The sequence below is a fragment of the Somniosus microcephalus genome, chromosome 12, assembly GCF_052327205.1.
Source record: "Somniosus microcephalus isolate GS21.2 chromosome 12, FLI_Smic_1.0, whole genome shotgun sequence".
NCBI lineage: Eukaryota > Metazoa > Chordata > Chondrichthyes > Squaliformes > Somniosidae > Somniosus > Somniosus microcephalus.
Genome location: NC_140998.1, coordinates 72,312,399 through 72,600,756, shown reverse-complemented (window position 1 = coordinate 72,600,756; position 288,358 = coordinate 72,312,399). Strand labels below are relative to the sequence as shown.

The following is a 288,358-nucleotide window of genomic DNA, read 5'->3' as shown; positions in this document are numbered from 1 at the left end:
ACCGGAGAGACTGGAGAGACCGGAGAGACCGGAGAGACCGGAGAGACTGGAGAGACCGGAGAGACCGGAGAGACCGGAGAGACCGGAGAGACTGGAGAGACTGGAGAGACCGGAGAGACTGGAGAGACCGGAGAGACTGGAGAGACCGGAGAGACCGGAGAGACTGGAGAGACCGGAGAGACCAGAGAGACCGGAGAGACCGGAGAGACCGGAGAGACTGGAGAGACTGGAGAGACCGGAGAGTCTGGAGAGACTGGAGAGTCTGGAGAGACCGGAGAGACTGGAGAGACCGGAGAGACCGGAGAGACCGGAGAGACTGGAGAGACCGGAGAGACCGGAGAGACCGGAGAGACCGGAGAGACTGGAGAGACTGGAGAGACCGGAGAGACTGGAGAGACTGGAGAGACCGGAGAGTCTGGAGAGACTGGAGAGTCCAGAGAGACCGGAGAGACCGGAGAGACAGGAGAGACTGGAGAGACCGGAGAGTCTGGAGAGACTGGAGAGACTGGAGAGTCCGGAGAGATTGGAGAGACCAGAGAGACCGGAGAGACCGGAGAGACTGGAGAGACCGGAGAGTCTGGAGATTCTGGAGAGACTTGAGAGACTGGAGAGACCGGAGAGTCTGGAGAGACTGGAGAGTCTGGAGAGACCGGAGAGACCGGAGAGACTGGAGAGACCGGAGAGTCTGGAGAGACTGGAGAGACTGGAGAGTCCGGAGAGATTGGAGAGACCAGAGAGACCGGAGAGACCGGAGAGACTGGAGAGACCGGAGAGTCTGGAGAGTCTGGAGGGACTGGAGAGTCTGGAGAGTCTGGAGATTCTGGAGAGACTTGAGAGACTGGAGAGACCGGAGAGTCTGGAGAGACTGGAGAGTCTGGAGAGACCGGAGAGACTGGAGAGACCGGAGAGACTGGAGAGACCGGAGAGACCGGAGAGACCGGAGAGACTGGAGAGACCGGAGAGACTGGAGAGACCGGAGAGTCTGGAGAGACTGGAGAGTCCAGAGAGACCGGAGAGACCGGAGAGACAGGAGAGACTGGAGAGACCGGAGAGTCTGGAGAGACTGGAGAGACTGGAGAGTCCGGAGAGATTGGAGAGACCAGAGAGACCGGAGAGACCGGAGAGACTGGAGAGACCGGAGAGTCTGGAGAGTCTGGAGAGTCTGGAGAGACTGGAGAGTCTGGAGAGTCTGGAGATTCTGGAGAGACTTGAGAGACTGGAGGGACCGGAGAGTCTGGAGAGACTGGAGAGTCTGGAGAGACCGGAGAGACTGGAGAGACCGGAGAGACTGGAGAGACCAGAGAGACTGGAGAGACCGGAGAGACTGGAGAGTCTGGAGAGACCGGAGAGTCTGGAGAGACTGGAGAGTCCGGAGAGTCTGGAGAGTCCAGAGAGACCGGAGAGACCGGAGAGACAGGAGAGACTGGAGAGTCTGGAGAGACCGGAGAGTCTGGAGAGACTGGAGAGTCCAGAGAGACCGGAGAGACCGGAGAGACAGGAGAGACTGGAGAGAACGGAGAGTCTGGAGAGACTGGAGAGACTGGAGAGTCCGGAGAGATTGGAGAGACCAGAGAGACCGGAGAGACCGGAGAGACCGGAGAGACCAGAGAGACCGGAGAGACCGGAGAGACTGGAGAGACCGGAGAGTCTGGAGAGTCTGGAGAGACTGGAGAGTCTGGAGAGTCTGGAGGGACTGGAGAGTCTGGAGAGTCTGGAGATTCTGGAGAGACTTGAGAGACTGGAGAGACCGGAGAGTCTGGAGAGACTGGAGAGTCTGGAGAGACCGGAGAGACTGGAGAGACCGGAGAGACCGGAGAGACTGGAGAGACTGGAGAGACCGGAGAGACCGGAGAGACTGGAGAGACCGGAGAGACCGGAGAGACTGGAGAGACTGGAGAGACCGGAGAGACTGGAGAGACTGGAGAGACCGGAGAGTCTGGAGAGACTGGAGAGACTGGAGAGTCCGGTGAGATTGGAGAGACCAGAGAGACCGGAGAGACCGGAGAGACTGGAGAGACCGGAGAGTCTGGAGAGTCTGGAGGGACTGGAGAGTCTGGAGAGTCTGGAGATTCTGGAGAGACTTGAGAGACTGGAGAGACCGGAGAGTCTGGAGAGACTGGAGAGTCTGGAGAGACCGGAGAGACTGGAGAGACTGGAGAGACCGGAGAGACCGGAGAGTCTGGAGAGACTGGAGCGACTGGAGAGTCCGGAGAGATTGGAGAGACCAGAGAGACCGGAGAGACCGGAGAGACCGGAGAGACCGGAGAGTCTGGAGAGTCTGGAGGGACTGGAGAGTCTGGAGAGTCTGGAGATTCTGGAGAGACTTGAGAGACTGGAGAGACCGGAGAGTCTGGAGAGACTGGAGAGTCTGGAGAGACCGGAGAGACTGGAGAGACCGGAGAGACCGGAGAGACTGGAGAGACCGGAGAGACCGGAGAGACTGGAGAGACCGGAGAGACTGGAGAGACCAGAGAGACCGTAGAGACCGGAGAGACTGGAGAGACCGGAGAGTCTGGAGAGTCTGGAACGACTGGAGAGTCTGGAGAGTCTGGAGATTCTGGAGAGACTTGAGAGACTGGAGAGACCGGAGAGTCTGGAGAGACTGGAGAGTCTGGAGAGACCGGAGAGACTGGAGAGACCGGAGAGACCGGAGAGACCGGAGAGACCGGAGAGACCGGAGAGACTGGAGAGACCGGAGAGTCTGGAGAGACTGGAGAGTCTGGAGAGACCGGAGAGACTGGAGAGACCGGAGAGACTGGAGAGACTGGAGAGACCGGAGAGTCTGGAGAGACTGGAGAGTCTGGAGAGACCGGAGAGACTGGAGAGACTGGAGAGACCGGAGAGACCGGAGAGACCGGAGAGACCGGAGAGACTGGAGAGACTGGAGAGACCGGAGAGACTGGAGAGACCGGAGAGACCGGAGAGACTGGAGAGACTGGAGAGACCGGAGAGACCGGAGAGACTGGAGAGACCGGAGAGACCGGAGAGACCGGAGAGACTGGAGAGACCGGAGAGACTGGAGAGACTGGAGAGACCGGAGAGTCTGGGGAGACTGGAGAGTCTGGAGAGACCTGAGAGACTGGAGAGACCGGAGAGACCGGAGAGACCGGAGAGACTGGAGAGACCGGAGAGACCGGAGAGACCGGAGAGACTGGAGAGACTGGAGAGACCGGAGAGACTGGAGAGACTGGAGAGACCGGAGAGTCTGGAGAGACTGGAGAGTCCAGAGAGACCGGAGAGACCGGAGAGACAGGAGAGACTGGAGAGACCGGAGAGTCTGGAGAGACTGGAGAGACTGGAGAGTCCGGAGAGATTGGAGAGACCAGAGAGACCGGAGAGACCGGAGAGACTGGAGAGACCGGAGAGTCTGGAGATTCTGGAGAGACTTGAGAGACTGGAGAGACCGGAGAGTCTGGAGAGACTGGAGAGTCTGGAGAGACCGGAGAGACCGGAGAGACTGGAGAGACCGGAGAGTCTGGAGAGACTGGAGAGACTGGAGAGTCCGGAGAGATTGGAGAGACCAGAGAGACCGGAGAGACCGGAGAGACTGGAGAGACCGGAGAGTCTGGAGAGTCTGGAGGGACTGGAGAGTCTGGAGAGTCTGGAGATTCTGGAGAGACTTGAGAGACTGGAGAGACCGGAGAGTCTGGAGAGACTGGAGAGTCTGGAGAGACCGGAGAGACTGGAGAGAACCGGAGAGACTGGAGAGACCGGAGAGACCGGAGAGACCGGAGAGACTGGAGAGACCGGAGAGACTGGAGAGACCGGAGAGTCTGGAGAGACTGGAGAGTCCAGAGAGACCGGAGAGACCGGAGAGACAGGAGAGACTGGAGAGACCGGAGAGTCTGGAGAGACTGGAGAGACTGGAGAGTCCGGAGAGATTGGAGAGACCAGAGAGACCGGAGAGACCGGAGAGACTGGAGAGACCGGAGAGTCTGGAGAGTCTGGAGAGTCTGGAGAGACTGGAGAGTCTGGAGAGTCTGGAGATTCTGGAGAGACTTGAGAGACTGGAGGGACCGGAGAGTCTGGAGAGACTGGAGAGTCTGGAGAGGCCGGAGAGACTGGAGAGACCGGAGAGACCGGAGAGACCGGAGAGACTGGAGAGTCTGGAGGGACCGGAGAGTCTGGAGAGACTGGAGAGTCCGGAGAGTCTGGAGAGTCCAGAGAGACCGGAGAGACCGGAGAGACAGGAGAGACTGGAGAGTCTGGAGAGACCGGAGAGTCTGGAGAGACTGGAGAGTCCAGAGAGACCGGAGAGACCGGAGAGACAGGAGAGACTGGAGAGAACGGAGAGTCTGGAGAGACTGGAGAGACTGGAGAGTCCGGAGAGATTGGAGAGACCAGAGAGACCGGAGAGACCGGAGAGACCGGAGAGACCAGAGAGACCAGAGAGACCGGAGAGACCGGAGAGACTGGAGAGACCGGAGAGTCTGGAGAGTCTGGAGAGACTGGAGAGTCTGGAGAGTCTGGAGGGACTGGAGAGTCTGGAGAGTCTGGAGATTCTGGAGAGACTTGAGAGACTGGAGAGACCGGAGAGTCTGGAGAGACTGGAGAGTCTGGAGAGACCGGAGAGACTGGAGAGACCGGAGAGACCGGAGAGACTGGAGAGACTGGAGAGACCGGAGAGACCGGAGAGACTGGAGAGACCGGAGAGACCGGAGAGACTGGAGAGACTGGAGAGACCGGAGAGACTGGAGAGACTGGAGAGACCGGAGAGTCTGGAGAGACTGGAGAGTCCAGAGAGACCGGAGAGACCGGAGAGACAGGAGAGACTGGAGAGACCGGAGAGTCTGGAGAGACTGGAGAGACTGGAGAGTCCGGAGAGATTGGAGAGACCAGAGAGACCGGAGAGACCGGAGAGACTGGAGAGACCGGAGAGTCTGGAGATTCTGGAGAGACTTGAGAGACTGGAGAGACCGGAGAGTCTGGAGAGACTGGAGAGTCTGGAGAGACCGGAGAGACCGGAGAGACTGGAGAGACCGGAGAGTCTGGAGAGACTGGAGAGACTGGAGAGTCCGGAGAGATTGGAGAGACCAGAGAGACCGGAGAGACCGGAGAGACTGGAGAGACCGGAGAGTCTGGAGAGTCTGGAGGGACTGGAGAGTCTGGAGAGTCTGGAGATTCTGGAGAGACTTGAGAGACTGGAGAGACCGGAGAGTCTGGAGAGACTGGAGAGTCTGGAGAGACCAGAGAGTCTGGAGAGACCGGAGAGATTGGAGAGACCGGAGAGACTGGAGAGACCGGAGAGACTGGAGAGTCTGGAGAGACCGGAGAGTCTGGAGAGACTGGAGAGTCCGGAGAGTCTGGAGAGTCCAGAGAGACCGGAGAGACCGGAGAGACAGGAGAGACTGGAGAGTCTGGAGAGACCGGAGAGTCTGGAGAGACTGGAGAGTCCAGAGAGACCGGAGAGACCGGAGAGACAGGAGAGACTGGAGAGAACGGAGAGTCTGGAGAGACTGGAGAGACTGGAGAGCCCGGAGAGATTGGAGAGACCAGAGAGACCGGAGAGACCGGAGAGACTGGAGAGACCGGAGAGTCTGGAGAGTCTGGAGAGACTGGAGAGTCTGGAGAGTCTGGAGATTCTGGAGAGACTTGAGAGACTGGAGAGACCGGAGAGTCTGGAGAGACTGGAGAGTCTGGAGAGACCGGAGAGACTGGAGAGACCGGAGAGACTGGAGAGACCGGAGAGACTGGAGAGTCTGGAGAGACCTGAGAGTCTGGAGAGACTGGAGAGTCCGGAGAGTCTGGAGAGTCCAGAGAGACCGGAGAGACCGGAGAGAGAGGAGAGACTGGAGAGACCGGAGAGTCTGGAGAGACTGGAGAGACTGGAGAGTCCGGAGAGATTGGAGAGACCAGAGAGACCGGAGAGTCTGGAGAGACCGGAGAGTCTGGAGAGACTGGAGAGTCCGGAGAGACCGGAGAGTCCGGAGAGTATGGAGAGACTGGAGAGACCGGAGAGTCCGGAGAGACCGGAGAGACCGGAGAGACCGGAGAGTCTGCAGAGACCGGAGAGTCCGGAGAGACCGGAGAGACTGGAGAGACCGGAGAGTCTGGAGAGACCGGAGAGACCGGAGAGACCGGAGAGACCGGTGAGTCCGGAGAGTCCGGAGAGTATGGAGAGACTGGAGAGTCCGGAGAGACCGGAGAGACCGGAGAGTCTGGAGAGACCGGAGAGACTGGAGAGACCGGAGAGACCGGAGAGACCGGAGAGTCCGGAGAGTCTGGAGAGACCGGAGAGACCGGAGAGACCGGAGAGTCCGGAGAGTCCGGAGGGTCCGGAGCGACTGGAGAGACTGGAGAGACCAGAGAGACCGGAGAGACTGGAGAGTCCGGAGAGTCCGGAGAGTATGGAGAGACTGGAGAGTCCGGAGAGACCGGAGAGACCGGAGAGACCGGAGAGTCCGGAGAGTATGGAGAGACTGGAGAGTCCGGAGAGACCGGAGAGACCGGAGAGACCGGAGAGTCTGGAGAGACCGGAGAGACCGGAGAGACCGGAGAGACCGGAGAGTCCGGAGAGACCGGAGAGAGCGGAGAGACCGGAGAGTCCGGAGAGTATGGAGAGACTGGAGAGTCCGGAGAGACCGGAGAGACCGGAGAGACCGGAGAGTCTGGAGAGACCGGAGAGACCGGAGAGTCCGGAGAGACCGGAGAGACCGGAGAGTCCGGAGAGTCCGGAGAGACCGGAGAGTCCGGAGAGACCGGAGAGACCGGAGAGTCCGGAGAGACCGGAGAGACCGGAGAGTCCGGAGAGACCGGAGAGACCGGAGAGACCGGAGAGTCCGGAGAGACCGGAGAGTCCGGAGTGTCCGGAGAGTCCGGAGAGACCGGAGAGTCCGGAGAGACCGGAGAGACCGGAGAGACCGGAGAGTCCGGAGAGACCGGAGAGTCTGGAGAGACCGGAGAGACCGGAGAGTCCGGAGAGACCGGAGAGACCGGAGAGACCGGAGAGACCGGAGAGTCCGGAGAGTCCGGAGAGACCGGAGAGACCGGAGAGACCGGAGAGTCCGGAGAGACCGGAGAGTCTGGAGAGACCGGAGAGACCGGAGAGACCGGAGGGACCGGAGAGTCCGGAGAGTCCGGAGAGACCGGAGAGACCGGAGAGACCGGAGAGTCCGGAGAGTCCGGAGAGACCGGAGAGACCGGAGAGACCGGAGAGTCCGGAGAGTCCGGAGAGACTGGAGAGACCGGAGAGACCGGAGAATCTGGAGAGACTGGAGAGACCGGAGAGACCGGAGAGACCGGAGAGTCTGGAGAGAACGGAGAGTCTGGAGAGACCGGAGAGTCTGGAGAGACCGGAGAGACCGGAGAGTCTGGGGAGACCGGAGAGTCTGGAGAGACCGGAGAGACTGGAGAGACTGGAGAGACTGGAGAGACCGGAGAGACCGGAGAGACTGGAGAGACTGGAGAGTCTGGAGAGACCGGAGAGTCTGGAGAGACCGGAGAGTCTGGAGAGTCTGGAGAGACCGGCGAGACCGGAGAGTCTGGAGAGACTGGAGAGACCGGAGAGTCTGGAGAGTCTGGAGAGTCTGGACAGTCTGGAGAGACCGGAGAGTCCGGAGAGACCGGAGAGACCGGAGAGACCGGAGAGACCGGAGAGTCCGGAGAGTCCGGAGAGACTGGAGAGTCTGGAGAGACCGGAGAGTCTGGAGAGACCGGAGAGTCTGGAGAGACCGGAGAGTCTGGAGAGTCTGGAGAGTCTGGACAGTCTGGAGAGACCGGAGAGACCGGAGAGACTTGAGAGACTGGAGAGTCTGGAGAGACTGGAGAGACCGGAGAGACCGGAGAGGCTGGAGAGACCGGAGTGACTGGAGAGTTTGGAGAGACTGGAGAGACTGGAGAGACTGGAGAGACCGGAGAGACCGGAGAGTCTGGAGAGCCTGGAGAGTCTGGAGAGACCGGAGAGTCTGGAGAGACCAGAGAGACTGGAGAGACTGGAGAGACTGGAGAGACCGGAGAGACCGGAGAGTCTGCAGAGACGGGAGAGACCGGAGAGACTGGAGAGTCTGGAGAGACTGGAGAGTCTGGAGAGACCGGAGAGGCTGGTGAGACCGGAGAGACTGGAGAGAGCGGAGAGTCTGGAGAGACTGGAGAGTCTGGAGAGTCTGGAGGCTCTGGAGAGACTGGAGAGACTGGAGAGACTGGGGCGACTGGAGAGACCGGAGAGACCGGAGCGTCTGGAGAGACTGGAGAGTCTGGAGAGACTGGAGAGACTGGAGAGACCGGAGAGAACGGAGAGTCTGGAGAGACCGGAGAGACCGGAGAGTCTGGAGAGACCGGAGAGACCGGAGAGACCGGAGAGTCTGGAGAGACCGGAGAGACCGGAGAGCCCGGAGAGTCTGGAGAGACCGGAGAGACCGGAGAGACCGGAGAGTCCGGAGAGACCGGAGAGACCGGAGTGACCGGAGAGACCGGAGAGTCCGGAGAGACTGTAGAGTCTGGAGAGACCGGAGAGTCTGGAGAGACCGGAGAGACCGGAGAGACCGGAGAGTCCGGAGAGGCTGGAGAGCCTGGAGAGATCAGAGAGTCTGGAGAGACCGGAGAGACCGGAGAGCCCGGAGAGTCTGGAGAGACCGGAGAGACCGGAGAGACCGGAGAGTCCGGAGAGACCGGAGAGACCGGAGTGACCAGAGAGACCGGAGAGACCGGAGAGTCCGGAGAGACTGTAGAGTCTGGAGAGACCGGAGAGTCTGGAGAGACCGGAGAGACCGGAGAGACCGGAGAGTCCGTAGAGGCTGGAGAGCCTGGAGAGACCGGAGAGTCTGGAGAGACCGGAGAGTCTGGAGAGTCTGGAGAGACCGGAGAGTCTGGAGAGTCTGGAGAGACTGGAGAGTCTGGAGAGTCTGGAGGGACTGGAGAGTCTGGAGAGTCTGGAGATTCTGGAGAGACTTGAGAGACTGGAGAGACCGGAGAGTCTGGAGAGACTGGAGAGTCTGGAGAGACCGGAGAGACTGGAGAGACCGGAGAGACCGGAGAGACTGGAGAGACTGGAGAGACCGGAGAGACCGGAGAGACTGGAGAGACCGGAGAGACCGGAGAGACTGGAGAGACTGGAGAGACCGGAGAGACTGGAGAGACTGGAGAGACCGGAGAGTCTGGAGAGACTGGAGAGACTGGAGAGTCCGGTGAGATTGGAGAGACCAGAGAGACCGGAGAGACCGGAGAGACTGGAGAGACCGGAGAGTCTGGAGAGTCTGGAGGGACTGGAGAGTCTGGAGAGTCTGGAGATTCTGGAGAGACTTGAGAGACTGGAGAGACCGGAGAGTCTGGAGAGACTGGAGAGTCTGGAGAGACCGGAGAGACTGGAGAGACTGGAGAGACCGGAGAGACCGGAGAGTCTGGAGAGACTGGAGCGACTGGAGAGTCCGGAGAGATTGGAGAGACCAGAGAGACCGGAGAGACCGGAGAGACCGGAGAGACCGGAGAGTCTGGAGAGTCTGGAGGGACTGGAGAGTCTGGAGAGTCTGGAGATTCTGGAGAGACTTGAGAGACTGGAGAGACCGGAGAGTCTGGAGAGACTGGAGAGTCTGGAGAGACCGGAGAGACTGGAGAGACCGGAGAGACCGGAGAGACCGGAGAGACCGGAGAGACCGGAGAGACTGGAGAGACCGGAGAGACTGGAGAGACCAGAGAGACCGTAGAGACCGGAGAGACTGGAGAGACCGGAGAGTCTGGAGAGTCTGGAACGACTGGAGAGTCTGGAGAGTCTGGAGATTCTGGAGAGACTTGAGAGACTGGAGAGACCGGAGAGTCTGGAGAGACTGGAGAGTCTGGAGAGACCGGAGAGACTGGAGAGACCGGAGAGACCGGAGAGACCGGAGAGACCGGAGAGACCGGAGAGACTGGAGAGACCGGAGAGTCTGGAGAGACTGGAGAGTCTGGAGAGACCGGAGAGACTGGAGAGACCGGAGAGACTGGAGAGACTGGAGAGACCGGAGAGTCTGGAGAGACTGGAGAGTCTGGAGAGACCGGAGAGACTGGAGAGACTGGAGAGACCGGAGAGACCGGAGAGACCGGAGAGACTGGAGAGACTGGAGAGACCGGAGAGACTGGAGAGACCGGAGAGACCGGAGAGACCGGAGAGACCGGAGAGACCGGAGAGACTGGAGAGACCGGAGAGACCGGAGAGACCGGAGAGACTGGAGAGACCGGAGAGACTGGAGAGACTGGAGAGACCGGAGAGTCTGGGGAGACTGGAGAGTCTGGAGAGACCTGAGAGACTGGAGAGACCGGAGAGACCGGAGAGACCGGAGAGACTGGAGAGACCGGAGAGACCGGAGAGACCGGAGAGACCGGAGAGACTGGAGAGACCGGAGAGACTGGAGAGACTGGAGAGACCGGAGAGTCTGGAGAGACTGGAGAGTCCAGAGAGACCGGAGAGACCGGAGAGACAGGAGAGACTGGAGAGACCGGAGAGTCTGGAGAGACTGGAGAGACTGGAGAGTCCGGAGAGATTGGAGAGACCAGAGAGACCGGAGAGACCGGAGAGACTGGAGAGACCGGAGAGTCTGGAGATTCTGGAGAGACTTGAGAGACTGGAGAGACCGGAGAGTCTGGAGAGACTGGAGAGTCTGGAGAGACCGGAGAGACCGGAGAGACTGGAGAGACCGGAGAGTCTGGAGAGACTGGAGAGACTGGAGAGTCCGGAGAGATTGGAGAGACCAGAGAGACCGGAGAGACCGGAGAGACTGGAGAGACCGGAGAGTCTGGAGAGTCTGGAGGGACTGGAGAGTCTGGAGAGTCTGGAGATTCTGGAGAGACTTGAGAGACTGGAGAGACCGGAGAGTCTGGAGAGACTGGAGAGTCTGGAGAGACCGGAGAGACTGGAGAGACCGGAGAGACTGGAGAGACCGGAGAGACCGGAGAGACCGGAGAGACTGGAGAGACCGGAGAGACTGGAGAGACCGGAGAGTCTGGAGAGACTGGAGAGTCCAGAGAGACCGGAGAGACCGGAGAGACAGGAGAGACTGGAGAGACCGGAGAGTCTGGAGAGACTGGAGAGACTGGAGAGTCCGGAGAGATTGGAGAGACCAGAGAGACCGGAGAGACCGGAGAGACTGGAGAGACCGGAGAGTCTGGAGAGTCTGGAGAGTCTGGAGAGACTGGAGAGTCTGGAGAGTCTGGAGATTCTGGAGAGACTTGAGAGACTGGAGGGACCGGAGAGTCTGGAGAGACTGGAGAGTCTGGAGAGGCCGGAGAGACTGGAGAGACCGGAGAGACCGGAGAGACCGGAGAGACTGGAGAGTCTGGAGGGACCGGAGAGTCTGGAGAGACTGGAGAGTCCGGAGAGTCTGGAGAGTCCAGAGAGACCGGAGAGACCGGAGAGACAGGAGAGACTGGAGAGTCTGGAGAGACCGGAGAGTCTGGAGAGACTGGAGAGTCCAGAGAGACCGGAGAGACCGGAGAGACAGGAGAGACTGGAGAGAACGGAGAGTCTGGAGAGACTGGAGAGACTGGAGAGTCCGGAGAGATTGGAGAGACCAGAGAGACCGGAGAGACCGGAGAGACCGGAGAGACCAGAGAGACCAGAGAGACCGGAGAGACCGGAGAGACTGGAGAGACCGGAGAGTCTGGAGAGTCTGGAGAGACTGGAGAGTCTGGAGAGTCTGGAGGGACTGGAGAGTCTGGAGAGTCTGGAGATTCTGGAGAGACTTGAGAGACTGGAGAGACCGGAGAGTCTGGAGAGACTGGAGAGTCTGGAGAGACCGGAGAGACTGGAGAGACCGGAGAGACCGGAGAGACTGGAGAGACTGGAGAGACCGGAGAGACCGGAGAGACTGGAGAGACCAGAGAGACCGGAGAGACTGGAGAGACTGGAGAGACCGGAGAGACTGGAGAGACTGGAGAGACCGGAGAGTCTGGAGAGACTGGAGAGTCCAGAGAGACCGGAGAGACCGGAGAGACAGGAGAGACTGGAGAGACCGGAGAGTCTGGAGAGACTGGAGAGACTGGAGAGTCCGGAGAGATTGGAGAGACCAGAGAGACCGGAGAGACCGGAGAGACTGGAGAGACCGGAGAGTCTGGAGATTCTGGAGAGACTTGAGAGACTGGAGAGACCGGAGAGTCTGGAGAGACTGGAGAGTCTGGAGAGACCGGAGAGACCGGAGAGACTGGAGAGACCGGAGAGTCTGGAGAGACTGGAGAGACTGGAGAGTCCGGAGAGATTGGAGAGACCAGAGAGAGCGGAGAGACCGGAGAGACTGGAGAGACCGGAGAGTCTGGAGAGTCTGGAGGGACTGGAGAGTCTGGAGAGTCTGGAGATTCTGGAGAGACTTGAGAGACTGGAGAGACCGGAGAGTCTGGAGAGACTGGAGAGTCTGGAGAGACCAGAGAGTCTGGAGAGACCGGAGAGACTGGAGAGACCGGAGAGACTGGAGAGACCGGAGAGACTGGAGAGTCTGGAGAGACCGGAGAGTCTGGAGAGACTGGAGAGTCCGGAGAGTCTGGAGAGTCCAGAGAGACCGGAGAGACCGGAGAGACAGGAGAGACTGGAGAGTCTGGAGAGACCGGAGAGTCTGGAGAGACTGGAGAGTCCAGAGAGACCGGAGAGACCGGAGAGACAGGAGAGACTGGAGAGAACGGAGAGTCTGGAGAGACTGGAGAGACTGGAGAGTCCGGAGAGATTGGAGAGACCAGAGAGACCGGAGAGACCGGAGAGACTGGAGAGACCGGAGAGTCTGGAGAGTCTGGAGAGACTGGAGAGTCTGGAGAGTCTGGAGATTCTGGAGAGACTTGAGAGACTGGAGAGACCGGAGAGTCTGGAGAGACTGGAGAGTCTGGAGAGACCGGAGAGACTGGAGAGACCGGAGAGACTGGAGAGACCGGAGAGACTGGAGAGTCTGGAGAGACCTGAGAGTCTGGAGAGACTGGAGAGTCCGGAGAGTCTGGAGAGTCCAGAGAGACCGGAGAGACCGGAGAGACAGGAGAGACTGGAGAGACCGGAGAGTCTGGAGAGACTGGAGAGACTGGAGAGTCCGGAGAGATTGGAGAGACCAGAGAGACCGGAGAGTCTGGAGAGACCGGAGAGTCTGGAGAGACTGGAGAGTCCGGAGAGACCGGAGAGTCCGGAGAGTATGGAGAGACTGGAGAGACCGGAGAGTCCGGAGAGACCGGAGAGACCGGAGAGACCGGAGAGTCTGCAGAGACCGGAGAGTCCGGAGAGACCGGAGAGACCGGAGAGACCGGAGAGTCTGGAGAGACCGGAGAGACCGGAGAGACCGGAGAGACCGGTGAGTCCGGAGAGTCCGGAGAGTATGGAGAGACTGGAGAGTCCGGAGAGACCGGAGAGACCGGAGAGTCTGGAGAGACCGGAGAGACAGGAGAGACCGGAGAGACTGGAGAGACCGGAGAGTCTGGAGAGTCTGGAGAGACCGGAGAGACCGGAGAGACCGGAGAGTCCGGAGGGTCCGGAGCGACTGGAGAGACTGGAGAGACCAGAGAGACCGGAGAGACTGGAGAGTCCGGAGAGTCCGGAGAGTATGGAGAGACTGGAGAGTCCGGAGAGACCGGAGAGACCGGAGAGACCGGAGAGTCCGGAGAGTATGGAGAGACTGGAGAGTCCGGAGAGACCGGAGAGACCGGAGAGACCGGAGAGTCTGGAGAGACCGGAGAGACCGGAGAGACCGGAGAGACCGGAGAGTCCGGAGAGACCGGAGAGAGCGGAGAGACCGGAGAGTCCGGAGAGTATGGAGAGACTGGAGAGTCCGGAGAGACCGGAGAGACCGGAGAGACCGGAGAGTCTGGAGAGACCGGAGAGAACGGAGAGTCCGGAGAGACCGGAGAGACCGGAGAGTCCGGAGAGTCCGGAGAGACCGGAGAGTCCGGAGAGACCGGAGAGACCGGAGAATCCGGAGAGACCGGAGAGACCGGAGAGTCCGGAGAGACCGGAGAGACCGGAGAGACCGGAGAGTCCGGAGTGTCCGGAGAGTCCGGAGAGACCGGAGAGTCCGGAGAGACCGGAGAGACCGGAGAGACCGGAGAGTCCGGAGAGACCGGAGAGTCTGGAGAGACCGGAGAGACCGGAGAGTCCGGAGAGACCGGAGAGACCGGAGAGACCGGAGAGTCCGGAGAGACCGGAGAGTCTGGAGAGACCGGAGAGACCGGAGAGACCGGAGAGACCGGAGAGTCCGGAGAGTCCGGAGAGACCGGAGAGACCGGAGAGACCGGAGAGTCCGGAGAGTCTGGAGAGACCGGAGAGACCGGAGAGACCGGAGAGTCCGGAGAGTCCGGAGAGACTGGAGAGACCGGAGAGACCGGAGAATCTGGAGAGACTGGAGAGACAGGAGAGACCGGAGAGACCGGAGAGTCTGGAGAGAACGGAGAGTCTGGAGAGACCGGAGAGTCTGGAGAGACCGGAGAGACCGGAGAGTCTGGGGAGACCGGAGAGTCTGGAGAGACCGGAGAGACTGGAGAGACTGGAGAGACTGGAGAGACCAGAGAGACCGGAGAGACTGGAGAGACTGGAGAGTCTGGAGAGACCGGAGAGTCTGGAGAGACCGGAGAGTCTGGAGAGTCTGGAGAGACCGGCGAGACCGGAGAGTCTGGAGAGACTGGAGAGACCGGAGAGTCTGGAGAGTCTGGAGAGTCTGGACAGTCTGGAGAGACCGGAGAGTCCGGAGAGACCGGAGAGACCGGAGAGACCGGAGAGACCGGAGAGTCCGGAGAGACTGGAGAGTCTGGAGAGACCGGAGAGTCTGGAGAGACCGGAGAGTCTGGAGAGACCGGAGAGTCTGGAGAGTCTGGAGAGTCTGGACAGTCTGGAGAGACCGGAGAGACCGGAGAGACTTGAGAGACTGGAGAGTCTGGAGAGACTGGAGAGACCGGAGAGACCGGAGAGGCTGGAGAGACCGGAGTGACTGGAGAGTTTGGAGAGACTGGAGAGACTGGAGAGACTGGAGAGACCGGAGAGACCGGAGAGTCTGGAGAGCCTGGAGAGTCTGGAGAGACCGGAGAGTCTGGAGAGACCAGAGAGACTGGAGAGTCTGGAGAGACTGGAGAGACTGGAGAGACTGGAGAGACCGGAGAGACCGGAGAGTCTGCAGAGACGGGAGAGACCGGAGAGACTGGAGAGTCTGGAGAGACTGGAGAGTCTGGAGAGACCGGAGAGGCTGGTGAGACCGGAGAGACTGGAGAGAGCGGAGAGTCTGGAGAGTCTGGAGAGACTGGAGAGTCTGGAGAGTCTGGAGGCTCTGGAGAGACTGGAGAGACTGGAGAGACTGGGGCGACTGGAGAGACCGGAGAGATCGGAGCGTCTGGAGAGACTGGAGAGTCTGGAGAGACTGGAGAGACTGGAGAGACCGGAGAGAACGGAGAGTCTGGAGAGACCGGAGAGACCGGAGAGTCTGGAGAGACCGGAGAGACCGGAGAGACCGGAGAGTCTGGAGAGACCGGAGAGACCGGAGAGCCCGGAGAGTCTGGAGAGACCGGAGAGACCGGAGAGACCGGAGAGTCCGGAGAGACCGGAGAGACCGGAGTGACCGGAGAGACCGGAGAGTCCGGAGAGACTGTAGAGTCTGGAGAGACCGGAGAGTCTGGAGAGACCGGAGAGACCGGAGAGACCGGAGAGTCCGGAGAGGCTGGAGAGCCTGGAGAGATCAGAGAGTCTGGAGAGACCGGAGAGACCGGAGAGCCCGGAGAGTCTGGAGAGACCGGAGAGACCGGAGAGACCGGAGAGTCCGGAGAGACCGGAGAGACCGGAGTGACCAGAGAGACCGGAGAGACCGGAGAGTCCGGAGAGACTGTAGAGTCTGGAGAGACCGGAGAGTCTGGAGAGACCGGAGAGACCGGAGAGACCGGAGAGTCCGTAGAGGCTGGAGAGCCTGGAGAGACCGGAGAGTCTGGAGAGACCGGAGAGTCTGGAGAGTCTGGAGAGACCGGAGAGTCTGGAGAGTCTGGAGAGACCGGAGAGACCGGAGAGACCGGAGAGACTGGAGAGACCGGAGAGTCTGGAGAGTCTGGACAGTCTGGAGAGACCGGATAGACCGGAGAGACCGGAAAGTCTGGAGAGACCGGAGAGTCTGGAGAGACTGGAGAGACAGGAGAGACCGGAGAAACCGGAGAGACCGGATAGACCGGAGAGTCTGGAGAGACTGGAGAGACTGGAGAGACTGGAGAGACCGGAGAGACCGGAGAGTCTGGAGAGACTGGAGAGTCTGGAGAGACCGGAGAGACCGGCGAGACCGGAGAGTCCGGAGAGACCGGAGAGACCGGAGAGACCGGAGAGTCCGGAGAGACCGGAGAGACCGGAGAGACCGGAGAGACCGGATAGACCGGAGAGTCTGGAGAGACCGGAGAGACCGGAGAGTCTGGAGAGACTGGAGAGTCTGGAGAGACTGGAGAGACCGGAGAGACCGGTGAGACCGGAGAGACCGGAGAGTCTGGAGAGACCGGAGAGACCGGAGAGTCCGGAGAGACCGGAGAGACCGGAGAGTCCGGAGAGACCGGAGAGACAGGAGAGACCGGAGAGACCGGAGAGACCGGATAGACCGGAGAGTCTGGAGAGTCTGGAGAGACTGGAGAGTCTGGAGAGAAGGGAGAGACCGGAGAGACCGGCGAGACCGGAGAGTCCGGAGAGACCGGAGAGACCGGAGAGACCGGAGAGTCCGGAGAGACCGGAGAGACCGGAGAGACCGGAGAGTCTGGAGAGACCGGAGAGACCGGAGAGTCCGGAGAGACCGGAGAGACCGGAGAGACAGGAGAGACCGGAGAGACCGGAGAGACCGGATAGACCGGAGAGTCTGGAGAGACCGGAGAGACTGGAGAGACTGGAGAGACTGGAGAGACCGGCGAGACCGGAGAGTCTGGAGAGACTGGAGAGTCTGGAGAGACTGGAGAGACCGGAGAGACCGGCGAGACCGGAGAGTCCGGAGAGACCGGAGAGACCGGAGAGACCGGAGAGTCCGGAGAGACCGGAGAGACTGGAGAGACCGGAGAGACCGGAGAGTCTGGAGAGACTGGAGAGTCTGGAGAGACTGGAGAGACCGGAGAGACCGGCGAGACCGGAGAGACCGGAGAGACCGGAGAGACCGGAGAGACCGGAGAGACCGCAGAGTCTGGAGAGACCGGAGAGACCGGAGAGCCTGGAGAGCCCGGAGAGTCTGGAGAGACCGGAGAGACCGGAGAGACCGGAGAGTCTGGAGAGACCGGAGAGACCGGAGAGACCGGAGAGACCGGAGAGTCCGGAGAGTCTGGAGAGACCGGAGAGTCTGGAGAGACCGGAGAGTCTGGAGAGTCTGGAGAGACCGGAGAGTCTGGAGAGTCTGGAGAGACCGGAGAGACTGGAGAGACCGGAGAGACTGGAGAGACCGGAGAGTCCGGAGAGTCTGGAGAGACCGGAGAGACCGGTGAGACCGGAGAGACCGGAGAGTCCGGAGAGTCTGGAGAGACCAGAGAGACCGGAGAGTCTGGAGAGACTGGAGAGACCGGAGAGTCTGGAGAGTCTGGACAGTCTGGAGAGACCGGAGAGACCGGAGAGACTGGAGAGACCGGAGAGACCGGAGAGTCCGGAGAGACCGGAGAGACCGGAGAGACCGGAGATACCGGAGAGTCCGGAGAGACCGGAGAGTCTGGAGAGACCGGAGAGTCTGGAGAGACCGGAGTGTCTGGAGAGACCGGAGAGTCTGGAGAGTCTGGAGAGACCGGAGAGTCTGGAGAGTCTGGAGAGACCAGAGAGACTGGAGAGTCCGGAGAGACTGGAGAGACCGGAGAGTCTGGAGAGTCTGGACAGTCTGGAGAGACCGGAGAGACCAGAGAGACTGGAGAGACTGGAGAGTCTGGAGAGACTGGAGAGACCGGAGAGACCGGAGAGACTGGAGAGACCAGAGAGACTGGAGAGTCTGGAGAGACTGGAGAGACTGGAGAGACCGGAGAGACCGGAGAGTCTGGAGAGCCTGGAGAGTCTGGAGAGACCGGAGAGTCTGGAGAGACCAGAGAGACTGGAGAGTCTGGAGAGACTGGAGAGACTGGAGAGACCGGAGAGACCGGAGAGTCTGGAGAGCCTGGAGAGCCTGGAGAGACCGGAGAGTCTGGAGAGACCAGAGAGACTGGAGAGTCTGGAGAGACTGGAGAGTCTGGAGAGACTGGAGAGATTGGAGAGACCGGAGAGACCGGAGAGTCTGCAGAGACGGGAGAGACCGGAGAGACCGGAGAGTCTGGAGAGACTGGAGAGTCTGGAGAGACCGGAGAGGCCGGTGAGACCGGAGAGACTGGAGAGAGTGGAGAGAGCGGAGAGTCTGGAGAGTCTGGAGAGTCTGGAGAGACTGGAGAGTCTGGAGAGTCTGGAGGTTCTGGAGAGACTGGAGAGACTGGAGAGACTGGAGAGACTGGGGAGACTGGAGAGACTGGAGAGTCTGGAGAGACCGGAGAGGCTGGTGAGACCGGAGAGACTGGAGAGAGTGGAGAGAGCGGAGAGTCTGGAGAGTCTGGAGAGTCTGGAGAGACTGGAGAGTCTGGAGAGTCTGGAGGTTCTGGAGAGACTGGAGAGACTGGAGAGACTGGTGAGACTGGAGAGACCGGAGAGACCGGAGAGTCTGGAGAGACTGGAGAGTCTGGAGAGACTGGAGAGACTGGAGAGACAGGAGAGAACGGAGAGTCTGGAGAGACCGGAGAGACCGGAGAGACCGCAGAGACCGGAGAGACCGGAGAGACCGGAGAGACCGGAGAGTCCGGAGAGTCCGGAGAGACTGTAGAGACCGGAGAGTCCGGAGAGACCGGAGAGCCCGGAGAGTCTGGAGAGACTGTAGAGACCAGAGTGACCGGAGAGACCGGAGAGACCGGAGAGTCCGGAGAGACTGTAGAGACCGGAGAGTCCGGAGAGACCGGAGAGTCTGGAGAGACTGGAGAGACCGGAGAGACCGGAGAGACTGGAGAGACCGGAGAGACTGGTGAGTCTGGAGAGACTGGAGAGACTGGAGAGACTGGAGAGACTGGAGAGACCGGAGAGAACGGAGAGTCTGGAGAGACCGGAGAGACCGGAGAGACCGGAGAGTCTGGAGAGACCGGAGAGACCGGAGAGATCGGAGAGTCTGGAGAGACCGGAGAGCCCGGAGAGACCGGAGAGACCGGAGAGACCGGAGAGTCCGGAGAGACCGGAGAGACCAGAGTGACCGGAGAGACCGGAGAGACCGGAGAGTCCGGAGAGACTGTAGAGACCGGAGAGTCTGGAGAGACCGGAGAGTCTGGAGAGACTGGAGAGACCGGAGAGACCGGAGAGACCGGAGAGACCGGAGAGACTGGTGAGTCTGGAGAGACTGGAGAGACTGGAGAGACCGGAGAGACCGGAGAGACCGGAGAGTCTGGAGAGACCGGAGAGACCGGACAGACCGGAGAGTCTGGAGAGACCGGAGAGTCTGGAGAGACCGGAGAGACCGGAGAGTCCGGAGAGACCGGAGAGACCAGAGTGACCGGAGAGACCGGAGAGACCGGAGAGTCCGGAGAGACTGTAGAGACCGGAGAGTCTGGAGAGACCGGAGAGTCTGGAGAGACTGGAGAGACCGGAGAGACCGGAGAGACTGGAGAGACCGGAGAGACTGGTGAGTCTGGAGAGACTGGAGAGACTGGAGAGACTGGAGAGACTGGAGAGACCGGAGAGACCGGAGAGACCGGAGAGTCTGGAGAGACCGGAGAGACCGCAGAGACCGGAGAGACCGGAGAGACCGGAGAGTCCGGAGAGACTGTAGAGACCGGAGAGTCTGGAGAGACCGGAGAGTCTGGAGAGACTGGAGAGACCAGAGAGACCGGAGAGACTGGAGAGACCAGAGAGACTGGTGAGTCTGGAGAGACTGGAGAGACTGGAGAGACTGGAGAGACCGGAGAGTCTGGAGAGACTGGAGAGTCCAGAGAGACCGGAGAGACCGGAGAGACAGGAGAGACTGGAGAGAGCGGAGAGTCTGGAGAGACTGGAGAGACTGGAGAGTCCGGAGAGATTGGAGAGACCAGAGAGACCGGAGAGACTGGAGAGACCGGAGAGTCTGGAGAGTCTGGAGAGACTGGAGAGTCTGGAGAGTCTGGAGATTCTGGAGAGACTTGAGAGACTGGAGAGACCGGAGAGTCTGGAGAGACTGGAGAGTCTGGAGAGACCGGAGAGACTGGAGAGACCGGAGAGACTGGAGAGACCGGAGAGACTGGAGAGACCGGAGAGTCTGGAGAGTCTGGAGAGACTGGAGAGTCTGGAGAGTCTGGAGATTCTGGAGAGACTTGAGAGACTGGAGAGACTTGAGAGACTGGAGAGACCGGAGAGTCTGGGGAGACTGGAGAGCCTGGAGAGACCGGAGAGACCGGAGAGACTGGAGAGACCGGAGAGTCTGGAGAGACCGGAGAGTCTGGAGAGACTGGAGAGTCCGGAGAGTCTGGAGAGTCCAGAGAGACCGGAGAGACCGGAGAGACAGGAGAGACTGGAGAGACCGGAGAGTCTGGAGAGACTGGAGAGACTGGAGAGTCCGGAGAGATTGGAGAGACCAGAGAGACCGGAGAGACTGGAGAGACCGGAGAGTCTGGAGAGACTGGAGAGTCCGGAGAGACCGGAGAGTCCGGAGAGTATGGAGAGACTGGAGAGACCGGAGAGACCGGAGAGACCGGAGAGACTGGAGAGTCTGGAGAGACCGGAGAGACCGGAGAGACCGGAGAGACCGGAGAGTCCGGAGAGTCCGGAGAGTATGGAGAGACTGGAGAAACTGGAGAGTCCGGAGAGACCGGAGAGACCGGAGAGACCGGAGAGACTGGAGAGTCCGGAGAGTCTGGAGAGACCGGAGAGACCGGAGAGTCTGGAGAGACCGGAGAGACCGGATAGACCGGAGAGTCCGGAAAGTATGGAGAGACTGGAGAGACTGGAGAGTCCGGAGAGACCGGAGAGTCTGGAGAGACCGGAGAGACCGGAGAGACCGGAGAGACCGGAGAGTCCGGAGAGTCTGGAGAGACCGGAGAGAACGGAGAGACCGGAGAGTCCGGAGAGTCCGGAGAGTATGGAGAGACTGGAGAGACTGGAGAGTCCGGAGAGACCGGAGAGACCGGAGAGTCTGGAGAGACCGGAGAGACTGGAGAGACCGGAGAGACCGGAGAGACTGGAGAGTCCGGAGAGTCTGGAGAGACCGGAGAGACCGGAGAGACCGGAGTGTCCGGAAAGTATGGAGAGACTGGAGAGACTGGAGAGTCCGGAGAGACCGGAGAGACCGGAGAGACCGGAGAGTGTGGAGAGACCGGAGAGACAGGAGAGACCGGAGAGACCGGAGAGACTGGAGAGTCCGGAGAGTCCGGAGAGAATGGAGAGACTGGAGAGACTGGAGAGTCCGGAGAGACCAGAGAGACCGGAGAGTCTGGAGAGACCGGAGAGACCGGAGAGACCGGAGAGACCGGAGAGTCCGGAGAGTCCGGAGAGACCGGAGAGACCGGAGAGACCGGAGAGTCCGGAGAGTCCGGAGAGACCGGAGAGACCGGAGAGTCCGGAGAGTACGGAGAGTCCGGAGAGACCGGAGAGACCGGAGAGTCCGGAGAGTCCGGAGAGACCGGAGAGTCCGGAGACACCGGAGAGTCTGGAGAGACCGGAGAGACCGGAGAGACCGGAGAGTCTGGAGAGACCGGAGAGTCTGGAGAGACCGGAGAGACTGGAGAGACCGGAGAGTCTGGAGAGTCTGGAGAGACTGGAGAGTCTGGAGAGTCTGGAGATTCTGGAGAGACTTGAGAGACTGGAGAGACTTGAGAGACTGGAGAGACCGGAGAGTCTGGAGAGACTGGAGAGCCTGGAGAGACCGGAGAGACCGGAGAGACTGGAGAGACCGGAGAGTCTGGAGAGACCGGAGAGTCTGGAGAGACTGGAGAGTCCGGAGAGTCTGGAGAGTCCAGAGAGACCGGAGAGACCGGAGAGACAGGAGAGACTGGAGAGACCGGAGAGTCTGGAGAGACTGGAGAGACTGGAGAGTCCGGAGAGATTGGAGAGACCAGAGAGACCGGAGAGACTGGAGAGACCGGAGAGTCTGGAGAGACTGGAGAGTCCGGAGAGACCGGAGAGTCCGGAGAGTATGGAGAGACTGGAGAGACCGGAGAGACCGGAGAGACCGGAGAGACCGGAGAGTCTGGAGAGACCGGAGAGACCGGAGAGACCGGAGAGACCGGAGAGTCCGGAGAGTCCGGAGAGTATGGAGAGACTGGAGAGACTGGAGAGTCCGGAGAGACCGGAGAGACCGGAGAGACCGGAGAGACTGGAGAGTCCGGAGAGTCTGGAGAGACCGGAGAGACCGGAGAGTCTGGAGAGACCGGAGAGACCGGAGAGACCGGAGAGTCCGGAAAGTATGGAGAGACTGGAGAGACTGGAGAGTCCGGAGAGACCGGAGAGTCTGGAGAGACCGGAGAGACCGGAGAGACCGGAGAGACCGGAGAGTCCGGAGAGTCTGGAGAGACCGGAGAGAACGGAGAGACCGGAGAGTCCGGCGAGTCCGGAGAGTATGGAGAGACTGGAGAGACTGGAGAGTCCGGAGAGACCGGAGAGACCGGAGAGTCTGGAGAGACCGGAGAGACTGGAGAGACCGGAGAGACCGGAGAGACTGGAGAGTCCGGAGAGTCTGGAGAGACCGGAGAGACCGGAGAGACCGGAGAGTCCGGAAAGTATGGAGAGACTGGAGAGACTGGAGAGTCCGGAGAGACCGGAGAGACCGGAGAGACCGGAGAGTCTGGAGAGACCGGAGACACTGGAGAGACCGGAGAGACTGGAGAGTCCGGAGAGTCCGGAGAGAATGGAGAGACTGGAGAGACTGGAGAGTCCGGAGAGACCGGAGAGACCGGAGAGTCTGGAGAGACCGGAGAGACCGGAGAGACCGGAGAGACCGGAGAGTCCGGAGAGTCCGGAGAGACCGGAGAGACCGGAGAGACCGGAGAGTCCGGAGAGTCCGGAGAGACCGGAGAGACCGGAGAGTCCGGAGAGTACGGAGAGTCCGGAGAGACCGGAGAGACCGGAGAGTCCGGAGAGTCCGGAGAGACCGGAGAGTCCGGAGAGACCGGAGAGTCTGGAGAGACCGGAGAGTCTGGAGAGACCGGAGAGACCGGAGAGACCGGAGAGTCTGGAGAGACCGGAGAGTCTGGAGAGACCGGAGAGACCGGAGAGACCGGAGAGACCGGAGAGTCTGGAGAGACCGGAGAGTCTGGAGAGACCGGAGAGACCGGAGAGACCGGAGAGACCGGAGAGACTGGAGAGACTGGAGAGACCGGAGAGTCCCGAGAGACTGGAGAGTCCGGAGAGACTGGAGAGACCGGAGAGACCGGAGAGACCGGAGAGTCTGGAGAGAACGGAGAGTCTGGAGAGACCGGAGAGTCTGGAGAGACCGGAGAGACCGGAGAGACCGGAGAGACCGGAGCGTCTGGAGAGACCGGAGAGTCTGGAGAGACCGGAGAGACTGGAGAGACTGGAGAGACTGGAGAGACCGGAGAGACCGGAGAGACTGGAGAGACTGGAGAGTCTGGAGAGACCGGAGAGTCTGGAGAGACCGGAGAGTCTGGAGAGTCTGGAGAGACCGGCGAGACCGGAGAGTCTGGAGAGACCGGAGAGTCTGGAGAGACCGGAGAGCCTGGAGAGTCTGGAGAGACCGGAGAGATTGCAGAGACCGGAGAGACTGGAGAGACCGGAGAGTCTGGAGAGTCTGGACAGTCTGGAGAGACCGGAGAGTCCGGAGAGACCGGAGAGACCGGAGAGACCGGAGAGACCGGAGAGTCCGGAGCGACTGGAGTGTCTGGAGAGACCGGAGAGTCTGGAGAGACCGGAGAGTCTGGAGAGACCGGAGAGTCTGGAGAGTCTGGAGAGTCTGGACAGTCTGGAGAGACCGGAGAGACCGGAGAGACCGGAGAGACTTGAGAGACTGGAGAGTCTGGAGAGACTGGAGAGACCGGAGAGACTGGAGAGACCGGAGTGACTGGAGAGTCTGGAGAGACTGGAGAGACTGGAGAGCCTGGAGAGTCTGGAGAGACCAGAGAGTCTGGAGAGACCAGAGAGACTGGAGAGTCTGGAGAGACTGGAGAGTCTGGAGAGACTGGAGAGACTGGAGAGACCGGAGAGACCGGAGAGTCTGCAGAGACCGGACAGACTGGAGAGTCTGGAGAGACTGGAGAGTCTGGAGAGACCGGAGAGGCTGGTGAGACCGGAGAGACTGGAGAGAGCGGAGAGTCTGGAGAGTCTGGAGAGACTGGAGAGTCTGGAGAGTCTGGAGGTTCTGGAGAGACTGGAGAGACTGGAGAGACTGGAGAGACTGGGGCGACTGGAGAGACCGGAGAGACCGGAGAGTCTGGAGAGACTGGAGAGTCTGGAGAGACTGGAGAGACTGGAGAGACCTGAGAGAACGGAGAGTCTGGAGAGACCGGAGAGACCGGAGAGCCCGGAGAGTCTGGAGAGACCGGAGAGACCGGAGAGTCCGGAGAGACCGGAGAGACCGGAGTGACCGGAGAGACCGGAGAGACCGGAGAGTCCGGAGAGACTGTAGAGTCTGGAGAGACCGGAGAGTCTGGAGAGACCGGAGAGACCGGAGAGTCCGGAGAGGCTGGAGAGCCTGGAGAGACCGGAGAGTCTGGAGAGACCGGAGAGTCTGGAGAGTCTGGAGAGACCGGAGAGTCTGGAGAGTCTGGAGAGACCGGAGAGACTGGAGAGACCGGAGAGACTGGAGAGACCGGAGATTCTGGAGAGTCTGGACAGTCTGGAGAGACCGGAGAGACCGGAGAGACCGGAGAGACCGGAGAGTCTGGAGAGACCGGAGAGTCTGGAGAGAATGGAGAGACAGGAGAGACCGGAGAGACCGGAGAGACCGGAGAGACCGGATAGACCGGAGAGTCTGGAGAGACTGGAGAGACTGGAGAGACTGGAGAGACCGGAGAGACCGGAGAGACCGGAGAGTCTGGAGAGACTGGAGAGACTGGAGAGACCGGCGAGACCGGCGAGACCGGAGAGTCCGGAGAGACCGGAGAGACCGGAGAGACCGGAGAGACCGGAGAGTCTGGAGAGACCGGAGAGACCGGAGAGCCCGGAGAGTCTGGAGAGACCGGAGAGACCGGAGAGACCGGAGAGTCCGGAGAGACAGGAGAGACCGGAGAGACCGGAGAGACCGGAGAGTCCGGAGAGACTGGAGAGTCTGGAGAGACCGGAGAGTCTGGAGAGACCGGAGAGTCTGGAGAGTCTGGACAGACCGGAGAGTCTGGAGAGTCTGGAGAGACCGGAGAGACTGGAGAGACCGGAGAGACTGGAGAGACCGGAGAGTCTGGAGAGTCTGGACAGTCTGGAGAGACCGGAGAGACCGGAGAGACTGGAGAGTCTGGAGAGACTGGAGAGACCGGAGAGACCGGAGAGACCGGAGAGTCCGGAGAGACCGGAGAGACCGGAGAGACCGGAGAGTCCGGAGAGACCGGAGAGTCTGGAGAGACTGGAGAGTCTGGAGAGACCGGAGAGTCTGGAGAGACTGGAGAGACCGGAGAGTCTGGAGAGTCTGGAGAGACCAGAGAGTCCGGAGAGACTGGAGAGTCTGGAGAGACCGGAGAGTCTGGAGAGACCGGAGAGTCTGGAGAGACCGGAGAGTCTGGAGAGACTGGAGAGACCGGAGAGTCTGGAGAGTCTGGAGAGACAAGAGAGTCTGGAGAGTCTGGAGAGACCGGAGAGACTGGAGAGACCGGAGAGACTGGAGAGACCGGAGAGTCTGGAGAGTCTGGACAGTCTGGAGAGACCGGAGAGACCGGAGAGACCGGAGAGACCGGAGAGTCTGGAGAGACTGGAGAGACCAGAGAGACCGCAGAGACCGGAGAGTCCGGAGAGTCCGGAGAGTCCGGAGAGACCGGAGAGACCGGAGAGACCGGAGAGACCGGAAAGACTGGAGAGACCGGAGAGTCTGGAGAGACCGGAGATTCTGGAGAGACCGGAGAGTCTGGAGAGACTGGAGAGACTGGAGAGACCGGAGAGTCTGGAGAGCCTGGAGAGACCGGAGAGACTGGAGAGACCGGAGAGACTGGAGAGACCGGAGAGTCTGGAGAGTCTGGACAGTCTGGAGAGACCGGAGAGACCAGAGAGACCGGAGAGACTGGAGAGACTGGAGAGTCTGGAGCGACTGGAGAGACCGGAGAGACCGGAGAGACTGGAGAGACCGGAGAGACTGGAGAGTCTGGAGAGACTGGAGAGACTGGAGAGACCGGAGAGACCGGAGAGTTTGGAGAGCCTGGAGAGTCTGGAGAGACCGGAGAGTCTGGAGAGACCAGAGAGACTGGAGAGTCTGGAGAGACTGGAGAGACCGGAGAGACCGGAGAGTCTGCAGAGATGGGAGAGACCGGAGAGAGCGGAGAGTCTGGAGAGACTGGAGAGTCTGGAGAGACCGGAGAGGCTGGTGAGACCAGAGAGACTGGAGAGAGTGGAGAGAGCGGAGAGTCTGGAGAGTCTGGAGAGTCTGGAGAGACTGGAGAGTCTGGAGGTTCTGGAGAGACTGGAGAGACTGGAGAGACTGGGGAGACTGGAGAGACTGGAGAGTCTGGAGAGACCGGAGAGGCTGGTGAGACCGGAGAGACTGGAGAGAGTGGAGAGAGCGGAGAGTCTGGAGAGTCTGGAGAGACTGGAGAGTCTGGAGAGTCTGGAGGTTCTGGAGAGACTGGAGAGACTGGAGAGACTGGTGAGACTGGAGAGACCGGAGAGACCGGAGAGTCTGGAGAGACTGGAGAGTCTGGAGAGACTGGAGAGACTGGAGAGACTGGGAGAACGGAGAGTCTGGAGAGACCGGAGAGACCGGAGAGACCGGTGAGTCTGGAGAGACCGGAGAGACCGGAGAGACCGGAGAGTCTGGAGAGACCGGAGAGACCGGAGAGCCCGGAGAGTCTGGAGAGACCGGAGAGACCGGAGAGACCGGAGAGTCCGGAGAGACCGGAGTGACCGGAGAGACCGGAGAGACCGGAGAGTCCGGAGAGACTGTAGAGTCTGGAGACACCGGAGAGTCTGGAGAGACCGGAGAGTCTGGAGAGTCTGGAGACACCGGAGAGTCTGGACAGTCCGGAGAGACCGGAGAGACCGGAGACACCGTAGAGACTGGCGAGACCGGAGAGACCAGAGAGACCGGAGAGACCAGAGAGTCTGGAGAGACCGGAGAGTCTGGAGAGACTGGAGAGACCGGAGAGACCGGAGAGACCGGAGAGTCTGGAGAGACCGGAGAGTCTGGAGAGACTGGAGAGACCGGAGAGACCGGAGAGACTGGAGAGACCGGAGAGACTGGTGAGTCTGGAGAGACTGGAGAGACTGGAGAGACTGGAGAGACCGGAGAGACCGGAGAGTCTGGAGAGACCGGAGAGTCTGGAGAGAACGGAGAGACCGGAGAGACCGGAGAGTCTGGAGAGACGGGAGAGACCGGAGAGACCGGAGAGTCTGGAGAGACCAGAGAGACTGGAGAGTCTGGAGAGACTGGAGAGTCTGGAGAGACTGGAGAGACTGGAGAGACAGGAGAGACCGGAGAGTCTGCAGAGACGGGAGAGACCGGAGACACCGGAGAGTCTGGAGAGACTGGAGAGTCTGGAGAGACCGGAGAGGCTGGAGAGACCGGAGAGACTGGAGAGACTGGAGAGACCGGAGAGTCTGGAGAGTCTGGAGAGACTGGAGAGTCTGGAGAGTCTGGAGGTTCTGGAGAGACTGGAGAGACTGGAGAGACCGGAGATTCTGGAGAGACTGGAGAGTCTGGAGAGACCGGAGAGACCGGAGAGACCGGAGAGACTGGAGAGACCGGAGAGACCGGAGAGTCTGGAGAGACTGGAGAGTCTGGAGAGCTTGGAGAGTCCGGAGAGTCCGGGGAGTCTGGAGAGTCCGGAGAGACCGGAGAGACCGGAGAGACCGGAGAGACTGGAGAGACCGGAGAGTCTGGAGAGACTGGAGAGACTGGAGAGACCGGAGAGACTGGAGAGACTGGAGAGACTGGAGAGACTGGAGAGTCCGGAGAGACTGGAGAGCCTGGAGAGACCGGAGAGACTGGAGAGACTGGAGAGTCCGGAGAGACCGGAGAGACCGGAGAGTCTGGAGAGACTGGAGAGTCCGGAGAGTCCAGAGAGACTAGAGAGACCGGAGAGACCAGAGAGACCGGAGAGACCGGAGAGACCGGAGAGTCCGGAGAGTCCGGAGAGTCCGGAGAGACCGGAGAGACCAGAGAGTCTGGAGAGACCGGAGAGACCGGAGCGTCTGGAGAGTCTGGAGAGACCGGAGAGACCGGAGAGACCAGAGAGTCCGGAGAGACCGGAGCGTCTGGAGAGTCTGGAGAGACCGGAGAGACCGGAGAGTCCGGAGAGTCCGAAGAGACCGGAGAGACCGGAGAGTCCAGAGAGACCGGAGAGACCGGAGAGACCGGAGAGTCCGGAGAGTCCGAAGAGACCGGAGAGACCGGAGAGTCCAGAGAGACCGGAGAGACCGGAGAGACCGGAGAGACCGGAGAGTCCGGAGAGACCGGAGAGACCGGAGAGTCCGGAGAGTCCAGAGAGTCCAGAGAGTCCGGAGAGACCGGAGAGACCGGAGAGACCGGAGAGTTCGCAGAGACCGGAGAGTCCGCAGAGACCGGAGGGAGCGGAGAGACCGGAGAGACCGGAGAGACCGGAGAGTCCGGAGAGTCCGGAGAGTCCGAAGAGACCGGAGAGACCGGAGAGTCCGGAGAGACCGCAGAGACTGGAGGGACTGGAGAGGCTGGAGAGACCGGAGAGTCTGGAGAGACCGGAGAGACCGGAGAGACCGGAGAGCCTGGAGAGACTGGAGAGACTGGAGATACCGGAGAGTCTGGAGAGACCGGAGAGACCGGAGAGACCGGAGAGACCGGAGAGTCTGGAGAGACCGGAGAGTCTGGAGAGACCGGAGAGACCGGAGAGACCGGAGAGTCTGGAGAGACCGGAGAGACCGGAGAGACCGGAGAGTCCGGAGAGATCGGAGAGTCCGGAGAGACCGGAGGGACCTGAGAGACCGGAGAGACCGGAGAGTCCGGAGAGACCGGAGAGACTGGAGAGTCTGGAGAATCTGGAGAGACTGCAGAGACCGGAGAGACCGGAGAAACAGGAGAGACCAGAGAGTCTGGAGAGACCGGAGAGACCGGAGGGACCGGAGAGTCCGGAGAGTCCGGAGAGACCGGAGAGACCGGAGAGACCGGAGAGTATGGAGAGTCTGGAGAGACTGGTGACTCTGGAGAGACCGGAGAGACCGGAGATACTGGAGAGACCAGAGAGTCTGGAGAGACCGGAGAGACCGGAGAGACCGGAGAGTCCGGAGAGTCCGGAGAGTCTGGAGAGACCGGAGAGACCGGAGAGACCGGAGAGTATGGAGAGTCTGGAGAGACTGGTGACTCTGGAGAGACCGGAGAGACCGAAGATACTGGAGAGACTGAAGAGTCTGGAGAGACTGGAGAGACCGGCGAGTCTGGAGAGACCGGAGAGACCGGAGAGACCGGAGAGTCCGTAGAGACTGGAGAGTCTGGAGAGACTGGTGACTCTGGAGAGACCGGCGAGACCGGAGATACTGGAGAGACTGGAGAGTCTGGAGAGACTGGAGAGACCGGCGAGACTGGAGAGACCGGAGAGACCACAGAGTCTGGAGAGACCGGAGAGACCGGAGAGACTGGAGAGACTGGAGAGGCCGGAGAGTCTGGAGAGTCTGGAGAGACTGGAGAGGCTGGAGAGAATGGAGAGTCTGGAGAGACCGGAGAGTCTGGAGAGACTGGAGAGTCTGGAGAGACCGGAGAGACTGGAGAGACCGGAGAGTCTGGAGACACTGGAGAGACCGGAGAGACTGGAGAGACCGGAGAGACCGGAGAGACCGGAGAGTCTGGAGAGACCGGAGAGACTGGAGAGTCCGGAGAGACTGGAGAGTCCGGAGAGACTGGAGAGTCCGGAGAGACCGGAGAGTCTGGAGAGACCGGAGAGACTGGAGAGTCTGGAGAGACCGGAGAGACCGGAGAGACTGGAGAGACCGGAGAGTCTGGAGAGACCGGAGAGACTGGAGAGTCTGGAGAGACCGGAGAGTCTGGAGAGACCGGAGAGACTGGGGAGACCCTAGAGACCGGAGAGACCGGAGAGACCGGAGTGACTGGAGTGACCAGAGAGACCGGAGAGTCCGTAGAGACTGGAGAGTCTGGAGAGACCGCAGAGACCGGAGAGACTGGAGAGGCCGGAGAGTCTGGAGAGTCTGGAGAGACTGGAGAGGCTGGAGAGAATGGAGAGTCTGGAGAGACCGGAGAGTCTGGAGAGACTGGAGAGTCTGGAGAGACTGGAGAGACTGGAGAGACTGGAGAGACTGGAGAGACCAGAGAGACCGGAGAGACTGGAGAGACCGGAGAGACTGGAGAGACCGGAGAGTCTGGAGACACTGGAGAGACCGGAGAGACTGGAGAGACCGGAGAGACCGGAGAGTCTGGAGAGACCGGAGAGACTGGAGAGTCTGGAGAGACTGGAGAGTCCGGAGAGACCGGAGAGTCTGGAGAGACCGGAGAGACTGGAGAGTCTGGAGAGACCGGAGAGACTGGAGAGACTGGAGAGACCGGAGAGTCTGGAGAGACCGGAGAGACTGGAGAGTCTGGAGAGACCGGAGAGTCTGGAGAGACCGGAGAGACTGGGGAGACCCTAGAGACCGGAGAGACCGGAGAGACCGGAGTGACTGGAGTGACCGGAGAGTCTGGAGAGACCGGAGAGACCGGAGAGACCGGAGAGGCTGGAGAGACTGGAGAGACCGGAGAGTCCGGAGAGACCGGAGAGACCGGAGAGACCGGAGAGTCTGGAGAGACCGGAGAGACCGGAGAGACCGGAGAGTCTGGAGAGACTGGAGAGTCCGGAGAGTCCGGAGAGACTGGAGAGACCGGAGAGACCGGAGAGTCCGGAGAGTCCGGAGAGACCGGAGAGACCGGAGAGACCGGAGAGACCGGAGACCCTCGAGAGACTGGAGAGACTGGAGAGTCCGGAGAGACCGGAGAGACCAGAGAGTCTGGAGAGACCGGAGAGACCGGAGAGTCTGGAGAGTCTGGAGAGACCGGAGAGACCGGAGAGACCGGAGAGACCAGAGAGTCTGGAGAGACCGGAGAGACTGGAGAGTCCGGAGAGACCGGAGAGACCGGAGAGTCCGGAGAGTCCGAAGAGACCGGAGAGACCGGAGACTCCGGAGAGACCGGAGAGACCGGAGAGACCGGAGAGTCCGCAGAGACCGGAGAGTCCGCAGAGACTGGAGGGACTGGAGAGACTGGAGGGACTGGAGAGACTGGAGAGACCGGAGAGACCAGAGAGACCGGAGAGTCTGGAGAGTCTGGAGAGGCCGGAGAGTCTGGAGAGACCGGAGAGACCGGAGAGACCGGAGAGTCCGGAGAGACCGGAGAGACCGGAGAGTCCGGAGAGTCCGAAGAGACCGGAGAGACCGGAGAGTCCGGTGAGACCGGAGAGACCGGAGAGACTGGAGAGTCCGCAGAGACCGGAGAGTCCGGAGAGACCGGAGAGACCGGAGAGTCCGGAGAGTCCGAAGAGACCGGAGAGACCGGAGAGTCCGGAGAGACCGGAGAGACTGGAGAGACCGGAGAGACCGGAGAGACTGGAGAGCCTGGAGAGACCGGAGAGACTGGAGAGACTGGAGAGTCCGGAGAGACCGGAGAGACCGGAGAGTCTGGAGAGACTGGAGAGTCCGGAGAGTCCGGAGAGACTAGAGAGACCGGAGAGACCAGAGAGACCGGAGAGACCGGAGAGACCGGAGAGTCCGGAGAGTCCGGAGAGTCTGGAGAGACCGGAGAGACCAGAGAGTCTGGAGAGACCGGAGAGACCGGAGCGTCTGGAGAGTCTGGAGAGACCGGAGAGACCGGAGAGACCAGAGAGTCCGGAGAGACCGGAGCGTCTGGAGAGTCTGGAGAGACCGGAGAGACCGGAGAGTCCGGAGAGTCCGAAGAGACCGGAGAGACCGGAGAGTCCAGAGAGACCGCAGAGACCGGAGAGACCGGAGAGTCCGGAGAGTCCGAAGAGACCGGAGAGACCGGAGAGTTCAGAGAGACCGGAGAGACCGGAGAGACCGGAGAGTCCGGAGAGTCCAGAGAGTCCAGAGAGTCCAGAGAGACCGGAGAGACCGGAGAGACCGGAGAGACCGGAGAGTCCGCAGAGACCGGAGAGTCCGCAGAGACCGGAGGGACCGGAGAGACCGGAGAGACCGGAGAGACCGGAGAGACCGGAGAGTCCGGAGAGTCCGAAGAGACCGGAGAGACCGGAGAGTCCGGAGAGACCGGAGAGACCGGAGAGACCGGAGAGTCCGCAGAGCCCGGAGAGTCCGCAGAGACTGGAGGGACTGGAGAGGCTGGAGAGACCGGAGAGTCTGGAGAGACCGGAGAGACCGGAGAGACCGGAGAGCCCGGAGAGACTGGAGAGACTGGAGATACCGGAGAGTCTGGAGAGACCGGAGAGACCGGAGAGACCGGAGAGACCGGAGAGTCTGGAGAGACCGGAGAGACCGGAGAGACCGGAGAGTCTGGAGAGACCGGAGAGACCGGAGAGACCGGAGAGTCCGGAGAGATCGGAGAGTCCAGAGAGACCGGAGAGACCTGAGAGACCGGAGAGACCGGAGAGTCCGGAGAGACCGGAGAGACTGGAGAGTCTGGAGAATCTGGAGAGACTGCAGAGACCGGAGAGACCGGAGAAACAGGAGAGACCAGAGAGTCTGGAGAGACCGGAGAGACCGGAGGGACCGGAGAGTCCGGAGAGTCCGGAGAGACCGGAGAGACCGGAGAGACCGGAGAGTATGGAGAGTCTGGAGAGACTGGTGACTCTGGAGAGACCGGAGATACTGGAGAGACCAGAGAGTCTGGAGAGACCAGAGAGACCGGAGAGACCGGAGAGTCCGGAGAGTCCGGAGAGTCTGGAGAGACCGGAGAGACCGGAGAGTATGGAGAGTCTGGAGAGACTGGTGACTCTGGAGAGACCGGAGAGACCGAAGATACTGGAGAGACTGGAGAGTCTGGAGAGACTGGAGAGACCGGCGAGTCTGGAGAGACCGGAGAGACCGGAGAGACCGGAGAGTCCGTAGAGACTGGAGAGTCTGGAGAGACTGGTGACTCTGGAGAGACCGGCGAGACCGGAGATACTGGAGAGACTGGAGAGTCTGGAGAGACTGGAGAGACCGGCGAGACTGGAGAGACCGGAGAGACCACAGAGTCTGGAGAGACCGGAGAGACCGGAGAGACTGGAGAGGCCGGAGAGCCTGGAGAGTCTGGAGAGACTGGAGAGGCTGGAGAGAATGGAGAGTCTGGAGAGACCGGAGAGTCTGGAGAGACTGGAGAGTCTGGAGAGACCGGAGAGACTGGAGAGACCGGAGAGTCTGGAGACACCGGAGAGACTGGAGAGACCGGAGAGACCAGAGAGACCGGAGAGTCTGGAGAGACCAGAGAGACTGGAGAGTCCGGAGAGACTGGAGAGTCCGGAGAGACTGGAGAGTCCGGAGAGACCGGAGAGTCTGGAGAGACCGGAGAGACTGGAGAGTCTGGAGAGACCGGAGAGACTGGAGAGACTGGAGAGACCGGAGAGTCTGGAGAGACCGGAGAGACTGGAGAGTCTGGAGAGACCGGAGAGTCTGGAGAGACCGGAGAGACTGGGGAGACCCTAGAGACCGGAGAGACCGGAGAGACCGGAGTGACTGGAGTGACTGGAGTGACCGGAGAGACCGGAGAGTCCGTAGAGACTGGAGAGTCTGGAGAGACCGCAGAGACCGGAGAGACTGGAGAGGCCGGAGTGTCTGGAGAGTCTGGAGAGACTGGAGAGGCTGGAGAGAATGGAGAGTCTGGAGAGACCGGAGAGTCTGGAGAGACTGGAGAGTCTGGAGAGACTGGAGAGACTGGAGAGACTGGAGAGTCCGGAGAGACCGGAGAGACTGGAGAGACCGGAGAGACTGGAGAGACCGGAGAGTCTGGAGACACTGGAGAGACCGGAGAGACTGGAGAGACCGGAGAGACCGGAGAGTCTGGAGAGACCGGAGAGACTGGAGAGTCCGGAGAGACTGGAGAGTCCGGAGAGACCGGAGAGTCTGGAGAGACCGGAGAGACTGGAGAGTCTGGAGAGACCGGAGAGACTGGAGAGACTGGAGAGACCGGAGAGTCTGGAGAGACCGGAGAGACTGGAGAGTCTGGAGAGACCGGAGAGTCTGGAGAGACCGGAGAGACTGGGGAGACCCTAGAGACCGGAGAGACCGGAGAGACCGGAGTGACTGGAGTGACCGGAGAGTCTGGAGAGACCGGAGAGACCGGAGAGACCGGAGAGGCTGGAGAGACTGGAGAGACCGGAGAGTCCGGAGAGACCGGAGAGACCGGAGAGACCGGAGAGTCTGGAGAGACCGGAGAGACCGGAGAGACCGGAGAGTCTGGAGAGTCCGGAGAGTCCGGAGAGACTGGAGAGACCGGAGAGACCAGAGAGACCGGAGAGACCGGAGAGACCGGAGAGTCCGGAGAGTCCAGAGAGACCGGAGAGACCAGAGAGACCGGAGAGACCGGAGACCCTCGAGAGACTGGAGAGACTGGAGAGTCCGGAGAGACCGGAGAGACCAGAGAGTCTGGAGAGACCGGAGAGACCGGAGAGTCTGGAGAGTCTGGAGAGACCGGAGAGACCGGAGAGACCGGAGAGACCAGAGAGTCTGGAGAGACCGGAGAGACCGGAGAGTCCGGAGAGACCGGAGAGACCGGAGAGTCCGGAGAGTCCGAAGAGACCGGAGAGACCGGAGAGTCCGGAGAGACCGGAGAGACCGGAGAGTCCGCAGAGACCGGAGAGTCCGCAGAGACTGGAGGGACTGGAGAGACTGGAGGGACTGGAGAGACTGGAGAGACCGGAGAGACCAGAGAGACCAGAGAGACTGGAGAGTCTGGAGAGACCGGAGAGTCTGGAGAGACCGGAGAGACCGGAGAGACCGGAGAGTCCGGAGAGACCGGAGAGACCGGAGAGTCCGGAGAGTCCGAAGAGACCGGAGAGACCGGAGAGTCTGGAGAGACCGGAGAGACCGGAGAGACCGGAGAGTCCGCAGAGACCAGAGAGTCCGGAGAGACCGGAGAGACCGGAGAGTCCGGAGAGTCTGAAGAGACCGGAGAGACCGGAGAGTCCGGAGAGACCGGAGAGACCGGAGAGACCGGAGAGTCCGCAGAGACCGGAGAGTCCACAGAGACTGGAGGGACTGGAGAGACTGGAGGGACTGGAGAGACTGGAGAGACCGGAGAGACCAGAGAGACCGGAGAGACCGGAGAGTCTGGAGAGTCTGGAGAGACCGGAGAGTCCGCAGAGACTGGAGAGACCGGAGAGTCCGGAGAGAACGGAGAGACCGGAGAGACCGGAGAGACCGGAGAGTCCGCAGAGACCGGAGAGTCCGCAGAGACTGGAGGGACTGGAGAGACTGGAGGGACTGGAGAGACTGGAGAGACCGGAGAGACTAGAGAGACCGGAGAGACCAGAGAGACCGGAGAGACCGGAGAGACCGGAGAGTCCGGAGAGTCCGGAGAGTCTGGAGAGACCGGAGAGACCAGAGAGTCTGGAGAGACCGGAGAGACCGGAGCGTCTGGAGAGTCTGGAGAGACCGGAGAGACCGGAGAGACCAGAGAGTCCGGAGAGACCGGAGCGTCTGGAGAGTCTGGAGAGACCGGAGAGACCGGAGAGTCCGGAGAGTCCGAAGAGACCGGAGAGACCGGAGAGTCCAGAGAGACCGCAGAGACCGGAGAGACCGGAGAGTCCGGAGAGTCCGAAGAGACCGGAGAGACCGGAGAGTTCAGAGAGACCGGAGAGACCGGAGAGACCGGAGAGTCCGGAGAGTCCAGAGAGTCCAGAGAGTCCAGAGAGACCGGAGAGACCGGAGAGACCGGAGAGACCGGAGAGTCCGCAGAGACCGGAGAGTCCGCAGAGACCGGAGGGACCGGAGAGACCGGAGAGACCGGAGAGACCGGAGAGACCGGAGAGTCCGGAGAGTCCGAAGAGACCGGAGAGACCGGAGAGTCCGGAGAGACCGGAGAGACCGGAGAGACCGGAGAGTCCGCAGAGCCCGGAGAGTCCGCAGAGACTGGAGGGACTGGAGAGGCTGGAGAGACCGGAGAGTCTGGAGAGACCGGAGAGACCGGAGAGACCGGAGAGCCCGGAGAGACTGGAGAGACTGGAGATACCGGAGAGTCTGGAGAGACCGGAGAGACCGGAGAGACCGGAGAGACCGGAGAGTCTGGAGAGACCGGAGAGACCGGAGAGACCGGAGAGTCTGGAGAGACCGGAGAGACCGGAGAGTCCGGAGAGATCGGAGAGTCCGGAGAGACCGGAGAGACCTGAGAGACCAGAGAGACCGGAGAGTCCGGAGAGACCGGAGAGACTGGAGAGTCTGGAGAATCTGGAGAGACTGCAGAGACCGGAGAGACCGGAGAAACAGGAGAGACCAGAGAGTCTGGAGAGACCGGAGAGACCGGAGGGACCGGAGAGTCCGGAGAGTCCGGAGAGACCGGAGAGACCGGAGAGACCGGAGAGTATGGAGAGTCTGGAGAGACTGGTGACTCTGGAGAGACCGGAGATACTGGAGAGACCAGAGAGTCTGGAGAGACCAGAGAGACCGGAGAGACCGGAGAGTCCGGAGAGTCCGGAGAGTCTGGAGAGACCGGAGAGACCGGAGAGTATGGAGAGTCTGGAGAGACTGGTGACTCTGGAGAGACCGGAGAGACCGAAGATACTGGAGAGACTGGAGAGTCTGGAGAGACTGGAGAGACCGGCGAGTCTGGAGAGACCGGAGAGACCGGAGAGACCGGAGAGTCCGTAGAGACTGGAGGGTCTGGAGAGACTGGTGACTCTGGAGAGACCGGCGAGACCGGAGATACTGGAGAGACTGGAGAGTCTGGAGAGACTGGAGAGACCGGCGAGACTGGAGAGACCGGAGAGACCACAGAGTCTGGAGAGACCGGAGAGACCGGAGAGACTGGAGAGGCCGGAGAGTCTGGAGAGTCTGGAGAGACTGGAGAGGCTGGAGAGAATGGAGAGTCTGGAGAGACCGGAGAGTCTGGAGAGACTGGAGAGTCTGGAGAGACCGGAGAGACTGGAGAGACCGGAGAGTCTGGAGACACCGGAGAGACTGGAGAGACCGGAGAGACCAGAGAGACCGGAGAGTCTGGAGAGACCAGAGAGACTGGAGAGTCCGGAGAGACTGGAGAGTCCGGAGAGACTGGAGAGTCCGGAGAGACCGGAGAGTCTGGAGAGACCGGAGAGACTGGAGAGTCTGGAGAGACCGGAGAGACTGGAGAGACTGGAGAGACCGGAGAGTCTGGAGAGACCGGAGAGACTGGAGAGTCTGGAGAGACCGGAGAGTCTGGAGAGACCGGAGAGACTGGGGAGACCCTAGAGACCGGAGAGACCGGAGAGACCGGAGTGACTGGAGTGACTGGAGTGACCGGAGAGACCGGAGAGTCCGTAGAGACTGGAGAGTCTGGAGAGACCGCAGAGACCGGAGAGACTGGAGAGGCCGGAGTGTCTGGAGAGTCTGGAGAGACTGGAGAGGCTGGAGAGAATGGAGAGTCTGGAGAGACCGGAGAGTCTGGAGAGACTGGAGAGTCTGGAGAGACTGGAGAGACTGGAGAGACTGGAGAGTCCGGAGAGACCGGAGAGACTGGAGAGACCGGAGAGACTGGAGAGACCGGAGAGTCTGGAGACACTGGAGAGACCGGAGAGACTGGAGAGACCGGAGAGACCGGAGAGTCTGGAGAGACCGGAGAGACTGGAGAGTCCGGAGAGACTGGAGAGTCCGGAGAGACCGGAGAGTCTGGAGAGACCGGAGAGACTGGAGAGTCTGGAGAGACCGGAGAGACTGGAGAGACTGGAGAGACCGGAGAGTCTGGAGAGACCGGAGAGACTGGAGAGTCTGGAGAGACCGGAGAGTCTGGAGAGACCGGAGAGACTGGGGAGACCCTAGAGACCGGAGAGACCGGAGAGACCGGAGTGACTGGAGTGACCGGAGAGTCTGGAGAGACCGGAGAGACCGGAGAGACCGGAGAGGCTGGAGAGACTGGAGAGACCGGAGAGTCCGGAGAGACCGGAGAGACCGGAGAGACCGGAGAGTCTGGAGAGACCGGAGAGACCGGAGAGACCGGAGAGTCTGGAGAGACTGGAGAGTCCGGAGAGTCCGGAGAGACTGGAGAGACCGGAGAGACCAGAGAGACCGGAGAGACTGGAGAGACCGGAGAGTCCGGAGAGTCCAGAGAGACCGGAGAGACCAGAGAGACCGGAGAGACCGGAGACCCTCGAGAGACTGGAGAGACTGGAGAGTCCGGAGAGACCGGAGAGACCAGAGAGTCTGGAGAGACCGGAGAGACCGGAGAGTCTGGAGAGTCTGGAGAGACCGGAGAGACCGGAGAGACCGGAGAGACCAGAGAGTCTGGAGAGACCGGAGAGACCGGAGAGTCCGGAGAGACCGGAGAGACCGGAGAGTCCGGAGAGTCCGAAGAGACCGGAGAGACCGGAGAGTCCGGAGAGACCGGAGAGACCGGAGAGTCCGCAGAGACCGGAGAGTCCGCAGAGACTGGAGGGACTGGAGAGACTGGAGGGACTGGAGAGACTGGAGAGACCGGAGAGACCAGAGAGACCAGAGAGACTGGAGAGTCTGGAGAGACCGGAGAGTCTGGAGAGACCGGAGAGACCGGAGAGACCGGAGAGTCCGGAGAGACCGGAGAGACCGGAGAGTCCGGAGAGTCCGAAGAGACCAGAGAGACCGGAGAGTCTGGAGAGACCGGAGAGACCGGAGAGACCGGAGAGTCCGCAGAGACCAGAGAGTCCGGAGAGACCGGAGAGACCGGAGAGTCCGGAGAGTCTGAAGAGACCGGAGAGACCGGAGAGTCCGGAGAGACCGGAGAGACCGGAGAGACCGGAGAGTCCGGAGAGACCGGAGAGACCGGAGAGTCCGCAGAGACCGGAGAGTCCGCAGAGACTGGAGGGACTGGAGAGACTGGAGGGACTGGAGAGACTGGAGAGACCGGAGAGACCAGAGAGACCAGAGAGACTGGAGAGTCTGGAGAGACCGGAGAGTCTGGAGAGGCCGGAGAGACCGGAGAGACCGGAGAGTCCGGAGAGACCGGAGAGACCGGAGAGTCCGGAGAGTCCGAAGAGACCAGAGAGACCGGAGAGTCTGGAGAGACCGGAGAGACCGGAGAGACCGGAGAGTCCGCAGAGACCAGAGAGTCCGGAGAGACCGGAGAGACCGGAGAGTCCGGAGAGTCTGAAGAGACCGGAGAGACCGGAGAGTCCGGAGAGACCGGAGAGACCGGAGAGACCGGAGAGTCCGCAGAGACCGGAGAGTCCACAGAGACTGGAGGGACTGGAGAGACTGGAGGGACTGGAGAGACTGGAGAGACCGGAGAGACCAGAGAGACCGGAGAGACCGGAGAGTCTGGAGAGTCTGGAGAGACCGGAGAGTCCGCAGAGACTGGAGAGACCGGAGAGTCCGGAGAGAACGGAGAGACCGGAGAGACCGGAGAGACCGGAGAGTCCGCAGAGACCGGAGAGTCCGCAGAGACTGGAGGGACTGGAGAGACTGGAGGGACTGGAGAGACTGGAGAGACCGGAGAGACCGGAGAGACCGGAGAGTCTGGAGAGTCTGGAGAGACCGGAGAGTCTGGAGAGACCGGAGAGACCGGAGAGACCGGAGAGCCTGGAGAGACTGGAGAGACTGGAGATACCGGAGAGTCTGGAGAGACCGGAGAGACCGGAGAGACCAGAGAGTCTGGAGAGACCGGAGAGTCTGGAGAGACCGGAGAGACCGGAGAGTCTGGAGAGACCGGAGAGACCGGAGAGACCGGAGAGTCCGGAGAGATCGGAGAGTCCGGAGAGACCGGAGAGACCTGAGAGACCGGAGAGACCGGAGAGTCCGGAGAGACCGGAGAGACTGGAGAGTCTGGAGAATCTGGAGAGACTGCAGAGACCGGAGAGACCGGCGAAACAGGATAGACCAGAGAGTCTGGAGAGACCGGAGAGACCGGAGAGACCGGAGAGTCCGGAGAGTCCGGAGAGTCCGGAGAGACCGGAGAGACCGGAGAGTATGGAGAGTCTGGAGAGACTGGTGACTCTGGAGAGACCGGAGAGACCGGAGATACTGTAAAGACCAGAGAGTCTGGAGTGACCGGAGAGACCGGAGAGACCGGAGAGTCCGGAGAGTCTGGAGAGACCGGAGAGACCGGAGAGTATGGAGAGTCTGGAGAGACTGGTGACTCTGGAGAGACCGGAGAGACCGGAGAGACCGGAGAGTCTGGAGAGACCGGAGAGACCGGAGAGACCGGAGAGTCTGGAGAGACTGGAGAGTCCGGAGAGTCCGGAGAGACTGGAGAGACCGGAGAGACCAGAGAGACCGGAGAGACCGGAGAGACCGGAGAGACCGGAGAGTCCGGAGAGTCTGGAGAGACCGGAGAGACCGGAGAGACCGGAGAGTCCGTAGAGACTGGAGAGTCTGGAGAGACTGGTGACTCTGGAGAGACCGGAGAGACCGGAGATACTGGAGAGACTGGAGAGTCTGGAGAGACTGGAGAGACCGGCGAGACTGGAGAGACCGGAGAGACTGGAGAGTCTGGAGAGACTGGAGAGACCGGCGAGACTGGAGAGACCGGAGAGACTGGAGAGACCAGAGAGACCGGAGAGACTGGAGAGTCTGGAGAGACCGGAGAGACTGGAGAGTCCGGAGAGACTGGAGAGTCTGGAGAGTCCGGAGAGTCTGGAGAGACCGGAGAGACTGGAGAGTCTGGAGAGACCGGAGAGACTGGAGAGACTGGAGAGACCGGAGAGTCTGGAGAGACCGGAGAGACTGGAGAGTCTGGAGAGACCGGAGAGTCTGGAGAGACCGGAGAGACTGGGGAGACCCTAGAGACCGGAGAGACCGGAGAGACCGGAGTGACTGGAGTGACCGGAGAGTCTGGAGAGACCGGAGAGACCGGAGAGACCGGAGAGGCTGGAGAGACTGGAGAGACCGGAGAGTCCGGAGAGACCGGAGAGACCGGAGAGACCGGAGAGTCTGGAGAGACCGGAGAGACCGGAGAGACCGGAGAGTCTGGAGAGACTGGAGAGTCCGGAGAGTCCGGAGAGACTGGAGAGACCGGAGAGATAAGAGAGACCGGAGAGACCGGAGAGACCGGAGAGTCCGGAGAGTCCGGAGAGACCGGAGAGACCGGAGACCCTCGAGAGACTGGAGTGACTGGAGAGTCCGGAGAGTCTGGAGAGACCGGAGAGACCAGAGAGACCAGAGAGTCCGGAGAGACCGGAGAGACCGGAGAGTCTGGAGAGTCTGGAGAGACCGGAGAGACCGGAGAGACCAGAGAGTCTGGAGAGACCGGAGAGACCGGAGAGACCGGAGAGTCCGGAGAGACCGGAGAGACCGGAGAGTCCGGAGAGTCCGAAGAGACCGGAGAGACCAGAGAGACCGGAGAGACCGGAGAGTCCGAAGAGACCGGAGAGACCAGAGAGACCGGAGAGTCCGCAGAGACCGGAGAGTCCGCAGAGACTGGAGGGACTGGAGAGACTGGAGGGACTTGAGAGACTGGAGGGACTGGAGAGACTGGAGAGACCGGAGAGACCAGAGAGACCGGAGAGTCTGGAGAGTCTGGAGAGACCGGAGAGTCTGGAGAGACCGGAGAGACCGGAGAGACCGGAGAGTCCGGAGAGACCGGAGAGACCGGAGAGTCCGGAGAGTCCGAAGACACCGGAGAGACCGGAGAGTCCGGAGAGACCGGAGAGACCGGAGAGACCGGAGAGTCCGCAGAGACCGGAGAGTCCGGAGAGACCGGAGAGACCGGAGAGTCCGGAGAGTCCGAAGAGACCGGAGAGACCGGAGACTCCGGAGAGACCGGAGAGACCGGAGAGACCGGAGAGTCCGCAGAGACCGGAGAGTCCGCAGAGACTGGAGGGACTGGAGAGACTGGAGGGACTGGAGAGACTGGAGAGACCGGAGAGACCAGAGAGACCGGAGAGACCGGAGAGTCTGGAGAGTCTGGAGAGACCGGAGAGTCCGCAGAGACTGGAGAGACCGGAGAGTCCGGAGAGACCGGAGAGACCGGAGAGACCGGAGAGACCGGAGAGTCCGCAGAGACCGGAGAGTCCGCAGAGACGGGAGGGACTGGAGAGACTGGAGGGACTGGCGAGACTGGAGAGACCGGAGAGACCGGAGAGACCGGAGAGTCTGGAGAGTCTGGAGAGACCGGAGAGTCTGGAGAGACCGGAGAGACCGGAGAGACCGGAGAGCCTGGAGAGACTGGAGAGACTGGAGATACCGGAGAGTCTGGAGAGACCGGAGAGACCGGAGAGACCGGAGAGTCTGGAGAGACCGGAGAGTCTGGAGAGACCGGAGAGACCGGAGAGTCTGGAGAGACCGGAGAGACCGGAGAGACCGGAGAGTCCGGAGAGATCGGAGAGTCCGGAGAGACCGGAGAGACCTGAGAGACTGGAGAGACCGGAGAGTCCGGAGAGACCGGAGAGACTGGAGAGTGTGGAGAATCTGGAGAGACTGCAGAGACCGGAGAGACCGGCGAAACAGGATAGACCAGAGAGTCTGGAGAGACCGGAGAGACCGGAGAGACCGGAGAGACCGGAGAGTCCGGAGAGACCGGAGAGACCGGAGAGACCGGAGAGTATGGAGAGTCTGGAGAGACTGGTGACTCTGGAGAGACCGGAGAGACCGGAGATACTGGAGAGACCAGAGAGTCTGGAGTGACCGGAGAGACCGGAGAGACCGGAGAGTCTGGAGAGTCTGGAGAGACCGGAGAGACCGGAGAGACCGGAGAGTATGGAGAGTCTGGAGAGACTGGTGACTCTGGAGAGACCGGAGAGACCGGAGAGACCGGAGAGTCTGGAGAGACCGGAGAGACCGGAGAGACCGGAGAGTCTGGAGAGACTGGAGAGTCCGGAGAGTCCGGAGAGACTGGAGAGACCGGAGAGACCAGAGAGACCGGAGAGACCGGAGAGACCGGAGAGACTGGAGAGTCCGGAGAGTCTGGAGAGACCGGAGAGACCGGAGAGACCGGAGAGTCCGTAGAGACTGGAGAGTCTGGAGAGACTGGTGACTCTGGAGAGACCGGAGAGACCGGAGATACTGGAGAGACTGGAGAGTCTGGAGAGACTGGAGAGACCGGCGAGACTGGAGAGACCGGAGAGACTGGAGAGTCTGGAGAGACTGGAGAGACCGGCGAGACTGGAGAGACCGGAGAGACTGGAGAGACCGGAGAGACCGGAGAGACCGGAGAGTCTGGAGAGACCGGAGAGACTGGAGCGTCCGGAGAGACTGGAGAGTCCGGAGAGACCGGAGAGTCTGGAGAGACCGGAGAGACAGGAGAGTCTGGAGAGACCGGAGAGACTGGAGAGACTGGAGAGACCGGAGAGTCTGGAGAGACCGGAGAGACTGGAGAGTCTGGAGAGACCGGAGAGTCTGGAGAGACCGGAGAGACTGGGGAGACCCTAGAGACCGGAGAGACCGGAGAGACCGGAGTGACTGGAGTGACCGGAGAGTCTGGAGAGACCGGAGAGACCGGAGAGACCGGAGAGGCTGGAGAGACCGGAGAGTCCGGAGAGACCGGAGAGACCGGAGAGACCGGAGAGTCTGGAGAGACCGGAGAGACCGGAGAGACCGGAGAGTCTGGAGAGACTGGAGAGCCGGAGGGTCCGGAGAGACTGGAGAGACCGGAGAGATAAGAGAGACCGGAGAGACCGGAGAGACCAGAGAGTCCGGAGAGTCCGGAGAGACCAGAGAGACCGGAGAGACCGGAGACCCTCGAGAGACTGGAGAGACTGGAGAGTCCGGAGAGTCTGGAGAGACCAGAGAGACCAGAGAGACCAGAGAGTCCAGAGAGACCGGAGAGACCGGAGAGTCTGGAGAGTCTGGAGAGACCGGAGAGACCGGAGAGACCGGAGAGACCAGAGAGTCTGGAGAGACCGGAGAGACCGGAGAGACCGGAGAGTCCGGAGAGACCGGAGAGACCGGAGAGTCCGGAGAGTCCGAAGAGACCGGAGAGACCGGAGAGACCGGAGAGTCCGAAGAGACCGGAGAGACCGGAGAGACCGGAGAGACCGGAGAGTCCGCAGAGACCGGAGAGTCCGCAGAGACTGGAGGGACTGGAGAGACTGGAGGGACTGGAGAGACTGGAGAGACCGGAGAGACCGGAGAGACCGGAGAGTCTGGAGAGTCTGGAGAGACCGGAGAGTCTGGAGAGACCGGAGAGACCAGAGAGACCAGAGAGACTGGAGAGACTGGAGATACCGGAGAGTCTGGAGAGACCGGAGAGACCGGAGAGACCGGAGAGTCTGGAGAGACCGGAGAGTCTGGAGAGACCGGAGAGACCGGAGAGACCGGAGAGTCTGGAGAGACCGGAGAGTCTGGAGAGACCGGAGAGACCGGAGAGACCGGAGAGTCTGGAGAGACCGGAGAGACCGGAGAGACCGGAGAGACCGGAGAGTCCGGAGAGATCGGAGAGTCCGGAGAGACCGGAGAGACCTGAGAGACCGGAGAGACCGGAGAGTCCGGAGAGACCGGAGAGACTGGAGAGTCTGGAGAATCTGGAGAGACTGCAGAGACCGGAGAGACCGGCGAAACAGGAGAGACCAGAGAGTCTGGAGAGACCGGAGAGACCGGAGAGTCCGGAGAGATCGGAGAGTCCGGAGAGACCGGAGAGACCTGAGAGACCGGAGAGACCGGAGAGTCCGGAGAGACCGGAGAGACTGGAGAGTCTGGAGAATCTGGAGAGACTGCAGAGACCGGAGAGACCGGCGAAACAGGAGAGACCAGAGAGTCTGGAGAGACCGGAGAGACCGGAGAGTCCGGAGAGACCGGAGAGACCGGAGAGACCGGAGAGTATTGAGAGTCTGGAGAGACTGGTGACTCTGGAGAGACCGGAGAGACCGGAGATACTGGAGAGACCAGAGAGTCTGGAGAGACCGGAGAGTCCGGAGAGTCTGGAGAGACCGGAGAGACCGGAGAGACCGGAGAGTATGGAGAGTCTGGAGAGACTGGTGACTCTGGAGAGACCGGAGAGACCGGAGATACTGGAGAGACTGGAGAGTCTGGAGAGACTGGAGAGACCGGCGAGACTGGAGAGACCGGAGAGACCACAGAGTCTGGAGAGACCGGAGTGACCGGAGAGACTGGAGAGACTGGAGAGGCCGGAGAGTCTGGAGAGTCTGGAGAGACTGGAGAGGCTGGAGAGAATGGAGAGTCTGGAGAGACCGGAGAGTCTGGAGAGACTGGAGAGTCTGGAGAGACTGGAGAGACTGGAGAGACTGGAGAGACCGGAGAGACCGGAGAGACTGGAGAGACCGGAGAGACTGGAGAGACTGGAGAGACCGGAGAGTCTGGAGACACTGGAGAGACCGGAGAGACTGGAGAGACCGGAGAGACCGGAGAGACCGGAGAGTCTGGAGAGACCGGAGAGACTGGAGAGTCCGGAGAGACTGGAGAGTCCGGAGAGACTGGAGAGTCCGGAGAGACCGGAGAGTCTGGAGAGACCGTAGAGACTGGAGAGTCTGGAGAGACCGGAGAGACTGGAGAGACTGGAGAGACCGGAGAGACCGGAGAGACTGGAGAGTCTGGAGAGACCGGAGAGACTGGGGAGACCCGAGAGACCGGAGAGACCGGAGAGACCGGAGTGACTGGAGTGACCGGAGAGTCTGGAGAGACCGGAGAGACCGGAGAGACCGGAGAGACCGGAGAGGCCGGAGAGACTGGAGAGACCGGAAAGTCCGGAGAGACCGGAGAGACCGGAGAGACCGGAGAGTCTGGAGAGACCGGATAGACCGGAGAGATCGGAGAGTCCGGAGAGACCGGACAGACCTGAGAGACCGGAGAGACCGGAGAGCCCGGAGAGACCGGAGAGACCGGAGACACCGGAGAGACTGGAGAGTCTGGAGAATCTGGAGAGACTGCAGAGACCGGAGAGACCGGAGAGACCGGAGAGACCGGAGAGACCGGAGAGTATGGAGAGTCTGGAGAGTCTGGAGAGACCGGAGAGACCGGAGACACCGGAGAGACCGGAGAGGCTGGAGAGACTGGAGAGACCGGAAAGTCCAGAGAGACCGGAGAGACCGGAGAGACCGGAGAGTCTGGAGAGACCAGAGAGACCGGAGAGACCGGAGAGACCGGGGAGTCCGGAGAGACCGGAGAGACCGGAGAGTCTGGAGAGACCGGAGAGATCGGAGAGACCGGAGAGACCGGAGAGTCTGGAGAGTCTGGAGAGACTGGAGAGACCGGAGAGTCTGGAGAGACCTGAGAGAACGGAGAGACCGGAGAGTCCAGAGAGACCGGAGAGACTGGAGAGTCTGGAGAATCTGGAGAGACTGCAGAGACCGGAGAGACCGGAGAAACAGGAGAGACCAGAGAGTCTGGAGAGACCGGAGAGACCGGAGAGTCCGGAGAGACCGGAGAGACTGGAGAGTCTGGAGAATCTGGAGAGACTGCAGAGACCGGAGAGACCGGAGAAACAGGAGAGACCAGAGAGTCTGGAGAGACCGGAGAGACCGGAGAGTCCGGAGAGACCGGAGAGACCGGAGAGACCAGAGAGTATGGAGAGTCTGGAGAGACCGGAGAGACCGGAGAGTCTGGAGAGTCTGGAGAGACCGGAGAGACCGGAGAGACCGGAGAGTCTGGAGAAACTGGAGAGTCTGGAGAGACCGGAGAGACCGGAGAGGACGGAGAGAACGGAGAGTCTGAAGAGTCCGGAGAGACTGGAGAGACTGAAGAGACCGGAGAGTGTGGAGAGTCTGGAGAGTGCGGAGAGACCGGAGAGACCGGAGAGTCCGGAGACTCCGGAGAGTTTGGAGAGACTGGAGAGACTGGAGAGACTGGAGAGTATGGAGAGTCTGGAGAGACCGGAGAGACCGGAGAGACCGGAGAGTCTGGAGAGACCGGAGAGACCGGAGTGACCGGAGATACTGGAGAACCGGAGAGACCGGAGAGACCGGAGAGTCTGGAGAGACCGGAGAGTCTGGAGAGACCGGAGAGACGGGAGAGACCGGAGAGTCTGGAGGGACCGGAAAGACCGGAGAGACCGGAGAGTCTGGAGAGACCGGAGAGACCGGAGAGACCGGAAAGACCGGAGAGTCCAGAGAGACCGGAGAGACAGGAGAGACCGGAGAGACCGGAGAGTCCGGAGAGACCGGAGAGTCCGGAGAGACCGGAGAGACCGGAGAGACCGGAGAGACCGGAGAGTCCGGAGAGTCCGGAGAGTCCGGAGAGACCGGGGAGACCGGAGAGACCGGAGAGACCGGAGAGACCGGAGAGACCGGAGAGTCTGGCGAGTCTGGAGAGACCGGGGAGACCGGAGAGACCGGAGAGTCCGGAGAGACTGGAGAGACCGGAGAGTCTGGAGAGTCCAGAGAGTCTGGAGAGACCGGGGAGACCGGAGAGACCGGAGAGTCTGGAGAGACTGGAGAGTCCGGAGAGACCGGAGAGTCTGGAGAGACCGGAGAGACCGGAATGACTGGAGAGACCGGAGAGTCTGGAGAAACTGGAGAGACCGGAGAGACCGGAGAGACCGGAGAGACTGGAGAGACTGGAGAGAACGGAGAGACTGGAGAGACTGGAGAGATCGGAGAGTCCGGAGAGACTGGGGAGACTGGATAGACCAGAGAGACCGGAGAGACCGGAGAGTCTGGAGAGACTGGAGAGACCAGAGAGTCTGGAGAGACCGGAGAGACTGGAGAGACCAGAGAGACCGGAGAGACCAGAGAGACCGGAGAGACTGGAGAGACCGGAGAGTCTGGAGAGACTGGAGAGACCAGGGAGACCGGAGAGACCGGAGAGACTGGAGAGACTGGAGAGATCAGAGCATCTGGAGAGAGGGGAGAGACTGGAGAGACTGGGGAGACCGGAGGGAGCGGAGAGACCGGAGAGACTGGAGAGACCGGAGAGACTGGAGAGACCGGAGAGTCTGGAGAGACCGGAGAGACCGGAGAGTCTGGAGAGACTGGAGAGACCGGAGAGACCGGAGAGACCGGAGAGTCTGGAGAGACTGGAGAGACCGGAGAGACCGGAGAGACTGGAGAGTCTGGAAATACCGGAGAGCCTGGAGAGCCTGGAGAGTCCGGAGAGGCCGGAGAGACCGGAGGGACCGGAGAGACCGGAGAGACTGGAGAGACCGGAGAGTCCGGAGAGACCGGGGAGACTGGAGAGACCGGAGAGTCTGGAGAGACTGGAGAGCCTGGAGATTCTGGAGAGTCTAGAGAGTCTGGAGAGACCGGAGAGACCGGAGAGACCGGAGAGTCTGGAGAGTCTGGAGAGTCCGGAGAGACGGGAGAGACGGGAGAGGCCGGAGAGACCGGAGAGACCGGAGAGTCTGGAGAGTCTGGAGAGACTGGAGAGACCGGAGAGTCTGGAGAGACCGGAGAGATCGGAGAGACCGGAGAGTCCGGAGAGTCTGGAGAGACCGGAGAGACCGGAGAGACCGGAGAGTCTGGAGAGTCTGGAGAGACTGGAGAGACCGGAGAGCCTGGAGAGACCGGAGAGACCGGAGAGTCTGGAGAGTCTGGAGAGACTGGAGAGTCTGGAGAGACCGGAGAGACCGGAGAGACCGGAGAGTCTGGAGAGTCTGGAGAGTCCGGAGAGACGGGAGAGACGGGAGAGGCCGGAGAGACCGGAGAGACCGGAGAGTCTGGAGAGTCTGGAGAGACTGGAGAGACCGGAGAGTCTGGAGAGACCGGAGAGATCGGAGAGACCGGAGAGTCCGGAGAGTCTGGAGAGACCGGAGAGACCGGAGAGACCGGAGAGTCTGGAGAGTCTGGAGAGACTGGAGAGACCGGAGAGCCTGGAGAGACCGGAGAGACCGGAGAGTCTGGAGAGTCTGGAGAGACTGGAGAGTCTGGAGAGACCGGAGAGACTGGAGAGACCGGAGAGTCTGGAGAGTCCGGAGAGACTGGAGAGACCGGAGAGTCTGGAGAGACCGGAGAGATCGGAGAGACCAGAGAGTCTGGAGAGTCCGGAGAGACTGGAGAGACCGGAGAGTCTGGAGAGTCTGGAGAGACCGGAGAGACCGGAGAGACCGGAGAGTCTGGAGAGTCTGGAGAGACTGGAGAGACCGGAGAGCCTGGAGAGACCGGAGAGACCGGAGAGTCTGGAGAGTCTGGAGAGACTGGAGAGTCTGGAGAGACCGGAGAGACTGGAGAGACCGGAGAGACCGGAGAGACCGGAGAGTCTGGAGAGACTAGAGAGACTAGAGAGACCGGAGAGACCGGAGAGACCGGAGAGACCGGAGAGTCCGGAGAGACCGGAGAGACCGGAGAGCCCGGAGAGACCGGAGAGTCCGGAGAGACCGGAGGGGCTGGAGAGACTGGAGAGACCGGAGAGACCGGAGAGACCGGAGAGCCCGGAGAGACCGGAGAGTCTGGAGAGACTGGAGGGACTGGAGAGACTGGAGAGACCGGAGAGACCGGAGAGTCTGGAGAGTCTGGAGAGACCGGAGAGTCTGGAGAGACCGGAGAGACCGGAGAGACTGGAGAGTCTGGAGAGACTGGAGAGACTGGACATATTGGAGAGTCTGGAAAGACCGGAGAGACCGGAGAGACCGGAGAGTCTGGAGAGACCGGAGAGTCTGGAGAGACCGGAGAGACCGGAGAGACCGGAGAGTCTGGAGAGACCGGAGAGACCGGAGAGACCGGAGAGTCCGGAGAGATCGGAGAGTCTGGAAAGACCGGAGAGACCGGAGAGACCAGAGAGTCTGGAGAGATCGGAGAGTCCGGAGAGACCAGAGAGACCTGAGAGACAGGAGAGACCGGAGAGTCCGGAGAGACCGGAGAGACTGGAGAGTCTGGAGAATCTGGAGAGACTGCAGAGACCGGAGAGACCGGAGAGACCGGAGAAACAGGAGAGACCAGAGAGTCTGGAGAGACCGGAGAGACCGGAGAGTCCGGAGAGTCCGGAGAGACCGGAGAGACCGGAGAGTATGGAGAGTCTGGAGAGACCGGAGAGACCAGAGAGTCTGGAGATTCTGGAGAGACCGGAGAGACCGGAGAGACCGGAGAGTCTGGAGAAACTGGAGAGTCTGGAGAGACCGGAGAGACCGGAGAGAATGGAGAGAACGGAGAGTCTGGAGAGTCCGGAGAGACTGGAGAGACTGGAGAGACCGGAGAGTATGGAGAGTCTGGAGAGAGCGGAGAGACCGGAGAGACCGGAGAGTCCGGAGAGTTTGGAGAGACTGGAGAGACTGGAGAGACTGGAGAGTATGGAGAGTCTGGAGAGACCGGAGAGACCAGAGAGACCGGAGAGTCTGGAGAGACCGGAGAGAGCGGAGTGACCGGAGAGACTGGAGAACCGGAGAGACCGGAGAGACCGGAGAATCTGGAGAGACCGGAGAGTCTGGAGAGACCGGAGAGACCGGAGAGACCGGAGAGTCTGGAGAGACCGGAAAGACCGGAGAGACCGGAGAGACCGGAGAGTCTGGAGAGACCGGAGAGACAGGAGAGACCGGAGAGACCGGAGAGTCCGGAGAGTCCGGAGAGACCGGAGAGACCGGAGAGACCGGAGAGTCCGGAGAGACCGGAGAGACCGGAGAGACCGGAGAGTCCAGAGAGTCCAGAGAGTCCAGAGAGTCCGGAGTGACCGGAGAGACCGGAGAGACCGGAGAGTCTGGAGAGTCCGGAGAGTCTGGAGAGACCGGGGAGACCGGAGAGACTGGAGAGACCGGAGAGTTTGGAGAGTCCGGAGAGTCCGGAGAGACTGGAGAGACTGGAGAGACTGGAGAGACCGGAGAGTCTGGAGAGTCCGGAGAGTCTGGAGAGACCGGGGAGACCGGAGAGACTGGAGAGACCGGAGAGTCTGGAGAGTCCGGAGAGTCTGGAGAGTCCGGAGAGTCTGGAGAGACCGGGGAGACCGGAGAGACCGGAGAGACCGGAGAGTCTGGAGAGACTGGAGAGTCTGGAGAGACCGGGGTGACCGGAGAGTCCGGAGAGACCGGAGAGTCTGGAGAGACTGGAGACTCTGGAGAGACTGGAGAGACCGGAGATACTGGAGAGACCGGAGAGTCTGGAGAAACTGGAGAGACCGGCGAGACTGGAGAGACCGGAGAGACTGGAGAGTTTGCAGAGACCGGAGAGACCGGAGAGACTGGAGAGACCGGAGAGTCTGGAGAGACCGGAGAGTCTGCAGAGACTGGAGAGACTGGAGAGGCTGGAGAGAATGGAGAGTCTGGAGAGACCGGAGAGTCTGGAGAGTCTGGAGAGACTGGAGAGGCTGGAGAGAATGGAGAGTCTGGAGAGACCGGAGAGTCTGGAGAGACTGGAGAGACTGGAGAAACTGGAGAGACTGGAGAGTCTGGAGAGTCTGGAGAGACTGGAGATGCTGGAGAGAACGAAGAGTCTGGAGAGACCGGAGAGTCTGGAGAGACTGGAGAGACTGGAGAGACCGGAGAGTCTGGAGAGACCGGAGAGACCGGAGAGACTGGAGAGACTGGAGAGACTGGAGAGAACGGAGAGTCTGGAGAGACCGGAGAGACTGGAGAGACTGGAGAGACTGGAGAGACTGGAGAGACCGGAGAGTCTGGAGAGACCGGAGAGACTGGAGAGTCTGGAGAGTCTGGAGAGACTGGAGAGGCTGGAGAGAACGAAGAGTCTGGAGAGACCGGAGGGTCTGGAGAGACTGGAGAGACTGGAGAGACCGGAGAGTCTGGAGAGACCGGAGAGACCGGAGAGACTGGAGAGACTGGAGAGACTGGAGAGAACGGAGAGTCTGGAGAGACCGGAGAGACTGGAGAGACTGGAGAGACTGGAGAGACTGGAGAGACCGGAGAGACTGGAGAGACCAGAGAGACCGGAGAGACTGGAGAGACCGGAGAGATGGAGAGACCGGAGAGTCTGGAGACACTGGAGAGACCGGAGAGACTGGAGAGACCGGAGAGACCGGAGAGACCGGAGAGTCTGGAGAGACCGGAGAGACTGGAGAGTCCGGAGAGACTGGAGAGTCCGGAGAGACCGGAGAGTCTGGAGAGACCGGAGAGACTGGAGAGTCTGGAGAGACTGGAGAGACTGGAGAGAATGGAGAGACCGGAGAGTCTGGAGAGACCGGAGAGACTGGAGAGTCTGGAGAGACCGGAGAGTCTGGAGAGACCGGAGAGACTGGAGAGACCCTAGAGACCGGAGAGACCGGAGAGACTGGAGAGTCTGGAGAGACTGGAGAGACTGGAGAGACTGGAGAGACCGGAGAGTCTGGAGAGACCGGAGAGACCGGAGAGACCGGAGAGACCGGAGAGACAGGAGAGTCCGGAGAGACTGGAGAGACCGGAGAGACCGGAGAGACCGGAGAGTCTGGAGAGACCGGAGAGACCGGAGAGTCTGGAGAGACCGGAGAGACCGGAGAGACCGGAGAGACCGGAGAGTCCGGAGAGACCGGAGAGACAGGAGAGTCCGGAGAGACCGGAGAGACCGGAGAGACGGGAGAGTCTGGAGAGACCGGAGAGACCGGAGAAACCGGAGAGACCGGAGAGTCTGGAGAGACCGGAGAGACCGGAGAGACCGGAGAGACCGGAGAGTCTGGAGAGACCGGAGAGACCGGAGAGATCGGAGAGACCGGAGAGTCCGGAGAGTCCGGAGAGACCGGAGAGACCGGGGAGACCGGAGAGTCTGGAGAGCCTGGAGAGACTGGAGAGTCTGGAGAGACTGGAGAGACCGGAGAGTCTGGAGAGACCGGAGAGACCAGAGAGACCGCAGAGACCGGAGAGACCGGAGAGTCTGCAGAGACTGGAGGGACTGGAGAGACTGGAGAGACCGGAGAGGCCAGAGAGATCGGAGAGAGCGGATGGTCTGGAGAGACCGGAGAGACCGGAGAGATCGGAGAGACCGGAGAGTCCAGAGAGTCTGGAAAGACCGGAGAGTCCAGAGAGTCTGGAGAGACCGGAGAGACCGGAGAGACAGGAGAGACCGGAGAGACTGGAGAGACTGGAGAGACCGGAGAGTCTGGAGGGACCGGAGAGACTGGAGAGTCTGGAGAGTCTGGAGAGACTGGAGAGGCTGGAGAGAACGAAGAGTCTGGAGAGACCGGAGGGTCTGGAGAGACTGGAGAGACTGGAGAGACCGGAGAGTCTGGAGAGACCGGAGAGACCGGAGAGACTGGAGAGACTGGAGAGACTGGAGAGAACGGAGAGTCTGGAGAGACCGGAGAGACCGGAGAGACTGGAGAGACTGGAGAGACCGGAGAGACTGGAGAGAACAGAGAGACCGGAGAGACTGGAGAGACCGGAGAGACTGGAGAGACCGGAGAGTCTGGAGACACTGGAGAGACCGGAGAGACTGGAGAGACCGGAGAGACCGGAGAGACCGGAGAGTCTGGAGAGACCGGAGAGACTGGAGAGTCCGGAGAGACTGGAGAGTCCGGAGAGACCGGAGAGTCTGGAGAGACCGGAGAGACTGGAGAGTCTGGAGAGACTGGAGAGACTGGAGAGACTGGAGAGTCTGGAGAGACCGGAGAGACTGGAGAGTCTGGAGAGACCGGAGAGTCTGGAGAGACCGGAGAGACTGGAGAGACCCTAGAGACCGGAGAGAGCGGAGAGACCGGAGAGACCGGAGAGACCGGAGAGACAGGAGAGTCCGGAGGGACTGGAGAGACCGGAGAGACCGGAGAGACCGGAGAGTCTGGAGAGACCGGAGAGACCGGAGAGTCTGGAGAGACCGGAGAGACCGGAGAGACCGGAGAGACCGGAGAGACCGGAGAGTCCGGAGAGACCGGAGAGACAGGAGAGTCCGGAGAGACCGGAGAGACCGGAGAGACCGGAGAGACGGGAGAGTCTGGAGAGACCGGAGAGACCAGAGAAACCGGAGAGACCGGAGAGTCTGGAGAGACCGGAGAGACCGGAGAGACCGGAGAGTCTGGAGAGATCGGAGAGACCGGAGAGTCCGGAGAGTCCGGAGAGACCGGAGAGACCGGGGAGACCGGAGACTCTGGAGAGACTGGAGAGACTGGAGAGTCTGGAGAGACTGGAGAGACCGGAGAGTCTGGAGAGACCGGAGAGACCAGAGAGACCGCAGAGACCGGAGAGACCGGAGAGTCTGCAGAGACTGGAGGGACTGGAGAGACTGGAGAGACCGGAGAGGCCAGAGAGATCGGAGAGACCGGAGGGTCTGGAGAGACCGGAGAGACCGGAGAGATCGGAGAGACCGGAGAGTCCAGAGAGTCTGGAAAGACCGGAGAATCCAGAGAGTCTGGAGAGACCGGAGAGACCGGAGAGACAGGAGAGACCGGAGAGTCTATAGAGACTGGAGAGACTGAAGAGTCTGGAGAGAGCAGAGAGACCGGAGAGACCGGAGAGACCGGAGAGACCGGAGAGTCTGGAGAGACTGGAGAGACCGGAGAGTCTGGAGAGACCGGAGAGACCGGAGAGACCGGAGAGGCCGGAGAGACCGGAGAGTCTGGAGTGACTGGAGGGTCTGGAGAGACTGGAGAGACCGGAGAGACCGAAGTGACCGGAGAGACCGGAGAGATCGGAGAGTCCGGAGAGTCCGGAGAGACCGGAGAGACCGGAGAGTCCGGAGAGACCGGAGAGACCGGAGAGACCGGAGAGACCGGAGAGTCCGCAGAGACCGGAGAGTCCGCAGAGACTGGAGGGACTGGAGAGACTGGAGAGACCGGAGAGACCGGAGAGACCGGAGAGTCTGGAGAGTCTGGAGAGACCGGAGAGTCTGGAGAGACCGGAGAGACCGGAGAGACCGGAGGGTCTGGAGAGACTAGAGATACCGGAGAGTCTGGAGAGACCGGAGAGACCGGAGAGACCGGAGAGTCTGGAGGGACCGGAGAGTCTGGAGAGACCGGAGAGACCGGAGAGACCGGAGAGTCTGGAGAGACCGGAGAGACCGGAGAGACCGGAGAGTCCGGAGAGACCGGAGAGTCGGAGAGACCGGAGAGACCTGAGAGTCTGGAGAGACCGGAGAGTCCGGAGAGACCGGAGAGACTGGAGAGTCTGGAGAATCTGGAGAGACTGGAGAGACCGGAGAGACCGGAGAAACAGGAGAGACCGGAGAGTCTGGGGAGACCGGAGAGACCGGAGAGACTGGAGAGTCCAGAGAGTCCGGAGAGACCGGAGAGACCAGAGAGTATGGAGAGTCTGGAGAGACCGGAGAGACAGGAGTGACCGGAGAGACCGGAGAGTCTGGAGAGTCTGGAGAGACCAGAGAGACCGGAGAGACCGGAGAACCGGAGAGACCAGAGAGACCGGAGAGTCTGGAGAGACCAGAGAGTCTGGAGAGACGGGAGAGACCGGAGAGACCGGAGAGTCTGGAGAGACCGGAAAGACCGGAGAGACCGGAGAGACCGGAGAGTCTGGGGAGAACGGAGAGACCGGAGAGACCGGAGAGACCGGAGAGTCCAGAGAGACCGGAGAGACAGGAGAGACCGGAGAGACCGGCGAGACCGGAGAGTCCGGAGAGTCCGGAGAGACCGGAGAGACCGGAGAGACCAGAGAGACCGGAGAGTCCAGAGAGACCGGAGAGACCGGAGAGTCCAGAGAGACCGGAGAGACCGGAGAGTCCGGAGAGTCCGGAGAGTCCGGAGACACCGGAGAGTCTGGAGAGTCTGGAGAGTCTGGAGAGTCTGGAGAGTCTGGAGAGACTGCAGAGACTGGAGAGACCGGAGAGACCGGAGAGTCTGGAGAGTCTGGAGAGACCAGAGAGACCGGAGAGTCCAGAGAGACCGGAGAGACCGGAGAGTCCGGAGAGTCCGGAGACACCGGAGAGACCGGAGAGTCTGGAGAGTCTGGAGAGTCTGGAGAGTCTGGAGAGACTGGAGAGACTGGAGAGACCGGAGAGACCGGAGAGTCTGGAGAGTCTGGAGAGACCGGAGAGTCTGGAGAGACCGGAGAGACCGGAGAGACTGGAGAGACCGGAGAGTCCGGAGAGACCGGAGAGTCTGGAGAGACTGGAGACTCTGGAGAGACTGGAGAGACCGGAGATACTGGAGAGACCGGAGAGTCTGGAGAGACTGGAGAGACCGGCGAGACTGGAGAGACCGGAGAGACCGGAGAGACCGGAGAGTCTGGAGAGTCTGGAGAGACTGCAGAGGCTGGAGAGAACGGAGAGTCTGGAGAGACCGGAGAGTCTGGAGCGACTGGAGAGACCGGAGAGACCGGAGAGACCGGAGAGTCTGGAGAGACCGGAGAGTCTGGAGAGACTGGAGAGACCGGAGAGACCGGAGAGACCGGAGACACTGGAGAGCCCGGAGAGACCGGAGAGACCGGAGAGACTGGAGAGAACGGAGAGTCTGGAGAGACCGGAGAGACTGGAGAGACTGGAGAGACTGGAGAGGCTGGAGAGACCGGAGAGACCGGAGAGACTGGAGAGGCGGGAGAGACTGGAGAGACCGGAGAGTCTGGAGACACTGGAGAGACTGGAGAGTCCGGAGAGACTGGAGAGTCCGGAGAGACCGGAGAGTCTGGAGAGACCGGAGAGACTGGAGAGTCTGGAGAGACCGCAGAGACTGGAGAGACTGGAGAGACCGGAGAGTCTGGAGAGACCGGAGAGTCTGGAGAGACCGGAGAGACTGGAGAGACCGGAGAGTCTGGAGACACTGGAGAGACCGGAGAGACTGGAGAGACCGGAGAGACCGGAGAGACCGGAGAGACCGGAGAATCTGGAGAGACCGGAGAGACTGGAGAGACTGGAGAGATAGGAGAGACTGGAGAGGCCGGAGAGACTCTACAGTCCGGAGAGACCGGAGAGTCTGGAGAGACCGGAGAGACTGGAGAGTCTGGAGAGACCGGAGAGACTGGAGAGACTGGAAAGACCGGAGAGTCTGGAGAGACCAGAGAGACTGGAGAGTCTGGAGAGACCGGAGAGTCTGGAGAGGCCGGAGAGACTGGAGAGACCCTAGAGACCGGAGAGACCGGAGAGACCGGAAAGACCGGAGTGACTGGAGAGACCGGAGAGTCTGGAGAGATTGGAGAGACTGGAGAGACCGGAGAGACCGGAGAGACCGGAGAGACTGGAGAGACCGGAGAGTCCGGAGAGACCGGAGAGTCTGGAGAGACCGGAGAGACCGGAGAGTCCGGAGAGACTGGAGAGTCCGGAGAGACCGGAGAGTCTGGAGAGACCGGAGAGACCGGAGTGACTGGAGAGTCCGGAGAGTCTGGAGAGACTGGAGAGACCGGAGAGACCGGAGAGACCAGAGAGACTGGAGAGACCGGAGAGTCCAGAGAGACTGGGGAGACTGGAGAGACCGGAGAGACCGGAGAGTCTGGAGAGACCGGAGAGACCGGAGAGTCTGGAGAGACCGGAGAGACTGGAGAGACCGGAGAGACCGGAGAGACCAGAGAGACCGGAGAGTCTGGAGAGACTGGAGAGACCGGGGAGACCGGAGAGACCGGAGAGACCGGAGAGACTGGAGAGACTGGAGAGATCAGAGCATCTGGAGAGACTGGAGAGACTGGGGAGACCGGAGGGAGCGGAGAGCCCGGAGAGACTGGAGAGACCGGAGAGTCTGGAGAGACCGGAGAGACCGGAGAGTCTGGAGAGACCGGAGAGACAGGAGAGTCTGGAGAGAACGGAGAGTCTGGAGAGACCGGAGAGTCTGGAGAGACTGGAGGGAAAGGAGAGACTGGAGAGACCGGAGAGTATGGAGAGACCAGAGAGTCTGGAGAGACCGGAGAGACTGGAGAGACTGGAGAGACTGGAGAGACTGGAGAGACCGGAGAGACCGGAGAGACCGGAGAGAACGGAGAGTGTGGAGAGACCGGAGAGACTGGAGAGACTGGAGAGACTGGAGAGGCTGGAGAGACCGGAGAGACTGGAGAGACCGGAGAGACTGGAGAGGCCGGAGAGACTGGAGAGTCTGGAGAGACTGGAGAGACCGGAGAGTCTGGAGAGACCGGAGAGACCGGAGAGACCGGAGAGTCTGGAGAGACCGGAGAGTCTGGAGAGACCGGAGAGTCTGGAGAGACCGGGGAGACCGGAGAGACCGGAGAGTCTGGAGAGTCTGGAGAGTCTGGAGAGTCTGGAGAGACTGGAGAGACCGGAGAGTCTGGAGAGACCGGAGAGACTGGCGAGACCGGAGAGTCTGGAGAGACTGGAGTGTCTGGAGAGACCGGAGAGACTGGAGGGACCGGAGAGACCGGAGAGACCAGAGAGTCTGGAGAGACTGGAGAGACCGGAGAGACCGGAGAGACCGGAGAGTCCGGAGAGACGGGAGAGGCTGGAGAGACTGGAGACACCGGAGAGTCTGGAGTGACGGGAGAGACTGGAGAGACTGGAGAGACCGGAGAGACCGGAGAGTCTGGAGAGACCGGAGAGTCTGGAGAGACCGGAGAGACCGGAGAGTCTGGAGAGACCGGAGAGACCGGAGAGTCCGGAGAGACCGGAGAGACCGGAGAGTCCGGAGAGACCGGAGAGACTGGAGGGACCGGAGAGACCGGAGAGACTGGAGGGACCGGAGAGACCGGAGAGACCAGAGAGTCTGGAGAGACTGGAGAGACCGGAGAGACTGGAGAGACCGGAGAGACCGGAGAGTCCGGAGAGATGGGAGAGACTGGAGAGACTGGAGAGACCGGAGAGTCTGGAGAGACGGGAGAGACTGGAGAGACTGGAGAGACCGGAGAGTCTGGAGAGACCGGAGAGTCTGGAGAGACCGGAGAGACCGGAGAGTCTGGAGAGACGGGAGAGACCGGAGAGACCGGAGAGTCTGGAGAGACCGGAGAGACCAGAGAGTCCGGAGAGACCGGAGAGACTGGAGGGACCGGAGAGACCGGAGAGACCAGAGAGTCTGGAGAGACTGGAGAGACCGGAGAGACCGGAGAGACCGGAGAGTCCGGAGAGACGGGAGAGACTGGAGAGACCGGAGAGTCTGGAGAGACGGGAGAGACTGGAGAGACTGGAGAGACCGGAGAGTCTGGAGAGACCGGAGAGTCTGGAGAGACCGGAGAGACCGGAGAGTCTGGAGAGACTGGAGAGACCGGAGAGACCGGAGAGTCTGGAGAGACCGGAGAGACCGGAGAGTCCGGAGAGACCGGAGAGACCGGAGAGAATGGAGAGTCTGGAGAGTCTGGAGAGACTGGAGAGACCGAAGAGACCGGAGAGACCGGAGAGTCCGGAGAGACCGGAGAGACTGGAGAGTCTGGAGAGTCTGGAGAGACTGGAGAGACCGAAGAGACCGGAGAGACCGGAGAGACTGGTGAGACTGGAGAGACCAGAGTGTCCGGAGAGACCGGAGAGACCGGAGAGTCCGGAGAGTCCGGAGAGACCGGAGAGACCGGAGAGACCAGAGAGTCTGGAGAGACCGGAGAGACCGGAGAGTCTGGAGAGACCGGAGAGACTGGTGAGACTGGAGAGACCAGAGTGTCCGGAGAGACTGCAGAGACTGGAGAGTCTGGAGAGTCTAGAGAGACTGGAGAGACCGGAGAGACCAGAGAGTCTGGAGAGACCGGAGAGACCGGAGAGACCGGAGAGTCTGGAGAGACCGGAGAGAGCGGAGAGACGGAGAGACCGGAGAGACCGGAGGGTCCGGAGTGACCGGAGAGACCGGAGAGACCGGAGAGTCCGGAGAGTCCGGAGAGACCGGAGAGACCGGAGAGTCCGGAGAGTCCGGAGAGACCGGAGAGACCGGAGAGACCGGAGAATCAGGAGAGACCGGAGAGACCGGAGAGACCGGAGAGTCCGGAGAGACCGGAGAGAGCGGAGAGACCGGAGATACCGGAGAGACCGGAGAGACCGGAGGGTCTGGAGAGACCGGAGAGTCTGGAGAGTCTGGAGAGACTGGAGAGTCTGGAGAGACCGGAGAGACCGGAGAGACCGGAGAGACTGGAGAGACTGGACAGACCGGAGAGTCTGGAGAGACCGGAGAGTCTGGAGAGACCGAAGAGTCTGGAGAGACTGGAGAGACTGGAGAGTCTGGAGAGAGCGGAGAGTCTGGAGAGACTGGAGAGTCTGGAGAGACTGGAGAGACTGGAGAGTCTGGAGAGACCAGAGAGTCTGGAGAGACCGGAGAGTCTGGAGAGACTGGAGAGACTGGAGAGTCTGGAGAGGCCGGAGAGTCTGGAGAGACTGGAGAGTCTGGAGAGCCTGGAGAGACCGGAGAGACCGGAGAGACTGGAGAGTCTGGAGAGACCGGAGAGACTGGAGAGACTGGAGAGTCTGGAGAGACTGGAGAGTCTGGAGAGACCGGAAAATCTGGAGAGACCGGAGAGACCGGAGAGTCTGGAGAGACCGGAGAGACCGGAGAGACCGGAGAGACCGGAGAGTCTGGAGAGACTGGAGAGACTGGAGAGTCTGGAGAGACCGGAGATTCTGGAGAGACCGGAAAGTCTGGAGAGACCGGAGAGACCGGAGAGTCTGGGGAGACTGGAGAGTCTGGAGAGACCGGAGAGACCGGAGAGTCTGGAGAGACCGGAGAGACCAGAGAGACTGGAGAGTCTGGAGAGACTGGAGAGTCTGGAGAGACCGGAGTGACCGGAGAGTCTGGTTAGACCGGAGAGACCGGAGAGACCGGAGAGACCGGAGAGTCTGGAGAGACCGGAGAGTCTGGAGAGACCGGAGAGACCGGAGAGTCTGGAGAGACCAGAGAGACCGGAGAGACCGGAGAGACCGGAGAGTCTGGAGAGACCGGAGAGACCGGAGAGTCTGGAGATACTGGAGAGACCGGAGAGACCGGAGAGGCCGGAGAGACCGGAGAGTCCGGAGAGACTGGAGAGACTGGAGAGTCTGGAGAGACTGGAGAGACTGGAGAGGCCGGAGAGTCTGGAGAGACCGGAGAGTCTGGAGAGACTGGAGAGACCAGAGAGTCTGGAGAGACCGGAGAGATCGGAGAGTCTGGAGAGACCGCAGAGACCAGAGAGACCGGAGAGTCCGGAGAGACTGGAGAGTCTGGAGAGACCGGAGAGACCGGAGAGTCTGGAGAGACCGGAGAGGCCGGAGAGACCGGAGAGTCTGGAGAGACCGGAGAGACCGGAGAGCCTGGAGAGACACTAGAGACCGGAGAGACCGGAGAGTCTGAGAGACCGGAGAGACCGGAGAGGCCGGAGAGTCTGGAGAGACTGGAGAGACCGGAGAGACCGGAGAGGCCGGAGAGACCGGAGAGTCCGGAGAGACTGGAGAGACTGGAGAGACCGGAGAGTCTGGAGAGACTGGAGAGTCTGGAGAGACTGGAGAGACCGGAGAGACCGGAGAGACCGGAGAGTCTGGAGAGATCGGAGAGTCTGGAGAGACCGGAGAGGCCGGAGAGACCGGAGAGTCTGGAGAGACCGGAGAGACCGGAGAGACCGGAGAGACCGGAGAGTCTGGAGAGATCGGAGAGTCTGGAGAGACCGGAGAGACCGGAGAGACCGGAGAGGCCGGAGAGACCGGAGAGGCCGGAGAGACCGGAGAGTCCGGAGAGACCGGAGAGTCTGGAGAGACGGGAGAGACTGGAGAGACTGGAGAGACCGGAGAGTCTGGAGAGACCGGAGAGTCTGGAGAGACCGGAGAGACCGGAGAGTCTGGAGAGACGGGAGAGACCGGAGAGACCGGAGAGTCTGGAGAGACCGGAGAGACCAGAGAGTCCGGAGAGACCGGAGAGACTGGAGGGACCGGAGAGACCGGAGAGACCAGAGAGTCTGGAGAGACTGGAGAGACCGGAGAGACCGGAGAGACCGGAGAGTCCGGAGAGACGGGAGAGACTGGAGAGACCGGAGAGTCTGGAGAGACGGGAGAGACTGGAGAGACTGGAGAGACCGGAGAGTCTGGAGAGACCGGAGAGTCTGGAGAGACCGGAGAGACCGGAGAGTCTGGAGAGACTGGAGAGACCGGAGAGACCGGAGAGTCTGGAGAGACCGGAGAGACCGGAGAGTCCGGAGAGACCGGAGAGACCGGAGAGAATGGAGAGTCTGGAGAGTCTGGAGAGACTGGAGAGACCGAAGAGACCGGAGAGACCGGAGAGTCCGGAGAGACCGGAGAGACTGGAGAGTCTGGAGAGTCTGGAGAGACTGGAGAGACCGAAGAGACCGGAGAGACCGGAGAGACTGGTGAGACTGGAGAGACCAGAGTGTCCGGAGAGACCGGAGAGACCGGAGAGTCCGGAGAGTCCGGAGAGACCGGAGAGACCGGAGAGACCAGAGAGTCTGGAGAGACCGGAGAGACCGGAGAGTCTGGAGAGACCGGAGAGACTGGTGAGACTGGAGAGACCAGAGTGTCCGGAGAGACTGCAGAGACTGGAGAGTCTGGAGAGTCTAGAGAGACTGGAGAGACCGGAGAGACCAGAGAGTCTGGAGAGACCGGAGAGACCGGAGAGACCGGAGAGTCTGGAGAGACCGGAGAGAGCGGAGAGACGGAGAGACCGGAGAGACCGGAGGGTCCGGAGTGACCGGAGAGACCGGAGAGACCGGAGAGTCCGGAGAGTCCGGAGAGACCGGAGAGACCGGAGAGTCCGGAGAGTCCGGAGAGACCGGAGAGACCGGAGAGACCGGAGAATCAGGAGAGACCGGAGAGACCGGAGAGACCGGAGAGTCCGGAGAGACCGGAGAGAGCGGAGAGACCGGAGATACCGGAGAGACCGGAGAGACCGGAGGGTCTGGAGAGACCGGAGAGTCTGGAGAGTCTGGAGAGACTGGAGAGTCTGGAGAGACCGGAGAGACCGGAGAGACCGGAGAGACTGGAGAGACTGGACAGACCGGAGAGTCTGGAGAGACCGGAGAGTCTGGAGAGACCGAAGAGTCTGGAGAGACTGGAGAGACTGGAGAGTCTGGAGAGAGCGGAGAGTCTGGAGAGACTGGAGAGTCTGGAGAGACTGGAGAGACTGGAGAGTCTGGAGAGACCAGAGAGTCTGGAGAGACCGGAGAGTCTGGAGAGACTGGAGAGACTGGAGAGTCTGGAGAGGCCGGAGAGTCTGGAGAGACTGGAGAGTCTGGAGAGCCTGGAGAGACCGGAGAGACCGGAGAGACTGGAGAGTCTGGAGAGACCGGAGAGACTGGAGAGACTGGAGAGTCTGGAGAGACTGGAGAGTCTGGAGAGACCGGAAAATCTGGAGAGACCGGAGAGACCGGAGAGTCTGGAGAGACCGGAGAGACCGGAGAGACCGGAGAGACCGGAGAGTCTGGAGAGACTGGAGAGACTGGAGAGTCTGGAGAGACCGGAGATTCTGGAGAGACCGGAAAGTCTGGAGAGACCGGAGAGACCGGAGAGTCTGGGGAGACTGGAGAGTCTGGAGAGACCGGAGAGACCGGAGAGTCTGGAGAGACCGGAGAGACCAGAGAGACTGGAGAGTCTGGAGAGACTGGAGAGTCTGGAGAGACCGGAGTGACCGGAGAGTCTGGTTAGACCGGAGAGACCGGAGAGACCGGAGAGACCGGAGAGTCTGGAGAGACCGGAGAGTCTGGAGAGACCGGAGAGACCGGAGAGTCTGGAGAGACCAGAGAGACCGGAGAGACCGGAGAGACCGGAGAGTCTGGAGAGACCGGAGAGACCGGAGAGTCTGGAGATACTGGAGAGACCGGAGAGACCGGAGAGGCCGGAGAGACCGGAGAGTCCGGAGAGACTGGAGAGACTGGAGAGTCTGGAGAGACTGGAGAGACTGGAGAGGCCGGAGAGTCTGGAGAGACCGGAGAGTCTGGAGAGACTGGAGAGACCAGAGAGTCTGGAGAGACCGGAGAGATCGGAGAGTCTGGAGAGACCGCAGAGACCAGAGAGACCGGAGAGTCCGGAGAGACTGGAGAGTCTGGAGAGACCGGAGAGACCGGAGAGTCTGGAGAGACCGGAGAGGCCGGAGAGACCGGAGAGTCTGGAGAGACCGGAGAGACCGGAGAGCCTGGAGAGACACTAGAGACCGGAGAGACCGGAGAGTCTGAGAGACCGGAGAGACCGGAGAGGCCGGAGAGTCTGGAGAGACTGGAGAGACCGGAGAGACCGGAGAGGCCGGAGAGACCGGAGAGTCCGGAGAGACTGGAGAGACTGGAGAGACCGGAGAGTCTGGAGAGACTGGAGAGTCTGGAGAGACTGGAGAGACCGGAGAGACCGGAGAGACCGGAGAGTCTGGAGAGATCGGAGAGTCTGGAGAGACCGGAGAGGCCGGAGAGACCGGAGAGTCTGGAGAGACCGGAGAGACCGGAGAGACCGGAGAGACCGGAGAGTCTGGAGAGATCGGAGAGTCTGGAGAGACCGGAGAGACCGGAGAGACCGGAGAGGCCGGAGAGACCGGAGAGGCCGGAGAGACCGGAGAGTCCGGAGAGACCGGAGAGACCGGAGAGACCGGATAGTCTGGAGAGACCGGAGAGACCGGAGAGTCCGGAGAGACTGGAGAGTCTGGAGAGACTGGAGAGACTGGAGAGACTGGAGAGACCGGAGAGTCTGGAGAGTCCGGAGAGACTGGAGAGACTGGAGAGACCGGAGAGACCGGAGAGTCTGGAGAGACCGGAGAGACCGGAGAGTCTGGAGAGACCGGAGAGACCGGAGAGACCGGAGAGACCGGAGAGTCCAGAGAGACTGGAGAGACTGGAGAGACCGGAGAGACCGGAGAGTCCGGAGAGACTGGAGAGACTGGAGAGACCGGAGAGACCGGAGAGTCTGCAGAGACCGGAGAGACCGGAGAGTCAGGAGAGACCGGAGAGACCGGAGAGACCGGAGAGTCCGGAGAGACCGGAGAGACCGGAGAGTCCGGAGAGACTGGAGAGACCGGAGAGACCGGAGAGATCGGAGAGTCTGGTGAGACCGGAGGGACCGGAGAGTCCGGAGAGACCGGAGAGTCCGGAGAGACCGGAGAGACCGGAGAGACCGGAGAGACCGGAGAGTCTGGTGAGACCGGAGCGACCGGAGCGTCTGGAGAGACCGGAGAGCCTGGAGAGACTGGAGAGACCGGAGAGTCTGGAGAGACCGGAGAGTCTGGAGAGACCGGAGAGACTGGAGAGACCGGAGAGTCTGGAGAGACCGGAGAGACCGGAGAATCTGGAGAGACCGGAGAGTCTGGAGAGACTGGAGAGTCTGGAGAGACCGGAGAGACCAGAGAGTCTGGAGAGACCGGAGAGACCGGAGATACCGGAGAGTCTGGAGAGACCGGAGAGTCTGGAGAGACCGGAGAGACCGGAGTGTCTGGAGAGACCGGAGAGACCGGAGAGACCGGAGAGACCGGAGAGTCTGGAGAGACCGGAGAGACCGGAGAGTCTGGAGAGACGGGAGAGACCGCAGAGATCGGAGAGGCCGGAGAGACTGGAGAGTCCGGAGAGACTGGAGAGACTGGAGAGTCTGGAGAGACTGGAGAGACTGGAGAGACCGGAGAGTCTGGAGAGACCGGAGAGTCTGGAGAGACTGGAGAGACCGGAGAGCCTGGAGAGATCGGAGAGACCGGAGAGTCTGGAGAGACCGGAGAGACCGGGGAGACCGGATAGACCAGAGAGTCTGGAGAGACCGGAGAGTCTGGAGAGACCGGAGAGACCGGAGAGCCCGGAGAGTCTGGAGAGACCGGAGAGACTGGAGAGACCGGAGAGACCGGAGAGGCCGGAGAGACCGGAGAGTCCGGAGAGACTGGAGAGACTGGAGAGTCTGGAGAGACTGGAGAGACCGAAGAGTCTGGAGAGAACGGAGAGACCGGAGAGTCTGGAGAGACCGGAGAGACCAGAGAGACCGGAGACTCCGGAGAGTCTGGAGAGACCGGAGAGACCGGAGAGTCTGGAGAGACCGGAGAGACCGGAGAGACCGGAGACTCCGGAGAGTCTGGAGAGACCGGAGAGTCTGGAGAGACCAGAGAGACCGGAGAGACCGGAGAGACCGGAGAGTCTGGAGACACCGCAGAGACCGGAGAGTCTGCAGAGACTGGGGAGACCGGAGCGACCGGAGAGGCCGGAGAGACCGGAGAGTCCGGAGTGACTGGGGAGACTGGAGAGTCTGGAGAGACTGGAGAGACTGGAGAGACCGGAGAGTCTGGAGAGACCGGATAGTCTGGAGAGAATGGAGAGACCGGAGAGACCGGAGAGACCAGAGAGTCTGGAGAGACCGGGGAGACCAGAGCGACCGGAGAGACCGGAGAGACCGGAGAGTCTGGAGAGACTGGAGAGACCGGAGAGTCTGGAGAGATTGGAGAGACTGGAGAGACTGGAGAGACCGGAGAGACCGGAGAGACTGGAGAGACCAGAGAGTCTGGAGAGACCGGGGAGACCAGAGCGACCGGAGAGACCGGAGAGACCGGAGAGTCTGGAGAGACTGGAGAGACGGGACAGTCTGGAGAGATTGGAGAGACTGGAGAGACTGGAGAGACCGGAGAGACCGGAGAGACTGGAGAGTCTAGAGAGACTGGAGAGACTGGAGAGACTGGAGAGACCGGAGCGACCGGAGAGTCCGGAGAGTCTGGAGAGACCGGAGAGACCAGAGAGTCCGGAGAGACCGGAGAGACCGGAGAGACCAAAGAGTCCGGAGAGTCCGGAGAGACCGGAGAGACCGGAGAGTCTGGAGAGACTGGAGAGACTGGAGAGACTGGAGAGACCGGAGAGACTGGAGAGACCGGAGAGTCTGGAGAGATCGGAGAGACCAGAGAGTCTGGAGAGACCGGAGAGACCGGAGAGACCGGGGAGACCGGAGAGACCAGAGAGTCTGGAGAGACCGGAGAGTCTGGAGAGACCGGAGAGACTGGAGAGACTGGACAGACCGGAGAGTCTGGAGAGACCGGAGAGTCTGGAGAGACCGAAGAGTCTGGAGAGACTGGAGAGACTGGAGAGTCTGGAGAGAGCGGAGAGTCTGGAGAGACTGGAGAGTCTGGAGAGACTGGAGAGACTGGAGAGTCTGGAGAGACCGGAGAGTCTGGAGAGACCGGAGAGTCTGGAGAGACTGGAGAGGCTGGAGAGTCTGGAGAGGCCGGAGAGTCTGGAGAGACTGGAGAGTCTGGAGAGCCTGGAGAGACCGGAGAGACCGGAGAGACTGGAGAGTCTGGAGAGACCGGAGAGACTGGAGAGTCTGGAGAGATTGGAGAGACTGGAGAGACTGGAGAGACCGGAGAGACCGGAGAGACTGGAGAGACTGGAGAGACCGGAGCGACCGGAGAGTCCGGAGAGTCTGGAGAGACCGGAGAGACCAGAGAGTCCGGAGAGACCGGAGAGACCGGAGAGACCAAAGAGTCCGGAGAGTCCGGAGAGACCGGAGAGACCGGAGAGTCTGGAGAGTCTGGAGAGACTGGAGAGACTGGAGAGACTGGAGAGACCGGAGAGTCTGGAGAGACTGGAGAGACCGGAGAGTCTGGAGAGATCGGAGAGACCAGAGAGTCTGGAGAGACCGGAGAGACCGGGGAGACCGGAGAGACCAGAGAGTCTGGAGAGACCGCAGAGTCTGGAGAGACCGGAGAGACTGGAGAGACTGGACAGACCGGAGAGTCTGGAGAGACCGGAGAGTCTGGAGAGACCGAAGAGTCTGGAGAGACTGGAGAGGCTGGAGAGTCTGGAGAGAGCGGAGAGTCTGGAGAGACTGGAGAGTCTGGAGAGACCGGAGAGACTGGAGAGTCTGGAGAGACCGGAGAGTCTGGAGAGACCGGAGAGTCTGGAGAGACTGGAGAGACTGGAGAGTCTGGAGAGGCCGGAGAGTCTGGAGAGACTGGAGAGTCTGGAGAGCCTGGAGAGACCGGAGAGACCGGAGAGACTGGAGAGACTGGAGAGTCTGGAGAGACCGGAGAGACTGGAGAGACTGGAGAGTCTGGAGAGACTGGAGAGTCTGGAGAGACCGGAAAGTCTGGAGAGACCGGAGAGACCGGAGAGTCTGGAGAGACCGGAGAGACCGGAGAGACCGGAGAGTCTGGAGAGACTGGAGAGACTGGAGAGTCTGGAGAGACCGGAGATTCTGGAGAGACCGGAAAGTCTGGAGAGACCGGAGAGACCGGAGAGTCTGGGGAGACTGGAGAGTCTGGAGAGACCGGAGAGACCGGAGAGACCAGAGAGACCGGAGAGACCGGAGAGTCAGGAGAGACCGGAGAGACCGGAGAGACCGGAGAGACCGGAGAGACCGGAGAGTCTGGAGAGACTGGAGAGACTGGAGAGACCGGAGAGACCGGAGAGTCCGGAGAGTCTGGAGAGACCGGAGAGACCGGAGAGACCGGAGAGTCCGGAGAGACCGGAGAGACCGGAGAGACCGGAGAGACCGGAGAGTCCGGAGAGACCGGAGAGACCGGAGAGTCCGGAGAGACCGGAGAGGAGAGACCGGAGAGTCCGGAGAGACCGGAGAGACCGGAGAGACCGGAGAGTCCGGAGAGACCGGAGAGACCGGAGAGACCGGAGAGTCTGGAGAGACTGGAGAGACCGGAGAGTCTGGAGAGACCGGAGAGACCGGAGAGACCGGAGAGTCCGGAGAGACCGGAGAGACCGGAGAGACCGGAGAGTCTGGAGAGACCGCAGAGACCGGAGAGACCGGAGAGTCTGGAGAGACCGGAGGGACCGGAGAGTCTGGAGAGACTGGAGAGCCTGGAGAGACTGGAGAGACCGGAGAGTCTGGAGAGACAGGAGAGACTGGAGAGACGGGAGAGTCTGGAGAGACCGGAGTGACCGGAGAGTCTGGAGAGACCGGAGAGTCTGGAGAGACTGGAGAGACCGGAGATACCAGAGAGACCGGAGAGACCGGAGAGACCAGAGAGACTGGAGAGAACGGAGAAACTGGAGAGTCTGGTGAGACCGGAGGGTCTGGAGAGACTGGAGAGACTGGAGAGACCGGAGAGACCAGAGAGTCTGGAGAGACCAGAGAGTCTGGAGAGACCGGAGAGTCTGGAGAGACTGGAGAGACTGGAGAGACCAGAGAGTCTGGAGCGACTGGAGAGACTGGAGAGACCGGAGAGGCCGGAGAGACCGGAGAGTCTGGAGAGACTGGAGAGACTGGAGAGTCTGGAGAGACTGGAGAGACTGGAGAGACCGGAGAGTCTGGAGAGACCGGAGAGTCTGGAGAGACTGGAGAGACCGGAGAGTCTGGAGAGATCGGAGAGACCGGAGAGTCTGGAGAGACCGGAGAGACCGGAGAGACAGGAGAGTCTGGAGAGATCGGAGAGACCGGAGAGACCGGAGAGTCCGGAGAGACCGGAGAGTCTGGAGAGACTGGAGAGACCGGAGAGTCTGGAGAGATCGGAGAGGCCGGAGAGTCTGGAGAGACCGGAGAGACCGGAGAGACCGGAGAGTCTGGAGAGACCGGAGAGACCGGAGAGACCGGAGAGTCCGGAGAGACTGGAGAGACTGGAGAGTCTGGAGAGACTGGAGAGACTGGAGAGACCGGAGAGTCTGGAGAGACCGGAGAGTCTGGAGAGTCTGGAGAGACTGGAGAGACCGGAGAGACCGGAGAGACCGGAGAGTCTGGAGAGACCGGAGAGACCGGAGAGACCGGAGAGACCGGAGAGTCAGGAGAGACTGGAGAGACCAGAGAGTCTGGAGAGATTGGAGAGACTGGAGAGACTGGAGAGACCGGAGAGACCGGAGAGACTGGAGAGACCGGAGAGTCTGGAGAGTCTGGAGAGACTGGAGATACTGGAGAGTCTGGAGAGACTGGAGAGACCGGAGAGTCTGGAGAGACTGGAGAGACTGGAGAGACCGGAGAGATTGGAGAGTCCGGAGCGACCGGAGAGTCCGGAGAGACCGGATAGTCTGCAGAGAATGGAGAGACCGGAGAGACCGGAGAGACCGGAGAGTCTGGAGAGACCGGGGAGACCAGAGCGACCGGAGAGACCGGAGAGACCGGAGAGTCTGGAGAGACTGGAGAGACCGGAGAGTCTGGAGAGATTGGAGAGACTGGAGAGACTGGAGAGACCGGAGAGACTGGAGAGACCGGAGAGTCTGGAGAGACTGGAGAGACTGGAGAGACCGGAGAGTCTGGAGAGACCGGAGAGACCGGAGAGACCGGAGAGACCGGAGAGTCCGGAGAGACCGCAGAGACCGGAGAGACCGGAGCGTCCGGAGAGACCGGAGAGACCGGAGAGACCGGAGAGTCTGGAGAGACTGGAGAGACTGGAGAGACTGGAGAGACCGGAGAGTCCAGAGAGACTGGAGAGACTGGAGAGACCGGAGAGACCGGAGAGTCTGGAGAGACTGGAGAGACCGGAGAGACCGGAGAGACCGGAGAGACCGGAGAGTCTGGAGAGACCGCAGAGACCGGAGAGACCGGAGAGACCGGAGAGTCTGGAGAGACCGGAGGGACCGGAGAGTCTGGAGAGACTGGTGAGCCTGGAGAGACTGGAGAAACCGGAGAGTCTGGAGAGACCAGAGAGACCGGACAGACTGGAGAGACCGGAGAGTCTGGAGAGACAGGAGAGACTGGAGAGACCGGAGAGTCTGGAGAGACCGGAGAGACCGGAGAGTCTGGAGAGACCGGAGAGTACATAGATACATAGAGATAGGAACAGGAGTAGGCCATTCGGCCCTTCGAGCCTGCTCCGCCATTCAATGAGATCATGGCTGATCTTCGTCTGAGATCATAGCTGATCTTACCAGTTCAGTACCCCGTCCCCGCCTTTTCTCCGTAACCCTTAATCCCCTTAGCCTTCAGAAATATATCCAATTCTCTCTTGAAAATATTTATTGAATTAGCCTTCACAGCCCTCTGTGGCAGGGAATTCCACAGGCTCACCACTCTTTGAGTGAAGAAATTCTTCCTCATCTCTGTTTTAAATGATTTGCCCGCTATTTTTAGACTGTGGCCCCTGGTTCTGTGCTCCCCGGCCATTGGAAACATTCTCTCTGAATTCAGCCTGTCCAGGCCTGCCATAATTTTATATGTTTCGATGAGATCCCCTCTCAATCTTCTAAACTCCAGTGAGTACAAGCCCAAACTATTTAATCTCTCTTCGTAGGTCATTCCCGCCATTCCAGGTATCAGCCTGGTGAATCGCCGTTGCACTCTTTCCATGGCAAGAACATCCTTCCGCAGATGGGGCGACCAAAACTGTACACAATACTCCAGATGCGGTCTCACCAGCACCTTGTACAGCTGTAGTAAGGTATCCCTATTCCTATACTCGAACCCCCTTGATATGAAGGCCAACATACCATTTGCCTTCTTAATCGCCTGTTGCACCTGCATGCTCTCCTTCAGTGACTGGTGCACAAGAACACCCAGGTCCCTCTGCACTTCCCCATCTCCCAATCTATTGCCATTTAGATAATAATCTACCCTCCTGTTTTTACCCCCAAAGTGGATAACCTCGCATTTATCCACATTATAGTGCATCTGCCACGTATCCGCCCATTCCCCCAACCTGTCCAAATCACACTGTAGCCTCCTGACATCCTCATCAGAGCCCACCCCTCCTCCTAGTTTAGTGTCGTCAGCGAATTTGGAAATATTGCATCCAATTCCCTGATCCAGATCATTTATATATATTGTGAACAGCTGGGGTCCCAGGACAGATCCTTGCGGCACCCCGCTGGTCACTGCCTGCCACTCCGAAAACGAGCCGTTTATTCCAACTCTCTGTTTTCTATCCGCCAGCCAGTTCTCTATCCACGTTAATACTTTGCCCCCAATCCCATGAGCCTTAATTTTGCATGATAATCTTTTGTGTGGAACCTTATCGAAGGCTTTCTGGAAGTCAAGGTACACCACATCCACTGGCTCTCCCCCATCTATTCTACCAGTTACCTCCTCAAAAAATTCCAGCAGATTAGTCAAACACGATTTACCCTTTGTAAATCCATGTTGACTCTGTCCGATCCTTTCCCCATTTGTCAAGTGCTCCGCTATTTTATCCTTAATAATGGACTCTAGCATTTTGCCCACAACCGATGTAAGGCTTACTGGTCTATAATTCCCTGCTTTCTCTCTACCCCCCTTTTTAAATATTGGGGTAACATTAGCTACCCTCCAATCCACGGGTACTGTTCCCGAGTCAATGGAGTTCCGGAAGATGATCCTTAGAGCATCTGCTATCTCCAGGGCAACCTCCTTAAGTACCCTAGGATGTAGTTTATCAGGCCCTGGGGATTTGTCGGCCTTCAGTCCCCTCAACTTACCCAACACCATATCCCTAGAGATACTAATTTCTGTCAGCTCCTCCCTCTCATTAGTCCCTATGTTTGCCGATATTCCTGGGAGGTTATTTGTGTCCTCCTTTGTGAATACAGAACCAAAGTATGAGTTTAATTGGTCTGCCATTTCCTTATTCTCCATTATATATTCTCCCGAATCAGACTGCAAGGGACCGACTTGGGATTTTACCAGTCTTTTCCTCCTGATATACCGATAAAAGCTTTTGCAGTCTGTCTTTATGTTTGCTGCAAGTTTACTTTCGTATTCTATTTTCCCCTTCCTGATTAATCCCTTTGTCCTCTTTTGCTGTATCCTGTACTGCCCCCAATCTTCCGGTCTGGTGCTTTTTTTTGCCAGTTGATATGCCCTTTTTTTTGATTTTATGCTGTCCCTAATTTCCCTCGTTATCCACGGTTGAGTCACCTTTTTAGGTTTATTTTTATGCCAAACCGGTATAAACATGTTCTGGAATTCTTCCATTCTATCTTTGAATGCTTGCCATTGTCTATCCACTGTCAATCCCCCCAGAAACACCACCCAATCAATCTTACCCAATTCCCGTCTCATACCCTCGTAATTCCCTTTATTTAAGTTCTGGACCTTAGTCTCTGATTCAATTTCCTCACTCTCCATCTCGACTGAGAGCTCGATCATATTATGATCGCTCTGACCCAAGGGGCCTCGTACAAGAAGATTGGTGATAAGTCCCTTCTCATTGCACAATACCCAGTCTAAAATGGCCTGATCTCGAGTCGGCTCCTCGACATATTGGTCCAGATAACCGTCCCGAAAACATTCCAGGAATTCCTCCTCCTCAGAATTTTTACTAATTTGGGTAGTCCAATCAATATGTAAATTAAAGTCACCCATGATGACAGCTGTGCTCTTATCGCACGCTTCTCTAATTTCCCTTTTTATGCCTTCCCTCACCTCCATATTACTATTTGGAGGCCTATATATCACACCCACTAACGTTTTCCTCCCCTTGCTATTTCTCATTTCTACCCATACAGATTCCGTTTCATCCGAGTTAATATCCTTCCTTTCCATTGCATTAATCCCCTCCTTTACCAGCAATGCTACCCCACCTCCCCTACCTTTTTGCCGATCCTTCCTAAATATTGTATATCCCTGGATGTTAAGTTCCCAGCCTTGCCCACCCTGCAGCCACGTTTCTGTAATCCCAATCAAATCATACTTGTTTACCTCTATTTCCACAACTAATTCATCCACCTTGTTCCTAATGCTTCTAGCATTAAGATACAAAGCCTTCAGGCTTGCTTTTTTCACACTCTCATTATGAATTAGTTTGGCCCTTTGTGTTTCTCTCCTTTGCTTATTGCTTCTCACCTTTCTACCATCTATTTCTGACTTCATATGACTTCCCTCTTTTCCACTACCTAGGTTCCCATCCCCCTGCCAAATTAGTTTAAATCCTCCCGAACCGCCCTAGAAAATATTACCCCGAGGACATCGGCTCCCTCACAGTTCAGGTGTAGACCGTCCCCTTGGTACAGGTCACTCCTCCCCAAGAACTGGTTCCAATGCCTCAGGAATTTAAATCCCTCTCCCTTGCACCACTGCTCAAGCCACGTATTTAGCTTATCTATCTTACTCTCTCTAAACTTATTAGCTCGTGGCACTGGTAGCAATCCAGAGATTACTACCTTTGAGGTCCTACTTTTCAATTTAGCTCCTAACTCCCTAAATTCAGCTTGTAGGACCTCCTCCCTCTTTTTACCTACATCGTTGGTACCTACATGTACCACGACAACTGGCTGATCCCCCTCCCCCTTCAGAATGCTCTGCACCCGCTCCGAGACATCCTTGACCCTTGCACCAGGGAGGCAACATACCATCTTGGAGTCTCGGTCTCGGCCACAGAAACTCCTATCTATCCCCCTTACAATTGAATCCCCTATCACTATAGCCCTATCCCTCTTTTTTCCGCCCTTCTGTGCAGCAGAGTCTGGAGAGACTGGAGAGACCGGAGATACCAGAGAGACCGGAGAGACCGGAGAGACCGGAGAGACTGGAGAGACCGGAGAGACTGGAGAGTCTGGTGAGACCAGAGAGTCCGGAGAGTCTGGAGAGACTGGAGAGACTGGAGAGACCAGAGAGTCTGGAGCGACTGGAGAGACTGGAGAGACCGGAGAGGCCAGAGAGATCGGAGAGACCGGAGAGTCTGGAGAGACTGGAGAGACCGGAGAGACCGGAGAGGCCGGAGAGACCGGAGAGTCTGGAGAGACTGGAGAGACTGGAGAGTCTGGAGAGACTGGAGAGACTGGAGAGACCGGAGAGTCTGGAGAGACCGGAGAGTCTGGAGAGACTGGAGAGACCGGAGAGTCTGGAGAGATCGGAGAGACCGGAGAGTCTGGAGAGACCGGAGAGACCGGAGAGACCGGAGAGTCTGGAGAGACCGGAGAGACCGGAGAGACCGGAGAGTCCGGAGAGACTGGAGAGACTGGAGAGTCTGGAGAGACTGGAGAGACTGGAGAGACCGGAGAGTCTGGAGAGACCGGAGAGTCTGGAGAGACTGGAGAGACCGGAGAGACCGGAGAGACCGGAGAGACCGGAGAGTCTGGAGAGACCGGAGAGACCGGAGAGACCGGAGAGTCTGGAGAGACTGGAGAGACCGGAGAGTCTGGAGAGATTGGAGAGACTGGAGAGACTGGAGAGACCAGAGAGACCAGAGAGACTGGAGAGACCGGAGAGTCTGGAGAGTCTGGAGAGAATGGAGATACTGGAGAGTCTGGAGAGACTGGAGAGACCGGAGAGTCTGGAGAGACTGGAGAGACTGGTGAGACCGGAGAGACCGGAGAGACCGGAGCGACCGGAGAGTCCGAAGAGTCCGGAGAGACCGGAGAGACCAGAGAGTCCGTAGGGACCGGAGAGACCGGAGAGAACAAAGAGTCCGGAGAGACCAGAGAGACCGGAGAGTCTGGAGAGACTGGAGAGACTGGAGAGACTGGAGAGACCGGAGAGACCGGAGAGACCGGAGAGACCGGAGAGTCTGGAGAGACCGGAGAGACCGGAGAGACCGGAGAGTCCAGAGAGTCCAGAGAGTCCAGAGAGACTGGAGAGACTGGAGAGACCGGAGAGTCCGGAGAGACTGGAGAGACTGGAGAGACCGGAGAGACCGGAGAGTCCGGAGAGACTGGAGAGACTGGAGAGACCGGAGAGTCTGGAGAGACCGGAGAGACTGGAGAGTCCGGAGAGACCGGAGAGACCGGAGAGACCGGAGAGTCCGGAGAGACCGGAGAGTCCGGAGAGACTGGAGAGACCGGAGAGACCGGAGAGAATGGAGAGTCCGGATAGACTGGAGAGACTGGAGAGACCGGAGAGACCGGAGAGTCCGGAGAGACTGGAGAGACTGGAGAGACCGGAGAGACCGGAGAGTCTGGAGAGACTGGAGAGACCGGAGAGTCTGGAGAGACCGGAGAGACCGGAGAGACCGGAGAGTCCGGAGAGACCGGAGAGACCGGAGAGTCCGGAGAGACCGGAGAGACCGGAGAGACCGGAGCGTCTGGTGAGACCGGAGGGACCGGAGCGTCTGGAGAGACCGGAGAGCCTGGAGAGACTGGAGAGACCGGAGAGTCTGGAGAGACCGGAGAGACCGGACAGACTGGAGAGACCGGAGAGTCTGGAGAGACCGGAGAGACTGGAGAGACCGGAGAGTCTGGAGAGACCGGAGAGACCGGAGAGTCTGGAGAGACCGGAGAGTCTGGAGAGACTGGAGAGACCAGAGAGACCGCAGCGTCTGGAGAGACTGGAGAGTCTGGAGAGACCGGAGAGACCAGAGAGTCTGGAGAGACCGGAGAGACCGGAGAGACCGGAGAGACCGGAGAGTCTGGAGAGACCGGAGAGTCTGGATAGACCGGAGAGTCTGGAGAGACCGGAGAGACCGGAGAGTCTGGAGAGACGGGAGAGACCGGAGAGACCGGAGAGGCCGGAGAGACTGGAGAGTCCGGAGAGACTGGAGAGACTGGAGAGTCTGGAGAGACTGGAGAGACTGGAGAGACCGGAGAGTCTGGAGAGACCGGAGAGCCTGGAGAGACTGGAGAGACCAGAGAGTCTGGAGAGATCAGAGAGACCGGAGAGTCTGGAAAGACCGGAGAGACCGGGGAGACCGGAGAGACCGGAGAGTCTGGAGAGACCGGAGAGTCTGGAGAGACCGGAGAGACCGGAGAGCCCGGAGAGTCTGGAGAGACCGGAGAGACTGCAGAGACCGGAGAGACCGGAGAGGCCGGAGAGACCGGAGAGTCCGGAGAGACTGGAGAGACTGGAGAGTCTGGAGAGACTGGAGAGACTGGAGAGACCGGAGCGTCTGGAGAGACCGGAGAGTCTGGAGAGACTGGAGAGACCGGAGAGTCTGGAGAGAACGGAGAGACCGGAGAGTCTGGAGAGACCGGAGAGACCAGAGAGACCGGAGACTCCGGAGAGTCTGGAGAGACCGGAGAGACCGGAGAGTCTGGAGAGACCGGAGAGACCGGAGAGACCGGAGAGTCTGGAGAGACCGGAGAGACCAGAGAGTCTGGAGAGACCGGAGAGACCGGAGAGTCTGCAGAGACTGGAGAGACCGGAGCGACCGGAGAGGCCGGAGAGACCGGAGAGTCTGGAGAGACTGGAGAGACTGGAGAGTCTGGAGAGACTGGAGAGACTGGAGAGACCGGAGAGTCTGGAGAGACCGGAGAGTCTGGAGAGAATGGAGAGACCGGAGAGACCGGAGAGACCGGAGAGTCTGGAGAGACCGGGGAGACCAGAGAGACCGGAGAGACCGGAGAGTCTGGAGAGACCAGAGAGTCTGGAGAGATTGGAGAGACTGGAGAGACTGGAGAGACCGGAGAGACCGGAGAGACCGGAGAGACTGGAGAGACTGGAGAGACTGGAGAGACCGGAGACTCTGGAGAGACTGGAGAGACTGGAGAGACCGGAGCGACCGGAGAGTCCAGAGAGTCTGGAGAGACCGGAGAGACCAGAGAGTCCGGAGAGACCGGAGAGACCGGAGAGACCGGAGACTCTGGAGAGACTGGAGAGACTGGAGAGACCGGAGAGTCTGGAGAGACCGGAGAGACCGGAGAGACCGGAGAGACGGGAGAGTCCGGAGAGACCGGAGAGACCGGAGAGACTGGAGAGTCCGGAGAGACCGGAGAGACTGGAGAGTCTGGAGAGACTGGAGAGACTGGAGAGACTGGAGAGACCGGAGAGTCCGGAGAGACTGGAGAGACTGGAGAGACCGGAGAGTCTGGAGAGATTGGAGAGACTGGAGAGACTGGAGAGACCGGAGAGACTGGAGAGACTGGAGAGACTGGAGAGACCGGAGAGTCTGGAGAGACTGGAGAGACTGGAGAGACCGGAGCGACCGGAGAGTCCGGAGAGTCCGGAGAGACCGGAGAGACCAGAGAGTCCGGAGAGACCGGAGAGACCGGAGAGACCGGAGACTCCGGAGAGACTGGAGAGACTGGAGAGACCGGAGAGTCTGGAGAGACCGGAGAGACCGGAGAGACCGGAGAGACGGGAGAGTCCGGAGAGACCGGAGAGACCGGAGAGACCGGAGAGTCCGGAGAGACGGGAGAGACCGGAGAGACCGGAGAGTCTGGAGAGACTGGAGAGACTGGAGAGACCAGAGAGACCGGAGAGTCCGGAGAGACTGGAGAGACCGGAGAGCCCGGAGAGTCTGGAGAGACTGGAGAGACCAGAGAGTCTGGAGAGACCGGAGAGACCGGAGAGACCGGAGAGTCCGGAGAGACCGGAGAGACCGGAGAGACCGGAGAGTCTGGAGAGACCGGAGAGTCTGGAGAGATCGGAGAGACCGGAGAGTCTGGAAAGACCGGAGAGACCGGGGAGACCGGAGAGACCAGAGAGTCTGGAGAGACCGGAGAGACCGGAGAGACCGGAGAGCCCGGAGGGTCTGGAGAGACCGGAGAGACTGGAGAGACCGGAGAGACCGGAGAGGCCGGAGACACCGGAGAGTCCGGAGAGACTGGAGAGACTGGAGAGTCTGGAGAGACTGGAGAGACTGGAGAGACCGTAGCGTCTGGAGAGACCGGAGAGTCTGGAGAGACTGGAGAGACCGGAGAGTCTGGAGAGAACGGAGAGACCGGAGAGTCTGGAGAGACCGGAGAGACCAGAGAGACCGGAGACTCCGGAGAGTCTGGAGAGACCGGAGAGACCGGAGAGCCTGGAGAGACCGGAGAGACCGGAGAGACCGGAGAGACCGGAGAGTCTGGAGAGACCGGAGAGACCAGAGAGTCTGGAGAGACTGGAGAGACCGGAGAGACCGGAGAGACCAGAGAGTCTGGAGAGACTGGAGAGTCCGGAGAGACTGGAAAGACTGGAGAGTCTGGAGAGACTGGAGAGACTGGAGAGACCGGAGAGTCTGGAGAGACCGGAGAGTCTGGAGAGAATGGAGAGACCGGAGAGACCGGAGAGACCGGAGAGACTGGAGAGTCTGGAGAGACCGGGGAGACCGGAGAGACCGGAGAGACCGGAGAGACCGGAGAGTCTGGAGAGACTGGAGAGACCGGAGAGTCTGGAGAGATTGGAGAGATTGGAGAGACTGGAGAGACTGGAGAGACCGGAGAGACCGGAGAGACCGGAGAGACCGGAGAGACTGGAGAGACTGGAGAGACCGGAGAGACCGGAGAGTCTGGAGAGAGTGGAGAGACTGGAGAGACCGGAGCGACCGGAGAGTCCGGAGAGTCTGGAGAGACCGGAGAGACCGGAGAGACTGGAGAGACCGGAGAGTCTGGAGAGACCGGAGAGTCTGGAGAGACCGGAGAGACCGGAGAGACCGGAAAGACCGGAGAGTCTGGAGAGACCGGAGAGACCGGAGAGTCTGGAGAGACTGGAGAGACCGGAGAGACCGGAGAGGCCGGAGAGACTGGAGAGTCCGGAGAGACTGGAGAGACTGGAGAGTCGGGAGAGACTGGAGAGTCGGGAGAGACTGGATAGACCGGAGAGACCGGAGAGACCGGAGAGACCGGAGAGGCCGGAGAGGCCGGAGAGACCGGAGAGTCCGGAGAGACTGGAGAGACTGGAGAGTCAGGAGAGACTGGAGAGACCGGAGAGTCTGGAGAGACCGGAGAGTCTGGATAGACTGGAGAGACCGGAGAGTCTGGAGAGACCGGAGAGTCTGGAGAGACCGGAGAGACCGGAGAGTCTGGAGAGATCGGAGAGACCAGAGAGTCTGGAGAGACCGGAGAGACCGGAGAGACCGGAGAGTCTGGAGAGACCGGAGAGTCTGGAGAGACCAGAGAGACCGGAGAGACCGGAGAGTCTGGAGAGACCGGAGAGACCGGAGAGTCTGGAGAGACTGGAGAGACGGGAGAGACCGGATAGGCCGGAGAGACCGGAGAGTCCGGAGAGACTGGAGAGACTGGAGAGTCGGGAGAGACTGGAGAGACTGGAGAGACCGCAGAGTCTGGAGAGACCGGAGAGACCGGAGAGACCGGAGAGACCGGAGAGTCTGGAGAGACAGGAGAGACCGGAGAGTCTGGAGAGACTGGAGAGACCGGAGAGGCCAGAGAGACCAGAGAGTCCGGAGAGACTGGAGAGACTGGAGAGTCTGGAGAGACTGGAGAGACCGGAGAGACCAGAGAGACCGGAGACTCCGGAGAGACTGGAGAGTCTGGAGAGACCGGAGAGACCGGAGAGTCTGGAGAGACCGGAGAGACCGGAGAGACCGGAGAGACCGGAGAGCCTGGAGAGACCGGAGAGACCGGAGAGTCTGGAGAGACTGGAGAGACCGGAGAGACCGGAGAGACCGGAGAGTCTGGAGAGACCGGAGAGACCGGAGAGTCTGCAGAGACTGGAGAGACCGGAGAGACCGGAGAGGCCGGAGAGACCGGAGAGTCCGGCGAGACTGGCGAGACTGGAGAGTCTGGAGAGACTGGAGAGACTGGAGAGAACGGAGAGTCTGGAGAGACCGGAGATTCTGGAGAGACTGGAGAGACCGGAGAGACCGGAGAGACCGGAGAGACCGGAGAGTCTGGAGAGACCGGAGAGACCAGAGAGACCGGAGAGACCAGAGAGACCGGAGAGACCGGAGAGACCGGAGAGTCCGGAGAGACTGGAGAGACCGGAGAGTCTGGAGAGATTGGAGAGACTGGAGAGACTGGAGAGACCGGAGAGACCGCAGAGACTGGAGAGACTGGAGAGACCGGAGAGTCTGGAGAGTCTGCAGAGACTGGAGAGACTGGAGAGACTGGAGAGACCGGAGAGACCGGAGAGACCGGAGAGTCTGGAGAGACCGGAGAGTCTGGAGAGACCAGAGAGACCGGAGAGACCGGAGAGTCTGGAGAGACCGGAGAGACCGGAGAGTCTGGAGAGACTGGAGAGACGGGAGAGACCGGATAGGCCGGAGAGACCGGAGAGTCCGGAGAGACTGGAGAGACTGGAGAGTCGGGAGAGACTGGAGAGACTGGAGAGACCGCAGAGTCTGGAGAGACCGGAGAGACCGGAGAGACCGGAGAGACCGGAGAGTCTGGAGAGACAGGAGAGACCGGAGAGTCTGGAGAGACTGGAGAGACCGGAGAGACCGGAGAGGCCAGAGAGACCGGAGAGTCCGGAGAGACTGGAGAGACTGGAGAGTCTGGAGAGACTGGAGAGACCGGAGAGACCAGAGAGGCCGGAGACTCCGGAGAGACTGGAGAGTCTGGAGAGACCGGAGAGACCGGAGAGTCTGGAGAGACCGGAGAGACCGGAGAGACCGGAGAGACCGGAGAGCCTGGAGAGACCGGAGAGACCGGAGAGTCTGGAGAGACTGGAGAGACCGGAGAGACCGGAGAGACCGGAGAGTCTGGAGAGACCGGAGAGACCGGAGAGTCTGCAGAGACTGGAGAGACCGGAGAGACCGGAGAGGCCGGAGAGACCGGAGAGTCCGGCGAGACTGGCGAGACTGGAGAGTCTGGAGAGACTGGAGAGACTGGAGAGAACGGAGAGTCTGGAGAGACCGGAGATTCTGGAGAGACTGGAGAGACCGGAGAGACCGGAGAGACCGGAGAGACCGGAGAGTCTGGAGAGACCGGAGAGACCAGAGAGACCGGAGAGACCAGAGAGACCGGAGAGACCGGAGAGACCGGAGAGTCCGGAGAGACTGGAGAGACCGGAGAGTCTGGAGAGATTGGAGAGACTGGAGAGACTGGAGAGACCGGAGAGACCGCAGAGACCGGAGAGACTGGAGAGACCGGAGAGTCTGGAGAGTCTGCAGAGACTGGAGAGACTGGAGAGACTGGAGAGACCGGAGAGTCTGGAGAGACTGGAGAGACTGGAGAGACCGGAGCGACCGGATAGTCCGGAGAGTCTGGAGAGACCGGAGAGACTAGAGAGTCCGGAGAGACCGGAGAGACCAAAGAGTCCGGAGAGACCGGAGAGACCGGAGAGTCTGGAGAGACTGGAGAGACTGGAGAGACTGGAGAGACCGGAGAGACCGGAGAGACCAGAGAGACCAGAGAGTCTGGAGAGACCGGAGAGACCGGAGAGTCCGGAGAGTCCAGAGAGACTGGAGAGACTGGAGAGACCGGAGAGACCGGAGAGTCCGGAGAGACCGGAGAGACCGGAGAGACTGGAGAGACTGGAGAGTCCAGAGAGTCCAGAGAGACTGGAGAGACTGGAGAGACCGGAGAGACCGGAGAGTCTGGAGAGACTGGAGAGACTGGAGAGACCGGAGAGTCTGGAGAGACTGGAGAGACTGGAGAGACCGGAGAGTCTGGAGAGACCGGAGAGACCGGAGAGTCCGGAGAGTCCAGAGAGATTGGAGAGACTGGAGAGACTGGAGAGACCGGAGAGACCGGAGAGTCCGGAGAGACCGGAGAGACCGGAGAGACTGGAGAGACTGGAGAGTCCCGAGAGTCCAGAGAGACTGGAGAGACTGGAGAGACCGGAGAGACCGGAGAGTCTGGAGAGACTGGAGAGACTGGAGAGACCGGAGAGTCTGGAGAGACCGGAGAGTCTGGAGAGACCGGAGAGTCTGGAGAGACCGGAGAGACCGGAGAGTCTGGAGAGACCAGAGAGACCGGAGAGACCGGAGAGACTGGAGAGACCGGAGAGACCGGAGAGTCCGGAGAGACTGGAGAGACCGGAGAGTCTGGAGAGACCGGAGAGACCGGAGAGTCTGGATAGACCGGAGAGACCGGAGAGACCGGAGAGTCCGGAGAGACCGGAGAGACCGGAGAGACCGGAGAGTCCAGAGGGACTGGATAGACTGGAGAGACCGGAGAGACCGGAGAGTTCGGAGAGACTGGAGAGACTGGAGAGACCGGAGAGACCGGAGAGTCTGGAGAGACTGGAGAGACTGGAGAGACCGGAGAGTCTGGAGAGGCCGGAGTGACCGGAGAGACCGGAGAGACCGGAGAGAACGGAGAGTCCGGAGAGACCGGAGAGACCGGAGAGACCGGAGAGTCTGGAGCGACCGGAGAGACCGGAGAGTCTGGAGAGACCGGAGAGACCGGAGAGACCGGAGAGCCCGGAGAGTCCGGAGAGACCGGAGAGACCGGAGAGACCGGAGAGTCCGGAGAGACCGGAGAGACCGGAGAGTCTGGAGAGACCGGAGGGACCGGAGAGTCTGGAGAGACTGGAGAGCCTGGAGAGACTGGAGAGACCGGAGAGTCTGGAGAGACCGGAGAGACCGGACAGACTGGAGAGACCGGAGAGTCTGGAGAGACCGGAGAGTCTGGAGAGACCGGAGAGACCAGAGAGTCTGGAGAGACCGGAGAGTCTGGAGAGACTGGAGAGACCGGAGAGACCCGAGAGACCCGAGAGACCCGAGAGACCGGAGAGACCGGAGAGACCGGAGAGACTGGAGAGTCTGGTGAGACCGGAGGGTCTGGAGAGACTGGAGAGACTGGAGAGACTGGAGAGACCGGAGAGTCTGGAGAGACCGGAGAGTCTGGAGAAACTGGAGAGACTGGAGAGACCAGAGAGTCTGGAGAGACTGGAGAGACTGGAGAGACCAGAGAGTCTGGAGAGACCGGAGAGACTGGAGAGGCCGGCGAGACTGGGGAGACCAGAGAGTCTGGAGAGACCGGAGAGACCGGAGAGACCGGAGAGACTGGAGAGTCCAGAGAGACCGGAGAGACCGGAGAGACCGGAGACACCGGAGAGTCTGGAGAGACCGGAGAGACCGGAGAGACCGGAGAGACAGGAGAGTCTGGAGAGACCGGAGGGACCGGAGAGTCTGGAGAGACTGGAGAGCCTGGAGAGACTGGAGAGACCGGAGAGTCTGGAGAGACCGGAGAGACCGGACAGACTGGAGAGACCGGAGAGTCTGGAGAGACAGGAGAGACTGGAGAGACCGGAGAGTCTGGAGAGACCGGAGAGACTGGAGAGTCTGGTGAGACCGGAGGGTCTGGAGAGACTGGAGAGACTGGAGAGACCGGAGAGTCTGGAGAGACCGGAGAGTCTGGAGAGACCGGAGAGTCTGGAGAGACCGGAGAGTCTGGAGAGACTGGAGAGACTGGAGAGACCAGAGAGTCTGGAGCGACTGGAGAGACTGGAGAGACCGGAGAGGCCGGAGAGACCGGAGAGTCTGGAGAGACTGGAGAGACTGGAGAGTCTGGAGAGACTGGAGAGACTGGAGAGACCGGAGAGTCTGTAGAGACCGGAGAGTCTGGAGAGACTGGAGAGACCGGAGAGTCTGGAGAGATCGGAGAGACCGGAGAGTCTGGAGAGACCGGAGAGACCGGAGAGACCGGAGAGACCGGAGAGACCGGAGAATCTGGCGAGACCGGAGAGTCTGGAGAGACCGGAGAGACCGGACAGACCGGAGAGACCGGAGAGTCTGGAGAGACCGGAGAGTCTGGAGAGACCGGAGAGACCGGAGAGACCGGAGAGACCGGAGAGACCGGAGAGTCTGGAGAGACCGGAGAGACCGGAGAGTCTGGAGAGACTGGAGAGACCGGAGAGACCGGAGAGGCCGGAGAGACCGGAGAGTCCGGAGAGACTGGAGAGACTGGAGAGTCGGGAGAGACTGGAGAGACCGGAGAGTCTGGAGAGACCGGAGAGTCTGGATAGACTAGAGAGACCGGAGAGTCTGGAGAGACCAGAGAGACCGGTGAGACCGGAGAGACCGGAGAGTCTGGAGAGACCGGAGAGACCGGAGAGTCTGGAGAGACTGGAGAGACCGGAGAGACCGGAGAGTCTGGAGAGACCGGAGAGACCGGAGAGACCGGTGAGACCGGAGAGTCTGGAGAGACCGGAGAGTCTGGAGAGACCAGAGAGACCGGAGAGACCGGAGAGACCGGAGAGTCTGGAGAGACCGGAGAGACCGGAGAGTCTGGAGAGACTGGAGAGACCGGAGAGACCGGAGAGGCCGGAGAGACCAGAGAGTCCGGAGAGACTGGAGAGACTGGAGAGACTAGAGAGACTGGAGAGACCGGAGAGACCGGAGAGTCCGGAGAGACCGGAGAGACCGGAGAGACTGGAGAGACTGGAGAGTCCAGAGAGTCCGGAGAGACTGGAGAGACTGGAGAGACCGGAGAGACCGGAGAGTCTGGAGAGACTGGAGAGACTGGAGAGACCGGAGAGTCTGGAGAGACTGGAGAGACTGGAGAGACCGGAGAGTCTGGAGAGACCGGAGAGTCTGGAGAGACCGGAGAGTCTGGAGAGACCGGAGAGACCGGAGAGACTGGAGAGTCTGGAGAGACCGGAGAGACCGGAGAGACCGGAGAGACTGGAGAGACCGGAGAGACCGGAGAGTCCGGAGAGACTGGAGAGACCGGAGAGTCTGGAGAGACCGGAGAGACCGGAGAGTCTGGATAGACCGGAGAGACCGGAGAGACCGGAGAGTCCGGAGAGATCGGAGAGACCGGAGAGACCGGAGAGTCCAGAGGGACTGGATAGACTGGAGAGACCGGAGAGACCGGAGAGTCCGGAGAGACTGGAGAGACTGGAGAGACCGGAGAGACCGGAGAGTCTGGAGAGACTGGAGAGACTGGAGAGACCGGAGAGTCTGGAGAGGCCGGAGAGACCGGAGAGACCGGAGAGACCGGAGAGAACGGAGAGTCCGGAGAGACCGGAGAGACCGGAGAGACCGGAGAGTCTGGAGCGACCGGAGAGACCGGAGAGTCTGGAGAGACCGGAGAGACCGGAGAGACCGGAGAGCCCGGAGAGTCCGGAGAGACCGGAGAGACCGGAGAGACCGGAGAGTCCGGAGAGACCGGAGAGACCGGAGAGTCTGTAGAGACCGGAGGGACCGGAGAGTCTGGAGAGACTGGAGAGCCTGGAGAGACTGGAGAGACCGGAGAGTCTGGAGAGACCAGAGAGACCGGACAGACTGGAGAGACCGGAGAGTCTGGAGAGACCGGAGAGTCTGGAGAGACCGGAGAGACCAGAGAGTCTGGAGAGACCGGAGAGTCTGGAGAGACTGGAGAGACCGGAGAGACCCGAGAGACCCGAGAGACCCGAGAGACCCGAGAGACCGGAGAGACTGGAGAGACCGGAGAGACTGGAGAGTCTGGTGAGACCGGAGGGTCTGGAGAGACTGGAGAGACTGGAGAGACCGGAGAGTCTGGAGAGACCGGAGAGTCTGGAGAAACTGGAGAGACTGGAGAGACCAGAGAGTCTGGAGAGACTGGAGAGACTGGAGAGACCAAAGAGTCTGGAGAGACCGGAGAGACTGGAGAGGCCGGCGAGACTGGGGAGACCAGAGAGTCTGGAGAGACCGGAGAGACCGGAGAGTCCGGAGAGACTGGAGAGTCCGGAGAGACCGGAGAGACCGGAGAGACCGGAGACATCGGAGAGTCTGGAGAGACCGGAGAGACCGGAGAGACCGGAGAGACAGGAGAGTCTGGAGAGACCGGAGGGACCGGAGAGTCTGGAGAGACTGGAGAGCCTGGAGAGACTGGAGAGACCGGAGAGTCTGGAGAGACCGGAGAGACCGGACAGACTGGAGAGACCGGAGAGTCTGGAGAGACAGGAGAGACTGGAGAGACCGGAGAGTCTGGAGAGACCGGAGAGACCGGAGAGTCTGGAGAGACCGGAGAGTCTGGAGAGACCGGAGAGACCGGAGATACCAGAGAGACCGGAGAGACCGGAGAGACTGGAGAGACCGGAGAGACTGGAGAGTCTGGTGAGACCGGAGGGTCTGGAGAGACTGCAGAGACTGGAGAGACCGGAGAGACCGGAGAGTCTGGAGAGACCGGAGAGTCTGGAGAGACTGGAGAGACTGGAGAGACCAGAGAGTCTGGAGAGACCGGAGAGACCGGAGAGACCGGAGAGCCCGGAGAGTCCGGAGAGACCGGAGAGACTGGAGAGACCGGAGAGTCCGGAGAGACCGGAGAGACCGGAGAGTCTGTAGAGACCGGAGGGACCGGAGAGTCTGGAGAGACTGGAGAGCCTGGAGAGACTGGAGAGACCGGAGAGTCTGGAGAGACCGGAGAGACCGGACAGACTGGAGAGACCGGAGAGTCTGGAGAGACCGGAGAGTCTGGAGAGACCGGAGAGACCAGAGAGTCTGGAGAGACCGGAGAGTCTGGAGAGACTGGAGAGACCGGAGAGACCCGAGAGACCCGAGAGACCCGAGAGACCCGAGAGACCGGAGAGACTGGAGAGACCGGAGAGACTGGAGAGTCTGGTGAGACCGGAGGGTCTGGAGAGACTGGAGAGACTGGAGAGACCGGAGAGTCTGGAGAGACCGGAGAGTCTGGAGAAACTGGAGAGACTGGAGAGACCAGAGAGTCTGGAGAGACTGGAGAGACTGGAGAGACCAGAGAGTCTGGAGAGACCGGAGAGACTGGAGAGGCCGGCGAGACTGGGGAGACCAGAGAGTCTGGAGAGACCGGAGAGACCGGAGAGACCGGAGAGACTGGAGAGTCCGGAGAGACCGGAGAGACCGGAGAGACCGGAGACACCGGAGAGTCTGGAGAGACCGGAGAGACCGGAGAGACCGGAGAGACAGGAGAGTCTGGAGAGACCGGAGGGACCGGAGAGTCTGGAGAGACTGGAGAGCCTGGAGAGACTGGAGAGACCGGAGAGTCTGGAGAGACCGGAGAGACCGGACAGACTGGAGAGACCGGAGAGTCTGGAGAGACAGGAGAGACTGGAGAGACCGGAGAGTCTGGAGAGACCGGAGAGACCGGAGAGTCTGGAGAGACCGGAGAGTCTGGAGAGACCGGAGAGACCGGAGATACCAGAGAGACCGGAGAGACCGGAGAGACTGGAGAGACCGGAGAGACTGGAGAGTCTGGTGAGACCGGAGGGTCTGGAGAGACTGCAGAGACTGGAGAGACCGGAGAGACCGGAGAGTCTGGAGAGACCGGAGAGTCTGGAGAGACTGGAGAGACTGGAGAGACCAGAGAGTCTGGAGCGACTGGAGAGACTGGAGAGGCCGGAGAGACCGGAGAGACCGGAGAGTCTGGAGAGACTGGAGAGACCGGAGAGACCGGAGAGGCCGGAGAGACCGGAGAGTCTGGAGAGACTGGAGAGACTGGAGAGTCTGGAGAGACTGGAGAGACTGGAGAGACCGGAGAGTCTGGAGAGACCGGAGAGTCTGGAGAGACTGGAGAGACCGGAGAGTCTGGAGAGATCGGAGAGACCGGAGAGTCTGGAGAGACCGGAGAGACCGGAGAGACCGGAGAGACCGGAGAGACCGGAGAATCTGGCGAGACCGGAGAGTCTGGAGAGACCGGAGAGACCGGAGAGACCGGAGAGACCGGAGAGTCTGGAGAGACCGGAGAGTCTGGAGAGACCGGAGAGACCGGAGAGACCGGAGAGACCGGAGAGTCTGGAGAGACCGGAGAGACCGGAGAGTCTGGAGAGACTGGAGAGACCGGAGAGACCGGAGAGGCCGGAGAGACCGGAGAGTCCGGAGAGACTGGAGAGACTGGAGAGTCGGGAGAGACTGGAGAGACCGGAGAGTCTGGAGAGACCGGAGAGTCTGGATAGACTGGAGAGACCGGAGAGTCTGGAGAGACCGGAGAGTCTGGAGAGACTGGAGAGACCGGAGAGTCTGGAGAGATCGGAGAGACCGGAGAGTCTGGAGAGACCGGAGAGACCGGAGAGACCGGAGAGACCGGAGAGACCGGAGAGTCCGGAGAGACTGGAGAGACTGGAGAGTCTGGAGAGACTGGAGAGACTGGAGAGACCGGAGCGTCTGGAGAGACCGGAGAGTCTGGAGAGACTGGAGAGACCGGAGAGTCTGGAGAGAATGGAGAGACCGGAGAGTCTGGAGAGACCGGAGAGACCGGAGACTCCGGAGAGTCTGGAGAGACCGGAGAGACCGGAGAGTCTGGAGAGACCGGAGAGACCGGAGAGACCGGAGAGTCTGGAGAGACCGGAGAGACCAGAGAGTCTGGAGAGACCGGAGAGACCGGAGAGTCTGCAGAGACTGGAGAGACCGGAGCGACCGGAGAGGCCGGAGAGACCGGAGAGTCCGGAGAGACTGGAGAGACTGGAGAGTCTGGAGAGACTGGAGAGACTGGAGAGACCGGAGAGTCTGGAGAGACCGGAGAGTCTGGAGAGAATGGAGAGACCGGAGAGACCGGAGAGACCGGAGAGTCTGGAGAGACCGGGGAGACCAGAGAGACCGGAGAGACCGGAGAGTCTGGAGAGACTGGAGAGACCGGAGAGTCTGGAGAGATTGGAGAGACTGGAGAGACTGGAGAGACCGGAGAGACCGGAGAGACCGGAGAGACCGGAGAGACCGGAGAGACTGGAGAGACCGGAGAGTCTGGAGAGACTGGAGAGACTGGAGAGACCGGAGCGACCGGAGAGTCCGGAGAGTCCGGAGAGACCGGAGAGACCGGAGAGTCCGGAGAGACCGGAGAGACCGGAGAGACCGGAGACTCTGGAGAGACTGGAGAGACTGGAGAGACCGGAGAGTCTGGAGAGACCGGAGAGACCGGAGAGACCGGAGAGACTGGAGAGTCCGGAGAGACCGGAGAGACCGGAGAGACTGGAGAGTCCGGAGAGACCGGAGAGACTGGAGAGTCTGGAGAGACTGGAGAGACCGGAGAGACCGGAGAGTCCGGAGAGACTGGAGAGACTGGAGAGACCGGAGAGTCTGGAGAGATTGGAGAGACTGGAGAGACCGGAGAGACTGGAGAGACTGGAGAGACTGGAGAGACTGGAGAGACCGGAGAGTCTGGAGAGACTGGAGAGACTGGAGAGACCGGAGCGACCGGAGAGTCCGGAGAGTCCGGAGAGACCGGAGAGACCAGAGAGTCCGGAGAGACCGGAGAGACCGGAGAGACCGGAGACTCCGGAGAGACTGGAGAGACTGGAGAGACCGGAGAGTCTGGAGAGACCGGAGAGACCGGAGAGACCGGAGAGACGGGAGAGTCCGGAGAGACTGGAGAGACCGGAGAGACCGGAGAGTCCGGAGAGACCGGAGAGACCGGAAAGACCGGAGAGTCTGGAGAGACTGGAGAGACTGGAGAGACCAGAGAGACCGGAGAGTCCGGAGAGACTGGAGAGAACGGAGAGCCCGGAGAGTCTGGAGAGACTGGAGAGACCAGAGAGTCTGGAGAGACCGGAGAGACCGGAGAGACCGGAGAGTCCGGAGAGACCGGAGAGACCAGAGAGACCGGAGAGACCGGAGAGTCTGGAGAGACCGGAGAGTCTGGAGAGATCGGAGAGACCGGAGAGTCTGGAAAGACCGGAGAGACCGGGGAGACCGGAGAGACCAGAGAGTCTGGAGAGACCGGAGAGTCTGGAGAGACCGGAGAGACCGGAGAGACCGGAGAGCCCGGAGGGTCTGGAGAGACCGGAGAGACCGGAGAGACCGGAGAGGCCAGAGACACCGGAGAGTCCGGAGAGACTGGAGAGACTGGAGAGTCTGGAGAGACTGGAGAGACTGGAGAGACCGTAGCGTCTGGAGAGACCGGAGAGTCTGGAGAGACTGGAGAGACCGGAGAGTCTGGAGAGAATGGAGAGACCGGAGAGTCTGGAGAGACCGGAGAGACCAGAGAGACCGGAGACTCCGGAGAGTCTGGAGAGACCGGAGAGACCGGAGAGACCGGAGAATCTGGCGAGACCGGAGAGTCTGGAGAGACCGGAGAGACCGGAGAGACCGGAGAGACCGGAGAGTCTGGAGAGACCGGAGAGTCTGGAGAGACCGGAGAGACCGGAGAGACCGGAGAGACCGGAGAGTCTGGAGAGACCGGAGAGACCGGAGAGTCTGGAGAGACTGGAGAGACCGGAGAGACCGGAGAGGCCGGAGAGACCGGAGAGTCCGGAGAGACTGGAGAGACTGGAGAGTCGGGAGAGACTGGAGAGACCGGAGAGTCTGGAGAGACCGGAGAGTCTGGATAGACTGGAGAGACCGGAGAGTCTGGAGAGACCGGAGAGTCTGGAGAGACTGGAGAGACCGGAGAGTCTGGAGAGATCGGAGAGACCGGAGAGTCTGGAGAGACCGGAGAGACCGGAGAGACCGGAGAGACCGGAGAGACCGGAGAGTCCGGAGAGACTGGAGAGACTGGAGAGTCTGGAGAGACTGGAGAGACTGGAGAGACCGGAGCGTCTGGAGAGACCGGAGAGTCTGGAGAGACTGGAGAGACCGGAGAGTCTGGAGAGAATGGAGAGACCGGAGAGTCTGGAGAGACCGGAGAGACCGGAGACTCCGGAGAGTCTGGAGAGACCGGAGAGACCGGAGAGTCTGGAGAGACCGGAGAGACCGGAGAGACCGGAGAGTCTGGAGAGACCGGAGAGACCAGAGAGTCTGGAGAGACCGGAGAGACCGGAGAGTCTGCAGAGACTGGAGAGACCGGAGCGACCGGAGAGGCCGGAGAGACCGGAGAGTCCGGAGAGACTGGAGAGACTGGAGAGTCTGGAGAGACTGGAGAGACTGGAGAGACCGGAGAGTCTGGAGAGACCGGAGAGTCTGGAGAGAATGGAGAGACCGGAGAGACCGGAGAGACCGGAGAGTCTGGAGAGACCGGGGAGACCAGAGAGACCGGAGAGACCGGAGAGTCTGGAGAGACTGGAGAGACCGGAGAGTCTGGAGAGATTGGAGAGACTGGAGAGACTGGAGAGACCGGAGAGACCGGAGAGACCGGAGAGACCGGAGAGACCGGAGAGACTGGAGAGACCGGAGAGTCTGGAGAGACTGGAGAGACTGGAGAGACCGGAGCGACCGGAGAGTCCGGAGAGTCCGGAGAGACCGGAGAGACCGGAGAGTCCGGAGAGACCGGAGAGACCGGAGAGACCGGAGACTCTGGAGAGACTGGAGAGACTGGAGAGACCGGAGAGTCTGGAGAGACCGGAGAGACCGGAGAGACCGGAGAGACTGGAGAGTCCGGAGAGACCGGAGAGACCGGAGAGACTGGAGAGTCCGGAGAGACCGGAGAGACTGGAGAGTCTGGAGAGACTGGAGAGACCGGAGAGACCGGAGAGTCCGGAGAGACTGGAGAGACTGGAGAGACCGGAGAGTCTGGAGAGATTGGAGAGACTGGAGAGACCGGAGAGACTGGAGAGACTGGAGAGACTGGAGAGACTGGAGAGACCGGAGAGTCTGGAGAGACTGGAGAGACTGGAGAGACCGGAGCGACCGGAGAGTCCGGAGAGTCCGGAGAGACCGGAGAGACCAGAGAGTCCGGAGAGACCGGAGAGACCGGAGAGACCGGAGACTCCGGAGAGACTGGAGAGACTGGAGAGACCGGAGAGTCTGGAGAGACCGGAGAGACCGGAGAGACCGGAGAGACGGGAGAGTCCGGAGAGACTGGAGAGACCGGAGAGACCGGAGAGTCCGGAGAGACCGGAGAGACCGGAAAGACCGGAGAGTCTGGAGAGACTGGAGAGACTGGAGAGACCAGAGAGACCGGAGAGTCCGGAGAGACTGGAGAGAACGGAGAGCCCGGAGAGTCTGGAGAGACTGGAGAGACCAGAGAGTCTGGAGAGACCGGAGAGACCGGAGAGACCGGAGAGTCCGGAGAGACCGGAGAGACCAGAGAGACCGGAGAGACCGGAGAGTCTGGAGAGACCGGAGAGTCTGGAGAGATCGGAGAGACCGGAGAGTCTGGAAAGACCGGAGAGACCGGGGAGACCGGAGAGACCAGAGAGTCTGGAGAGACCGGAGAGTCTGGAGAGACCGGAGAGACCGGAGAGACCGGAGAGCCCGGAGGGTCTGGAGAGACCGGAGAGACCGGAGAGACCGGAGAGGCCAGAGACACCGGAGAGTCCGGAGAGACTGGAGAGACTGGAGAGTCTGGAGAGACTGGAGAGACTGGAGAGACCGTAGCGTCTGGAGAGACCGGAGAGTCTGGAGAGACTGGAGAGACCGGAGAGTCTGGAGAGAATGGAGAGACCGGAGAGTCTGGAGAGACCGGAGAGACCAGAGAGACCGGAGACTCCGGAGAGTCTGGAGAGACCGGAGAGACCGGAGAGCCTGGAGAGACCGGAGAGACCGGAGAGACCGGAGAGACCGGAGAGTCTGGAGAGACCGGAGAGACCGGAGAGTCTGGAGAGACTGGAGAGACCGGAGAGACCGGAGAGACCAGAGAGTCTGGAGAGACTGGAGAGTCCGGAGAGACTGGAAAGACTGGAGAGTCTGGAGAGACTGGAGAGACTGGAGAGACCGGAGAGTCTGGAGAGACCGGAGAGTCTGGAGAGAATGGAGAGACCGGAGAGACCGGAGAGACCGGAGAGACCGGAGAGTCTGGAGAGACCGGGGAGACCAGAGAGACCGGAGAGACCGGAGAGACCGGAGAGTCTGGAGAGACTGGAGAGACCGGAGAGTCTGGAGAGATTGGAGAGATTGGAGAGACTGGAGAGACTGGAGAGACCGGAGAGACCGGAGAGACCGGAGAGACTGGAGAGACTGGAGAGACCGGAGAGACCGGAGAGTCTGGAGAGAGTGGAGAGACTGGAGAGACCGGAGCGACCGGAGAGTCCGGAGAGTCTGGAGAGACCGGAGAGACCGGAGAGACCGGAGAGACCGGAGAGTCTGGAGAGACCGGAGAGTCTGGAGAGACCGGAGAGACCGGAGAGACCGGAGAGACCGGAGAGTCTGGAGAGACCGGAGAGACCGGAGAGTCTGGAGAGACTGGAGAGACCGGAGAGACCGGAGAGGCCGGAGAGACCGGAGAGTCCGGAGAGACTGGAGAGACTGGAGAGTCGGGAGAGACTGGAGAGTCGGGAGAGACTGGAGAGACCGGAGAGACCGGAGAGACCGGAGAGACCGGAGAGGCCGGAGAGGCCGGAGAGACCGGAGAGTCCGGAGAGACTGGAGAGACTGGAGAGTCGGGAGAGACTGGAGAGACCGGAGAGTCTGGAGAGACCGGAGAGTCTGGATAGACTGGAGAGACCGGAGAGTCTGGAGAGACCGGAGAGTCTGGAGAGACCGGAGAGTCTGGAGAGATCGGAGAGACCAGAGAGTCTGGAGAGACCGGAGAGACCGGAGAGACCGGAGAGTCTGGAGAGACCGGAGAGTCTGGAGAGACCAGAGAGACCGGAGAGACCGGAGAGTCTGGAGAGACCGGAGAGACCGGAGAGTCTGGAGAGACTGGAGAGACGGGAGAGACCGGATAGGCCGGAGAGACCGGAGAGTCCGGAGAGACTGGAGAGACTGGAGAGTCGGGAGAGACTGGAGAGACTGGAGAGACCGCAGAGTCTGGAGAGACCGGAGAGACCGGAGAGACCGGAGAGACCGGAGAGTCTGGAGAGACAGGAGAGACCGGAGAGTCTGGAGAGACTGGAGAGACCGGAGAGACCGGAGAGGCCAGAGAGACCGGAGAGTCCGGAGAGACTGGAGAGACTGGAGAGTCTGGAGAGACTGGAGAGACCGGAGAGACCAGAGAGACCGTAGACTCCGGAGAGTCCGGAGAGACTGGAGAGACCGGAGAGTCTGGAGAGACCGGAGAGACCGGAGAGTCTGGATAGACCGGAGAGACCGGAGAGACTGGAGAGACCGGAGAGACCGGAGAGTCCGGAGAGACTGGAGAGACCGGAGAGTCTGGAGAGACCGGAGAGACCGGAGAGTCTGGATAGACCGGAGAGACCGGAGAGACCGGAGAGTCCGGAGAGATCGGAGAGACCGGAGAGACCGGAGAGTCCAGAGGGACTGGATAGACTGGAGAGACCGGAGAGACCGGAGAGTCCGGAGAGACTGGAGAGACTGGAGAGTCTGGAGAGACTGGAGAGACTGGAGAGACCGGAGAGTCTGGAGAGGCCGGAGAGACCGGAGAGACCGGAGAGACCGGAGAGAACGGAGAGTCCGGAGAGACCGGAGAGACCGGAGAGACCGGAGAGTCTGGAGCGACCGGAGAGACCGGAGAGTCTGGAGAGACCGGAGAGACCGGAGAGACCGGAGAGCCCGGAGAGTCCGGAGAGACCGGAGAGACCGGAGAGTCCGGAGAGACCGGAGAGACCGGAGAGTCTGTAGAGACCGGAGGGACCGGAGAGTCTGGAGAGACTGGAGAGCCTGGAGAGACTGGAGAGACCGGAGAGTCTGGAGAGACCGGAGAGACCGGACAGACTGGGGAGACCGGAGAGTCTGGAGAGACCGGAGAGTCTGGAGAGACCGGAGAGACCAGAGAGTCTGGAGAGACCGGAGAGTCTGGAGAGACTGGAGAGACCGGAGAGACCCGAGAGACCCGAGAGACCCGAGAGACCCGAGAGACCGGAGAGACTGGAGAGACCGGACAGACTGGAGAGTCTGGTGAGACCGGAGGGTCTGGAGAGACTGGAGAGACTGGAGAGACCGGAGAGTCTGGAGAGACCGGAGAGTCTGGAGAAACTGGAGAGACTGGAGAGACCAGAGAGTCTGGAGAGACTGGAGAGACTGGAGAGACCAGAGAGTCTGGAGAGACCGGAGAGACTGGAGAGGCCGGCGAGACTGGGGAGACCAGAGAGTCTGGAGAGACCGGAGAGACCGGAGAGACCGGAGAGACTGGAGAGTCCGGAGAGACCGGAGAGACCGGAGAGACCGGAGACACCGGAGAGTCTGGAGAGACCGGAGAGACCGGAGAGACCGGAGAGACAGGAGAGTCTGGAGAGACCGGAGGGACCGGAGAGTCTGGAGAGACTGGAGAGCCTGGAGAGACTGGAGAGACCGGAGAGTCTGGAGAGACCGGAGAGACCGGACAGACTGGAGAGACCGGAGAGTCTGGAGAGACAGGAGAGACTGGAGAGACCGGAGAGTCTGGAGAGACCGGAGAGACCGGAGAGTCTGGAGAGACCGGAGAGTCTGGAGAGACCGGAGAGACCGGAGATACCAGAGAGACCGGAGAGACCGGAGAGACTGGAGAGACCGGAGAGACTGGAGAGTCTGGTGAGACCGGAGGGTCTGGAGAGACTGCAGAGACTGGAGAGACCGGAGAGACCGGAGAGTCTGGAGAGACCGGAGAGTCTGGAGAGACTGGAGAGACTGGAGAGACCAGAGAGTCTGGAGCGACTGGAGAGACTGGAGAGACTGGAGAGGCCGGAGAGACCGGAGAGACCGGAGAGTCTGGAGAGACTGGAGAGACCGGAGAGACCGGAGAGGCCGGAGAGACCGGAGAGTCTGGAGAGACTGGAGAGACTGGAGAGTCTGGAGAGACTGGAGAGACTGGAGAGACCGGAGAGTCTGGAGAGACCGGAGAGTCTGGAGAGACTGGAGAGACCGGAGAGTCTGGAGAGATCGGAGAGACCGGAGAGTCTGGAGAGACCGGAGAGACCGGAGAGACCGGAGAGACCGGAGAGACCGGAGAGACCGGAGAATCTGGCGAGACCGGAGAGTCTGGAGAGACCGGAGAGACCGGAGAGACCGGAGAGACCGGAGAGTCTGGAGAGACCGGAGAGTCTGGAGAGACCGGAGAGACCGGAGAGACCGGAGAGACCGGAGAGTCTGGAGAGACCGGAGAGACCGGAGAGTCTGGAGAGACTGGAGAGACCGGAGAGACCGGAGAGGCCGGAGAGACCGGAGAGTCCGGAGAGACTGGAGAGACTGGAGAGTCGGGAGAGACTGGAGAGACCGGAGAGTCTGGAGAGACCGGAGAGTCTGGATAGACTGGAGAGACCGGAGAGTCTGGAGAGACCGGAGAGTCTGGAGAGACTGGAGAGACCGGAGAGTCTGGAGAGATCGGAGAGACCGGAGAGTCTGGAGAGACCGGAGAGACCGGAGAGACCGGAGAGTCCGGAGAGACTGGAGAGACTGGAGAGTCTGGAGAGACTGGAGAGACTGGAGAGACCGGAGCATCTGGAGAGACCGGAGAGTCTGGAGAGACTGGAGAGACCGGAGAGTCTGGAGAGAATGGAGAGACCGGAGAGTCTGGAGAGACCGGAGAGACCAGAGAGACCGGAGACTCCGGAGAGTCTGGAGAGACCGGAGAGACCGGAGAGTCTGGAGAGACCGGAGAGACCGGAGAGACCGGAGAGTCTGGAGAGACCGGAGAGACCAGAGAGTCTGGAGAGACCGGAGAGACCGGAGAGTCTGCAGAGACTGGAGAGACCGGAGCGACCGGAGAGGCCGGAGAGACCGGAGAGTCCGGAGAGACTGGAGAGACTGGAGAGTCTGGAGAGACTGGAGAGACTGGAGAGACCGGAGAGTCTGGAGAGACCGGAGAGTCTGGAGAGAATGGAGAGACCGGAGAGACCGGAGAGACCGGAGAGTCTGGAGAGACCGGGGAGACCAGAGAGACCGGAGAGACCGGAGAGTCTGGAGAGACTGGAGAGACCGGAGAGTCTGGAGAGATTGGAGAGACTGGAGAGACTGGAGAGACCGGAGAGACCGGAGAGACCGGAGAGACTGGAGAGACTGGAGAGACTGGAGAGACCGGAGAGTCTGGAGAGACTGGAGAGACTGGAGAGACCGGAGCGACCGGAGAGTCCGGAGAGTCCGGAGAGACCGGAGAGACCAGAGAGTCCGGAGAGACCGGAGAGACCGGAGAGACCGGAGACTCTGGAGAGACTGGAGAGACTGGAGAGACCGGAGAGTCTGGAGAGACCGGAGAGACCGGAGAGACTGGAGAGTCCGGAGAGACCACAGAGACTGGAGAGTCCGGAGAGACCGGAGAGACTGAAGAGTCTGGAGAGACTGGAGAGACCGGAGAGACCGGAGAGTCCGGAGAGACTGGAGAGACTGGAGAGACCGGAGAGTCTGGAGAGATTGGAGAGACTGGAGAGACTGGAGAGACCGGAGAGACTGGAGAGACTGGAGAGACTGGAGAGACTGGAGAGACCGGAGAGTCTGGAGAGACTGGAGAGACTGGAGAGACCGGAGCGACCGGAGAGTCCGGAGAGTCCGGAGAGACCGGAGAGACCAGAGAGTCCGGAGAGACCGGAGAGACCGGAGAGACCGGAGACTCCGGAGAGACTGGAGAGACTGGAGAGACCGGAGAGTCTGGAGAGACCGGAGAGACCGGAGAGACCGGAGAGACGGGAGAGTCCGGAGAGACCGGAGAGACCGGAGAGTCCGGAGAGACCGGAGAGACCGGAGAGACCGGAGAGTCTGGAGAGACTGGAGAGACTGGAGAGACCAGAGAGACCGGAGAGTCCGGAGAGACTGGAGAGACCGGAGAGCCCGGAGAGTCTGGAGAGACTGGAGAGACCAGAGAGTCTGGAGAGACCGGAGAGACCGGAGAGACCGGAGAGTCCGGAGAGACCGGAGAGACCGGAGAGACCGGAGAGACCGGAGAGTCTGGAGAGACCGGAGAGTCTGGAGAGATCGGAGAGACCGGAGAGTCTGGAAAGACCGGAGAGACCGGGGAGACCGGAGAGACCAGAGAGTCTGGAGAGACCGGAGAGTCTGGAGAGACCGGAGAGACCGGAGAGACCGGAGAGCCCGGAGGGTCTGGAGAGACCGGAGAGACCGGAGAGACCGGAGAGGCCGGAGACACCGGAGAGTCCGGAGAGACTGGAGAGACTGGAGAGTCTGGAGAGACTGGAGAGACTGGAGAGACCGTAGCGTCTGGAGAGACCGGAGAGTCTGGAGAGACTGGAGAGACCGGAGAGTCTGGAGAGAACGGAGAGACCGGAGAGTCTGGAGAGACCAGAGAGACCAGAGAGACCGGAGACTCCGGAGAGTCTGGAGAGACCGGAGAGACCGGAGAGCCTGGAGAGACCGGAGAGACCGGAGAGACCGGAGAGACTGGAGAGTCTGGAGAGACCGGAGAGACCAGAGAGTCTGGAGAGACTGGAGAGACCGGAGAGACCGGAGAGACCAGAGAGTCTGGAGAGACTGGAGAGTCCGGAGAGACTGGAAAGACTGGAGAGTCTGGAGAGACTGGAGAGACTGGAGAGACCGGAGAGTCTGGAGAGACCGGAGAGTCTGGAGAGAATGGAGAGACCGGAGAGACCGGAGAGACCGGAGAGACCGGAGAGTCTGGAGAGACCGGGGAGACCAGAGAGACCGGAGAGACCGGAGAGACCGGAGAGACCGGAGAGACCGGAGAGACCGGAGAGACCGGAGAGACTGGAGAGACTGGAGAGACCGGAGAGACCGGAGAGTCTGGAGAGAGTGGAGAGACTGGAGAGACCGGAGCGACCGGAGAGTCCGGAGAGTCTGGAGAGACCGGAGAGACCGGAGAGACCGGAGAGACCGGAGAGTCTGGAGAGACCGGAGAGTCTGGAGAGACCGGAGAGACCGGAGAGACCGGAGAGACCGGAGAGTCTGGAGAGACTGGAGAGACTGGAGAGACCGGAGAGACCGGAGAGTCTGGAGAGAGTGGAGAGACTGGAGAGACCGGAGCGACCGGAGAGTCCGGAGAGTCTGGAGAGACCGGAGAGACCGGAGAGACCGGAGAGACCGGAGAGTCTGGAGAGACCGGAGAGTCTGGAGAGACCGGAGAGACCGGAGAGACCGGAGAGACCGGAGAGTCTGGAGAGACCGGAGAGACCGGAGAGTCTGGAGAGACTGGAGAGACCGGAGAGACCGGAGAGGCCGGAGAGACCGGAGAGTCCGGAGAGACTGGAGAGACTGGAGAGTCGGGAGAGACTGGAGAGTCGGGAGAGACTGGAGAGACCGGAGAGACCGGAGAGACCGGAGAGACCGGAGAGGCCGGAGAGGCCGGAGAGACCGGAGAGTCCGGAGAGACTGGAGAGACTGGAGAGTCGGGAGAGACTGGAGAGACCGGAGAGTCTGGAGAGACCGGAGAGTCTGGATAGACTGGAGAGACCGGAGAGTCTGGAGAGACCGGAGAGTCTGGAGAGACCGGAGAGACCGGAGAGTCTGGAGAGATCGGAGAGACCAGAGAGTCTGGAGAGACCGGAGAGACCGGAGAGACCGGAGAGTCTGGAGAGACCGGAGAGTCTGGAGAGACCAGAGAGACCGGAGAGACCGGAGAGTCTGGAGAGACCGGAGAGACCGGAGAATCTGGAGAGACTGGAGAGACGGGAGAGACCGGATAGGCCGGAGAGACCGGAGAGTCCGGAGAGACTGGAGAGACTGGAGAGTCGGGAGAGACTGGAGAGACTGGAGAGACCGCAGAGTCTGGAGAGACCGGAGAGACCGGAGAGACCGGAGAGACCGGAGAGTCTGGAGAGACAGGAGAGACCGGAGAGTCTGGAGAGACTGGAGAGACCGGAGAGACCGGAGAGGCCAGAGAGACCGGAGAGTCCGGAGAGACTGGAGAGACTGGAGAGTCTGGAGAGACTGGAGAGACCGGAGAGACCAGAGAGACCGGAGACTCCGGAGAGACTGGAGAGTCTGGAGAGACCGGAGAGACCGGAGAGTCTGGAGAGACCGGAGAGACCGGAGAGACCGGAGAGACCGGAGAGCCTGGAGAGACCGGAGAGACCGGAGAGTCTGGAGAGACTGGAGAGACCGGAGAGACCGGAGAGACCGGAGAGTCTGGAGAGACCGGAGAGACCGGAGAGTCTGCAGAGACTGGAGAGACCGGAGAGACCGGAGAGGCCGGAGAGACCGGAGAGTCCGGCGAGACTGGCGAGACTGGAGAGTCTGGAGAGACTGGAGAGACTGGAGAGAACGGAGAGTCTGGAGAGACCGGAGATTCTGGAGAGACTGGAGAGACCGGAGAGACCGGAGAGACCAGAGAGACCGGAGAGTCTGGAGAGACCGGAGAGACCAGAGAGACCGGAGAGACCAGAGAGACCGGAGAGACCGGAGAGACCGGAGAGTCCGGAGAGACTGGAGAGACCGGAGAGTCTGGAGAGATTGGAGAGACTGGAGAGACTGGAGAGACCGGAGAGACCGCAGAGACTGGAGAGACTGGAGAGACCGGAGAGTCTGGAGAGTCTGCAGAGACTGGAGAGACTGGAGAGACTGGAGAGACCGGAGAGTCTGGAGAGACTGGAGTGACTGGAGAGACCGGAGCGACCGGATAGTCCGGAGAGTCTGGAGAGACCGGAGAGACTAGAGAGTCCGGAGAGACCGGAGAGACTGGAGAGACCAAAGAGTCCGGAGAGACCGGAGAGACCGGAGAGTCTGGAGAGACTGGAGAGACTGGAGAGACCGGAGAGACCGGAGAGACCAGAGAGACCAGAGAGTCTGGAGAGACCGGAGAGACCGGAGAGTCTGGAGAGTCCAGAGAGTCTGGAGAGACTGGAGAGACCGGAGAGTCTGGAGAGATTGGAGAGACTGGAGAGACTGGAGAGACCGGAGAGACCGCAGAGACCGGAGAGACTGGAGAGACCGGAGAGTCTGGAGAGTCTGCAGAGACTGGAGAGACTGGAGAGACTGGAGAGACCGGAGAGTCTGGAGAGACTGGAGAGACTGGAGAGACCGGAGCGACCGGATAGTCCGGAGAGTCTGGAGAGACCGGAGAGACTAGAGAGTCCGGAGAGACCGGAGAGACCGGAGAGACCAAAGAGTCCGGAGAGACCGGAGAGACCGGAGAGTCTGGAGAGACTGGAGAGACTGGAGAGACTGGAGAGACCGGAGAGACCGGAGAGACCAGAGAGACCAGAGAGTCTGGAGAGACCGGAGAGACCGGAGAGTCCGGAGAGTCCAGAGAGACTGGAGAGACTGGAGAGACCGGAGAGACCGGAGAGTCCGGAGAGACCGGAGAGACCGGAGAGACTGGAGAGACTGGAGAGTCCAGAGAGTCCAGAGAGACTGGAGAGACTGGAGAGACCGGAGAGACCGGAGAGTCTGGAGAGACTGGAGAGACTGGAGAGACCGAAGAGTCTGGAGAGACTGGAGAGACTGGCGAGACCGGAGAGTCTGGAGAGACCGGAGAGACCGGAGAGTCCGGAGAGTCCAGAGAGATTGGAGAGACTGGATAGACTGGAGAGACCGGAGAGACCGGAGAGTCCGGAGAGACCGGAGAGACCGGAGAGACTGGAGAGACTGGAGAGTCCAGAGAGTCCAGAGAGACTGGAGAGACCGGAGAGACCGGAGAGTCTGGAGAGACTGGAGAGACTGGAGAGACCGGAGAGTCTGGAGAGACTGGAGAGACTGGAGAGACCGGAGAGTCTGGAGAGACCGGAGAGTCTGGAGAGACCGGAGAGTCTGGAGAGACCGGAGAGACCGGAGAGTCTGGAGAGACCAGAGAGACCGGAGAGACCGGAGAGACTGGAGAGACCGGAGAGACCGGAGAGTCCGGAGAGACTGGAGAGACCGGAGAGTCTGGAGAGACCGGAGAGACCGGAGAGTCTGGATAGACCGGAGAGACCGGAGAGACCGGAGAGTCCGGAGAGACCGGAGAGACCGGAGAGAGCGGAGAGTCCAGAGGGACTGGATAGACTGGAGAGACCGGAGAGACCGGAGAGTCCGGAGAGACTGGAGAGACTGGAGAGACCGGAGAGACCGGAGAGACCAGAGAGACCAGAGAGTCTGGAGAGACCGGAGAGACCGGAGAGTCTGGAGAGTCCAGAGAGTCTGGAGAGACTGGAGAGACCGGAGAGTCTGGAGAGATTGGAGAGACTGGAGAGACTGGAGAGACCGGAGAGACCGCAGAGACCGGAGAGACTGGAGAGACCGGAGAGTCTGGAGAGTCTGCAGAGACTGGAGAGACTGGAGAGACTGGAGAGACCGGAGAGTCTGGAGAGACTGGAGAGACTGGAGAGACCGGAGCGACCGGATAGTCCGGAGAGTCTGGAGAGACCGGAGAGACTAGAGAGTCCGGAGAGACCGGAGAGACCGGAGAGACCAAAGAGTCCGGAGAGACCGGAGAGACCGGAGAGTCTGGAGAGACTGGAGAGACTGGAGAGACTGGAGAGACCGGAGAGACCGGAGAGACCAGAGAGACCAGAGAGTCTGGAGAGACCGGAGAGACCGGAGAGTCCGGAGAGTCCAGAGAGACTGGAGAGACTGGAGAGACCGGAGAGACCGGAGAGTCCGGAGAGACCGGAGAGACCGGAGAGACTGGAGAGACTGGAGAGTCCAGAGAGTCCAGAGAGACTGGAGAGACTGGAGAGACCGGAGAGACCGGAGAGTCTGGAGAGACTGGAGAGACTGGAGAGACCGAAGAGTCTGGAGAGACTGGAGAGACTGGAGAGACCGGAGAGTCTGGAGAGACCGGAGAGACCGGTGAGTCCGGAGAGTCCAGAGAGATTGGAGAGACTGGAGAGACTGGAGAGACCGGAGAGACCGGAGAGTCCGGAGAGACCGGAGAGACCGGAGAGACTGGAGAGACTGGAGAGTCCAGAGAGTCCAGAGAGACTGGAGAGACCGGAGAGACCGGAGAGTCTGGAGAGACTGGAGAGACTGGAGAGACCGGAGAGTCTGGAGAGACTGGAGAGACTGGAGAGACCGGAGAGTCTGGAGAGACCGGAGAGTCTGGAGAGACCGGAGAGTCTGGAGAGACCGGAGAGACCGGAGAGTTGGAGAGACCAGAGAGACCGGAGAGACCGGAGAGACTGGAGAGACCGGAGAGACCGGAGAGTCCGGAGAGACTGGAGAGACCGGAGAGTCTGGAGAGACCGGAGAGACCGGAGAGTCTGGATAGACCGGAGAGACCGGAGAGACCGGAGAGTCCGGAGAGACCGGAGAGACCGGAGAGACCGGAGAGTCCAGAGGGACTGGATAGACTGGAGAGACCGGAGAGACCGGAGAGTCCGGAGAGACTGGAGAGACTGGAGAGACCGGAGAGACCGGAGAGTCTGGAGAGACTGGAGAGACTGGAGAGACCGGAGAGTCTGGAGAGGCCGGAGAGACCGGAGAGACCGGAGAGACCGGAGAGAACGGAGAGTCCGGAGAGACCGGAGAGACCGGAGAGACCGGAGAGTCTGGAGCGAGCGGAGAGACCGGAGAGTCTGGAGAGACCGGAGAGACCGGAGAGACCGGAGAGCCCGGAGAGTCCGGAGAGACCGGAGAGACCGGAGAGACCGGAGAGTCCGGAGAGACCGGAGAGACTGGAGAGTCTGGAGAGACCGGAGGGACCGGAGAGTCTGGAGAGACTGGAGAGCCTGGAGAGACTGGAGAGACCGGAGAGTCTGGAGAGACCGGAGAGACCGGACAGACTGGAGAGACCTTAGAGTCTGGAGAGACCGGAGAGTCTGGAGAGACCGGAGAGACCAGAGAGTCTGGAGAGACCGGAGAGTCTGGAGAGACTGGAGAGACCGGAGAGACCCGAGAGACCCGAGAGACCCGAGAGACCCGAGAGACCGGAGAGACTGGAGAGACCGGAGAGACTGGAGAGTCTGGTGAGACCGGAGGGTCTGGAGAGACTGGAGAGACTGGAGAGACTGGAGAGACCGGAGAGTCTGGAGAGACCGGAGAGTCTGGAGAAACTGGAGAGACTGGAGAGACCAGAGAGTCTGGAGAGACTGGAGAGACTGGAGAGACCAGAGAGTCTGGAGAGACCGGAGAGACTGGAGAGGCCGGCGAGACTGGGGAGACCAGAGAGTCTGGAGAGACCGGAGAGACCGGAGAGACTGGAGAGTCCGGAGAGACCGGAGAGACCGGAGAGACCGGAGACACCGGAGAGTCTGGAGAGACCGGAGAGACCGGAGAGACCGGAGAGACAGGAGAGTCTGGAGAGACCAGAGGGACCGGAGAGTCTGGAGAGACTGGAGAGCCTGGAGAGACTGGAGAGACCGGAGAGTCTGGAGAGACCGGAGAGACCGGACAGACTGGAGAGACCGGAGAGTCTGGAGAGACAGGAGAGACTGGAGAGACCGGAGAGTCTGGAGAGACCGGAGAGACCGGAGAGTCTGGAGAGACCGGAGAGTCTGGAGAGACCGGAGAGACCGGAGATACCAGAGAGACCGGAGAGACCGGAGAGACTGGAGAGACCGGAGAGACTGGAGAGTCTGGTGAGACCGGAGGGTCTGGAGAGACTGGAGAGACTGGAGAGACCGGAGAGACCAGAGAGTCTGGAGAGACCGGAGAGTCTGGAGAGACTGGAGAGACCAGAGAGTCTGGAGCGACTGGAGAGACTGGAGAGACCGGAGAGGCCGGAGAGACCGGAGAGACCGGAGAGTCTGGAGAGACTGGAGAGACCGGAGAGACCGGACAGGCCGGAGAGACCGGAGAGTCTGGAGAGACTGGAGAGACTGGAGAGTCTGGAGAGACTGGAGAGACTGGAGAGACCGGAGAGTCTGGAGAGACCGGAGAGTCTGGAGAGACTGGAGAGACCGGAGAGTCTGGAGAGATCGGAGAGACCGGAGAGTCTGGAGAGACCGGAGAGACCGGAGAGACCGGAGAGACCGGAGAGACCGGAGAGACCGGAGAATCTGGCGAGACCGGAGAGTCTGGAGAGACCGGAGAGACCGGACAGACCGGAGAGACCGGAGAGTCTGGAGAGACCAGAGAGTCTGGAGAGACCGGAGAGACCGGAGAGACCGGAGAGACCGGAGAGACCGGAGAGTCTGGAGAGACCGGAGAGTCTGGAGAGACTGGAGAGACCGGAGAGACCGGAGAGGCCGGAGAGACCGGAGAGTCCGGAGAGACTGGAGAGACTGGAGAGTCGGGAGAGACTGGAGAGACCGGAGAGTCTGGAGAGACCGGAGAGTCTGGATAGACTAGAGAGACTGGAGAGTCTGGAGAGACCGGAGAGTCTGGAGAGACTGGAGAGACCGGAGAGTCTGGAGAGATCGGAGAGACCGGAGAGTCTGGAGAGACCGGAGAGACGGGAGAGACCGGTGAGACCGGAGAGTCTGGAGAGACCGGAGAGTCTGGAGAGACCAGAGAGACCGGAGAGACCGGAGAGACCGGAGAGTCTGGAGAGACCAGAGAGACCGGAGAGTCTGGAGAGACTGGAGAGACCGGAGAGACCGGAGAGGCCGGAGAGACCGGAGAGTCCGGAGAGACTGGAGAGACTGGAGAGACTAGAGAGACTGGAGAGACCGGAGAGACCGGAGAGTCCGGAGAGACCGGAGAGACCGGAGAGACTGGAGAGACTGGAGAGTCCAGAGAGTCCAGAGAGACTGGAGAGACTGGAGAGACCGGAGAGACCGGAGAGTCTGGAGAGACTGGAGAGACTGGAGAGACCGGAGAGTCTGGAGAGACTGGAGAGACTGGAGAGACCGGAGAGTCTGGAGAGACCGGAGAGTCTGGAGAGACCGGAGAGTCTGGAGAGACCGGAGAGACCGGAGAGACCGGAGAGTCTGGAGAGACCGGAGAGACCGGAGAGACCGGAGAGACTGGAGAGACCGGAGAGACCGGAGAGTCCGGAGAGACTGGAGAGACCGGAGAGTCTGGAGAGACCGGAGAGACCGGAGAGTCTGGATAGACCGGAGAGACCGGAGAGACCGGAGAGTCCGGAGAGATCGGAGAGACCGGAGAGACCGGAGAGTCCAGAGGGACTGGATAGACTGGAGAGACCGGAGAGACCGGAGAGTCCGGAGAGACTGGAGAGACTGGAGAGACCGGAGAGACCGGAGAGTCTGGAGAGACTGGAGAGACTGGAGAGACCGGAGAGTCTGGAGAGGCCGGAGAGACCGGAGAGACCGGAGAGACCGGAGAGAACGGAGAGTCCGGAGAGACCGGAGAGACCGGAGAGTCTGAAGCGACCGGAGAGACCGGAGAGTCTGGAGAGACCGGAGAGACCGGAGAGACCGGAGAGCCCGGAGAGTCCGGAGAGACCGGAGAGACCGGAGAGACCGGAGAGTCCGGAGAGACCGGAGAGACCGGAGAGTCTGTAGAGACCGGAGGGACCGGAGAGTCTGGAGAGACTGGAGAGCCTGGAGAGACTGGAGAGACCGGAGAGTCTGGAGAGACCGGAGAGACCGGACAGACTGGAGAGACCGGAGAGTCTGGAGAGACCGGAGAGTCTGGAGAGACTGGAGAGACCAGAGAGTCTGGAGAGACCGGAGAGTCTGGAGAGACTGGAGAGACCGGAGAGACCCGAGAGACCCGAGAGACCCGAGAGACCCGAGAGACCGGAGAGACTGGAGAGACTGGAGAGACCGGAGAGACTGGAGAGTCTGGTGAGACCGGAGGGTCTGGAGAGACTGGAGAGACTGGAGAGACTGGAGAGACCGGAGAGTCTGGAGAGACCGGAGAGTCTGGAGAAACTGGAGAGACTGGAGAGACCAGAGAGTCTGGAGAGACTGGAGAGACTGGAGAGACCAGAGAGTCTGGAGAGACCGGAGAGACTGGAGAGGCTGGCGAGACTGGGGAGACCAGAGAGTCTGGAGAGACCGGAGAGACCGGAGAGACCGGAGAGACTGGAGAGTCCGGAGAGACCGGAGAGACCGGAGAGACCGGAGACACCGGAGAGTCTGGAGAGACCGGAGAGACCGGAGAGACCGGAGAGACAGGAGAGTCTGGAGAGACCGGAGGGACCGGAGAGTCTGGAGAGACTGGAGAGCCTGGAGAGACTGGAGAGACCGGAGAGTCTGGAGAGACCGGAGAGACCGGACAGACTGGAGAGACCGGAGAGTCTGGAGAGACAGGAGAGACTGGAGAGACCGGAGAGTCTGGAGAGACCGGAGAGACCGGAGAGTCTGGAGAGACCGGAGAGTCTGGAGAGACCAGAGAGACCGGAGATACCAGAGAGACCGGAGAGACCGGAGAGACTGGAGAGACCGGAGAGACTGGAGAGTCTGGTGAGACCGGAGGGTCTGGAGAGACTGCAGAGACTGGAGAGACCGGAGAGACCGGAGAGTCTGGAGAGACCGGAGAGTCTGGAGAGACTGGAGAGACTGGAGAGACCAGAGAGTCTGGAGCGACTGGAGAGACTGGAGAGACTGGAGAGGCCGGAGAGACCGGAGAGACCGGAGAGTCTGGAGAGACTGGAGAGACCGGAGAGACCGGAGAGGCCGGAGAGACCGGAGAGTCTGGAGAGACTGGAGAGACTGGAGAGTCTGGAGAGACTGGAGAGACTGGAGAGACCGGAGAGTCTGGAGAGACCGGAGAGTCTGGAGAGACTGGAGAGACCGGAGAGTCTGGAGAGATCGGAGAGACCGGAGAGTCTGGAGAGACCGGAGAGACCGGAGAGACCGGAGAGACCGGAGAGACCGGAGAATCTGGCGAGACCGGAGAGTCTGGAGAGACCGGAGAGACCGGAGAGACCGGAGAGACCGGAGAGTCTGGAGAGACCGGAGAGTCTGGAGAGACCGGAGAGACCGGAGAGACCGGAGAGACCGGAGAGTCTGGAGAGACCGGAGAGACCGGAGAGTCTGGAGAGACTGGAGAGACCGGAGAGACCGGAGAGGCCGGTGAGACCGGAGAGTCCGGAGAGACTGGAGAGACTGGAGAGTCGGGAGAGACTGGAGAGACCGGAGAGTCTGGAGAGACCGGAGAGTCTGGATAGACTGGAGAGACCGGAGAGTCTGGAGAGACCGGAGAGTCTGGAGAGACTGGAGAGACCGGAGAGTCTGGAGAGATCGGAGAGACCGGAGAGTCTGGAGAGACCGGAGAGACCGGAGAGACCTGGAGAGACCGGAGAGTCTGGAGAGACCAGAGAGACCGGAGAGACCGGAGAGTCTGGAGAGACCGGAGAGACCGGAGAGTCTGGAGAGACTGGAGAGACCGGAGAGACCGGAGAGGCCGGAGAGACCGGAGAGTCCGGAGAGACTGGAGAGACTGGAGAGTCGGGAGAGACTGGAGAGACCGGAGAGTCTGGAGAGACCGGAGAGTCTGGATAGACTGGAGAGACCGGAGAGTCTGGAGAGACCGGAGAGACCGGAGAGACCGGAGAGTCTGGAGAGACCGGAGAGACCGGAGAGTCTGGAGAGACTGGAGAGACCGGAGAGACCGGAGAGGCCAGAGAGACCGGAGAGTCCAGAGAGACTGGAGAGTCTGGAGAGACTGGAGAGACCGGCGAGTCTGGAGAGACCGGAGAGTCTGGAGAGACTGGAGAGACCGAAGAGTCTGGAGAGACCGAAGAGACCGGAGAGTCTGGAGAGACCGGAGAGACCAGAGAGACCGGAGACTCCGGAGAGACTGGAGAGTCTGGAGAGACCGGAGAGACCGGAGAGTCTGGAGAGACCGGAGAGACCGGAGAGACCGGAGAGACCGGAGAGTCTGGAGAGACCGGAGAGACCGGAGAGTCTGGAGAGACTGGAGAGATCGGAGAGACCGGAGAGACCAGAGAGTCTGGAGAGACCGGAGAGACCGGAGAGTCTGCAGAGACTGGAGAGACCGGAGAGACCGGAGAGGCCGGAGAGACCGGAGAGTCCGGCGAGACTGGCGAGACTGGAGAGTCTGGAGAGACTGGAGAGACTGGAGAGACCGGAGAGTCTGGAGAGACCGGAGAGTCTGGAGAGACTGGAGAGACCGGAGAGACCGGAGAGACCGGAGAGTCTGGAGAGACCGGAGAGACCAGAGAGACCGGAGAGACCGGAGAGACCGGAGAGTCTGGAGAGACTGGAGAGACCGGAGAGTCTGGAGAGATTGGAGAGACTGGAGAGACTGGAGAGACCGGAGAGACCGCAGAGACTGGAGAGACCGGAGAGTCTGGAGAGTCTGCAGAGACTGGAGAGACTGGAGAGACCGGAGAGTCTGGAGAGACTGGAGAGACTGGAGAGACCGGAGCGACCGGATAGTCCGGAGAGTCTGGAGAGACTGGAGAGACTAGAGAGTCCGGAGAGACCGGAGAGACCGGAGAGACCAAAGAGTCCGGAGAGACCGGAGAGACCGGAGAGTCTGGAGAGACTGGAGAGACTGGAGAGACTGGAGAGACCGGAGAGACCGGAGAGACCAGAGAGTCTGGAGAGACCGGAGAGACCGGAGAGTCCGGAGAGTCCAGAGAGACCGGAGAGACTGGAGAGACTGGAGAGACTGGAGAGACCGGAGAGACCGGAGAGACCGGAGAGACCGGAGAGACTGGAGAGACCGGAGAGACCGGAGAGACCGGAGAGTCCGGAGAGTCTGGAGAGACCGGAGAGACCGGAGAGACCGGAGAGACCGGAGAGACTGGAGAGACCGGAGGGACCGGAGAGTCCGGAGAGACTGGAGAGACTGGAGAGACCGGAGAGACCGGAGAGTCTGGAGAGACTGGAGAGACCGGAGAGTCTGGAGAGACCGGAGAGACCGGAGAGACCGGAGAGTCCGGAGAGACTGGAGAGACCGGAGAGACCGGAGAGTCTGGAGAGACCGGAGAGACCGGAGAGTCTGGAGAGACCGGAGAGACCGGAGAGACCGGAGAGTCCGGAGAGACCGGAGAACCGGAGAGACCGGAGAGACCGGAGAGTCCAGAGGGACTGGATAGACTGGAGAGACCGGAGAGACCGGAGAGTCCGGAGAGACTGGAGAGACTGGAGAGACCGGAGAGACCGGAGAGTCTGGAGAGACTGGAGAGACTGGTGAGACCGGAGAGTCTGGAGAGACCGGAGAGACCGGAGAGACCGGAGAGACCGGAGAGTCCGGAGAGACCGGAGAGACCGGAGAGACTGGAGAGACCGGAGAGTCCGGAGAGACTGGAGAGACTGGAGAGACCGGAGAGACTGGAGAGTCTGGAGAGACTGGAGAGACTGGAGAGACCGGAGAATCTGGAGAGACCGGAGAGACCGGAGAGACCGGAGAGACCGGAGTGACTGGAGAGACCGGAGAGACCGGAGAGTCCGGAGAGACCGGAGAGACTGGAGAGACCGGAGAGACCGGCGAGACCGGAGAGGCCGGAGAGACCGGAGAGTCCGGAGAGACTGGAGAGACTGGAGAGTCGGGAGAGACTGGAGAGACTGGAGAGTCTGGAGAGACCGGAGAGTCTGGATAGACTGGAGAGACCGGAGAGTCTGGAGAGACCGGAGAGACCAGAGAGACCGGAGAGTCTGGAGAGACCGGAGAGACCGGAGAGTCTGGAGAGACTGGAGAGACCGGAGAGACCGGAGAGGCCAGAGAGACCGGAGAGTCCGGAGAGACTGGAGAGACTGGAGAGTCTGGAGAGACCGGAGAGACCGAAGAGTCTGGAGAGACCGGAGAGACCGGAGAGTCTGGAGAGACCGGAGAGACCAGAGAGACCGGAGACTCCGGAGAGACTGGAGAGTCTGGAGAGACCGGAGAGACCGGAGAGTCTGGAGAGACCGGAGAGACCGGAGAGACCGGAGAGTCTGGAGAGACCGGAGAGACCGGAGTGTCTGGAGAGACTGGAGAGACCGGAGAGACCGGAGAGTCTGGAGAGACCGGAGAGACCGGAGAGTCTGCAGAGACTGGAGAGACCGGAGAGACCGGAGAGGCCGGAGAGACCGGAGAGACCGGAGAGTCCGGCGAGACCGGCGAGACTGGAGAGTCTGGAGAGACTGGAGAGACTGGAGAGACCGGAGAGTCTGGAGAGACCGGAGACTCTGGAGAGACTGGAGAGACCGGAGAGACCGGAGAGACCGGAGAGTCTGGAGAGACCGGAGAGACCAGAGAGACCGGAGAGACCGGAGAGATTGGAGAGACTGGAGAGACTGGAGAGACCGGAGAGACCGCAGAGACTGGAGAGACCGGTGAGTCTGGAGAGTCTGCAGAGACTGGAGAGACTGGAGAGACTGGAGAGACCGGAGAGTCTGGAGAGACTGGAGAGACTGGAGAGACCGGAGCGACCGGATAGTCCGGAGAGTCTGGAGAGACCGGAGAGACTAGAGAGTCCGGAGAGACCGGAGAGACCGGAGAGACCAAAGAGTCCGGAGAGACCGGAGAGACCGGAGAGTCTGGAGAGACTGGAGAGACTGGAGAGACTGGAGAGGCCGGAGAGACCGGAGAGACCAGAGAGTCTGGAGAGACCGGAGAGACCGGAGAGTCCGGAGAGTCCAGAGAGACTGGAGAGACTGGAGAGACTGGAGAGACCGGAGAGACCGGAGAGTCCGGAGAGACTGGAGAGACTGGAGAGACCGGAGGGACCGGAGAGTCTGGAGAGACTGGAGAGACTGGAGAGAACGGAGAGTCTGGAGAGACCGGAGAGACCGGAGAGACCGGAGAGACCAGAGAGACCGGAGAGACCGGAGAGTCCAGAGGGACTGGATAGACTGGAGAGACCGGAGAGACCGGAGAGTCCGGAGAGACTGGAGAGACTGGAGAGACCGGAGAGACCGGAGAGTCTGGAGAGACTGGAGAGACTGGAGAGACCGGAGAGTCTGGAGAGACCGGAGAGACCGGAGAGACCGGAGAGACTGGAGAGTCCGGAGAGACCGGAGAGTCCGGAGAGACCGGAGAGACTGGAGAGACCGGAGAGACCGGAGAGTCTGGAGAGACCGGAGAGACCGGAGAGTCTGGAGAGACCGGAGAGACCGGAGAGCCCGGAGAGTCCGGAGAGACCGGAGAGACCGGAGAGACCGGAGAGACCGGAGAGTCCGGAGAGACCGGAGAGACCGGAGAGACCGGAGAGTCTGGAGAGACCGGAGGGACCGGAGAGTCTGGAGAGACTGGAGAGCCTGGAGAGACTGGAGAGACCGGAGAGTCTGGAGAGACCGGAGAGACCGGACAGACTGGAGAGACCGGAGAGTCTGGAGAGACCGGAGAGTCTGGAGCGACCGGAGAGACCAGAGAGTCTGGAGAGACCGGAGAGTCTGGAGAGACTGGAGAGACCGGAGAGACCCGAGAGACCGGAGAGACCGGAGAGTCCGGAGAGACCGGAGAGACCGGAGAGACCGGAGAGTCTGGAGAGACCGGAGGGACCGGAGAGTCTGGAGAGACTGGAGAGCCTGGAGAGACTGGAGAGACCGGAGAGTCTGGAGAGACCGGAGAGACCGGACAGACTGGAGAGACCGGAGAGTCTGGAGAGACCGGAGAGTCTGGAGAGACCGGAGAGACCAGAGAGTCTGGAGAGACCGGAGAGTCTGGAGAGACTGGAGAGACCGGAGAGACCCGAGAGACCGGAGAGACCGGAGAGACCGGAGAGACTGGAGAGACTGGAGAGACCGGAGAGACTGGAGAGTCTGGTGAGACCGGAGGGTCTGGAGAGACTGGAGAGACTGGAGAGACCGGAGATTCTGGAGAGACCGGAGAGTCTGGAGAAACTGGAGAGACTGGAGAGACCAGAGAGTCTGGAGAGACTGGAGAGACTGGAGAGACCAGAGAGTCTGGAGAGACCGGAGAGACTGGAGAGGCCGGAGAGACTGGAGAGACCAGAGAGTCTGGAGAGACCGGAGAGTCTGGAGAGACCGGAGAGTCTGGAGAGACTGGAGAGACTGGAGAGACCAGAGAGTCTGGAGAGACCGGAGAGTCTGGAGAGACTGGAGAGTCTGGAGAGACTGGAGAGACTGGAGAGAGTGGAGAATCTGGAGAGACTGGAGAGTCTGGAGAGATGGGAGAGTCTTGAGAATCTGGAAAGTCTCGAGAGTCGGGAGAATCTGGAAAGTTTCCTCCTCCTCATCATCATTTTTCTCCTCCTGTACATCCCCATTGCTGTAGTGCATCTGCAGGAAAGGAAGGTAAAAGTTAAAACTGGGTGAACATTAACTCCAGGGGGTGGTAGACATGGTGCTTTATAGGGATGCAGGTGTTCAGTTACTAACATGGCACTGGCAATATCCCGCCAACCTCACCATTTCCCACGGCAAGCGCAGAGAGCCTCCGATGAGTTCCATGGCCTTCTCCTCGTACGGTGTGTGGTGATTAAAGTTGGGGAAACACCCACTCCGGTGGCCTGTCTCTGGCAGGCATTGTGCACCAAAATCTCCTGCAAGAATATGGAGTAAATGAGGAAAAGGTTAGCAGTTGAAGAGTGTACATCAAATGGCGGAAGTAAGAGATGTGGAGGTATGAGCTTGTTAAAGTGGAGGAAGTGGTTTTAGAGTTGTGCATGTAATTTAATTGCTGTTAGGAGAGCTGGGTAGCCATAGTGCAAGATCCCAAGTTAAGGCCCCGCTTAATCAGAGTGCATTGTGAAGGGTTAATTATACAAGTGTTGCTTTAAGGAGGTGAACAGTATACTGGTGCCCAGGGTGGGTAAGGGAGAAAAGGGAGAGAAGTTCAGTGTGTTACCTTGCCTGTCCTGGTGAGGTGGTTGAAATTCTTGTGGCACTGGTCTGTAGTTCTGGGGATGAGAGAGTTGATGCCCAGTGTCAATGTCACCTCCCTCCAGATGGCAAGAGTGATATTCCTGGCAGACTTCCTGGCATGGATACCCAGCAGTTTGTGTCTCTTTAATTCAGTTTCCTAGAGGAGCGCTTGGACGTCTGAGTCAGAAGTATTCTGTGTTCTTCTTCTGTGCCTGGGCGCCATGCCCTGCTGCCTGGTTTGTCTGGATGGCCCTGCTGTCGACATTCTTGAAAAGTATGAGAAAGACCATGCAGTAAAGTTATCTGAGAGTCAAGTGAGTGAGTCAAGAACTCCTCCGTCCTTACCTGGTTGTCCCCCAGTCGGCTGCTGAAATGTGCAGGGTGAACTCCAATTTCCATGCATTCCAGCAGTTTTACACTGAATTTACACCAATCATTACTCCAATGGATATGCAAATGAGCGGATCCAGGAAACCCTCATGTAACTAGTTCTCCTGACTACTGGTAGGTGCTAAGCATTTTTAAATGGTGTAACAGCAGCACAACTCACCCTGTGGAAATTTGCCCCGTATCAATAATGGGAAGGGTAAAGAGTGTATGCTGGATTTTCTTGTTGCTCTTTCCTATCTAGTTTGCACTCTTATTTTTGGTCCCTTTTCTAGCGCAAGTGGTACCCCATTAACGAAGAATTGCGTGGAGCATGGACCAGTTGGGCCGACTGGCCTGTTTCTGTGTTGTACATTCTCTGTAACTCTAGCTAAGAAGATATTGCAACTGACATCTGATATTCTTCAGACCTCAAGAGCAAATTCTGCCCTAACAACCCTATTGTTGCCTATATTACACTGTTTATTGCAGAAGCGATGACAATTGACCTCAAACTATACAGAGGATAGAAGATCATGCAGGTTTATTATTTGCATCCCTGATCTCCTAAAGCTCTCAGATTTTCCTTTGTCTAATTTGCCATGTGCTGCAACTATAGTACTTCTTTTGATAAGAGATGTGAGGTGTTTGTTTACCATTAATTATGGATTAGCTGCATTTCTAATACATATTTATTCCTTGACTGAGCACAGGGTCATCCTTCAGCCATGGTCTGCTGAGTGCTGTGGTGAGGTTTACTGCAATTTGTCAATGTTGTCCTATTAAGGATTGAGTACAAAGCTGTCATCAACCTTCATTTTGTGGAGCTGAATGAGTGCAACCATCCCAGTGTTTCGATTGTTGCAGCTTGTGGTGCTAACACAGTGAAAATACACAAGGTGGGAGGGTCAAGAGGTTTTTGAGCAACAATGCTAACAACCTTGCACATGCATTAAATTTTGTTGTGCGGAATACTCAGGAACACAGTTGCAACATTGCTTATGTTTATAGGCATTTCTATCCTTTCTTGGGAACTCAACACTACAGTGCTAATTTTAACTTGGGGCGGGAGTCATGTGGGCAGTGGCTGGGGTGTGAAGGAATAAGCCATCAGAAAAATACACTATCTTATGAAAGAATTCTGGCCTAATTAAAACATGACAAACTGGGTTTGGAAATTTAGAAACCTAACTATGATATAGCTATGAAAGCATTCTGGCTATTGAGATAAGACAGTTGTTGACCCTGAATAAATAACCTTATTGAAACAGAAGGTGCATGGCTCCGACAGGCTGACCTTTTGGGAACAAAACAATGGTTCACCCTGGATAAGGTGTTCTAATTTAAACTTCGTAAAGGTAGCACATAAGATAAGGAACATCTGCCCTCATAAAGATGACATAAAGTAAGGAACACCTGCCATCACACCATTTTTATATGGTCAACCCAGAACACCTGGAGATGAGACAAGATTCTGGCTGATGTGACAGTAAGAGTTGCAGAGGTTGGCAGAAAAATGACTAGGGATAATGAACTTGCATCAGCAGAAAACTTAAAGGAAATACCACTGGAAAAGGGTATAAATATTGAAGTTTCAAATGAGATAGCAGACTCACTTTAATCAGGCAAAGCGATTCTCGGCTTCAGAGGCGGCTCTGTAGTCTACCACTCTTTGTACCTCGGGGAGCAAAAGTATTTGATATTGATGGATATCCTGTATAAGAAACCTTTAAGAACTGTAATATTGTAGCGAAGTTAAGATTTTAAAGTAAGATTCTCTGATAATAAGATCATAATTTTTCTCTTTTTAGAATGTTAAAGTTGCGATTGACTGTTTCACCAACTGTCGGTTCTTTAATAAATCTTTATATATTTTTAGAATTGTCTTGCATAAGTTTTCTGTATCAAAAACTCACAAACTCAATCTCTGTACACTCTTTGGTGGAGAGTTACATTTCTGGGGGAGTTTTCCAAACCCTCATAATATCCGGGACGTTACAGTCTAGCTAAATTATTAAAAGCACTATCTGGAGGATGGTAACATTCTCGGGTTGCTCCTTTCCTTTAGGGAGAGATAGCCCGGACCTTTAGACCCAATTAAGCGTCTTTAGGATTTGGCTACCTCAAACTTTAGTTGAAAGTGAACGCCTGAGAAATAGCCTGATCCGGGGTAGCCCTAAAGGGGCTAGGACTAGTAAAAATCCCTTCAGGGGTGAACAGCAAACCTCTGCAACATGAGGCCCGATAGATTTGAACCTCAGGCTTTATCTGCATAGGCCCCGATCTTTTGCTCGAACCCTGTCGGCAGGAGCAGGCTACTGGGTGGCAGGGGGCTTCCATTGGTGGCCCAAAGGAATGCTCCCAGGCACTCGGGTAAGTGGCTGGGGGAGGGGGGGAGCATGGGAGTGCCTCGCAGTCGAGGAAGGGGGGGGGAAGCCTAAGATTGGGGAGGCCTAAGGTTTCCTTGTGGGCCATGGATTGGTCCTCCTGGAAACTAAAAAAATTAAAATCACTTACCATTTTGGGCCTGTTCTTGTTGCCATGCTGGCTTGATGGGGAAGCCACAACGGGTTCTCCGCACAGGACTCCGGTTAAAATGCCTGTCAGCTCCTGATGACATCATTCGAGCCCGCTCGGCATATTTAAAGAAGGACACATGACAGTGCCTCTTTTTAATGACAAAAAGAAGCTAAAGGTATGTCTATGTAGTTCACAGTAGGCAGAATCTGTTCGCGCAACATGCAGCTGAACAAACACTGATCAGAGTCAGTTATCATTGACTTTATTATCTAGTTTAATTCAAGCACTCACTGACATGTTTGATATAAACTTGATCTTAATATACCCACTTCACTTCTATGATTACCTAATTTGTTTCAACACTTAGTGTAATTTATACATACTGTGATGCAACAAAGAAAGATTTCAATTTTTTTTAATTCATTCATTTTCGGGATGTGGGCATCACTGGCATGGTCAACATTGATTGCCCGTCCCTAGTTGCCCTGGATACAACTGAGTGGCTTGTTAGGTCACTTCAGAGGGCAATTAGGAGTCAACCACATTGGTGTGAGACTGGAGTTACATATATGTCAGACCGGGTAAGGACAACAGATTTCCTTCCCTAAAAGACAGCAGTGAACCAATTGGCTTTTTACGACAATTTATTTCCAGAATTTCTTTTTTAACTGAATTCAAATTCTCAGACTGCCATGGTGTGATTTGAACTATCATGCTCTGGATTATTAGCCTAGTAACATAATCACTACACTACCGTACTCGACAGGTAATAATGTTAGCATCCCTTTGTCGAAGGCTGCCCTACTTCCATCCAGTATTGTCCTGTCCCTAAAGTCAGCGAGCTTCCCTAATCCACTTCTTCCCCCTTCAGGTCTACCAACACCTAGCACTGTTACTCTCATCCATGCTCCAAATCTCAGATACCATAGGCCCCAGTGATATTTCAGATCTATTTTAGAGATGCTGTCTCACTATGCTTCCGTTTTCAACTATGCTACTTCACTCCAATCTGCTTGCTCCAGCGGTGCTCTAATGGAAGTGGTCTTGGTTTGCTCAGTCATATCCCATTAGCGTGCTTCAATATTTCAGGTTTGCATTTTTCTCAGTACTTGGAACACATATAATTAACACATTTTGCTTCATAAATAAAGACCCGTGGCCTCAGAATCCTATAAACGACATATCATATGCTGCCAATGTTTATGGAAACATCGTCATGCATCAGGTTTGGTTCTGGATTGTCACAAAACAATTTCCTACCTTTTGGAAAGAAAAGAAACAAAGACTTGCATTTATATAGCGCCTTTCATGACCACCAGACGTCCCAAAGCACTTTACAACCAATGAAGTACTTTTTGAAGTGTAGTCACTTTTGTAATGTGCAAAATTTTAGTGGAACAGAACACTTGCTAGCTTTTATATTTTATACTTTGTTGAAAATGTTATCAATATTTCCTCTCAATGCAAAGATACTGGCAATCATTGATAGGATTTGTTGTTAGCATAACACAAACCTCTCCTTCAAGTGACACCAATTACGTGGGAATTTTTTTTAACAAGCTGCTCTAATAAAAATCCTATTAAAGTCTGGTTCTAAGGTGCTCATTTATTAATAGCCCTACTTCTAAAATAACAATGTCATAAAATAGCCAATCTTAGCTGGTAAACTAATGACGCCATAAAGTCCCTCTTTAAATCTGTGATAGCTATCACAACTGTGATGTATGGGCAGGATGATAGTGTTAGAAAATTTGAACATTTTATTTTGAATGTTCCTCAAATATGAAACTCAAACTTTCGATTTGGATGCCAAATGGGTGCAATATTGGTGATCTGCCCGCATCACCTGCAGTCAGGTAGTCTGAACCACTTTCAGGTTCGGGCCTCATTAACATTTTTGCACTAAGCTGCGGCTGTCGAGGTGGGCGCACTGCTGCCACCCGCTGGTTTCCTCAGGAGGAAATTAGGCCAGCTGATTCACACAATCTGTTGAGGGGAAGTGGATGCCGGCGGGGAGGGGGTGGTAGAGGATTGCAAGAAAGAGTCGACTGCGGGCCAGAAGATTTTTGTGGGGCCCAAAGGAGCAGTCCTGCTCATCCCAACCCCACAAAAATCTTTAAAAAAATATCAATCTTCTTGCCTTTTGCGAGAGGTCTCCAGAGGTTCCTTTAAGGACCGCCAGTTAGGCTTCTGAACACCTGGAGAAAAAGGACTGGCATATGCCATACATGCTTCACTCAGTTCTCCTTGAATGTTGCAATCGGGGTACTACAACAGCCGTAGACCCCGATTTGCATATCTAAACAGCTTGTTTTGGGTGCCCATTTAAAGACCTGCTTTCTCAGGTGGACAAATGGGTGCTCATGGTCCCCACCAGACTTTCAACTGTCGGTCGTCTGTTTTGTCAAGCAAGAATCGGGTGGCTGTCAGTTCACAGTCACCCACAATCTTCTTTTTATTTTTATTTATTATCAGTCTACTGAATTTCATCCATGTTGTTGGAATATTCTGATGCGTATACACACCTCGCCAAGCAGGAGAACTACAGTGATAAAAGGAAAATCAATAGTTTTCCTTGATGGGATAAATATTTTATTGTTGCACATTGCTAAACCACTTTGTACCTAAAGTACAGTTGTGTCGGCTAACCTTGCATTAGCATCAAAGTAAAAAATTGAGGTAACAGACTTTTAAAATTTGTACATTTATCCACCACAAAATGATTTGTATTATGGGGAGTTATTGCTCTGATTATATATCAGATTGAGAATGTAATTTAGAGGCATTCCTTTAACACCAGTTAATGCTACATTAATGTTGCAATAAACAACAAATCAGATCCAGAATGGAGCTAGGCAGTCTGTAAGATGGGGCTTGTAAGCTAGTAGGAACTGCTGCATGTAAAGCTTTTGTTAACCTTAATAAATATATTCCTTGCACATTTAGCATATGATTATATGGAACCCTCAACAAGTTCAACATAATCTCAGTACAGTTGTCACATGTAGGAGACTGTTGATTAAATTAATAATGAGCTTTGTAAAATTGATGACTTTTAAATAATTAAATCGCTTATTTAAAAATTTCAAACCTTAAATACTTTCATAAAAGGAAAACCCAATAGGAAAAATAAAGATTTTTGTACTTAATTATTTGTAGATGTCTTTTGTTCTCTTAATCCAGTGACTTTATGTTTTCAGTACGTTGGTTTCCCAAGCTTGGTTGATAGGCATAAAAAATTAATATGCCTTTCACAGAATAATTCAGTGCTTTCTCCATTATACTACTTCAGTTACCAATGGGGCTGGTACCGAGGCTTGATTGGGCACCTTTCAGCTTCAGACATGCCATTGACATTACATCTTAAGCACTTGAATACTCTCACACAAAGGTCACCTTCTTTGTACAGCAGCGTATAAAACACCACAACAAGAGATTAGCAAAAGCCAAATGCATTAACAGTAACAGTGCGTGAAGCAGATGAACTTTCTCACAGGATAGTTTCCTTTCATTGTTGTATTTCACTGTATGTTTTTATCAAACAGCATCGCTCTGTTTAACTCGATAAACCTCATAATGCTTCATGCAAATAGTCTAAAAGTTGCTGTTCGTGTACGCCCCTTTAATCAGGTAAGAGCATCCATTTCAATATTTAAAAATGTCAGTGAATTCCCACTGTGAAACCTGTCTGTGGAATCTATTATTTACTTCTATATATAGGATTGAAATAAACAATTTAAAAACATGTTGAAAAACCAGGTTGTATTATCTTAAATTATTTGGCGATGGAATGGCATTCTAAGTAAATTATAACCCTGAGTTTAATTACCCTGCTCCCCATGAGAAAGGGGCTTGCAGAGGGGGTTAAAATATCAGCAGTGTGGCACTCACCAGAGGCACGCTGCTCACGCGCCCCAGGCCATTTTAACAGGTGCATTTCAGGCAGCGTGTGAGACCCTTGCCCCAGGCAGGCAGGACTTCATTGAGATTCAAAAGTCAGGGTCTGATGACATTGTTCAGACCCTGACCATATTTTAACTGGCAGCCCCAAGATCGGCACCTGGTGAAAGCCTCGCCAGGAAAACCCGGTACCGAGGAGCAGTAGGCCCAGAAAGTCGGTGATTTTTATTTTTTAGAGGTTTCCTTGGTGCCCATTAGATGGGTAAAGGATTATCATCTAATTTTACAGATTGGTAAAATAACATTTTAACTGAGTTTCTGACCAGGGTAAAGAGGTAAGCTTCTGTCATGATGTGGATGGCAGATTAATTGTCAAATATTGTCATTAAAGATGAAATGATGAGTGACTAGAGTTTAAATGTGCTGCGCAAAGTCAATGTCCATGTTATTTGTGGAAATTAAGTGCAAGTGATAAATTTACTCCCTTGGCATACTGCATGTTGACAATTCACATGAAAGCTAAAGAACCATTTTACATTTACATATCACCTTATCAGGTCTTTCAGAAATGTCTCAAAGAGCTTCATGTACAAATAATTATTTTGAAGTTCAGTGACTGTTGTAATGTAAGCAAAAGTAGCAGCCATTTTGCACAGAGCAAGGCCCCACAGACTGCAGTGAGATGAATGGCCAATCAATCTGTTTTTGATGATGCTAGTTGATTCAAACTGATACTGGGATTACAAGGGACATTTTCCAATTTTTGCTCCCCACGGGGAGCCTTGCCTGCAGGAAATGCTACCATTAGTAGAAATGGTGAAAAATGTGCAGGACACACCTGACATTTTGACAAGAGTGCTGAGGCTCCCCACAGGCAACACGAAGTTGGAAAATGATTCCTAATGTCTATGGACTCAGTGTGAGTCTGAAAAGAGAAATTGTACTGGTATGTATAAGAAATCATCATGGGCACCTCATAGTCACAAATGTGGAAGTACATGGGCAAATTGTGGTTGTGTTTACAACATAAAATATTGGCTCAATATTATCCACTACTGGCATCTATGCTGTTTATATTAACAGCTAGGTGGAGTTCAGACACTGATTTGCAAAAACCCATTTCAAATGCCAAACTGGAATAGAACATTGAGCTTCTTGAGCACATAAACAAAACTATGTGAACCAAGAATAATCTTGACTTTTAGTTGTTTGCTAGTGTATTGGTTAATTTTAACAAAATGTTATTTATTTAATGGTGCAAAAGACTCACACGGGGTTGGGGGTCCACTGGATTCCTGCTGTAACTCCAGTGGGAGTCAGGTCTCTGCTGGGATCTTGCAGCCCGCCTTGTTAGGGATGGATCTTTCTCTAAACTCTTAAAAGGCAAATGTCATCAGAGGGTGGGGGTGGGGTGGAGGGAGTTGAGGATTTGTAGGGACAGTAATTCCCTAGTCCGGGAGCTCCTGCTTCTCCAGCTCATTTGGAACTTCAGCTGGTAGGCCAAGTGAGAGGTGGCACAAACAGGAAGACAGATTATTATCTGAACGGCAATAGATTGGGAAAAGGGGAAGTGCAACGAGACTTGGGTGTCCTTGTGCACCAGTCACTGAAGGTAAGCATGCAGATGCAGCAGGCGGTTAAGAAGGCAAATGGTATGTTAGCCTTCATAGCGAGAGGATTCAAGTACAGGAGCAAGGATGTCTTGCTGCAGTTGTACAGGGCCTTGGTGAGATCACACCTTGAGTATTGTGTGCAGTTTTGGTCGCCTTATCTGAGGAAGGATGTTCTTGCCATGGAGAGAGTGCAGTGAAGATTCACCAGACTAATACCTGGGATGGCAGGAATGACGTATGAGGAGAGATTGGGTCGATTAGCCTTATATTCACTAGAGTTTAGAAGAATGAGAGGGGATCTCATTGAAACTTATAAAGTTCTAACAGGACTAGACAGACTAGATGCAGGAAGGATGTTCCCGATGGCGGGGGAGTCCAGAACCAGGGGTCACAGTCTAAGGATAAGGGGTAAGCCATTTAGGACAGAGATGAGGAGGAATTTCTTCCCCCAGAGAGTGGTGAACCTGTGGAATTCTCTGCCACACAGGACAGTTGAGGCCAATTCATTAAATATATTCAAGAAGGAGTTGGATATATTTCTTGAGGCTAAAGGGATCAAGGGGTATGGGGAGAAAGCAGGGACAGGGTACTGAATTTGGATGATCAGTCATGATCTCATTAAATGTTGGAGCGGGCTCGAGGGGCTGAATGGCCTACTTGTGCTCCTATCTTCTATGTTTCTATGTTTCTATGAAGTGTATTGGCCTCCTGGTGGATGGTCCCCACATGGAGGGTTCAGGTCAGGGAAGTGGCCTAGATCGCTGAAGAATACCCAGTTTTCTTTTTAATTGAGATTGGTTGAAGGGGTTCACAGAAGATTGTATGGGGTCTGGGTGGGGGGGGGTCAGTGGGGAACTGGGCAACCTCCCCCCAAAACCAACCAGATGTTGGAGGGCACCAGGGATACATATGCAGTGGCACTTGTACCCACCTGCCCCATGGAAGTTAGATGCCCCCCCACTGACTCCACAAACTCTAGTGGGATCAGCATTGGAGGGCACCAGCAGGCATGACCCCAGCATAGCTTCCAGGATGGCATCCTGTAGATTTTCAGAGCCAATATCTTTAAATTAATCAGTATGTGTTGTTTCCCGTACATGATTTTGTAAGAGAGAAAAGGCATTGAGAAGCAAATGTATCATCTCTATGGCTGGCAGCAATAGTACCATTGTGGATCCCAAAGACCTGAGCAACAAAAGAACATTTACATTTGATTATTGCTATTGGTCAACTGATGGATATATTGAGAATGACCAAGGAGTTTATCTGCCTGATGGACTCCACAGCAGATACATCAATCAGGTCAGTCAGATAAGCCTCTTTTAAAACTAAGATACTGGAATGCAACCATTTGTTGGCTTTTGGTTTTATAATTATAGCTGATGAAATGCAATTAAGTACAAAAAATTATCAGGAATTTTATACACTTTTATTAGTATTTTAAATTAATGCATTAAAACCTTATCTTGAGCTAAATAATAATTCAGAATGTACTATATTGTGATTTGAAAATATGGAGGGATTCATTCATGTCAATTATTCAAAGGAACGGGTCTTTAATGATCTTGGGAGAGCTGTCTTGGAGAATGCCTGGAAGGGGTACAATGCATCCCTTTTTTCCTATGGGCAGACTGGATCAGGGAAGAGCCATTCTATGACAGGATATGGAGGAAACAAGGGTCTTGTTCCTATGATTTGTGAAGAACTCTTCCAGGAAATTAAACAGCATCAGAACAAGGACAGACAGTTTTATGTAAGGAGTAGGTGGCATCACATGCACAGTAAATCTTAGTTTATTTAAAATTTAGCTTCAACATCCTAAAGTGTTCCTTTAATGATTATGATTGTCTTTTGTAGGTTTATTTTAGCATGTTCGAGATCTACAATGAACAGGTATGTGTAAATATTGCACTGCACAATACTCTAATGAAAGTTGCAAACCTAGACATGTGCTGTTTATTAATTTTAGTGAAAAAATAAACATCAGTATAAAGAAAGGAATACCACTTTATACTCATGTCTACTTTTTGTTGAAGTTAGTTAACAGAGAAAAATATAGCCCATAGTTCCTAATTGCACAAGTACAAACCCAGGTCTTGTTCTTTATGGCCTGGAATTTGCGGTGGGTAATAACAGCGAACTAACTGCATTCACTGTTATTATCCCTTTGAAACTGACCGCAACTTCAGGATTTAGTGCATGCGCATCCTAACCCGGAAATCCTGAAATTGCGGTCAGTCATTCACTGCTTCGACACTGGCTGCGCTGTGGGCCCGCATCCCCCCCCCGCCACACCATTCCCCCCCACCCACCCTGCCGCCATAGCCAGCAATCAGTGTAATCGTGAAACTGACGAAAATGTTGGCTTTTCCGCGGTAATATCGCTGTTAAATACCCCATTAACGGTTAAACCTTGTTGGATTAGGTGTAACTGGGGTTTTAACCGTGTATTGACTGCTAAACAAACGTCATGGCCCTGAAGAAACAATTTAAATTTTGTGGAGTGTCAAATTTCTCCATTTTAATAAAAAAATCCAATTTTAAGAAACTTAAAAAAATTATTTTTTAAAAAGTTTATTCATCTTTATTTCAGGTTTGCCTTTTCCCCATGTGAGAGCTCCAACCTTTGTTTTGCTCTCTATAACATTTTTTAAAAGTCAGAATAAAAGCAACTTCTTCACTTCCTGGTTCCCTAGCGGTGAGAATTCTATATTATGATTGGCTGCTTAGACAGCTTGTTGACGTCGTAACAGCTCGCACTATGGGATTCCCACTAAACTACACTGATCTCAATTAAACATCGGAAAAACCGGGCTTCTCGCCACAGGGATCACAGGATCTTTGTGGAATGCTTTCTTTGGGGCCTGCGGCGAACACCTATACTTCGCCACTGACCGCAAATTACGTGCCATTGTTGAGATACCGCGGCAAATGTGGGAGTCGAGACCAGAGTTGATGGAACACAACTACTTTAATTTACATCATGGCAAAAGAGAGCTTGGAAAGCCCGCACAACCACTTAAATACTCCCCAGACAGGAAGTGCTCCCGGCAGCCTGTCCCTGCGGGAAACAAGTTGCCGGAGGAAAGGGCCCCCGGCTGGGGGCGGCTGCTGCCGGCAGTGCGCCTGCGTAAACTGTCCGTGCCGCCGTGAGCGGATTATGTCCAATGGTGGCGTGTCGCCACAGAGCTCCCCCCAGAATCCGCTTAGGAGGAGTGGACGAGTCGTGACGGTGGTCTAATGGTTCTGCCGGAGCGGCTCTGAGTGGCCGCCGGTCTAGTTGGTGGGACCGGGCGGTTCGCCGCCGGCTGTGCTGGCTTGCTGGCGGGACGGCCTCTAGTTGGAGGTTGGGCCACGGGGACCTGTTCCCCTGGTTCTGTGTGTGCTGGTTTGAGTCGGTCGATGGAGACTGTTTCGACCCTGTCGCCGAGTCGCAGCTTGAAGACCTTGTCCCCGGTTTGTAGTACCTCGTACGGTCCGTCGTACGGGGGTCGCAGGGGTCCGCGGTGCGCGTCGTGTCGCACGAAGACGAAGCGTGCCTGCTGTAAGTTTGGCGGGACATGAGGTGCGAGTTCACCATGTCGGTTGACCGGAAGTGGGGCGAACTGTTGAGCGGAAGAGGAAGAGTTGAGCTGCTGCTGTTCGGCCGACCAAGGCGTGGTAGCCTCCGGGAGGAATTCGCCTGGTACGCGCAGCGGTTGTCCGTAGACTAACTCCGCTGCTGAGGACTGGAGGTCTTCCTTGACCGCGGTGCGTAGGCCTAGTAGCACCCACGGTAGGCGGTCAGTCCAGGTACTGTCCTGCAGGCTGGCGCGGAGTGAGGCCTTGAGTGACCTGTGGAAGCATTCACACAGCCCGTTGGCCTGCGGGTGGTACACCGTGGTTCGGTGGAGCGTCACCCCGAGGTTGCGTGCTGTGGCCGTCCAGAGTTCGGAGGTGAACTGGGCGCCTCTGTCGGAGGTTATGTCGGCCGGTACGCTGAACCTCGTGACCCAGGTGTTAACGAACGCCCTGGCGATGTCGGCTGTGGTGGTGGAGGTCAGCGGCACTGCCTCAGGCCAGCGTGTGTAGCGGTCGACCATCGTGAGGAGATAAGTTTGGCCTTGCGATGGCGGCAGAGGACCGACGATGTCGACGTGTACGTGGTCGAAGCGGCGGCTGGGTACCTTGAAGTCTCCCAGGGGTGCTTTTGTGTGCAGCTGTACCATAGCCCGTTGGCAGGCGAGGCAGGAGGTGGCCCAAGTCCGAACATCTTTGCTGAGGCCGCGCCAGACGAAGCGCTGGGAGAGGAATTTGACGGATGCGCGGGAACCCGGATGGGAGAGCCCGTGGAGCGCGTCGAAGATGCGGCGGCGCCAGGTTGCAGGGACGACCGGCCTGGGTTGGCCGAGTGAGACGTCGCAAGTGACTGCCGTGGCTTCGGGCCCATGCGCGACCTTGGCTAGGCGTAGTCCTGGCAGGCTGGTAGCCGCCGAGAGGAGGTCTGAGTCCGTGAGCTGGGCCGCTGCTAGTTGCGCATAGTCGACCGCTAGGTGATTCGTGCAGATGGCGGGACGGGAAAGGCAGTCGGCGACAACGTTGTCTCTACCGGAGACGTGCTGGATGTCCATGGTAAACTCGGACACGGCCGCGAGCTGGCGTTGCTGCCTAGCGGACCAGGGTTCGGTGTTCATGGCCATCGCGTATGTGAGCGGCTTGTGGTCCACGTACGTGGTAAAGGGGCGGCCCTCCAGGAGGAACCTGAAATGGCGGACCGACAGGTGGAGCGCGAGGAGCTCGCGGTCGAAAGTAGAGTATTTGACCTCCGGGGGGCGCAGTTGGCGGCTGTAGAAGGCAAGTGGCTGCCACGCGCCATTGACCCACTGCTCGAACACGGCTCCGACCGCATGGTCGGAGGCGTCGGTGGTGAACGTGACCCGGGCATCGGCCCTCGGGTGTGCGAGCAGGGTGGCGTCGGCGAGCGCGTTTTTGGTGGCGTCGAAGGCGGCTGATGTGTCAGCGGTCCAGGCTACTGCCATCTTGCCGGATTTGCCTCGGAGGGAGTCGTATAGGGGCTTCACGAGGGCTGCAGCTCTGGGGATGAACCTGTTGTAGAAGTTCACCATCCCGAGGAACTCCTGGAGGCCCTTGATGGTTTTGGGGCGGGGGAATTGCTGGACGGCCTGCACCTTGTTGGGCAGGGGGACGGCCCCAGCAGGGGTGATGTGGTGGCCGAGAAAATCGATCTCGGCTAGGCCGAATTGGCACTTCGCCGGGCTGAGGATGAGCCCGTGTTGGGCTAGGCGCCCGAACAGGATGCGAAGGTGTTCGAGGTGTTCCTGTTTGGAGGAGCTGGCCACGCGAATGTCGTCTAGATAAACGAATAGGAAGTTCAGGTCCCGGAGGACTGAGTCCATAAGGCGCTGGAAAGCCTGGGCTGCATTCTTGAGGCCGAAGGGCATCCTCAGGAACTCGAACAGGCCGAATGGGGTGATGACGGCCGTTTTGAGGATGTCCGCGGGGTGTACGGGGACTTGGTGGTAACCGCGCACCAGGTCGACCTTGGAGAAGACGGTTCGTCCAGCCAGTCGGGCCGAGAAGTCCTGGATGTGCGGCACCGGGTATTGGTTGGGGGTGGTGGCGTCGTTGAGGCGGCGGTAGTCCCCGCAGGGGCGCCAGCCTCCGCCGGGCTTGGGGACGATGTGGAGGGGCGAGGCCCAAGGGCTGCTGGAGCGGCGGATGATGCCGAGTTGCTCCATGGTGGTGAACTCGGCCCGCGCGATTTCCAGCTTGGCCGGGTTGAGTCTGCGGGCGTGGGCAGAGACCGGGGGGCCGGTGGTGGGGATATAGTGCTCCACACCGTGTTTGGCGGCTTTGGCCGAAAAGGTCGGGTTGTGAGGGCGGGAAACTCGGCTAGTAGTGCCGAGTAGTCGTCCGTGGCTCTGGCGAGGCAGTAGGTCGTCAGGCCGGCCGAACGGGCCGGGGTGAATGCGCCAGGGATGGGGGTCATAGTGTTGATGTCGACGAGGCGGTGCCTCGGAATGTCGACAAGGAGGCCGTGGGCGCGTAGGAAGTCGGCGCCGATGAGTGGGCAGAGGACCTTGGCTGTGAGGAACTCCCAGCGGTAGCGGCGGCCTGCGAGGTCGAGCGTGACCATGCGGGTGCCGTATGTGCGGATGTCAGAGCCATTGGCTGCGGCCAGCGTGATACCCCGTGCGCCGCGTTGGATTTCGAGGGCGGAGGCGGGGTTGATGCTGTGCTGGGCTCCTGTGTCGCACAGGAATCGGCGGTTGGTGCTGTCATCGGTGACGTACAGTAGGGGCCCCTTTTGCCCTGCGGCCATCGTGGGGGCCGGTGTGGGGGGGGGTTTGAAAGTGCACGGTGGCGTGCAGCGTTGGGCCCTAGTACCAAAACGGGTGTGGTAGTAGCAGTGACCCGGAGTGGAAGGGCGGTCGGGCCTAGTGGGCCGGGGGGACCGCGTGGTCGTTGCCGTGAGGTCGGGCGCGACGTCGCGGGCGGTCTGCGCGGAGAGCAGCCGGTCGGCCTTTTCGGCTATCTCATTCAGGTCCGTGGAGCCAGACTCCACAATGAGCGGGCGGATGCTGGCGGGGAGCTGCCGAATGAAAAGCGTGCGAAAGAGGGCACCGGGGTTTTTGTCGTCCGAGAAGGACAGCATGTGGGAAAGCAGGTCTGATGGTGAAGCATCACCAAGGCCTGGGAGGTCGAGGAGTTGGCAGTTGCGCTGGTAAGAGGACGCCTGAAATTTTTTAAGAAGCGCGGCCTTCAGATGTTCGTACTTGCCTTCCTCTGGTGGATCCTGCAGCGCTGCCCAAACCTTGGGGACTGTGGCGTAGGTGAGAGAGGCGATGAGGTAGTTGTACTTCGTGGCGTCGACTGTGATGCTTCTCAGCCGGAATCTGGACTCGGTTTGAACGAACCAGGCCTCGGCCAGGTTCTCCCAAAAGTCCGGTAGTTTAACCGTGACTGCGTTTGTATCCGCCATGCTAGCTTAGGATTCGTCCTGAGCGTCAGGGCCACCAGTGTTGAGATACCGCGGCAAACGTGGGAGTCGAGACCAGAGTTGATGGAACACAACTACTTTAATTTACATCATGGCAAAAAGAGAGCTTGGAAAGCCCGCGCAACCACTTAAATACTCCCCAGACAGGAAGTGCTCCCGGCAGCCTGTCCCTGCGGGAAACAAGTTGCCGGAGGAAAGGGCCCCCGGCTGGGGGCGGCTGCTGCCGGCAGTGCGCCTGCGTAAACTGTCCGTGCCGCCGTGAGCGGATTATGTCCAATGGTGGCGTGTCGCCACACCATTATCTTATCACAATATTAGCACAGATACATTAGGCATTTAACATTGTAAATATTTGAAAATACTATCTGTATCATGTTTTTTTAAATTGTGGACTAAAATACTTTCTTAAGATTATCATCCACCCAGTTTGTATTTATTTTTGTCCTGATCTTTAGGTCCCTCCTCCAACTATATATCATTTCCTAGGAGGGTGGACATATATTTACTAGTGTCACTCTGTAAATTGCCATTAGGAGCCCCATGAGACCAGCTGGTGTAAGACCCCTTCCTTGCACTGTGGCTTCCTTCCTGAGAGGGAATACTTTGTAGCAACATGGTGCTTCTCACAACATGGTGGTTCTATAAAGGGCGGGCAATCTGCCCCACCAGATTACTGCAGGCAAACATCTACCCCTCTACGTGGGCAATTGTGGGCACAACCTAAGTTTTGCCTCTCTGTGGTGCACTGGCAGGTTCACCACACTGCCATGTAATTTTATTGATTTATATTATTTTCTTAAGCTTCTTATGAAAATTTAGTAAAGGTGTTAAGAAGTCACTAGGAATATATAGAATACTGGAATAGACCATTTGGCCCAACCAGTTCACATTGGCGTTTACCCTCCACATGAGCAAATACACCGAACAACATTTACCCACCTTCTTCCCATATCCCTCCAACCTCTTCTTTCATCCACCTATCCTATCCAATCTTGAATGTTGACATAGTTTCTGCCTCAACCGCTAACCCTGGAAATATTCCAGAGCTTCACAACTCTCTGTGTGAATGAGTTTAACCGACCTGCCTTCTGTTCTAAATCTCTTAAATTTAATCTTGTATCTATGGGGGCGATTTTGCCAGCCCTGGGGAGGCGGGTATGCAGGCGGGACTGCTGGGAAAATGGCAGAATTTGGGGGCGGGTGCCCAACCCACCCTCAACCCGCCTCCATGCCATCTTGCCAGGAGGCGGGTAGCCGTCCCCCGTCCGGTCCCGTCTCCTTGGAAGCGGGAAGGGATTAAAGCCTATTAACTGCCTGTTAACAGGTAGTTAACAGGCAGAAAATAGGATTATCCCCTTTTTGCCCTCACAAGTGCGGGCTTCCCGAAGGCTCCAAAACACACCAGCTCAGCGAGGCGAGTACTGGGTCTGCGAGGGTTGGGGGATGCAAAAGTTTGGTGTGAACGTAAGTGATGGGTGCTAGAATGTAGAGGTGAATATCTGAGGTAACTGCAAAGCGTTTTTAAAAGTGTACTTGTGTTTGTTTCTTCCTGCAGGCTTCAGTCGGTTTGTATGCGGAGACTCTCGGACCTCCGCGTTGGGATTGACAGGTGGCCGTTGCATTCACAGATGCGACAACCATCTCAATTCTGTTAAAGAAAGAAGTTTGTTGGGGTCTTGTATTCAAGATCTCATCAAACTGCAGAGAATGGCACTGTTTGACAGCTTCACAGAGCTGTCAAACGATGAAAATTTATCTGTCAAAAATTTTTGACAGATGAAACATCATACGTTGATGTGCTCTGCAACCAGCTTTCCCTTAATTGGCCTGCTAAGCCTGCTGGGCGGGCTTAACAAGGTCAATCAAGGGAAAATAGTGTGGGTTGGCCACAAATCGATGGAGGCAGGACATCGATCCGACAAGCAGCAGACCCGCCTCCAACGTGCCCCCAGTCACAAAATCGCCCCCTATGGCTCCTTGCTCTTAACATCTCAACTACTGGAAACAATCTGCTTCTATCTACCCTGTGTCATTGTTTCATAATTTTAAGCACTTCAATCATATCACTGCGTAATCTGCAGAGTTCTAACAAAAACAAAAACATTTCAAGTCTTTCATTCGATTTTTATTTGCCCAAACCAAGCAGCATTCAAGTGAATCTGCGTTGGATTCGTTCAGATGATTGGACATTGGTTGCTGCCTACCATTTGTAAACTATTGTAGTTCTGTAGATACTATTTCTGTGCACTTTAATGATTACATGTTTTGGTTTTGAAGGTTCAGGACCTCCTGTCAAAGGTTCGAAAGCCTAATGGTCTGCGTGTGCGGGAAGGCAGACATGGGTTTTATGTTGAGTGCCTTAAGTCAGTGCCATGTAGCAGTTTTAAGCAACTTGAGGCTTTCCTGGATCAAGGAATTCGGAACAGAAGCACTGCCTCAACTAACTGGAACACCACCAGCAGCAGATCCCACATGGTGATCAGAATCCACTTTCAGCAGGTATTAGGTGTAAGGCCATTAAGGGGAGCTAGTGAGGAATGTGTAAACTTTCCAACATCTAGGCTGTTAGGCTCACTTCCAATAAAAGTCTATCCGATGGTGCCACTCCTAATGAACATGGCATTTGATAAAACTGAAAAGCAATGTTAGGAACAATTTAATGAGGCATCAAATAAAATAATACATAACATCAGGTAAAATTTTCAATTACATTGATAGTTCATTTATTTGTAACTTATCAAATTTAGTGAAGTGTATGTGTTATTAAGTATTATGATGGGTTATTTAACAAGCTAAGTACTTGATCCTGTCTCTTACTTGAGTAAAGTTTCAAAAGAAAAACCTTGTCTGGTAAAGTAATGCATTGAACCAAATTTCTCAGCCACAATAATTAAAGAGTTAATGATATTAAATAGACTACAAATGGAAAAGGACTAAGAACAAAATTGGGAATAAATAAAGAGGGAAACAATCAATTGGAAGAAGAGAACGGGATGTGTTGTAAGAAGATAAAAGCAAGAAAGAGGAGGTTACAAAAATAGAAACCATTACATAGTAACAACTAGGAAATAGTTTCCTATGTTACAATTCAGAGAACATAAGCTGATTAGATGTAGAATATCTTGAGAATGAGAATTAGTTTCTTTTTGGATTTTTTTGGTTTATTTGCAGTATATATATATAATTTTAATAACATTTTATTGGTTACTTTCGTTCCATGAAAAGGGCAAGTAATATATTACTTCAAAAGTGTCCTACATTTCTTGACTACTAATCGATTGCAGTATGCAAGTTCAACCACAAAGTTTACAAATAGGAATTTGAAGCCTCTTAAAAGAGAAGGTTAAAAAAAGAGAGGTACATAAATCAAGCTAAAAACCTTAGAGGTCCCATAATTAGATCCCTGCATTAGCAACATGAAGCATCAGGATTTTACAATCAGCAACAAAACCCTACATATTGAGCTTTTGTTTTTTAATGTAATTATTTATAACATTATAGGACAGTATCACTAAGGCTAAGGAGCATGGGGTAAGATCCATTACCATTTTGAGCTGTGTTTTACTTTTTCAATTCTTGGACATTATCAGCTTTAGTTGTACTCAAATTTGGAACCTTCAAAACTGAATTTCAGCACAAACTATGAGGAAAAGGAATAGTCAATCCTACTATTTACATCACACATAGAATCATAGAATGGTTACAGCACAGAAGGAGGCCATTCGGCCCGTCGAGCCCATGCCGGCTCTCTGCAGGAGCAGTTCAGCTAGTCCCATTCCCCCGCCCTTTCCCCGTAGCTCTGCAAAATGTTTTCCTTCACTTACTTATCCAATTCCCTTTTGAAAGCCACAATTTATGTGATTTATGTGGCACAAAAGTGCAGGACTTTGAAGCCTCTTATATTTATTAAATGTAATAAAAACTTTAAAACTGCTTAACTAAAGGATAAGGCAGTGCTATTGAACGCTGATGACCTATTGTCAACAAGAGAAGCTCAACCTGCAATTCAGTAAGCCAAACATTAACCCTCAGTTAGTCAGCTCCACCAACACAGAACATTAGTCTTCATCAAAAAGATGATTGAGCTGGTATCAAATTGTTAGGATGTGGACTTATCAATTTAGCCCCAAAGATGACCCATCAATTTGTGAATAAAGTACGTATCAAAGGGTCTCCTTGGTACTTTTTCTCCCCTCTTCTCTGATGGCTTAAGCCCTTCTGGGATACAGTTTCATAGACACTGCTGGACCTCTGGTATCTTGTCCAAGTGGCTACTCTTCATATGCCTCAATAGTGAGCATTTGTAGGCTATTCAACTGCGGAAAGCATCAAAGATGAGCCCAATTCTATGCTCACTCAATCGAACACTTATCTTATATTCCACCAAGGGTTACTGAATAACAATCAAGAGCAGGAGCATTGGATAATTTATGTCCTTACTAGCCCAAGATCTAACTTTATATTCTGGACATCTTTAGAACTAAAATATAACATTTTGAGAAATGATTCAGATCTTTCATCCTTTTGTACCCATACAACAGATTCTAGTAAAGCTCACACCAAATCAAAGAATACTAAGGGGGAGAAATTTATTATGGCCCCGTTTGGGGCTGTTAACTTTAGAAAGCTGGGAAACTTAGCACCAGGCGCTAATGATTCCCAGCTTTTGCAAAATTCGGTGTTTGTGTTCCAGGAAGGAAGTGGAGCGCTAAATCAAGCGCTCCACTTCCTTCCTGGAGTGCTAAAGGACGCAGGCGGGGCGGTAGTGGTGCACAATGTCCCGTGCAGCGCTGCCACGATCCGAGGCTCCTTCCCTCCCTTAAAGGGAAGGGTCGTCGCTGCAGGCTCTGCAGTGAGCTGGTCCCCAATGGCATCCGTGATTCGGCCCGATCAGCACCATGCACACCAGATCGATCGTGGTCCAGGAGAATTGAAAAAAATTGAAAAACGCATTTTAGAAGTTTTCCTACTTACCTCGGCCACCTCCCCTTTAACTTCCGCCCCGAAGTGCTCGGCCTCCCGAACAACGCCTCCTGCAGCTGTCGGTGTTGTCGCCCGGCGATGCTGCAGGGGGCGGAACCGAAGTTCGGGTCTGGGGCGCTACCGGAGCGATGCACTTGGCAATTACATCACGATCTCCGAGTGCAGGAGATCGTGGCGCAAAGTGTTACCGGCACCGCAAACCTCACGGCCAAGTTAGCGGGAGTCGTTCATCTCACCGCGCCCAGGCGGTAAGTCGTTAGCACCCCTTATCTCCTCCCGGGGGTGCTAAAGGGAGGCGCTAACCCACCGAATTTCTCCACTTAGAAGTCAGATTTGAAAGAAAACTTTGGAGCTCATAAAGTGTTTGAAAGCGTGTATCTAGTGGCTTTTAATGAAAGTTTTCTGAGTGTCCAATAACTGAAAAAATGATGATATAGGCAAACTGGTCATGATAGCAAGGTTGATTCAAGATTTAGCAATTCACTGTGTGAAAGCTGTCAAAATCAGAAAAAGATTAAACACCAAACTAGTAGTTGTATTCTAGGCATGTGCTACATCCTTAGATATGGGATAGAGAGCGGAAACTCTATGGATACTGAGGCCACGATTTTGCTGACCTTGGTGGGTCAGTGGCGGGTCCCAACCCCATTGCTGGCTCCATCGCACTCTCTGAAATTACTTTCCATTGATTGGGGTTGTTAAGCCCGCCCAGCACATTTCCCCACCAATTAGAGGAAGCGGGCTGATGATGTCATTTGATGGCGCGTCATCAGCCGGTTACCTTAAAGGGACCATAGCCAAACTTAGTTTGACATTTGTGCTGTCAGTGTTCTACAGCATTGAGGTGCTGAAAACACTGACGAGCACTACACAGAGGTGCAGGGCTGTATCCAGGCTCTCCCATGACTCCCTCCATATGCTTATGGAGGGAGCCACAGCATGCAGGGAGGTCCTCTTCCCATTCCATGGGCGGGAGAGACCTCCCCAAGAGATCAACACAGCCTGGTTGCACATTGAACAGGAGGGCACAAGAAGGGATGTGGTCAGGAGGACCTGGGCGCAGTGCCGCAAATGTTTCAATTATCTCATTAGATCACGAAACATTAGTACAAAGCCACACTCAACCTCATCCTGCTGTGCCTCTCATCACATCCCCATCACTCTGCCTTCCCTACCCTACTCCTGCACATCCTTACTCACACCAACTTAACTTGGACCTTCACCTATCCTTCTCTCTCTATCTATATTATCACATCCCCATCTCACTAGCCACCCCTCATACTCACCCTCATCCTAGTGCAATCATACCAATTAACAATACACAAGGGTAGGCACTTAGGTGTTTTATGCAATGTTCATATAAAGTTTCTGTTAATGTGCTGTCAAACATTGAAACATTTATTTCCAACACTTTGCGATCTTGGACAGATTTGTGTGCACCTTTGGAAGTGACTTAGTGAGTTGCAGTGAATGGTGAGACATAATGGTACCCCCCGCAATGGTCATGAGTATGAAAGGAATGGCTTGGGAATTGTAGGGATGCTTTATCTTGTTGGTGTGGAGTGGTGCCAACCTGGTGCATCACGTGGCAGCCAGGGTGTACAGCGCCAAGTGAAATACATCTGGCCATGGTGAGGCCATCCCTGGCCTCCCGGGCAGCAATGTGCTCGGGTGCTGATGCCCTCTGTCCTGTGCAGCATCAGTTGATTGCGGAGAAGGTTGGTGTTGTTGGTGCTGCTGGTGTGCCTGGTGCTGCTGGTATTGGGGTTGATCATGGTTAGATTCTGGGGACCAAGGTGAGAGAGTATAAATGGTACCTATGCTGATGGAATAGATGGCAGGTGAAGTTGAGATGACTGAAACAATCTGTCAATGGTGAGAGAGGTTGTTCCAATGAGGTGACACTGGATAGAAAGTTTGTTCCAAACACTTGCAACCTGCATAAAGAACAATCTGTCTTCCAAATGCAGGAAGCAACAGCTTCTGAGCTTGGAAAGTGATTAGCTGTGAGGTGGGAGCTTTTATAGCCATTTCAAGCTGTCAAGTAATCAACTGATTCAATGGCAATTCATCTCCCACCTTAGTTTAACAGACGTGATCCCGATCAGTGAGAACCCCGTGGGCGAGCATGTAAATTCAAAAGGTGAGCTCAAATATATTCTTAATGGTCTCTAAACAAGGTCATAATTACCTGAATTGGGTCTCCCGCCGCTGCGTGTCGGGGCTGCTCAGCGCTGACAGACCCAACATCGGGGAAAGGCATGTGGTGGCGGGTTCACAGCGGGGTCTCGACCCGCTGGGGAACAAAAAACGCTTTCCCACCCGACCCACTACCGATTGCGCCCACTGACCCCCCGGAAAATCTCAGCCAGAGTGTTATTTGTGCATTGGACAATATGTATAAATCTGTATTGGATTTTCTATTATACAGTATCTCCAGAGTAAGTATATGTGAACCTCAATTGCTATCAATTCAGTGAATGCATATCACACAATATTTTATCAGGGGTAGTAAGGAATGTACAATGAAATACTGGTAAGCATTTTTATTGCACAACTGATTGCACACTTTTATTTACAATGAAAAATATTCAAAGCTGTGAATGGTTTCTAACTGTTTTTAATCCTTAGACTGCTGACAGTTCCAAATGATCTTCTCCCTTTATTGGCTTTTCTGTATAATTTTTCATCTCACACATAGTGCTACTGAAGCCCACACTAATCATACGGCAGTAAAACTATTCAACTGTTAAGAATAACTTTACTACTATAATGTTAACCCTAAACAACCTTGGGCCTCCCTTGCCTCGGGATTCCTACCCCTTTTCCCAACCACGATCATCTCTGGGCCTAGAAACATAGAAACATAGAAAAATAGGAGCAGGAGTAGGCCATTCGGCCCTTCGAGCATGCTCCGCCATTCAATATGATCATGGCTGATCCTCTATCTCAATACCATATTCACGCTCTCTCCCCATGCCCCTTGATGTCTTTTGTGTCTAGAAATCTATCTATCACCTTCTTAAATATATTCAGTGACTCTGTGGCAGAGAATTCCACAAGTTCACCACCCTCTGAGTGAAGAAATTTCTCCTCATCTCAGTCCTAAATGTCCTACCCCATATCCTGAGATTCGTTCTAGACCTCCCAGCCAGGGGAACCATCTTCCCTGCATTCAGTCTGTCTAGCCCTGTCAGAATTTTACACGTTTCAATGAGATCCCTGTCATTCTTCCAAACTCTAGTGAATACAGGCCTAGTCGACCCAATCTCTCCTCATACGAGAGTCCTGCCATCCCAGGAATCAGTCTGGTGAACCTTCGCTGCACTCCCTCTATGGCAAGTATATCCTTTCTTAGATAAGGAGACCAAAACTGCACACAGTATTCTAGGTGTGGTCTCACCAAGGCCCTGTACAACTGAAGTAAGGCATCCTTGATCCTGTACTCAATTCCTCTTGCAATGAAGGCCAACATATCATTTGCCTTCCTAACTGCTTGCTGCGCCTGCATGTTTGCTTTCAGTGACTGGTGTACAAGGACAACCAGGTCCCTTTGTACAGCAGCATTTCCCAAACTATCACCATTTAAATAATACTCTACCTTCCTGTTTTTCCTACCGAAGTGGATAACTTCATATTTATCCACCTTATACTGCATCTGCCATGTATTTGCCCACTCACTCAACTTGTCTAAATCGCCTTGAAGCCTCTTTGCATCCTCCTCACAACTCCACATAGTTTTGTGTCGTCAGCAAACCTGGAAATATTACTTTTGGTTCCCTCATCCAAATCATTGATATATATTGCGAATTGCTGGGGCCCAAGCACTGATCCCTGCGGAACCCCACTAGTCACCGCCTGCCACCGCGAAAAAGACCCATTTATTCCTACTCTCTGCTTCCTGTCTGTTAACCAATTTTCAATCCATGCCAGTATATTACCCCCAATCCCATGTGCTTTAATTTTGCACACTAACCTCTTATGTGGAACTTTATCAAAGGCCTTCTGAAAATACAAATACACCACATCCACTGGTTCTCCCTTATCTATTCTACCAGTTGTATCCGCAAAAAACTCCAGTAGGTTTGTCAAACATGATTTCCCTTTCATAAATCCATGTTGTCTTTGTCTAATTCCATTGATATTTTCTAAGTGCCCTGTTATCACATCCTTTATAGTAGATTCTAGCATTTTCCCTACTATTGATGTTAGGCTAACTGGTCTGTAGTTCCCTGTTTTCTCTCTCTCTCCTTTTTTAAAGAGTGGGGTTACATTTGCCACCCTCCAATCTGCAGGAACTGTTCCATAATCTATAGAATTTTGGAAGATGACAACCAATGCATCCACTATTTCCATGGGTACCTCTTTTAGTACCCTGGGATGCAGATTATCAGGCCCTGGGAATTTATCAGCTTTCAGTCCCATTAATTTCACCAGCACTATTTTTTTACTAATACTAATTTCCTTTAATTCCTCCTTCTCACTAGACCCTTGGTTCCCTAGCATTTATGAGAAGTTATTTGTGTCCTCTTCTGTGAAGACAGAAGCAAAGTATGGGTGGAGATAAGGAATAATAAGGGGAAAAAAACACTAGTGGGCGTAGTCTATAGGCCTCCGAACAGTTGCAACTCTGTTGGACGGAGTATCAATCAGGAAATAGTTGAGGCTTGTAATAAGGGAACATCTATAATTATGGGGGATTTTAACTATCATATTAATTGGACAAATCAAATTAGGCAGGGCTGCCTTGAGGATGAGTTCATTGAGTGTATTAGGGATGGGTTTCTTGAGCAGTATGTAACTGAACCGACCAGGGGGCAAGCAACCTTAGATCTGGTCCTGTGTAATGAGACAGGATTAATTAAAAATGTCCTAGTAAAGGATCCCCTTGGAATGAGTGACCATAACATGGTTGAATTCCATATTCAATTAGAGGGTGAGAAGGTTGGATCTCAAACAAGTGTGCTAAGCTTGAATAAAGGAGGCTATGAAGGTATGAGAGCGGAATTGAGTAGAGTGGATTGGGAAAATAGATTAAAGGGTAAGACGATACATGATCAGTGGTGTACATTTAAGGAGTTATTTTACAACTTCCAAAAAATATATATTCCACTGAGAAGAAAAGGGTGTAAAAGAAAAGACAGCCATCCGTGGCTAAGTAAAGAAATTAAGGATAGTATTCGACTAAAAACAAGGGCATATAAGGTAGCCAAATCTAGTGGGAGGATAGAGGATTGGGAAAACTTTAAAAGACAGCAAAAAATAACAAAAAGATTGATTAAGAAAGGGAAGATAGATTATGAAAGTAAATTAGCAAAAAATATAAAAACAGATAGTAAGAGTTTTTATAGTTATATAAAAAGAAAGAAGGTGGCTAAAGTAAATGTTGGTCCCTTAGAGGATGAGACCGGGAAATTAATGGTGGGAAATATGGAGATGGCAAAAACACTGAATGAATATTTTGTATCAGTCTTTACAGTAGAAGACACTAAGAATATCCCAACACTGGACAAACAGGGGGCTATAGGGGGGCAGGAGCTAAACACGATCAAAATCACTAAGGAAGTGGTACTCGGTAAAATAATGGGACTCAAGGCGGATAAATCACCTGGACCTGATGGCTTACATCCTAGGGTCTTGAGGGAAGTGGCGGTAGGGATTGTGGATGCATTGGTAATAATTTTCCAAAACTCCCTGGACTCAGCAAAGGTCCCGGCAGACTGGAAAACTGCTAATGTAATACCCTTATTTAAAAAGGGCAGTAGACAGAAGGCTGGAAACTATGGACCGGTTAGCCTAACATCTGTGGTAGGTAAAATTTTGGGGTCCATTATTAAGGAGACAGTAACAGGACATTTTGTATAATCATAATCTAATAGGACAAAGTCAGCATGGTTTTATGAAGGGGAAGTCATGTTTGACAAATTTGCTGGAGTTCTTTGAGGAAGTAACATATAGGGTGGATAAAGGGGAACCAGTGGACGTAGTGTATTTAGACTTCCAAAAGGCATTTGACAAGGTGCTACACAAAAGATTATTGCTTAAGATAAAAAATCACGGGATTGGGGGTAATATTCTGGCATGGATAGAGGATTGGCTATCTAACAGAAGGCAGAGAGTTGGGATAAATGGTTCATTCTCAGACTGGCAAACAGTAACTAGTGGTGTTCCGCAGGGGTCAGTGCTGGGTCCCCAACTCTTTACAATCTATATTAACGATTTGGAGGAGGGGACCGAGTGTAACATATCAAAGTTTGCAGATGATACTAAGATGGGAGGGAAAGTAGTGAGTGAGGAGGACATAAAAAACCTTCAAGGGGACATAGGCAGGCTAAGTAAGTGGGCAGAGATTTGGCAGATGGAATACAATACTGGAAAGTGTGAGGTTATGCACTTTGGCAGGAAAAAACGTAGAGCAAGTTATTACCTTAATGGCAAGAAACTGGAAAGTACTGAAGTACAAAGGGATCTGGGGGTCCTGGTGCACGAAACTCAAAAGGTTAGTATGCAGATGCAGCAAGTGATTAAGAAGGCCAATGGAATGTTGGCTTTCATTGCTAGGGGGATAGAATATAAAAATAGGGAGGTATTGCTTCAGTTGTACAAGGTATTGGTGAGACCGCACCTGGAATACTGCGTACAGTTTTGGTGTCCATACTTAAGAAAAGACATACTTGCTCTCGAGTCAGTACAAAGAAGGTTCACTCGGTTAATCCCGGGGATGAGGGGATGGACATATGAGGAGAGGTTGAGTAGATTGGGACTCTACTCATTGGAGTTCAGAAGAATGAGAGGCGATCTTATTGAAACATATAAGATTGTGAAGCGGTTGGATCGGGTGGATGCGGGGAGGATGTTCCCGATGATGGGTGAAACTAGAACTAGGGGCCATAGCCTTAGAATAAGGGGCTGCTCTTTCAAAACTGAGATGAGGAGGAACTACTTCACTCAGAGGGTGGTAGGTCCATGGAATATGCTGCCCCAAAAAGCTGTAGAAGCTACATCATTACATAAATTTAAAACAGAAATAGACAGTTTCCTAGAAGTAAAGGGAATTAAGGGTTACGGGGAGCGGGCAGGAATTTGGACATGAGTCTAGGTTCGGATCGGACATGGCCCTGTGAGTAGCGGAGCGGGCCCAGGGGCCGTGTAGCCTGATCCTGCTCCTATTTCGTGTGTCTAATTCTGTTAGATTCAGGAGATGGTTCTGTGATAGTAGATTGGCGGTTAGGATCAGATCAGCCATGATCTTATTAAATGGCGGAGCAGGCTCGAGGGGCCGATTGGCCTACTCCTGCTCCTATTTCTTATGTTCTTATGTTCTTATTTGTTTAATTGTTCTGCCATTTCCTTGTTCCCCATGATAAATTCTCCCATTTCTGACTGTAAGGGACTGACATTTGTCTTCACTAATCTTTTTCTTTTTATATACTTGTAGAAGCTTTTACAATCTGCTTTTATGTTCCTTGCAAGTTTAATCTCATACTCTATTTTTCCCTCTTAATCAATCTCTTGGTCCTTTTTTGCTGAACTCTAAACTGCTTCCAATCCTCAGGCTTGCTACTTTTTCTGGCAACTTTATATGACTCCTCTTTGGATATAATACTATCCCTAATTTCTTTTGTTAGCCATGGTTGGGCCGCTTTTCCTTTTGTGTTTTTGCGCCAGAAAGGAATGTATAACTGTTGCAATTCATGCATTTGTTCTTTAAATGTTAGCCATTGCTTATCCACCGTCCAGCCTTTTAATGAAGCTCCCCAATCTATCATAGCCAACTCACTCCTCATACCTTCGTAGTTTCCTTTGTTTAGATTTAGGACTCTAGTTTCGGATTGAACTTCTTCACTTTCCATTTTAATGAAGAATTCTATCATGTTATGGTCACTCTTCCCTAAAGGACGCCGCACAACAAGATTATTAATTAACCCCTTCTCATTACACAATACCCAATCTAGGATAGCCTGTTCCCTAGTTGGCTCCTCAACGTACTGGTCTAAAAAACCATCTCGTACTTCAGGAATTCATCCTCCACAGTATTATTGCTAATTTGGTTTGACCAGTCTATATGTAGATTAAAGTCACCCATGATTACTGTGGTACCCTTGTTACATGCATCCCTAATTTCCTGTTTGATGCCATCCCCTACATTACCACTACTGTTTGGAGGCCTATAGACAACTCCCACCAATGTTTTCTGCTCCTTGGTGCTTCTTAGCTCCACCCAGACTGATTCTACATCCTGATTTTCTGAGCCAATATCCTTTCTCACTATTGCTCTGATTTCATCCTTTACTAATACCACCCCACCTCCTTTTCCTTTTCGCCTGTTCTTCCTAAATATCGAATATCCTTGGATATTCAGCTCCCAGCCTTGGTCAACCTGCAGCCATGTCTCCGTAATTCCAATGATATCGTATCCCCTCCTGACCACTTACGTTATGCTGGGAACTGTTTTCTTGGCTCCCCAGTGGCAGCCTGATGCTGCCTGAAAACCCGCTGGCCTTCTTGTCATTTATACCAGGTTCGTGCAGAAGTCCATTGCACAGAATGTAAATGAGGCCTGACTGTTAAAATCGACTGGACTGCCCCACTACCACTGCAGCTCTCGGGTAGGCTAGACACTAGCTAGGCTGAGTTCCCGCCTAAGAGTGAAAATATAGCCCATACAGTATATTGCCTTCTTTTTCATATTTCCTGCAACAAATAGTATTTTTAGGAGCCTACAATTTCTTTTAAATCCCACTGGCCTTTGCTACTATCCCTTGGGTTCCTAGCAGTCACAGAGCAGGAATCCAAAGAAAGAAAGACTTGCATTTATATAGCGCCTTTCACGACCACCGGACATCTCAAAGCACTTTACAGCCAATGAAGTACTTTTGAAGTGGAGTCACTGTTGTAATGTGGGAAACGCGGCAGCCAATTTGCGCACAGCAAGGTCCCACAAACAGCAACGTGATAATGACCAGATAATCTGTTTTGTTATGTTGGTTGAGGGATAAATGTTGGCCAGGACACCGGGGATAACTCCCCTGCTCTTCTTCAAAATAGTGCCATGGGATCTTTTACATCCACCTGAGAGAGCAGACGGGGCCTCAGTTTAACGTCTCATCCGAAAGATGGCACCTCCCACAGTGCAGCACTCCCTCAGCACTGCACTGGAGTGTCAGCCTAGATTTATGTGCTCAAGTCCTTGGAGTGGGTCAAAGATCAGAGATCAGTGACATGACACAAACTGGATGCACTCTGATCATAAGGATTTAAATGGCTTTTTCAGCAGTGGGTTACCTTACCCTACCTCCTACCCATATGAGGAAAGTTACTTTGGAATCACCACAGAGAAGTGCAGCTTTAGAACTGGAATTCTGTTCTTGATTACATAAAGTCATTTTTAGAAAATAAGCTATCGAATGCAGCTATCCCACATACATCACAAATTGAACAAGTTTGAGGCAGTGAATGCAGTTGCCTGGGCCACAAACCGTTTACTTTCAATAAATTAACACCATCTAATATATATGTATGCCACATATCCCGATGTCCTTGTTTTTAAAAGTAAATATACGTTAGTTGCTTTTGGTTATCATAGCATAGTGATTTTTTTTTATCATGTCCTATATCGTGCGTGAGTAGGATGACTGATGGGTTGATACCATCAGTGCTGAGGAATGTCAAAAGGTGATCTCATTGGAACACAGTCATTGAATACAGGACCCAGTACTCACATCACAATGTCCTGCAACAGTAAGCAGGAATGGGGATAAAGGAGAGCCTGAAAAAAGTAATAGAGCAGTATAATGGGAAGAGAGGCAGTCCAGGAAACCCAAATAAAGGTGATGATCAAACCCAGAAAAATTCACAAAGGAGAGCAGCTGAACAAAGGAGTTTTGGAGCATCTGTAGTTGTTCTATTGGTGACATATAAGGCCCATAAAACTTTGTAGGCCGAGGAGATCCCACTAAGTTGGCCAATATGCCTTGTGCTACTATGCTTTCTGCTTACGATGGAAAAATTATCTCAAGTCTGTACCAGTTTAAGAAAATCAGTGTGATAGCATTCTGAGGGTGAGTAATGTCTGTATGTGTATCGTGTAATACCGTGTCTTTTCTCAGGTCTGTCACAATTGTACGGAAAGGAGATGTGTTATGGTAGAAATTTTAGATTTTGAATATAAATGGAAGATACAGGATGACGGTATAGTGACCTGAGCCCCCATCTTAACTTACCCAACAGAAATGTAATAGAATCATAGAAAGTTACAGCACGGAAGGAGGCCATTTTGGCCCATCGTGTCCAACAAAGAGCTATCCAGCCTAATCCCACTTCCCAGCTCTTGGTCCGTAGCCCTGCAGGTTAGAGCATCCCAAGTGCACATCCAAGTACTTTTTAAATGTGGTTAGGGTTCCTGCCTCTACCACCCTTTCAGGCAGTGAGTTCCAGACCCCTACAACCCTCTGGGTGAAGAAATTTCCCCTCAAATCCCCTCTAAACCTTCCACCAATTACTTTAAATCTGTGCCCCACATTTTTTGACCCCTCTGCTAAGGGAAATATGTCCTTTCTATCCACTTTATCTATGCCCCTCATAATTTTATACACCTCAATAAGGTCTCCCCTCAGCCTCCTCTGTTCCAAGGGAAAAAAAACCCAGCCTATCCAGTCTTTCCTCATAACTAAGATTCTCTACTCCCAGCAACATCCTTGTAAATCTCCTCTGTACCCTCTCTATGGTAATAAGGCTCGACCATGGAACTTGATCGCTCTCTTACGAGTGACATTGGGCAGGCATCCGAATATTCATCCCACCACCCGCCCAATGTACCGTAAAATTGAAAATCAGCCCCCCACATGTGTGATATAAACAATAGCACTACAGAGGTCCTTCAATAGTTAATAGCACTGATTTACACCTCTGTGTTGGTTGTCCATCAAGTTAGTAGCCTTAGCTGTCTAGAGCCAAGACGCTATTGTCCTGTGCCACAAAGCAAGTGAATTATCCACTATTGACTCCATTATTTATACCTAACAGTATTGACTGTCAACTGCAAGGATTTTTCCTCTTCATAATTTATTCCATATCCACGTTAAATTAGAATCATGTCATTCAATGCTGGGGTATTATTGAAAAGCAATATATTTTTCAGGATCAGTGAATAATGCAGCCACAGGGCCATTAACACAGCTCTGATGCTGCAAATAAATGCACTGCTTGTTGCTCTTTCTAATTCTTTCAGTCCTTTAAAATTCTACAAAATAATGTGCATGAAAGAAATTGAATTGCTGGTTAATCTCAATCACTTCACTTGTTGAAGGATTGCTTAAATATTTGTCTATAAACGTTTTCAGCAAAGTAAGCCAAATGTTCCCTATTTTCAACTACACATTGAACATTGATCATTGCAACAACCTTCTTACCACAATCCTCCATGTTTATATTTTCATATGTTTTTACAACATTTTTCATCTTATTTTTCAGTATTTTTAGGCCCACAATTTTTAGCATGTCCATCGTATTTCATTCATTTTGACAGTTACCTTGATAATAGCTCGATAAACAAATAAATAACTGTTTAGTATTCATAACAGGTGTTTACAGACCAACTCACTATGAAGCATTCGGAGATTGATCTGGTGGATTTGGCTGGCAGTGAAAGGCAGCGAAGTGCGGGAGTCACTTCTGACAGATTCAATGAAGCACGAGCAATCAATCTCAGTCTAACAACTCTTGGAAATGTTATTAGGTGAGCTTAACCCAACCTGATCTTTCTTCAAAAAGTAAATGAAACTGATATTGCATTTGGAGTTCAGCTTGCAGTTTTAATATTTATGCCTGGTTCCTGCACTGGCAATTCTTTATACTGTACTGTACACAGTAAACAAACTCAGTGTGACCAAGCCTTGATGTCTTTATGTACCTGCTGTTAAAGTGAGAAACTGCATACTTTTCATTACATATTGTACAGTTCCCTATCGGACAAGGCTGTGGGCAAGAGAGTTCAGTACATTCCCTATCGCAACTCAGTACTTACCAAACTACTCAGCACAGCGCTGGGAGGGAACAGCAAGACAATTATGGTGAGTTTTAACGACTTGATAGAAGTATCTATTAACTTTTCCCAACTCAAGAAGGCTAAAAATGATCTTAAATTCTTTTAACTACATTTTTCAAAATTATCTCCAACTACACTTTGGTGAAAATGTGATGAGGACTCGTTAGCACATTTATATTTTCAGCTCCAGTGCAGTTCAGTGACTAACACATTTTGGCACATCTGACTCCGTCTGTCCATTAAAGGGAAAGTAAATTCTATTGAATTGTTTTATCATTTTAACTGTAACAAATTAAGATATCTGTCCACTTTTCAGTGTATCACATTCACAGCCTGTTATATCTTGGAATTCAAGATGAAGAGCAATAAGCTAGCCAGTTTATTCAACTTGCGAAGAAGACTTCATAACTGATCTTAACTGCTTTCAGAATTAAGTCCCATCGGTGACCTTGTGACGGCTGGAATGTCACAGAGTTCCACAAGTTACCAAATTTGAAAACCATGCAGTACAGTCCACCTAACCGTGAAGGAAATATAAGCTTCTGAGAGTTCCCCAGTGACTGAGAGTGATACTTGAGCCATATAGACTAGCAATGTGCCCGCTGTGTCCTTGGTTAGCAGTTCTATGTCACAGCAATGATTAGGAGCTATAATTAGCCATAGTGCCCCCAGTCTAGGGATTGGAGAATGAATCAGGGTTCCCACTCCTGATTACTATCCAGTGGTGGCTGCCAGAAAGCTAGCATGTGTGGACATCAGATAATAGCAGGGGCAGGCTTAGCCTCAAACAGTCTACTGACACTCCGGCCCTGAAATTCTGCAGGGTTTCTCCCAGTTTCCAGCTGAAATGTTGGTGGGAAATCAGTATAAATCAGCAAAAAGGCATAAATGGACATTTTCAGTTGTTCAGGCTTTTTCTCCAGGAGTTCCTCCAGTTTCCCGCCTGCCGAAGTTACCGCGGGAGACTAGAAGAACTCCAGTGGGATTTCCAGGCCCCACTATTTAGGTTTGCACATTGAAAATGCTGCTTGGAGAAGTACCAGAGGATGACTGGTATCTGTGGAACTGTACCACAGGATGAACCACTAACATCAGAAGAAAAGGAAGAAAATCAAAAAACACAAGATAGTTATCGCATATTCTATGAAAGAAAGATGCAAAAAAATTACAGAAAGTAAATGTTATGCTTCCAACATGTTTCTGCAAGTATTTAAATAAGTAAAAATGTTTAGAAATCCATTATAGGGTGGAAGGAGGGCAGCCAACCTCTGCATAAGTGACAATGGACTGAAATTACTATTTCAAAAAATTATGGCCCAGAAATTATGATGTGGATTGATAGGTATGAACATTTAATGCATTCATTTCAAATTCCTTTTATAGCTATTTTTGCATCGGCAGTACCCTTTTAAAATAAATGGATTAACGCATCTACAATAGCAGGAAAAAGGAATTTCAAATGCATTAAGCTTTTATACCTATTATCACACTGTAATTTCAAGGGTTATGATTTTAAATAGGATGTGATCTCACATAGCTGATCTTATAGGTTATTACTCCTATTTGCAGTGGTGAAATTGGTTTATGCTTTAGTAAATATTTAAAGGATACTATCTTCATGAAAAGTGGCTGACAAACCTTCCACATTTGTTTCAAAACACAGGGATATAATTCCCATTGAAATGGATCATTGTGGTACTTGTGCATGGCATGGTGACAAACGTGAGCATGACTCTTCCCCCTTTCAAAAACAAGAAAATGTCTGCTACCAACTTAAACTCTACTAGTGACCTTAAAGATATTGCTTGAGAACAGTTCAATTCCATCTGTTAAAGACGAAGGCCAGGATGTTCTGCTCCATGCTCACCAGCCTGGGATTTTCTTGAAAATTAAAATCAGGGGCTGGTGAGTGCAGCGGCAGAAAACCTCAGCCTAAATGTTGTCTTGCTGGACAGAACCTGAACAGCACACCACGGAGCTCTTTATTAACGGAGGATTTCCCATAACTTCAGGGCTTTTCTTAGATCTAGCACATTGAAGTGCAATGAAGCTTTCAATGAAGCTTCAGGAAACTGGACAGGAACAATTTGAAGTAGTCATACTTCAGCAGTACTGAAATCCAGAAATATCTTGACTGAAATTGTTGTGTCTTCCATCGCCTTTGTTGTGAGGTTAGATTAGTACACAAAAGTTAGTGCACTGGGACTGGTGAAAATCCTTGATCTACACCCTCAGTGAGTGGAATAATAAACAACTCTTTCTCTTCTCTTTTACAGTATGCGTATTTAGGATTGTGCTTAAAACTAAATTAACTCACATGGGGCTCTTCTAGTATTTTAATGTATGAGTCTGTTTTTAATTCACGTGAAAAGCAGAGTGGTTGAACAAATCTTTATGGGTATTTTTTGTTCAAATTTTGAAATGAGTAAAGGACAGTAAAAGATATGTGTTTAATATATAAGATCATGTCCATTTACTATGGCATACTGATCATTTACTACAAGAACTATTTCCAGGTTGCAACGATAAGCCCAGCAGACATCTGTTATGATGAGACCATGTCAACATTGCGATTTGCAGAAAGGTAAAGAAGGGTGCTGTTTATTCCTAAATCTTCCCTCTGAATCAGTAACAAAGCCAGATAGAATGGTATCTGTAGCATATGTTACCCTCCCAATCTATCCTTCAGAGTAGACAGAAGGTAAAGGCTCTGTGTGGGGCCCAGTCATTAGTGGGGTCCTGCAGGAATTGGCATTAGGGCAGTTGCTCTTCATCATAAAGCATAAACTTCAAGGATATGAATGAGGTCTTTAAAATAATGAAAAGATTAGACTGTCCACATAGATAATCTATTTGAACTAGATAGTTTAGGGGGGACATGCGTATAAGGTACAAAAGCATGGAACAAGTTTAGATGCTAGGAGGTACTTCTTTTTTCAGACAGTCATCAACCTCTGGAGTAAGTTGTTGTCACGTACGGTGAGTGTAGATTTGCTTCAAGCATTTATATAAGGGAGCTGGATGAGTTCCTGCAAGTGGCAAACACCTCTACATGTAGAAGGTGATCAATAACTTGTCATTCTATAGTGGACACTAGGTGGAGCCGTAGAGCTGTGTAGAGCTGTATATAGCTGTATGTATATAAGACTACACTACCCAGCTGTATGTATATTAAGACTACATTACCCATGAGGCACTAGGCTACCCACAAGGCAGCAGTCAAGATGGATGCCTCTACAGATACTGTACCTAGTCCACATGTGCTCAATAAAGTGTCTAGCAAAAGCTAGCTGTGTTCATAATAAGAATGTCTATTTATTAATGAACATAATATGGTACCAGGATTGGTGAAGATCTGCTGAAAATTGTGAAAAGCGACATGGAGAATTTGAAGCCACCAGAGCGTTTGAAACTCATAGGAAATATCGACTACAATTGGCAGACTTTTAAACAACAATTCGAACTCTACATTGCAGCCATCGGATTCGGTACGAAGCCAGACGCAAGGAAGATAGCATTGCTGCTTACGGTTGCAGGCCCACAGGCGATAGAGGTATTTAATACATTTGTATTTAATCCAGAGGAGAACAGAGAAAAATTAGAAGATGTGCTAAAAAAATTTGATGCACATTGCTCTCCCAAAAAGAATGAGACCTATGAAAGATACATCTTCTGTTCTCTGACACAGCAGCAAAATGAGACTTTTGATAGCTTTATAACTGATCTGAAACTGAAAGCACAGACATATAATTTCTCTGAGCTGAAAGCATCCATGATTCGTGACCAGATTGTGTTTGGTATTCATGATAAAAAAGTCAGGGAATGTCTGTTGAGAGAAACCGAACTAAATTTGGAAAATACTGTGAAAATATGCCAAGCCAGCGAGCTAGCTCGAAAGCACGCGAAGACTTTCAGTGAAATCAATAATGATGCGATTGTAATGAGTGATAATGCTGCTGTCGGTGCTGTGTCCTACAAGGGGAAGAAACGTGGGCAGAACAGAAATGAAAAGCAATCGGAGGATGACATTTTTAATTGTAAACGCTGTGGTTACAAACACCAGTTAAGACAATGCCCAGCGTTTGGAAAAATGTGCACAAAGTGTAATGGAAAGAATCACTTTGCCAAACAATGCTTTTCAAAAGTAAAAACTAAGAAAGGGCAACGAGTTAATGTAATTGAGGACACTGATTTAAGTGAGACATTTTTTGTAGGAATGGTGTCATGTGACAATATCAAAAAGGATACAGAAAATGTGCAGCCCTCAGAAATGGACAATGCTGAACATAAAGTTAATGCAGTAAAAGAGGACAAATGGATGATCCCACTGCAGGTAAATGGAGCATTAGTTACCTTGAAACTAGACACTGGGGCAAAAGCAAACTTAATCAGTATGAGTGACATTAACAATATGAAAGAAAAGCCCAAAATACAGAAAAAGCCAGTACTACTGAAGGACTATAATGGACAGAAAATAGATAGCTTAGGTGTATGCAGACTTAAAGTGACAGTCAAAGACAAAGTGCATCATCTCATGTTTTCTGTTGTGGCTGAAAGACTTGATTCACTACTGGGTGACAAAGCTTGTGAGGACTTAGAACTGGTCAAGAGAGTCTACCATTTAAACTGTGCCATAAGCAGACCAGATGACTCGGTGGATTCTGTAGTGAATAATTTCCAGGATGTGTTCAAAGGATTTGGAGTTCTACCATTCACTTACAAGATCCAGCTAAAGGAGGATGCTCAGCCAGTGGTACATGCTCCACAAAGAGATCCAGCACCCCTGCATGACCGGCTCAAGAATGAACTGGACAGAATGACCACACTAGGAGTCATCAGGAAAGTCGAAGAGCCAACAGACTGGGTTAACTCCATGGTATGTGTAAAGAAAAAGAACAATGATCTAAGAATATGCATGGATCCAAAGGACTTAAATGCAAACATAAAACGTGAACACTATCAGATTCCCAAGCGAGAAGAAATCACCAGTGAAATGTCAGGTGTAGATACTTTAGAAAGCTCGATGCCTCACAAGGATTTTGGCAACTAAAACTGGATGAAGAGAGCACCAAATACTGTACCTTCAACACACCATTTGGCAGGTATTGTTTCCTCAGAATGCCTTTTGGGATAATATCTGCATCTGAAACCTTTCATAGAGCGATGGAACACATAATTGAAGGTCTGGAAGGAGTTCGGGTCTATGTTGATGATATCATCATCTGGGGCTCCACACTGAAAGAACACAATGAGAGACTGACTAAAGTGCTACAGAGCATACGCCGGAATGGACTGAAGCTCAACAAAGCCAAGTGTCAGTTTGGCATCCAGGAAGTCACTTTCCTAGGAGATAATCTATCTGGTAAAGGAATAGAGCCAGATATGGAAAAAGTAAACGCCATACTCAAAATGCCCCGACCCACTGACAAAAAAGGAGTGCTACGCATCATGGGGATGATAAACTTCATTGGAAAGTTCATTCCTAACTTGTCAGCCAAGACAGCCTGTCTGCGAGACCTGCTACATAAAACAAATGAGTTCGCATGGACAGAAAGACATGAATAAGAGTGGATAAACCTCAAAACAGTGCTGACAACCACACTTGTACTCATCTTCTTTGACCCAACAAAAAGAATCAAAGTGTCAACGGATGCATCAAAAGATGGCCTAGGTGCGGTCTTGCTACAAGCAGAGGGTGAAGATTGGAAGCCTGTTGCCTATGCCTCCAGGTCTATGACTGATACTGAGTGTCGATACGCCCAGATTGAAAAGGAATGTCTCGGCTTGGTAGTTGGACTAGAAAAGTTTCATGGCTACATATATGGACTTCCCACCTTCACAGTTGAGACAGACCACAGCCCTTTGGTTGCCATCATAAAAAAGAACCTGAATGAGGTGTCTCCAAGGATTCAACGACTCATGATGAAGCTGCAAAGATATGACTTTGAACTGATCTACACACCAGGCAAATACATAGTGTTAGCAGATGCACTATCCTGACCACCCACAATGAGTCATGTGAGCTCTACTGAAGAAGACGTGGATGTTCATGTGAGTATGGTCACTGCTGCGCTGCCCGTTTCAGACACAAATTCAAAGCAAATAGCAGAAGAAACAGTAAAAGATACAGTATTAAAAACAGTAATAGAGAACATTCATCATGGTTGGCCAAAAGGTTCCTGTCCAAAATATTTTCACATAAGGTCAGAATTGAGTGTCGCAAGTGGACTATTACTAAAACAGAACAGAATAGTCATTCCACAGGCTCTACGTCAAGACATGCTCAAAAGGATTCATGAGGGACACCTGTCGAAGTTTCAACTGTTCAATAAGACTCTGTGAAACAAAGTGATCGTCAAAGGCAGACTTTATTTAATCTACTTGCTAGCAAGGGGAGCTTCACGTAGGCAAAGGCTATCGTGACTTTTCCGAATACATGGACAAAAACACCTCTTTTTATACACAAAGATCAAAACCTTTTATCACATGGTATGGTATTGAGACACAATTAATAACATTAAGAAAGAGATGAGTAAGGAATGTTTAAGGTCAACAAGAAGATGACTAAAGGGTCAGCAGAGCCTCAGTGTCTTAAGATAAGGTTAGTCAATAGATAATCAAAAGTCATGATGCAGGAATACCTTTAGATAAAGTTAATTAATTTTATACAATGGAGACGGTTTGTCTCTCACTTTGGTTCTGGACATTCATACGAATGTTTACAGTACATGTCCTTCGGTTATCATGCTTTTGTTCTACTAGGCTTATCTTGTTTACTGGAACTGCTTAGCCTGCAAGCTACAAAGGAGTCACATCCTCTTCCTTAAACCGCTTCCTAATATGGGCCTGCCCGTTTCCCCTTATGTTATACTGTGTGAAGCCATTTTGGCCTGTTGAAACAGTTCCAGACTCCATTTTAATATAAGAGAGTATGTGTGCTTATTTTATACTAATTTTATGTGGATATATATTTCTATGCTGATGCACTTCTACACACCTCGGAATTGAAAAATGCAAAAGGAGAGCAAGAGACACTGTTTATTGGCCTGGCATAAATAAGGACATTGAGAACATGATAGGCAAATGTGAGACATGTCAGAAACACCAAAACAAACAAGCAAAGGAACCAATGATAGTAGCTGACATACCAACAGCACCATGGCAAAAGGTTGGTATGGACCTTTTTCATTTAAATGGTAAAGACTATCTGTACCCCAGACAACGATGCCCATCGAAGGACGCTACATGCTTCAAATGTAAGAAAAAGGGGCATTTTAGCAAAGTCTGCAGGGGGAATCCGATTTCCAACTCCGTCACCACCTCGTGCATGCCGTGCGGGCCGCCATCTTGGGATCCGCCATCTTTTCCCGACTCAACGGCCGCCCAGGGCCCAACAGTGGCTTCGATCACGGTGGATCAATCCAGGCCACACCCGTTGACAAAATCCATGATGGACATACAGGTAAACGGGAATTTAACGAAATGTTTAATTGACTGTGGGAGTACCGAGAGTTTTATCCACCCTAGCCTGGTACGGCGGCACTCATTAACGGTAACCCCTACACGGAGCAGAATTGCTATGGCTGCTAAGCCCCACACTTCGGACATTTTGGGCTACTGTGTGGTAACACTGACTGTAAAAGGCACGGACTACAAGGATTTTAAACTCCTCGTGATGCCAGAACTCTGTGTTAATGTAATCTTGGGCCTGGACTTCCAGTGCCACCATGAAAGTATCACGCAAGCATATGGCGGGTCCCAGCCACCACTCACAGTCTGTGGCCTATCAACCTTAAAAATCAGTCCGCCCTCTTTATTCGCTAATCTCGCTCCGAACTGTAGGCCCATAGCGACCAAAAGTAGACGGTACAGTCTGGAAGACAGACACTTTATCAAGGCGGAAGTGGACAGACTCCTGCGGGAAGGCATTATTGAATGCAGTACCAGCCCGTGGCGTGCCCAAGTAGTCATAGCTAAAAATAGCGAAAAGAAACGGATGGTAATTGACTACAGCCGGACTGTTAATATTTATACCCAGCTGGACGCCTACCCTTTACCCCGCATATCAGAAATGGTCAACCAGATTGCGCAATACCGAGTCTTCTCAACTATCGACCTCAAATCCGCGTATCACCAGCTCCCCATTAGAACGGAGGACCGCCCATACACCGCCTTCGAGGCGAACGGGCGCCTCTACCATTTTCTCAGAGTGCCCTTCGGGGTAACAAATGGGGTCTCGGTCTTGCAACGTGAGATGGACCGCATGGTTGACGAGAATAAACTACAAGCTACCTACCCCTATCTGGACAATGTCACTATCTGCGGGCACAACCAGCAAGACCACGATCTAAATCTTGCGAGATTTTTAAAAACTGCCCTAAAGTTGAATCTAACCTACAACGAAGACAAATGTGTCTTCAACACAACCCGTCTCTGTATCCTCGGCTGTGTGGTGGAAGATGGGGTAATTGGACCGGACCCTGACCGATTACGCCCCCTAAAGGAACTGCCCCTGCCACACAATCCCAAAGCTTTAAAAAGGTGCCTGGGATTTTTTTCGTATTATGCCCAATGGGTGCCCAATTACTCTGATAAAGCCCGACCCCTCATTAAATCGACGTCCTTCCCACTATCAGCTGAAGCTCAGGAGGCTTTCACCAGTATTAAACAGGACATTGAAAGGGCTGCAGTGTGTGCAGTGGACGAATGCATTCCCTTTCAAGTCAAAAGCGATGCGTCAGACTTTGCCTTAGCTGCGACCCTCAATCAGGCTGGGAGACCTGTGGCCTTCTTCTCCCGAACCCTTCAGGGACCTGAAATCAGGCACTCTTCTGTCGAGAAGGAGGCACAGGCTATAGTGGAGGCAGTGCGGCACTGGAGACACTACCTAGCCGGCAAACGTTTCACCCTGCTCACCGACCAGCGGTCGGTGGCTTTCATGTTTAATAACAAACAAAGGGGGAAAATCAAGAATGACAAAATACTCAGGTGGAGGATCGAACTATTCACGTTCGACTATGATATTATGTACAGGCCGGGAGCCCTTAATGAACCCCCAGACGCCCTATCGTGGGGAATGTGTGCCAGCATTCATACGGACAAATTACAGGGTCTCCACAACGACCTCTGTCACCCAGGGGTCACCCGACTATACCATTTTATAAAGTCCCACAATCTGCCCCACTCCATCGAGGAGGTCAGGGCAATGACCAGAGCCTACCGCATCTGTGCGGAATGCAAGCCTCGTTTCTACAGGTCTGACCGTGCACACCTTATCAAAGCCACACGGCCATTCGAGCGCCTAAGTCTGGACTTCAAGGGACCCCTTCCCTCTGCCGACCGTAACGTATACTTCCTCAATATCATTGATGAATATTCCCGCTTCCCCTTCGCCATTCCTTGCCCAGACATGACCAGTGCCACGGTCATCAAGTGTCTCCGTAATCTATTCTGCATGTTTGGCATGCCGAACTACATACACAGCGATAGGGGGACGTCATTCATGAGTGACGAGCTGCGCCAGTTCTTGCTCTCGAAGGGGATAGCCACTAGCAGAACCACTAGCTACAACCCCCGGGGTAATGGGCAAGTGGAAAGGGAGAATGCTACTGTTTGGAAGGCTGTCACGTTAGCCTTAAAGTCAAAAGGCCTTCCGACCTCCCACTGGCAGGAAGTCCTCCCAGACGTGCTCCACTCCATAAGGTCTCTTTTATGTACTGCCACTAACACTACCCCTCACGAAAAGATGTTCGTTTTCCCCCAGAAATCCACCTCGGGCATATCTCTACCCGCGTGGCTGACGTCTCCGGGGACAGTACTATTGCGGAAGCACGTGAGAGGCCATAAAACGGACCCCCTTATGGAAAAGGTACAGCTCCTCCATGCAAACCCTCAGTATGCCTATATCGAATACTCTGACAGGCAAGAGGACACTGTTTCCATAAAAGACCTCGCTCCCTCGGGGAGCGGAGAGAACGATGGGAGACTACCCGATGAAGACCTACACTACAAAGAGACAGGACGCCCAGAGGTATCAATACCCAACTTTAACCTGGAGGACACTGCAGATAACCTGGAAGACACTGCGGAGGCCCGGACAGCGGAGGAACCAGAATCCACTCCCCTAGAGGCACCCCAACTGGCTTTGCACCGATCACTGAGAACTGCAAAACCTCCTGACAGACTCACTTATACCAACTTTTAAGAAACATCACCCCGATGGACTAAATCTATAGAAGGGGTGAATGCAATGAAATCTGTTTGTCTTGATCCTGTATTCGTTTTGCACTCATGTATATTACCCTCCCCCACTGTGTATAGTTTCACTTCCTCTTTCCCGACTAACCTGGGAGGTTCCAGGTCTTGGCTCTTGGCTCCGCCCCTGACTTCTCTTACATAAAGATCCCAGGATCTGTATGACTCATTCCTGTGAACCAGTCGGTGTGTTGAGATGTTAGCTCTGATCTTAGTGATTAAAAGCCAACTTGTTTAAGTCTATAACTTCTAGTTTTGTGGTTATTGAAGGCCCATCACTATCTAATAGTGATTGACTACTATTCTAACTATCCTGAGATGGCGCTGCTCTCAAGCACCACAGCAAGCAGTGTCATAATGCATGTGAAATCCATCTTCGCCAGACATGGAATTCCCAGGATTGCCGTTAGCGACAATGGTCCGTGCTTCAACTGTAAGGAGTGGCAACAGTTTGCAGCACATTATGACTTTCAGCACATCACATCCAGTCCTTTGTATGCTCAGTCAAATGGTAAGGCAGAGAAAGGTGTTCAAGTTTTCAAGCAGCTACTAAAGAAAGCGACAGAAAGCAAGTCTGATCCTTATCTCGCCCTGCTGAGCTACCGAGCCTCACCTTTAGACGGTGGTTCTTCACCTGCTGAACTACTAATGGGTCGCAAGTTGCGCACCACGCTATCCTGCTTTGCAAAAGAACAGCAAAGTGAGGAACTGAGACAGAGACTTCAACTGTTAAAGCTGAAACAGAAATCATACTAAGACAAGGAATCCAAAACTCTAAAACCATTAACAAGGGATGATGTTGTCAGGATTGAGGATCCAGATGCATGGAACAGGAAAGCTACAGTTCTTGAGGAAGTAGGACAGTGTAGTCATACACTGTTAGAACTGAGGAAGGACAGATTCTCAGGAGGAACCGCTGTTCCCTCCTAAAAACACAAGAGACTATTCAAGAGCAGATTGATGACAATGCCGCAACTGCATCTTGTCATTCGCCGCCAGAACAATCTCATGAAGATACATCAGACTTACCCGTGTTGAGAAGATCCACACGTGAAGTGAAAAAGCCTGATAGACTTAATCTTTGAGTACAATGTAAAGCTTTGAAAATGTATTGACTGTTTTGAAAATGTTTATGTTTATAGAGCACTAACAAAAGTGTTACTGATATTATCTTTATTGTTTTCTTGAAAGTTGATTGATATTGATTTTATTAAACCTCAAAGAAAGGGGGATGTAATGATCAATAACATGTTATTCTATAGTGGACACTAGGTGGAGCCGTAGAGCTGTGTAGAGCTGTATATAGCTGTATGTATATAAGACTACACTACCCAGCTGTATGTATATTAAGACTACATTACCCATGAGGCACTAGGCTACCCACAAGGCAGCAGTCAAGATGGATGCCTCTACAGATACTGTACCTAGTCCACATGTGCTCAATAAAGTGTCTAGCAAAAGCTAGCTGTGTTCATAATAAGAATGTCTATTTATTAATGAACATAATAGAAGGTAGGTGGGCGACTGGGTAGTATGGTACCTAGTCACCTTGCTCACCTAGTGCTTGTTTGATCACCACTGGGTGTTGGAAAGAAATTGACCATATTTCTTTCCTAAAATGGCCTAAGGTTTATCTCTGTGATTTTGCCTTTCCCAGGAGATTGTGTGACTGGTGTGGGGAGTAATGATGCTGATGGTATATGTAAGTTACACCATGCCGGGACCAGCAGATCACTAGCTGTATCACGTGCATTATTGCATTATTTTCATCCCAAGATTATCATATGCAAAGTTTTGCATTGATACCATAATTAGGCCAAACATGAATTGCTGCTTTATGATAGGAATTAGGATACCTGACTCATGACTTATACTTGCTTTCCCCTTTCCCCTCTTCTTTACCCATTGTTCAGTCTTTTAAAACAGTTTACTTATCTCTCAGTTTCAATTCTAATTTAGGATCTACATTGAAAACATTTACCTTTTCTCTTTTCAGATGTTAGCAGACCTAATGTGTATTTCCAATTTTTTTTTGCTTTTATATTAGTTTTCAGCATTGGGAGGGTTTATTTTATTTATATATTTTTTAAATCTGTACATTGATTGCTGCATTGCCATTGTATTTGTGTGGTTGAATTCTCCAGTACTTGAGATGACAGCCACTATACTCTGCTAACGAGAGGTGGAATAATGTTCATCAGTGCTATGATGTGAACTATCGCTTAAGATGTTGAAAAATCATGTTAATCTTTTCCATGTGGAAAATATCTCCCACACACATTAAGCATTGGACATAACAAGGTCTAGATTTCTAGGCAAAAATCTAGGCTGCAGTCTATACTATCCTCCCCTGTTCACCTAACCAGGGAGAATATTCACCGCTTTACTCCCGATCTGATCTCTCTGTCCTCGGCCTATTACATTGTTCCAATAAAGCTCAACGTAAGCTCGAGGAACAGCACCTCATCTTTCGATTAGGCACTTTACAGCCTGCCGTACTCAACATCGAGTTCAACAATTTCAGATAATTATCCCTGCCCCCATTTTTCATGCTGTATGATTTTTGCCACTCCCATTTGCAACATTTTATCTTTTCTGCCTCTTACAAAAGTACAGGATATTCTTTCAATTCCTTCCTCCCCTCCTAACCCCCCCCCCCCTGTCTCTGCACCTGCTTAATATCTGTTACATCTCCAACTTTTTCCAGTTCTGATGAAGGGTCCCAGACCTGAAACGTTAACTCTGTTTCTCTCTCCACGGATGCTGCCTGGCCTGCTGAGTATTTCCAGCATTTTCTGTTATTTCAGATTTCCAGGATCTGGAGTATTTTGCTATCCAATTATATAAGGTGATGAGGGAAGAGAACTATGTAAAGAAACACTAACTTAATTTTTAGTAAATGTCATCACTTATTAAAAACACAAAGACCTGTTCTTTTCATCGAGACACAGATATCTTCCCCCATTTTGAGTTCCCTACAGGAATGGTACAAATAACAACACAGCTTCCTCTCCTGATGCTTACCGTCCACACAACAATATTACCTGCTGAATAAAGACACGTCAGAGATTTTAAAATAACCTGCTGTCACGCATAGTAATACAGTTATGCATTATAATGATACATGAGTACATCTAATGGCACACACATACCATTTGCACATTTCTTGTCTTTAAAGAGCTAAGAATATCCAGAACAGAGCAATGATTAATGAAAGTTTAACTGAACAACTTCTCATGGATCTGAAAGAGAATAATACTAGGCTGCAGGCAAGACTTGCTGATCTGGAGAAGGCAGGAGATATCCACATTGACGAGCGAGGTTGGTTTATTAATTTGCCACTCGTTAATTGGTTGAACACCTGCTGTGGAGACATTTTAGAGTTTATTAAAAAATACGGCCCTATGGGTTATCCCAGATATTCCAGTGAAATGGTAAGTAATGGTAAATAAGTAAATGTCTTTATACCTACTGTGCTGATAAAATTTTTACAGATATTTTACTCATTGGGATGATTTAATATTTAATACTGCCGTTGTTTTGCTATACTGAATTACTGTCATTTCTTCTTCCAGTTCAGTAGGATGTTCATATTTTGTCAAGAATTCAAGTAAAAACATACCTAGCATTCAGAACTTAGGTGAGGAGTAATTAACCACAGAATTGCACAGACAGGCTTATCACTACTGAATGATGTTTGCATGTTATATTTACTTAACTGTTGTACACCTGATGCCATCCATTATTTATTTTCACTGAAAACTGCTGCTTTTTGCTTTGATGGATTTATTCCTTTCTGCTGAAGGTGGATATGGCAATATTAAAGAAGTTGCATTTATATAGCACCTTCCACAACCTCAGGACATCCCAAAGTGCTTCACAGCCAATGAAGTACTTTGGAAGTATAGTCACTGTTGTAATGTAGGAAAATGGGGCAGCTAATTTATGCACAGCAATGTCCCACAAACAACAATGAAATAAATGACCATATAATCTTTTTTATTGATGCTGGTTGAAGTATGAAATGTTGACCACGACAACTCCTTAAATAATGTCGCCGGCTCCTTTACGTTCACCTGAAAGGAGCCTCGGTTTAACGTCGCATCCATAAGACAGCATCTCTGGCAATGCAGCACTCCCTCAGTGTGGCTCTAGAATGTCACCCTAGATTACGTGCCCAAGTCTCTGGAATGGGGCTTCAACCCGCAACATTCTGACTAAGATGGAGTGCTACCACTGAGCCAAGGCTGACAGCTATAACCTATATTCCTTTTTACCTTGCACTATACCAAGATAAACATAAATCTTTGGTGGATTTCAAACAAACTTAGTTAATCAGTTTTAAGGCATCAATACTGTGGGCAGGTTCAATATTGGGCCAGATTGGGTGGCATTATATTAAAAACTGCCATTCTTGCTGTCCTATTTTGCAGGTTATATACGCTAAATTCTATTATTTTTATGGACCTGAGCATTTGTATTAGACTGCATAGATTTATACATCAATGTATTTGGCTCCACACTAACATAATTTTAATATCTTATTGCATCAATGCATATATAGATTCCTTAATTGAATGCAAGACAGATGGGGTGGAAATGAGACTGAAATGTTAATGACACATGCGATGTGCTACAATAAAGGAGCAGGAAATGGCCACCAGGCCTTCAGCATGTGACTCAGAGCCAAATGTCAAACAAGAGCAATAGCAAAGCAGATGGACAGAGTTCGTAAAGTGCTGCTCCTCAATTTTGCATGCAAAGCCTTAAGCCCCGCGAGAACGAGGCACGCAGGGGCTTAAAATATAGGCAGTGTGGGACTCTGCACACAAACCCTGCGCTAATTTAACAGGCATGATTTGGGCAGTGTGTGAGATTCAAAAGCCAAGGTCTGATGATGTGATTCAGACCCCAATGACATTTTAACCTGCAGCAGGGAGGTCAGCACTGGGTTTCCCTGCAAACCCAGAAGAGTGCCAAAAATGTAAGTTGTGGCAGAGCCACCAAGGAACTCTTATATGAATGTATATAATTGCCTTTAAATCTGTATTCTTTCGCTGTATGTAAATAGCGCGGTCTCTAAAGGGTTAAGACCGCACGCGATGACATCATCACGTGGGTCACGTGACGTTCCCAACGGCGGGAAACGTCATGACGTCATGACGTCGGACTGAGGTGCCTCCCCTTCTCAGTCCTCGTGGAGTCAGCATTAAGCAAGCACCAGTTGATTTGTTCTCCTGCGTTTTTGTTTGTTACTTCCACCAGTTTGCATTAAACATCATTTTGGTTAGCTGATTGACTCGCTCTCAGTATTTTCGTCAGGAATTTACCAATTCCTACAGTGGTGACCCCGAATCTTCGCGGACGATCTTCGCGGAGGAAGCGAGACGCAGTGACATGATGGAAGCAAACGCAGTGGCTTTGAAGCTCCTTCAGTTTTGGGAACAACAGGCGGCCTCCTGGTTCGTGCAAGCAGAGGCTCAGTTCGAACTTTGGAACATAGTGCAGGATCAGACCCATTACCTCTACATGGTCTCCGCACTCGACAGCTCCACGGCTTCGAGGATCATCAGCCTGCTGGAAAACCCCCCGGCGGACAGCAAGTACGACACTCTTAAGGCGTGGCTTATCCAAGTATTCAGCCTCACAAAGTCAGAACGCGCACGGCGGTTATTCACGCTGCCCGGGTTAGGCGACTCCAAGCCATCGGAGTTAATGAGCCAGATGCTCACACTCCTTGGTTCAGAACCGCAATGTTTCCTCTTTCGGGAATTGTTCCTGAGCCAATTGCCCGAGCAGGTGCAAGCGGCCCTCGCGAGGTCGGACACTGCAGATTGTGTGGCACTGGCCGCCGAGGCCGACACAATTTACGCTGTCATGCAACAATACTGCGCCACCACGAGGCATCCCGCCCAGAAGGGCCCCGCCCTGACGCCTCCACCATCCGGTTGGTGTTATTACCACGCCCGTTTCAGCCCGAAGGCCAGATGCTGCCGCCCTCCCTGCGGGTTCAAGCCTAAAGCAACGAAGAAACACCAGCACCAACAGCGCGACGGGAAGACCGAACCTGAAGTAGGCCCCACGGCCGCGATGGCGATTGGCGATTCCAGGAAGCTATTATATATCACCGATTCCATCTCAGGCCGGTGGTTCTTATGCGACACAGGAGCGCAGTGTACTATCCTTCCCGCCTCGATCCTCGACATCCGGGCTGGGAGGCGCGGTTGTCCCCTCCAAGCTGCCAACAGCGGTGCTATTCGTACATTCGGGAAACGGCGGGCCCAGGTGTGTTTCGGCGGTCAGCTCTTCCAATGGGAGTTCATCACTGCCAAAATTTCGCAAGTGATCCTCGGTGCCGATTTTTTATGCGCCAACAGCTTGTCGGTCGATTTAAAAAATCGTCGGCTGATCAACGCCGCCACGTCCAACTCCATCCCATGCTTTCGAGGTTCAGTCATGTCGCACACGGTCTCCTGCGCTTCGCCAACACCCAACGAATTCACCCGCCTTCTCGGTGAATTTCCAGAGTTAACCAGGCCCACCTTTTCTGCCACGACCGCCAAGCATAGGGTGGAGCACCACATTACAACGACCGGCTCCCCAGTCTATGCACGGGCTCGGTGACTAGAATCCAGCAAACTCGCAGCCGCTAAGGCGGAGTTCACCGCAATGGAGCGGTTGGGGATTATTCGCCGGTCAAATAGTCCCTGGTCCTCACCGCTCCATATCGTCCCTAAACCCGGCGGCGGATGGCGGCCCTGCAGTGACTACCGACGGCTTAATGATGTCACAACTCCGGATAGGTACCCCATACCACACATCCAGGATTTCTCCGTGCATTTGGCAGGGAATTCGATCTTTTCCAAGGTTGACCTCGTCCGTGGGTACCATCAAGTGCCTGTACACCCCCAGGACATTCCAAAGACGGCGGTTATTACCCCCTTTGGCCTATTTGAGTTCCTCCGAATGCCATTTGGGCTCAAAAATGCGGCACAGGCGTTCCAGCGCCTTATGGATTCGGTGCTGCGGGACTTTAAGTTTTTATTTGTGTACCTCGATGATATCCTGATCGCCAGCGCCACTAAAGAAGAACACCTCAGTCATCTGCGCACCCTCTTTCGTCGCCTCCATCAGCATGGCCTGATAATCAACCCGGCCAAATGCCAGTTCGGGCTGCAGCAGATGGACTTTTTGGGCCACCGCATCACTTCGGAGGGGGCACTGCCACTCCAGTCAAAGGTGGAGATGATCGCAGCATTTCCGCGGCCACAGTCCGTCAAGGCCCTCCAGGAGTTCCTGGGTATTTACCATCGTTTTGTTCCCAGGGCCGCGCAACTGATGCAACCGCTCTATGAGGCCCTCAGAGGAAAACCGGGAAAGGAACCTGTGGTTTGGACGCCTGAGATGGATTGCGCCTTCAGAGACACAAAGGCCGCTCTCGCAAACGCAAAGATGTTGGCACACCCACTGCCTGGAGCCACCATCGCTCTTACGGCCGACGCTTCTGATTACGCCATCGGAGCCGTGCAGGAGCAGTGGGTCAACGGCACATGGCAGCCACTGGCGTTTTTTAGTCGCCAACTGCGCACTGGCATTTTTTAGTCGCCAACTGCGCAGTAATGAGCGCAAGTACAGCACGTTCGACAGGGAGTTGTTGGCGCTGTTTCTGGCTATCCGCCATTTTTGTTTTCTTTTGGAAGGGCGCCACTTCACCGCGTTTGTGGACCACAAACCACTGACTTTTGCTATGGCCAAGACTACCGAACTGTGGTCGGCTCGGCAGCAGCAACAACTCACCTTTATTTCAGAGTTTACCACCGACATCCGTCACGTGGCTGGCAAGGACAACGTGGTGGCCGATTGCCTCTCGCGGGCGTCCGTCCAGGCCGTCCAGCTGGGAATAGATTATTCACACATGGCTGCCGACCAAGCAGCCGACCCGGAAACTCAGGCATTTCGTACCGACTCCTCCTGCCTCCAGCCAACAGATGTGCATTTCCACGCGGCGGGTACCTCCTTGCTCTGCGACATCTCCTTGGGGGATCCCTGCCCGATCGTTCCGGTTTCCTGGCGTCGGAAAGTCTTTGACGCCATACACGGACTTTCACATCCCGGTGTGAAGGCGTCTCAAAAGTTACTGGCATCCAAATTCGTCTGGAGAGGGATACGCAAGGATGTCCGCGACTGGGCGAACACCTGCGTCGTTTGCCAAAGAGCCAAAGTGCAACGTCATGTTAAAGCCCCCTTGGCCACCTTTGAAGTACCGGAACGTCGTTTCGACCACGTCAACGTCGACCTCGTTGGGCCACTTCCACCGTCACAAGGTTTCACTCACCTCCTGACCATGGTTGACCGCACCACAAGATGGCCAGAGGCGGTTTCTCTGACGTCCACTACCTCCGCGGATGTCGCCAGGGCTTTTATTTCCTCATGGGTGGCACGGTTTGGCGTCCCATCAGATATTTCATCTGACCGCGGTCCACAATTCTCGTCCGAACTTTGGAACGCTGTAGCCTTAGGTTTGGGCACCAAGCTCCATCGCACCACGGCCTACCACCCGCAGGCCAACGGGTTATGTGAGCGCTTTCATCGGTCGTTGAAGGCGTCGCTGAGAGCCAGCCTCCAGGGTATTGCATGGCTGCCATGGGTTTTGCTTGGTTTGCGTACAGCACCAAAGGAAGACCTGCAGTCATCTGCCGTGGAACTGGCATACGGCCAGCCACTCCGGGTGCCAGGCGAGTTCCTGCCGTCACCAACGAAGCCGTGGTCCGCAGCCGACCAACTGGAAGCTCACCGGGAAGCAGCCCAAGTGTTCCAGCCAATTCCAACGTCACATCACGGTTTTCCAGCCTCCCACATCCCAATGGAGCTAATGCGGGCCAAGTTCGTTTTTGTCCGTCACGATGCCCATCGCAGTCCGCTCAGGCCTCCTTATACGGGCCCTTTCCGAGTATTGCAGGCGGGTGCCAAGAGCTTTTTGGTTGCCATCGGTGGCAAGCCCGACCACATTTCAATCGACCGCCTCAAACCTGCGCACCTTGACCTCGAACAGCCAGTCGAAACTGCACAGCCACCGCGTCGTGGTCGACTGCCCGCTGCTACCACGCCTGACCGGATCGCTCCACCCACCTGTTCATCAACTGCCCAGCAAATTCCTCTCCGGGAATATAGGAGTCGTTCGAACAGGCTTGTCCGACCTCCTCTTCGATTGACTTTTGTTATTAAAGACAACTCTGGGGGGGCGCATGTGGCAGAGCCACCAAGGAACTCTTATACGAATGTAAATAATTGCCTTTAAATCTGTATTCTTTCGCTGTATGTAAATAGCACGGTCTCTAAAGGGTTAAGACCGAACGCGATGACGTCATCACGTGGGTCACGTGACGTTCCCAACGGCGGGAAATGTGATGACGTCATGACGTCGGACTGAGGGGCCTCCCCTTCTCAGTCCTCGTGGAGCCAGCATTAAGCAAGCACCTGTTGATTTGTTCTCCTGCGTTTTTGTTTGTTACTTCCACCAGTTTGCATTAAACATCGTTTTGGTTAGCTGATTGACTCGCTCTCAGTATTTTCGTCAGGAATTTACCAATTCCTACAAGTTAATGTTATATTTTCAAGCTTTCCTTATGGGCCAGGAGAAGCAGGGTCCCACAAGGAATTCTTAGTATGCCCTGCCCCGGGCTTCCCGCAATTGCCTCGGACCCTCCGCACCCCCCCCCACCAGACTTATCTTTGCTGGGGGCCGGTCCCCCGGAACCCCAATGGCGGCCTCCTGCCGAACTGGCCCGCAGGCGCCATGTCATTGATGCCGGGTTCGGGTGGGAGTTGGGCCACTTATTGAAATGATGGCAGCTGAGGGGCCCAGAGGGTTGGGGGAAGGGAGAATAAAAGGCCCAAAGATTCAGGCCGGGACTCCAGGAGGTTTGGAAAGGAAAACACAGTGGTGGTTCATTGCGAGGATAAGGAGATACGAGCGTGAGATATTATCCAGGCTGTGTATGAAGACTGCAGTGAGGGAAGCTGCATTGCCTGTTGACCAAAGCCGAATGTTGGGTTCGAGGTGACAGTCAGTGGTCGAGAGGAGGTGGAAAGACTTTTACTAAGTTTGAAGGTTGGAGATAAGTTCTTGGATGTATCTCTGCTATATTCGGAAGAGATGGTGGTCTCATTCTTAAACCTGACGGTTTATATTGAGGACGATGTGCTAATAAAAAAGTTGGAGTTGTGGGACATATATTTTTTAGTGACCACTCGGCTTTGGTTCTTAGAATTAGGAACAGCAGAGTTAAGAGTGGTTCAGGGGTATGGATTTTAAACAACCAATACCTGAAAGAAATTGCTTATAAAGAAGGAATTTTAAATAGAATAAAGAATGATTGGAAAGAACCTTTATTCTTAAAAGAAAGAAGAGTTTGGTGGGACAATTTCAAATATGAGGTAATATTTTTTTCAGTACATTATGGGAAAGAAAGAGAGGTAGCTAACCAGTGTCAAGAAGAGAATATAAACAGAAGGTTTATGAACATCTGTAAAGCAGTTGATGGAGGGGATAAGGGAGCAGAGACCAAGTAGGTGGTTTTAAAGGAAGAGTGGGAATTATTGCAAGCTGAAAAATGCAATTCTCCATGCAAAGGCTAAAGGTGCGTTGTAGGAAGAAAGATGCACTAGATATTTTCTACAGCAAGAGAAGCTGCGACAGAGATTATCATTAATTGGAGAGTTGAAGGTTGGGGAGAAGATCATTAATGAAAGTGGTGAGATTTTGGAGATGGCTAGTAGCTTTTATCAAGAGAAACAAAAGGCATTTCCAAATTGGTGATGGAGAAGGTTAGTGCTTTTATTGAAGAGGGGTAAAGAGGGATGAGAGAAGCATATAAGAAATAAGAGCAGGAGTAGGCCAATCGGCCCCTCGAGCCTGCTCCGCCATTCAATAAGATCATGGCTGATCTGATCCTAACCTCAAATCTTCTATCACTCTCCATTCCACCCGAACCCATGTGATCTCCCGGGAGAGGCAAAAAAACAGATAAAAAACCCAATGGCCAATTTGGGAGAAAAAATCTGGGAAATTCCTCTCCGACCCATCTAGGCGATCGAAACTCTTCCAGGAGATCACTCTGTCCCTATATTTTCTACAGTACTTACCTTCTGTAAAGGCAATCTCCACCCCAGCCAGGAACAGGAATAAAACCATCTCCTGAAATCTAACACAGAATTAGAACACAAGAAGTAGGAGCAGAACCAGGCTACACGGCCCCTGGGCCCGCTCCACTATGTGACAAAGAAGTAGGAATAGCGGAACTAAAAGTAGCAATAAGTGGAATGAAGGCGGGAAAAGCCCAGGGTCCAACGGACTAAGTGCAGAATTTTATAAATAATTTTTAGAGATTTTAAGTCCATTTCTCTTTGAGGTTTTTAAGGAGATTAAAATTGAGGGAAGCCTGGCCCCAGCTATGAGGAGAGGTATCATAAGCTTAGTTTATAAAACTAAAGGGGAAAGAATTGAAGGCCCATCGCATTATTAAATGTGGATTATAAGATCTTGGCGAGGGTTATGGCAAATTGTATGAAGCAGATGATGCCACAGATAGTTTTGCCCTATCAGTCCTATGGAGTCATAGGCTGGGACATCGCAGACTCTGTGCTCTCAATCCAAGATGCAATAGAGCTCATGGAAGAGAATGGGAGGGAGGCCTATGTGTTATAGATAGATCAAGAGAAAGCCCTTGATAGGGTTTCTCATGAGTTTTTATTGATGGTTTTGGAAGCATTTGGTTTCGGCAAAAATTTCACTGAGTGGATAAGGATTTTTTATTCAAACATATTTAGCTGTATTAAATGTAATTACTTTTATCCAAGTATTTTCCAATAGAGAGGTCAGTGAGACAGGGTTGTCCCCTGTCCCCAATGCTGCTACATTGGTAGCAGAACCAATAGGTTACATGATGCAGAAAGAAAAAGGCGTAGTCGGGATTGCGGTTCCCAGTTCCAGGCGGGTGTCTGTGATACACCAATATGCAGATGACACAACCTTAATGTTGAGAGATGGAGAGTCAGTGAGGAAAGCTATGGGAGTAGTGAAGGAGTACTGTAGAGCTTCAGGAGCCAGAATGCATTATAGTAAGTCCCAATGCCTGGTTGCAGGAAGGGGTAAGGGGAGTGGTTGGAGGAAAGCCCCTTTAAGGTGGTGGAGGTTTTGGAAGTTCTGGGCGTGCATATGAGGTGCAAGAAGGATAGAGATGAAGTGGATCGATTAAATGTGGAACTGAAGGTTATGAAAATTAAAAAGATTTTGGGAAGATGGAGAAAAATGGTAGTCGAAAGTGCAAGGAAGAGCGACAGTGGTGTCCGCTCTCCTGCTATCTAAACTATGGTACTTATTGATGCTGGAGGATATTCCTGAGTGGGTGGAAAAGTCCATCTGAGAGGCTTGTGTGAGGTTTTTATGGGAAGTGAAACCAGCCTAGGTTGCTTACAATACTATTATTGGACAGAGAAATTAGGGAGGACTCAATTTCTCAGATATTGATTTGAAGAAAAAATTCTTTAGAATCAAATGGGTGAAGAGATTTCTTCAGAAGTCAAATACAAGTTTTTGGAAGAGTTGTTTTGAGCATTTTTTTAAATGAAGTGGGATAGGAGGATATTTTATATGGAATACAATACAGTAGTATGTTTTTGAAATCGATTAAACCTCTCCCTAGGTTTTATAAGTGGGTTATAGAGACTGGGGCCCAATTTTTAAAAAGTGTGCAGTTTATGCCCAAGGGTGCTGAGGAATTTTTGAACAGATGGGTCAACATTGAAGGAGAGGTATTATTTAATCAAGCTTTTATAAAAGCTGGTATTATATATGTGAAAGATGTATTATATGAGGGGATTCCAGGTTGGTTGCCAGAAGCGGTAGTGAGAGATATGGTTTGGGAGGAGGATCAGGAGGAGGAGGAAAAAGCAATTATAATCATGTATGAGAAGATTGTAAGAGCAATGTCACAGGATTGGATGGAAGAAATAAATGCGGAAATCTCCAAAGGAAGTAAAATGCGTCCCGCTTTTCCAAGCTTTCTGCTGGAGAAAGGGGAGTTGGTCCAATTTGACAACTGTAATACTCGAGATTTCTATGAGGTATTTAGAGAATGGAGATTCAAGACACCTGCTGGTCAGGAGTTTTGACAAAGTATATACCCACAGCTGGACTTCAACAGGATTTGGAAGGGAGTGTGGGCGAATTTTAAGTGTCCAGAGTGGATTGAACTAGATTTCAAATTGGCTCATAACTGGATTTTTACCATGATGGTCTTATGTAAGATTGGGCGAGAGGAGGTGGCAACTTGCCCAGTGTGTGGGACATGGGATGAGACTCCCATTTACTGGTGTTATGCCCGCAGTTAAATAATTTTAAGCACTATGTTCAACAGTTGTGTGAGGTTTTTTTGCTGGGTGGGGACCGAAGAGTGAAAATGTGAATCCCGTGGGACTCAGTTTTGAGATGGGGATTGCAGGAGAGTCTGCCCGAATCTAGCAGAGCGGCAACTAATTTAATGTTCCATTTGGTTAGATTTGTGCTTGTGCAAAGAAGGAATGCTCTGTTTTATAAGGGGAGGAGAATAAACCTAAAGGAGTATTTTAAATATAAGTTAAAAGATCATTAAAAGGCTCTGTGGATGTTTTATTCAGAAAGGTATTTAAAGATAGCATTTTATGATCAATTTTTAAAGTACAATAGATTAATATATGTTACGGGAGACAAATTAAACTTTTATTTTTGATACTATGTGGTGGAGGAATGACTGCAGAGTGGCAGAATGGATTTGTATGACACAACGGAATGATCACAATGTTGTAAATGTTTTTAATGTTGAATAAATCCATTAAAAAAAAGTTGGTAGCACTCTCGCCTCTGAGTCAGAAGTTCGTGGGTTCAAGTGCCACTCCAGAGACTTGAGCACAAAAATCTAGGCTAACACTCCAGTGCAGTACTGAGGGAGTGCTGCACTGTCGGAGGTATCGTTTTTCAGATGAGATGTTAAACCCAGGCCCCGTCTGCTCTCTCAGGTGGATGTAAAAGATCCCGTGGCACTATTTCGAAGAAGAGCAGGGGAGTTATCCACGGTGTCCTGGCCAATATTTATCCCTCAACCAACATCACTAAAAACAGTTTATCTGGCCATAATCACGTTGCTCTTTGTGGGAGCTTGCTGTGTGCAAATTGGCTGCCACGTTTTCCTCCATTACAACAGTGACTACACTTCAAAACAGTATTTCATTGGCTGTAAAGCACTTTGGGATGTTTGGTGGTGCTATATAAATGCAAGTCTTTCTTTTTTCTTTATAGCCAGATATGGAATACAGCTCTCTTCACTTTGCCCCAATAGCTGGGGTAACAATTCCTTGGGCTGCTAGGCGTAGTGCAACATAAATACATTTGTGAAGATTACCTTTGTTCTGTATTGCTAGTGAAATTGTCCCACATGGTCGTTTCCTTTAGAACATGTTTTGAACTTTGCTAGATTGAACAGAGGAAATCTTCATGAATACATTTACAAAGTGTTTCAGGTGATGTCTTACTCCCATGTACCTTAGGCCTAATCTGGAAAAAAATACTTTCTACAATGAATTTTTCCACTTCCCAAACCAGCTAAGTCATTATTACAATTCCTCTGTATTTCTGGGAGCAACACCATAAAGATTTTGACTATCTTAAATTCACTAAATGATCACTTATGAAAACCTAATTGCTTTATTTAATTTTTAACATGCTAATTTAATAACTCCAATCCTTTGCAGATTTATTGGTACATTTATGGTAAGTTATAAATGTTTTAACATTCAGCCTGTGATGCTTATCTTAATATGAGACTCATTACAGAAAAAATAACGTAAATTTCATTCAACATAGAGGTACTTAAAAGACTAATTGTGGATAATGAACGACAATTGAAAGAGATGCAGAAATCATGGCAACAGAAACTAGAAGAAGCAAGGAGGGAATGGGAACAGCAATATAGCAGTATTACAAAGGTAATGTTTTATGTATTTAACATCCTACTATCCATTATGCAGATATTTTAAGCAAATATAATGGGCAATTCACTACAGCACTGTTACACTAGGATTCTAAAAACAGGACTGTACTGTCCTGTTTAGATGCATCAACAGTTACAGAGTTCCATATTTTTTCCCTTGGAGGTTTAAAGTCCATTTCCTACCTTTCGATCCTTTATTTGTGTATTATTTTCAAAAGAGCACATCTGTAAGAATTTCTAACTTGTGAATTGAAACAGAATTGATCTGTTTAAAAAACTTTAAAGATGAAATAAATTTCAAATCTGTTTCATAGAAGCACATACAGTACATACTTGAGCATACGATATTCTGGTTGTGAAAAGGCAAACGTTGACAATGCAATTAAAAACACTAAGTGCTAATAATTGACATTTAAATGGCAATGAGATTTGTCATTTAATACAAAAACAAATCAGAGAATAAAACTGTAACCAATCATTTTTATTTTTAGGAAGAGGAAATGATGGCAGAGTTTCCCTATTTATTGAATGTTAATGAAGACCCCCAATTGTCTGGGGTGGTTCGGCACTTTATTCATAATGGTAGGTGAAAGCTTTGAGAAAGTCTCTGTTATGTAGGACTAATGGTGCAAGAGTAACATAGAAACATAGAAACATAGAAGATAGGAGCAGGAGTAGGCCATTCAGCCCCTCGAGCCTGCTCTGCCATTCAATGAGATCATGGCTGATCATTCAAACTCAGTACCCTGTCCTTGCCTTCTCCCCATATCCCTTGATCCCTTTAGCCTTAAGAAATATATCTAACTCCTTCTTGAATATATTTAATGAATTGGCCTCCACTGCCTTCTGTGGTAGAGAATTCCACAGGTTCACCAATATCTGGGTGAAGAAATTCCTCCTCATCTCTGTCCTAAATGGCTTACCCCTTATCCTTAGACTGTGACCCCTGGTTCTGGACTCCCCCGCCATCGGGAACATCCTTCCTGCATCTAGTCTGTCTAGTCCTGTTAGAATTTTATAAGTTTCAATGAGATCCCCTCTCATTCTTCTAAACTCCAGCGAGTATAAGCCCAATCGACCCAATCTCTCCTCATATGTCATTCCTGCCATCCCAGGTATCAGTCTGGTGAATCTTCACTGATCAGTTTTCAAGCCTTTTAATCTTCTTATGCATTTATATTGTATTGCTGCCGTGACAAAAAACAAGCTTGTTACAGTGTGAAAGGACCTGATCTGTTTCATTTGAGTGCTGAAGTATTTAGTGCTGTTTTGAAACACTCACGACTAATTCATGCTTGAAAGAGTTAAAAGAAAGAGAACAGAATTGCATTTAATTTAACCTTATACAGTACTCAGTATTCAGGAAGATTTCTGCATGTATTCCCTGTGGCTGATATCGCTGACTGAAGTCCCAACACTCATTTGCAAATGAATAAACTGACTTCTGCTGTGCGCCAAGCAGGAACCTAGAATGATCCAGTGTTCTATAATTACAACTACTGAATGGTGAAACCAGAAATTTATTTTAATATTTCAGGCATTTCTGCAATTGGACGAACCACTGGTTTGGAGCAGGACATTGTTTTGAAAGGACTGGGGTAAGTGAAAACTAGGGATTGAATTATCTTCCGTTGCTCACGTGTAACAAGGATAATTGAAGTTTGGAACAGTTCAAAAGTCTATTGAAAGACTCTGATGGTTAGATTTTAACTTGCGGAGCGTACTGGCCATCCGTCTGTTCTGCCGGTGAAGAAGCAGCCTCCATTTTGAAGGCCGCACCTCATTTGAATCTGAATGACAAGCTGTGGAAGCCAAATTGGTGTCCGGAGGTGGCTCGCCTGTTTTGGACCACAGGAATGTCGGCCGGCTGGGCTGCTAGTGGCAACTGAAGGTAGGTCCTGGGAAGGGGGAAGATGATGCCGAGTGTGTGAGCCCAGGCCGTTTCCCGAGTGTGAAAAGTGTGGAGTGATACATTTTGGGAGGAAGAATGAGGAGAGGAAATATGTACCAAAGGGTACAATTCTGAAGGCGGTACAGAAACAGAGAGACCTGGGGGTATATGTGCACAAATCGTTGAAGGTGGTAGGGCAGGTTGAGAAAGTGGTTAAAAAAGCATATGGGATCCTGGGCTTCATAAATAGAGGCATAGGGCTGGATTTTGTCAATAGGGATGTGATGGAGGTGGGGCTCCCAATTTTGGGGTTGTAGTCCCGCCTCCATCGATTTGTGGCCAACCCACACGATTTTCCCTTGATTGACCTTGTTGAGCCCACCTAGTGGGCTCAGCAGGCCAATTAAGGGATACCCGGTTACAGGTGACATCAGGGATTGACATTTCATCTGTCAAGAGCTTTTGACAGATGAAATATCAGCGTTTGACAGCTCTGTGAAGCTGTCAAACACTGACAATCTGACTTCTAACTTGAGTCCTTCTCCACAGACTCAGTTAGAAATCTCTCCAAAACAGAAAGCAGAATGCTGCAACTTTTGATAGCTCGCGGCCATTCTGCTTTCTGTGCCGGTGCGATGAGGGACTCCCGAGACCTGAAGGAAGGAAGCCTGCATTAGTAAGTAAAGGTAAGTAAAACTTATTTAAACACTTTACACACACCAAACACACTTACCTCTGCACTCATGCACCCATCACTCACCTGAACACCGGACATCTCGAACCCTCCAAGCCCTTCAGTCCGACGGTCCGCCTCGCTAACTTGTCATGGTTTGGAGCTGTCGGGCAGCCCACACGTCAGGGCTAAAAATAGGGATTAGGCCAAAAACTGCCTGTTAACTACCTGTTAACAGGCAGTTAATTGGCACTAATCCCCTTCCCGCCTTGGGGAGGCGGCTCCCAGCACAGGTCAGGTACCCACCTCCTGGGAAACGGGCATGAAGGCGGGTTGGGGGCGGGAAGGGTTCGTGCCCCCCGATTCTGCAATTTTCCCCCCACTCCCGCCTCCAAACCCGCCTCCACTGGGCTTGGAAATTCGAGCCCATAGAGTACAAAAGCAAAGAAGTTATGATGAACCTTTATAAAACACTGGTTGGGCCTCAACTGGAGTATTGTATCCAATTCTGGGCACCGCACTTTAGGAAGGATGTGAAGGTCTTAGAGAGGGTGCAGAAAAGATTTACAAGAATGGTTCTAGGGATAAGGGACTTCAGTTACTTGGATAGACTGGAAAGGCTGGGGTTGTTCTCCTTAGGGCAGAGATCTGATAGAGGTGTTCAAAATCATGAGGGATCTAGACAAAGTAGATGGAGAGAAACTGTTCCCATTGGCAGAAGGGTCAAGAAGCAAAGGACACAAATTTAAGGTGATTAGCAGAAGGCGACCAAAGGCGACATGAGGAAAAACTTTTTAACGCAGCGAGTGGCTAAGATCTGGAATGCACTGCCTGAAAGGGTGGTGGAGGCAGATTCAATCGTGGCTTTCAAAAGGGAATTGGATAAATACCTGAAGGAAAGAATTTGCAGGGCTATGGGGAAAGGGCAGGTGAGTGGGACTAGCTGAAGTGCTCTTGCAGACAGTGGCACGGGCTCGACGGGCGAATGGCTTCCTTCTGTGCTGTAACCATTCTATGATTCTATGATTTAATGTAGTAAACAGTATTAAAATTAGACATTTGAAGTGTGCTGAGCTCAGATTGGGTTTGCGTTACACTTCATACTTTGCACTTGTAGGATTCTGGATAAGCATGCAGTGCTTACTGCTTGTGACCACAAAGTGGTACTTGAGCCCCTAAGCAAGGCCAGGGTTATAGCCAATGGAGTACCTCTTCTAACAAAATATCAGCTGCGGCATCTGGTAAGCATAACGAGCATATGTCCACTTGCATGAATTTACATCTGTAATATGTATTTGTACAACTTTACTGACATAACTTTACTACATAAGGTAAAGTTGAGACAAAGCTGATTTTTACCATGTCTATCTGCAACTTTGGTGGGCCGGGAGCTTTGTGCTGCAATAAAGAAAGATTTTGGCCGCGATTTTATCGGCACTGAGGGTGGGTTTGGAGGCGGATCAAGGGTTAAAATCGTTTTGATTGATGGCAGGTTCCGATCCCACTGTCAAGCCTCCTCCAAACAATTTTCCCAAGTGTCGGGTCCCTGATTTGCACATGGACCTGACACCTAGTGGTGGGAAGAGGATTAAAGCCACTTACCTGTCTGTTAACAGGTAGTTGATAGTAGTTAACAGACTATTTTTCAATTTTGCCGCTTTTGCCTCGGGGTTCCCGGCATCCGGACGCCACGCCAGGCAAGTGTGGCATGTTGTGAGTCTGCTGTAATGTTTCTGCATTGATGACAGCTGCAGAAGTGGTGTGAAGGATCCAATGGTGCACTGCTGAGTTTCAGAGGTAAGAAAATGTTGGGGAAATCATTTTTAATGCATTTACACTTTTCTGTAGGTAACAAGTTTTGAAATCCATGTCCAGTGCCACCTCATTGGGAGAACCTCTCTCACCAGTGACAGATCGCTTCTGTAACCTCACCTGCAGCTGCCATCTGCTCTAGCCTATGGAGGGAGACATTGAAGAGCCTGGGTGCAAGAGCTCACCTTTTTACAGTGCTTGTCAGTGTTTGCAGCACCTCTGCTGTCAAACACTGAGAAATCAGCTGTCAAAGAAAAATTATGCATGGTCCCTTTAAGAAAACTGGCAGGTGACACGTCATCAAATGACGTCATCTGACTGGCTTCCTCTTAATTGACCGGCAAGCCCGCAGAGCGGGCTTAACAAAGTCAATCAATGTAAAATCACGTCCGTGGGCCGGATGCAGTTGGGGGCGGGACTGGAACCCAGAAACCAGCTGACCCGCTCCCAACCCGCATCCAATGACAAAATTGCGGCCTTTATATTTATATAGCGCCTTTCACGACATCCCAAAGCTCTTTACAGTCAGTGAAGTACTTTTTGAAGTGTAGTCACTATTGTAACGTAGGAAATGCAGCAGCCAATTTACACACAGCAAGCTCCCACAAACAGCAATGTGATAATGACCAGATAATCTGTTTTTGTGATGTTGATTGAGGGATAAATGTTGGCCAGAACACTGGGGATAACTCCCCTACTTTTATTTGAAATAGTGCCATGGGATCTTTTTCATCCACCTAACGGAGCAGACGTAACATGGTTACATCCTTGATTTAACATCGCATCTGAAAGACGGCACCTCCAACAGTGCAGCATTCCCTCAGTATTGCACTGGAGTGTCAGCCTAGGTTATTGTGCTCAAGTCGCTGGAGTGGGACTTGAATCCACAACCTTCTGACTCAGAGTGCTACCCACTGAGCCACAGCGGGACATGTTGCTTGTGCAGTCTTGGGCACTTCAACACTAGACTAGACACAGTTACAGTGATGACTGGCATTAACTGTAATTGTAAGAATGCTGAATGGTACTTGGTCAATTCAAAGCTCAGATAAAATTGGCAACCATTCATCAAAATAAAGTCACCTAAAATTTTAGCTTCAATCTTCATTGAATTATTTTATAATAACTTTTTACTAATCTCACAGACATGGAATGCTGAGCTAACACTTTATGAAAGATTTCTAAATTTTCAAATATACAGAGTGTATCATGCTTGATATTTAAAAAATATATAGTTACACAATAAATCGGAAATAAATTTCATGAAGATCGCAAAGTCCTACACTGTGCTATGGGTGTACAGTTACTTATGACAGTGACAACTGTTTTCTCCCTTGGCAGGACAGAGTTATAATCGGATCCAGTTCATTCTACTTGTATGTGGGTTTCCCACATGAACGAAGTGCCAAAGATAAAATACATAAATACAATTATGAATTTTTTGCTTCTGAACTGGCATCTATCGAAGGATTTGGACAGGTGAATCTAGGTATGTTCCATTTTAAGTCTAACAGTGAATTAACATTTTCCATATATATATGTACATATTTTGCTAGTGCTTAAGGGCAGAAGCAAAAGTTACAATTACATCTGTACAATCCTGTTCTTCATCATGACAAGCAAAACCAAAAATAATAACAATCTACAGGTTCATTTGTTTTATCGCAGTCAAAAAAATCCAGTTCTTTATTTCCATCTTAGCTTCCTTATTTCTTTACATAAGATTCATCCAAAAGTATCTTCAAGCAGCATCTAGTTATTTATCAAGTGAGGTGTCTGACTACTGCAGGTGAGCGATTGAAATGGCAAGTGCTATCTGTGGAAGAACGCAGGTGCCGACTTCTGATGTCACTATAAATTGCGGAAAGATTACAAGCTTCCACTTCACGGTCTGTGGTTACAGGCGCCAATGCAAATGGTGGCTGACACTTGAATCTGCCAACTAGGGAAGATTGCCCCGACACCGCTGACTGGCCCGTCTCTCAGTAAGTGCACTTCCTGTCAGATGAGTCGCGGAACAGACTAGTGTCAGCTATCTTGGAAGATTCCACGGCCCGTGCACTTGCCTTTCCAGCTGCAACATGTATTCGTGGAGGTAAGCAGCCATGACAGAGAGAGATTAAGCAAAGTGAATGGAGTGGGGGAGGGGAACAATTAGATACAAGGGGCTGGATTTTGCCAACCCTGAGGGGGCAGGTTTGGAGGCGGGACTGTTGGGAAAATTTGAAAAAATAACGGCAGGTTCTGATCCCGCCGTCAACACGCCTCCGTGCAACTTTGCCAGAGATGGGCTTGCAGAGTCCATTTCGGTTGCGCCTCCAGGCGGCAGGTTAGGCCCTTAACTATCACTTACCTACCTCTATAATCCCATTTTGAGAGGCCTTTCAAATGTTGTCACATTTCCAGCATGCTGCACGTCTCTCCTGAAACATGCCTGCTAATCCTGTCGGGTTCACAAGTGGCTGGCTTCCTAACAGCTGCAGCTCCACCATAAAAACAGAGCTTTCAACAAGGATCAGTTGCAGGTGGCAGAACTTTTGTTTTTTCAGGTCTTTGAGAACTTTTTGCAGGTCCACTGATTTTGGATGTGGTGAAGCAGAGATCCATCTCCACTGTGACCTCCTGGGAAAACTCTCTCCCCACATTGACTCAACGCTTCCTCAACTGAGATATCTACCAGCAGCATGGGAACCATTTATTTCCTTTCATCCTGGACCTCAGATTTGGACGAAGACCAGCTGCGGCAGCAGCAGAACCCGGAACAACAGCAGCACCAACAGCAGGAGCAACAGGAGCGCCAACCTGCTGCTCACCCACCTGAAGCTGCACAGGGCAGAAGGCGCCAGCGCAGGGAAGCAGGTCGCCGCAGGAGATACCCCCAAAACAGGGTTTACAGGATGAGGTTGAGCTTCCTCAACATGAGTGAGCAGCAGTGCCAAAGGAGGCTGAGAGAGGTAGTCGGCGACATCTGTGCAATGCTGCAGCAAAACCTGGAGCCCAGAAGAATGGGTGGACAGCCCTTACCAGTGGCTGTCAAAGTCACCGCCACACTGAATTTTTTTGCTTTAGGCTTCTTCCAGGGCTCATCAGCAGACAGAAGCGGCATCTCCCAGTTGGCCGCAAACACTTGCATCATGCAGGTTACCAATGCCCTCTTTGCAAAGGCGCACAATTACATCCACTTCTCCACGGATAAAGCAAGTATAACCGCGCGTGCGGTTAGCTTTGCAAATAAGGCAGGCTTGCCAAGGGTGCAGGGCATCGTAGACTGCACACATGTGGCCCTTAAGGCACCCCATCACAACCCAGCTCTTTTTGTCAACCACAAGTGCTTCCACTCCCTCAACGTGCAGCTGGTGTGTAACCACAAGGACATTTTGCATGTTTGCGCCAAGTACCCTGGCAGTTGTCATGACTCGTTCATGCTGCGGCAGTCTAGTGTGCCTCCGCTCATCAATGCGCCAAACCAACTTTCCGGGTGGCTATTTGGAGACAAGGGCTATCCCCTGAAGATGTGGCTAATGACATCGTTCAGGAGGTCATCCAATGAAGCTGAGGAGCGCTACAACTCCAGACACATTTTGACCAGATCCATCATCGAGCAAACCATCGGCTTGCTGAAGATGCGATTCAGATGCCTTGACAGATTAGGTGGAGCCCTGCAGTACTCAGCAGCCAGATTCTCCAGAATTGTCATGGTCTGCTGTACACTGCACAACATCGCACAGCATCGTGGCTTGTAGCTGCCTGAGGAACAAGTGGCTCAGCGCATAGCCTCCTCAGATGAGGAGGAGGATGATGAGGAGGAGGCGAACGAGAACGAAGACCTTGCGGATGCGCATCAACCAGCTGCAGCAGTACGCGAGCACATTGCTGCCCGGGATGCAAGGGATGAACTCATTTTGGCTATATTTGCTTAAGTTGCCCATTCAAAGACATGTGCCTGGCACCTTCTTACCACACCATAGACAATGGTGTAGGAATTAACAGCGGGGTTGGGGTTATTGTCTCTGGCCAGCCAGAGGTCTCTGAGCTGCTCCAGGGACTCCCGTGCGGTTTGAAGCGCTCCCCTATTCCTGGTTCTGACCGCCGAACTTATTCGGTAGCAATGTAGACAGAAAACGTGACTCATGGTTGGGTGCAAAACAGACCAGTATTTATTGAAACAAAAAGAAACGAATTGAAAATAAACAATACAGCACACCTATGCTGAAATACAGCACTATACTTCTTAGTACAACATTGTTACTTAAATACAGCACCTTTAATACAGTGCACCTTGCTCACTACAGTACCTTTTGCTTAGTGGCTTTTACTTAAATACAGCACCTTTAACTAGTGCAACACACTTTTAATACAGTACACTTTGCTCACTACAGCACCTTTTGCTTAGTGGCTTTCACTTAAATACAGCACTTTTAATACAGTTACTTAGTGTTCACTACAGCACTTTTCTGCTTAGTGCAACACTGTTACTTCAATAGGGGAGGAGAAAACGGATGCAATGAGGGAAAATTGACTAAAATTACAGTTTTAACAAGATTCCCCTTAATTCCCACCCCTTAATACCTATTCTAAGTTGCCTTGTAATGGGCCAGAAAAGGTATGCTCACCAATGAAACGCCTGCTCCGTGCCCTTGCGGTCTTAGATTCTTCACCACCCTGAAGATAGAGATACCCCAGTGTTTAAAAGTAACTGTTGGTATTCCACTCCCTTGGGCGGGCTCCTGTGTTGTAGAGGGCACAGAGGCGAGGCTGCAGAGGCAGAGAGAGGCTTCCTGAGAAGCTATCTTATACCCCATTTGGAGCCGAAATCTTCCCGCCCAAATCCGGATGCATCTGGGCTAAACAAAAGGGATCCGATGTCCCCATTAACTGTGATGGGTTTTGGATGAATTACCCATTTCCTGGTGATGGGTTTTTGAATGTATTCCCATTCATTGTGATGGGTTTTTGAATGTATTCCCATTCATTGTGGTGTGTTGAATGAAACTGTCTCAGTTTGAAAAACCATGTCTATTTCCTTAAGTAACCAGCCCTTGGATGTTAGTGTAAACAAACTGATTGTCCTGTGGTCACACCCAACCGCAATTGATTGGCAGTCTCAAGTGGTTCAACATTGTAGCAGTTTAGTGTAAACAAACATCGATTGTCCTGCAGGGAGGGAAACTCCCTGAACTGCCTTTGATTGACAGTTTAACTACTCCATTGCTTCAGGGCTGGGGTTTTTCTAAATCCTTTGTCAGCCATCTTTGATTTTCCCTTTTCATATGCACTTTTGCCACGAGGTCGAACAGCCATCTTTGATTATCCCTTTTCACAGACACACACAGGCTGCCTTTCAGTCCTCTTTTGTCAGCCTGTGCTTTGAAGAGAGACTGTCCTTTTGTCTTCTGCCACGAGGTCTGACGGCCATTTTGATCCCTGGATTTTTAAAGGTATATTCTACCCAGGTATTCTTTAATCAAAAATCAATCTTCGGAACTGTAGAAAATTTTGAAATTATTGCAAAATCCTACAATGGACAAGAACCTGTGGCTTCCTATCACTCTGACAACCATCATGACAAATACAATTCACCCTGAGCTTCAACAGTTTGCCATCACTTCATTTTAATGCATTGACTAAAGGATGGCAATTAACAACTAAACACAACAGAACACCCAAGTGACTACCCTTGTGACTACTTGTGCTTTATCTTCCTCTTATGCATGCTCCTACGTGGTGCTTCCCCTGTGGCTTCAGCAGATGTGGAGGCCCTTTGCTCACTCTCGTGCTGCTCCTGCTTCGACACCTTTGGCGCGCATCCTCTGGGGTTGCGAGCCTGTGAGGGCTCACCAACAGGCTGCTCCTCCTACGGCTGTGCAGGGACTGAGACACCCATCTCAGTTGGGTGAGGACTCTGGTAGGGCTCTGACCGCAGGCTCCGCATTGGCATGGGAGTGTGAGCACTTGGAGAGGAGCCCCCACTTCCTTGTTCTCTGCCACAAACATCCCTCTCATGGGTCAGCCCCACTTCAGAGCTAGCAAGTGGCTTGACAGCACCTTGCTGCACTTCCGGGGGGCCAGGAGGACCCATTTCTGCACTGGAAGTCCTATTCCTGGGGACTTCCGTGAAGGTCTGGTTTCTCTGATCAATAGCTGTCCATCGCTCACCCAGAGATGTCAGTTTATTCTGAACATTCACCATGTTTTCAAAACCCTGGCGACTTAGCTCCTCCATGGCCGTAGCCATCCTCTCCTCTACCGTAGCCACCCTTTCCACGGAGGTAGCCATCCTTTCCACGGAGATTGCCATCCTTTCCGCGGTGATGCGTTCATGCGCCAATGCCTCCACAAAGGCTCTGCTCATGTTCGCAATGGACTCCTCCATTTGCTCCACATTCGCAGCGACCCTGGAGACAAAACCTGCCGGAGACTCCTGCACCTGTTCCTAGAATTCCAGTACCGCTCTCCTTCTGGATGGACCCGGAGGCACAGGGTCAACATGCAGCTGAGCCGAGCTGGCAGAGTCCTGCGCCCTCCGACGAGGACTCTCCACTGCTGTCCCTGTCTCCACCATCTGCTGATGCTCACTTGTGAGCTGTGATATACCAGGTGACAACACTACTCTATCTCGTGAAGGTCCCACCAAGGTGTGAGTGTCAGTGCTGGTGCTGGGTGCGCTTAATTCTGCTGACGCTGCACCCTCAAAGGTTGCAGCTTCCTCTGAAGAGTCTTGAGGCTCAGGCTGTTCCTCCTGGGCAATGGGGACGGGGGTTCTCGATGGTCCTGTGGGGGAGTAAAGGCATGAGTTAGACATGTGATATTAACGTAGCAGGCACATTGACTTGTGCAGGTGATCATAACTCAATCTGTATGAACATCAGATGCTATATCAATCACTCATGCAATGTCAATGAGAGAGATGCCAAACTATTCTGTCACCAGCTTGCTCTGATGTGCCCATCTGTCCGTCCCCCACTTCCACATCCTCCTCAACTCCCACGATCTCGAGGGCCGACTCCTCTGCGCTGGTAAGATGGGCTATTGAGGGTGGCCCTCCTCCGGTCTTCGCCCTTTCCCTCTTATTGTGGGCTCTCTTTTCCTGCAATGAGGGACACAAGTGGAGTTTGAATGAGAATGATGGTGTGAGTGTAGATAATCCATAGCATAGATGCTTAGAAGGACACAAAGATGGAGTGAGGTCCCAATACTAAGGGCCCTCCCTGTGTGTTGTTAGTTGTTGCCATAGCATAACAGTGATAGGGAGTGTGAGGGCAGCATAGTCGAATAGTTAAGTGATTGTGCACATAGAGAGGGAATGGTTAATGGTGCAAGGGATGTAAGGGTAAAGTGGGATGTGTAGGAATAGGTTGACAATGCAGAGTGCTGGTGATGAGAGGAGATGGGGAGCAGAATGAGGGTAAAGGTGATGCTATATTCACTTTGCCTGTTCAAACAAGGTCATTGAACCTTTTTCAGCACTGCAGCCAGGTTCTGCTGCACATCAATCTGGAACTGACCTCCTGGGCAACTTGCAGCCACACAGCTTTGGTCTGGTGGGGAGGTTTTTTCCTCCCAGATGAAGGAAACAGCACCTCCTTTTGTGCTCTGGCTCCCTCCACCAGAGCATGGAGTGAGTCATCATTAAAGCGTGGTGAGGCCCTGGGCCTTGAAGTCGACATTCCACGAGCTCCAAACACTATTATGAACAGAAGCAAACACAAGTGTATAGGCTGAAAATGAACCAAGGCTGTTTGGAGCCCTTAAATGCAGCTGGAGAAATGACATCATCAGATTCGAGTTTCAAGCCCAAAAAACTAATTGGGCCAGGGGTGCGCACACACTGGGAATCAATTGCCCAATTATGGCAAAATCGCAATTTTTTCCCACCCGACAGCGGAGGCGGGATCGGGACCCGCTGACCGCCTGACCCGCACCCAACCCGCCACCAATGGCAAAATCGAGCCCAAGCTGTACCTCCAAAATAGTCTTTCCTTTACTGTCTGTCATTATATTACCAAGCATTTATGAACGGACTGTCACTGCTTTCATATTATCCTTGATTAACCTGTTTCTGCTAATATGTTGCTACTATAGCAAAAATGTGATCTAAAAAGTTGTAACTTTATAAATTTTCTTCTTAGATTTTTTTGTCAAAGGCTGAATAAAGATCTGTGACGACTCAGGACAATCATCACATGGTCATGTTAATCCCAGCACAGAGTCAAAGTGCTTCTATCCACAATAGCGCTGCTCATTTTAACTTTTGGGCGGCTGGAATGCCCCTCCCATCTCCACCCCCCCCGAATCCCCGAATGCCGGGAGTGAAGAGCCCAGAGCCATTTTGTGGCACGGGCCTCATTTAAATAGAACAAGCTACGGGTGTCAAACGGGCATCCCAATCCAGCTTGCTGGATTCGAGCCAGCAACAAGGTAAGTCCTAGGGGAAGGGCTACAATCGTAGAGGGGTGGGGGAGGGGGGGAGACTGGAGTGGCAGCAGGCCAGATTATGTTTGTGGAGCCTGGAGGAGAACACCTGCTTCTCCTGGCCCCCCAAAATTATTGAAACCTTACTTTTTTGGGGGCATCTTCTGCTGTAACACCAGTGGAACTGGTTAGAGAGTACATGGCAGAGGCTCCGCTCAATTCTGTCCTAAAATGGCGATCGGGGTCCTATGTAGATCATAGGGGGTTAAGTTTAATATGACCAAACCATCATCAATGAAGGGTAATGGCATTAATATGGGGTCAGGAGGCTTATCGCCCCGTTAATGTCAATGCTCCAGCTGCTGCTATTTTAACAAGGCCTACTGCTAGTTGACCAAAGTCAACTTCCCAGCAGTAGGCCCTTTTAATATGCAAATTGGGGTCACTGGGTAGTGATCCGGAGTGGGAATACTGTCCATTTCTTCCTCTCCCTAGTCTGGGGATAATAGTGCCCCAAGATCAGCTAACTGGCTACAGACTGGGGGATTAAACTTGGAACCTTCCTGGTCCACATGGCTCAATAGAATCATGCTGGGCCATAAGACCGAGCTCCACCTCCTCAGGACCTCCACCATAATCATTTGCACTACTTGCTCTTGTAAACTTTGATTTCCGGATTGCTTTAAGTCACTAAATCATTTTACACAATATTATAATGGTGGTTTTACTGCATAGTAACTTTTTGGGGTAACAGAGCTAAATTCTGATTTAAAACAATGATTAAAAATGTGACATGCCATCAAAAATAAATTATTGAGTGAAAAAGCGGAAAATGCTATGCATAAATCTGAGTGGCTGAGTACATTTACTGCACAGCTACCAGCTAAATAGTTTAGATGCCCATGGGTAGGATAGTTCTGCCTTGTGCCTCATTTTATTTAAATTTGCTCTTATATTCACTTCTGGAGGTAGAATTACATGTAGAACCATGATACTCTTATAAGATATTGTCGAAGGAAGTGATGCTTTTCAAAGGAACAAACATGGTTCAGATGTGCAATAAAAATTAGGCATATTGATTTGTTGTGAATTCTACCCAATCTGGGTAATGAGGTGAAATGAGATGAAATACAGAACAACAAATGAATGATTTAGTTAGTAAATCCTTTGTTATAATACTACATAAATTACACTTCTTTCCCTCAGTTACAGGCATGAGTATAAATTCTCACATGTTCTCTATTTTCCACCCTGTTCTTTTTCGTAGTTAGTTTACGTAGATACTGAACAATTGCTTTTATCTTTTGACATCAAACTTTGTACTTTTTAGGAGCAGGTAGAAAACCGGAAGAAAATCTGGATCCTAATTTGACCAGAATTTTTCATGATTTCATAGCAATCATGCCTATGGTGGCTCAAGTGAACCAAATAAGTGAAGAACTTAACAAGGTACGCTTGCGCATTTCCTGTGATGTTTCAAGAAAACATCCCTGTGGCTGTAGTTAAGACCTTGTAATCCTGCCTCAGCAATGAAATCTGCTGGGGAGCAACATGGAGCTCAGCTCTGTCGCTCACAATAAAGCTACAGGTTGGGAAGTGACAACTAATTATAGGTTACAGAAGAGTAACATTCTTGTGCATGTTACTCTTATTGGTATCAGTTATTCTATAATACTAATTATATGTTCTCTCCCTTTGTTAAAGATACTTTCTAATGTTAAAATGTAATACTGCAATAAAGGCCCCAATATTGACAGGGGCGGTTTTTCCGAGCAGAGGGGCGGAGATTCGGTCAGGAAACCCGAAAGTATGGGTTTCCCCATTAACTCCACAGCGTGCATATTTTCTTTTTGACAGTTTCCCCCCTTGGAAGTCAGCTGATTGACAGGCTTGGCTTCCAGTCGGGCGGGGAAGACTCTGGAGCAGGCCGCAGCCCCAGGTAAGGAGCAGGCCGCAGCCCCAGGTAAGGAGCAGGCCGCAGCCCCAGGTAAGGAGCAGGCCTGCAGCTGCTACTGGTCATGGGGGTGGGGCGGGGGGGGCGGTTCTGATCCCGAGGAGGGGGAGGAGTCGTCGAATCCCTGACCCCATGGGATGGTCCGATCCTCGACCAGGGGAGTTCTCCTGGTGTCCTGGCCAATAGTTATCCTCAACCAACATAAAACAGAGTATCTCATTGCTGTTTGTGGGACCTTGCTGTGTGCAACTTGTGCAACAATGACAAGACTTCAAAAGTACTTCATTGGCTGTAATGTGCTTTGGGATGTCCTGAGGTCATGAAAGGAGCTATATAAATGAAGGGTAGACCAAGCTGGGACCAACCAGTTGCCACAAGGGAGGGAGGTAAAATCACCAGGGAATTCAATCCATGCCATCTTGCATGGCTCTCAGTGGTCAATCACAGAGATGTATGTGCGGAGGCCTGGGAGCACCTAACTTTCCCAATTTGCATCCTTGGAATAGTGGGTGGCACCGAGTTCCTAAAAATGGAGAGAGAAAAAGGGTTTAAAATGGTGCAGAGAAACGTGAAGGTTTTTTTTAATGCACTAGCATAGTACTTGTGCCTTTTTTTCTTTCCAAAGGCTGTTACCTTCGAGCTTGAGGTGAAAAACTTAACATCAACAGATGCCAGGGGAGAGGAATTAGAAAAAGAAATTATTGTAAAGGTAACAAACAAGCTAGTCAAAGAGGTAAGTCACATCAGCAGCAGCTATGTGTAAGCAATGCTAAATTCTACGCTGTTCATATAAGATTTCAAATCTAAATGAATTATGTCGATGCAAATTTAATCTGAATATTGTATTAATATATTTTCCAGATGTGTGACTTAAGTAGTATCAAAATAATGAAATATTCTTTACTAAAATGTACTGAAGTTCGCTAATTATTGCATAATATTCCACCTAAAATATGTGGGTATGTTAGCACAGGGCATGGTCTGTTCACATGACTCCAGTCTCACACTACATGGTTAACTCTAATGCCCCCTAGCAAGCCACATAGTTGTAAAAGGTCAACACCATCTTCTCAGGGAAACTCGGGATGGGCAACAAATGCAGTCTTTTCAGCATCTCCAACGGTCTAGGGACAAATAAAAAAGTAGATACTTCGAAGGACATAGAATGAAAACCTGCACTTGTATTTCCTTTAATCGTTAAAAAAAATTGTACCTCAAATTCATGAATCACCGACTTGTGAGTCTTTACCTGCACCTAACACTGGCAGTAAAACCCGTGCGCAGTCACAAAGGTGTGATAGCACCATGCAAGCTGCTGTGCCACTCAAAGTGGTGGCCCTGAGTTATTAGGAAAAGGAGTCATGCCAAATTTATTCAAATAATTTTTATAACTGTCTGCTCCCACAGTAAGAATAACACTGCTGAATAATTTACTACATTGTAGGGGTAAGCATAGACTCCATCTATTTGTTTTTTTTACATCTGCCTGGAGGTCTTCCTGGCATGCATACAATTCCTTATCTGACAGTTCAGACCTCTGCCAATTCCATACTGAGCCAGATACGAGACTCCCAAAACCAGCGCTCTACTCGGAGCTCCGGCACGGCAAGAGAGCCCCAGGTGGGCAGAGGAAACGCTTCAAGGACACCCTCAAAGCCTCCTTGAAAAAGTGCAACATCCCCATCGACACCTGGGAATCCCTGGCCCAAGACCGCACAAAGTGGAGGAGAAGCATCCGGGAAGGCGCCGAACACCTCGAGTCTCTTCGCCAGGAGCAAGCGGAAGCCAAGCGCAAACAGCGGAAGGAGCGCACGTCAGCCCAAGCACCCCACCCACCCGCCCCTTCAACCACCATCTGCCCCACCTGTGACAGAGACTGTAGGTCCCGCATTGGACTCATCAGTCACCTGCGAACTCATTTTTAATGTGGAAGCAAGTCATCCTCGGTTCCGAGGGACTGCCTAAGAAGAAGACTGAGCCAGATGCCAGTATAGAAGTTCAGTGTGACTCATCCATTGAATTTTCCTACCTCCCTGTAGCAACGCAACGTAACGCAACTCATCTCAGCCCAACAGCTCCAAGGCTAAGATCAGGAGTTTGCCATATAAGGACTTATGGGTATGATGTCACATTCTTTCACTCCACTACACAGCATTTATATATGGGTGCGTTAGTAAACTGGTTAAGGTACTGGATTAGCTACGCAGAGGTCATAGGGACACACTCCACCATGATACGTTGTGAAATGAAATTCAATAAATGTGGTCATTTGTAGGCTGACACAGAAAAAAACCTCTTGACAAACTGTCAGATTGTTGGAAAGACCCGACTGATTCATTAATGTCCTTCAGGGAAGGGAGCCTGCTACTCAAATTTGAACCTGGCTTCTATTTGTTTTGTGTTTAGTTTTCTGGACTTGTATGAGCATGTTCATCTTTCGCATGCCATACTTGATCAAACCAATAGGCTCCTCTAGGCCATTTATTTCTGTGTTCAGTGCCTGTGACTGGAAAACAAAATGGGTTTATTGGTTTATTTCAAGGTCGAGGTCTGGCCACGAGACAAGTTCACTGATCGAAAGCTTTTAATTGAAGACATTTACCAGCACTTTCTAGAAAATGGAACAGTACATAATAAGATGGAACAAGATCCATTCTGGGATCCTGTTGAGACCTTGCATCTTGGGAGGTAAAAATCAGAGAGCACACGCTGCTAGAGTATGATGTTTTCATCAACCTTAGTATTGATTATTGCCCATGTAACATTTTGAGATGTCATCTATTTTGCCTCAAAGGGATATTGCTTTAATTTGTATTATGATGTTGCTATGATGTTAGATTCTGTTCACAAAAGGTTGGCTCCTAGAGATATACAGGATTTCTGGGATGTTACTTAGGACGAATTAGTTGGAATACCAACAACAATAACCTGCATTCATATAGCGCCTTTAATGTAGTTAAACGTCCCAAGGTGCTTCACAGGAGCGTTGTCAAACAGAATTTAACACTGAGCCACATAGAGAGATACTAGGACACGTGAAGAAGTAGGTTTTAAGAAGTGTCTTAAAGGCAGAAAGAGAGGTAAAGAGGCGGAGAGACATAGGGAGGGAATTCCAAGACGTAGGGCCTAGGCAGCTGAAGGCAGAGCTGCCAATGGTGGCGTGATTAAAATCATGAATGCGCAACAGGCCAGAATGCAGATGAATTAACCAGCTCAGAGGTGTGTATTCTCACATATCACATCAGTTTTGAGACAATGGAGACTGTTAAGCACATTCCAGAGCTGTTTGCAGCTTTAATGTCCAAGCGGTCTTCATTTAATAAGCCCAGTGGGGGAAGGAGTACTATTTGCCATATCCTCCATATCAAGAGGGAGGTTTCTCCTTTTAAAGTGGTAGCTTTGATTGGCAGCTCTTCGGAACAAAAGCAAAATACTGCAGATGCTGGAAATCTAAAATAAAAACAGAGAATGCTGGAAATACTCAGCAGATCAGGCAGCATCTGTGAAGACAGAAATGGAGAGAGAGAAATAGATTTAACGTTTCAGGTTGATGACCTTTTATCAGAACTTACGAAAGGTCATCGATCTGAAACGTTAACTCTGTTTCTTTCTCCTCAAGTGCTGCCTGACCTCCTGAGTGTTTCCAGCATTTTCTGTTGTTATCTCAACACATGGAGCTGGGGGTAGGGTCAGGGTCAGCTTTGTCCGTCCATCTCTCTAAATCGGTCTGGAGCAGTTTGAGTCTGGAATAGTGAGAGTGACAGACAGGTCTTGGCTTCTAAAGTTAGTGCCAGTTACTACAGGGATTGCGAACTTGTAAGTAACTTTCTGCCCAGAATGGCAATAGGTGATGCACGGTTTATTGTTTTGATGTTATGAAGAATGGGAGGAAATAAATTAATTTTACTAAAAGACAGTATCCTATTTTACCATATATTTCAGATAAAATAACCCAGTTTGTTGGCTCATGATCAGTCTCATCTCACTAGAGTGCTTTTCAGTCTATCTTCTCAAAGATAGAAGAAAACACATGGTAGCGCACATGAGGTCATACAATCCAGGGCAGACAATGAGGTGTCTTACTGTTACGATCTCTGGGTCATGCTATTGTTTAACTAGATAAAGATACTCTTCCAGTAATAGGTGATGTGATGTCTGCTTATATGAGTGATCCAAGGCAATGAACCCAAGAGAATATCTAGAGCAGACCTGAAATTAGTAACACACATGTCGAGTGTTATGATTTTACATCAACCTTATTATTGTTTACTGGCAATAGTTGGAGCCATTTACAACTATAATCAATAGAAATGTTGTGACAACTTTATTAGCTCTCAGGTAACATGTTTAAAAATGGCAAAGTTAATTCATCGGTAAAATGGTCAATTGTGCCATTTTCCTACCAACATGAACCAGTGTAAATGTGTTGCAGTGCCCACGTGTGGTTGGAAACTTTGGCATATTGCATAGCTTATGAAGACCAGGTGGACGTTAATAACAATCAAGGAAAAGAAGAAGCAGTTATACAGATCAGACTGCTCCCCTGCACACCAAGGGGCGAGTAAGTTCAAAACACCACTACAGAACGCTAACACACTTAACTTGATTTAAATAAATAATATCTTCAACTTTTTTCAAACACTACTAGGATTATAAAGGTAAATTGGATTGTACTGTTAGCTAGATGATTGCCTTTCCCTTCTGTCACCTGAGTTTGAATCTGGCCCAAACTGATAGGAAGGTTTTCTCTTTCTGATGGAGCATCAAGTGAAATAGTGGTCAAGGAAAGAATATTTATTTATCAGAAATTGACGTAACTATGGGCACATTCTTCCTATGACACCAGTCCCAGGATACATAGACATGATAGAGGTTTGATCTGTTTGGATAAATATAGAAACATAGAAAAAATAGGAGCAGGAGTAGGCCATTCGGCCCTTCGAGCCTGCTCCGCCATTCAATATGATCATGGCTGATCCTCTATCTCAATACCATATTCCCACTCTATCCCCATACCCCTTGATGCCTTTTGTGTCTAGGAATCTATCTCCTTCTTAAATATATTCAGTGACTTGGCCTCCACAGCCTTCTGTGGTAGAGAATTCCACAGGTTCACCACCCTCTGAGTGAAGAAATTTCTCCTCATCTCAGTCCTAAATGTCCTACCCCATATCCTGAGACTGTGACCCCTTGTTCTAGAACCCCCAGCTAGGGGAAACATCCTCCCTGCATCCAGTCTGTCTAGCCCTGTCAGAATTTTATATGTTTCAATGAGATCCCCTCACTCTTCTAAACTCTAGTGAATACAGGCCTAGTCGACCCAATCGCTCCTCATACAAAAGTCCTGCCATCCCAGAAATCGGTATGGTGAACCTTTGCTGCACTCCCTCTATGGCAAGTATATCCTTTCTTAGGTAAGAAGACCAAAACAGCACACAGTACTTGAGGTGTGGTCTCACCAAGGCTCTGAATAACTGTAATAAGACATCCTTGCCCCTGTACTCAAATCCTCTTGCAATGAAGGCTAACATACCATTTGCCTTCCTAACTGCTTGCCGCACCTGCATGTTTGCTTTCAGTGACTGGTGCACAAGGTCACCCAGGTCCCTCAGTACATCAACATTTCCCAATCTATCACTATTTAAATAATACTCTGCCTTTCTGTTTTCCTACCGAAGTGGATAACTTCACACTTATCCACATTATGCTGCATCTGCCATGTATTTGCCCACTCACTCAACTTGCCTAAATCGCCTTGAAGCCTTTTTGCATCCTCCTCACACTCACAATCCCACCTAGTTTCGTGTGGTCAGCAAACTTGGAAATATTATATTTGGTTCCCTCATCCAAATCATTGATATATATTGTGAATAACTGGGGCCCAAGCACTGATCCCTCGGTACCCCACTAGTCATTGCCTGCCACCCCAAAAAAGACCCATTTATTCCTACTCTGTTTCCTGTCTGTTAACCAATTTTCAATCCATGCCAGTATATTACCCCCAATCCCATGTGCTTTAATTTTGCACACTAACCTCTTATGTGGGACTTTATCAAAGGCCTTCTGAAAATCCAAATACACCACATCAACTGGTTCTCCCTTATCTATTCTACCAGTTACATCCTCAAAAAACTCCAGTAGGTTTGTCAAACACAATTTCCCTTTCATAAATCCATATTGACTTTGTCTAATCCAATTGATATTTTCTAAGTGTCCTGTTATCACATCCTGTATAATAGACTCTAGCATTTTCCTTACTACTGATGTTAGGCTAACCGGTCTGTAGTTCCCTGTTTTTTTTATCTCCCTCCTTTTTTAAATAGTGGGGTTACATTTGCCACCTTCCAATCTGCAGGAACTGTTCCATAATCTACAGAATTTTGGAGGATGACAACCAATGTATCCACTATTTCCATGGCTACCTCTTTTAGTATTCTGGGATGCAGATTATCAGGCCCTGGAGATTTATCGGCTTTCAGTCCCATTAATTTTAATTTCTCTAGCACTATTTTTTTTACTAATACTAATTTCCTTTAATTCCTCCTTCTCACTAGACCCTTGGTTCCCTAGCATTTCTGGGAAGTTATTTGTGTCCTCTTCCATGAAGACAGAACCAAAGTATTTGTTTAGTTGCTCTGCCATCTCCTTGTTCCCCATTATAAATTCTCCTGTTTCTGACTGTAAGGGACCTACATTTGTCTTCACTAATCTTTTTCTTTTTACATACTTGTAGAAGCTTTTACAATCCGCTTTTATGTTCCTTGCAAGTTTAATCTCATACTCTATTTTTCCCTCTTAATCAATCTCTTGGTTCTTTTTCGCTGAACTCTATACTGCTCCCAATCCTCAGGCTTGCTACTTTTTCTGGCAAATTTTTATGACTCCTCTTTGGATCTAATACTATCCTTAATTTCTTTAGTTAGCCATGGTTGGGCCGCTTTTTCTTTTGTGTTTTTACACCAGAAAGGAATATATAACTGTTGCAATTCATGCATTCATTCCTTAAATGTTAGCCATTGCCTATCCACCATCATGCCTTTTAATGAAGTTCCCCAATCTATCATAGCCAACCCACTCCTCATACCTTCGTAGTTTCCTTTGTTTAGATTTATAACCCTAGTTTTGGATTGGACTTCTTCACTTTCCATCTTAATGAAGAATTCTATCATGTTATGGTCACTCTTCCCTAAAGGACCCCACACAACAAGATTATTAATTAACCCCTTTTCATTGCACAATACCCAATCTAGAATAGCCTGTTCCCTAGTTGGCTCCTCAACGTACTGGTCTAAAAAACCATCTCTTACACACTCCAGGAATTCATCCTCCACAGTATTATTGCTAATTTGGTTTGGCCAGTCTATATGTAGATTAAAGTCACCCATGATTACTGTGGTACCCTTGTTACATGCATCTCTAATTTCCTGTTTGATGCCATCCCCTACATTACCACTACTGTTTGGAGGCCTATAAACAACTCCCACCAATGTTTTCTGCCCCTTGGTGCTTCTCAGCTCCACCCAGACTGATTCTACATCTTGATTTTCTGAGCTAATATCCTTTCTCACTATTGCTCTGATTTCATCCTTTACTAACAACGCCACCCCACCTCCTTTTCCTTTTTGCCTGTCCTTCCTAAATATCGAATATCCTTGGATATTCAGCTCCCAGCCTTGGTCACCCTGCAGCCATGTCTCCGTAATTGCAATTATATTGTATACATTTACATCTATTTGCGCTGTTAACTCAGCTACCTTATTACGACTGCTTCGTGCATTCAGACCACAGTACCTTTAGATTTGCCTTTTTAACATTTTTAGATATCTTAACATTTTTAGATACTATGACACCTATTTGTCTTATTACCATTTTTTCTTACCCGGACCCTATTTGTTCGTGCACTCCTTTGTTTGTACACTCTGTCCCTTCCTGACACAATCTGGTTATCCTTACCCCAGTCACTTTCCTGTACTGCTTCCTTGTCTTTTCTCTTTAGCATTCTAGATTTCTCTCCACCGCAACCCTCCCCCCACCCCCCCCTGCTTTATTTAGTTTAAAGCCCTATCTACTAAACTAGATAGATTTGGATTCTCCGAATACCAATTAAGAATTTTAGACCATCGTTCAGGTGAGGGGAAGTAACTTTCACTGGACTGCCAGGACTAAAATGTATACCATATACTACATTAGCAGGGATGAGATACATACCAGTTCTCAATACATTGTAAGGGATTGGATGTGTACCTCTCCTTTTTCCTAATTAAACCATCAAGAACTTGAATTGCTAGCCAGAATTAGATTGTTAGAATTAGACACATACCTTCCCCATCATCACCCTTACAAGGCAACCAGGTATGAGTATCCTACAGTGCCGAGAAATAGATACATATAAATAGATTAGCTTGGAACTTGGATTTATACGCACCAGCAGATTGCCAGAGACAATGGGCACAGTCTCTAAAGAGAAATAATAAAAATTAGAAACACCCACATTTCCCAGTGATTGGTATCTGGTACTATTGGCATCGAAAGATAACATGGCATTGTGCATGTACTAAGAAATGTTTTGTCCCTTAGAATGTCTACTATCATCCTATTCTCTAAAAGGTGGGTCATCTGAACTACAGCCACGTCCAATAGATCTGAATTTTGCCAAGTTCTGATTTATTTTTCCAATAAATGTAATAACCTCAATGCTGTCTGGTTCTGATAGCACTTTGGGTCTGACTATCATTTCAAAATAAACTGGAGAACAGTGTTACGCAAGAAGGCTATTAAAACATAAATGTTTATTACTGTAGCTGTATAAGACATGATGGATAATGTGGCCATGCTATCAACACAGTAAAATGTGTACTCCCAGTAAAATAACCATTCACTTGATAGGAGTCTGTAGCTGCTGAAGTTTTCATAAATGTTTACGAGCGTTGTTATAGTAACTGGAAATATAATTTTACTTTAGAATTTTACAGCTTGGTCTCATGTTCTCACTTTTACTTTCAATTTTTGTTTTTTGATATTGAGCTGCAACAAAATTCAAGGAAAATAACTTGAGAATATCTTTATACAGTTAATTCTATTCAGTAATTTTTTTTAAATTCGCTTATGGGATCTTGGCGTCACTGGCAAAGCCAGCATTTATTGCCCATCCCTAGCTGCCCTTGAGAAGGTGGTGGTGAGCCGCCTTCTTGAACCACTGTAGTCCAGGTGGTGAAGGTTCTCTCGCAGTGCTGTTTGGGAGGGAGTTCCAGGATTTTGACGCAGCGACGATGAAGGATCGGTGATATACTTCTAAGTCAGGATGGTGTGTGACGTGGAGGGGAACTTGGAGGTGGTGGTATTGCCATGCGCCTGCTGCCCTTGTCTTTCTAGGTGGAAGAGATTGTAGGTTTGGGAGGTGCTGCCGAAGAAACCTTGGCGAGTTGCTGCAGTGCATCTTGTAGATGGTACACACTGCAGCCACGGTATGCCGGTAGTGGAGGGAGTGAATGTTTAAGGTGGTGGATGGGGTGCCAATCAAAAGGGCTTCTTTGTCCTGGATGGTGTTGAGCTTCTTCAGTGTTGTTGGAGATGCACTCATCCAGGCAAGTGGAGAGTATTCCATCACACTCCTTACTTATGCCTTGTAGATGGTGGAAAGACTTTGGGGAGTCAGGAGATGAGACTCGCTGCAGAATACCTAACCTCTGACCTGCTTTTGTTGCCACAGTATTTATGTGGCTGGTCCAGTTAAGTTTCTGATCAATGGTGACCCCCAGGATGTTGATGGTGGGGGATTCGGCGATGGTAATGCCGTTGAATGTCAAGGGGAGGTGGTTAGACTCTCGCTTGTTGGAGATAGTCATTGCTTGGCACTTCTGTGGCGCGAATGTCACCTGCCACTTATCAGCCCAAGCCTGAACGTCATCCAGGTCTTGTTGCATGCGGGCATGGACTGCTTCCTTATCTGAGGAGTTGTGAATGGCGCTGAACACTGTGCAGTCACCAGCAAACATCCCCATTTCTGACCTTATGTTGGAGGGACGGCCATTGATAAAGCAGCTGAAGATGGTTGGGCCTAGGACACTGCCCTGAGGAACTCCTGCAGCAATGTCCTCGGGCTGTGATGATTGACCTTCAACCACCACAACCATCTTCCTTTGTGCTTGGTATGACTCCAGCCAGTGGACTGCTTTCCCCCTGAGTCCCATTGACTTCAGTTTTACTAGGGCTCCTTGATGCCACACTCGGTCAAATGCTGCCTTGATGTCAAGGGCAGTCACCCTCACCTCACCTCTGGAATTCAGCTCTTTTGTCCATGTATGGACCAAGGCTATAATGAGGTCGGGAGCCGAGTGGTCTTGGCAGAACCCAAACTGGGCATCGGTGAGCAGATTATTGGTGAGTAATTGCTGCTTGATAGCAAAGTCGATGACACCTTCAATCACTTTGCTGATGATTGAGAGTAGACTGATGGGGTGGTAATTGGCCGGATTGGATTTGTCCTGCTTTTTGTGGACAGGACATACCTGGGCAGTTTTCCACATTGTCAGATAGATGCCAGTGTTGTAGCTGTACTGGAATAGCTTGGCTAGAGGCGCGGCTAGTTCTGGAGCACAAGTCTTCAGCACGATAACCGGGATGTTGTCGGAGCCCATAGTCTTTGCTGTATCCAGTGTGCTCAGCTGTTCCTTGATATCACGTGGAGTAAATCGAATTGGCTAAAGACTGGCTTCTGTGATGGTGGGGACCTCTGGAGTAGGCTGATATGGATCATCCAGTTGGCACTTCTGGCTGAAGATGGTTGCAAACGCTTCAGCCTTGTCTTTTGCACTCACGTGCTGGGCTCCACCATCATTGAGGATGGGGATATTCATGGAGCCTCCTCCTCCCGTTAGTTGTTTAATGGTCCACCACCATTCACGACTGGATTTGGCAGGACTACCGTGCTTGCCACAAATTTGTTCAGATGGATTGTATTGAGGATAATGAGTACCCCTCAGTAACCTAATTGAGTGAAGCTTCAGCAGTGTATATATGTTACCTTAGCTCTGAAATGAGGTTAGTGTTTTAAATGAACTGAAAGGTATTTGTTATTGGACACAGAACGGTAAATGATGCCAGGCCCTGCAGCACCAGCACGCCCTTGCATGCAGCTAATGCAAATCAGAAACTTGAGGTTTTCAGATACGCATTGGCTGCATGTGAGGCCCGCCAGCAGCACAGGGACTTGCCAAATTTACCCAGTCAGGTGTGCCTGCAAGAGCTAAGGAGCAGCAGAAAAGTTAAAGCTAGTTGAAAACGCTGAGCAATATCACAAGAGAGCCATTATGCAAGAGTTTCAGGTGAAAGAAGCTAATGTAAGACATCAAGCAATTTACTAAAGGTTGGATTAGAAGGTTATGCTGATAGGGTTAGATGAAGAAGGGTGGGAGGAGGGTCATGTGGAGCATAAACACTAGCACAGGCCTGTTGGGCTGAATGGCCTGTTTCTGTGTGTACGTTCTATGTAATTCTGTGGATTCGCTATTCTTGAGTCTCTTGTATTTCTCGCACTTTAGTACCCAACACTTTTAGACAATTTCTTTTTTGGGTGCAAAAATTACCACTTATACTTGGAGATGTCCATAGCTACATTAGTTAGTAATTATCTTGAATTTTCTTTGATGAAGATGTAGGCTTCATAAAAATTCTCCTTTAGCTAGAATTTCAAAGCAGAATTTGTATCAAAACTGCACGGGTGGAGACAAAACCCTTGCCAGTCACCCCATTCCTTCCTGCTGGTGATACTTGAAAAGTGAGCACTTGAGAGAAGCTACATTTACAGAAGAAAAGGCAACTAATTTGATGTGTGTATATTCCCTGTTCAGTCCATTGGGAGAGGAATCTGTCGTTGTTGATCCTGATAATCTGCTGGGAAAACACATGGACTTTCAAATGCAGATTAGTCTGTGTTTAGGAGTGAAATGGATCCGAGGAAACAGCAGCAGAGGAGTTCAAATTGGGTGAGAAATCCCAGCTTTCATCTACATACACCAGGGGCGCACAAAGCTCTCAAACACCTGAGGTTTCAATCCAATTAGCAGCTCAATATTAGACACGCAAGCTCTTTGTAAGTGTTCCCTTGGCCTCCTGAAGATTGTATTAAAATGATAGAAAATTGAAAGCCTGCCCCTCTTTCATGAAACCCTGTCATTGTTTCCCTCTGATCATTTTCATGTAAAAGCTATTTAGGTCTGCTCACGAATAGACATAATAAACTCAACCTGAATACTCAATAATTACCAAATAGAATGACTTCCATCAGTTGAATCAGTGAAGGCCACAGATATTTAAATACCTTTTTATACTGCTACTGACTTTCTGAGCATTGCCTGTCGTGATTTACTGATTTTATTTATAATTGATAATGTACTAGATGTGATGTAATAATTATTATTAGCCAACAGCATTTTATTTTCATATTTAAAATAATGTTGCTAGACCAATCTTCTTTGTAATTTTTTTAATTTAAAGAATTTTCCCTATTTGCTTCATTATTGGCTAAGTCAAAGTTTTTACATTTTTGAAAACCATTTCCTTGGCTTTTAGCTTTTCTAGCACAACGTATGAATAAGGAACAGGAATAGGCCATTTAGCCCCTCAAGCCTGTTCCACCATTCAATTAGATCATGGCTGATCTGTGACCTAACTCCATATACCAGCCTTTGCCCCATATCCCTTAATACCTTTGGTTAATAAAATACCTGTATATCAATCTCAGATTTAAAATTAACAATTGACCTAGCATCAACTGCCATTTGCAGAAGAGAGTTCCAAACTTCTACCACCCTTTGCGTGTAGAATTGTTTCCTAACTTAACTCCTCAAAGGCCTGGTTTTAATTTTTAGGCTATGTCTCCTAGTCCTAGACTCCCCAACCAGCGGAAATAGTTTCTCTCTATCTACACTTTGGTGTCAAAAACAGGAAGGCAGATTATTATCTGAATGGCAATAGATTGGGAGAAGGGGAAGTGCAACGAGACCTGGGTGTCCTTGTGCACCAGTCGCTGAAGGTAAGCATGCAGGTGCAGCAGGCGGTTAAGAAGGCAAATTGTATGTTGGCCCTCGTAGCGAGAGGGATTGAGTACAGGAACAAGGATGTCTTGCTACAGTTGTACAGGGCCTTGGTGAGACCACATCTTGAGTACTGTGTGCAGTTTTGGTCGCCTTATCTGAGGAAGGATATTCTTGCCATGGAAGGAGTTCAGCGAAGATTCACCAGGCTGATACCTGGGATGGCAGGAATGACGTATGAGGAGAGATTGGGTCGATTGGGCTTGTACTCGCTGGAGTTTAGAAGAATGAGAGGGGATCTCATCGAAACTTATAAAATTCTGGCAGGACTGGACAGACTAGATGCAGGAAGGATGTTCCCGATGGTCGGGGAATCCAGAACCAGGGGTCACAGTCTAAGGATAAGGGGTAAGCCATTAAGGACAGAAATGAGGAGGAATTTCTTCACCCAGGGAGTGGTGAACCTGTGGAATTCTCTACCACAAAAGGCAGTAGAGGCCAATTCATTAAATATATTCAAGAAGGAGTTGGATATATTTCTTAAGGCTAAAGGGATCAAGGGATATGGGGAGAAAGCAGGGACAGGGTACTGAGTTTGGATGATCAGCCATGATTGCATTGAATGGCGGAGCAGGCTTGAGGGGCCGAATGGCCTACTCCTGCTCCTATCTTCTATGTTTCTATGTTTCTACCCTATCAGTCCCCATTAATATCTTGAAAACTTTGCTCAAATCACACCTTAATCTTCTAAATTCCAGGGAATACAACCCTAGTTTGTGTAATCTCTCCTCGTAATTTAACTTTTGGAGTCCAGGTATCATTCTGATAAATCTACGCTGCATTCATCCAAGATGTGTGGTGCCCAGAACTGAACACAGTACTCCAGGTGCTTTGTATAGCTGTAGCTATTGTATAACAATGATGATCATCTAACAAAAGGTAGAGCTGCAAACAACTGTAAAGAAAGGCAAACGTCTCCCAAATTTGACCTTTGTTGGGAGCACGCTAGCCTTGTAGAGAATATACTGTGGTACAAATGAGCCTGGTCACAGAGTTGCCATAGTACTAATGCATGGTCCAACAGCCCTGGACCACCAAATGATTGTTAGCTCTTTGTTGAAATGTCAGCACAGAAAAGAGAAAGTTACATACAATGGCACTATCTGGGAGAAAGTTATAGGCCCAGGAGGAGCTGTTTGAAACACCATTGCTAGTATTCTGTACTGATTTTGTGTACTGATACAGGACACTGAGTTGCAGCAATTGTTGTGTTCCTGCCATGAAACTTGAGGCCTGCTTTAAGGGCCAGCAACTCTTGTGGTTCTAAACCAGTCACAATCTTGTTAAAGACTAACAGCTCACCCACAGCTCTTCAATTTTGTAGAGCGTGGACTCTGGCTTGGAGTAGACCAACTTTGTCAAGTTTTCTGATGTGCACAATGTCCCTCTCTCCTTGTAGAGAAGCACATTGCCTCCAATTGGTATCTTCCTCCCTGGGACAACCCAGTTGTGATGTGACCTAGAACTTATCACGGGGATAGCTCCTACTGAAACTACAATTACACCTGGAGTTGAAAGTATAGACAACTGTGGCATTGGAACCACTTTCAAATTCTTGATGCTTTTAAAAATCTCTGCACATGCTCATACCACATTTTTCTTCTGTCATATTCACTTGCCACTTAAACAGACTGCGCAGACTGTGATGGAAATTTAACACTCAAATTGTAAAGCTATAAATGCAGCAGAAAATGCAGAGGAAAAGCCACATCAGCACAATATGGTATCGCAAGAATCCAAGGCCCCCATTAGTAGAAATATGGAAAAAAACAACCAGACTGTGAGGGATATTTGAAACAGCTATAAAGCAGTTTCTCCACATCTAAATGTGCTTTACTCTTACATTATAATCAGTAAAATTTCTGTACCATGTATTTACAGTAAATCTGAAGGAAGATACTAATACCAATTCTCAGCAATATTATAAAACATTATCAAATTTATAGAGCATTAGATTTACCTATATTTACTATAAATTTTCAATGTTAACATCATTGAGAGTTTCATACTGTCATTTGTCAAACTTGTATTGTAATTTTTTTTAACAATGGCTTCTTGTGTGTTGCAGTTTTATGATGTATGGCCTTCCTGCAATGTTCTATACCCCTGCTGTCTGGAATAATGCTAATCTTCTCCTAGATTACTCAATGTGTTTCACAATTCAACATGTTACCACAGATTTCCTCAGTTATCTGAAAACACATGCCGTAGTACTGGAGCTGTGGGGTCTGCAAGGTGCGTGAAATGGAATTCCAACATGTTACAGGCAATGAATATTCCAATTCAAGTTACTTTATCTAAAAGATCACTAGGCAATACAAAGCTTCAGAAATACAATATATTTATAGTTAATATTATTCTGTGGTATTTTACTGTACATTGAGAACTTCTCTGTAATTGTAAATTTTCTATTTACTTTTCCCCTAAATTTTAGTCCTGCTCCTACCCCCTTTTGGGTCTTGCTGCATCATTTTCCACCTGCTATTTGGCCTGTGCCTCTGCCACTCTTGAGTCCATTTCTAGGAGTTGCATGGGGTGATTGCCTTCTCCTCCTGGGGGCTCAGGAACCCATTTTCATAGCATTCAATATATGGGAATGGTTGGCACAAATCCTACTATTCAGTGGCACAGTGTGTTGAATCACCAATAAACTGCCCCACTGCGCCACACTCCAACTTCTGGTCAAATTCTGCTTTCTGTAATACAAAAGTATTTGTTGCCAAATTTACACAAACCCGATTAAATTGTGCCATTTTCAATAAGGTATATCACAGAGAGTTGATAGACAGTAGTGCTTTTTAGTACTTCCCCATAAAGCACGCTAATCCACTACAGCTCCCAATTCTCCTCCCAGATTTGATTGGATTTACTGCTGCCTATCATACAAGTCTATTGTCACTAGTGGCAGGTGTAACGATCAATAACATGTTATTCTATAGTGGACACTAGGTGGAGCCGTAGAGCTGTATATAGCTGTATGTATAAGACTACACTACCCAGCTGTATATATATTAAGACTACATTACCCATGAGGCACTAGGCTACCCACAAGGCAACAGTCAAGATGGCAGCCTGCACACAGGAGCACACATGCCGCATCTCTACAGATACTGTACCTAGAGAACGTGTACTGAATAAATGACTAGCTAGAAGCTAGCTGTGTTCATAATAAGAATGTCTAGTTATTAATGAACATAACAGCAGGCAGCTTTTGTCAGTTTGTACCTGGATATGATGCCTCATGGTAGCAGTTCCATATCGAAGAGGACTAAAAATAGATATTGTCAACTTGCATCACTTTAACTGTCCTTTCTAGAAACCATACAGTGGTCTTCTAACTGAACTCATTTGAATAGTGGTGAGCGCTCCTTCAGAGAAATAAAAAAGAAAAAAGTGAAATAAAAAATGCAACTTAATAGCATGTATTATTAAATAATCTTGAAAGCTCCTGCATTATGGGTGGCATAGAGATGGAATGTGTTGGTGCTCCAGGGGACTCAGCTCCCTTCTGTGGGTTCCTCCACAGTGAGTTCTCGATCTTGACATTACCAAGAGGAAGAGGGGCCAAGTACAGGGTAGGTGCTTTTCTTCAAGGAGAGAGGGAAAAAACTGGAAGATGGTTTACTCCAAGTCACGCTTATGGGCCAGCTCAAGAGCAGCAGTTGTAGAAATATGGGAGCAAGGTATGTGGCTGTCCTGCAGGTAGGAGAATGGTGCCTGAAGCAGAGACAAAAGTCAAATACGTCTATAATATATCAAAATGTTGAATGGGTTGCAGTATTCCATCTAAAAATGCATTCAAAATTCCCATGTTAGGCTTTGTTCATGGAAAAATCCATTCTAAAACTGTAAGCATGAACCTGCAGCACCAGTTACACTTGGAGGTGATACTGTAAATGACTGATTTCCATTCTAAATATGTCACAGTAGCATTCGCTGGAATAGCAGTATTCAACACACTGACCACTTGGTGGATCCTTCTGCGGCTGCTTCCTCAAAGTTCTCATTATAGAGGAAACCTTACTCCAGAGCCTCATTAATGGCTGTCTCAACTGTCATAGAATCATAGCATGATACAGCACAGAAGGAGGCCATTCGGCCCATCATGCCAGTTCTGGCTCTTTGGTAGAGCTATCCAATTAGTCCCCCTCCCCTGCTCTTTCCCCATAGCTCTGTAATTTTTTCCCTTCAAGTATTTATCCAATACCATTTTACTTTTGAATCTGCTTCCGCCACCCTTTCAGGCAGTGCAATCCAGAACATTACAACTCGCTGCAGAAAGAAATGTTTCCTCATGTCACCTCTGGTTCTTTTGCCAATCACCTTAAATCTGTGTCCTCTGGTTACTGACCTTTCTGCCACTGGAAACAGTTTCTCCTTATTTACTCTTTCAAAACAGTTCAGGATTTTGAACATCTTGATCAAATCTCCTTTTAACCTTCTCTGATCTAAGGAGAACAATCCCAGCTTCTCCAGTCTCTCCACATAACTGAAGTCCCTCATCCCTGGTACCATTCTAGTAAATCTCTTCTGCACCCTTTCTAAGGCCTTGACATCCTTCCTAAAGTGCGGTGTCCAGAATTGAACACAATACTCCAGCTGAGTCCTAAAACTTTGTCCAGACAGATTTTGAACTTGGTCCGATGCCAAGCCCCACCCCTTAATTGTAGTAGGTAAGTTTCTTCTTCAACCCCTCACCACACTTCAGACTGAGCTCCAACCCTCCACCCACCCCACTAAACAGCATTCCCTCACAAAGCAACATTTTATTGGGTCCTCCCCGAAACCGCTATGCAGCAATTTTTACCCACCACCCCACTGAGCAGCATATTGTATATTGTTTCTTCACCAATCCCCAACATGAGCAACTTTTTAGTGAATGGGAACTTCCTCAACTAAGCATTTGTTTGTGGATGTGACCCCTTCCACCCATTGAGCAGTATTCTGTACATTGAAAATCCCACTCCCCACCTCCTCCCACCCCCCACCACCAAGGATGCCCCCTAACCTTCCCTGGGCTGAATATATTTTCAAACCGCTCTAGTTCTCTTCCCTTCCTCCTCTCTCTCTCTTCCTGCCCCACCTTTCCCATTCTTCCTCTCCCCATTCCCAGCCTTCTCCCTGTCCTCCTTTCCCATCCTCCTCCTCCACTCCTCTTCTCCTCCACTCCCACCCTCCCTTCTCTCCCTCTCCTCTTGCTCTCACTTCCTTTCCCTAATCTCCCTCTCTTCTCCCTCCTCCCCTGCCTTGTTCCAGTTATTCCACTGCCCTCTAACCCTACTTGACCTCAAAACCGCACTTCATTCTGACTCCCCATGTAGAACCCCATGAGAGATTAATTAATAAATATATAAATATATATGTTTAAATGGTGAAAAGAAGGTTTTGCACAGTAAACGCAGGGATATTCAAAGCAGGCAAAAGTTTTCAGTGTTAATGTTACTTGCTAAATGCAGATCCAACTGAATACTCAAAAGCATGGGCGAAATGAGCTTATATAGAAGTGGAAAAGTAACCATTGCTTCAAACTGTGTTTTGTCAGAAGGTTGCCAAGAAAAGGAAACAGTGTTTACTAACGTCCCACTGACAAGTGATGGTAGCGTGCTGTTAGATTTGAGCTACAGAAATCAATGGACATCTGTGCCACTGGTATGCTAAATCTGTTCTTTTTAAGATTACCTAGCATTAGAAAGGTTTAAGCTTTCAGTTGCTTCATATTCATTTACATCCATTTTCCAACACAGAGCACTCATACCTGGGTTCTGTTTAGCTACTGGAACTGTTGTCTAGTGTCTGCATTTATTCTGCAATTATTAACACCTTTCCGTCTGATGAAAGAGTAAGCCTCTTTTAAACAGAAGGAAATCATTTCAAACAACCTTCTGTTTTTAACATTCGTTGCTGTCCTAAAATGCAGGATGACGAAGAGCACAGATTCAAACTGTGCGAGCAAATCAAAGTGTTGGAACAAGAAGCTAAAAACCTAAGAGAAGCAAACCGAACCTTCAAAAATGAAAACATCAAAATGCAAAAGAAAGCAGAAAAGTTGAGAAACTTCTCCTCAGATCATGGTAGCACGAGTTATTATTATTTGCACCTCATGCTTTGCTGGTTGTTTTACCCATCATTCTTTATCACCAAGCTAACTCTCAACCTTTCACCCGCACTAGTTGCAAATGGGGATTCAGTGAAATTCACTGATGGTCGATCCAACCAAAAGTCGCCATTTCCCAGCTGGGATGCTGAGTTTGGTAAGGCACTCAAGACCTTTTACTTCAGCATGATTGGAGTGAGAGGGAGACTTATCCGCCTGAAGGAGGTCAGGCCACTGGTAAGTGAAGAGTTACTTTTGTATATGCTTTTTACTGACACTGACCTGTGACAATGCAGCGATGGAATATTTGAAATCTCTAAGTAAATGGATAAATGGCTTTGAACCCTTTTAACTTTCACCAGAAATAAAATATAATTGTAAAGAATAATTTTAGGGTGAAAAATAATCAGTGTTTGCCACTGGTTAGCATCCAGTATGTAATGCACAACATCACTCTGTATCATTGTTAATGTTTCAGTTCCCTTTCCATGGTAGAACTGTAAACAAATAAAAGTACATCTAAACTTGTAATAATCTACCTGTCGCAGATGCATCTGCCCATGACAGTATTGGTAGGTGTCCTTGTGGAGACGAAGTCCCGTCTTCATACTGGGGACATCCTCCATCGTGTTGTGTGGCATTACAACTGTGCTAAATGGAATAGATTCAGAACAGACCTAGCAGCTCAAAACTGGACATCCATGAGGCACTGTGGACCATCAGCAGCAAAATTCTATTCCACCACAATCTGTAACCTCATGGCCTGGCATATCCGTCACTCTACTATTACCATCAAGCCAGGGGACCAACTCTGGTTCAATGAGGAGTGTAGAAGAGTATGCCAGGAGCAGCATCAGGCATACCTAAAAATGAGGTGCCAACCTGGTGAAGCTGCAACACAGGACTGCATGCATGTCCATCACCAAGAGTGGCTCGGTTGCACCACTACTGACCGAGCTGGCTGAGTCCTGAAGGACATAACTGCTAGTCTGGGCCTGCAACAGGTGGTGAGAGAACCAACACGAGGGAAAAACCTACTTGACCTCTTCCTCACAAATCTACCTGTCGCAGATTAATCTGTCCATGACAGTATTGGTAGCAGTGACGACCGCACAGTCATTGTGGAGATGAAGTGCCGTCTTCACACTGAGGACACCCTCCATCGTGTTGTGTGGCACTACCACCGTGCTAAATGGGATATATTCAGCACAGATCTAGCAGCTCAAAACTGGACATCCATGAGGCGCTGTGGTCCATCAGCAGCAGCAGAATTGTATTCCACCACAATCTGTAACCTCATGGCCTGGCATATCCCTCACTCTACCACTACCATCAAGCCAGGGGACCAACCCTGGTTCAATAAAGAGTGTAGAAGAGCTTGCCAGGAGCAGCACCAGGCAGACCTAAAAATGAGGTGCCAACCTGGGGAAGCTGCAACACAGGACGACATGCATGCTAAAAAGCGGAAGCAGCATGCTATAGAGAGGGCTAAGCGATCTCACAATCAACGGATCAGATCAAAGCTCTGCAGTCCTGCCACATCCAATCGTGAATGGTGGTGGATCATTAAACAACTAACGGAAGGAGGAGGCTCCATGAATATCCCCATCCTCAATGACAGTGGAGCCCAGTACGTGAGTGCAAAAGACAAGGCTGAAGCATTTGCAACCATCTTCAGCCAGAAGTGCCAAGTAGATGATCAATATCGGCCTACTTCCGAGGTCCGCACCATCACAGAAGCCAATTCAATTCACTCCGCGTGATAGCAAGAAACGGCTGAGCGCACTGGATACAGCAAAGGGTATGGGCCCCGACAACATCCCGGCTATCATGATGAAGACTTGTGCTCCAGAACTAGCTGCGCCTCTAGCAAAGCTTGTGCAGTACAGCTACAACACTGGCATCTATCCAGCAATGTGGAGAACTGCCCAGGTGTGTCCTGTCCACAAAAAACAGGACAAATCCAATCCGGCCAATTACCACCCCATCAGTCTACTCTCAATCATCAGCAAAGTGATGGAAGGTGTCATCAACAGTGCTATCAAATGGCACTTACTCACAAATAACCTGCTCATTGATGCCCAGTTTGGGTTCCGCCAAGACCACTCGACTCCCGACCTCATTACAGCCTTGGTCCAAACATGGACAAAGGAGCTGAATTCTAGAGGTGAGGTGAAAGTGACTGCCCTTGACATCAAGGCAGTATTTGACCGAGTGTGGCATCAAGGAGCCCTAGTAATACTGAAGTCAATGGGAATCGGGGGGGAAATGCTCCACTGGCTGGAGTCATACCTAGCACAAAGGAAGATGGTGGTGGTGGTTGAAAGTCAATCATCACAGCCCCAGGACATCATTGCAGGAGTTCCTCAGGGCAGTGACCTAGGCCCAACCATCTTAAGCTGCTTCATCAATGACCTTCCTTCCAAAATAAGGTCAGAAATGGGGATGTTCGCTGATGACTGCACAGTGTTCAAACCATTCACAACTCCTCAGATAATGAAGCAGTCCATGCCTGCATGCAACAGGACCTGGACGACGTTCAGGCCTGGGTTGATAAGTGGCAGGCAATGACTATCTCCAACAAGCGAGAGTCTAACCATCTCCCCTTGACATTCAATGGTATTACCATCGCCGAATCCCCCACCATCAACATCCTGGGTTCACCATTGACCAGAAACGTAACTGGACCAGCCACATAAATACTGTGGCAACAAGAGCAGGTCAGAGGCTAGGTATTCTGCGGCGAGTGTCTCACCTCCTGACTCCCCAAAGCCTTTTCACCATCTACAAGACACAAGTCAGGAGTGTGATGGAATACTCTCCACTTGCCTGGATGATTGCAGCTGCAACAACACTCAAGAAGCACGACACCATCCAGGACAAACCAGCTTGCTTGATTGGCACCCCATCCACCACCTTAAACATTCACTCCCTTCACCACCGGCGTACCGTGGCTGCAATGTGTACCATCTACAAGATGTACTGCAGCAACTCGCCAAGGCATCTTCGGCAGCACCTCCCAAACCCGCGACCTCTTCCACCTAGGAGGACAAGGGCAGCAGGCGCATGGGAACACCACCACCTCCAAGTTCCCCTCCAAGTCACAAACCATCCTGACTTGGAAATATATCGCCGATCCTTCATCATCGCTGGGTCAAAATCCTGGAACTTCCTCCCTAACAGCATTGTGGGAGTGCCTTCACCACACGGACTGCAGCGGTTCAAGAAGGCGGCTCACCACCACCTTCTCGAGGGCAAATAGGGATGGGCAATAAATGCTGACCTTGCCAGTGACGCCCACATCCCATAAACGAACAATAAAAAAGCTAAACAGCAAAAGCAGCATGCTATAGACAGAGCTAAGCGATCCCACAGTCAACGGATCAGATCAAAGCTCTGCAGTCCTGCCACATCCAGTTGTGAATGGTGGTGGACAATTAAACAACTAACGGGAGGACGAGACTCCACGAACATCTCCATCCTCAATGATGGCGGAGCCTAGTTCCTGAGTGCAAAAGACAAGGCTGAAGCATTCACAACCATCTTCAGCCAGAAGTGCCAAGTGGATGATCCATATCGGCCTCCTCCTGAGGTCACCACCATCACAGAAGCCAGTCTTCAGCCAACTCGATTTACTCCACATGTAATCAAGAAACAGCTGAGCGCACTGGATACAGCAAAGGCTATGGGCCCAACAATATCCCGGCTATTGTGCTGGAGACTTGTGCTCCAGGACTAGCCGTGCTTCTAGCCAAGCTGTTCCAGTACAGCTACAACACTGACAATGTGGAAAATTGCCCAGGTACGTCCTGTCCATAAAAAGCAGGACAAATCCAGTCCGGCCAATTACCACCCCATCAGTCTACTCTCAATCATCAGCAAAGTGATGGAAGTTGTTGTCAACAGTGATATCAAGCGACACTTACTCACCAATAACCTGCTCACCAGTGCTCAGTTTGGGTTCCACCAGGAACACTTGGCTCCAGACCTCATTACAGCCTTGGTCCAAACATAGACAAAAGAGCTGAATTCTAGAGGTGAGGTGAGAGTGACTGCCCTTGACATCAAAGGTAGCATTTGACTGAGTGTGGCATCAAGGGGCCCTAGTAAAATTGAAGTCAATGGGAATCAAGGGGAAAACTCTCCACTGGCTAGAGTCATACCTAACAGAAAGGAAGATGGTTGTGGTTGTTGGAGGCCAATCATCTCATCCTCAGGACATCACTGCAGGAGTTCCTCAGTTCTGTGTCCTCGGCCCAACCATCTTTAGTTGCTTCATCATTGACCTTCCCCTCTGCCATAAGGTCAGAAGTGGGGATGTTCGCTGATAATTGCACAGTGTTCAGTTCCATTTGCAACTCCTCAGATAATGAAGCTGTCCATGCCCGCATGCAAGAAGACCTGGACGGCATTCAGGCTTGGGCTGATAAGTGGCAAGTAACATTTGTGCCATACAAGTGCCAGGTAATGACCATTTCCAACAAGAGAGAGTCTAACCACCTCCCCTTGACATTCAATGGCATTACCATTGCCAAATCCATCAACATCCTGGGGGCCACAATTGACTAGAAACTTAACTGGACCAGCCACATAAATACTGTGTCTACAAGAGCAGGTCCAAGACTGGGTATTCTGTGGCAAGTGACACACCTCCTGACTCCCCAAAGCCTTGCCACCATCTACAAAGCACAAGTCAGGAGTGTGAAGGAATACTCTCCACTTGCCTGGATGAGTGCAGCTCCAACAACACTCGAGAAGCTTGACACCATCCAGGACAAAGCAGCCCGCTTGATTGGCACCCCATCCACCATCTTAAACATTCACTCCCTCCACCACCAGCATATCGTGGCTGCAGGGTGTACCATCTACAAGATGCACTGCAGCAACTTGCCAAGGCTTCTTCGGCAGCACCTCCCAAACCTCTACCGCCTAGAAGGACAAGGGCAGCAGGCACATGGGAACACCATCACCTCCAAGTTGCCCTCCAAGTCGCACACCATCCTGACTTGGAAGTATATCGCTGTTCCTTCATCGTCGCTGGGTCAAAATCCTGGAACTCCCTCCCTAACAGCACTGTGGGACAATGTTCCCTTCATGCTGCGTGGCCACGTATCCCTGTAGCGCTCTGATGGTCCTGCGCAGCCGGCTCACCAGCTTTTAAAAGGAAAAGCTACGCATGCGCGGAATTTTGAATAAGCTGCACAGCCCGTTGAAGGGGCTGCGCGGCCCCAAAAAAATAGCCCACACCCCATGAACGAATAAAAAAAGAATGAACACTGTCAGGTCTCTGTGTTCTTGCACCCCCTTTAAAATTAAAACAATGAAATATAATTATTGACATTTATATTGTTTCTGCATTAAGGTAGACAAAATTGAAGAAACAATGCCTTAAACGCAAGAGCCATGAGTAATCTTTATCGTAGCGATGTCACATACAATCTATACGATGATGCCTTCCAGTAGAGTTTGCATCAATGCATCTTTCAGAATCAAATAAAGAATTTCTAAAAATGCTTTTTCATGCAGATGGTTCTCCTTTCAAATAAGCAATAAATTATGTATAAAATTTACGTGACTTTTTTTTAATTGCTGGAACCTAGCTTCCAATAATAAATCAAAGGTTTCCTTCCCTGTAAGAATGTGAATAATGGCCATAAGGAAGGAAAAGCTAAATTAACTAGGCAAGAAGACATGGCCCCAACTGTATCAGATCATGATATTGAACCTCAGTGTACATTCCACAATTAGAAGGTTCTTGGCTGGTGTGCTGGTCGAAGGATGTACTTTTTCCACTTGGAGCTGCGGGATAGGTGGGGTGAATTTTGTGCCATTATCCTAGGAAATGGATCACTTTTTCATCCAGTGTTAGCATAAAGTAATAGTTTTTTCATTTGGATGACGTCCTTATTTCATGTCAGACCAGCAGGCAGCAACCACATCTAAGAATTCTAAGACACAACGGGCTAGAAATTCATCTACCTATCGTCACTCCGTAGTGCCATGAAATGGTGATAAAATGGCGGCCGCCACTCTTTCGCCAGCTGGTGGTGGGACCCGCGGTGGCCGCCATATTCGTGTCCCGCTTTGCGCTGCTGATAACTAGTAGCGCCCTGAAAGAAAAAATGGCAGTGTGGTGACATCAATCGGCGTGCAACACCAACGTAACGTCACTAACACGAACTTCGACCCTAATGCTGAATTCACACATAACCTCTTAAAGGGACACACACAACGTTAGGTAAGTTTGATTGTAAGGTTTTGGACTTTAAATTTTTTTTTATTGAAGCAGTGGCTTGCTGCAATAGATGTGAATAGTTTTTTAAGTGTGTAGTGAGCGCTGCTGGACACTTGCAAGGGCTCGGATGGTAAATGAAGGCCTTTGAGAAGACAGAACATGCTGCAAATACTCAGCAGGTCACGCAATATTCGTGGAGAGAAAATTAGAGTTTGCATCTCAGGTCGAGATGCTGCCTGACCAGCTGAGTATTTCCAGCATTTTATGCTGTCATTTCACATTTACAGTATCCGCTTGCAGAGGGAAGAGGAAGACACAGAAGAGGAGGAAGCCGCAGAGGAGGAAGCCGAAGAGGAGGAATCAGATGGAAGGATGTATCCCAGACAGCCCCTTTGTGGCCAGGATATCCGGGATGGAATCATCCACCTCCAGTCCCAGTGACCACAACCCCAATTGCCCTTTCAACATTAGTCCCACACCTTACCTTCCATCTGTTACTGACCATCACAATGTCCTCTTGGCCACGATGCTGAAATAAAAGCCACCACAAAGCAAACTTTCCAGTCCATCTATATACATCTATCCATCCAATGTGACATCAAGAAATCAACTCATCATCCGCATGCATTCTCTTAGTGAGTGTCTTGTGTGTGTGCCTATCCTACTGATGTCACACAGTGCTACCCCAGTGGCTGCAGCATGGCTGGTGGAAGGCTGCTGACTTTCAGTGGGGGACACTGCAAATATCCTTGCTGGCTGACCTTGAAGAGCTGGTGGTTGGGAGTGTCAAATCAATCTTCTTCTTGTTCTTCTTCACTCTCCTCTCCCTCTTTTTGGTCACCCACTGGCTGGGCAGGCTGCATTTCTTAGGCGTGTGAAATGAGGAAGGCACAAGGGTGGAGTTGTGGTGATGGGAGGGCGGGAAAGCAAGAGGTGCATGCCAGAAGGAGGTAAACGTATGAGGATACCAGCATCTTGTATCCTTTCAGCCCCGCTGCTGGCCAAGGGCTCAGCCATTGCCCTGCCAAGAATGGCCTGCATCGTCTCTTCCAAGGGGGTGAGGTGAGACTAGGAATGGGAGATGTGCCTCATGATTGGTGTAGATTGTTGGTAGGTGAGTGATTGGGGATCGTGCATTGAGCAGTGTGTGATGCTAGTGGTGCAGTTGGTAAGAGATGGCTTTTTTCCATTAGTTTGGTTCCCATTTGCTACTACAAAATAGTTATTGGATACAGGGTACCCAGTCCCAATGAAGTCTGAACACTAGCGTGAAAGTGTATTTCCTATTGCACTATTGACATTTTCTACATTAGCTCAGCTTATAGCTTCTCTGAAGGAGAGAAACGCCAAGGTGATGTCAATTAGAGCTGAATTATGGGTAGCTTTCTGCTGGCACGTGACTACTAGGAACTGGACTAAAACTGTCACAAATTCATTTACCTTACAATTGCGATAGAAACTGAACTGGATTCAAAAACATGTCTCAGTCATAAAATGATCTTTGATTAACACTGTATTATACATTGTTTGTGCATAGCATGCTTATAGTTATGGGTATCCCAAATGTAGGAGATTGTTATTTAATGTCTGTAAACTTATTGCCAATTTTTTCATTTATGATAAATTCATAAAGCTTATGAACATATACTTATATTGAAATAAATGCCCATAGGCATATAATCTACTTACCCCGTGAGTACCACTTGGCCAGAGGAAAATAAATACTTACAGTACTGTACAAGAATGCCACTGAGAAAAATATGAAAATGGTATAGTTTTGAAAAGTGGATATGGAAGAAGGATTTTTAAATTTGTTTTGAATATTAACAGGTCACAAAACTAATCTAAGTGATGGTAGACAAGCAGGAAATAATTAAGAAATATTCTTCTACCTATGGCAGTGTGACCTTACAAGTGCCAGGATTTACCCAGATACGTAAAATAAAAAGGACAAAGTCAGACAATGTCAGTATGAAGTAGTTGTTCAGTGTTGGGTAGTGGGACTTTAGCCAATTATACAGTGATTACACAATTTACTCCTAAGCCAACTAGCATAGTGACTGGAATTGAATTCCCAATGAAACAGAATGTATTTAAGGATGTATGCAGGATAAGGAAAGGAAGTTGTTTCCATTTTAAAAAAGGTAAACATACAAAACCTAGATGACAGTGGTTTAATAAGGAGATTAAACAAGAAATAAGGATAAACAAACAAGCAAGCAGAAATATTTCAAAAGATGCAAGGAAACATAAATGGAAGGATTAGAATCTATGCAAAGATAACTGAAGATAACTCAAGAAAGTATTAGAAAGAGCAAGAAGTAGAGAGTCAAATCACAGAGGGCAGCAAGAGGCATACAAAAATGAATAAGACTATTACAGATGATCAGAATATAGCAGATATATTTAATGGATTCTTCAGATCAGTTTTCACAGAGTGTTACAGACAAATTCTAGTTGTAATAATAACAACAACTTGCATTTATGTAATGCCTTTCACATGGTAAAACCTCCCAAGGTGCTTCACAGGAGCGTAATAAGACAAAGATTGACACCGAGCCAAAGAAGGAGATATTAGGACAGGTGACTAAAAGCTTGGTTAAAAAAAAAGGTATGTTTAAAGGAGCGGCTTGAAGGGCCTAGACGGCTGAAGGCACAGCATCCAATGCTGGGACGAAGGAAATGGGGGATGCACAAGAGGCTAGAGTTGGAGGAAAGCAGAATTCTCAGAGGGTTGTAGGGCTGGAGGAGGTTACAGAGATAGGGCGGGGCGAGGCCATGGAGGGATTTAAACATGAGGATGAGAAATTTAAAATCGAGGCTAAATGAGCCTAAATGATCCATAATATATATAGAAGTTTGCAAAAAAAATTATTGCAGTAACTGGAAGGATTAAATTTAATTTCAGAATTCCATAAATATTGTAATATCTGAGATTTGGAGGATAGGAAGTATTCAGAATAGAAGTAAGGCATAAGCTTGCTAACTACAAGCTGGTTTGCCTAACATCCACAGGGGGAAAATACTTGAGGGCAAGCTGTTAGAATTTCTCCTCATTCCTAGTCAGGGTAGGAACCCATTGCTCACTAATCCCAATGTGGATGTTTTTCAGAACTTTGAGTATGTAGAATTTACAGATTTTTCAAGGCTCATATCAGAAGTCAACTGTGGAACCTAAATCACTTTTTAACAGAACAAATACTAGCTTTATAATGGACCACCTCACTTTGCATGCTTGGTTGTAACTATATTTGGCTTTAAATTTAAACTTAGAATCATAGAATCATACAGCACAGACAGAGGCTATTCAGCCCATCCAGCCTGCACTGGCTCTCTGAAAGAACTATCAATTAACCCCACTCCCCTGCTCTTTCCTCATAGCCCTGCAAATTTTTCCTTCTCCCCATCTACTCTATCAAAACCAATGTTCCCGTGTAGCTGTGCAGCCATGCAGCTGTGCAGCTGTCTGAACCTCCCATGCAGTCTGCTTGCTGGTTTCTCAATGGAAAATCCACGCATGTGTGGAAGTTTGAATGGGCCGCGCAGCCCCTTAAAGGGGCCGTGCACCCAAAAAAAAATGAGTGGAAAATTTAATCAAAACCCCCCCATAATTTTGAACACCACTATTAAATCTCTCCTTAACCTTCTCTGCTCTGAAGAGTACAATCTCAGCTTCTCTAGTCACTCCAGATAACTGAAACCCCTCATCCCTAGTAAATCTCTTCTGCACCCTCTCCAAGGCCTTGACATCCTTACTAAAGTGAAGTGCCTAGAATTGGACACCATACATTAGCTGTGGTTTAACAAATGACTTATAAAGGTTTAGCATAACTTCTTTACTTTTGTACTCGTTTGTAATAATATTTATAAAGCCAAGGATCCCATATGTGTTTTTAACAGCTTTATCAACTTGTTCTGCCACCTTCAAAGATTTATAAGAACATAAGAAATAGGAGCAGGAGTAGGCCAATCGGCCCCTCGAGCCTGCTCCGCCATTCAATAAGATCATGGCTGATCTGATCCTAACTGCCAATCCACTATCCCAGAACCATCTCCTGAATCTAACAGAATTAGACACACGAAATAGGAGCAGGATCAGGCTACACGGCCCCTGGGCCCGCTCCGCTACCCACAGGGCCATGACCGATCCGAACCTAGACTCATGTCCAAATTCCTGCCCGCTCCCCATAACCCTTAATTCCCTTTACTTCTAGGAAACTGTCTATTTCTGTTTTAAATTTATGTAATGATGTAGCTTCTACAGTTTTTTGGGGCAGCATATTCCATGGACCTACCACCCTCTGAGTGAAGTAGTTCCTCCTCATCTCAGTTTTGAAAGAGCAGCCCCTTATTCTAAGACTATGCCCCCTAGTTCTAGTTTCACCCATCATCGGGAACACCTTCCCTGCATCCACCCGATCCAACCCCTTCACAATCTTATATGTTTCAATAAGATCGCCTCTCATTCTTCTGAACTCCAATGAGTAGAGTCCCAATCTACTCAACCTCTCCTCATATGTCCATCCCCTCATCCCCGGGATTAACCGAGTGAACCTTCTTTGTACTGACTCGAGAGCAAGTATGTCCTTTCTTAAGTATGGACACCAAAACTGTACACAGTATTCCAGGTGCGGTCTCACCAATACCTTGTACAACTGAAGCAATACCTCCCTATTTTTATATTCTATCCCCCTAGCAATGAAAGCCAACATTCCATTGGCCTTCTTAATCACTTGCTGCACCTGCATACTAACCTTTTGAGTTTCGTGCACCAGGACCCCCAGATCCCTTTGTACTTCAGTACTTTCCAGTTTCTTGCCATTAAGATAATAACTTGCTCTACGATTTTTCCTGCCAAAGTGCATAACCTCACACTTTCCAGTATTGTATTCCATCTGCCAAATCTCTGCCCACTTACTTAGCCTGTCTATGTCCCCTTGAAGGTTTTTTATGTCCTCCTCACTCACTACTTTCCCCCCCATCTTAGTATCATCTGCAAACTTTGGTATGTTACACTCGGTCCCCTCCTCCAAATCGTTAATATAGATTGTAAAGAGTTGGGGACCCAGCACTGACCCCTGTGGAACACCACTACTTACTGATTGCCAGTCTGAGAATGAACCATTTATCCCAACTCTCTGCCTTCTGTTAGATAGCCAATCCTCTATCCATGCCAGAATATTACCCCCAATCCCGTGATTTTTTATCTTAAGCAATAATCTTTTGTGTGGCACCTTGTCAAATGCCTTTTGGAAGTCTAAATACACTACGTCCACTGGTTCCCCTTTATCCACCCTATATGTTACTTCCTCAAAGAACTCCAGCAAATTTGTCAAACATGACTTCCCCTTCATAAAACCATGCTGACTTTGTCCTATTAGATTATGATTATCCATTTATGTATGTGATCCCCAGGTCTCTCTGTTCCTGCACCACCTTTAAAATTTTACCATATTGCCTCTCACCATTTTTCCTTCCAAAATGCATCAGTTCACACTTTGCTGCATTAAATTTCATCTGCCATGTGTCTGCCCATTTCACCAGTCTGTCTAAGTCCTCCTGAAGGCTGCCACTATCCTCCTCACTGTTTACTACATTCTCAACTTTGTGTCACTTAAAAAACATGAACAGATCTATAAACAGAAATTTTAATGAAAATCTGGGCGAATTTATTACACTCAAGAGAAAGACTTTGAAAGCACATTGTAATTTCATCATGCATGAGATTGGAATTAATTTGGGATCCCACATATTCTTTTATAATATATTCTGGATGTTAACTCACCTGGCAATCAATTGTGGACTATTTCTTGTTAAATCTGCAGTAAGTATGGCACAGTCATTAATCTTTTGCATAAACATTTACATATCAAGAATATGAAACACTCTTGGTGCTTGCACTGCCAGCCCAAAAACTGATGAACAATAGAGAAAAAAATTACACCACAATATCTATGTAAAAAATGACAGATACCAGGGAATGATTTGGGGCCGTGCTATAACTAATCTTCAGGTATATACTTGGATCTGGGGGCTCATTCATCATTCCTTGTAATCACTTTCTTTTTCCATTATTCCATATTTATTTCATAGCTTACAGCTCCACCTATGTAAGGATTTTGTCAGTCAGCTAGCCTATACTTTCACACCAAAGAACTGGCTTTCATTTACACATTTCGTTTAGCCCCTTAATAAATGAGATTCTATGGCCTGAATTTTTCGTGGTGGTAACAGGCGGGTCGGGTGGGAAAGTTGTTATTTTTGACAGTGGGTCATGAACCCGCTGTCAACTCGCTCCCACGCGCCTTTCCCACAGGAGCATCTGGCAGCGTGGAGCTGACCCGACCTGCAGCGGCGGGGGACCCAATTGAAATCATTATGAGGTACTTTACAGCCACTTAAGAACCTTTTTCCCCCTACTTTTTAAATTTCCCTGCATGGCCACGGGATTCACACAGCTCGGGAACCACATCTGTCAACCTGAGGCGGGGGTTCCGTGGCCATTGCTCCAGCTGATTACTTGACAGCATGGAAAACAAACCAAAATAAAAACATGTTGATTACATCAGCTAACAGATTGATGGAGATTCTGTTCTACTTGAAAAGCTACTGGTAAATATTAATTTTTCACTGGTCATTCTTGGCTGATGCCTTCCAACTGAACAGTAATTGCAGTGAATTGATTTGCACTATAAAAATTACATATACCATTTGAATAAATGTTTGTGTTGTTTCTGGTCAGATTTTTCTCACAGTATACTGTGATTGTCCAGTTACACATTAAATCAAGTCATCAACCATAACAATTTCATTCTCATCACTCATTCCACTGGTTCAATTTGCTTTCAGTCCCTGAATATGACATGTTTGATTTTTTAGTCTGAGACTTTAGGGTGAATTTCTGTGGAGGTTCTCTCACTTGTCCATTGTTAACTTCAACGGAATAGCTGCAGAAATCCTAGAAACACATTGTAAGCACCACTTACACTGCTTGTCAGGGATTCCGCAGCTCTTCCACTGAACTTGCATAAGATTGTAAATCCACCCCTTTACAATTACATTTAAAATTTACTTAATTTTATGTATTACCTATATGCGCACATCTTTTATTTGTACCAGTTACTGATACAAAAGACAATAGATTTGTGATTAAAGCACCAATAACTTCCCAATTAATGTACTTTTTAAATTATATTCTTGATAGTATTTGTAGATGGAGTCATATTACTTAATAATTGTATTTAAATATTTCTTTGTCACTCATATATAACTTTTATTATATTATTGTACTGTAAAGATTCAACACCCACTATGTTAGATTAAACTTAAAATTTAATGTGGCCAGGGTCCCTTTAAAGATCCTGGGTTAAAAATCATCATGAGTGACGTCACCAGACTTTCTCCATCAAACTGGGCCGGATAATGTGCTGGGCAGGCTTAATAGGCTTCATTACCATAAGTTCATTTTGTACAGCGCGATGGAGCCAGCAGTGGGGTCGGGACCCACCATGGACACTGGCTGCCCCAGACCCGCCAAGGTAAGGAAAATTCCGGCCTTGAATTCTACAAAAACAGATAAACATGGAAAAATTGCCTGTTAGACATGACCTCAATTAAACATGGCTAGGAAACAATTTGGACAAGTACAAAAGTCCTTGGAATTGGTAATTGGAAATAATGCTCGTCCCATTTGATTTTTACCTATCAAAGACGAAAAGATCAAAATCTCACAGGCAGAATAATTTCGGTTTACATTTCTATGCCTTCAAATCACAACTTGAGCTAAACTACACTAGAAAAGTTTTAAATATTTTTAATGTATAGTTTCTGTTAAATAAAGTGACTGAAATGTGTGTCTCAGGCACATTTAATAATGAACCGGTAATTGTCTTGCTATTGTTCACTATTCTGGACAGATGAGTGGCTAGTTATCTTTTTTAAACCTTCTATCTACTGTGAGAATCTTTTCTCAATTTATGAAAGATTTTTGATGTTTGTGTCAGAGTTTTGCTAGCTCATGTTCCATATTTAGCTTTTAAAACATAAGGACTAGCTCCCCTAATGCGAGTGAATGCAGCTCGTGATATGGCACTGAACCACACAGATCAGAATGTTCCCAGGTTCAGTTCCCAGTCTTCCTGATCGCAGCTTTGACAGTAATGAAGTGGTCTCAGTGTCCCCAGGCTGGAATAGCACAAAAAGAAAGACTTTAATTTGTATTTTGCCTTATTACATCTCTCAAGAATGTCTGAAAATGCCTCAAGTTAATTCATGACTGTTCTTGAAGTTCAATAACTGCTGATATGTAGTCAAATGCAGCAGCAATTTTGTGCACACCACGGTCATATAAATAGGACAGGGTTTCTACTCTTGACTGCTTGGAAATGAATACAAATCCTAATAATCAGGCAGCATGGTGGCACTAGATGTTAGAATGATAATACTTAGTGCCCTAGAGGAAGGATAGACACAGATTCAATTCATTCTGCCGCCAATCTCAGCTATGATGAGCAAGGAGACACTGTGCAGAGACTTCAGCCTTTCCAATGTAAATTGGAGGGAGCAGTCACACTGGTAAGGCCTTTGTGCCTTCTGGCAACTTACTACAGGGGGCATTAGTGACAGTCTGGGAGGAAGTCATGTGGCCATCTTCTCAACCGCAAGATTAAGCACAGTGATGATGGGAGATGTTCCAAGAAAAGAATTAGAAAAATACATTAAAAAAAATTAAATATATTAATAGTCAGAAAAGGACTCTAGTTTTTTTATTGAAAATTCTGAATTAAAAGTTGGTTTCTGCTGCTGTGTTATTCTGTGTGTATGTTCATGCTATATCAATAAATACTACTGTAAGGCTACAATGGCTTATTGAAGTCTCTGCCATTTTTCATGGTATCCAGATGTAAGTTCTTACTGCATTTTAACAATTACAGTACTCGGACTTTGCATGCTCCTTTGAATAATAGTTTTTAAATCCCACTATATAGTAGATAAGGAACTTTTAGTGGTGCCAGTGAATTAGTGTCCCTTATGCATTTCATTTTAGGATGAGGAACATATTTATTGCCTGAGGTATTTTGCAAATGAAAGGAGTGAACTGATCAAAGAGCTGGGAGAAGAATTGGAAAGCTGTGTGGGAAAACTGAAGAATGATGTTGCAAAAATTATCAGAAAAAAGAAAGAACTTCAGATTGATTCAACAGCAACGACCTAAATTGAATAGTTATAACTTTGTTGTATTCATCCGTTTATATGGTGTGAACTGTTACGTTATCAAAGTATAGCTGACAAATCTCTCTCTCTTTTTATTGTGCTTTGACAATAATTCTAGTTTTATTTTATTTCTTCTTGTGAGGTGGATGATACTGCCAAGGCAGCAGTTATTGGCCATCCCTAATAACCCTGAGAAGGTGTTAGTGAACCGTTGCATGATGGTTCTAGGTAGGGAATTGCCCGATTCTGACCCAGGCATGATGAAGTTTTCTCTAAATAATAAAGATAAAAATTTACTTAACTTTTGTCTTACTTTAATTAACATTTGTGCCTAGTACTTGTATGTTAAATAACCAAATAACTCAATTGCCAAATAATTTAGGATTCAAAATATGTGGAGAATTTTTGGGTCGATCAAGATAAGGAGTATCAATGCTGCAGAATGGAACAAGTTTTTATTTCTACATATTATTAATACCGAGCATTTTCAGACATCAACTATGGGGTAGGTGAAGGATCACATTCTGTTTACATAATGCAGGGGACATCAAATACCAATCTGGAAAGACACAGCCTCAAGGCTGATAGAACTATTCTGGTGCATATAATATTGCTTCTGTGACCTATTATAGCGCTTCACAAAGCAGTAGCCACCAATTTCAGTGGGACACATTTTGAGTAGTCTGCAAACTTCAAAACACCTACACCAGATGCTTTCGATATACACCTAATTTAAAGACCCAAAGTGGTTAATGTTGATGATTCATTGTTCCATGTTGGTCAGACATCAGTTCTCAACACCTTAAGAAATTAGTGGATTTTTTTTTCAACCTAGGGATATTCATGGAAGTGTTGTGTAAGTGGCACCAGTGAGTAACTATGGGGAGCGGGGGTGAGGGGGTCAAATGATGTTACAAAATGGGGAGATTTCTATATTCTTTGTATAATTGTTGGTATGATAACTCAATTTTAAAAATGCCTTCTGCCAGCTGTATCTCTATGCGAATCACATTGTTCCAGTGACAGTGCTGACCAGACCTATCAATATGTTCAATGAGTGATGACTGTCCTAGATGGGTTCTCATTGTCTCTGTATCTTTATCCAGAAATTAAATCAAAAACAAAGTTGTTTGGAGGCTGGAGCACCTTAAATATAAAGTTAATATATATAGACAGAATGTTGAGAAACAGAGCAAACTCAATTTCTTTGATTTCAAAGCAATTAAAGTGAGATGTTTGCAGGAAGAAGGTAGATATTAAAACCCCACTTCAAGCTGACTTTGTCTGGCTATAAAATAAAAAAATTCCCATGACATAAATCACCATACTGATCCCTCATGTCTTTAGTTCTGACTGGAGATCTGAACTCTGTGAATTGACTGGGAATCACTTCACCCAAGTTCAACACCGTATAACAGACTATTCCATGCAAAAGTCCCGTTGATTATCAAGCCGGGTAAGAAATAATCTCCATAAAAGTTATTTAACCCTTTTGTGTGGCTGCTTCTATCTTTATTATTTTATACATATTGTACTATCTGTTACCTTGCTGGGTCTCACTGTACTATCTGTTACCTTGCTGGGTCTCACTGTACTATCTGTTACCTTGCTGGGTCTCACTGTACTATCTGTTACCTTGCTGGGTCTCACTGTACTATCTGTTACCTTGCTGGGTCTCACTGTACTATCTGTTACCTTGCTGGGTCTCACTGGGTCGGTGGGTTATTGTAACCCTAACTAATTCTGATTGTTAATTTTAGCCTGTACACATTATTCTGATGGCATGTAATTTACTGCCTTTTAAAAGAAATAGGAGAATGTGCTGGGTGCCCCACGTGATCTCCAGTAGTCAATAAAGAATCATTATTAGTTGTGTGGCACACTATCCCACTCACAGCATGTAGAACGGAGCAGGTTTTGGTTTATAGGAGACAGGTCTGTTTATGGGAACTGCCTTTTTAACATCACCACAAAATTGTTCAAACCCATAGTGCAAAACTATCTTTGATCTTCTAAATCTAATTCACTTGAGGCTGCTTTTTAAAATATATCTCAAGCCTAACATCAGGCTTGTATTAGTTACACTATTTGGGGAGAAGGGGTGGTTGGCGATGGCAGTCATTCCCTGCATGGTGGCGTGGGTTGAGTCAGTGGACTCCCTAAAGTGTCTATTTTGCCAAATGAGAGCTAGACTTTCAAGTTCAGGGAGGGTAGTATCTCACCAATTTTAAGTGTAATGATTTGCTTGGTACTCCCTTTGGGGAAAATAGGGGTTAGCACAATTTTGAGAATATGACGCATCACTGTTTCCTTTCATTGCCCAATAATTATATCTGGTCCAATGAGCGAGCATTCTGGGCTTGCAAGTGGGCTGGTATAGTTCATGATATAAAATCATAGTGTAACTATTAGGGAGTGGGGGGGGGGGGGGAGATGAGAGGGACACCTCCCCTATTTTATGGCATGGGTTAAATTATCTTAATTCCCCTCCACTCCAATCCCAGAACTGGCCTTAATGTCCCTCTCAACTCTTTACATGTGGTTGTTCCTCTGTACAGAACTAATAAAACAAATTAAAAACACATTACCAACTAAAATATTGCAGCTTACCTTGACCCGTCTTAATGGACAGCAACACAAACATTAGGTTGTGCCCCTATCCGCCTCAGTCTATTTGCAAACTCATACAAATGAAAATGATCATCGAATATTAATCCAACATGATCACAGCACAGGGTGAGGGATTGGGACCAAACTGTCAATAAATGAATGGCTAATCTAATGCATATTTTTCACGTTGAAGGAAATCTCAAATTGCAATTTGATGTAGAGGAAGGAATGGATATGAGAAGCACCTGAGTAAGTGAGGAGCGGGTGAAGTATCTGGCAGCCTGGGTGGAGATGGGTGTCCCCGGGTTGACAGCAGGCTACCCCCGACATTTAGCGGCCAGACGTCAGCGGGTCGGTCCGCGCAGCCGTGCTCGAGCTGGTCTGGTTGCTGCTCCAATGTGAGAAATGGGGCTGAATAATTTCTTATTCGCTCAGTGCATCCTGTACTTTCTAGCTTTTCTGTTCGGCTTCATCGCCGTGGTGCCGCTGTGGGAGAACGGCAGCGATTTCCGGGGCAAATGCCTGCTCTTCACCCGGGGAATGTGGCAGAATGAGAACATCACGGTGGAGAAGCAGCGCTTCGTGGTGGACGAGTGGGGCCCGGAATCCGCCTGTCAATTCCCCACCTTCATCGGCCTCTTCACCGTCCTCTTCTCGGCAATCCAGGCGTGGAGGCTCCTCTTCTATCTCTGCAAAGGACACGACGAGTAAGTCACTCTGGTGCAGTGAGTGGGGCATTCCCCACAGAACCCCTTACCCACTGAATCCCTTACCCACTGAACCCCTTACCCACTGAACCCCTTACCCAATGAACCCCTTATCCACTGTACCCCTTACCCACTGAACCCCTTACCCACAGAACCCCTTACCCACTGAACCCCTTACCCACAGAACCCCTTACCCACTGAACTCCTTACCCACTGAACCCCTTACCCACTGAACCCCTTACCCAATGAACCCCTTATCCACTGTACCACTTACTCACTGAATCCCTTACGCACTGAAACCCTTACCCACTGAACCCCCTACCCACTGAACCCCTTTCCCACTGAACCCCTTACCCACTGAACCCATTACCCACTGAACCCCTTACCCACTGTACCCCTTACCCACTGAACCCCTTATCCACTGAACCCCTTACCCACTGAACCCTTTATCCACTGAACCCCTTATCCACTGTACCCCTAACCCACTGAACCCCTTACCCACTGTACCCCTTATCCACTGAACCCCTTACCCACTGTACCCCTTATGCACTGAACCCCTTATCCACTGAACCCCTTATCCACTGAACCCCGTACCCACAGAAACCTTTACCCACTGAACCCCTTACCCACTGTACCCCTTACCCACTGAACCCCTTACCCACTGAACCCCTTATCCACTGTACCCCTTATCCACTGAACCCCTTATCCACTGAACCCCTTACCCACAGAAACACTTACCCACTGAACACCTTACCCACTGTACCCCTTACCCACTGAACCCTTATCCACTGAACCCCTTATCCACTGCACCCCTTATCCACTGAACACCTTACCCACAGAACCCCTTACCCACAGAAACTCTTACCCACTGAACCCCTTATCCACTGAACCCCTTACCCACAGAAACCCTTACCCACAGAACCCCTTACCCACAGAACCCCTTACCCACTGAACCCCTTACCCACAGAAACCCTTACCCACTGAACCCCTTACCCACAGAAACCCTTACCCACTGAACCCCTTACCCACAGAAACCCTTACCCATTGTACCCCTTGCCCACTGAAACCCTTATCCACTGAACCCCTTATCCACTGAACCCCTTACCCACTGAACCCCTTACCCACAGAACCCCTTACCCACTGAACCCCTTATCCACTGTACCCCTTATCCACTGAACCCCTTATCCACTGAACCCCTTACCCACAGAAACCCTTACCCACTGAATCCCTTACCCACTGAACCCATTACCCACTGAACCCCTTACCCACTGTACCCCTTACCCACTGAACCCCTTATCCACTGAACCCCTTACCCACTGAACCCCTTACCCACTGTACCCCTTATCCACTGAACCCCTTATCCACTGAACCCCTTATCCACTGTACCCCTAACCCACTGAACCCCTTACCCACTGTACCCCTTATCCACTGAACCCCTTACCCACTGAACCCCCTACCCACTGAACCCCTTTCCCACTGAACCCCTTACCCACTGAACCCATTACCCACTGAACCCCTTACCCACTGTACCCCTTACCCACTGAACCCCTTATCCACTGAACCCCTTACCCACTGAACCCCTTACCCACTGTACCCCTTATCCACTGAACCCCTTATCCACTGAACCCCTTATCCACTGTACCCCTAACCCACTGAACCCCTTACCCACTGTACCCCTTATCCACTGAACCCCTTACCCACTGTACCCCTTATGCACTGAACCCCTTATCCACTGAACCCCTTATCCACTGAACCCCGTACCCACAGAAACCCTTACCCACTGAACCCCTTACCCACTGTACCCCTTACCCACTGAACCCCTTACCCACTGAACCCCTTATCCACTGTACCCCTTATCCACTGAACCCCTTATCCACTGAACCCCTTACCCACAGAAACACTTACCCACTGAACACCTTACCCACTGTACCCCTTACCCACTGAACCCCTTATCCACTGAACCCCTTATCCACTGCACCCCTTATCCACTGAACACCTTACCCACAGAACCCCTTACCCACAGAAACTCTTACCCACTGAACCCCTTATCCACTGAACCCCTTACCCACAGAAACCCTTACCCACAGAACCCCTTACCCACAGAACCCCTTACCCACTGAACCCCTTACCCACAGAAACCCTTACCCACTGAACCCCTTACCCACAGAAACCCTTACCCACTGAACCCCTTACCCACAGAAACCCTTACCCACTGTACCCCTTGCCCACTGAAACCCTTATCCACTGAACCCCTTATCCACTGAACCCCTTACCCACTGAACCCCTTACCCACAGAACCCCTTACCCACTGAACCCCTTATCCACTGTACCCCTTATCCACTGAACCCCTTATCCACTGAACCCCTTACCCACAGAAACCCTTACCCACTGAATCCCTTACCCACTGTACCCCTTACCCACTGAACCCCTTACCCACTGTACCCCTTACCCACTGAACCTCTTACCCACTGAACCCCTTACCCACTGAACCCCTTACCCACAGAAACCCTTACCCACTGAACCCCTTACCCACTGAACCCCTTACCCACTGAACTCCTTATCCACAGAAACCCTTACCTACTGAAACCCTTACCCACTGAACCCCTGACCCACTGAACCCCTGACCCACTGAACCCCTTACCCACAGAAACCCTTACCCACTGAAACCCTTACCCACTGAACCCCTTACCCACTGAACCCCTTACCCACTGAACCCCTGACCCACTGAACCACTTACCCACTGTACCCCTTACCCACTGAACCCCTTACCCACTGAACCCCTTACCCACAGAACCCCTTACCCACTGAACCCCTTACCCACAGAACCCCTTACCCACTGAACTCCTTACCCACTGAACCCCTTACCCACTGAACCCCTTACCCAATGAACCCCTTATCCACTGTACCACTTACTCACTGAATCCCTTACGCACTGAAACCCTTACCCACTGAACCCCCTACCCACTGAACCCCTTTCCCACTGAACCCCTTACCCACTGAACCCATTACCCACTGAACCCCTTACCCACTGTACCCCTTACCCACTGAACCCCTTATCCACTGAACCCCTTACCCACTGAACCCTTTATCCACTGAACCCCTTATCCACTGTACCCCTAACCCACTGAACCCCTTACCCACTGTACCCCTTATCCACTGAACCCCTTACCCACTGTACCCCTTATGCACTGAACCCCTTATCCACTGAACCCCTTATCCACTGAACCCCGTACCCACAGAAACCTTTACCCACTGAACCCCTTACCCACTGTACCCCTTACCCACTGAACCCCTTACCCACTGAACCCCTTATCCACTGTACCCCTTATCCACTGAACCCCTTATCCACTGAACCCCTTACCCACAGAAACACTTACCCACTGAACACCTTACCCACTGTACCCCTTACCCACTGAACCCTTATCCACTGAACCCCTTATCCACTGCACCCCTTATCCACTGAACACCTTACCCACAGAACCCCTTACCCACAGAAACTCTTACCCACTGAACCCCTTATCCACTGAACCCCTTACCCACAGAAACCCTTACCCACAGAACCCCTTACCCACAGAACCCCTTACCCACTGAACCCCTTACCCACAGAAACCCTTACCCACTGAACCCCTTACCCACAGAAACCCTTACCCACTGAACCCCTTACCCACAGAAACCCTTACCCATTGTACCCCTTGCCCACTGAAACCCTTATCCACTGAACCCCTTATCCACTGAACCCCTTACCCACTGAACCCCTTACCCACAGAACCCCTTACCCACTGAACCCCTTATCCACTGTACCCCTTATCCACTGAACCCCTTATCCACTGAACCCCTTACCCACAGAAACCCTTACCCACTGAATCCCTTACCCACTGAACCCATTACCCACTGAACCCCTTACCCACTGTACCCCTTACCCACTGAACCCCTTATCCACTGAACCCCTTACCCACTGAACCCCTTACCCACTGTACCCCTTATCCACTGAACCCCTTATCCACTGAACCCCTTATCCACTGTACCCCTAACCCACTGAACCCCTTACCCACTGTACCCCTTATCCACTGAACCCCTTACCCACTGAACCCCCTACCCACTGAACCCCTTTCCCACTGAACCCCTTACCCACTGAACCCATTACCCACTGAACCCCTTACCCACTGTACCCCTTACCCACTGAACCCCTTATCCACTGAACCCCTTACCCACTGAACCCCTTACCCACTGTACCCCTTATCCACTGAACCCCTTATCCACTGAACCCCTTATCCACTGTACCCCTAACCCACTGAACCCCTTACCCACTGTACCCCTTATCCACTGAACCCCTTACCCACTGTACCCCTTATGCACTGAACCCCTTATCCACTGAACCCCTTATCCACTGAACCCCGTACCCACAGAAACCCTTACCCACTGAACCCCTTACCCACTGTACCCCTTACCCACTGAACCCCTTACCCACTGAACCCCTTATCCACTGTACCCCTTATCCACTGAACCCCTTATCCACTGAACCCCTTACCCACAGAAACACTTACCCACTGAACACCTTACCCACTGTACCCCTTACCCACTGAACCCCTTATCCACTGAACCCCTTATCCACTGCACCCCTTATCCACTGAACACCTTACCCACAGAACCCCTTACCCACAGAAACTCTTACCCACTGAACCCCTTATCCACTGAACCCCTTACCCACAGAAACCCTTACCCACAGAACCCCTTACCCACAGAACCCCTTACCCACTGAACCCCTTACCCACAGAAACCCTTACCCACTGAACCCCTTACCCACAGAAACCCTTACCCACTGAACCCCTTACCCACAGAAACCCTTACCCACTGTACCCCTTGCCCACTGAAACCCTTATCCACTGAACCCCTTATCCACTGAACCCCTTACCCACTGAACCCCTTACCCACAGAACCCCTTACCCACTGAACCCCTTATCCACTGTACCCCTTATCCACTGAACCCCTTATCCACTGAACCCCTTACCCACAGAAACCCTTACCCACTGAATCCCTTACCCACTGTACCCCTTACCCACTGAACCCCTTACCCACTGTACCCCTTACCCACTGAACCTCTTACCCACTGAACCCCTTACCCACTGAACCCCTTACCCACAGAAACCCTTACCCACTGAACCCCTTACCCACTGAACCCCTTACCCACTGAACTCCTTATCCACAGAAACCCTTACCTACTGAAACCCTTACCCACTGAACCCCTGACCCACTGAACCCCTGACCCACTGAACCCCTTACCCACAGAAACCCTTACCCACTGAAACCCTTACCCACTGAACCCCTTACCCACTGAACCCCTTACCCACTGAACCCCTGACCCACTGAACCACTTACCCACTGTACCCCTTACCCACTGAACCCCTTACCCACTGAACCCCTTACCCACTGAACCCCTGACCCACTGAACCCCTTACCCACTGAACCCCTTACCCACTGTAACCCATTACCCACTGAACCCCTTACCCACTGTACCCCTTACCCACTGAAACCATTACCCACTGAACCCCTTACCCACTGAACCCCTGACCCACTGAACCCCTTACCCACTGAACCCCTTACCCACTGAACCCCTTACCCACTGAACCCCTTACCCACTGAACCCCTGACCCCCTTACCCACTGAACCCCTTACCCACAGAAACCCTTACCAACTGAACCCCTTACCCACTGAACCTCTTACCCACTGAACCCATTACCCACTGAACCCCTTACCCACATAAACCCTTACCCACTGAACCCCTTACCCACTGAACCCCTTACCCACTGTACCACTTACCCACAGAAACCCTTACCCACTGAACGCATTACCCACTGTACCCATTACCCACTGAACCCCTTACCCACTGTACCCATCACCCACTGAACCCCTTACCCACAGAAACCCTTACCCACTGTACCCATTACCCACTGAACCCCTTACCCACCGAACCCCTTACCCAATGTACCCATTACCCACTGAACCCATTACCCACTGAACCCCTTACCCACTGTACCCCTTACCCACTGAACCCCTTACCCACAGAAACCCTTACCCACTGTACCCATTACCCACTGAACCCCTTACCCACTGAACCACTTACCCACTGTACCCCTTACCCACAGAAACCCTTACCCACAGAAACCCTTATCCACTGAACCCCTTTACCCACTGAACCCTTTACCCACAGAAACCCTTATCCACTGAACCCCTTACCCACTGAACCTCTTACCCACTGAACCCCTTACCCACAGAAACCCTTATCCACTGAACTCCTTACCCACTGAACCCCTTACCCACTGAACCCCTTACCCACTGAACCCCTTACCCACTGAACCCTTTACCCACTGAACCCCTTACCCACAGAAACTCTTATCCACTGAACCCCTTACCCACTGAAACCCTTACCCACTGAAACCCTTACCCACTGAACCCCTTACCCACAGAAACCCTTATCCACTGTACCCCTTACCCACTGAACCCCTTACCCACTGAACCCCTTACCCACTGAAACCCTTACCCACTGAACCCCTTACCCACTGAACCCCTTACCCACTGAACCCATTACCCACTGAACCCCTTACCCACTGAACCTCTTACTCACTGAACCGCTTACCCACTGAACCCCTTACCCACTATCCACTGAAGCCCTTACCCACTGTACCCCTTACCCACTGTACCCCTTACCCACTGAACTCCTTACCCACTGAACCCCTTACCCACTGAACCCCTTACCCGCTGAACCCCTTACCCGCTGAACTCCTTACTCGCTGAACCCCTTACCCGCTGAACCCCTTGCCCGCTGAACGGTGGCATAGTGGTTAGCACTGTTGCCTCACAGCGCCAGGGACCCGGGTTCGAATCCGGCCTCGGGTGACTGTCTGTGTGGAGTTTGCACATTCTCCCCGTGTTTGCGTGGGTTTCCTCCGGGTGCTCCGGTTTCCTCCCACAGTCCAAAGATGTGCGGGTTAGGTTGATTGGCTGTGATAAATTGACCCTTAGTGTGTTAGGGGGATTAAATACATGGGGTTACGGGGATAGGGTGGGATATGTGTCGGTGCAGGCTCGATGGGCCGAAATGGCCTCTATCTGCACTGTGGGGATTCTGTGATTCTGTGATTCTGTGAGGTGCAGCAGGCGGTTAAGAAGGCAAATAGTATGCTGGCCTTCCTTGCGAGAGGATTCGAGTACAGGAGCAAGGATGCCTTGCTGCAGTTGTATAGGACCTTGGTGAGACCACACCTTGAGTATTGTGTGCAGTTTTGGTCGCCTTATCTGAGGAAGGATGTTCTTGCCATGGAGGGAGTGCAGCGAAGATTCAGCAGACTGATACCTGGGATGGCAGGAATGACGTATGAAGAGAGATTGGGTCAATTAGGCTTATATTCGCTAGAGTTTAGAAGAATGAGAGGGGATCTCATTGAAACTTATAAAATTCTAACAGGACTAGACAGATTAGATGCAGGAAGGATGTTCCCGATGGCGGGGGAGTCCAGAAGCAGGGGTCACAGTCTAAGGATAAGGGGTAAGCCATTGAGGACTAAGACGAGGAGGAATTTCTTCACCCAGAGAGTGGTGAACCTGTGGGATTCTCTACCACAGAAGGCAGTTGAGGCCAATTCATTAAATATATTCAAGAAGGAGTTAGATATATTTGTTAAGGCTAAAGGGATCAAGGGATATAGGGAGAAAGCAGGTACAGGGTGCTGAATTTGGATGATCAGCCATGATCTCATTAAATGGCGGAGCAGGCTCGAGGGGCCGAATGGCCTACTCCTGCTCCTATCTTCTATGTTTCTATGTTTACCCACTGTACCCCTTACCCACTGAACCCTTTACCCACTGAACCCTTTACCCACTGAACCTTTTACCCACTGAACCTCTTACCCACTGTACCCCTTACCCACTGAAACCCTTACCCACCTCAATGCAATATCCGGCAAGTATCTGCCGGCATGTGGCAGTGTTCAGGATAGGGTTGGACCTTCCTTCATTTGCAAATTAAAGCTATCCATAATGCTAAACAAACACTTCTGTAATCTGTAATGTGGTATGTGCTAAATAGCACAATGCATTTAAATACAATCCTAACTTATCAAACTCTCAATGTTAATATATTTATAAATTCAAGAGGTGCAACTCATCATCCTGCCCAAGTAAAGGTCTGTTTTTTATTTTGGATCGGAGCTAATTAGCATCAGTGGTCTTACTGTCATTTGTAAATAACGGCATCACCAGTGCAACATTCCCAGGGACCATGGTGAACAGAATGCTTATCTCGCTATCTCTGCTGTCTTACTGATGTGTTTGTTCCCCGCCCCCCCAACCCGGTTGCAGCACTTTCTTTGCGACGTTCCTGAATCTGCTGGTTAGCACCCTCGTGGTTTTCCTTATCTTCATAGCAAGCACTCTGATCACCGTTGGCTTCAATATGTGGTGTGACGCGATCACCGAAAATGGAAGCATGCCCAACAGGTACGCCATTTTAGGAAATTCTCTTGTTTTATAACCAACTTTCTAGAAACAACCAGCAGGGAAAAGTGCGTATAAGAAAAAATAAAGTGGATACATGAGTTTAATATGAATGGTTATCACCGTTTAATCGTAACATCTAATTCATTAAACGTTCTTGCCTACAAAAAATAAAATTAAATGAAGGCATTTACATCCAAAACAGACTTTCTAACATGACTTTGGTTGAGCTTTGTATAATGTGTTTTTGTGTCTCCAGTTGTGAAGAGCTGCAGAATACTGATCTGGAACTGCACTTGGATAATTCTTCTTTCTATGACCAGTTTGCATTTATCCAGGTAAATCTTTGGAAAATGTAATTGTGGACCTTAGCATCAACAGTACGAAGTATAAATTGTCAAATTTGATCCTGTAAAATTTAAACTTTGACATCAGTGATTCATTGTCGATATCAACCAGTTTGTTGATTTAATTCCTTATTCAGACATTTTAAAATAAATTACTAAGTAAATAAAAGGCTAAGTAAATATTTTAGAAAAGATTGAGGTGTAACATTAAATAGTTTAAGATCCTCAAATTAGCATTCCTGGTATTCCCACCCTTGAACACCATAACAGTTGCTGGAACACATTCCCTTGCATGTCATTTACTCCATTTTATCAGAGGCTGAGAACATTGACAACTTGCTCTGATGACAGACTGTGTCCTTCACAGTTAGGATAGCAAAGAGATACCAGAACATGTTTCCATTCTGGTACTATCTCTGTGCACCTTTCATTAGCTGAGAGCCAATAGACTGGATCTGGTGCACTGTGGGCCTAGGACTAGATAGAATCCATTTATTTTAATGTAACCGAATGAAGTCTGCACCTTGTTGGGGTGTCAGTCAGGGACATGAACTTTCTACTTGACATATGTCCAAGCCTTACACTTCAAATTCTATTCATGTTCCAGTGAAAGACCACTCAGATATGATCCAAGTGATAGTCAGATGTGCTAACTACTCTTTTGTTGAATTGTTTTCAAGCTAACAGGGGAGTCGGTTAATGCCAGATCAGCATTTCTAGGTGGAGAGCAAACCAGCTGCATAAAGCTATTAGCAGCTGCAGTGGAGAGGACAGCTTCCCAGCTTATCAGCTGCAATGGAGAGGACAGCTTCCCAGCTTATAGTGCAATTGAAGTTGCGAGTCAGGAGAACAGTAGACTATGGGTTGATAATCAAATTATATAGATGGTGTATGGCAGGTACATGAAAACAGATTTATCAGCAGATGGCAGATACTAAACTATTGCCAAAAGCACCTCACTCTCCTTGAAGGGTACTTCAGTCTTTGATTCTTGTACTTGATTCTATGTTTTACTGAGAGAGATTGCCAATTCACGGTTAGATAGTAAGGCAACCCAACCACCATCTGCCTTGTAATTCCATTGAAAGGGATTACAGCTGGGAAGCCATTTACCCATCGGCCCTGTGCTCACTGACCTACATTGACACCCGGTCTGGCAGTGCTTCGATTTTAAAATTCTCATCCTTGTTTTCAAATCCCTCCATGGCCTCGCCCCCTCCCTATCTCTGTAGCTTCCTCCAGCCCCACAACCCCCCGAGATCTCTGTGCTCATCCAATTCTGGCCTCTTACACATCCCCGATTTTAATCACTCCACCATTGGCTGCCGTGCCTTCAGCTGCCTAGGCCCTAAGCTCTGGAATTCCCTCCCTAAACCTCTCTGCCTCTCTACCTCTCTCTTCTCCTTTAAGACGCTCCTTAAAACCTACCTCTTTTACCAAGTTTTTGGCTACCTTTCCTAATATCTCCTTATGTGGCTCGGTGTCAAATTTTGTTTGATAACGTTCCCTTGAAGCGCTTTGGGACGTTTTACTATGCAAAAGGTGCTACATAATTGCAAGTTGTTGTTGTGATAGTATAGCTACAACCTTTTTCACTATTTGGTCTATGAAGACTGATCTGTGGATAGCCAGCCAGTGAGAGATGAAAAGTTGATCTGAAGGCCACTTATGTTGGTATCATGTTAATTTTTGAAACACATACAGAAGCAGCTGGACCCTGTCTGCTGTAAGATCTGATAACATGGAGCAGAGATCATTGAAACCCCTCTTTTGTTTTGCAGCAGATTGCAAAGTTATAATCGGCACAGAGTTCTAGGGAAAGTATATGGTTCGTGTCTAATGCCATCACTGCCACTCCCCCAAAAAATTTGCCCTTAGTTGAACAGATTGGTGCTTCAAAGGATGCTTGAATTAGCTGAATGGTTCATCAAATTCATGTGTTATATGTACTATCTTTTGTCAGTTTACATTCCTAGTACCTGTAATATTATTCTTATTCCATCCCAGCAACCAAATGCATCTCCAAGATGACTCTAGATGCAAAGCAATTAATTATTTTTCAATGAGTAGTTTCAGATATAATATTTCATAAACTGCACACAATTAAGCTCTGGTGTATTAGCATAGCAGCACAGTAAATTGCTGTAACTTTGGCTATCACCTCAAATTACCATCTAATCTTGCAATAATTGTTACATGTGGGTAGTCATTTTTGATACACAAGAAGCAGGAACTACCCCCTGAAGGTATACTATGCAATGTTTAGAAAGCCAGATACAAATCTCAGTAATATCACTCAATACGCAATAGGCTAAAAACTGTCAAATGAATCTTCTTACTGGCACTATAGTGCTCCTTCTGTATGCTGTTCAAGGGTATAGCAACACCAGATGCCCATTGCTGTGGTTAGTAGTTAGAAATGGTATTAGTGTAAACAACAACTTGCATTTATATAGTACCTTTAACGTAGTAAAATTTCCCAAGGCGCTTCACAGGAACATTAACAGACAAAATTTGACACGGTCATAAAATGACACAGAAGGCACTATTACACCAGTTCTGCATCATTAACATATAATTTATAAGCTCGTAACATGCAGAAAAGGACTAGAGACTTGGCATTACTTAAAATTTGGTGAATCAAAGCATTTCTGCTAGTAAAAAATGCAAACTGCACACATGTGCACCACAAAAAGTCTGCCTAATGTTTGGAAATTATATCCAGTCTACAGTTAGAGTTAGTGAGGACCAGACCTGAGAATAAGTTTGTTTTGTGACTTCCTCTGTGACTGTGCCTGTGCCTGTGGTGCACTATCCATCCTTGTCCTTCACAACCTCACTGCAGCCTTTGACATGGTCGACCACATCATCCACCTTCAATGTCTCTTCTTTGTTGTCCAGCAGAGTGGGACTGCCCTCGCTTCCGCTCTTATCTGTCCAATTCTAGCAAAAGTATCTCCAGCAATGGCTTCTCTTCCTACCTCCATACCGTTACCTCTGGAGTCCCCCAAGAATCTATCCTGGGCCCCCTCCCATTCCTTATCTACATGCTGCCCTTTGGCGACATGATCTAAAGGCATGGGGTCAGGTTCCACATTTATGCTGATGCCATCTAGCTCTACCTCTCTACCACCTCTCTCGACCCCCTCCACCACCTCTGTATTGTCAAACTTCTTATTCGACATTCAGTCCTGGATGAGCCGCAATTTCGTTCAATTAAACATTGGGAACACCAAAGCAGTAGTCTTTGGCCCCCACCATAAAATCCAGACCTTTGCCACTAATTACATTTCTCTCCCCAGCCACTTTCTCAGTTTGAGCCAGACCATTCTCAGCTTTAGTGTTCTATTAGACCCGCAAGCTGAGATTCCGACCCATATCCTCTCCATCACAAAGACTGCCTATATCTACCTCCATAACATTGCCTGCCTTTGCACTGTCTGCTGCGGAAACCGTCATCTATGCCATTGTCACTTCCAGACTCGACTATTCCAAAGCTTTCTTTGTTGGCCACCCCCTTTCATATCCTCCATAAACCTCAACTCATCCAAAACTCTTCTGCCCACATCCTAACCCGCACAAAGTGCTACCCACACATTACCTGTGCTCACTGACCAACATTTGCTCTCAATGCCCCAATGCCTCAAATTTAAAATTCTAATCGTAGTATTGAAGTACTTTCATGGCCTCGCCCCTCCCTATCTCTGTAACCTTTTCCAGCCCTACCACCCTCTGGAACTCTATGGGGTAGAAATTCGGTATCGCCCCGTTTGGGGCGCAATTATTGGCCGGGCGCAAAGTTTACCGCTTGGCGCTAATTATCGCCTCGGACTGCAAACTTGGCTTCTATCGCCCCGGATGTGATTGGAGTGCTAAATCAGGCGCTACACACCTCTCTTAAGGCGCTAACGCCGAAGAGAGAGGCGCTACCTCAGAGCGCTGGCGAAGCAATGGAACACAGACACACTGGCGCCGGCCAGTTCTTAAAGGGGAGGGTCGATCTTGCTCTCCATCCAAACTCTGCTCATTGCAGCCTTGAATCTTGGCCTGGAGAGACCTGTACATCAAATCTGCTGGAAAGAACAATGGAGAGGCCCAGGGAATGAGCTCAGAGTGCAGCTCCCATAATCTCTTCTAAACCGATGCAAGGAAGGTCAAATCAAAATGAACCTGCTAAGTGCTGCTCAGTACCCAAAACTCCTCAACACAGTGTTGAATATCTCCAGAAGTCTCTCTCTCTCACTCAGAATGCATGGTACAAAAATGTCACCAACAAAAAAGGCAGGAAGCGGTCACCTTTAAATAGCGCTCCCCCATTCCCTTCCCGACTGCAAAATGCTCCCCTCAACCTGTTGTTGCTAGCGGCAGGTGATAAGGCAGGGGGCGCCACTCAGTATCCGGTCCGGGGCGTTGCACGCTCGACTGACGTCACGATCTGTGGGCGCAGGAGATTGTGGCGGTAGTGTTTAGCGCCGCCGCAAAATGTCTGGTCAATTTCGCGAGCACCGCAAACATCGCCGCGCCCGAGCGCTAGTTGATTTGCGCCCCATTAGCGCCCTCTTAAGGGGAGGCTAATGGGAGGCGCAAACCAACCGAATTTTCCCCCCTAGATCTCTAACTCTGATATTTTGTGCATCCTCCACTCCCTTCGCCCCACTATTGGTGGTCGTGCCTTCAGTCATCTCGGCCCCATGCCTGGAAATTCCCTCCCCAAACCTCTGCCTCTCCACCTCCCTCTGCTACTTTAAGACCCTCCTTAAAACCCACCTATTTGACTAAGCTTTTGATCACCCTTCCTATTATCTCCTTCTTTGGCTCAATGTCAATTTTTATCTGATTACGCTTCTGTGAAGTGCATTGGGACGTATTTCTACATTAAAGACGCTGTATAAATGCAAGTTGCTATTTCAGAAAATCTTAATTAACACTTTATGGGGTGGAGTAGCATTTCTTTATCAAAAGTATCAAATGGATTTTTATTGTTTGTATTAAGTGAACATGTAATATGTGACTGTTTTGTTCCCATTGTGACCCATACAATTGAACTTTATTTGTAAAGAATGCCATCTGAAAATGTGATGGCAGCTGTGAGTAAAATAAGTTCTCCAATCATCTATTGGCTTCCTTTTCAGTGGAAGAATTCATGAGCATAGCAACCATTGCATAGTTAAAAGTATTAAGTTACAGTTTATAACAATCCTTACAGATGGTCACACACTTTTTAATTAAGACAAAAAATTGTCGGTTTTAATGCCACTTTTGTACTTTGTTGATTGAATACTAAATCAATTTGGAATTTCAAAGCAGGCAAGTGTAGAAAATTGGTGATGTGATAGACAGCTGGATGGACAGAAGGACTTGGGCTAGAAAGTAGTGTACCAGCCACTGACTGTTTCTTAACTGATGGCTAATATAAAATAAGCCACTTTTAAAGAATAGCCAGGTGGTTGATAACAATATAAGCTTTTATTTATAGCACTGCCATTTAGATTTTATGCCCGAAGTGGGTAATGCAATAAAATCAAACAGATGCTTAAGGCTCAACTTTTCTTTCACAAGGAAAGACTTTACAGTTGATCTGAGTCAAGGTCATATGTTGCTTTATGTCTTTATAAATCTCAAATGCTCATATAAAGTTCAAACACTGCTTTATGTACATAAAATGGAATCTCCCTCTTCCATATTACCAATGATGGGAAATAAATAGTGAAGGAGGTGAGATTAAAACATACATTATGTAAGTTGTGAACTATTCTGGCAATTTTTCCCAGGAACTCAGAGACAATGATGCATTGTGAACCGAACCATTTACTGAAAAACGTAGGGGTAAAAATTGGGTAGCGCCCCTGTGGCCGCTTTTCCCAGGTAACGCCCCGAGAGGGAGGAGGGGCACTAATGGAAGCACCCCACGTCCCTCTTGGGGCGCTGCGAGCCAATATAGCGGCGCTACGTGCCACAGTACTGCAGGCCTTCCTCCCCTTACCAGGGACCTGGTGCAGCGCGTCCCGGCGCCCAGCCGGTCCACCAGGGATCGGGAGTGCCGGCAAACGAGCCCGGCACTCAAGGAGAGCAGCCGGCTCCCTGCGGGGGGGGGGGGGGGGGCTTCATGGGGGCCAGGGACAGCAACGGGGGCAAGTACTGGCAGGCGGCCAGCAACAGAAATGGCCGCCCTCCACCTCCCCTTTAACTAGCGCCGCCCCGGCCGCAGGTAGGCCCCCCTGACCTCATCGGACATAGTGTCCGGCGGTAAGTTGTGGGGTACCACCCAATATTACAACCGTGGCGCGAGCGGGGCACCGCCGCTAACCTCCCACTGAATTTCGCGGGAGGCGTTAGCGGTGCCGCGCCCAGGCGCTAGTTGATTTGTGCCCCGTTAGCACCCTCTTAGGAGGCGCAAATCAACCAAATTTAGCCCCCCTATAGTTTTAGTGAGTATTTTGAAACTTTGTACAATTCCAGAATATTTTGCAACCAGTTACTCTAGACCTACAAGTACAGTTAAAGGAGTCTATGGTCGGGAAATTCCTCAGAGCTTCTCCCGCTCTGCCGGAGTTACTCTGCCGAAAGTGCAGCAGAAACCCCATTTACACACATAAGCTGAGATTCCACCACAATTCCGGTGAAGTAACACTGGAGGAGCGGGACCAGCTCTGAGGAATTTCCTATCAGACCAAATTATTAAAGTTAAATTTACACCGTGTGGGGGTAATTTTGACTTTGGGCGATGGTGTAAAACGGGCGATAGCGGATCAGTCACCCGTTCTACACCACGCCTAGTTTTCAGCCATCACCTGTTTGACACCATTGCCCATAGTCAGAATTACCCCCCATATTTCTGAACAATCTTTCCCCATAAAAATGAAAATTGTTTAAAGCTGCGCTGTCAGAAATTTCTGGCAAACAAACCAAGCATTGTTGCCTAAGGACAGCAGTCATATTACTTACACAGTGACAGGAATGTATGTCTCTTGCAGATCTTATGTTAAAAAGATGTTTCAGCACAATTTCAACAGATGTGATTTTGTATGAAAAAAGCTTTTGATAATCTGCAGAGATCTTTCTAGTGTGAAAATACAACAGATTTACTCGAAATGACTGTCTGAATTAAATTAGGATAGTATCAATCAAATTCTTGTTAACTAAATCCTTACTGATTTGTACATTGTACTAAAGAGACATTTTGCAGATTGTATTCAAAAGTAAAAAGGATGGCATGCCCTGAAGTTAGTAATTAGCAAACCTTGTCTAACGTCTGGGAATTTCATCTGCAGTTTGGCCTATGGGCTGAATGGGTTGCTTGGATGGCAATTACCATTCTTGCGTTCCTGAAAGTGTACGACAACTATAGGCAGGAGGATCTCCTCGACAGCCTGGTCCACGAGAAGGAGTTGCTTCTAGCAAGATCGTCCAGGAGAGTATCAGAGCAAGTTGAGAAGAATGCCATGATTTAAATCCAACTACAGTACATATTGTAGAAAGAGATGATTCCGGCCGACACAACAGAAGAAAGCAATGCTGCATGTTCTTTGTCAAGGAGAAAGCACTGAAATATTACTGTAAAACAGGATAAACAATCTCTAGCCTTATCCTCCATCTTAATGGTAGGTACCACAATAACAACTGTGTCCTCCGATAGATGCTTTCATTCTTTCAGTGCCTAATAAACATTAGCCTGTAAATGTAATGATTTTCTAAAATGTTACAGCACAAAAGATAACAACTTCTATATTGCCAAGTCAAAATATAAACCTCTGTTGTTAATACTTGCACATCAAAACCTTAAAGTTGTTGATCAGAACAATTTATCCTGTTTTACAGTACCAAGCTAAATAGCATACACCAAATTTCATGTGCGAGAAATAAACTTAGTAATGTATTAAACTATAGAAAAAAAACTTCCAGTTAGTTATATTCTACACAATTCAGCATAACATTACCAATGCTACAAAATATTGTACTGAAAGCAAATGAACAAATTGATAAATTATGTCAACTCTCATAGCGGATGGTGATGAATTCTTTTCACGCTCAACATGTCAAAGATGCTTGGCGCCAAACCCTCAGTTATACCTGAATATTCTTTCTAGCAACAGAATACATTGCCTTCATACCTAAAGACCTCATCTGCAATGTTTAGAAAATGGTAATAATTGTTTCTTAGGAGCAGCTGCTATCTCGCACTACTGAATGTTCTACCTTAAATCAACAGCTTCTCTGCAGATAATAAAATGAACAACAATTTGAAGCTTAGTAGTATAAAGTGGCAAACTTTATTGTGCCATATGTTGCTCATAAAAAGGAACTTTGTTATTAATGTCAATTCTTTAACCTTGATTACTGTGTCCTATGTTCAAAACTGTAAAATTAAATTCATTCATATGCTTGTTTACATCTGTGCTGTTTTTTCCCCTTGTGGGAACAAATGCACACTATTATTTCTGGCACTGCTTAATAAAAACTATTTCTCTAACTGTAGCAGTCAGGATATAGCTGCCCACATTTCCTTTATGTTTCCCTTGTGCCTACAAAGTATGGGAGAAATGACACATTTGCCATATGGGAACCACAAGGGTAAACTTGCAAACTATGATTGTCTGGCACAATTACTTGATATGTCAATATATTATACCACCATATCATGTTATCAGTACTTTCTGGAAAAATAAATCAACATAATTTCCTTTTAGAAATGTTGTCAACTCATCCTAGCACTAAATCACAAACATGTATTTTTCTTGGCCAAGTTGTATTTTCCAACAAAAATGACCACACTGGAAGCTGATCATCCAACATTGTTGTCAGTCAACTGTACAAGAACCCCTGAGTCTGGGTTGTATAGTCTGATAAAGTCAATCAAATGGCACTTTTTCCCCCTTAATAAGAAGCAATCAGGAGTTTAATTTGCTCATTGCATTTGAGCTACTCTATGCACTATTTGTCGGCTTGATATTTGGAAAATTGGCATGTTAGCATTAACAAAACATTAACACACATTTATCCTCATTCATAAACTTGCTCTTGGGAGTAACTATTTCTAGCACATTAACCACAGATGAGTATTTCTGTGTAGTACTGATGTTAATGCTACTTACTCTGTAGGAGAAGGCGCATTAAACCAAGACATGAGAGGTTCAAGACTATAGGATTTGATGCAGCGTGAGTACTGCTGATGTGTCAGTTACCTGGCCTTCGGTGAGGAACAGTGTAAGCAGGTAGTGCTATAACAGATCTCAGACCTGTGTCAGCTCTGGGACTAGATCTGCAACTATGCAGCCACATCCAGGTGGCACTCTTAATGGAAGTGAAATTGACTACCACATTCTCAACTACATTATGAGATTATGAGAAGACCTTACCAGGATCAGCCAGTATGCAGTTCCCTGCTGTATCACTGAGATACCACATGTCCCACCTGCCATACATCACCTTACAATAAGAAGCAATGTGGTTTAAGTTTGTCTTTGTATTCAACAGTCTATGCAACACCAACTGGAAAGACAGATTTAATTTTCTCATATGTAAGGCACCATTGATTGCATTCGTTACTGTTAATGCACCTATCGGCAGTGCCCTCTATTTTATTAACAGGAGGGGTTAGTGGGCCTAAAATACTCAAATGGTATGCAACCACCAGCAAAGCATTAAGCTTGTTTTCCAAGGAATACACAATGCACATATCTTGAAAGAATCGCTTTCCCCATAGCATTGTATCTTCCTCTGCTTCAAATATTTATTCAATTTTACCTTAAAAGATGCAGTGGTCTCTGCCTTAATCATGTCCTGTGGCAAAGCATTCCATGCTCCAGCAACCCTCTATGTAAAGACATTTTTGCTAACTTCTCTTATTCTTTTTGTAATAATTTTAAATTGATGGAAATAGTCTTTCTCTATTCACTCTATCTTTATAATTTTAAAAACCTCAATTAAATCTTTTTGCCTTCTCTGCTCCAGTAGCGATAGTTCCAGTATTTCAAGTATCTCCTCTTAACTATAGTTTCCCATCCATAGCATCATCTTAGTTGTACACTTTATGGCTTTAATGTTCTTTCTTTAATAGGCCACCCAAAACTGCCCGCAGTACTCTAACTGTGGCGTAGCCAATGATTTATGTAAATTCACCATTACTTCTTTACCCTTGTCTTTTATGCTTCTATTTATAAAATGCAAAATTCTATTGCCCTTTGCTATGGCTTTATCAGAAAGTAAGATTGTGCTTGACAAATCTGATCTTTTTGAGAAGGTGCCAGATATGATCGATGGGGCGAATGCAGTGAATGTGGTGAACATGGGCTTTCAGAAAGCCGTTGACAAGGTACCACATAGGAGACTATTGGAGAAGATTAAAGGGGTATGGAATTAGGGGAGGCTAGCAAACTGGATTAAAAGATAGAAGGGAGGATTCAGAATAGGATTAAGGGCAGTTTCTCAGAGTGGTTGGAAGTAGGTAGTGGTGTTTCACAGGATTCTGTTCTGGGACCACTTCTGTTCACTAAGTAAATTAATCATCTGGATATAGGGCTAGAGGAAGTTTGTTAAAAATTTGTAGACAATATTGAAGTTGGAGGCAGAGTATATAATTATGAGGACCAAAGGATACTGCAAGGGGATTTGATAAGATGGTGGAATGGGCAAAAGATGGAATTCAATGTCAGTAAATATGAGCTGGTACATTTTGATAACAAAGTAAAAGTATTGATTATTCTCCGAATGGGTGAAGACTGGGTGATGTGGAAGAACAGGAATTTGGGGGTTCAGGATCACAAGACATTAAAAGCACCTCAAGTGGACAGGGCCGTAAAAAGCTAATGGAAAACTTGGTTTTATGGCAAAAGGTATAGAATATAAAGTCAAGATGTAATGGTGAATCTATGGAAAACCTTAGACTTCAGTTGGAATACAGTGTTGGACTCCATATTATGGGAAGCATGTCAAGGTGCAGATTTGCTGATATGCTACCTAATATAAAGAAATACAAATATGAAGACTTGAAAAAATTGGGACGTTTTCATTAGAACAGAGGAGATTAAATGATTAACATTATGAAGGGATGGGACAGAGTCGATATAAACAGATTGTTCTAGTGATTGAAGGATATAGAGCAAGGGCACATAGCTATAAGATTAAATGTAAGAAATTTAGGACAGGGAGCAGGAGAAGCTTTGCCCCCGCCCCCTCCCAAATAAGCAATGGGCAATTTTAATTAAAATGTATGTATTAAAAGAATATGTACCAGCATAGATAGAAAGTTGACTGACAGACAAGAACAAAGAGTTAGGGTAAATTGGGCATTTCTCAGACTAGACAAGGATTAGACAAGGGTCAGAGAGTTGTGAGGCTGTGGAATTCAATACCACAGTTAGTGGTTGAAGCAGAGACCAAGGGGTTAAAGTATTGCGGTTGTTCCCCCACTCACCTGCCGTAACTGGTTGTCTACATCTACCTGTTGCCTGTGAGTCAGGAACAGTCTGTTCTATTCCTGCAGTGGAGGCCTGCATACTTTGGGATTGTTCCCCCGTCACTTGCACAGAGGCAGCTGCTGGCAAGGGATGAGAGCCACATGCTTGTTTCTTTGCTTCAGCAAGCATGCTACTACTAGAGGCCGAGTCCCAACTGTGACTATTGTTCTCTGTATACAGAAACCATTGCACTGCAGCAAACGCTCTGTATTCCTCCTACCTCCCCTGCCCCGCCCCCCCCGAACAGTAAATAACGGACAATTTTAATTAAAATATATGTCCAAAAAATGTTGATCAAGGTCATGACACCTGCACAGCCTCAGGTACTAGCTGATGTGTTTCTTGTCCTTCATGGCTATGTTTCCAAGTGAGACAAAAACACCCTTCACCCACCAGTGGCAGACATGCCTTTAGCTGTCTAGGTCCTATGCTCCCTAAACTTCTCGTCATCTCCCTTTCTTCCTTTCAGACCCTCCTTAAAACCCACCTCTTTGACCAAGCTCTCAGTCACCCCATCTAAGATCTCCTTATGTGGAGTTGATCCATGCCTGATTACACTTGTGTGAAGTACCTTGGGATGTTTTTCTACATTAAAGGCACTATATAAATTCAAGTAGTTGTTGTTGTAATAATACAGTAGATTTTCTTTCTCCAGTTTAAAAGCTTTAAGTAAAAAAAATTACAAACATAGAATCCAAGGCAATTGATATATATACTGCATAAAATTATTTTATTGCAATCTCTTAAAAACCTTTCATACATATAGTGCACATATATTAACCCAGCAGTTCTGCGCTATATTGAAATAGTCTGTTCATTAGGTGAAATAAAATATATACAGCCGTCTTTACAGTGGCTATACATCAACATCTCCAAATTTCTGTTTTCAATGGGAAAATCCTAATAAAACCACAAAGACGTTTATGTTGAACAGTCAGTTGTGACTTTGGAATAATGGAGGCCTTTTTAGGATAAAATATATATTATGTGCAGTTTTGTTAAATGTTACAAAATATACTGCATTAACTCCACAATTATGATGAACTGTGCCCACAGTTAGAAACTCACTACTGTCCCTTATGGTGCACAGGACAGGTTCATCAGTCGCTAACTAGTCAAAAGCTATACAACTAAGAACAGACAAATAGGGTTTCCCATCATTTTCAGAGGATTAATCATTGTACTAAATTCAAAAAGAGAACAATTTATAATCTTTTAAGAAAATTGCACCACAGGATACGGAGGATATGAGACAAGGATCAGTGGCTGGCTCCAAATCGACCAGTGAGAGGTGTCAGGCTAAATAATAGCATTACCTGTGGGTTAGGAAATTTGAGTTGGCAATAATTCATTTCCTAGTAACCCACAAAATCTAGGTTCAGTGTCCAGCTTACACTATTTGTTAGTATGTTTCTGCATTATGGTTCATTTTAAAGATATATTTTCAACTTTTGGTTAGATTACTGTTACAGAGACCCAGTGGGTAACATGACGTCAGCTTAGTTTCATTTTGATATCTGTTAAGGTCTCATCAAGGAGCATAAATGAGGGACATAAGATACAAGGTGCTCAAGTTCACTGCTAAGGACAATTATACAGAAGCCCATTGACAGTAAATAAACTGGGAACTTTGTATACATCAACTTGTTTTAAGGATAGCTCAGTTCAGCTAGTTTATAGTGAGGTCTTGTAAAAAGAGCAGCAGAACCTGGGGTTTATTTTTCACCAAAAGGTTATGGCCTAGAAATTCATTATAGCCACTTTTGGGGCGGTAAAGTCGGGCGGCCGCTAAAGTTTGCGCCCAGCGCAAATTCGAGGCCACATCGCCGATATTCATTAGCTTCGCCTTAAGAGTTTGCTCGAGCGCTAAAACTGGCGATGCACGGCTCTCTTTAGGCGCTAAGCCGGAGGTGCTGAGCGATACCGCCGAGGCCGGGCGGAGCGCAGGTGCGGCCATTTCTTGATTGACAGCAGACACCCTGGTGCCGGCCAGCTCTTAAGGGGGAAGGGTCGACTTGGTCTGCTGCCACGCCCTGGACACTGGAGCCCTCCAGCTAGGCCTGAACACTGCTGCTGGACCCAAATAGCGCCTCAAAGTATGGAGAAGGCCCATGAACGAGCGCAGCACTTCTCAGAGCATGATCTGAGGGTGCTGGTTAGCGCTGTGGAGAAGAGACGCCATATTTTGTTCCCAGACAATGGGAGGAAGCCGCCAGCCCGCGTCTACCGGAGAGCCTGGAGGCATGTCGCCACGAGGGTGACATCCAACAGTGAGGTCCCCAGGAGCGCTGTCCAATGCAGAAAAAAGCTCAATGACCTCACCAGGATTGTCAGGGTGAGTACCCTTTCCAGTGTCCTCCTCATCCTTGCATGTGCACCTCACATTATGGGCAAAGGGACCTGAAAGCCCTAATGGCCAGCCCTCATGCAGCAGCTATGGGACAGTCATGAACATCAATTGCACATTGTGCACTTAACACACTGGCCAGGCTATTCGACCATGGGAGGCAGTGCACACAAGATCAGGGCTACACACTGTACTTAAGAGGCCGTCCTTTCTCTTGCAGGCCAAGCTGGCCAATAATAAGAGGAGCCGGACTGTGACCAGGGGAGGCGGACCCCAGATCCAGCCGCTCACCGAGCTGCAACAGCGCGTGGAGCGCATCATGGGTGCCCGGGTGATTGGCCCCGTTGCATCTGGAGATGCCGACCCTGTTCTGGGCACCAATGGTAAGGACATCACCTTTTGGACCTCTCTCGTCCCACTTGCGCATCAGATCTACATCCTTTGCCACTGTCCGACCAATGCGCTGAATGCCACCACTCAAGCATCCCTCGCTGATGCCCTCTCCTCACTCTAAAGCTACTCTTGTGCCTTCCTGCTTTCAGATGGTGAGGAGGAGGTCCCTGAACTTGCCAGTGACAGCCCCTCAGAAGAGGAGGAGGAGGAGGAGGAGCAAGAGGAAGGCGGCCCATCAGGGGAACCCTCAGCCGCGGCAAGCCATGCCACTGTAGGGGAGACGTCTTCCCTGGAGGGGAGCGTGGCGGAAGTGTCGGAGGGAAGTGTAGCTCCTGGGACCAGCGGCCTGCAGAAACGCGGGAGGCGGGTGGAAGCTCAGCGGCCTTCTCCCCAGAGGGGGGAAGGGTCGGAGGGGAGTCCAATTGCTGGGCCCAGCAGCGTCCAGCAACGCAGGAAGGGTCGGCCAGTTCGGCGGCCTTCTCCCCAGAGGGAGAGTCCAGCCTCCAGTCTGGAGACGGTCAACGCCAAGGAGATGCGCCGCCTCGAGGACATGTCCGCGGACTCGGAGCGCCGGCACACGGAGCTCATGGGGGTAGTGGGACGGATGCCTAAGGCCATCGAGTCCCTGTCTCGGAGTGTCACCGAATTCGGGGCCTCTCTGGCAGCGACTGGCCAGGTGATCAGTGGTGCCGTGCAGTCACTGGCTGCTCTGATGCGGTCACAGAACAGGGCAACATGGGCACTCACTGCTGCCACACTCGCTGTGTCAGCCCGGCATCGCCAGGGCACCCGGCGCGCTGCAGCAGCGCAGCGGTCTGTCCCTCGGCAGATTGCTGCGCATACTACAGTGCTGGCCCGGGCGAGTGCCAGTGTCTCAAGCGACCAGCGAGCGCCTGCCATCCACCAGCTTGCCCCATTCCTCCAGCCACCACTGCCACTCCCCCAGTGGAGCTGCCAGGAGCTGCTGCAGCGACTGATGCTGGCCAGCCACAGCTGCAGCATTCACCAGCCGGCCCCTCGAGGGCCAGACCTCGTCTAGGCCGACCCCCAAGGGCATCTGCCGTCACGACATGTGCCCCTCAGGAGCCTTCCCCCAGCCTTGCAGCAGCCACTGGCCTCACTTTGAGGAGGAGCAGCAGGGCGTCCAGGGGCCGGCAAAGTTTGCAGAGGGCATCGCCCTCGCGGGACACAAAGTAGAGGGTGTGTCCAAATGTTGTGTTTTGTGGAATGGTTGTTTTTTGAAGGCCAAGAATGAGGCCATTTTTGTTTACATCTTTGGTTAATCCTCCCCAGGTTGTGGGAGTGAGTCATGTGTGTGTGTGTTTTTTGGGGGTTTCGTGTGTTCTTGGTTTTCATGTGGGAAGGGCCCTGAGTTTGTACAATAAACCATTTTATTTATTCACATTGTCCATGTTTGATCTTTGAAGTGTTTGTTGCCTTAACCGGCTGAGGGCTTGCGGAGTGGCTGCAATCATGTTCTTTCATTGGCACAAGCCATTCCCTGACAGGGGGCCTAGAAGTGACGTTCAATAAGCCGCCGACGGGCGGCCCTTGGACCTTCTGCCTCCCTCCTGGGCTGGTACTCCTCCTCCTCCTCCTCCTCATGCTCCTCCTGCTGAGGTGGTGGTCCAACGTGAGGTGGCAGTGCCTGAGTCCTGCGGATAGCCAGGTTGTGCAGCATGCAGCAAATGACGACGAATTGGGAGGCTCGCTCCTGCGAATACTGGAGGGCTCCCCCGGAGCGATCCAGACAGCGGAGCCGTTGCTTCAGGATGCCGATTGTTTGTTCGATGAGGTTCCTGGTCGCTTGATGGCTCTCGTTGTATGCCTCTTCAGCAGGGGTCGTGGGCGCGCGGAGCGGGGTCATGAGCCAGGTACACAAAGGATAGCCTTTGTCCCCGATAAGCCATCCTCTTGGGTGAGGCTGTGCCTGGAACATGTCAGCCACAGTTGTCTGTCGCAGGATAAAGGCATCGTGGCTGCTGCCTGGAAAGCGGGCATTGACAGCTAGGATGCGCTGCCTGTGGTCACACACCAGCTGTACGTTGAGGGAATGGTAGCCCTTCCGGTTGCGGTAATCCTCGGCATGCTCCAGAGGTGCCCGCAAAGCCACATGCGTGCAGTCAATGGCGCCCTGCACCATGGGGAAGCCCGCTATTCTTGCAAATCCCACTGCACGCTGCTGCTGCTTGTCCAGGGTCATGGGGAAGGAGATGAATTGACGTCTCCTTCTGAAAAGGGCATTGGTCACCTGGCGGATGCAGCAATGCACGGCGAACTGGGAGATGTTAGCGATGTCCCCAGCAGCAGATTGGAAGGAGCCGGTGGCATAGAAGTTGAGAGCCACCGTCACCTTCACTGCCACCGACAGAGACGTCCTGCGCATCAGCTGTGGACGCAGATCTCTGTGAAGCAGCTGGCAGATCTCTGCAACCACCTCCCTTCTGAATCGCAGCCTCCTAACACACTGCGCGGCAGACAGGTTGAGATAGGAGAACTGCTGGCGGTATACCCTGGGTGGGTAAGGCCTCACTTGGCGACGCCTGTTGCCCCCTCTGCGTCTAGCCAGGGCTGCCACTCTCTCACGGCGTCTGTAAGCCCTTCCGACATAAGGCTGAAACTCAGCGTTGGCACCCAATGCAGCCCCCATAATATGCAGGCAAACACTGAGATCTCAATGAAGGCAAAGATAATTGCAAAGCTCTGGCGTGAAGCCAAAAAGACCTGTCCTAGTGTTGGGCCAAAGCAGTAAGCTCTCTTCCTTGGTCTCTCTCCAAAAATCCGTTGCACAAGAGTGAATGCTGCAAAATGGCTGCCCTTTATAGTGCAGGGTAAGTGCCCTTTAATTTGCGCTCCCCGCGGCCCGCCTCGGCTGTGTACCATTCCACTTCACAGTCGTTAGGGCCGCCCGGCGCACAATGGGGCGGCGCGAGTGAAGTTCCGGTTCCGGGCGCACAAAGGGCGTTGCACGACGAAATGACGTCATGATCTGCGCGCGCAGCTGAGCGCGCGCAAAGACTTTGCGCCGGCACTAAATGTCTACTGAAGTTGGGGCAAGGCGCAGATCGCGCTGCGCCCGGGCGCTAAGCGCCTAGCGCTCGAGATCTGCTCCTCCTAAGGCGCTAACGGCTGGCGCAGCCAACTGAATTTCTAGGCCTATGTTCTTTGCAAGCTGCCATACAGAAAATATGGGTTTGCATTCTGAAAGGTCAGTCAGTGGGTTTTACAAGTGAATTAATAGTTTTCCATATTGATTCTTTAACAAGGTTTCTTTTGGCATTTTTATTAGAAAAAGAGATATGGTGTCAACATTAATTTGTAATTTCTAAAACCCCCTCACTGACTGGTAATTGGAACATTGTTATGACCAGTGGAAATGTGTGTTGTTGGGATTGCCTGAAGCTTGATATGGTAACAGGACAGGGACCAGGGGAACCAGTCAGTTTAACTTTGGATAAAACAGACACACTGATGCAGGAAATCACAGATCATGATAAATTGTAAGCAGGAATTCCAAAGGTGAAGCAAACAACAATTCAAAGGATCATTAGCGGAGTAAAATTTGGTCGCTTCTTTAAAATGCAAGTATACACATGGTTTTGTTGTATAGAAGCAGGTCATTGGGTAGCACTGAATATATAGATCTTCTGAAGGCTTTGGCAATACATATTTCCCCAAAAAGGGAGGGTGAACAGCCAGAACAATTTTGGAAGGGGCGGATGAACAGCCAGTTGTCGTGATGCATATAGGTACCAACGATATAGGTAAAATAACGGGAGGAGGTCCTAAAAGCTGAATATAGGGAGTTAGGAGGTAAATTTAAAAATAGGGCCTCAAAGGTAGTAATCTCAGGATTGCTACGAGTGCCACGTGCTAGTCAGAGTAGAAATAGAAGGATATTTCAGATGAATACGTGGCTAGAGGAATGGTGCAAGGGGGAGGGATTCAAATTCCTGAGACATTGGGACCAGTTCTGGGGGAGGTGGGACCAGCAGGACTGGGACCGATGTCCTAGGGAGAGTGTGTGCTAGTGCTCTGGGGGAGGGTTTAAACTAAAATGGCAGGGGGTTGGGAACCTGAGCAGGGAGACAGAGGAAAGGGAAACAAGGATAAAAGCAAAAGACAGGAAGGAGAAAAGCAAAGGTGGCAGTCAGAGAAATCAAGGGTTTAAATAAAACATGGTCACAGTAAATAATAATTCTAAAAGGTCTAAGAGTGTTAAAAAAACAAGCCTGAAGGCTTTGTATCTTAATGCGAGGAGCATTCGTAATAAGGTGGATGAATTAGTTGCGCAAATAGAGGTAAACGGATATGATACGATTGGGATTAGGGAAACATGGCTCCAGGGTGACCAATGCAGGGAACTTAATATCCAGGGGTATTCAATATTCAGGAAAGACAGGCAAAAAGGAAAAGGAGGTGGGGTAGCATTGCTGGTTAAAGAGGGGATTAACACAAATGAAAGGAAGGATATTAGCTCTGATGATGTGGAATCTGTATTGGTAGAACTGAGAAATACCAAGGGGCAGAAAACGTTAGTGGGAGTGGTATACAGAACCCCAAACAGTAATGCGGAGGTTGGGGATGGCATTAAATGGGAAATTAGAGATGCGTGCAATAAGGGCACAGCAGTTATCATGGGTGACTTTAATCTACATATAGATTGGGGTAACCAAATTAGTAACAATACTGTGGAGAAGGAATTCCTGGAGTGTATACGGGATGGTTTCCTGGACCAATATGATGAGGAACCAACTAGGGACCAGGCCATCTTAAACTGGGTATTATGTAATGAGAACAGATTAATTAGCAATCTTGTTGTGCGAGGCCCCTTGGGGCGGAGCGATCATAATATGATAGAATTCTTCATTAAGATGGAGAGTGAAGTAGTTGACTCAGAGACTAGGGTCCTGAATTTAAATAAAGGAAACTACAATGGTATGAGGCGCGAGTTGGGTAGGATTGATTGGGGAATGTTACTCAAAGGGTTGATGGTGGATAGGCAATGGCAAACATTCAAAGATCGCATGGATGAGCTACAGAATTTGTTCATCCCTGTTTGGCATAAAAATAAAACAAAAAGGGTGACTCAACTGTGGCTAACAAGGGAAATTAGGGATAGCATAAGATCCAAGGAGAGGACATATAAATTGGCCAGAAAAAGCAGTAAACCTGAGGATTGGGAGCAGTTTAGGATTCAGCAAAGGAGGACAAAAATATTAATTAAGAGGGGGAAAATAGAGTATGAGAGTAAGCTTTCAGGGAACATAAAAACTGACTATAAAAGCTTCTATAGATATGTGAAGAGAAAAAGATTGGTGAAGTCAAGTGTAGGTTCCTTGCAGTCAGAATCAGGGGAATTTATAATGGGGAACAAAGAAATGGCTGACCAATTAAATACATACTTTGGTTCTGTCTTCACAAAGGAGGACACAAATAGCCTCCCAGAGATGTCGGGGAACATAGGGTCTAATGAGATGGAGGAATTGAATGAAATCAGTATTTGTAGGGAAATGGTGTTAGGGAAATTGACGCGATTGAAGGCCGATAAATCCCCAGGGCCTGATAATCTACATCCTAGGGTACTTAAGGAAGTAGCCCTAGAAATAGTAGATGCATTGCTGGTCATCTTCCAAAATTCTATAGACTCTGGAACAGTTCCCATGGATTGGAGGGTAGCTAATGTTACTCCACTGTGCAAAAAAGCTGGTAGAGAGAAAATGTGGAATTATAGACCGGTAAGCCTGACATTGGTAGTGGGGAAAATGCTAGAGTCCATTTGATGCGCTATCGATTCTAATAAAAGGCTGAGTAGAATTCAGAACAACAGGCTTTTATTAACTACTGAATGCAACTACGAACAGATCAGGACTATGCCTCTAGTGGACGACCGAATGGCAGAGAGCTGCCGTGCAGCCGTCCTTATATCAGGTAGCCATGGGCGGAGTCAGCTGAGGCATAGTCAGGTATAACAGTGAAACAAGAGTGAACGACAACAACAACAATAGTGAACACCATGAACGACAGTGGTTTACCACATTCACCCCTCGTTTAAAATTAAGTCCGGCGGGGTGAAGTGTATCAAAAGTTCGAGTAGGTGAGTCTGTCGGGCGGCCTCGTTTGCCGTTGAGATCTTCGTGGCGATGGTTGAGATGGTACAGCTTCCAACGACGCGTCTTGAACGGGATCGAGCACTGGCGTATCGTCCCCTTTGGTGTTGGGTGGGCGAGTGGACTCCGTCGGGTCCTGGGGTCGTGGCATGCCGTCTACTGGGGTGGAATGGACAGGGGTGAGAATTGGGTCTACTGAATTTTGGGCCGTGTCGAAGGGGGTCGTGGTGGAGGGCAATGGTGACGGGTCAGTGGACCCCGAGGGTGCCAGATCTCTAATGGAGACTGTATCCTCCCGCCCGTCCGAATATGCCACGTAGGCGTACTGGGGGTTGGCATGGAGGAGGTGAACCTTCTCTACCAGGGGAGCCGTTTTGTGGGACCTTACATGCTTCCTCAGCAGGACGGGCCCTGGGGACGTCAGCCAGTGTGGTAGTGAGGTACCGGATGTGGACCTCCGGGGAAAAACGAACATTCGCTCATGGGGGGTGGCGTTGGTGGCAGTACACAGCAGTGACCGGATGGAGTGGAGCGCATCAGGTAGGACATCCTGCCAACGGGAGGTCAGAAGGCCCCTAGATTTTAAGGCTAGGAGGGCCGCCTTCCAGACCGTCGCGTTCTCTCTTTCAACCTGTCCGTTCCCCCGGGGGTTGTAGCTGGTGGTCCGGCTTGAGGCAATACCTCTCATGAGCAGGTACTGACGGAGTTCGTCGCTCATGAAGGACGAGCCCCGGTCGCTATGAATATAGCTGGGAAAACCGAACAAAGCAAAGAGGTTGTGCAGGCATTTAATGACCGTAGCGGCGGTTATGCCCGGGCAGGGGATGGCGAAAGGGAAACGGGAGTACTCATCAACTATGTTGAGGAAGTACACATTACGGTCAGAGGAGGGGAGGGGCCCTTTAAAGTCGACACTCAGGCGCTCAAAGGGGCGGGTGGCCTTGATCAGGTTTGCTCTGTCAGGCATATAGAAGCGCGGCTTGCACTCTGCACAGACTGGGCAGCTCCTGGTCATGGTCCTGACCTCCTTGATGGAGTAAGGCAGTGTGGTAAACCACTTTTATCGTTACACTATAGTTATCACTGTTGTATTGTTATCACCGTTATCACTGTTGTATCACGATACGAGGTCGCCTCTTGTCGCGCTGTTATACCTGGGCTGACCACCTCCGACTCCGCCCATGGCTCCACCTACCTGCCCAGGTATAAAGGTAGTCGACTGGCTGGTATTCCTCCTTGTTGGACCCGATCACCCACGAGGGTGGGCTCTGTTATTTAGTCAATAAAAACCTTTAGTTACGTTCCTAACTCGTCGCTTTTTATTGGACGAATTGATAGGTATATCAATTTTATTGACTAAATTTTAAAGATGTCTACTACTGGCCAGCCAGAAGCCCTCCCAGAAGCACAGCCACAGCAGCTTTCAGACACCGGGCTACACCAGCCACACCAGCCGGCTTGGCTGCAAGCCCTCAAACCACCGTACCTGGATCTAAACCCACAGGCAGCAAACTCAGCCCTCAACTTCAAACACTGGCTGGACTGCTTCGAATCCTACCTGGAAGAATCCGGCGCCCCGCAGAGATCCAAACTAAGACTTCTGAACGCCCAAGCGAGCCCGAGAGTATACGCACTCATCCAGGATACGACTACATACGAGGCCGCTATCAACCTACTGAAACAGCAGTACCGCAGCCCGGTAAATTACATGTACACCAGGCACCTCCTAAGATCCCGCCCGCAACAGCCAGGAGAGTCTGTAGCTGAATTTTTACGGGCGCTAAGAGCACTCGGCAGGAACTGTGACTTTAAAGCGGTGGCGGCTGTTGAAAATACGGAAGATAATATCCGCGATGCCTTTGTGAAAGGCCTACGGTCCGACTACTCACGGCAAAGACTGCTTGAAGCTAAAGACCTCGACCTGGACAAAGCTGAAGCCCTCGCTCTCTCCCTGGAGGTGGCCCATCAGGACCAGGAGGCGTTTTCCAGGTACTGCTCGCGACCCTGGGACTCGGGCCCGACCCCTACCGCAATACCCTTCGCAGCGCCGCCCCCGGGACCTACCTCAGCGTCGGCGTCCCGGACCCGACCGGGCCCGCCACCCCCGGTACCGGCTCCGACATCGGGCACCCGCGATCGGGCCGCCGGCTGCTTCTTTTGCGGCCAGGAGAAGCACCCGAGGTCGCGCTGCCCAGCCAGGAACTCTACCTGCGCAACCTGCAGGAAGAAAGGCCACTTCTCTAAGGCCTGCAGGAGCGGATCTTCAGAGGCCAGCAGTGCCTCATGCGAACTGTGGGGGCGGCCATCTTCTTTCACGGCAACTGAGGCCAGTATCCCCACACGTGAGTCATGGGGGCGGCCATCTTGGATCAAGGCAACCGACCCCAATAGTGCCTCATGTGAGTTATGGGGGCAGCCATCTTCTCCGCCATTTTGTCCTACCTCGTGGGAGACGCCATTTTACCCACCACGCCCGACTGCCACCGGGCCCCCGGACCCGACGACCGCCTCGCCCGCAGACGACAACGACTCGCTTACCTACACACTAGCCTCCGTCACTCTGGATCAAGCCCGCCCACACCACCTGTCCAAGTCGATGATGGACATCAAAGTAAACGGCCACGCCACGACCTGCCTGTTCGACAGCGGAAGCACGGAGAGCTTCATCCACCCAGACACGGTGAGCCACTACTCCCTCCCTGTCCTGCCAACGCGCAACCGAATCTCGATGGCATCGAGGTCCCACGCCACGGACATTAGCGGCTACTGTGCTGTGACCTTGTCGGTTAAGGGTACAGAGTATAAAAACTTTAAACTCCTCGTCCTCCCCCAGCTCTGCGCTGCCGTCCTACTAGGGCTGGACTTCCAATCCCACCTCCAAAGTGTAACCCTAGCATACGGTGGACCCCTCCCCCCACTCACAGTCGACAACCAGCGAAGGTTAAACCGCCCACCGCGTAACACCTGCAGCCTATCCACCCTCAAGGTGCCGCCACCTTCCCTGTTCGCTAACCTCACCCCCGACTGCAAACCCGTCGCTACCAAGAGCAGGCGGTACAGCGCTGGGGACAGAGCTTTCATTAGCTCTGAGGTGCAGCGTCTCCTGAAGGAGGGCATCATCGAGGGGAGCAACAGCCCCTGGCGTGCCCAGGTCGTGGTCGTTAAGACCGGCGATAAAAATCGCCTGGTCATCGACTACAGCCAGACCATAAACAGATACACCCAGCTGGACGCATACCCCCTTCCCCGCATATCTGACATGGTCAATCAGATTGCACAATACCACGTATTCTCGACCATCGACCTTAAGTCGGCCTACCACCAACTCCCTATCCACCCCGAGGACCGCCAGTACACCGCCTTCGAGGCGAATGGGCGCCTATACCACTTCCTTAGGGTCCCCTTCGGTGTCACCAACGGGGTCTCGGTCTTCCAAAGGGAGATGGACCGGATGGTTGACCAGAACGGACTGCAGGCCACATTCCCCTACCTAGATAACGTCACCATCTGCGGCCGCGACCGGCAGGACCACGACGTGAATCTGGAGAAATTCCTCCGTACAGCCCAACGGCTGAACCTCACCTACAATAAGGAGAAATGTGTGTTTAACACCTCGCGCCTTGCCATCCTTGGCTGTGTAGTAGAGAACGGACTCATCGGCCCCGACCCCGAAAGAATGCGCCCCCTCATGGAGCTACCCCTCCCCCACTGCCCTAAGGCACTTAAGAGAACCCTGGGGCTCTTCGCCTACTATGCCCAATGGGTGCCCAATTATGCGGACAAAGCCAGACCCCTCATGAAGTCCACATCCTTCCCCCTTACGGAGGAAGCGTGCGCAGCCTTCTCCCTCATTAAGGGAGACATTGCCAAGGCCACTATGCACGCAGTGGATGAGTCCATCCCCTTCCAAGTCGAGAGCGATGCATCCGACTTCGCCCTAGCCGCCACCCTTAACCAGGAGGGGAGACCGGTGGCCTTCTTCTCAAGGACCCTACAGGGCCCTGAGATCCGACACTCGTCGGTCGAGAAGGAGGCCCAGGCGATTGTGGAGGCGGTACGACGCTGGAGGCACTACCTGGCAGGCAAACGATTTACCCTCCTTACCGACCAACGTTCGGTCGCTTTTATGTTTAATAACAAGCTGAGGGGCAAAATCAAGAATGACAAGATCTTGAGGTGGAGAATCGAGCTCTCCACCTACGATTATGATATCTTGTACCGGCCAGGTAAGCTGAACGAACCCCCCGATGCTCTGTCACGAATTACATGCGCCAGCGCGCAAAGTGATAGACTTCAGACCCTCCACAACGACCTCTGCCACCCCGGAGTCACCAGACTTTACCACTTCATTAAGGCCCGCAACCTGCCCTACTCCATCGAGGAGGTCAGGACCATAACCAGGAACTGCCAGACCTGTGCCGAGTGCAAACCGCACTTCTTTAGGCCGGACAGAGCAAGCCTGATCAAGGCCACCCGCCCCTTCGAGCGCCTGAGCATCGACTTTAAGGGGCCCCTCCCGTCCTCTGACCGTAATGTGTACTTCCTCAACATTGTTGATGAGTACTCCCGTTTCCCCTTTGCCTTCCCCTGCCCAGACATGACCAGTACCACGGTCATCAAATGCCTGAACGACCTCTTCGCCTTGTTCGGGTTCCCAAACTATATACATAGTGACCGGGGCTCCTCTTTCATGAGCGAGGAACTCCGTCAGTTCCTACTAGCGAGAGGTATTGCAGCAAGTAGGACCACCAGCTACAACCCCCGAGGGAACGGCCAGGTGGAAAGAGAGAATGCGACGGTATGGAAGGCCGTCCTCTTAGCCTTAAAGTCTAAGGGCCTCCCAACCTCCCGCTGGCAGGAAGTCCTCCCGACAGCGCTGCACTCCATCCGGTCACTACTTTGCACTGCCGTTAACGCCACCCCCCATGAACGAATGTTTGTTTTCCCCAGGAAGTCGACTACGGGAACCACTCTACCAACCTGGCTGACCTCTCCGGGGCCCGTCTTGCTGCGAAAGCACGTGAGGGCCCATAAAACAGACCCCCTGGTCGAGAGGGTGAACCTCCTGCACGCCAACCCCCAGTACGCCTACGTGGCTTACCCAGACGGGCGGGAGGACACTGTCTCCTTACGAGACCTCGCACCCTCGGGCACTCCAGAGACACCACCTTTACCCCCCCCCACCACCCCCCCAATTCCAGCCCAGGTAGACGGCATGCCGGAACCCCACGAGCCTTCGCCGACCACGCAGACACCAGCACTAACACCGGATAATGCAGCACCGCCGCTGCGACGATCGGAGAGGCTTACGAGGCCTCCGGACAGACTGACATACCAGAACTGGTAGTACACTTCACCCCGCCGGACTCAAATCTAAACAAGGGGTGAATGTGGTAAACCACTTTTATCGTTACACTATAGTTATCACTGTTGTATTGTTATCACCGTTATCACTGTTGTATCACGATACGAGGTCGCCTCTTGTCGCGCTGTTATACCTGGGCTGACCACCTCCGACTCCGCCCATGGCTCCACCTACCTGCCCAGGTATAAAGGTAGTCGACTGGCTGGTATTCCTCCTTGTTGGACCCGATCACCCACGAGGGTGGGCTCTGTTATTTAGTCAATAAAAACCTTTAGTTACGTTCCTAACTCGTCGCTTTTTATTGGACGAATTGATAGGTATATCAGGCAGGTTGCGGGCCTTGATGAAGTGGAAGAACCTGGTGACCCCCGGGTGGCAGAGGTCGTTGTGGAGGCCCCGTAGTCTATCGATCTGCGCGTTGGCGCATGTGCCTCGCGATAGAGCATCTGAGGGTTCGTTGAGTTTCCCGGGCCGGTACAAGATGTCGTAATTGTAGGTGGAAAGTTCAATTCTCCACCTCAAAATCTTGTCATTTTTGATTTTGCCCCTCTGCTTATTATTGAACATAAAAGCAACTGAACGCTGGTCAGTAAGCAGGGTAAATCGTTTTCCAGCCAGGTAGTGCCGCCAGTGGCGCACCGCCTCCACAATGGCCTGGACCTCCTTTTCCACAGAGGAGTGTCTGAGTTCGGAGCCCTGGAGGGTTCGTGAAAAGAAGGCCACGGGTCTACCCGCCTGGTTAAGGGTAGCGGCCAGGGCAAAGTCGGATGCATCGCTCTCCACCTGGAAGGGGATGGACTCGTCCACCGAGTGCATGGTGGCCTTGGCAATGTCATCTTTTATACGGTGAAAGGCTGAGCGGGCCTCCGCCGTCAGGGGAAAGGAAGTGGACTTGATAAGTGGACGGGCTTTGTCCGCATAATGAGGGACCCACTGGGCGTAATAGGAAAAGAAGCCCAGGCACCTTTTGAGGGCCTTGAGACAGTGGGGCAGGGGAAGATCCATCAGGGGGCGCATCCGGTCAGGGTCAGGACCGATGATTCCGTGTTCCACCACGCAGCCAAGGATAGCGAGGCGGGTTGTGCGGAATATGCACTTTTCCTTGTTGTACGTGAGGCTTAGGAGTTGGGCCGTGTGAAGGAACTTATCAAGGTTGGCGTCATGGTCCTGCAGGTCATGGCCGCAGATGGTCACGTTGTCCAGGTAGGGAAACGTGGCCTGTAACGCATTCTCGTCGACCATCCGGTCCATCTCCCTCTGGAAGACGGAGACACCGTTGGTGACGCCGAAAGGAACCCTGAGGAAGTGAAAAAGACGGCCGTTTGCCTCGAAAGCTGTGTACTGGCGGTCCTCAGGGCGGATAGGGATTTGGTGGTATGCTGCCTTGAGGTCAATGGTCGAGAAAACGCGATATTGCGCTATCTTATTAACCATGTCGGCTATGCGGGGGAGAGGGTATGCGTCCAACTGGGTGTACTTGTTGATTGTCTGGCTGTAGTCGATGACCAGGCGCTGCTTGTTGCCGGTCTTAACGACTACCACCTGAGCTCGCCAGGGGCTGGTACTACCCTCAATAATCCCCTCCTTCAGGAGCCGCGTCACCTCAGATCTTATAAAGGATCTGTCCCCGATGCTGTATCGCCTGCCCTTTGTGGCGATAGGCTTGCAGTCGCGGGTGAGGTTAGCGAACAGGGGAGGGGGGGTGATTTTGGGGGTGGAGAGACTACAGGTGGGGCGTGGTGGGCAATTTAAAAACTGCTGGTTGCAGACAGTGAGTGGGGGAAAAGGTCCACCGTATGTCAAGGTGACACTCTTAAAGTGACAATGAAAGTCCAACCCCAGCAGAACGACAGCGCAGAGATGTGGCAGGACGAAGAGCTTTACATTTTTATAAACGGAGCCCCTCACCGAAAGGGTCACTACGCAGTAGCCGCCGACGTCTGCTGAGTGAGATTTTGAGGCCATGGAGATCCGATGGCGCGCTGGCAGGACCGAGAGGGAATAATGCCGTACCGTATCAGGGTGTATGAAGCTCTCCGTGCTCCCGGAATCAAAAAGGCAAGTTGTGGCGCGACCATTTACCTGGATGTCCATCGTGGACCTGGCTAGCTGATGGGGTCTGGATTGATCCAGCATAATGGAGGCCGCTGTGGAGTCGGGAGCGTCGCTGTAAAACCCCGGTGAGGCGGTGGGTGAGTCGGGGGCCCGTTGGCAAAATGGCGGACAAAATGGCGGCGTCGGAGAAGAAGGACAAAATGGCGGCGCCCATGACGATCCCGATCCCCACGAGGCTGGAGGAAGGCAAGATGGCCGCTCCCACGAATCGCAAGCGGCGCTGCTGAAGGTAGGGGTCTTCTGACTTCTGCAGACGCCAGCGTAGTGTCCCTTCTTACCGCAGGCAGAGCAGACAGCGTTTTTCGCCGGGCAGCGCGCCCTGGGGTGTTTGGTTTGGCCACAGAAATAACATTTCTGGCTCGGGCGGGACATCGTTGCAGCAGTTGGGGCCGGGGCCCGGGGCGGCACCACGTCCCAAGATGGCGGCGGCCGCGACATCCACGAGGCGGCCGCGTGGTCCGGGGAGTAGGCCTCTATGTTCCGATGGGCTACGTCCAACGAAAGGGTGAGTGAAATCGCCTTCTTCAGGTCGAGCTCGCTACTTTCCAGCAGTCGCTGCCGTGTGTGAGTGGACCTGAGGCCCGCAACGAGGGCGTCCCGGATGAGCTCCTCCGTATGTTCCGTGGCTGATACTTGCTTGCATTCGCAGGCTCGGCCGAGTTCCTTCAGCGCCCGTATGTATGCTTCTGTGGGTTCCCCGGGTTGTTGTTTGCGGGACCCCAGGAGATGTCTTGCGTAAACATAGTTGACCGGGCGTGCATATTGTTCCTTTAAAATGTCGATAGCCCCCTGGTAGCTCGTAGCATCCCGGATAAGGGCAAAAGCTCGGTGGTTTACTTTCGAATTCAGCACCCTGAGCTTGTCGGCGTCGGTGGCGACGGTCTCGCCGGATGCAGCCAGAAAAGACTCAAAACAGTTCAACCAGTGTGAGAACTTAGCAGGCGAGTCCGGTTCTTGCGGGTCGAGTTCCAGGCACTTGATCTTAAGTATCTGCAGCATCATTATTTTAATTTTTTTTGTCAGTAGTTAATAAAATTGATGCGCTATCGATTCTAATAAAAGGCTGAGTAGAGTTCAGAACAACAGGCTTTTATTAACTACTGAATGCAACTACAAACAGATCAGGACTATGCCTCTAGTGGACGACCGAATGGCAGAGAGCTGCCGTGCAGCCGTCCTTATACCAGGTAGCCAAGGGCGGAGTCAGCTGAGGCATAGTCAGGTATAACAGTGAAACAAGAGTGAACGACAACAACAACAATAGTGAACACCGTGAACGACAGTGGTTTACCACACCATTATAAAAGATGTAATAGCAGAGCACTTGGAAAACAGTGACAGGATTCAGCGATTCAGCGAACCGAGGCCCGACCAGAGCGGACCTGTGAGGAAGCACCTGAGGAGAATTCAAATACCGGCGGCAGTTGGGGAGAGGCGGCTGATTCAGCGAACCGAGGCCTGACCAGAGCGGACCTGCGGGGAAGCACCTGAGGAGAATTCAAATACCGGCAGCAGTTGGGGAGAGGTGGCTGATTCAATGAACCGAGGCCCGACCAGAGCGGACCTGCGAGGAAGCACCTGAGGAGAATTCAAATATCGGCGGCAGTTGGGGAGAGGCGGCTGATTCAGCGAACGAGGCCCGACCAATTCAACAGCAGAGGAGAGAGGTAAAAAGTAATCCAAGTGTGACGTCACCAGGAAGCAGGTAAGTAATTGGTTGGATTGGTTGGTGAGTATTTCTTTCTTTCTCCTTTTCATTACAAGCTTAAATTCTGCATTTTTTTTTCTAGGGTCTCTGTGGTGTAGTGGGGACAGTTGGTAAACCATTTAACTGGTGTAATTAGAGGGATTGATTTAATTAAATCCAATTAATTAAAGGGGATACTAGCATCTATAATCGGGCAGAGTGTGTCCATAACTAACATTAAAAAAATTTAATTAATTACATAGAATGGAGCAGGTGATGTGTTACTGTTGCGAGATGTGGGAGCCGGTGGACCCCATTGAGGCTAACGGTGATTACATCTGTGACAAGTGTCTGCTGCTACAGGATCTCCAGCTCCGTGTTGATGAGCTGGAGTCTGAGCTTCAGACACTGCGACACATCAGGGAGGGGGAGAAGTACCTGGACTCTGTGTATCAGGAGGTGGTCACACCTATGAAGTTAATTAATTCAGATGTAGCCCATGGTCAGGGACAGGACGGTGTGACTACGAGCGAGGCAGGTACGGGGATCCAGGAGGTAGTGTTGGAGGAGCCGCAGCCCTTGCTCTTGTCCAACAGGTTCGAGGTTCTTACTCCCTGTGGGGATGGGAGCAGGGACTGCAGGGAGGATGAGCAACCTGGCCACAGCACCGTGGAACGGGGGGCCATTCAAGAGGGGGGAGTAAATAGAAATGTTGTAGTGGTAGGGGATAGTATTATTAGGGGGATAGATAGAGTTCTCTGCAGCCAAGAGCGAGAGTCCCGTAGGTTGTGTTGCCTACCCGGTGCCAGGGTTAAGGACATCTCTTCTGGGCTGGAAAGAAACTTGCAGTGGGAGAGGGTGGATCCAGTCGTCGTGGTCCATGTTGGTACAAACGATGTAGATAGGACTAGGAAGCCGGTTCTGTTAAAGGAGTATGAGCAGCTAGGGGTCAAATTAAAAAACAGAACCTCAAGGGTAATAATCTCTGGATTATTACCTGAGCCACGAGCGAATTTGGCTAGGACAAATAAAATTAGAGAGTTAAATGCGTGGCTCAAAGACTGGTGTGGGAGAAATGGGTTTTGCTTCCTCGGACACTGGCACCAGTACTGGGGCAGGAGGGAGCTGTTCCATTGGGACGGGCTTCACTTGGCCAGTGCTGGGACTAGAGTCCTGGTGGATCATATAACTAGGGCTGTAGAGAGGGCTTTAAACTAACTAGTGGGGGGGAGGTTCCTAGAGAGCAAATAATAAAAATGACAACAGAGAAGGTCATAGACTTAGGTAGCAGTGGGGAAATTAAAAACCAGAGCGTGTCAGGAAGGGGCAGAAGGTATGGAGTAAAAGGTAAAGTAATAAAAAGGGCAAAAGCAGGAACTAAGTCTCACAAAACATATTTGAAAGTTCTCTATCTGAATGCACGTAGCATTCGTAACAAAATAGATGAGTTAATGGCACAAATAACTACATATGGGTATGATCTTGTGGCCATTACAGAAACATGGCTGCAGGGTGACAATACCTGGGAATTAAACATACCAGGTTATTTAACGATCAGGAAGGACAGGCAGGAAGGAAGGGGAGGTGGGGTGGCTATGTTAATAAAGGAAGGCATCACTGTAATACAGAGAAATGATATTGGGTCAAAAGATCAGGATAATGAAACAGTTTGGGTGGAGATAAGGATAATAAGGGGAAAAAAACACTAGTGGGCGTAGTCTATAGGCCTCCGAACAGTTGCAACTCGGTTGGACGGAGTATCAATCAGGAAATAGTTGAAGCTTGTAATAAGGGAACACCTATAATTATGGGGGATTTTAACTATCATATTAATTGGACAAATCAAATTGGGCAGGGCTGCCTTGAGGATGAGTTCATTGAGTGTATTAGGGATGGGTTTCTTGAGCAGTATGTAACTGAACCGACCAGGGGGCAAGCAACCTTAGATCTGGTCCTGTGTAACGAGACAGGATTAATTAAAAATGTCCTAGTAAAGGATCCCCTTGGAATGAGTGACCATAACATGGTTGAATTCCATATTCAATTAGAGGGTGAGAAGGTTGGATCTCAAACAAGCGTGCTAAGCTTGAATAAAGGAGACTATGAAGGTATGAGAGCGGAATTGAGTAGAGTGGATTGGGAAAATAGATTAAAGGGTAAGACGATACATGATCAATGGTGTACATTTGAGGAGTTATTTTACAACTTCCAAAAAATATATATTCCACTGAGAAGAAAAGGGTGTAAAAGAAAAGACAGCCATCCGTGGCTAAGTAAAGAAATTAAGGATAGTATTCGACTAAAAACAAGGGCATATAAGGTAGCCAAATCTAGTGGGAGGATAGAGGATTGGGAAAACTTTAAAAGACAGCAAAAAATAACAAAAAGATTGATTAAGAAAGGGAAGATAGATTATGAAAGTAAATTAGCAAAAAATATAAAAACAGATAGTAAGAGTTTTTATAGTTATATAAAAAGAAAAAGGGTGGCTAAAGTAAATGTTGGTCCCTTAGAGGATGAGACCGGGAAATTAATGGTGGGAAATATGGAGATGGCAAAAACACTGAATGAATATTTTGTATCAGTCTTTACAGTAGAGGACACTAAGAATATCCCAACACTGGACAAACAGGGGGCTATAGGGGGGGAGGAGAGAAACACGATCAAAATCACTAAGGAAGTGGTACTCGGTAAAATAATGGGACTCAAGGCGGATAAATCACCTGGACCTGATGGCTTACATCCTAGGGTCTTGAGGGAAGTGGCGGTAGGGATTGTGGATGCATTGGTAATAATTTTCCAAAACTCCCTGGACTCAGCAAAGGTCCCGGCAGACTGGAAAACTGCTAATGTAACACCCTTATTTAAAAAGGGCAGTAGACAGAAGGCTGGAAACTATAGACTGGTTAGCCTAACATCTGTGGTAGGTAAAATGTTGGAGTCCATTATTAAGGGGACAGTAACAGGACATTTGGATAATCATAATTTAATAGGACAAAGTCAGCATGGTTTTATGAAGGGGAAGTCATGTTTGACAAATTTGCTGGAGTTCTTTGAGGAAGTAACATATAGGGTGGATAAAGGGGAACCAGTGGACGTAGTGTATTTAGACTTCCAAAAGGCATTTGACAAGGTGCCACACAAAAGTTTATTGCTTAAGATAAAAAATCACGGGATTGGGGGTAATATTCTGGCATGGATAGAGGATTGGATATCTAACAGAAGGCAGAGAGTTGGGATAAATGGTTCATTCTCAGACTGGCAATCAGTAACTAGTGGTGTTCCGCAGGGGTCAGTGCTGGGTCCCCAACTCTTTACAATCTATATTAACGATTTGGAGGAGGGGACCAAGTGTAACATATCAAAGTTTGCAGATGATACTAAGATGGGAGAGAAAGTAGTGAGTGAGGAGGACATAAAAAACCTTCAAGGGGACATAGACAGGCTAAGTAAGTGGGCAGAGATTTGGCAGATGGAATACAATACTGGAAAGTGTGAGGTTATGCACTTTGGCAGGAAAAATCGTAGAGCAAGTTATTATCTTAATGGCAGGAAACTGGAAAGTACTGAAGTACAAAGGGATCTGGGGGTCCTGGTGCACGAAACTCAAAAGGTTAGTATGCAGGTGCAGCAAGTGATTAAGAAGGCCAATGGAATGTTGGCTTTCATTGCTAGGGGGATAGAATATAAAAATAGGGAGGTATTGCTTCAGTTGTACAAGGTATTGGTGAGACCGCACCTGGAATACTGCATACAGTTCTGGTGTCCATACTTAAAAGACATACTTGCTCTCGAGTCAGTACAAAGAAGGTTCACTCGGTTAATCCCGGGGGTGAGGGGATGGACATATGAGGAGAGGTTGAGTAGATTGGGACTCTATTCATTGGAGTTCAGAAGAATGAGAGGCGATCTTATTGAAACATATAAGATTGTGAAGGGGTTGGATCGGGTGGATGCGGGGAGGATGTTCCCGATGATGGGTGAAACTAGAACTAGGGGGCATAGTCTTAGAATAAGGGGCTGCTCTTTCAAAACTGAGATGGGGAGGAACTACTTCACTCAGAGGGTGGTAGGTCCATGGAATATGCTGCCCCAAAAAGCTGTAGAAGCTACATCATTACATAAATTTAAACAGAAATAGGCAGTTTCCTAGAAGTAAAGGGAATTAAGGGTTACGGGGAGCGGGCAGGAATTTGGACATGAGTCTAGGTTCGGATCGGTCATGGCCCTGTGGGTAGCGGAGCGGGCCCAGGGGCCGTGTAGCCTGATCCTGCTCCTATTTCGTGTGTCTAATTCTGTTAGTTTCAGGAGATAGTTCTGTGATAGTGGATTGGCGGTTAGGATCAGATCGGCCATGATCTTATTGAATGGCGGAACAGGCTCGAGGGGCCGATTGGCCTACTCCTGCTCCTATTTCTTATGTTCTTATGTTCTTATCGGACAAAGTCAACATGGATTTACAAAAGTTAAATCGTGCTTGACTAATCTGCTGGAATTTTTTGAGGATGTAACTGGTAGAATAAATAAGGGAGAAACAGTGGATGTGGTGTATTTGGACTTTCAGAAGGCTTTCGATAAGGTCCCGCATAAGAGATTAGTGTGTAAAGTTAAGGCACATGGGATTGGGGGCAAGGTACTGACTTGGATAGAGAACTGGTTGGCAGAGAGGAAGCAAAGAGTTGGAATAAACAGGTCTTTTTCCTAGTGGCAGGCAGTGACTAGTGGGGTACCGCAGGGATCGGTCCTAGGACCCCAGCTATTCACAATATATATTAATGATCTAGACGAGGAAACTAGATGTAATATCTCCAAGTTTGCAGACGACACAAAGCTGGGTGGGCGTGTGTGCTGTGAGGAGGATGCCGAGAAAATCCAGTATGATTTGGACAGGTTGGGTGATTGGGCAGATGCATGGCAGATGCAGTATAATGTGGATAAATGCGAGGTTATCCACTTTGGTGGCAAATAAAGGAAGGCAGATTATTATCTGAACGGCAATAGATTGGGAGAAGGGGAAGTGCAACGAGACCTGGGTGTCCTTATGCACCAGTCGGTGAAGGTAAGCATGCAGGTGCAGCAGGCGGTTAAGAAGGCAAATGGTATGTTGGCCTTCCTTGCGAGAGGATTCGAGTACAGGAGCAAGGATGTCTTGCTGCAGTTGTACAGGGCCTTGGTGATACCATTCCTTGAGTATTGTGTGCAGTTTTGGTCGCCTGATCTGAGGAAGGATGTTCTTGCCATGGAGGGAGTGCAGCAAAGATTCACCAGACTGATACCTGGGATGGCAGGAATGACGTATGAGGAGAGATTGGCTCGATTGGGCTTATACTCGCTGGAGTTTAGAAGAATGAGAGGGGATCTCATTGAAACTTATAAAATTCTAGCAGGACTAGACAGATTAGATGCAGGGGAGTCCAGAACCAGGGGTCACAGTCTATGGATAAGGGGTAAGCCATTTAGGACAGAGATGAGGAGGAATTTCTTCACCCAGAGCGTGGTGAACCTGTAGTATTCTCTACCACAGAAGGCAGTTGAGGCCAATTCCTTAAATATATTCAAGAAGGAGTTAGATATATTTCTTAAGGCTAAATGGATGAAGGGATATGGGGAGAAGGCAGGGACCGGGTACTGAGTTTGGATGATCAGCCATGATCTCATTGAATGGCGGAGCAGGCTCGAGGGGCCGAATGGTCTACTCCTGCTCCTATCTTCTATGTTTCTAAAACCCACATTGGGCCTGAATTTGCGGTCGGAATCCGCATAAGCATGAATGGGGGCCACATAAATAACACATTTACATAACAAATAAATAAAAAAATTAAAATTCATTAAAATACAATTTAATTAAACATTTAAAACAAAAATTTAATTCTTTTGAAAAATAAATTTAAATATTTTAAAGGGGCTAAAAATAAATTACCTTATTTTACAGGTGTTTTAATGTTTAAATAATTGAAAAAAATTATTTTTATTTTTATATTCATTTAAACTCTTACGCTGGTAAAAGCAGACCTTATGCTTGCTTTTACCAGACGTAAGAATTTCATGGGCATTCACTGGGCAGTTGTTGCACAAATAGCCCAATTAACGGCCGCAGTTGCCCTTTTCCCGTGGTTGTGGATGATCTGTCAAGACTTGACAGATCGCATGTTCCGGGTTTTCGCGCATGCGCTTCGCAGGCAAAAACCCAGAACTTGTGCGGCCGTACATACCACTTATGCACCCGTAGGGGTCGCAAAATGTGGGCCATTATTATCTTTAAAGACATCAACATGTTTCAAAATATTGTCCTAGCAATGGTGTTGTGATGCACATTCTCTTTTCAGGAGACTATTACACTAGAAAAGCTCACATGATTATTAATATTTTATCATTTCATTCACGGACTACCACTAAAATAACATTTTGAATTGCATATATTATAATTGTCAGACAATCAGAGCCACTGGTTCATAGCAACCAAACAAATCAATATCCGCCTTCATTACACGGGACTCCAGAATGCTCCTGGATCCCAGTTGGTACCCTGGGGACAGCGCTCCATTCTTTTCTCCATGAAAACTGCATTTGTCAAATAGTCACCAGAACAACTGGCAACAGTAGAAATTAACCACATTCTAGTAGTTGTTGGCTATCAAAATATAAATGGGATCCTAACTTTCAAATATTGATAGTATGATGGGAAGTGGATGGAGCCTTAAATGATGAACGATGGAAAAGAAATGGGAGCAACATTACAAGCCACAAAATACACAGTAGCAATTGGATTCCTCATGTAGCATCTCCGGGTTTCAATCAGTGTCCATCAATGAATACTGTGGGAATTGCTATCCAATAGTGGAGGGGGGGAAGGTGGCGGGGGTGGATTGTAGGAGACCCTTTTGGCATCTGCTTAGCATCCTGTCACAAGAGTATGCAGTCATATCCCATATGCCTCAGCTACATTTTAAAACTGGTCCTGAGTCCAACCCTGGCCTCAGCCAATGGCCCAGAAATTCAGGTCGGAGGCTTCCCGCGGGTGCAAGCCTCCGACCTGCACTTATCTTGCATTCCGGCCGTTGAGCTGTGGGCCCCCATGGAATTCCGATCCTGGGCCTCCTCCAGCTGCCGGCGCGCAGTGCTTGCGTATCCCAGGGGCGCAGTTAGTTCAATGCGTCCCCTGGGATCACGTGGGCCATGGGGAGCCAATCAGAGCAGGGAATGCTTCATTCATAAGTTTGACAGGAAGGGCTGTCAAACTTATAAATACTATGGGCTAGAAATTCAGTAGGCTTTGCGCCCAGTTTTCGCCCAAAGAGGGCTTTTGCGCCACTTGCTGAGCTTTCGCCGATATTCAGCGCTGCGGTAATGGCGGCGTTAGCCAGTAGCGCTGCGTCGCCACCGATGACATCATCGGTGTGCGCAGTGCCCCGCTACCGCCCCGCTACCGGCCCGACCGCCATATTGAGTTGCGGCCGCCTCTTCCGCAGCAGCCGCAAACAGCGATCAGAAAACGGGGCCGAACTGTAGCGTTAGTGGGGCGAGTTAAGGCGGATGTGCGGCCGGCTGCTTTTTCGGCGGCCGCCTGCCCGCACCTCCTTCCCCGGCCTCCTCCACCCCCCCCCCGCGGCATTGCCGGCTGTTTTCCGGGAGCCCGACACTTCTCCGTGGTGCCGGGCTCATTTGCCGGCACTAGCGAGCGGCGATCTCGCTGTTGCAGGCACCTCCCCCTTAAGAGACGGAGGAAGGCCTGCAGTGCCGCAGCCTGCCGCTCCGCAGCGGGTAGCGCTGCGGCACCTAGCGCGCCGATATTCAGTTTCAGCGCCCCAAGCGGGGGCGCCGAAATCCTTGAATAGCGGCCGGCTTCGACGTGGGGCGCTGAAACTGAATTTCCGGCGAGCGCAAGTGGCTCCGCGCGCAGCGGTAACTTCTGGGCGCAAGCGAGCTGGCGGGCCCAAACTGAATTTCTAGGCCTATAAGCCCCAAAACATCACTAAATCTTCAAATAAATTTTTTTAAATCACATTTTTTAAATAAACTATAAATTACATGAAATAACTATTTTAAACAATAATTTAAATTTTTGAAAAAAATAATTTTATTTTCTAATGGGGCTAAAAATAAACTTACCTTTTTTTAAAGTATTTAAAAATAATAAACCTGTGGAAAAATGTTTTAATTTTAATTAATTCACCCCTTACCTTGTAAAAAGCAGGCCTTGCGACTGCTTTTTATATGTGTAACTTCTGGAGACTTACCTTCCCGGGAAAACCTGCAAAAAAAATGTAAGTTCGATGCGCACGCGCAGCCTCTCCTGCGCACGCGTTCTACCTCTTAACCCCTTCTTTCAGGGGAATGGAAGTGCCGGTTTCCCGCGCATGCGCAGTGCATGCAGGAAACTGGCACTTCCATTGGGCCTACGGGTGAGTACCCCGTGCGTACTCACCCGTGGAGACCCGAATTTCTGGGTCATTAATGTCTGCAAATGCACTTTCAAGACAGCATCACTGTGTAGTGATCAGGCATGAGATCCCTGGCTTAATTGTAATGCCCCAACCTCAGTTAACTCAGCACAAATTGGGAATTAAATCTGGGACCTTCTTGGTACGAATGGTTCAGCTACTGACTGCCTTATCCAACTGAACCACTGGGTGGCGCCTGAAAGGAGCTAAACTGAAAAAAAAACACTCAATATTGTGCAGAAATTCCGGTCCCTACGGGTAGGTATGTGCTGTGTACTCACTCGTAGGGCCAACGGAAATGCCGGTTTTAGGTATGCACTGCGCATGCGCTGGAAATCGGCATTTCCGATCTGTCAAGAAAGCTCTTGACAGATCCTCCGGCTGCCCTGGAGAAGGGCCTCTGCGGGTGGAGAGTTCCATTTTTTGGAGACCCTCCGCCCGCAGAAAACACTTACAATTCTTGCACCTGGTAAAAGCAAGGCGTAAGGCCTGCTTTTACCAGAATAAGAGTTCAAAAATGTTTTAAAAAAAATTTCCACTGATTTATCATTTAAAAATACTTTAAAGAAAGGTAAGTATTTTTAGCCCCGTTAAAAACTTTAATTATCTTAAGGCGTGTACCCAATGTTAAGTAGGGAGAGAAAATCATATGCACAGGAAAATATGAAAGTGTCCTTGGCATGTTAAGGTAACAGAAAATAAAAGCTGTTGCTTGCATCTCACTGGAGTGAGAACTGAGCTGTGCTGCTCCACAGGAATATGTATACCGGTATTATGGGTCTCTTCATCACTTTACGCTTTCCCAGTACCTTTCAAACAGGCTGCTTTGGCCTGGATGGTGTCAAGCTTCTTGAGTGTTGTTGGAGCTGCACTCATCCAGGCAAGTGGAGAGTATTCCATCACACTCCTGACTTGTGCCTTGGAAAGGTTTTGGGGAGTCAGAAGGTGAGACACTCGCCACAGAATACCCAGCCTCTGACCTGCTCTTGTAGCTACAGTATTTATGTGGCTGGTCCAGTTAAGTTTCTGTTCAATGGTGACCCCCAGGATGTTGTTGGTGGGGGATTCGGTGCTGGTAGGGGATTCGGTGCTGGTAATGTCATTGATTGTCAAGGGGCGGTGGTTAGACTCAACAGTTCTAAATGAGAAAAATATCACCCTAAAATCAGGGCACTCACTTAAAGGTCATCCTCTCCTTCAACAGCAAGCCTGTAGTTCTGTGAAGTTTCCCTACATTACAACAGCGACTACACTTCAAAAGTATTTCAGTGGTTGTGAAAGCGCTTCAGCCATTGTGAAAGGCAATATATAAATGCAAAATCATTCATTCTTTTTCCCTTCAGAATAGCCTAACATAGGCTGTGTTAGTCTTATCCTTCTGATGTGAGTTATAGTGATGGAGGGACGTGTCAGAAATGGAGCAGGGAATTTCAGATAGTGAAGAGAGATGGGAGGAGGGTTGCCCACATCCCATGAACGAATGAAAAAAACAGGTACTGGGAAAGCGTAAAGTGATGAAGAGAGACCCATAATACCGGTAGACATATTCCTGTGGAGCAGCACAGGTCAGTTCTCACTCCAGTGAGATGCAAGCAACAGCTTTTATTTTCTGTTACCTTAACACGCTAAGGACACTTTCATATTTTCCTGTGCATATGATTTTCTCTCCCTACTTAACATTGGGTACACGTCTTCCACTTTAAGTTCCCCTCCAAGTTACACACCATCCTGACTTGGAAATATATCGTCGTTCCTTCATTGTCGCTGGGTCAAAATCCTGGAACTCCCTCCCTAAGAGCACTGTGGGAGTACCTTCACCACAATGGGCATGGAGAATCTCAGATACATGGAAAGAACAGGAATTTCAGAGATGTGAGGAAAGATCAATTGTCATTCACTCCCCCGCAAATTAATTAAATAAAATATTAATTTAAAATGGGTAATAGCCATGATAAAGATTACTTAAATAGGTGTAATCTTCTAATGGACAGAATGTTGGACAAAGGTGGTGGAGACTGCACAGAGTGAAACTGGAAGAAAGAACAGAGATGCCGAGGAAGATACAATCTGGGCTGATTAGGGGCAGCTGTTTTTATATATCTGGACAGGTTGTCAAGACCTAGTATAAAATCCTAATGAGCTAAGTGAGAATCAATCTGCTTCAAAGCTCCTGCTTAGATTTCCAGTTTACAGCCACATGGAGAAAATATAATTTAAGATCAATAAAATATATAAATCAAAAATTGAGATGACAAATAAGCAATTATTAAAGGATTAATTTATTCTAGTTCTTTATGCAGGTAACAAATTGAAAGTTATCCAAAGCTGAGATCCCGAAAATCAAGAGGAACATGGCCTCTTGAGCAACATAAACTCTCACACTGTGGCAGAACCACTGAATGACTCTGGCTAACTGTATATAATTCTCTTTAATGATGTTCTAACACCAGCCTAAACCTGTACCATCGTGTTAGGCATTACTCTGTTTTGTATATAGAGTTTGCATGTATGGGGCGTGGCCCCTTTAAGAGCGCAGAAAAATGCGGGCAAACGCGATGACGTCACATCGCAAACCACGGGACTGCTCAGGCAGTCCTCGTGGCATCTCCGTTGAGTAAAGACCTGTTTGATTGTTCTTCTGTGTCGACCTCCGTTATTCGTAGGAATTCGTTAATTCCTACATTGGTGACCCCGTTTTTGTGAACGATTTCACAAAAGAAAAGCACAGCATGGAAGCAAACATCGTTTCGCTGAAGCTACCGCAGTTCTGGTAGCAGCAAGCGCCCTCGTGGTTTATTCAGGTCGAGACCCAGTTCACCCTGAGGAACATCGATGCGGATCAGACCAAGTATCTTTATGTGGTCTCCGCACTCGACAGCTCTACCGCTTCTCAGATCATCAGCCTCCTCGAAAACCCCCCAACGGAGCGCAAGTATGAAACCCTCAAAGCGCGGTTACTGCAGGTTTTCGGGCTCACAAAATCGGAGCGCGCCCGTCGATTACTCACTATGCCCGGGCTCAGGGACTTCAAGCCTTCAGAGTTGATGAGCCAAATGCTCACACTCCTGGGCTCAGAACGGGAATGTTTCCTATTCCGCGAGATTTTCCTCAGCCAACTGCCTGAACAAGTACAAGCTGCCCTGGCCAGATCTGAAGTTGAAGACTGCGCAACACTCGCTGCGGAGGCTGACAAAATTTTCGCTGTAACTCGGCAGTACTGCGCCGCCACGAGGCACCCATCCCCCGCAGATGCCGCCCCAGCTCGTCAGCCTGCTGGACTGTGTTTCTACCACGCGCAGTTCGGCGCGAAGGCGAAGCGTTGCTGCCCTCCCTGCAGTTTTCCCCAACAAACCAAACCACAACTGACACTGCGACCACCGAGGAACGGGTCTAACAGACACGCCGCGGCCGCGATGGCGATCGGCAATGCGGGAAAATTGCTGTTCATCACCGATACTCTCTCCGGTCGTCGTTTTCTGTGCGACACCGGAGCGCAATACAGCATTTTACCCGCGTCCACCCTCGATGTGCAGACAAGGAATCACGGCCCCACCCTTGAAGCGGCCAATGGCGGAGCAATTCGGACCTTCTGCAGACGGCGAGTGGAGGTGTGCCTCGGGGGGCAACGTTTTCACTGGGATTTTGTTACAGCCAAAGTTTCCCAGCCCCTCCTCAGCACGGATTTCCTGTGCGCCAACAGCCTCCTGGTCGACGTCAGGAACCGGTGGCTGATCAACGCAGCAACTTTTAATTCTCTTCCATGTTACCGCAGTAACACTACGTCACACACCGTCTCCTGTGCGTTCCAGACTCCTGATGAGTTCGCTCGCCTGCTCGGTGAATTCCCAGACCTGACAAGACCCACGTTATCCTCCACAGCCACGAAACATGGTGTGGAACACCACATCACCACCAACAGCCCCCCGGTCTATGCGTGGGCCCGGCGCCTAGAACCTGGCAAGCTGGCGGTCGCAAAGGTGGAGTTCGCAACCATGGAACGGTTAGGGATAATTCGCCGGTCGAATAGTCCCTGGTCTTCACCCCTCCATATCGTCCCGGAGCCTGGTGGCGGATGGCGGCCATGCGGCAACTATCGACGCCTAAACGACGCCACCACTCCTGATCGTTACCCGATCCCCCATATCCAGGATTTCTCTGCCCATTTGGCAGGGAACACTGTGTTCTCTAAAGTCGACCTCGTCCGGGGCTACCACCAGGTCCCAGTTCATCCACAAGACGTCCAGAAGACCGCAGTCATCACCCCATTCGGCCTCTTCCGAGTTTTTACGAATGCCGTTTGGGTTAAAGAACACCGCCCAGGCTTTCCAACGCCTGATGGACTCCGTGCTGCGGGACCTCAAGTTCCTCTTCGTCTACCTGGACGATATTCTAATTGCCAGTCCTACCAAGGATGAACATACCTGTCACCTATGCACCCTTTTTCGACGCCTCAGCCAACGCGGCCTGATTATCAACCCGGCCAAATGTCAGTTTGGCCTGCACCAAATTGACTTCCTGGGGCATCGCATCACCTCTGAGGGAGCGGTTCCTTTACCTTCGAAGGTAGAGGCCGTGACATCCTTTCCACGCCTGCAGAACATAAAGGCCCTGCAGGAATTCCTAGGCATGGTAAACTTTTACCACCGTTTCGTGCCTAAGGCGGCACTACTCATGCAGCCCCTGTACGAGGCCCTCAAGGGCAAGACTGGCAAGAACCCAGTAGACTGGACGGATGACATGGCCCGAGCGTTCGCCGACACCAAAAGCGCCTTAGCCAACGCGACTATGCTGGCGCACCCACTGCCAGGAGCCACCATCGCCCTCACCACCGACGCATCGGACTACGCAGTCGGTGCCGTGCAACAGCAGTGGGTGAACGGGATGTGGCAGCCGTTGGCATTCTTCAGCTGTCAACTACGGTAGAACAAGAGAACATACAGCACGTTCGACCGGGAGTTGCTTGCCCTTTTTCTGGCCATCCGCCATTTTCGGTTCTTTCTGGAAGGACGTCCTTTCACCGCCTTTGTGGACCATAAGCCGCTGACCTTTGCAATGTCCAAGACCGCCGAACCATGGTCAGCCCGACAGCAGCGTCAACTGACCTACATATCCGAATTCACCACGGATATACGGCACGTGGCTGGTAAGGACAACCTGGTGGCAGACTGCCTCTCCCGCGTGTTCGTCAATATGGTTCATTTGGGCATTGACTACGCCCTCATGGCAGCGGACCAAGCCTCAGACCCGGAAGTCCAAGCTTACAGAATGGCCATCACTGGCCTCCAGTTGGCCGACGTCAAGTTCCATTCAGCAGGTACCATGCTGTTGTGTGACGTCTCTGTACAGGATCCTTGCCCTGTCGTGCCGGTCGTCTGGCACCGCAAAGTGTTCGACGTCATACATGGGTTGTCACACCCTGGAATGAAGGCCTCTCAGAAACTGATGTCAGCGAAATTTGTATGGCTTGGCATGCATAAAGATGTCCGCGACTGGGTCAACACCTGCATGGTCTGCCAAAAGGCCAAGGTACAGCGCCACATCAAAGCTCCGTTGGCTGCCTTCACAGTTCCGGAGCGACGTTTTGACCATGTCAACGTGGACCTGGTAGGACCACTCCCACCCTCCCATGGTTTTTCACACATCCTGACCATGGTTGACCGCACCACCAGATGGCCTGTCATCCACTACTTCGGCGGATGTGGCCAGGGCGTTCATTTCCTCCTGGATCGCCCGTTTTGGAGTGCCCGCAGATATTTCATCGGACAGGGGACCGCAGTTTTCCTCCAAACTCTGGAATGCAGTGGCCCAAGGACTCGGTGCCAAATTACACCGCACCACAGCCTACCACCCACAGGCGAATGACCTCTGCGAACGCTTCCACCGCTCAATGAAAGCCGCCCTGAGGGCCAGCCTCCAGGACGCTGGATGGGCAGACAAGCTACCGTGGGTCCTGTTGGGCCTTCGCACGGCCCCCAAAGAAGACCTTCACTCTTCATCAGCGGAGCTTGTGAATGGTCAGCCGCTGCGAGTCCCAGGGGACTTCCTACCAACATCGACGGAGCCCTGGTCCATGTCTGCCCAGCTTGCTAGTCACCAAGAGGCGGCCAGATGTTTTGCACCGGTGCCCACTTCGCACCACGGGCTGCAGAGGTCACACGTTCCCACGGAGCTTCACAAGGCGGAATACGTTTTTATTCGCCATGATACACATAGGGATCCTCTCAAGGCCCCATATACCGGTCCCTTCCGTGTGTTGGAAGCAGGGGACAAAACCTTCACGGTAGATGTTGGTGGTAAATCGGACCACATTTCGGTCGACCGCTTAAAGCCAGCACATTTGGACCTCGACCGCCCCATCGAGACAGCACAACCGCTGAGATGGGGTCGGCCACCCATCGTCGTTACAGCAGAACAAGTGCGACCGCCCACCAGACCGCCAGCCGCCCTGCAGCCTCCGCCTTGAGAGTACAGGAGTCGTTCTGACAGGCTCGTCAGACCCCCTCACCGCTTGACTTTGTCCGTTAAAGCGAATTCTGGGGGGGCGCATGTGGCAGAACCACTGAATGACTCTGGCTAGACTCTGGCTAACTGTATATAATTCTCTTTAACAATGTTCTAACACCAGCCTAAACCTGTACCATTGTGTTAGGCATTACTGTGTTTTGTATATAGAGTTTGCATGTACGGGGCGTGGCCCCTTTAAGAGCGCGGGAAAACGCGGGCAAACGCGATGATGTCACATCGCAAACCACGGGACTGCTCAGGCAGTCCTCGTGGCATCTCCGTTGAGTAAAGACCTGTTTGATTGTTCTTCTGTGTCGATCTCCGTTATTCGTAGGAATTCGTTAATTCCTACAACACAATACTATCTATCCTTCCTCAGTGTTGTGTTTTGAACATGTTAAACAGGGTAAAAACATCATCCCCACTCTGGCCAGGATCTGAGAGAACTCATTAAGCTTGTTGGATGCTCAATTTATCTGCAAAGTTTGCATGGACAACGTGGAGTGAAAACTCTGCCAAATTTTGCACTCTAATTTTATAATGCACAAAGTATTAAAATTTTCCCCTTGTTGTGGAATTAATTTCCTGTCAGCATGATTCTGCACGTGCTGCAATATAAACCCATGGGCAAAGTCGAGTAAATAGCCCTACGTTGATGTGCCCCATGTTTCCCTCACAACCAGTAGGTTTAGCACACAGTTGTGACGCATGATTTTACCCAAGCATACATAGTTGAAGTGTACATTTGCTGTGTATTTTGAAACAATTTTAGCAATGGCACATTATATTGGATCAGTTCAGCACAGAAACCTCTTTACCCAAAGAGTGGTGAGAATGTGGAACTCGCTACCACAGGGAAGTGGTTGAAGTGAATAATATGGATGCATTTAAGGGGAGGCTAGCCAAGCATATGAGGGAGAAGGGCATAGAGGGTTATATGCTAATAGATTTAGATGAGGAAAGAGTGGGGGGGGGGTACAGGGGAGGCTTGAGTAGAGCATAAACACCTGCATGGACTGGTTGGGCCGAATGGCCTGTTTCTGTGCCGTATATCCTATGTAATCCTATGTAATCCGCGCAATGGAAGTGTACCTAAATGAATTCTGAACAATTAATGAATGTTTGGCAATGCTGGTACTCAGTGTCATAAAATATGGAATATGAGCCAAGCACCCTTTTCTTCTTTAATGTAGCTATAAACTAGGAGCAAGAATATGGAAACACCACCTGACTATGGTGAAACAGAGTTTTATTATGCGGTGGGATAGTTTCACCAACACTAGTGCAATAAAAGTCATGGGGCTAGATTTTCGTGGAGCCATCAGGCAGGGTTTCAGGCGTGTGGGGGGGGGGGGGGATATCCCGAATTTGGGGGTGCCGACACCATCCCGCCCAAAACCCCGCCCCACGTAAGTTTCAGGGGCGGCGGGTACCCGCCCCACACTGGGACCCGCCGAAACCAGGCGGGAAGGGATTAGTGCCAATTAACTGCCTGTTAACAGGTAGTTTTTAGCCTAATCCCTATTTTGAGGGGTTTCGTGTGGGTTTCCCGATGGCTCCAAACCACGCCAGGTTAGAGCAGTCGGGCCGTCGGGTTGAAGGAGTTGGAGGGGTCGCGATTGTTGTGTATATACCTTTAAGGGAATAACTGGTCTCAGACTGCAGTACCGGCAGTGACCACCCCTGTATAAAAGGCACTAGCAGCCTTCTGTAGTTTCAGTTTCCAGGTTGTCTCCATTCAGTAAAGACTTGTTATAATCAACTCCTGCAGTCCGTGTCTCAATTATACACGGACATAATATTGGCGACGAGCAGATACGAACTTACCTACAGTCTGCACCACCTCATGGGATCCATCCCTGAAGCGAAGTGAGCAGAGGTCGAGGCCAGAAGGAAGAAACAGTAGAAACGGGCGTCGATCGTGGGCATCCGCCTCTGAGTCAGCGGAGTTGAAGATTTGCAGGAGAGGCTGTCGAGAGCGGGGCTTGGTTCCTGTCGACGGTGCTTCAGCTAATCGGGCTGGTGGCAGGTAGTACACTGATCCTTCCTGGGCTGCGGTGGTCTAGAACTCGAGCGGGTGGCTTGCAACGGGGCCGAGCAGCGTTGTCGGGAAGAGGAGAGAGAGAGGGTGGAGCACACAGGGCGCGGCCGGTGCTACGAAGCCGGGCAGCGTACAGACCCGAGACGAGGGAGGCAAGAGTCCGGCAGGGTTGTTCCGACGACGGGAAAATAATAAAATAAAAGAATTAAACACGCAGAAAGCCGCGAGGAGCTGCAGTTTGCTACGGAAACCGCAGAAAGCAGCACTAGCAACAGCGGGGAAGAAGGCAAAGCGCGGGAGGCGCCATCTTAATCCAGCGGGGAAGAAGGCAAAGCGTGGGAGGTGCCATTTTGTTAAATCGGGGAAGAAGGCAAAGCGCGGGAGGCGCCATTTTAGATTTCCAAGATGCCGAAGACTGGCTATATCACTGCCTTTGACAATGCAATAGAAGACTGGACCACATATGTGGAAAGAGTCGAGGTATACTGCAAGGCAAACAAAATAGCCGATGAGAAAAAGGCATCGGTACTGCTAAACTTAATGGGCGCAAGAACGTACGGCCTATTGCGGGACCTGATTACTCCAGCCAAACCGAAGGCGAAGAGTTTTAACGAAATTGTTGCTATCCTACAGGAACACCTAAACCCTGCACCGCTGCTGATAGCAGAAAGATTTAAATTCCACAGGAGAACTCAGCATAAAGATGAGAGCAATGCTGATTACGTTACGGAACTACGCAAGCTATCGAAGCACTGCCAGTTCAGAGCAGGACTGGCAGATACCCTACGGGACAAATTTGTCTGTGGACTCCTGAGTGAAGGAACCCAGAAGAAGTTACTCTCAGAGAAAGAGCTGACGCTAGATAAGGCTTTCAGCGTGGCAGTATCGTACGAAGCAGCAGCCAGGGGAGCTGCGGAAATACAACAAAAGCCACAGGAATACGGCACCCACGAAATGACACGGGAATTTGCAAAATGTTATCGCTGCGGCAGAACAACCCATGACCAGAAGGACTGCTGGTCCAAGGACAAAATATGCAGGCAATGCGGAAAGATGGGACACATTGCACGAGTTTGCAGGTCTGGGAAGAAGACCAACGACAACAAAAAGGCTACTAAGGAACCGTACAAGAAAGTACAAAAGATGACGGACAGTAGTTTCGAAGACCAGATGAGCGATAGTGAATCCGGGAACAAGAGACTAAGCTGTCTCAAATTTCAGAATGTAATCGCAAAAGAGGATCACCGAACCATTTGGGTCACCCTCACGATAGCAGGGTCCCAAGTCAAAATGGAATTGGGTACAGGATCGGCTCTAACCGTCATGAATAGACGAGACTACGAGCGGCTATTCTCACACATACCCTTGAGAGAGACATCCATCATCTTGAGGACGTATACGGGGCAAAAAGTATACCCCAGAGGAAAAATAAGGGTGCCTGTCGAATACAACGGCAAGAAAATACGGAAATTGCATCTCTACATACTGCAAGATGGTGGACCACCGTTATTGGGACGTGAATGGATCAGAAAGATAAGCTTAGACTGGCACTCCATTCAGGCAATGATGGTGGCTGGTAAAAAGGATGACGACGTCACTCCTGGACGATTGTCAACAATCTTAGCTAACGCCAAAGAGGTATTTCAACAAGAACTGGGCACTCTTAAAGGCGTAACCGCCTCGATAAAAATAGAAGAGAATGCAATTCCCAAGTTTTTCAAAGCAAGACCGGTACCATATGCAATTCGCCCAGCCGTCGAGGCAGAGCTGGAGAATCTGGAGAATGCAGGCGTGTTATCTAAGGTAGACTGGAACGAGTGGGCGACACCCATCGTTCCTGTCATGAAGAAAACGTTAAACAATAAGTCTGAGGAGCCAAGGAAGGATCGCATCTGTGGGGATTTCAAGGTGACGGTGAACCCAGTCCTTCACACAGTACAATATCCTCTTCCAAGGATAGAAGATATCTTCGCCTCACTGTCTGGAGGGAAGCGTTTTACAAAAATTGACCTAGCACAAGCATATTTGCAGATGGAGGTTGAAGAATCCTCTAGGAAGTATCTCACGATAAACACTCACAAAGGTCTTTACCAGTATCATTGACTGGTATTTGGAGTAGCATCAGCTCCAGCGATATGGCAAAGAGCGATGGAACAAGTCCTGCAAGGGATTCCGGGGACTCAGTGTTACTTGGACGACATCCTAGTGACAGGTGAAGATGACAGTGAACACCTTGACAACCTAGAACAGGTGCTCACTAGACTACGTGAACATGGGCTACGAGCCAATCGCCCCAAGTGCGAGTTTTTTAAGAAACAGATATCGTATTGTGGCCACGTGATTGATGAAGAGGGGTTACATAAGTCCCCTGACAAAATTGAAGCGGTAGTTAAGGCTCCAGCACCTGAAAATGTGTCGCAACTGAGGTCATTCCTCGGATTGGTGAATTACTACCATAAGTTTTTACCGAATTTGTCCACAATTCTGCACCCACTGAATGCCCTACTACGAACGGGAGTAGCATGGAAATGGAGCAATGAATGTAAGCGGGCCTTTCAGAAGAGTAAGGACTTAATCACTTCAAGAGAAGTATTGGCTCACTACAACCCATCACTACCGATAAGACTGGCGTGTGATGCGTCTCCCTACGGCATTGGGGTGGTACTGTCACATAAATTCCTTGATGGTCTAGAGAGGCCGATAGCTTTTGCGTCACGCTCGTTAACTTCAGCCGAGCGTAACTATGCCCAGATTGACAGAGAGGCCCTCAGCCTGGTGTGGGGGGTGAAGAAGTTCAATCACTACCTGCACGGTCAAAAATTTACTCTACTAACTGATCATCAACCTCTTGTCTCCATTTCCAACCCTCAAAAGGGCGTACCGATAATGACAGCACAACGGCTACAGAGGTGGTCCCTTTTCCTAGGGGCACACCAATATGACATCGAGTACAAAGGAACTAAACAGCATGGGAATGCTGATGGATTGTCGCGCCTACCGTTGCCGATGGTGGAAGAAGAACTTGCAGTGGATCCAGTGGAGATATTCCACTCGACCAAAGTCGAATGTCTCCCTGTGATGAATGCAAACATAGAAAAGGAAACACAAAATGACCCGACACTATCTTGGGTCTATGATTTAACGGTGAAGGGATGGCCAGCACATGGCGAACCACTGCTGCCAGCATTCTCGCCGAGAACAGCTGTCAGTGTGCAGAGGAACCTTGATGTGTGGATCCAGAGTAGTAATTCCACCCAAATTGAAGGATAGAATGCTCAATGAGCTTCATGAGGGTCATCTGGGAAGGGTAAAAATGAAGAACTTAGCCAGAGCATTTGTGTGGTGGCCGGGAATCGATAGAGAAATCGAAGAGATGACCAAGAGCTGTAGAGGATGCCAGAAGGTCCAAAACGCCCCACCACAAGCCCCTCTACATCCATGGGAGTGGCCCTCATCTCCATGGCAAAGGGTGCACATTGATTTTGCTGGTCCCTTCATGGACTCGATGTTTTTAATTGCGGTGGATGCACATTCAAAGTGGCCAGAGGTAATAAAAATGTCCTCAACCACCACAGAAAAAACTATCACAGTCTTACGAACCATATTCGCCAGGAATGGGCTGCCTGAACAGTTTGTGTCTGAAGAGTTCCGGAGGTTCTTAAAGAACAATGGTGTTAAGCATTACACATCCACCCCATATCAACCAGCCACTAATGGATTGGCTGAGAGGTTTGTTCAAACATTCAAGAAGGCTATCAAGGCAATGTGTAATGAAGATATACCCCTACAACACAAGGTGGACAACTTCTTGTTTGCCTACCGGAATGCGACACATGCGGTTACCAACCAAACTCCTGCCATGATGTTCTTCAATCGAAGACTACGATGCCGCTTGGATTTGGTTAAGCCAAACATCAGAAGAGATGTGGAGGACAGGCAGTTTCAGAATATGAATGAAAGGCCGACCAGGAGTTTTAAGATAGGTCAACCAGTTTTGGTCCGGGACTACCGCACAGAGAAATGGCAGCCAGGAACGATCTGTACACGGCAAGGACCTCTCATGTATACCGTGGACGTTGGAGAGAGCATTGTAAGACGCCATGCTGACCAGATTCTAGAGTCACTGGAAAACGTCAACTCCACACCACGATCTGATACACCTGGCGCTGAAACCGAAGTACCAATTGCATCTACCGCAGAATCTGTGATATTGGAAGCAGACGAACCAAACAGCGACATTGATCCCGACTCAACTTTGCCAGTAGAACCTGATACCCCAAAGAGGCGTTATCCAGACAGAATCAGGAAGCCTCCTCAAAGACTGAACTTATAATTGCTTAACCTCAACCAATGTATCTAGCAACCTTAATTGTAATTGTAATTAGTAATCATTTAGTTGTTAAATGAATGTTATGTACTGTTTATCTAAAAGGGGAGGAATTGTTGTGTATGTACCTTTAAGGGAATAACTGGTCTCAGACTGCAGTACCGGCAGTGACCACCCCTGTATAAAAGGCACTAACAGCCTTCTGTAGTTTCAGTTTCCAGGTTGTCTCCATTCAGTAAAGACTTGTTATAATCAACTCCTGCAGTCCGTGTCTCAATTATACACGGACATAATAGCGATGTTGGCACTCAGGTGAGTGATGGGTGCATGAGTGTAAAGGTAAGTGTGTTTGGTGTGTCTAAAGTGTGTAAAGAACTTTTACTTACCTGTACTTACCTTCACAGCCTTTCTTCCTGTAGCCATCGGGAGCGCATCACTCAGCCGGAACTGAAAGCTGAATGGCTGCAATCTGTGAAAAGTAACAGCCTTCAGCTTTGAGTGCCGGTAAGAGTTCTAACTGAGTCTGTGCAGAATGACTCATGGTAGAACTCAGACTGTCAGTGTTTCACAGCTTCAAACAGCTGTGAGACACTGATATTTCAGCTGTCAAAAACTCTTGACAGATGAAATTTCAGTCTGTGACGTCACCTGTTGCCGGGTGGCCCTTAATTGGCCTGCTGAGCCCGCTGGGCAGGCTCAACAAGGTCAATCAAGGGAAAATCGCGCGGATTGGCCGGACGTCGAAGTAGGCGGGTCAAAAACCCGAAAGAGGAAGTCCCGCCTTCTTCCCGACAGGCTCGGGAAAATCTACCCCATGGTATGGGGTTTGAAAAAAACATGTCGTTGAAAAAAAATGTTAATTCTATTTTAACTTAATTTGACAATGATGAGAAAAGGAACCCAATTCAAGTCCAGTTAAAACCATCTATAGGGAGTCTGGGACAATAGCAGGTGACCCAGAAGACACTGGTCAGCAGCCATGTGTTCAGACTGTAAATTCAGTTGTGGATTCTAGCATTTATAATGCTGGGAGCTCCACATTTAGAGAATTCAAATAAATGATAGCTACCTAGAAGCTTGATTGCACTTATAAAGAACAGATTAAACTTGTAATGATTATAGTTGCAAATGGGAGCATTTGTTCTGTTGTGATTTAGTGGCTGTTTGCAACTTGCTGCGACAGTTATGCAGAGAAAGCACTGGCACTACTCACATTTCAGGTTTTAATACTCCTTTTATTGACTTGCTGAAAGTAAGCAGGATATCTGATTCTTCAGTTAAAACCAATCAGACTGTAAATGTATTTTACAGCAGAGTCTAACATAAGTGTTTACATTTACAAAACCACATTTTTCACAATTTTGTCTCCCTAGAGTTTGCTTCATTAGTGAAGAGTTCTAACAGCCATGAAGTGAATAGAGCACTGCCACCCAATGTACATCAGCTGAGTAGATCTTAACCCATAGTGCACCACTGTGGAATTTGTTCATCTGGGCATGACTGGATTCTGAGGACTGTCAACCGTTCACTTATCAGCAGCCCTTTCTGTTTTAATGTGTGTTTTTAATGCATCTGTCATACCAACAGATCAACCTTGAGACTTTGGGGTTCTTGACAATGCAACTGCTTTCAGACAACCAAAACCCAACATTTTGCAAGTTGCTCCCATCTCCAAAGTAGAATTTGTGAGCCAAGAGGAGGAAAAACAGAAGAAGAAAATGTTGTTAGTTTTTTAAAAAGATAACAAGTTATCACAAATTAGGTAGGGTAAAAAAAAGTTATTATTCAAAAATTATGAGCAGGTGGTAGCTCTATACTACTTGGGCTTTAAGGATTACCTGGGTAAAGTGCAGAGGGGAAATCAGGCAGGAGCAATCATACATACACCCATGATGCAACCTGCCGGATCTCCCTTCAGTTATTTTCATTTAAAAGATTGGGTCAGCTCTGTTGTGGGTGTGTGATCCTCTCTGCACTCCATTCAGATGATACTTTATGTCCAAGTGGTATACTCAAAATCTATCCCATTGTATTATTTTGTGCTGATGAAGGGTCCAGGCCAAGGATGGACCTGTCTCTTCTCTTTGCAGATGCTGATTGACCTACTGTATATTTTTAGGAGACAGAGGAAAAAAGAAAGGCAATGCCAGCAGAAATATTTATTTAAAAAATCTAAAACTGTGTTTTCAGTGTTTACTTTTGTGGTATGTTGCTGATATTACAGTAGTAAAGCTACCTTTAACATTTACAATCAGCACACATTTAAATCCCATGTTTAGCATTACCGACCCATTATTCTTGATCTAGACTGTCTTCACAATTACTCCTTTGAACCTTGGGTAGTGTCCTGAACTATGAACCTAGGCTTGCCATATAAGTTTCTTAAAATAAATTGAATAGCTTTAGTATTGTATTAGTATTTCTTTCAGCAATGTATGCAAGATAAAAACTGACAATAAATGCCTAGTACAATAAGGTAATTATTTTTGCTAAATCTCCAATATACCCTTGCTGAATGTCCTTCTGTAGATAATACAAATTGGATTAATCCAAGGCGTTATAAAAACACAAACTGGAGTCTAACACAACTGGTAAAAGAACAGTTCTTACTGAGAGCTTTTATATATAGATCCTATATATTTGCTACAGTTATGATCATTTTTTAGATCTACTTATGTTTATGGATTTTAAGAATCAGGTGCATCCTATCAAATACGGCTAGTTATTCCTAACAGGTTGGAGCCAAGTTAAAATCAGCTCTCATTTTATTTCTGCAAATCTTACCTTGACCATGTTGATGTCCAAGATAAGATCAAATCTTTTGTAATATCAACTTTTTGTCTGGTTGAAATTGAGCTAATCTTGTATGTAATCCACTGTAACTGATGCAAACATAATCAGAGATACAGAAACATTTTATACATAAGTTTTGTAAGACAAGTAAGCTAGCTTGTTTTCAGTAGTATTTTAAAGCTGTAACATCCTTCCCTCTGTCAGTTTAAAATTAATACTAAACAACCAGCAACTATGGGCTTATACAGACTTCAAGGTGCAGTGTGCCATAATTATGCTAACAAACCACATCAAATGTCTTCCCTTCTCCTTATTTCAAATGTATAAATGTAGTTGAGCTGCCAGCATTCCTATCTAGGAAGGAGTAATCAGCTTTCAGTGATGCTTTTCGATTAATTGTCTTATACTTTACTTTCTCTCTCTGAATTAAAAGAATGCTAATGTGACTTCAGCCCCACTGAGTGAGCCAAGCGGAAGCCGAGCGCAGGCAGCGCAAGGAGCGCACGTCAACCCAAGCACCCCACCCACCGGCCCCTTCAACCACCGTCTGCCCCACCTGTGACAGAGACTGTAGGTCCCGCATTGGACATGCGAGCTCATTTTTAATGTGGAAGCAAGTCATCCTCGGTTCCGAGGGACTGCCTAAGAAGAAGAAGACTGAGTGAAATTAAATATTATGACATGGGTCAGTGGCCATGATTCACCATATGATGATTTTTTTTATCTAGACTGTGCTGTCAGGGAGATATTCTGAATGAAGAGCAGCTGCTTCCCCACAAAAAGTGGTCAAGATTGAAAGGAGATTCACTCCAACCACTTTTACCTCGCTACAGACTGAAGAACAGCATTATCAGAGACAGAGGAGGAGGTTACTTACTTGTCCTCTCAGTCAGGGAACAGTGCCAGTCACCAAAAGAAGGAAGGGTAAATAAAAATCTTTAAAAACAGGGCAAAAATGAAAATAGGAAGCAACATATCTAGGATTCCCTGTTACAGTGGTTAAATTATTTTAAGAAAAAAAAGACAAAAACTGGCTATTTGGTTTAATATCTTGTCAGTCCCAGGCAGGCTTCTTTAAGTCTAATGCCATTCTTTTATTGAATGACTCTACTAACCAACTATAACTCTTCTCCCCACTGTGGTTCCCAGCTGCTGGTTCAGTCCTGTTCCAATTCTACTTCGCTAGAACTTACAGACACTAAGATGAACTTATTCCAACTCCAAAACAGGCAGGGTGAACTACATCAGGTGAAATGATTGTGCCCAAATACTGAGGTTAAAGGTAGTTGAGCAAGTGTCACAAGTTCCAAGCTCTCAGCTTGAACCAAAGCAAAGCTTATTAATTTATCTAGGTAACTGTAGAAATAAAAAGGTGTCACAGTTATAGCAACTCTTAATATTGGTTCATTTTAGACTCACTGGTACAATTTGTGGCATACTGTCCTCTTTAGAGACTGTGAGCAACCAGATAACTGTGATAACTAAAATATACTGTAACTCTTAAATGAAAAATGGTCAGGATGGAATAATCATAAAAATCTAAATGGAGGCAATTAAATGCTTTTTGCAGATTTCAAATGGAGCCAAGATAAAGAAAACAGAATTTAAAAATGCAGATTTTTGAAAAATGCATGCTCCAAATTCAACTTTATAGGTCTATTTTCATAAATTGGCTATACTAACATGAATTTTAAACCACATTTGCCTCTTATATTTATATTGCATCCAAAATGTTACGCATTTTTAAAGGGCCTAATGCCTACTGAAAAGCAATTTACAGTGAGTTCTGCATGGTAAAATGAAGTTATTTCTAAGCTCAGTTTTATGGGATGGAAATTATATGCACTCTGCCTTTTAATAGCAAGATGTATAATTGCAAAAGTCTGCAAAACACAAAATATTTATATAAAATGTACAATATAATATATTCTCTACAAAATATCAGAGACTGTATAAACAGTGGTAACAGCTTAAAATTTAAATAATTATGAAAGTTACATTATATTGCTTAACAGTCCAGCAGAAATTTAAGAAAAGCCATTTTTTCCCCATTTAGTATAAATGTTCAATGCTTTTAAAGCTCATTAGTAATAGCAAACTGTAGTTTTCTAGGATTAATAATTGTTTTGGTCCTTTCCTGCATTCAATCTGATATTTGATATTTATCCATTGTAGTAACTGTTTCCCCTGAAGTCATGAATTTCATCAAGAAAAATATTTTTAAGTAGTCATCTAGTTAAAAAAGATTCCTGGTGATGTCAATAGTAAGAAACCAAGGTAAAGTCTAAAATAACTCTTTTACTTATTCCAATACCACCCCCTTTTGCCTTGCATCATCATCCATTTTGTCATTTAGTCACTCGTCTTCGAACCATGCACAGACCCTCCCTTATGTTCTTTCCTCCCCTCCCCTCCCCACTTTCTCTGGCCCTGTACTAGCTTAAAACCTCTTACATCTCTAATTTTTTCCTGGTCTGACAAAAGGACATCAACCTGAAACGTTAATTCTATTTCTCTCTCTCTCTCCACAGATGCTGCCTGGCCCGCTGAGTATTTCTAGCATTTTCTGTTTTTATTTCAGATTTCCAGCATCCGCAGTATTTTGCTTTT

General features: G+C 51.4%; 2 protein-coding genes across 2 annotated transcripts; both read left to right on the top strand.

Annotated features, from left to right (window-relative positions):
- Positions 1–113,150: 113,150 nt before the first annotated feature.
- LOC147109293 (kinesin-like protein KIF28) lies at positions 113,151–220,259 on the top strand. Its single transcript, XM_086004183.1, has 26 exons — positions 113,151–113,243; positions 115,604–115,668; positions 119,361–119,445; positions 122,439–122,630; positions 122,875–123,081; positions 123,186–123,221; positions 130,606–130,827; positions 144,894–145,048; positions 145,271–145,382; positions 147,874–147,941; positions 158,790–158,932; positions 170,511–170,632; positions 171,129–171,219; positions 172,175–172,235; positions 174,319–174,442; positions 176,355–176,502; positions 184,756–184,874; positions 186,005–186,112; positions 187,922–188,067; positions 189,812–189,940; positions 197,229–197,363; positions 200,542–200,708; positions 204,016–204,122; positions 204,391–204,544; positions 204,644–204,804; positions 219,849–220,259. The coding sequence occupies exons 1-26, from the start codon at positions 113,151–113,153 to the stop codon at positions 220,014–220,016; spliced, it is 3,318 nt and encodes a 1,105-aa protein (XP_085860309.1). The 3' UTR covers positions 220,017–220,259.
- A 2,692-nt stretch (positions 220,260–222,951) lies between these two features.
- Positions 222,952–240,558, top strand: LOC147109292 (transmembrane protein 179-like). Its single transcript, XM_086003103.1, has 4 exons — positions 222,952–223,332; positions 231,688–231,825; positions 232,082–232,160; positions 239,441–240,558. Exons 1-4 carry the CDS (start codon positions 223,031–223,033, stop codon positions 239,618–239,620), a joined length of 699 nt encoding a protein of 232 aa, XP_085859229.1. The 5' UTR covers positions 222,952–223,030; the 3' UTR covers positions 239,621–240,558.
- The last annotated feature ends 47,800 nt before the right edge of the window (positions 240,559–288,358 follow it).

Coding starts and splice junctions, on each gene's coding strand:
- LOC147109293 (XM_086004183.1), top strand. CDS start 113,151: ATGCCCTGCTGCCTGGTTTGTCTGGATGGCCCTGCTGTCGACATTCTT. Junction 113,244..115,603: donor TAAAGTTATCTGAGAGTCAA/GTGAGTGAGTCA, acceptor CCCTGTCGGCAG/GAGCAGGCTACTGGGTGGCA. Junction 188,068..189,811: donor GAGACCTTGCATCTTGGGAG/GTAAAAATCAGA, acceptor AATGTGTTGCAG/TGCCCACGTGTGGTTGGAAA.
- LOC147109292 (XM_086003103.1), top strand. CDS start 223,031: ATGGGGCTGAATAATTTCTTATTCGCTCAGTGCATCCTGTACTTTCTA. Junction 223,333..231,687: donor CTCTGCAAAGGACACGACGA/GTAAGTCACTCT, acceptor ACCCGGTTGCAG/CACTTTCTTTGCGACGTTCC. Junction 232,161..239,440: donor ACCAGTTTGCATTTATCCAG/GTAAATCTTTGG, acceptor TTTCATCTGCAG/TTTGGCCTATGGGCTGAATG.